Source organism: Uloborus diversus, chromosome 9 (assembly GCF_026930045.1).
Source record: "Uloborus diversus isolate 005 chromosome 9, Udiv.v.3.1, whole genome shotgun sequence".
In the NCBI taxonomy this organism is placed as follows: domain Eukaryota; kingdom Metazoa; phylum Arthropoda; class Arachnida; order Araneae; family Uloboridae; genus Uloborus; species Uloborus diversus.
Genome location: NC_072739.1, coordinates 145,319,797 through 145,557,537, shown reverse-complemented (window position 1 = coordinate 145,557,537; position 237,741 = coordinate 145,319,797). Strand labels below are relative to the sequence as shown.

Genomic DNA, 237,741 nt, shown 5'->3' with positions numbered 1-237,741 from the left:
ATATAACGGGAGATGTGACAAGGTGAGAGGTAATGAATTGTGACACTTTGTTACAAGGGGGGAAAGAGTTTAATATGTTGAAAAAAAAGTGACATCATCAACAGACTGAGCCCTTCTAGTAGACGGGCAATCGTTCGTAAAGTGCATGCGCGCTAGCAACTTTTGCCGTAGCATCATAGGATACAAACAGCGTTGCATTTTCTTAGGCTACGCTTTTGCCCGTTTACTTCAAGTTTCGCGCGTTCAGTTGAGGCCAGCGGCTGTCGCTACGGGGTTGTGCATCTAGTTATGGTATATCAGTGCATGCAACCCGTGGGCCACAGATTGAATGCTGCTTGTGTAGAACTTCCTAAACTTCTGAATTGATTGTATAGTGCGACTATCTATCTAGATGAAGCTCATTGGGAAACAAACGGGATGCTTTCTTCTACCCCGTTGTCTTTGGGGTAATAGTAAACACGCTGGGGTAAAAGGAAGCATAGTTTTATTTAAAAACAAACAGTCATTTAATCAAATTCTTCATGTCCAGTTACCCTCAGAGCGTGCAATTTTTTTATGGGTTTCATTCAAACGAAAAGGAAGGATCTAAAGTTGTGACATTGAAATTCTATTTTCCTCTATGCCCAACTGAACCTGTATGGATTTTTCTGTGCCAAAACAAAATATTTTTCACTCCCACCGTCCTAAATTAGTTGCTAGATTTGAATACTTTTAACGGATGATTGATAATGATGATTTTAGGATTTTGTTTGAACAATATTTGGGGATTTCAGGGAGCTATGCTATCAATTAACAACATTTAGGGCTCCTACACACGAGGCGGTAAGTTGAATCCACTTTTTGAAAAATTTAATTGACTGGCGTTTTTCGTTGTGTTGGCACGCACACTAGGCAACTTTTCTTCCAAATTAGTTTCAAAATCCAGAGTTCGCGTACTGTTAAGCTTCGCCCTATTTTTTATGGACATTCTACCACCAGTATACCAGAAAGAGCAGTTAGATTTTTTAAGGATTTACGGTTCATTAGCTAGAAGACAGTTTTATGCCAGATTAGTGGTACCCGCACGGCTTTGCCCGTAATAGAAAAATTAAAAGGTCTTTTGGTTCGCCTGTATATTTACAAATAATGGATGACGAATTTCTCGCCAATTGGCTATGTTCATTCGTTCTCCCATTCCACGCCATGATAATTTCGTAATTTACTCATCCATCTTATGATAATTTTGTTCCGGAAAATGTTCCTAAAATTGAGATAGAAAAAGAATAAAATCGAGTTTCCAAAAAATCGCTTCGACGTGCACACCTCCATGCTACAAACTAACTTAGTGCCAAATTTCATGAAAATCGGCCGAACGGTCTAGGCGCTATGCGCGTCCCAGAGATCCTGACAGACATCCAGACACATTCAGACAGAGAGACTTTCCGATTTATTATTAGTAAAGAAGAGTCTTCACAAAGTGAGGCTTCGTCTTCGGCAAAGCTTCGTACATGAGTGTACAAAGGTTTGATGTTTGAAAATAATGTGGTGCTATTTTACGGAGAGAAGGGGGTATAACTTGATAAGTAAACGCTGTTGATTGATAACACAAGGGAACAAAAAAATTGTTTTTTTTTTTTTTTTTTTTTTTTTTTTTGAGCAATCAAATTGCTTATTGTTCTCATTTGACTGTTTTGAAATGCTATGATTTTATTTTCCCTTCGTCTTCCTCTGCAACACCACCGTCGACTGGCTCCTCTAGTGAGCAAAGTCTCCAGGTTGCGTCCATATCCTACACACACGCGCATACATACAAACACCTACACACACATACACCACACACATACACACACCTACACATACTCATGCCTGCACACAGACACAAACACATACGCCTACATACACACACACACTCGTGATTGCGAAAACATAATTTGAATTCCAGATATAAAATTAAAATTAATTTTATTTACTTTTTTCTTATGCCTAGAGTTTGAGAACGGCATTTAGATATGTTTGAGGCTCTGAATCGAAGTATGAAATTAGTCTTTCTCTAGTAGCTCTACTTTTTCAGATAAGTGCTGCTATTTTTTCCAAAATATGCAGTTCCTTTTTGCGCATTTCTATAGCAAGTATAGAGGTCTCCGAAATAAGGCTTGCTTCCACCATATTTGCCCTATTGTCAGTCTGCAGTCCAGTTATGTTTAGGAAAATTCACTACATATAGTTAATATCTGACAAATTAAGTAACAATGCTTCAACCAATTAAGGTCAACTTGTAAGTTCTTGCTTTGCATATATTTGCTTCGCATGATGTGTGACGAGTTGGATCTAAGTATATAATATTTTCCGGGCCCGAGAATAATATAGTGAAACAAGTATTTTTTTGGGGTCCTCTGAAGTCAACCCTGATTAACATCACAAGCATTATTTGAGAACCAAATGTTGTGTTTTCAGAGCTGTTAAGGTGTTGAACTATTCATTCAAAAATCAAAATGCTTGTTGTTGGGGAAAAAAAGCATCCTACACTTGTACACTTAAAAAACGGTAAATAAATAAAGGAGTGCATAAATTTTCTTTAATAATAGACTACTACAATTTTAGTCTTTTGGGGGCTCTTGAAAATTGGGGATCCATGACCAACAGCCAAACTGGTTTGTTTGTTAATTGAGCTCTGATTTATTTCTGTGATACAATAGGAATAAAAATACCATGTTTCGTTTTTTATTTGATCTATGGGATTAACTTAAACCCGTTCAATATATATTTAAATTTTATAACTTAGGAATTTGAGCTCCTGTGCTAAAACCGATATCATATTTGAACTAAGGTACCAAATTCATTAGAAATAAGTTCCAAATATCCGTGCTCCAAAATGCTGTGTAAGCTCCCTGCGCAAGCTCAGAAATGTCAGAAAAATGTTTAAGGATAGTCGGAACCTTGCATACGCGTAATGTTTAATTGCTAAATTTTATGTGCGTTTTCTCAAAAAGTTCTGATAGTAAAAACAACTTTTACAGTGTTTTCAAGAGATATCCACGAGTCTACTGAAGTAAAGTTTTAAGACCATTCTGTTTGTTTCATAATTTGTTAAATTTTAGCCAATAACCACTTTTTAAATGAATTAAAGCACTTTTTTTGACCATAAAAACAGCTCTGTTTAGGATAAATTTTTAGTCCTTCAGTAAAAGTTTCATGTCGGTAAAATTATGAACTTATAAATAAATGTGATAAAAATTTTAAAGTAATATGTAAAGTAGTTTTATAGAAAAAGGAACGTGAGTTCTTAAAATTGACGTTTTGAGAAAATCGCGTTGAAAGTAAAGTACTAACATTTAAATGCATTCCTGCCCCTTTAATATTTAAATTGAGTGACTTCTGATCTGCACAGGGACATGAATTTTGTGTCGCTTGAAAGCTCTTGATTTTAATATTTTGAATGCACAAAAACTGAAATATTATTTTTAAAAATAATTAAGGGTAACACACACTGTCTAACCACGGATTGTATGGAAAGGCAAACATCCGGTTTACACGCGGAAATGGACGCATCTATTAGTTTTTAGAGATGTCAGATTTTGCAGATGTATGTTAGCCTCTAAATTAAGCAGAGTCTCATTCAAATGAGCGGAATACGCGCATAAAATTTTTATTTTTCCCCTCATTCAGATGGAGTCGCCTTAGCTGGATGTTTGCCAATTCCATGCAATTCGTGGTCAAACAGTACACACCACTCGCCTTTAGTAAAATCATTTAACCATGAGTTTCATTAATTAGCACAGCCGGCCACCTTGTCCAGTGGTCAGAGAAGTCTGACTGCAATGGGGAGGGCCCGACTCCGAATCCCGGCCCGAGCTTGGGTGTACTTTCTCCATCTTGTCCTTGTCCTTTCTTTGCGTGAATGTGTTGTTTTTCTGTGACTGATTACCTAACCTATAAACGGGTTTTTGTGGCATGTGTGTACTGTGGAAGTCGGACTTCTCATCAAATTGCGGTACAGTTGGAAAAGTGAAGCTGCTCAGCTCAAATTGGCAGCATATCTGGGACACTGCAGCAACAACAACATTATTTAGTGCGAAAAAGTTCATATGCAGCTACTAGTTTGGACCGAATTTTCGACTTAAAAATAGCGACTAATTTAGAACGGGATGATGAAAATTTATCTTTCCAAATTTACGACATTTTCACCCCAAACATATTAATATTTCGGTGCAAATATATTTGATGCCCGCGGTGAAAAATTCTATACTTGTTCGCTTTCTGTATTTTTTAAATGGCAGTTCTTCACTTCAGTTGCAACTGATTTTGAATGGCGACACTAAAAGGCGAGACTGATCGATCCATCTACTTGCACAATGGACAATAAACTGTGACGTTGAAGCGGCTCCCTGTCGGTGCTATTCAAATATGGATATTTCTAACTGGAATTACGCTTATATCCGAAATGGAAACAGTATTCGTATTCATGAAGCGGAGTTCGATTTTTCTTTTGCAATTTATTTTTCGTAAGACGACGAAAGAGAAATTGAATTGTTAGAAATATTATTCTAATGAAAGAAATATTCTTCAGAATTATTTTTCAGAAAAAGGCGTTGACATTTTCCCCCCTTTTTTTCCTGGATTGGTCCAATGAGTTAAGCAATGTAATTAGAAACACCATTAGTATTTATTACAGAACAAACTCTAATGGGGTTGTTCCCTTCCGTCAAAAGTACGACTTTTAGTCACTGAAATTGATAGAATAAGCAAAAAAATAATAAAATAATAAATTAGTATGTTGTGGACATTACGAAACTTTCTTCTATAGTTTTCTTTTTTGAGAAATCGCGATTGCTTATTGTTCTCACTTGACTGTTTTGATGTGCTATCATTTTATTTTCTCACCAGCAACCTCTGCAGCATCACCGTCGATCGGCTCCTCACGATGTTGCTCCAATAGCGAAAACCGTCTATAGGTTGCGTCCACATCCTACACACACACGCATACACACACACACACACACACACATACACACACTCATGCCTGCGCACAGACACAAACACACTCCTACACACACACACACACACATACACATATACACATTCATGCCTTCACACAGACACAAACACATATGCCTACATACACACAAACATGCGCGCGCGCGTACACACACAGCACTGCATGCACAACACTCACACACATGCATACATACACACACACCACACACGCACCCACACACATACGCCTACACAAACACACACACACGCTTGTGATTGCGAGAAACATAATTTGAATTCAAGATGCCAAAAATTCAAATTAATATTTTTTTGGAGCAATCACGATTGCTTATTGTTCTGACTTGACTGTTTTTGGCGTCCCATCATTTTATTTTCCCACCGCCACCCTCCGCACCATCGCCGTCGACCAGCTCCTCACGATGCTGCGAAAGCCGTCTCCAGGTTGCATCCATGTCCTACACATGCGCATACATACACAACTACACACACACACACGCACGCACACACATATACACACAAACACATACACACACATACACCTACACACATACACACACAAATACATACAGACATCTACACATGCACACACACACAAACAAATATACACACTCATACAAACAACTACTCACAATTTCATGCCTGCACACAGACACAAACACATATGCCTACACACACATACACATACCCCCCCCCCACATACACACACATTCATACACACAACTACTCACACACTTATGCCTGCACACAGACACAAACACACATGCCTACACACACATACACATACCCCTACACACAAACACATACCCCTACACACAAACACATACCCCCACACACAAACACACACGCCTACATACACACACTCGTGATTGCGAAAAACATAATTCGAATTCAAGATGTCAAAATTCAATTTTTTTTTCCTTGCGTTGAGCACAAAAACCCCAGGGGGTTTTGTATTAAACCCCCTTGGAAAATTTCGAAATGACGGGTCTGTTAGAAGGTTTTTTTTTTTTTAATTTAAGGCTATGATTTTAGATTATGAAACGTACTTTTTGAACGTTATGTTACAATTACAGATGCGGGAAAAAATCCATATCATACTTTAATCTTTCCATGTTATGATTTTAAAGCTCTAATGTTTTTGAATTTAAATTGAATATTTTTAGACTTCTAATGCTATTATTTTTGAGTTTCAGATTATGTTTGAGAAGGTAAAAAATTGATTTGGAGATGAGATCGCATTTTTTTTTCTGATCCCTCCCCATGCTTGACGAGGAAGCAATATTCCCCCCCCCCAAAAAAAAAAAAAAAATTACACATGCAAAAACTTGACGACCATTCCCATGTCTGAATTATTGAAAAAGCAAAGCAAAGAGTGGAAATTGAAAGTTATTTTAAAAGCCTTGCTTGAATTAATTACAAATATTTTATTTGTTAACAATCATAAGATGGCAACAGTTAAAAATTTTAAATCATTGAGATAATATTTCCGATCATTGCCATTGAATTAAAATCACGAGAAATACGCAGATGACAGTCTATTGCGATTTATCTTTCTTATAGTTGCATTAATAAAGCTATTTTTATTCGCAAAAAAAAAAAAAAAATCAACACCTCTTGGAGCGATTGGTGCCAAAATCGAACCAACGCCTGTTTACATATGGATTCACACATATTCCAAATTTCATCCAGAACGCAGCATTACTTCTTGAGATATGGCACTCACAATGGAAAAAAAAACGTGCGATTGCGCCACCCCATTTTCAGTTGTTGACACCAAAATTAAATCAGCACTAAAGGCTACTTGCCGATAAATTTTTCTTTGATTCCGTTCATTATTTCTTGAGATACAGCAGTCACAATTGACGAAAAAAACGTTCTATAACTCAACCCCCGTTTGAGCTATTCACACCAAAATTGAATCAACAGCTGTTCCTGTTAGGGGCAACATATGGACCAAATTTTGTTTTATTCCGCCAGTTACTTCCTGGAGAATAGCAAGCACGCATAACTCAAAAAACGTCCCATTGCTACACCCCCCTTGGAGGAATTCGCGCCAAAAACCAATGGGCACAAGTTTACATAGGGGCACCAAATGTATGTGTACCAAATTTCGTTCGATTTCATGCGGTACTTTTTGCTGTAGAGCGGCCACAAAAAACTGGTCACACACATACGTGACACATGCACATACGGACACACACAGACAGACAGACAGGCATTTTCCAAAATCCAAAAATGATCTAATGGACTCAGCACACCCCAAAACGTTCGAATCTGTCAAAATTCGAATTTCGAAAATTTGCACGAATCCAATATTTTCTTCTATATATTGGATATAGAAGAAAGTAAAAATAAATAAAATGAAAATAACATGGACCCAGAAAATACTTTTATTTTCCCGACAGTTATTTTTAAATTAATTTTTAAAAAATGTCCGAATTTTCAAACAAAGCATGGTCTTTATGACGTCACAAATGATGCACTTTGGCGCATTTTTCTACTGCATTACCACGTTATGATAATCAAGAAGCGAATTAAATATTGCTCTCTATGCTTGCTATCATCCATTATGATGCTAATGCACGTGAGTAAAGATGCTAATTAAATATTTTGCTATGTGAATGGCATTTCATCATTTGTGGCAGAAGCATAAACAATGAAAGTGCACAGATTAGAGTATTTTTTTAAAAACATTAAATTTAAACAAATTATTTTAAAAAATGGTCGGATCTTATGTTTTTGAGCATGGTCTTTCAGAAAAAAATACTTTAAAATATTTGAAAACGACCCAATTATCAAAATTTCAATTATTCAAACCGCTTTTAGAATTTAAAGAAAAAAATGGCAAAACGTACTGTAATTCGCAAAATAATGATTGTCTATACGCGGACAATCATTATCCTTTCCTCCGCGAAGTTAGTCAAACAGCTTACGTTGACCGGCAAGCCATGACAATCATTTACTGTACCATAGTACTGTTCTGATGTTTAGCACTATTAAGTACGCTTAGTATAAAAGGTGTTACCTTTTCATTTGATAAAGTAAAATATCTTTTTCTTTAAAAGTTTTTTTCTCTCATTTTCAACATACGTAATTAATAGATTAAAAAAGTTGCCTTTTTCAGAAAAATCCAATTATTCGAATTTTTGATTATCTGAATAAGGTTTGGTCCCAATATATTCGGATAATTGGGGAGCTACTGATGTAGAACCATGTCTACCCATGGTCAAACTTCCTTTTATGTTAAATAACACCTTTCTTCCGTTCAGTCTTCTCACTGCAATGGGGTTGCTTCCTTCAGTCAAAAGTACTACTTTTAGTCGCTGAAATTGATAGATGAGTAAAAAAAAAACAACGTGGATACAGAAAATACTTTAATTTTCCCAACAGTTATTTTTTAATTAATTTTTTAAAATGTCCGATTTTGGAAATGAGGCGTGGTCTTTATGACGTCACAAATGATGCACTTTGGCGCAACTTTCTTTCGCGTTTCCACATTATGATAATCAAGAAGCGAATTTAAATTGCGCTCTACGCTTGCTATCAACCATATCGTTGCCAATACACGTAAGAAAAGATGCGAATTAAATACTTTTCTCCATGAATGGCAACACTGAATGGCATTTCATCATTTGTGATGTCACACGACAGAAACGTAAGCAATAAAAGCACACCAATTTAAGTATTTTTTTAAAAATATTAAACTTGAACAAATTATTTAAAAATGGTCAGATCCTATATTTTTAAGCATGCTCTTTGAGAAAAAAATACTTTTAAAATTTTGGAAATGACCTCATTGTCGATATTTCCAAAAGTTAATTTTTTGATGAGGAGCCACAGACTGAAATTTTGACAGGATTTTGTACCTAAGAGCAGGAATTAAAATGGAGAGAGCAAGTTCAATCATTAGCTAAGCACCCAAAGACCCCGAGTCACGTGACTCCACAATGACGAATGGTTGGCACGTTTTGCGTGGAACAAGTGAAAGAAAAATGATTTCTCCAATGCTTCGCTTTAAAATCTATCACGTGACTTGGGGTCTTGGTTTCATGAATGAAAGACTTCACTCCCTCTTTTTTTATCAATGCTTTCTACTAGGTATTTTCCCCAAAAAAGTACATCGTTTCTTGTAGCTAGATAAACTTCAAAACAGCCCTCTTTATTTGAGAGTAACTCTTTACAGCTGCGGAAATTCACAACTGCCGGAAACAAACTGGGGAAGAATAATGGGGTCGTTTCCAAAATTTTAAAAGTATTTTTTTTTTCTGAAAGAGCATGCTTAAAAATATAGGATCTAACCATTTTTTAAATAATTTGATCAAGTTTAATATTTTTAAAAAATTACTTAAATCGGTGCGCTTTCATTGTTTACACTTCTGTCGTGTGATATCACAAATGATGAAAGGCCATTCATTGTTGCCATTCACAGAACAAAATATTTAATTCGCATCTTTACTCACGTGTATTGGCAACGATATGGTTGATAGCAAGCATACAGCGCAATTTTAATTCGCTTCTTGATTTATCACAACGTGGAAACGCGGTACAAAGATGCGCCAAAGAGCATCATTTGTGACGTCATCAAGACCACGCCTTGTTTAAAAAATCGGACATTTTAAAACATTGATTAAAAAATAACTGTTTGGAAAATGAAAAAATTTTCTGGGTCCATGTTATTATTATTTTTTTTAGTCATTCTATCAATTTCAGTGACTAAAAGTAGTACTTTTGACTGAATTAAAGTACGAACTGTAAAAAATATTGCAAAACTGTTACTGATTTAAGATTTACAATGCTAGTTTGTAACAGTTTAACTTTTTAAATACTCATTTTCCCTTAACAGTTTACAAGTTTAACTTCCTATTTTTGATTTAATCAACAGTTTATGGGAGAAGTTTTGCAAAATGTTTTAATGAGAGCAGTGAGGGTAGGGAGATGGGAAAAAAAATCCTGCTAGTTTTATTTATTTATATAGTATCAAATGTAGTTATAGCAGGGAAATGTAAAGAAAACTATGAACTTTTCGTTCAAAAATGACTTATGATAAAAGTATTTCGTTTTTGAAATATTCTCAAAAGATAAATAAATTAAATAAATAAATAAAAGAAACAATTATTTAGTAATAAAATAAAATGTAAAAATCGAATAAAATTCTTCACATTATTGCTCCATTTGATTTTTTAAAAGTGTGTTGATTCGTACCCTAGTTTTTCTAAAAACATGAATTCCAGTATGCATTTAAAATGTAACGTATGCACAATTTTCAAAAAGAAAAAAAGTAGCTATGTTTTATAAAATGGGAGACTAAACAGTAACGAGAAAAAAGTAAGTTTTGAACATTTAACCTCGGTTCACTGCTTTTCATCGTAAATACAGATCTTATCAAAAAATTTTATTGCGCTCTCAATTTAAGTTTGAATAATTATTTTAAATAAACTCATCTTTTTTCTGTTATACATTTAAAAGAAACAATATTCTTTTACGCATTGTTTCTTTTAAATGTATAACAGAAAAAAAGATGAGTTTATTTAAAATAATTATTCAAACTTAAATTGAGAGCGCAATAAAAATTTTTGATAAGATCTGTATTTACGATGAAAAGCAGTGAACCAACTTCACCTCTTGAAATGATTTCTGTAATCAGTGACCCCCGAAGCTGAAACAATCCTTTCCATTCTTTAAACCGTTGCCTAAGCACCAGCAGTAATGAGATACTAAATTAAGGATGGATAGATTTAAATAAGGATAGGGTCAAGAAGTAATTGCAACAATTTATCTTTTTCGAACAAAGCATTAAAAACCATTCCCACCGCCACAATTTCAACCGTATTGTAATTAACAGCTTCTTTTAAAAAAAAAAAAAAAAAAAAAAAAAAAAAAAAACAGGTGATGGGGCGATGGATGATTTTCTTCTCTTACTAGAATTTAGGAAGAAAAACCTCTCAATAAACCTAATTTTCTCTTCTCCCTTGTTCTAGACACCGCATCGTCTGAGGCATCACGGCGGGATCGAAGCTTAATCCGTGTGTTCGATCGAACAACGGAACGGAAACGGATCGATGTAGGAGCTCTCTTCCTCCCAAAGAGAATATATTATGTTGGTGCTCTCTCCCGTTTCTTCCCTGAATAGTCGTCTGTAAGAAACAGCAGACGATGTGTGAGGGTAGTCAGTATTTTCTTCCTCCTTTTTGGGAGACGATTGGGATTTCTTCTTGCGTGACCTTGAATGACCGACTCAGTTCATTAGAAGAAATAGAATGATGAAAACTATACTCAGAACCATACCCTCTTGCCCAGAAACGTATCTTTTTCACAATACATCTTTAGCCTCTCTTGTTTTTATATTATGATTTCTGTAGAATTTCAAAATAAAACTTCTTTTTTGATAAGCTAAAACAAAACCTCACTGTTCTTAAAAGTAAGGTGACCCGTTTGTTCTCTGAATAGTCGTATGTAAGAAATATCAGACGATGTGTGAGGGTTGTCTGTATTTTCTTCTTCCTCTTTGGAAGACGATCGTTATTTCTTCTTGATGACCTTGAATGACCGATTCAGTTTATTAGAAGAAATTGAATGATGAAAAATGTACTCAAAACCGTAACATGTTGCCCAGAAATGTAACTTCTTCACATTAAATCATTTTTTTTTCTCTTTTACATCTAATATGTAGAATGCATTGAACTGATGAAAATTTTCAAATGTTGACCGGGCTTACACGTTTGGAGGCGTGCTAAATCTATTTTGACAATTTGTGGAAAATGTCTGTCTGTCTGTGTGTTTCTTTGCACGTGCATGATCAGTTTTTCGTGGTCGCTCTAGCGTATAAATTATTGCATGAAATCGAACAAAACTTGGTGCACATATGTATCCCGAAACTAATTGGTACCACCAAGGAGGTGGAGCATACAGGACTCCTGTAGCTCAAAAAATAAAAAACGGAATGATATTTAAAAAAAAAAAAAAAAAAAACGTCACAGATTGACCTGAAAAAGTGCAGATGCTGATTCGATTTTCGTGTCGGTATAACGAAGGGGGAGGGGGGAGAAATCGAATATTTTTTTTCTCGTTACCTGCAACTGCTATATTGTCAAAAAACAATGCTACGACTTTGTTGAAATTTGGAATACAGGTGAGCCGAAACAGCAACAGGCGCTGATTCAACTTTGGAAATAACTATTCCAATAGGGCTGATGTTTTTCATCGTTTGCGCGAGTTATAATCAGCATAACTACATTAGCAATATGGAAGATAAATTACATTAAAATGTTTTCACTTACGATTGCCTCAAAAGTGATGGATTAAGAGTTAAAAATTTTACAATAAATCAAAAAATTCTGCATTTGCCAAGGATTTCGTTATGCCTGGTTTCAACTTTGCGCAGCTTTAGTCACCGGCGATATTAATTAAAAACCGAATTAGAATTTTTTGCCGTGGTGGTGAAGAAAGCATGATCTCACATTTCAAATATTAGCACTAATCGGAAGAAGTATTTTCCATTTGCATGACAGCATTAGTTTGGAGCTTCGAAGTTACATACAAGTTGAGTTATAATATTTTTTTTCTGCTAAGTTCAAATAAAGTTGTAAGACTTTCAAGCAATTTAATTGAGATGGTAGACAATACGTTCGGTGAATTTTTAATGATTTAAATCTTTGTCATCCTCAACTTGATAACAAATAAAATGCTTGTAATAAACTGAAGCAAGACTTTTAAAATGATTTTTAATTCTCGTTATTGCTTCTGCTCTTTCACGAAAAGTAGAACTTGCGATTGTACGGAAAAGCCAAGAATTCAAAAGAATGATATAAAAGAAAGTTTCATGAGGGTTACAACATACTATAAGTCGGGCAAACCTAACCTGGCAGCATTGTGAAGGCGACGCAGATCCTCACCACAGTATTATGACGCTGCCAGGTTAGATTTTGCCCCAACTATAGTTACGTCATGCTTTATATGCAGAATTTAACTTCAAATGTAACATATATTTTATAATAGCTCAAACAGAATCTGTTTTTAAAAGTTTCAAACGCAGTTTTATGAATGAAATGTTTGTTGTGGCACTTTTTCTTTTTTAACAAATATTTTTTGTAGTAGTTAACATTAGAAAAGAAAAAAAAAAACTGTTTTTGCACATACGTGTAATGGGGTTGTGTCCTTTACTCATAACTACTACTTTTAGTCACTGAAATTGATAGAATAAGCAAAAAAAAAAAGAAAATTAATTTGAATTCTGAAATTTTTAATTCAAATTATGTTTTTCGCAATCACGAACTGAGACAGGACCCTACTCATTGGAGTTATTGTTTCTAGGAACGGCTCCTGTCCCCCCCCCCCCCCCCCAAGCCTGCCTCTCCTCCTGGGCGGTTACTTGTGCATAGTTGTGTGTGTGCGTAGACCTGTGTGTATGCACGTAGGTGTGTGTGAGTGTATGTGTGTGAAGTCGTGTGTGTGTATGTGTGTGAACGTGCGTGTGTGTAGGATATAGACGCTTCCAACCAGGAGAAGCGGATAGCTCAAAACCGGAGCAGCCGCGCCGCCAGCAGAGGACGGTGGGCGGTGGTGCTGCAAAGGCTTCTGGTCCAAGTTGAAAAAGGCACGGACACCAAAAACGGTCAAATGAGAACAATAAGCAATCGTGATTGCTCAAAAAAAAAAAAAAAAACCACGAAGCGAGGAAAAAAAAAAACTTTCATTTTCCCAACATTTAATTTTTAATAATTTTTTTTTTGAATGTTAGATTTTTGAAATAAGACGTGGTCTTTATGACGACAGTTGCTGTCTACCGCGTTTTCAGATTATGATAAGAAAGAAGCAAATGGGATATTACCCTCTACGCTTGCTATCAGCCATATCGTTGCCAGTACGTGTGAGTAAAGAAGCGATTAAATATTGCTCTTAGCGCTAATGGCATCAGTGGATGGCGTTTCATCACTTGTGATGTCATGTGCAGAAGCGTAAAAATCCGATTAAAATAGCTGTTAAAAAATATTAAACTTTTTCAATTTATTTAAAAAATGGTTAAAAACCATGATTATTAAGCATTAAAGTTATTTTTAAGCATGCTCTTTCAGAAAAATATACTTTTAAGATTTCGGAAACAACCCAATTGATAGAGATAAAACCTTGAAAACGTGAAATAATTTCTTTTCCGTTTGATCATCCTTTCTTTGTCCACAATGAACAAAAAGAAACAGACTTTAAAAATTGTGGAAAAGGACTTCGAGAATTTAGACATAACGTAAGGGTATTTCCTTTTGTAATATATTGTAAATAATAAATTTTAAACAAATGTTTAGTTTCAATTGCGTCATAAGTTCATTAAATTTAAGATTTGCTGTTTTAGACAATGCTCGCGAACTTTCAAATGGAGAAAATTACTTTGTTTCGCCATGGTAACTAATACTTTTTGTCGTAAGTATAAATCATACAGAGATTAAAATAAATTTGTAACGACTCTTTTATAATCTAGTTTCAAACAAGGTTAAATTTTTAAGTTTAATTCTTGTACTTGCCGTTACTAGCTTGTGACTTTATTTAGTGCAACGTATTCAAAACTTTAAATATATTATATGGGCTGTACGATACATTAAACCAGATTAAATATGCGTATTATACGCGCAACATGGCATATTCAAATCTTTAACGTACATTATATGGGTCAATTCGTTCAACAAAACTATATCAACTTATGACTTTTATTTAGTGTAACGTATTCAAAACTTTAAATATATTATACTAGCTTAATACCCGGCGTTGCCCGGGTGCTTCTCAATGCAACATATCTTTCAGATAATTAAATGGAGGAATTCTATCTAAATGACAGTAAAAACCTGCATTCACACCACTCTAGAGTCAAATTTTCAAGACTGTAAATAGCACAGAAAGTTGAGCATTTGCAGAAAAAATAGCATCAAGTAAAAACGAAAAAGCATGAGGCATGTTATCGGGGTTATGTCAACAATGTTCTTTGGTTCTGTCGTGTCCACTGGCACGTTGTCTGCGGTTGAAACAGATGGGCGGTACATCCATTGCCTTAATGCAGAGACAAATGATTGTCTTGCGCATCTTGTGGGACAACCTTTTACGTGGTGCTTCGAATACGAAAACCGTTGTTCTGTGTTTGAAGGTTTTGTATACCTCAAGACATTAAAGCATGTTGTAGTACTCTTCACATACATTTTATTCTGGAAAAAAAAATCATGGAATATCTTCCTAGAAAGAGTCGTGAGTAAAATTCAATGGCTTTTATCAGTTATAAATATATGAAAAATGTGACACCGTTACAATATTTTCAGATATAAAAGTTAACGTTCCGTTTCACGGATTTTCTGGCGGTATTTTTACTTTCACGGTTTCACGTGTTAGGTAGACTCATTTTATAAGTTTTTTTAAGTGTTGAGGTATGCAAACACATTCCGTAGAAAACTGTCACTTAGTATAAATAATTTCACAAAAAGTGTCTGTTTGCCTTTTCCGTGTAGATTTAGTAGCATGCCATGTAGTAAAATTGGATAAGTGTAAGTTGCATAAAAAGACGTACGTCAACTACATTTTATTTTCTTATATTTATGTCAAATTTCTATTTTCGTAGGCGAAAATGACAGTTAGACATTAATATTGGTGCCTTGAACCGATTCAAAATTCGTCTTGATTAAAATTTTATTTCCAATTTTTAAAACCTCACACTTTTACCGTAAATGTTGTGCATGATAACTCAATCTGATGCAGGTAGTAAGAGCACTTATTTAAGTTTGCTGCTCTAAAGTATTCCTTTGAGAATATCGAAATTTTAATTTACATAGGCACAGTCGTAATGAGGGGTAGGAATGGTTCCACTGAATAATAGTTGCTATAGATATAGTCATAGTTATTATTTTAAGTTACATTAAGCATTAAAAATGGAGTACGTGAACACGAACTTATGAAACGAACTATATAAAACCCGTCAATTGAACTGCCTTATAAAGAAATAGGCGTACACATTTTGGTCACTATCTGCGTATTTTTAAAAAAATTATTTGCAGGTCATGAAATTAAAAGAAAGAAAAAAACCGTCTTGTTTCTACTTACAACTGTATATTAGACAATTTTTTGTTTATGTTTTACAAAAGCTTGTTGCACATTCTGTTCCCCATATCCGCAGCTCCAAAACGAAGGAAATGTATTTCCACGTTTAGAAACGTAATTCAAACACTAAAAAGTTAAATTATTCAAAAAAATTTTAATTTGTAAATTTAACTCAAATCTTGCTCCTAAATACAATTCTTAGTCCCCGTTCCAGCAGCAAAATGAAATACATTTTTGAGTGAACCCAACCTTAAGCATGCAACATAAAGCTATCTATATGGGAAATAGGTAATTTTCACATGCATTTAAAGTACTTGATCGCCTGACTTATTGATCGTGATACAGAACTTAAGTCTTACTGGAGATCTTAATTTCTTGAAGTTTAAAGAATGATGTATTGCAATTAGTGGTTATACATGAGATACAAATTGTTTCACCTTATCCCTCCACTGTGAACAGAGTTGCTTCTATAACACTGATGCGTATCCATTTTTATCTTACACCATTTTTTCACTGACGGTTGAATTACTTAGTGGTAGTTACAAACACTAATATTTTTCGATTGTTTACAATAAAAGTTATCGAACTGAGAGTTTGGAATTGGAAATGGAGCTTTGCTCAACTAATTTCAGGATGAAGACTAAAAAGAAAAAACTTTATAATGTGGTGTAATATTTCATCATGCCCATTTCAGGAGCAATCTCTTAGTGTCAAAAGTTGCATCATACCCGCTAACTGGTTTAAAATTATTGCTAGTCAGCGGAGATGCTCCATCAGGTGTACTATTGCTTCGAGCGTTAAAGTAACATAAAATTTTAAACGATTAAGAAATTTGTTTACATAAAAATGGAGACAGTTTATGCATTTTAAAAGTTTAAATTTAAATTAATATTTCTTTGCATTTTTTCAAACTTTAAACTTTTACCATTCCAAAACTTTTAATTCCGCCGTATTACATTTCCGTGTGGTTTCGGGTCTAAAGGTGTACAGTCTTTTATTTCACCACACATTAGCAATCCTAGTATGGTAGTTTATGTACATGTAATGAACCCCATGACTATCCCCCTCCCCCTTGAAAGATAAATTCAATCTTTACTACTATGCACAAAAATGATTATTTTGCAATCCATAAGCCCTATTAGTACTTTTACCCCTTTTTCTTTGATAACCTGGAGCGATTTCGGTGAAACTTAGGTGAACCGAATTAGGTAAATCATGGAATAGTATAAATAACTTTACATATTGATTTGTTTAAGGATAATACAATATTAAATTAAATTTCCTTTGCAAGGATTTCGTTTTAATATGAGTTTAGTATTCTAACGCTAAAACTTTTGAAGATTGTACTTTGATAATTGAATGCATTTTTAATACCTATCTCATTTTGGTATTTTCTGTGCTGGTTATGCAGAAAATACAGATCAAAATTTCGTTTATTGTTACGGTATTATTACTTGAAAACTTATTAGCAAAATGCGCAAGCAAATTGATGAAGAACCGACGGTGTTTCAATGCATCCCTATGTCTTTTCCGGGTGCAATTTAAGAACTACTGAGAAACAGCATTTCTTTTTCGTTCGGATTTCTTTCCAAACATGCTTTACGCTTGTCGCTAATCGAGATTAACGGCCATGGTTGAGGATACTTTTTGTGTTGATTGCATTTAAAATATCTCCTGGTGGTTATATGTTGCTAACCATTTTCATTTGCTTTGAACCAAGGTTCACAAATTTAACGATTACAGTTAAACTTTGAAGAAACTTCATCTAGGGCAGTTTTTTACGGGCTTTTCATGTAGACGTAATTCATAACTATGCAAAAATTTGATCGTGCAGAAAAGAGCAATTTTATGACTCAAAATATGTAATTAGACCTCTTTGGGTGTTTTTAAAATTCCAAAAACCCGCCTATATGCATTCCTGAGCAACAATTTACCTTTGTGCCAAATTTGGAAGAAATCCGACGAAAACTGTGGATTTGTATAAGGAACATACACACACACACACCCACACACCCACAAACATACATCCATTTTTATATATATATAGATGGGCTGTACGATACATTAAACCACATTAAGTATACACATTATACGCGCAACATGGCATATTCAAATCTTTAACGTACATTATATGGGTCAATTCGTTCAACAAAACTATACCAGCTTATGACTTTTATTTAGTGTAACTTATTCAAAACTTTAAATATATTATATGTGCTGTTCGATACATTAAACCACATTAAGTATACGTATTATACGCGCAACATGGCATATTCAAATCTTTAACGTACATTATATGGGTCAATTCGTTCAATAAAACGAGGACATACTTGACCCATGTAGTATGTTTTAATGAACTGCATAAATAAAAATCCCTATATGGAGCTGACTGTAAAAAAAAAAGTTCGGTATCGATTTTATTTATATATATATCACATTCGTTATTCAACATAAAGTTTTCGTGAAAAAGAAGACGAACCTACGAATTTTCGCAATAGTTCATGTTTTTACTTTATTCTGCGCTAGTGGTATCCGCACGGCTTTGCCCGTAGTAAAAAATTAAAAGGTCATTTGGTTCGCCTGTATATTTACAAATAATGGATGATGAATTTCTCGAGAATTTGTTATATTCATTTGCTCGCCCATGTTACGGTTCCACGTTACGATAATTTAGTAATTTACTCGTTCATGTTGTGATAATTTGCTCGGTAAAATGTTCTTAAAATTAGAATATAAAAAGAACAAAATCAAGTTTTGAAAAATCGCTTCGAGGGGCGCATCCTTATTCTACAAACTAATTTTGTGTCAAATTTCATGAAAATCGGCCGAACGGCTTAGGGGCTGTTCGCGTCACAGAGATCCAGACAGAGAGAGGTCCAGATATCCAGACAGAGAGAGGTCCAGATATCCAGACAGAGAGAGGTCCAGATATTCAGACAGAGAGAGATCCCGATATCCAGATAGAGAGACTTTGAGCTTTATTATTAATAAAGATGCCCAAGTATTGAAAAAGTATTGAATTCGCGAAAACCACTTGTAATTTTTTATATGACATGGATTAACCCTTTTTGAGGCGTGCTAATCGCATTTTGACCATTTTTGGAAGGTTTCTGTTTGCATGTATTTGAACAAATTTTTGGTCACTTTAGCTACAAAACAATTCTGTTTATAAATGCTCCTGGGAAAAATGGGAAGCGGTGCTGATTAGATTTGGGACCTCATAGAGTTTACACATCCGAAGTTTTTCCCTTTAAGTGTCACTACTACATCTCAAGAAGTATACAAACAAAAATAAGCCTACAGTTGGACTGCAATGGAAACATAGGGCTTTTACGTTTTCGTCGAGATTTGCTTTAAGAGAGGTGGTGCAATCGAATGATTTTTCCTGAAGCATGACTTTTGAAACTCAAAAAATAACGCGTGAAGTGAAACAAAATTTAGTATACAAGTAGACCACAATTGACAAAATTCTTGTTCCTTAGTAAGTTGAAGAATTTCTTTTAAAGACGAAAACACTAAGTGAATTAAAATGATTTAAGCTCAATATTAAATACAGTGAAACCTGTGTAAGTTGACCACTTGCGGTGCACCACACTGAGGCATTCGTATATATATATACGCACGAGTGCCTCAGTTGACAAATCGATTAACTGCAATTTAAAAAAAAATCATCATTTCTGCTTTAATAGTGCTTAATCAATGCTTAGCGTGTGAATTTATATTAAAGTTTTGGTTCAGTACATTTCTGATCATGTGATGGTAGAAAATGTAACACGAGGTCCTATTCATTCCTAGGTATAACAAAATCATCTTCATCACTTCTCTCTACATTTTATTTAATGGAGTTAATCGATTTGGCAAGTGAAGCGTCCATATGTTAACTTAATAAATAATAAAAATTGTTAGAAAAAATAGATGCGTTATCGAAATATATCGTTAATACTTATTTAAAGAACTTAAAATTGAAATTTGATTATGTCATATGTTCATAGCAGCAAAATTCAATATCCTCTTAGGTGGCCAGTATTATGTTGTTACACTTTACAATGAAAAATACAATTACATCAAAAAACTATCAAATCTAGTCTTTGATCGTTGCAAGCAAAATTGCATTGAAGATTCCCGGCTCTCAAGCAGCGATGAACGCTTCATCTCTACCCCCATAAAAGAACTAAACGAAGAATGATTTTCCCTTCCTTTTCTATATTTTATTAAAGAACTCTTTAAAAATAAAAATAAAATGGAACCTTTTGATAGGAAGTTCTGCAGGTGTTTCATGGAATTCAATGAGGTGACCTCTGCAGCTGACAAGGCCAATCTCCTGGCTTTTCAATTATTGGAATAGGAGGCCAGAATTTTTTTTCGCTTGAACAATCACTTCAGGTTATCTGAAGTAGTTTCGGAAATTTTCATGTCTATTAAGATATTGCAAAAAATGCTACATATTGTTGGCATGGACGAATAATGGGGTCGTTTCCAAAATTTTATAAGTTTTTTTTCTGAAAGAGCATGCTTAAAAACATAGGATCTGACAATTTTTAAAAATAATTTGAATAAGTTTAATCTTTAAAAAAAATGGTGCGCTTTCATTTATTTTATTTATTTATTTATTTATTTATTTTTTTGCTTATTCTACTTTTGACTGAAAGAAACAACCTCATTGCACACAGAGTGGATGAATGTAGAATATTATGTAAATATATTATTACACATTGTGTTTAAGCGCTCAATGAATAAAATATAATTGTTTTCAATAAACTTTTAACTTCATAATTGTTTTATTTTGTAAGTATTTGAAATAAATACATCATTTATTGCTTCTGAAATAAGTTAATGGAGTTTATACCCTACTACTCGCGATATTTCTGGCTGATTTGGTGCTTTCGATTGACACCCAAACAGTTCCTAAATTTTCATACCCAAAACTCTATATTTTTCAGCCTAATTCCCTTCCCCCTTAAATAGTAGTCTGTATCCGCCCCTGACTGTTGGACTTTCTTACAACGAAAGTCCTTTTTTTTTTTAAAGGCGTAGAAATTTTAAAATTTCATATCACTATGTATTTTATAGCCTATTTATAGTCACCCAATGTAACTTTAGTCGACAACATCTCTATCTTTAATTGCATTAATCATATGTATTTTTTAAGTGACATCGAACTTATTGTCATAAAACTAAAGAAAAATTCTTAAATAATTGCATAATTATCAAAAACTAAGATATAACAATCATAAAAGCAATTCAAAGTAGATGAATAACCTGGTTCAGAAGATTTATCTTGGTAGTTAGGATCACTTTGAACCTTGTGAGAAATGTGATGTAAAATAAATTATTTTATTAAAATTTCCATTACAAGTGAAAAAAAAAAAAAAAAAAAACATTTTGCACCACATGTTACAATTCATACCAATAGAACTTTGATGATCCGAACTCCTATTTTCCGAATCGCTGATTAACCGAAACGTTTTCAAAATTTCAGAAAAAAAAAAGGACGGAAACGTATTACGATTCGCAAAATAATGATTATGTATGTACCCGCTATTCCCTTCGCGAAACTACTAATCAATCACTTTACTTTGACTGATATATTACCAAATACTTTCAGGTAAACTACGGTGTGTACGTACTGTACTAATGTACAGCACTTGTAAGTACGCTTAATAAGTAAAAGTGTTGCCTTTTCATTTGATTAATTAAAAGCTTTCTCTCACTTTAAAAATAGTTTTTTTTCTCCCATTGTCATCATACATTTAGCAACTAATTAAAAAAAACCTTTATTTCTGGAGAAATAACATTATTCGAATTTTTGATTATCCGAATAATTCCAGTTGATTCGAACTATCGTAATCATTTAGTTCGTAAAATGAATGTGATAGTTAAACTTTTTCTTTTAATTCTGGGTAATTCTACGTAGGGGAAAAGGGGGCAAATGTGAAAAAAATTTTTAGTTTCTTAATTTCTCAGAAAATATTATCAATTTCTCACAGGAAAAGGGTCCCCATAATTGAATAGTCTTTTCTTTGTGCCATGGATTTTTTTCAAATTTTTTTTAAAAATATTTTTATACTTTATGGAATTTTCAAAAAGTGTCTTCAATTGTTCACATGTGCCCCCATAGGGGGCACATTTGAGCAAGCTTGGGGTACATGTGAACAAGATTGAAAAATGCAGGATGGGTGTCAAATTTCAACGAAAAACTCGTTATAATGAAGCATATACGAATTTACATTCAAGGGTTTGTAACCAATACTGTGTCAGTTGGAATTACACTCAAGAGCCAAAACATTATGACCACTCCTAACTTTTTCAAAGAATTCGTCTGGATGACGTGGAGACTACATGATGAAGTGAGGTTGGTACATAACTGAGGCTGGAGAAGGTCATGCTTCATTCGAGCACTTTCTTTTGCGAATTATGGGAAAGGGTAACGATCTCAGCGAATTTGATACAGGGCAGATTGTTATAGACCGAAGACTCGAAATGAGTATCTCAGAAACTGCAAGACTGGTAGGTTGTTCCTGATCTGTCGTTGTTAGTACTCATGCAAAGTGGCAAAAAGACGGTGAAACTAACAGTAGGCGTAAAAGTGTTGGATGACCACGCGTTCTCAAAGATGAGGGACGTCGGAAACTAGGCCGCTTGGTAAAGCAAAATCGGAGGCAGACAGTTGATAAACTGACAGGCAATGCAGTTGCGAGTAAAAGTGTTTACAAAAACACAGTTCAGCGGACACTGTTGGATATGGGACTGCGCAGCAGACGTCCTACTCGTATGCCTCTATTGACCAATCATCATCGCCAACTACGCCTACAGTTGGACCAAGAACACCGAAACTGGTCCTTGGATGACTGGAAGAGAGTTGTCTGGTCCGACGAATCATGATTTGTCGTACATCACATGGATGGTTGTGTCATGGTTCACCGAACAGTTGCTCCCGTCTTGTACCATTGGTCGTAAACAGGCTGATAGTGGCGTTATTATGGTCTGGGGGACTTTTCCTGGCAGGCTGTGGGACTCTTAGTTGTTGTACAACATACCATGAAGGCTGTGGACTGTCTGAACATCGTGGCAGATCAGGTGTACCCGTACATAGCGTCGGTCTTCACTATTGGAAATGGCATCTTCCAGCATGACAATGCCATATGTCACAGGGCTATAATTGGGTTGGAGTAGACCCAGCAGCATGATTAAATATTCCAATTAATGCCCTGGCCTCCAAGTTCATTAGATTTAAACCTATCGAGTACATTCGGGATTTCACGGAAAGGCAGCTCAGAGCTGAAACACCCCCATGTCAAGAAACCTCAACTTTGCGTGTCCGCTGCATTAACATAGGATATAATCTATCTCCAGACGTTTACCAAGAGCTTGTGGTATTCATGCCAAGGCGAGTCTCAGCTGTTTTGCAGGTCAAAGGTGGCACAACGGGTTACTGACTGGGTGATCATAATGTTTTGGCGCATCAGTGTATACAGTAACTGTCATTAAGAAAATATTTTTTTGGAATTGTATAACTCTGCTCACAGTGAAATTTTAAAGTTTCATGGCATGCTCTAATCACAGGATCCACAAGAAAAAATCTTATAAGACTAAACAATACAAAGAACATTTTATTATGTAAAGTTTATTCTTGTTATATAGTGTGTTTAAGCTTCATACAGAATATGATGATGAATTATAAAAATTTTCTAAACTTCAATTTCTAAAAAAGTATTTTTTCTTTATTTTCCTTGCAAATATCAAATAACATTAGTTTTTGGCCAACTATTTAGTAATTAAGGAATTAAAAAATGAAAAACAAAATAAAATAAATAATTAATAATTATGTAATAATAATTGACAATAAATCAACTAACTGATTGCAACAAAATAATAATTATAAATCTTTACACATCTTTTAACACTTTTAGTGAGCCTACAATAATATTTATATTGCGGAGAGGATATGGAAACTTTTCACATGAGCCCTTACATGTTCTGTTCACAAAGTGTCCCGTCATTTACCTTAGAACTAATTTTGAAAAATAAAGAATTATTAGTTTAATTGCAAAATTTAAACATTGGCATAAATTTACGTGAATGTTCATATAATGGTTTGCAATAACTAAATTTAGCTTGTTATTTATTTTAAAATGTGTTTTTACTCGAAGAAGACAGTTATAAAAGTACATCAGCATCTGCTAAAACCAAGAAGCTGTCACCACAGGAACATAAACTGGCTCCTTGTTTTGAAAGTTTAGTTAAAAAGTAGGGCGGCTACTGCCATTACTAGTTTTTAAGAATTTTTTAGATTATTTTATTATTTTTTTAAAGATTTTTTACTTGACGCTATCCTAGTTAAATATGCCATGCTCACATGTGCCCCCCCCCCTTTTCCCCTACTTCCTTGAATGCAGTGACGTAACATTCAGTTAAATGGTAAACTTTTTCTTTTTCCTTTTTTTTTTGGGGGGGGGGGTATATTTCACGGCTTCATAAGAGCAAAATCCGACTACTGTTAAAGTACAAAAAATGAGTCACTGTAAATGTGGCATCTGTATAATAAAGTGAGCTTGCACTGAATTTATCCTTTCAGATACATTTTTAAAGGTTTCGTTGTAAGTGTGATTTTTAAGCAGAAATTAACAGTTGAAGAAGTTTTATACAATTCGTTTTGATGTTTATAACAACAGCAATTCTGAAATGTTTAACATTAAACACATCATATGAAAAATTCATTGATTTTTATTTTTTAATTTTCCCTCTAAGTAGTTATATTGTTAGTGTTGAATTTGCCATCATGTTTTTACTTCAAAACAACAAAATAAATCTTGTGCAGCTAGTACAACTACTTGATAGAAATTTAAAGTTCAGTTTTGAAAAGTCTGATTAAAGTGCTTACTTTAAATGAAGGTTTTTTTTACCGTTTTTCTCAGCGGTTTTTTCCGCCTTTGGCAAAAATAGACCAAAACAATTAAGACTGAAAATAGGTTTGTTCACCGGATTTTAACCATCCCTTTAGTTCTACTTGTCAATTGTTATAGCTTCAAATAGACCCTGCAATATATGCAAATGTTATGTCAATATACATTATTCAATGCGTTTCAGAATTTTTCCCCAATTCTGATGTTAGTGAACGCACTAGTTACTATTCAAATAACTTAATTTGACAAAAAGCAAAGTGAATAACTTTTCACTTTTAACTTACGAGAAAATATTTTTCCTTTTTAGTGATCCTCTATTCAACGCCTCCTCATGAATAGGATAGAAGTTTGACTTAGCGACGCCTAAATGGCGCAGGTCAAAGTGAATTATGAATGTATGATGATTAATTGTTGCTTAAATATGCGCGTTCAATTTAGTGATGAGAAATAGTTATTTCTTTATGATGCATTAATGTATATTGCAAGTTCGTGCTTCAGAACAACGTACGTTTAAAACTTAATCAGGGATTTTAACTCAGTTGAGATGATTTTGAATTTCCTGGCTAGCTTTGTTCCCCAACTTCTTTATTTTTAACTGCTCTATTCCCATTTAAGTAGTGTTGTTACATAGACTGGCATTGAAAACTATTAAATTATAGTATGCTTGCTAACATCCTCATATATATTATAGCCAATGATCAAGTAACCCGCGAATATCAACAATGAAACTCGCGCCAAGTCACGATAATTTGATAATATGTTTTGATAATGTTTGACATGCAGGGAAAGGCTTTATTGTGACAAGGCTGAACTGGATCCGGTATTTTAACTGTTTTACTGGTAAAACTATGTCATTTCAGGGGAATGAAGAAACGAAAGAATGGTCAACAATGAACGCTACCTACTGGAGTTTAGGGTTCATCCACTGGAGTGAGGGTTACAATTTCAACTATCAGAACATTACCTAACAGGCAATGGCTTCGTTCAAATGTAGAAGAGTAGAAGCAATTCTCACCCCTCATACCTTGACGGGCGACTTTCTAGTTTAAGAAATAATATTTGTAAAAAAAAAAAGTTATCCTTTCACTCATGGTGATTCTTGAGAGACAAAAGAATTATATTAATTTGAATTTTTGGCATCTTGAATTCAAATTATGTTTTCGCAATCACGAGCGTGTGTGTGTATGAATGCGCGTGTGTGTTTGTGTAGGCGCATGTGTGTGGCTGCGTGTGTGTGTGAGTGTATGTATGCATGGGTATGCGTGTTGTGTATGCAGTGCTGTGAGTGTACGCGCGTGTGTTTGTATGCGTTCGTGTGTGTGTGTGTGTGTATGTAGGCATATGTGTTTGTGTCTGTGTGCAGGCATGAGTGTGTGTATATGTATGTGTGTGTGTAGGAGTGTGTGTTTGTGTCTGTGCGCAGGCACGAGTGTGTGTATGCGTGTGTGTGTAGGATATGGACGCAACCTGGAGACGGTTTTCGCAAGAGGAGCAGCATCGTGAGGCCGGTCGACGCGACGGTGGTGCTGACAGAGGGAGGTGGTGGGAAAATAAAATGATAGAAATTCAAAACAGTCAAATAAGAACAATAAGCAATCGTGATTGCTCAAAAAGAAATATTAATTTGAATTGTTTATATCTTGAATTCAAATTATGTTTTTCGCAATCACGAGCGTGTGTGTGTATGAATGCGCGTGTGTGTTTGTGTAGGCACATGTGTGTGGGTGCGTGTGTGTGTGTGTGTGTATGTATGCATGTGTGTGCGTGTTATGTATGCAGTGCTGTGTGTGTAGGCGTTCGTGTGTGTGTGTGTAGGCGTATGTGTTTGTGTTTGTGTGCAGGCATGAGTGTGTGTATGTGTGTGTGTAAGACTGTGTGTTTGCGTCTGTGCGCAGGCATGAGTGTGTGTATGTGTGTAGGCGTGTGTGTGTATGCGTGTGTGTGTGTGTAGGATATGGACGCAACCTGGAGACGGTTTTCGCAAGAGGAGCAGCATCGTGAGGCCGGTCGACGAGACGCGACGGTGGTGCTGGCAAAGGGTGCTGATGGGAAAATAAAATGATAGGACGCCAAAAACAGTCAAGAGAGAACAATAAGCAATAGTGATTGCTCAAAAAAAAAAGTTTTCTGTATAATATAAATCCGTGCACGCCTCCATGTGCGTGTATGTTTGTCTGTAACCCTATCTCCTTTGAACCGTCTACGTTTCCCAGGTCGATGCAGGTACCGTTTGATACAAGATATCAATTTCGGGATAGCTCATCCCTTTACACTTAAACGAACTAGAGTTGTAAAGCGAAAACTATACTATTAAAATCCTCAAATTTCCTACCAGTAGCGTCAAACTTGGTGCCATTTGTCCGGTTTAGTCACAAATTTGTACCAGTACTGTCTCTGAATTTGGTGAAATATCGTGAAGTGACAGGCGACAAGGGTCGGATAACTATTTGTACACCGTCGAAAGGAGTTCGGTATTCGAGACGTGGCAGGCATCGAAGAGGGGTTGACGAGCGAAACAAGTAGGGGCGGGTGTAGTCTAATCTATTAAAGCCTCTGCTGTGCACGTTTGTGTGTGTGTCTGCAACTCTATTTCTTTCGGGCTGGCAATGTCTAACATGACAATACTAGTACCGTTGGGTCAAGGACACTCAGCGGAAGCTATTCTGCGCTGTCTGAACGTTCTAAACCTTAAGGAGGATGGTATAAGGGGTTATAAAACCTTTTCTGAGAATATCCTGATTCTGATTACAGCTGGGGGGTAAAAGCATGAAAATCATCAATTGTCACCCGCCGCAGGCGGCGTTAAGCCACCGCAGATGGCGAACGGGGGATGGCGTGTGAAACCAGCAGGAGGCGAAGCCCCCTAATTTAAGTAAAACTGTACAACTTTGAACTCGAAAAAATGAAGTTTATAATTGTTTAACAATTTTTTTTTCTGTTGCTTAATTATTTCGTAAAAAACAAAATTTAAAAATTTTCATAAAACTTTTATACGAAGTGAAAACATAATGTTTAAAAGAATTAATATTTTTAACAGTTAATGGTTTTTGAAAAGGTAAACTTAATAGTACCAAATAATATACAGTACAACCGCTCAGACTAACTGGGACCAAAGGCAATAGGGATGAACAAAAATCCGGGTTGTATGTTTAATAAGCAAAATCAATCCTCAAATATGCTGACTTACCGCTCATTCTTAAAATAAGACATATTTAGCAAAACTGCATAGAATCGTTTAAAAGACATGAAGATATATCAAAACAATTATTCGCATCATTTCTTTACAAAGAATTAGTTTACTGTATTCCGGTTCAAGCTCATACGTCGCTTGAATGAAGCATGGCAAACCTTACACTTTATTATTATGGTTCAGCTACATTGAGTGATGTTTTTTAGATTCCCATAATTTATTGAGCAATCTATGCAAGAGCTGTAGATTTAATCAAAGCAAGGAGCGAGTGTTGGGCTTAACTATAGTTGCTTTCTTGCTACCATAGATTAAAACCATCTATGTGACGATAAACATTTTTTTAAAGCTACAAACTTGATCCCGAAAATCCGAAGGCCCGGATTAACGTGGGTTAAATAACCGAGGCTCCACTTTTTCTATAGGGTCCGTCGGGGTAATTCGGGTAGTTGCGGAACTTTGGGTATAAGTTATATTTTATTGAATAAAATGAAAACTATTTATTTAATACACCTACAAAAATTCACAGTTATAAACATCATCCTTAGCCATGAATATATGCTGAAAAAATGTTGCCAACACTCTTTTTGAAATTGATAAAAAATAAATTAAACTTTTTGGTGATGTCAATGCAATGCAAACCAACTGCTTCCAAATAGTACTTCTAATTAACCTGACACTCTATTTTTTAAGTTTTGGTATGTAGACATTACATATGTTTACTTTAATTTGGCATTGAGTTGAAACATTTAACATAATTAGTTTTCATATTTTTTATGATTTAAAAAGATGGAGTATTGGGTATACATTACGTTTTACCAATCAGAAGGACAAATAATAATTTTATTGAACTTCAAACATAAGTATGTATGTGCATCTTCACTACCCAAGGTAATATAGGCTAAAAATGAATTGGAGGACTGCTTAAATTTGCCGAAATGTTCTGTAAGAAAAAACTACTTCCCGTTTATTAACGCAGTGGTCGAAGTAGTCCTATATATCCTATATTTCCTATATTTTCAAGAAAAGCATCAAAATCGTCCTATATTTCCTATATTTTTAAAAAATGTCCTCTATTTCCTATATTCCCGTTTTTTGTTGTTGTTGAACCAGGAGAACATTAATTCTACAAATTTTGGTGCATGGTGCACTAAAGGAAAAGATGATTTTACCGCTTTTTGCCATTTTTGCAACTGTTCAGTGCCCATAATCAATACTGGATTTTCGCAATTGAGGCAACATGCAGAAACGGTCAAGCATAAAGAAGACTCTGAAAAACGTCAAGAGGATCCTTCTCAAGCTCTGTTTGTTCTTAATACAAGAGTTAAAGGGTTCAGTTTAGATATAAAATCAAAGAACATTGGAATTAGTACCTGGGTCATGAGTGAGGAAGAAAAAAATAAAAATTTTCTTTGTTCAAATTTTGTTTAATTATTTCGTCTATAAAGTACACTTTTTTTTTTCCAAAAATTATTCTTTCAACTACAGGAAAGTCATTTCAGATGTAAGGAATAATTTCATTTGAGGTTTTTTTTTTAACAAAATCATTGATCGGAATAAATAAATAATATATGATATGTATTATTTCTTTTTTCATAGCAAAATTATTCATATAATGTGTCCTATATTTGTCCTATATTTTATGCGGAAAATGTCCTATATGTGACAAGTCGGTCACTTCTACCCCTGTTAACGGTTTGTCGTATTGTGCTATTTTCAGTCTAAAATCCATTTTAATACTTAAAAAAATTAGTATTCATACTATCCCATTATTTCTATTGTACCTACATTAAACTTAAGTTTGAAAACATTTAGTAAGATTGTTATTAAAACCATGATTTGCTCTTTAACCATCACTATACCCAAATTCCCCCTTCCACAGGGTAATTTGGGTATAGTGAAACTTTTGTTTGCCATTTATAAGCAATTGGGTCGATTAACATGTAATTTGTAAAAAAACTATTCTGGAAAGTCATAATGTTAAGCTGAAACAAGAAAAAGAAAAAAATATGTATATATAAATTTATTACAGGACTGGAAAGTTCAAAGTAGGCCATTTTTATACCCAAATTACCCGGACAGACCCTAGCAAAAACATTTTATAAAAATATGTTTAAAGCTTTAAATTTGATCCGTACAAATGAGGACCGGATAAAAAAGGCTCCATTGCATCTGTAAGAAGAATGTTTTTAAAAATATGCTAAAGTTGCAAATTTGACCCGTACAAATGAGGGCCGCTTAAAGGAGATTCCACTGTACTTAAGATGAAAATGTTTACAAACTTATGCTAAAGCTACAAATTAGATCCGGAAAAACGAAGGCCGGATAAAAGAGACTCCACTGTACTTATGATAAAAATGCTTTATGAAAATAAGCTAAAGTTACAAAATTGCTCCGGACAAACAAAGGCGGAATAAAAGTGATTCCACTCTACTAATAATAAAAATGTTTATAAAAAATATGCTAACGCTACAAATTTGATCCGGATAAACGAAAGCCGGATAAAAAAGACTCCTCTCAACTTACAATAAAAATGTTTTACAAAAATTTGCTAAATTTACAAATTCGATCTGAATAATCCAGAAATCCGGATAAACGGGGGCTGGATAAAAAAGGCTCCTCTCAACTTATAATAAAAATGTTTTACATAAATATGCTAAATTTACAAATTTGATCTGGATAATCCGGCAATACGGATAAACGGGGGTCGGATAAAAAAGGCTCTTCTCAACTTATAATTAAAATGTTTTACAAAAATATGCTAAATTTACAAATTCCATCCCGTTAATCCGGATTAACGGTGGCCGTATAAAAAAGGTTCCTCTCAACTTATAATAAAAATATTTTACAAAAATATGCTAAATTTACAAATTCGATCTGGAAAATCCGGAAAAACGGGGGCCGGATAAACGAGGTTACACTGTATTTAAAGCAGTACTGTTTCACAACAATATGCTTTAAAACATATATTATGAATTAATAAAAATAACGGCGAATTAAATGTTTTTTCTGACTGTTTTATCGAAACCAAAGACTCATCACGAATGCTACAAGCATTGCTTCTTTCTTCCTTTTTCTTTAGATATAAATCAATAATATAAAAAATTTTGAAAAAAAAATAGAACCGACTTCAAAATTGCTCTAAAAAGTGAAAAATAATTTTATTCTTTAAACACCATCGATAATACTTTTAAACATAATTTTTGAAGTTGGCGCAAAAACGATCGATAAAACCATTCGCAGCCATAACTCAACTACAAGTATAAATTTAACCACGTCCAGTTTCTTCACTACCACATGCATTACGCATTGATGACAGCATATTTGAGTAACGATATAAATGTTTCGTTCCTAAGTTTGGATGATTTTTTGATAAAAATATGAACGAAGCATGGTTACAATGGATTTTACTTTTTGTTTTTGCGCCAACTTCAAAAATTATGTTTAAAAGTATTATCGATGGTGTTTAAAGAATAAAATTATTTTTCACTTTTTAGAGCAATTTTGAAGTCGGTTCTATTTTTTTTTCAAAATTTTTTTATTTCATTCTTTTTAGTGTAAATGTAGATATTTCAGTAAAAGTAAGAAGTTACCTAGTAAGAAGTGCGGCTCTATATCACTGTATTGCTTTAGAAAAGCCTTTATTCAAAATTATCATTACAATTACTATTAATGTTACAGTTATATGGCACTAAACTTTTATAACAATGAGTTTCATATTGTCGCGTAGATGAAGATAGCGAAGACAATGTGAAAGCCAAATGAAGCGAATACTCGTTAGTCTCAACTCGAGATCTTAATTCAGAACCACGAATGAACGTTACATCTCCTTATATACAACTTGAAAAAGTACTGGAACTTTCCAGACTTGAAAAGATACAGAAATTAATAGAACATTCGAGAAAACACGGAAAACAGTAGAAACGAAATTTTAGTAAAATTCACTTTGTCCTAGTCGGGATTTGAACCCAGGTTGCTCGTGTGGGAGACGAGAATTCTACCACTAAGCCACCGTTATCCACGGATGACAAGTGAGAACTTTGCTACAATATCATTTTAATCATTTAATAGGGAAATTTACTGTTTTTTGCCCATAACTTTTTTTCTAAAGAACAAATATGGTCAAACAAAGTAATGGGACCTAAGTTGAGCCATCCTCTATCCATTAAAAAAAGAATCATCAAAATCGGTTCACTAGGTGAGACGGAGTGGACAAACAAAAAAAAAACATACATACGGTATGAACTGATAACCGCCTCCTTTTTGAAGTCGGTTAAAAAGGAAGGTAAGAGCGTGGTGTTCCACTTGCTCCTGCTACCTGTAGTGATTATTGATTAATTCTGCAAAAGCTTTGTAATGATCGTTTAGTTCAGTAGTTCTGTCCTCCTTTGTATCTGGAAAGAAATCGAGATTGTTGCGTTAAGGTATTACGAAAAATGTCGATGCGAACAGCGTATTTCGAGCAGAATTATCAGATAACAGTTGTTTTAAATCCCAGAGAGCTTCACGGTATAAAAGAAGCATTATTAGTAGTAAAAGAGTTAGAAAAAAATATCATGTTATGAAATAATTACATAATACTGTAAAATCTCTATTTTCCGCGGAATGGGGTCGTTTCCAATATTCTAAAAGAGCATGCTTAAGAAGCAAGAAAGAAGAGCTCTTCTTTCTGAAAGAACGTGCTTAAAAACATAGGATCTGACCATTTTTTAAATAATTTATTTAAGTTTAATATTTTTTAAAAAATACTTATATCGGTGCGCTTTTATTGTTTACATTTCTGTCGTGTGACATCACGAATGATAGAATGCCACTCAATGTTGCCATTCATAGAACAAAATATTTAATTCGCATCTTTACTCACGTGCATTGGCAACGATAGGGTTGGGAGCAAGCGTAGAGCGCAATTTTAATTCGCTGCTTGATTATCATAACGTGGAAACGTAGTAGAAAGATGCGGCAAAGTGCGTCATTTGTGACGTCAATAAGATCGCGCCTTGTTTGAAAAATCGGACATTTTAAAAAACTAATTTAAAAAAAAACTGTTGGGAAAATGGAAGTATTTTCTGGGTCCATGTTATTATTATTATTTTTTTTTTTTTTTGCTCATTCTATTCATTTCAATGACTAAAAATAGTACTTGTGACAAAAGGAAACCACTCCATTGTGTGGCACAGGTACCGCGGATAATAAAAAGCTCGGATAAACCGCAAAAAGGCTAAAATGAGGGGCACATAGGGTAAAAAGTGTCATTCCTCAAAAACTTAGCTGTATTGATGCATAAATGCTTTCTATTTCTGCAAAGCAGAACTAAACATCAATAAAGAACAAGTGTATGTACGATGAAAAAAATTTCACATAAGATGAACCTTTACTAATAATAAAGCTGAAAATTAATATATCTCTATCTGGATCTCTGTCTGGATATATGTTACGCGCATAGCGCTAGACCGTTTGGCCGTGGTTTCCATGAAATTTGGCACCAAATTAATTCGTAGCATAGGGGTGAGCACCTCGAAGCGATTTTTTGAAAATTCAATTTTGTTCATTTTCTATTCCAATTTTTAGAACATTTTACCGAGCAAATTATCCTAACAAGGACGAGCAAATTACAATGACGTGGACGGGCAAAATTACCATAACGTGGATGAGCAAAATTACCATAACGTGGATGAGCAAAATTACCATAACGTGGACTGGCAAATTACCACAACGTGGGCGAGCAAATCAACACAGCATATTGGCAAGAAATTCATTATTTGTAAATATACAGGCGAACCAAATGACCTTTTAATTTTCTACTACGGGTAAAGCCGCACGAGTACTGCTAGTAAATGAATAAAGAAAAAGCAACTGAGTTTATATTTACAATGTTTGACAAAAAAACACAGTCATTGGTATTTGCTTTTTTCTGTGATCATACATGTTCCTGATTGTTAATTGACTGGAGGATAATCGGGAGCTTACTGTAATACACGGTGTCCGAAAAATCCTTGACACGCTTGAAAAATTCGTAGAAAAGCAACAAATTGCCGTATCATTATACAGTTTGCACCATAATACTTCATAGGTTCAGAAATGTTTTATGGCTTCGTAAAAAAGGCGGAGAAAAAGAAAAAGAATTTTTTGAATATTTGGCATCTTGAATTCAAATTATCTTTTTCGCAATCACAAGCTTGTGTGTGTATGTAGACGTGTGTGTGCTTGGATAGTGGTGCGTCTGTGTATGTGTAGGCGTTCGCATGTGTGTAAGTAGGTGTGTATGGTGGTGTGTGTGTATGCGAGTGTGTAGGATATGGACGCAGCCTGGAGACTGTGCTCGCTAGATGAGCAGTATCGGGAGGGGCTGGTTGACGGTGGTGCTGCAGAGGAAGGCGGGGGGGGGGATAAAAAGGACGGTCATCATTCAACAGTCAAATGAAAACAATAAGCAATTCGTGATTGTTCAAAAATTATAACTAAAAGAAATTGCTGTATCGATACAATAAGAATTGCTTCTTCTTACTGTGACGGTAGAGTCATCAATGTAAATTAACCATCATTTTAATTTTTTTCCTTTTCTTCATAAATAAACCATTTAATTAATAATGCATTTTTGAAACTTGAAATTTTTAGCGGTTTTTTTTCTTGAGTTTTTTTTTTTTTTTTTTGGTGTGTCAGTTCTTTTTATGATTCAATTGGCGGAGTAATAGCAGTGAGGCTGCATCAGTTTTGAAAGGGGCGGAATGTGGGGCAAAGTTAAATGGTTAGCAAAGTTAATAATTTACCTATTTCAAAATGAACAAAATAGGAATTTGCTTTGAAAATTACAAGACATAAAGAAATATAATGTATTTAACAATAAACTTGCATTGAAATATTATTTTTTTAACTTTTGGCAATAAATTTGTACTATAAAAAAATAGGCATTCGGATTTTTTTTTTTTTTTTTTGCATTCGGCAAAGTTATTACTTTGCCACGTGCTCATAAATATTTTTCTAATGAAATATTTTTTATTTATTTATTAAAAGTATTTTTCATTAAATGAATGAGTAAATACACGAATAAATAAATACATAAATTCATACTTCATAAAAATAAGTAAATAAGAGAGTCAAATGTTGAATGAATAATTATGTGAATCAATAAATAAAGGATCGCAAATTAATAAATTAACGCGTAAAAGATTTTATAAATGAATGAATAAGAAGATCAAAATTAGCTCTGTTACTTGGCCCAATCCACTATGCCCCATGGGGACTTAATAAATTGTATTAAATATTCCAAATCAAGACAAGCCTAATATTAACTAAATAACTAATTCACCGGATATCAGTAGATCTCAATTAATACTTAAAAGGCAAATTTCAAAAACCTTGATTTTTACAACCATTACTTTTGATAAACTACAAAATATTATAAAATGTGTATGAAGTTTTGAAAATGACATGTCTCATTACTTTCGTTGATCTTTCGAGTTACAGTCAAACCTCCATATATCAAACTTCCACATATCAAAATTTTCTTTGCATCGAAATCCCAGCAAATTTCTATGTTCATTATATAGAAAAATTGTTTCTATGTATCGAAAGTTTTTTCGAGACATTCGTAGATTTTTTTTTTCCACTTCAGACTGTTTGTCTCATGAAAAATGAAGGTTAGAGGAGAAAATTATGTTCGCTAAATAGAACTATATGTTGCTACTGAACTGATAAGGAATCTGGGGTTGAGGGGTGTGTAGTTAAGTCGTTGTTCCGTTCTGAAGTTCTTAAATTCCCTCAAGTTTATTTCAAATCTTAGTTGTAACCAGTTATACTGTAAAATCAGTTACAAGTTATCTTTTTTGTCTGTTGATTATCATTCCTAGTCTTCTTAGCTTCAGTAAAAATCATTCAAGTTAAGTAGATTGTTTTTTTACTTTTCTCTAGATCACATAATTAAAACGAAAATCCCCCAACGTTTTGATCAAGTTGAATTGCCGGAGAATATGAAGATGTATGTTGAAGTAAAAATGTAATTTGTTAATTTTTAAATCATTAACTTTCATTTAATCCGATGCTCGTATAAATTATAAATTGAGTTTCATACACGTAAATTAGCTTTTATTTTAATATTTTAGGATACTTTTATGATAAAATAAGATCGTTTCCATACATCGAAATTTCTATATATCGAATTTTTTTCCGGCGATTTTCTACTTCGATATATGGAGGTTCGACTGTAGTTGTTTTTAGACTGGAATCAACGATATGTTTAACAAATTAGTTGAAATATTGCTAGATAGGTGCCTCAGCAAACTGAAAATATTTAATTACATTACTTTGTCCATATATTTCACTTTTCCTCACATTTTCCTACATTTTTTGTGAATTTATTGAGTTTTAACGAAATAGAGGGACTTGAAAACAAATATCATCCAATTTCCTTCAGCTGCTTTGTAAAACTCAATCGTTGATTAGAAATTAAGCGTATTTTCTTTTCTCTTTTATGTTCTGACAATTAATTTCCTCGATCCTAGGACATCTTTGTCAAAACGTTCATTTGGAAGATTAAGTTCAATTTTTCATACCTCTAAATATTTACTAATAATAAAGCTGAAAGTCTCCCTGTCCGGAGGATGTCTGTAGGATGTCTGGATGTCTGGATCTCTGTGACGCGCATAGCGCCTAGACCGTTCGGCCGATTTTCATGAAATTTGGCACAAAGTTAGTTTGTAGCAATGGGAGTGTGCACTTCGAAGCGATTTTTCAAAAATTCGATGTGGTTCTTTTTCTATACCAATTTTAAGAACAAAATTATCATAAGACGGACGAGTAAGTTACGAAATTATCATAACGTGTAACCGTAACATGGGCACAAGCCAATTGGCGAGATAAGAAATTATCATAACGTGGAACCGTAACATGGGTACTAGCCAATTGGCGAGAAAATTCACCATACATTATTTGTAAATATACAGGCGAACCAAAAGACCTTTTATTTTTTCTATTACGGGCAAAGCCGTGCGTAATAAATAATACGCTTTTGAAGACACACATACACACTCAAGAATATCACTACTTCAGTGAATAAATTTCTCTTGAATAAATTTTTTATTGGATGCATGTTCTTCCTTTTACAGTCGACAAAACCTGCAAACACATCCCAGAGGCGTACATTTTTGACCAAAAGCAGTGTTACATTTTGTGAGCACCCTATCATCATTCTTTCAAATTTTCGTACACTATACTTCGTATTTCTCATGTTACTACTAATTGCACTTGAGGAATATATTAAGAAATATTTGTTATTAGTGTTTTTTAAAATTAAAATTGTTGTTTATTTATAAAAATTATTGTTTTACTTTGTTTCATTCTTAAGAGAAAAGGAAAAATCATACGTTTATGGTAAATTTTCAAAACCTTATAAATACTGTATTTTCTTAGTTTATACGATTTTTAAAATTGAATACAGAGAGATATGAGAGTTTTATCAGGGTAAATCTTGTAAGAACTGGTATTGGGAGCAGAAAAAAATGTAAGAAATAAAAATGAGCAACAATTTCTCGTATTTTACAATAAATAATGTATTAAAAATCTTGCCTTTTATTAAAAAAATAATGTATAGAAAGTCTTGTATTTTACGATAAAAGTGTACTGAAATTTTGTATTTTTCAACAGAGCTATGTGAAATGATATAAACTTTTAGCAAAACTAATTCAAGACCTACTGAGAGTTTTGTATTCAACTGGCATTTTAAAATGAATATCGCATTGTACAACACAGCGACATTTTTTTTTTTTTTTTCACGAAGGTGACTAAAACGCCAATCAAATATCTTTCTGCTAAAACTACTCTTTAAAAATAAAATGTCTATTCATTGATTTAGCAAAAAATAAATAATAAAATACCTTTTATGTTTAGGAAATAAAATCCCTTCGCTTCTCTAACAAACGATGAAAAGAAAAAACCTAGCCCGATAAATCTAGAGATTTCCGACGAGAAAGTCCATCTGTCAAAAACCAATTCCTTTTATTCATTATGCTTGCATCTCGGTTTATTGCATAGCAATGGACAGAATTAATAGCGTACGGCAGGCGAAATAAAGATGATGTTAGCACCACATAAAAATAAATAGAGGCAAAATAAGGCGGATTTCTTTTTTTTTTTCGGAAGGCCTTTTTGCGTTATGTCATTCACACGCCACAAGCACACACACATACATATATATATCACACACACACACACACACACACATATATATATATATATATATATATATATATATATATATATATATATATATATATATATATATATATATATATATATATATGTATGTATGTATGTATGTATGTATGTATGTATATGTATGTATGTATGTATATATATATGTATGTATGTATGTATATGTATGTATGTATATATGTATGTATATATATATATATATATATATATATATATATATATATATATATATATATATATATATATATATATATATATATATATATATATTGTGTATCTAAATATATATATATGGTACTGTGATTTTTAAGTATTTCCTTGATATTTGGCATTTGGCATCATGCGAAAAAAGTGTTGAAAAACATACTAAATTTACTAACTAAAACAGATGTTCATAATTAGCTTTTTTTCGAGCACTATTTACTATCTAAAGCAGCAGGAAAGAGGTATGCAGCATATAATCTGATAAAACAGGTTTTGATAGTTAAGTTGTCAATCAGAAAACTGACCCATTTGTGGTCAATATTTGGCAGGTCGAAGATATCTACAGTTTGAATTGCGCTTCAAATCATTAGGATATTATAGGAAGAGCTTCATTGGTTGATAACATGACTAGGTTCAAACCCCCTTCTACTCAACGACTTATTCCAGACGGGAAGGGGGGTTGAAAAGATCAATCAAAATTATGTGCAGTTTAAAAGCACTCCAGTGTCAAACAAGGGCTACTTGTATCTTAATCTCACCTAATTTTTTCTGAAGTCATCCAAGTATCAGGACTTTTCACTGATTTTTCACTGAGAGCCGCTCATTCAGAGTGAAAGGGGTTCTGTATTTTCTCAGATTTTCTCGAAAGGTTTAAGTTTTGTCGCCAAGTCGGAAACCGAATTTGACGCCAAACGTTTCTTGTGCTCGCAGTGTCGAAGATGGTTTCTGTAAATGTGTTTTCACTGCGATCGTAGTGTTAATGTAAGTAAAACAATTTGCTCTCGTCACTGTAAAACACTTGAAATTCCAGAATAATGTGTTCTTTGCGCTATTAGTCGTGGTAGCGTGGTGGTATATTTGCTTCTTTTGAATTTTTTTGCACTGATTCACTATCTCCGTAATAAGCAAAATCATAACATAAATATTAAAACAAAAAAGATTAAATTATTTTTTTTCTTTCTTTCTTTCTTTATTTTTTTTAATGGACTTGCTTTAAATCGCTAAAAGTCAAAATATTCTTGGTCAGTTTTCATTTTTTTTTCAAAAAAATATGCACAAATATCTAAGTTTTAATTTTTTATTAGGCAATTTAAAAATATATATTCAATAAAAAATTAAAAATATTTGAAGAAAAATTTAGAAAAATTCGAATATACATTTTTTTTTTCGGGAAACGTTTTTTCTTTTTTTCAAATTTACCGAATAAAAATTAAAGTAAACTGCTTGAAAAAGATATGCTACAAATTTCACTACTTTATCTTTATCAGTTTTTGGCTTATAATAGTTTAAATAGAAAAAAAAAATTGGGAAAAACTGCATCATGGAGAATAACGCGTTTAAAATTTTAAAGTACCATATTAGTTCAATGCATGCAGTAAAAATAATTATATCCTTTGTTCTAATTAAGATATAGACAAGATTCAAACCTGCATTTAAGCAGAAAAAAACGGAAAAGTTTTTTAAGTGATAAAAAAAAAAAGAAGCAAAATTGAAGATTTTTGTGTTCCGGACCCCCTTAACTATTTCGATTTCCCCCACATTCTCCAACTTAATTCTTTTTTAATAAACATCATAAATATCTAACCATACGCAGTTGTAGAAATATGATTTTCAAAACTATTTACTTTCATAAACCATTACTTAAATTGGAAATGTAATTTGCTTTCTGTAAATAAAGGTTCACCACACAACGACTGTTACTGTTTCGTTATCTATTCATCCATTCCTTTATTTACTCATTAATTTGAACAAAAATAATTTTAATAACTAAATAGAAAATATTTCATTCAAATAATATTGTATTTTTCAATTTGCCTCATAAAAAAGCGTGGATTTTTTTTTAAGTGCTAATTTACTGCCACAAATAAAAAAATAATGTTTCGATATAATTTTTAATGTAAAATACATTGTTCATTCTTTATGTACTGTTAGCAATTTGTTCGTTTTGAAAAAGTCAAATTATCTTGACTATTTCACTTCGTCCTACATTCTTCTATTAAATTATTTGTTTAATGACTTGCATGAATATCTAATCGTGCGCAATTGTAAAAATAATATTTTTACAAGTATTTGCTTTTATAAAACATCACTTTTAAATCGAAAATGTAACTTTCGCTTTACAAATAAAGCTTCACTACACAAGGAATAAGCTTGTAATGAGCTCTGTCAGAATCGATTTCCGATAAAATGACCTTACAACGCATCATTAACCTGTCATTTAAACAGCCAACTAATGCTGACACATTCCAAAATACATAACTGATAACCACAAAAGTATACCATGCACAGAAAAATATATTCAAGAATTCGAAACATTGCAATAAGTAGTTGAAACGACCTTTTTTGAAGTGCTCCAATTCACCTTGGGCATTCCCGAAACAAGCATTCTTCTCTTCACTTCTCTTCGTCCAGCCATTCATTTACGTTTTCCCCATCCAGACGCCATTACCTAACCACTCGGCTATTAGTTCCGTCCAACTATAAGTAGGCAGCGCCTCGCTGAAAATTTAGACTTTTAATTAAACTGAGGAAAATAAGTTAGGAACTTAAAGAGCGTTTCTCTCGGTAGAGTGGATCTGGAGGCGTTGAGGATTAAGCATGATCTGCTGTTTTAGACTTCAGTCAGTAGAAGAAGAAAGGATCATCTAACTAAACTTTTCGAATTTTATGAAGAGAATATGCCGTTTTATGAAGACTACAAAATTTGCATTAATGCATCACATTTTCAAGGAATTAATCATCATAAACATATTTTTTAATCTAGAGTCAGTAAATGTTAAATATAACTTACTTCAAAACACAATAAAAACCATTGTTTGAAGCAGGGGCGTACCTAGCATGGGTGACACCCGTGGTTGTAAATTGTGGTGTCCCCCCCCCCCCAAACGCAAAGGGAAAAAAGGTTTATTATCCTGAGTATAGTATTCACTCCATGATGTGGGGTGGAAAAAAGAGGGGCTCCGTGGGGTTTCCCCCGAAAATGTTTCAAATTTTTAAGTCTTAAACGTTCATTTTAGCTTCATAATTTTCAGAAACTTGCTAGACAAGCCAAAAAAAAGGGGGAGGGGAAGAAAGAAAGAAAAGAAATATTCCAATTTTAGTATTGGTTTGTATGTTCCATGACAAAGTCTAGTTTGACTTAGACAAAATATAGATTATAGTCCATGCAAAACATGAATGCTTAGTATTACACATGTTTCTTCAAATTACGTGGGAAGTCACAGAAAACTTTAAAACGAAATGGAAGCAGACTCTTGCTTGTTTATACTCTCTTAAATATATGATTTTCACCAACAATTTTTATTGTTCCATTTTCAAATCATATTCATTTTTATTTTCTCCTTAATTATTATTATGTAAGCTTTTTGTACTTAGTATAAACAAAAAGTAAAATGTATGTTTTACCAACAGAAAAAATATTTCCATCATTTCATATTAAATCTCTCGCCTTATTAATTTAGGCAGAAATGTTGTCAAAGAATGTCCGGACCATATTTGAAAAAGCAAATTCTCTTCATTAATTTCTCTTCTTAATTATTTCGAAACATTACCACTTGTGGCAATTTTCACGAGGAATATAATTAACGTAAATTTTTCGTGCATCAACGGATAATCCTTTTTGTTTAATTACATACTTAAAAGATGTTTAAAATAAGCTAAAAAATTATTCCAAATTGCTGGTAAAGGTTTTCTGTGGAAGTGGAGGACTTTTTAAGTGCGGAAATTAAATCAAACATTTTTTTTTAAGGATTTAGAAATAGTTTTGCCGAAAAAACAACCCCATACAAGAGAAGATTTATTTTATTTCGTGGGTAATTCATATACCGAATCGTCAACAATTTTTAGAAGCGTTTTTTTAAAATACTAATCTCTCTTCTGTATTAATTCTAAGTAATGTTAACCAAAGTTTCAAACTGTGGTTTTCTAAGTTTTTTTTTCAAACTCAAAAAAAAAAAAAAAAAATAATAATAATAATAATTTGAATTTTGACATCTTTGAATTTAAATTATGTTTCTCGCAATCACGAGTGTGTGTATGTAGGCGTGTGTGCTTGTGTGTGGGGGGTATGTGTGTTTGTGTGTAGGGAGTATGTGTATGTTTGTGTAGGCATGTGTGTTTGTGTCTGTGTGCTGGCATAAGTGTGCGGATAGTTGTGTGCATGAATGTGTGTTTGGGGAGGGGGTATGTGTAAGTGTGGGTAGGCATATGTGTTTGGGCTTGTGTGCAAGCATGAATGTGTGGGTAGTTGTGTGTGTGTTTTTGTGTGTGTGTATGTGTAAGTGTCTGTATGTATGTGTTTGTGTGTGTGTGCGTGTGTGTGTGTTGTTGTGTATGTATGCGCGTGTGTGTAGGACATGGATGCAACCTGGAGACGGCTTTCGCTATAGGAGCAGCATCGTGAGGAGCCGGTTGACGGTGATGCTGCAAAGGGTGCTGGTGGGAAAATAAAATGATAGGACACCAAAACAGTCAAATGAAAGCAATAAGCAATTGTGATTGCTCAAATAATAATAATAATAATAATAGTAATGTTCAAATAAAATATAGATCTCAGGGAAAGCTTTTATCGGACTAATTGTTAGAGCAAAAAAGTTGGAACTACATTAGATAATTTATTTAAAAGTTATTTCAGCATGGTTAAAAGAAAGAAATATGGACACATGTTTTCCGAATATATTTAACAGCCGACTTTGAAAATTCATACGTTTAAATGTTACGTAGTGGTTATTGAATTCAGTTTTATTTTTGCCTTTAAGATATTCAATGACTTTTGATCGAAACACAATTAACAAGCTATAATAATTTGCAGCAATAAGATGTTTGCAAACTATTCTCTATGAATTTGTTTCAATTTTTGTCTTACAAATGATGCAAAATATTATCTCCATAATATATTAGTAGCATATTATTTTAGTAAGTAGCAGGAATATAAATACACTGCAAAACTAAGTAATACGAACTTGATTTTTTTCAAAGAAAAAAAAAGAAAAGATATTACTGTTTTTATGAAGTATAATTTCATCACCAAGAGTTTTATCTCTCCAATTTCTAATACATCAGAAAAAAAAACTTTTTGTTAATGCATTAAAAATAGAAGAGCACAAGTTTTTATTTATTTTTTTTTCATAAAATATAAGTAAGTTCACACACATAATTAAAACATACTACCGATAATTTATTTTTAGCATAATCTGGTTAAAATAAATGAAGTTAAAAACTCGCACTAAATACAAATAAATTTTAGCTGATCTAGGAGAGAGTGGCATGTTGTAAAAATGACTGGTATTTACCAGTCATTTTTACAATATTAATGAAGTGTTGTAACTGGTAGTCCGCGCCAAGTTTTTAAAAACTACTGAACACTGCTGAAAAACAACTGCTGAAAAATCTAGATTCAGTGAGCTATGTGGATGAAAATTGCACTGAAAAGCTTCAAAACGAGGTGGTAATGTGCAAAACATTTTCATTTGAGGCAGTGAGAAGCAAAGGGATGCAAGTGGACTATTTTAAGTTTCGAGTAAAACACGTTTAAAGATCAGATCCTAGGTAGGCTTTCATTGAAATGCTTTTCTAAATCATGCTATACAGCAGCACCTACCAGGGCTACTAGTACAATCTCTTGCCCCAAGACAGAGGATTGATTCACCTACCATTTGTACTGGTTATCTCCAAATTTTTAATTTTGCCACTTGCATCCCTTTGCTTCTCACTCGTAGACTAATAATAAGAATAGACCGAGCTATGGCAACCCTTTTGCTGCTCATAAACCAAACCATGTGACTGGTGGATATCCTAGCAACAGTGCGAGAAATAAATACAATTGATTGAAAACGGAAGAATGATCTTTTATGGAGTCCGATTTGTAAATTTGTTATTCTAAGTTGTAAATATTTTGTTAATATAGTGAGTTTTTCGTTTAGATAGTATTGTGCATTTTCTTTAGTCAATTTCAATAACTCTCTAAGCAATTAACGATGCAAGCGCCCAAAAAGAATCGGCAAACAGTAAGATTTTTGCCTACAATTTCAATTTAAGATACCGATTAGTACGTTTTTTGAGTTAACGCAAAACGTTTACGCCATTACGTTCACGCCAACGCTGACGTAGCAGTTCCAAATGAAATAAAAGTGACTGAAAATTGTGATTAAAAACTAATTACTAATGTCAAAATAATGCATAACTAGAAGAAAAACAGTTCAATCTCTGCACCTGGAAAAAATTAAAATGAAAACATATTACGTCTTAAAATACATGTCGAGTGCCAAACTATAGATAATGTTGCCATCTAGCAACCATGCTGCCAAAGTTTTCGCCAAGCTTTCCATCAGTCACATGATGTATCCATGAACCAATTTTTTCATCAGCAAGTCTGGGAAAGCTCAGTCTACTCTTATTATTAGTCTATATTCTCACTCCCTCTTTTGACCTTAAAATTCAGCTAATTATAGTTTAACTTTTCATTTTATTTTTGGCAACAGTCGCGTCACCCTGGAAATTCTTCTGCGCTCTATATAAGCAACCTTCAGACTGGTTTTATTCAAAATAGGTAACTATCAGCACAAACGTGCCTTAACAACTCATGGTACAGGTTTCTTTCAGAGTTTTAGTAATTTGTTTATCAACAGTAGCACAGACTTGAAAGACTAGCATTCTCTAAAACCATAATTTAACACTACTAACTTCTGATCTTCTTCTCCTAGAAACTATTCACGGATGGTTAAATACATAAATTCTAAATTCTATTTCGAAAGCTAAAGGTCTGAAGTTCAAGAATATCATTCGAAGTTAGAAAATATTTTCTTCTCAAAACATCTCAAAAACATCTCCTAATGTATGCAAGTTTGTTTAAAAATCCATTTTCGATAATTAACAATGCACCGGTGCACACCTACATTGGAGTGTAAGCAAATTTTAATATGTCGTATGAAAAAATGAAATGTTTTTTGTTTAATTTTACAATTTCTTCACGAATAATTACTAATGTAAAATTCATCACGTGAAATATAACAAGCATTTGTTCCAAGAACCGAACCATCAAAACATTTACCGCTAAGTTTATGAACCAACTGTGTGTAACATTTCTATGTCAACATAAAACTCGGAAACCCTTGCGTTAATAATTTAATTTTTATTCAGTTTTAAAGATTAGTGCCAACTTTCAAAAAATCGTATTCCTCTTCATTAAACCGAGCACTCGCTTCGGCGATCAGATTAATAAAGCACGTTTACTCTTCCAAACGTGCTTAAAAAAGGGGGAAGAAAATGTCTTGAAGTCAAAGCTGCTATTATAAGAGCTTTTACGTTTTTGTTTTTCTCTCTTCTTTTAGAATAAGCACTGCTTTTTGTTGAAAAAATATCAATGATGTCGTACTAAAAACGGTTTTGGGACAAAAGTCAAGGTTAGCTATTACCTCTCGTCACGTGGAGATTAAAAATACAAAAGTTGCCACTAAAAATATTGTTATTATTCGCAAACTGGTCGTCACTTTTTATTATAAAAAACACATTTGAATTTCTGCTCAACAAGCTTTGTACTGTGAACTAAAGAGAAAATATTTGAAAATTTTAAAAACCGAAAACAGATGCTTTAAAGATTGCTGCACATTTGCATTCATTATGTTTCAATAGTAATTTAAAATCTAATGTGTTGTTTAATTACGCTTTTATTTACTTACCAGCCGTACCCGCACGACTTTGCCCGTAGTAGAAAATTAAAAGGTGTTTTGGTTCGCCTGTATATTTACAAATAATGGATGATGAATTTCTCGCCAATATGCTATGCTAATTTGCTCGTCCATGTTATGGTAATTTACTCGTCCGTGTTATGTTAATTTGCTCGCCCATGTTATGGTAATTTGCTCGTCCATGTTATGGTAATTTACTCGTCCATGTTATGGTAATTTGCTCGTCCATGTTATGGTAATTTGCTCGTCCATGTTATGGTAATTTGCTCGCCCATATTATAATTTACTCGTCCATGTTATGGTAATTCGCTCGGTAAAGTGGTCTTAAAATTGGAATAGAAAAAGAACAAAAGCGAATTTTTGAAAAATCGATTCGAGGTGCACACACCCATGCTACAAACTAATTCTGTGCCAAATTTCAAGAAAATCGGCCGAGCGGCTATGCGTGTAACACACATTCAGAGATTCAGGCATACAGAGTTTCAGTTTTATAACTAGTAAAGAAAATATTTCTTGATTTATGATAAAAGAGAAGATTAGAAAAAAAAGGGGTTGACTATTAATAAATTGATCACTGGAAGGCAGATCAATTTTCATATCTCAATCTTTATTTTTGGATACATGTACTATTTGAGTTTCATAATGTTTTACGAAGAACTAAATCTTTCAAGTTAAACGTGTAGTTGGGCTGGAATAAAACATAAAAAACATATTGTATTTAACCTATTAAAGAATCAGTTACCTTTCCGTGCACTGCATATAATATTGGATATTTTGTTTCTCTTGTTTCTTTTTAAATTTTTCTTTCTTTCATTTTTAAACTCTTTCCTAAAAGTCTTGATAATGTTTTGATTTTTAATCCTTAATAGAAAAGTAACAAAATATGGGATTGCCACTATGCGATAACAATAAACCAAACAGGATTTGTATTAAATAATGAGCAGAAAAAAAAAGCAGTGAAACATTCACATGTTGTCTCTTAACTCCGCAAATGCTCTTACTCAATTTGATTAACATCTGAAAAAAATGCATTTTGTTTTACGCAGAAAGTAAATCAAAGAAAGAAATCGGCAGACGGCCGAGATAACTCGATTTGCAACATCCCTTGATCTAAATATGCAAGACAATTTGTAATGTGCCAATGCAAGACCAGACAAATCCACTTTAGATAAAATCCCCCATAATGGGATTGGTTTAGTAAGTGGTAACTTCAAGTATTTTAAATTGGTAGATTTATTTAAGCTGTGTAAGGTAGAGCCGTTATATAGATAGGCCAACGCTTCAGCTTAAGATTAGCCATTTTGGATCGGATTTTTTATTGTTGCGCTGCTAGGGTTACCACACAAAAGTTTCGACTTTCGCCAAATTTGCTGAAAATAATACTTTATTTAATAAAAAAATCCACGTGCCACTAATAACCGCTTGCAGTGAAAAATCACCAAACGCAATTACTTGCCAGAAAATACAACCACTCAAACACGCGCTCCGATCCAAAATGGCTGATCTTAAGCTGATGCGTCGGCTCGTATATACTGTTTGACCACGGATTGTATGGAATTGGCAAACATCCAGTTAAGGCGACTCCATCTGAATGAGGGGAAAAATAAAAAAAATTATGCGCGTATTTCGCTCATTTGAATGAGACTCTGCTTAATTTAGAGGCTAACATAGATCTGCAAAATCTGACATCCCTGAAAACTAATAGATGCTTCTATTTCCGCGTGTAAACCGGATGTTTGCCTTTCCATACAATCCGTGGTTAAACAGTATATAGGGGCCTTAGTGTAAGGTATCTATGCAAATGATACATTTCTCATAACGTCAGAAGATTCTCGTATTTTCGATAGTGAACCAAGATGACGGTTAAGCGGTTAATTAATTCGAACATTACATGAGGTCCTGTATTTAAATTCCATTTGTTTCCTCTGTTCCTCTTATTTGAAATTTTAAACATATGTATTTCTTTTATTTGATAAATAAAAGCCAAGTCCTCAGTTTTTAATGAAAAACAGTTTAATTTCAAAACAATATATATATTTTTTTTTCTTTGTAATGGAGCTGCGTTAGAGGCACAAAATTTTGTGGATCTAGTGCGATCCCCTGGTATAGCATCTATCCACGTTCAGGTGGCACCACTGTCGGTGGGTACTTTTACCGTGAGAATTTCGACACCCAGTGTTCCCACTATATGGAGAAACCGTGGCTCTCTTCAATAGGAAATTGCACGAAGAATTTAATTTTGCCAAGAGCACTCGAGCCAAACGAGTACTCTATTTCTCTTTTACATGCCGCTCAATCACACGACATGGACTCCCAAATTTCTGCATCTTGAAAATCCAAAGACTGGAGCCACGTTAGAACCCGCACCTTTGAGCGTACTTTATCGGCATAAAAATAAGTATATATAAAGTAATATTCTCCTCAAATAGCGGGTGACGTACTCATTTCATCCAAGCATTTTAATCTCCGTTCACAGAAAAGATATAAAGGAAGCAATAAAAAAAAAAAAAAAAAAAAAAAAACAGATTTCCAGAAGATTTGCCACTTTTACAGATTTTATCTGGAACATAAAAAAATAAGCCAACAACGTTCTCATTCGCTGTCTGTTTGGCATCAATTTGTTCTTCTCTATCCAAACAAGTGATTGACGTCGCCAAATGGCGCATTTCTTTGTTGACATGTAGTCTAGCTTTTCTGTGAACGCAGTGTAGCTCTGCAATCGTTTTTAGCGTTGCCATTTCAGAAACAAGAAATAGAACTGTCGATAATTGAATTAACTCATGTTAAAGGAATATAATGCATTACTGACGAAGAAATCATTAGAAAATATGTGTAAAGCATTACAAGTGCTTAAAAGTGTTTAAAAGTAACAGTAACAATAAGTGCAAAACTGGAATTTTAAATAAAATCAAAAATACCAATTACATATGGAAAAATTGAAAGTGTTCAACTTTTGCAAATAGCAGATATTAAGTTTTGGAGCACAGCCTCAAAGTTGCACGAAATATATGCGATGCAATGAATTGATCAGGGGACTTTTTTTGATCAAATGGACAGTCCTATAGTTAGTAAAGAAAACTTTGTGTCTTAAAACTTTTTGGTTTTAAAGTTATCTTATTTCATTGATTCATGTAGTTTATGAATTCGAATGGACGACATGCATGTCACTTTTTAGATCTTTGATCAAAAATGCTAATAAATACCTTTCAAAGGATTGATTGCTATGAATAAATCCTGTTTTGCTATTAACTCGGACGACTAAATAATTGTAAACAGAAGTCAAAATTAGAACGTAAACAAAAAAAAAGTTTGAATCTTGAAATCTTGAATTCAAATTATATTTTTCGCAATCACGAATTGCGAACAAGACATTACACGTTGGGTTCCTAGTTTCTACTAATGGCTTTTATCGCAACCATGAGTTGAATTCGTTACGTCAAAATTCAAATGAATGCCGGAGGATAGATGTTATGTGCAGGATGCTGGATGTTGTGTGCTGGATACTGTTTTCATGTGAAAATGATTGTGTGAATTCGAGAAGGTCTTTTATAAATTAGTCGATTCCGAGGCACATGGACGCCTGCATTACAAGCATCCTCACATAAATAATAGCCGATAATCGAGTAACATGCATACTTCAACAACGAAACTCGCACCACGGCGTGATAATTTGATATGTTTCGGTAATTTGTAACAGGAAGGGAAAGGCTTTATCTTGACATGGCTGAACTCAATCCGGTAACTTAACTGTTTTACTGGTAAGACTGTGTCATTTCAGGGGGATGAAGAAACGAAAGAATGGTCAACAATGAACGCTACCTACTGGAGTGTAAGGTTAATCCACTGTAGTTAGGGTTTTAATTTCAAGTATCAAAATATCACCAAACAGTTAATTGCTTTCGTTCAAATGTAGAAGAATAGAAGCAATTTTCACCCGTCATACCTTGACAGGCGACTTTCTAGTAGAAAAATAGAAATAAAAAGACGAGGATGTTAGTCAACGCTCAAGCAAAAACAATAAGCTATTCGTGACTGCTCAAAAAAAAAAGAAAAAAAGAAAAATTAATTTGAATTTTGACATCTTGAATTCAAATTATGTTTTTCGCAATCACGAGTTTGTGTATGCAGGCGTGTGTGTTTGTGTGTGGGGGGTGTGCGTGTTTGTGTGTAGGGGATATGTGTGTGTGCGTGTAGACATGTGTGTTTGTGTGCTGGCATAAGTGTGTGGGTAGTTGTGTGTATGAATGTGTGTGTGTGAGGGGGTATGTGTATGTGTGTGTAGCTATATGTGTTTGTGTCTGTGTGCAGGCATGAATGTGTAGGTAGTTATGTGTATGTGTTTGTGTGTGTGTATGTGTGTAGGTGTATGTGTTTGTGTGTGTATGTGTATGCGTGTGCGTGCGTGTGTGTAGGACATGGACGCAACCTGGAGACGGCCTTCGCTATAGGAGCAGCATCGTGAGGAGCCAGTCGACGGTGATGGTGCGGAGGGTGGCGGTGGGAAAATAAAATGATAGGACGTCAAAAACAATCAAGTGAGAACAATAAGCAATCGTGATTGCTCAAAAAAAATCATGGGAGAATAAGTTTTTATTAAAATGAGTCTTTTATTTTTATTAATTAATGTAAAAAAGCAGTTACTGTGTTTTGTGCACACAAAAGTTACAAAATTTAAAGTTTAACAACGAGTTAGAGTTCTCAAAACAAAAATAAATCAGAATCACTGAATCAGAACACTCTCAGAATCAGTAAAGTGAAAACTGCGGTGGACGAGATTAATTTTAGAGCTCATAACTAATCGAATGCAACAGTAATTGTTAAATATCGATGTCGAATAGCCTAAAACAGTTTGGAATAAACAGGATTTGCTCAGAATCGATTATGAAGGACGTTCTGTTTGCATGTCTATAAATTTGAAGGAAATGTTAAAAATTGTTCGTATTGACTGTTTTTTCCCTAGTTAGGATTAGAAAGGTTACCCTAGTTAGATAAATTGATCGTGAGAAAGCACGCAAAACGTATGCTCTATTTGTTCTTGTGTCAGGTTGTAACAGAAAATGTTTCTTCATACAACATATTAATCACTGTTCGAAAATCATAGTGTATTTTCTGAAAAAGAAACTTTGATAGATAAATTCTTCTAACGCATGTTTAAATGCAAAATTCTAATAAAAGTAGAAGTCAAAATCATAACAATTTCGAAATAATCATTTATGTATCAGTACGTAGTCTGTATAGCCGTACTAGTTCACATGAAATTAATTCTAGAATAAGCTCTAGAATGCGGGATTTTTTCTAGAACAAATTTTAGAATTTTGAAATAAAAATGCAGACAAAAATGTATTAAATTTGACTGATTTTAATGCATTTTTTTTTAAAGCAAAGTGCAATTCTTCTATATCCAATGTATATATAATGTGTTAGATGCGTTAAATTTTTAGTATTTTGAATTCCGACGGATATACACGTTTCAAGGTGTGCTGAGACCCTCTGTCTACTTCAGAAAATTATCTATTTTTTCGTTCGGCATGATTGCCATAGCTTAAGAAGTAGTGCAAAGATTCCAACAAGAAGTTACCTCGACAAGAAATTGAAAGAATTTTAAGGGTAACATCTCCTGATTTCATTATGGTGCCAATAGATTCAAGAGTAGTAACTCAATAAAACGTATTTTTCTAGCTAGTGATTCGAAATAGAAACTAGCACTGATTTGCTTTTTGTGCCAAGCGTCATAAAAGGATCGTGTAGTTGAACGGGTTTCTTTTTCCTTTAATCCTGCCTGCTATATCTAAAAAATTAATGGCAGGACTTAAACAAATATTGGTATTTGACTGAACAATTGCTGATTGGTTTTTGGTACTAGTCACTCTATGGGTGTGGCACTTTTGAACATGAATGTTAAATCTCCAGAACTGATGAAATGATTCCATCAAAAATTGGCATACACATGAACTTTAATGGAAAAAGGCGCTATTTCGCCTTTGACGCCAATCTCTAAAAGGGGGTGACCTAATAAAACGTTTCATCGTTGATCGTGATTAATAATTCAAATTTGTATGATTCAGCAGCTTTTTTTTATTCTAACTGCCACACAATAGCGTGAGAACTTGGTTGTGGCAAAACATGAACTTGAACTTTCGCCAAGATTTAACTCTCCACAACCTGATTGTCATACAACATAAATTTGAAATATAGCCAAGACTTGATAAATTTGATTATATAAGTACTGTCTAACCACGGATTGTATGGAAAGGCAAACATCCGGTTTACACGCGGAAATGGAAGCATCTATTAATTTTCAGGGATGTCAGATTTTGCAGATGCATGTTAGCCTCTAAATTAAGCAGAGTCACATTCAAATGAGCGGAATACGAGCATATATTTTCCCCTTATTCAGATGGAGTCGCCTTAACTGGATGTTTGCCAATTCCATACAATCCGTGGTCAAACAGTAGCGACTGTTCACGTGAAAAATATAAAACCAAGTTTCGTAAGGGTTATAATATACTAGTTTCACCAAGGTTGGCAAAAACCAGGCTTTTTTTTAAATAAAGCCCATAGACCCAGGGTTTTTTGGGTTTTTTAAATAAAACCTAAAAAAAACCAATTAAAGTTGGGTTTTTTAAAAAGAAATGTGGTTTTTTCTGTCTTTTTTTAGGGAAAATGTGGGGCACTTGTAGTATATTGTAGCGTAAGTATATGGACAAAGTGCAAAAATTGTCTTAGGGTAAAAAAAGCTGGAAAACTAGTTAAAATTCAGCGTTTTCTGAAGAAAAGTATAAAAGACGAAAAAACCCAGGAATGGTGAAGCTAAAGATTTTTTAATTTTCATTAGTACCAACAGTTAAGGCAAAGTTACCTCTCGAGTGATAAAATCTGTTGTTTGTTTTTAAATTACTACTTTTTTTTTTGAATTTTACTTTTTCGTAAGATAATGAAAATACTACATCCTATTCTGTTTTCCTATTAATTTTTTTAAAAACTTATCAGAAAATTAAAAAAAAACCCGAAGTGGGTTAAGTAATGGGTTTTTTAAGTGGGTTTTTTCAGAAAAACCCATTGGGTCCAAATCAATTGGGTCATCAAAAAAGATGGGAAGGTGAAACTTATATATAAATGTTTTTAGTAATCTTATACAAGACAAGTAAAAGTAGTTGAAACCTGTTAGTGTTTAGCATATTCAAACCTGCTGGAATAAATCAAGTGTAAAATCTTTTGAAGGGAGAAAATTATCAATTTGCCGATCGGAACTCCAAATTTCGCTGATGATATTATCGAATAAAACTCTAAATTTTTCGGACTGATGATAACTTTGCCGAATCGTCGGACAAATTTTGTCGAATAAAGAAATTTTTTGAAGGTCACAGTGACCTCCCATCGTCCCTTAATGCAAAATCACTCGGCTTTCAAACTTTTCTCTCCCTGTATCATTTTCAAACAGTGACAATTTCGCAATTATTTGGAAACACGCTGAATATCTTCTGTATGTAATTTAGTTTTCAATCACCAGCAATTTAGCCACAAAAATTACTCCAAATGAGGTAATGGAGCTTGCTTTTAACCACCATCTGTTTTTTTTTTCCCACGTGACCCTATCACTTACGTCAACATTTTAGAAGTAGTGCATTTTTCTCATTAAACACATTTTTAAATCTTTCTTGTACCACAGTTTCAGTCTTACGTGTTTATTTAAACAAAGATAATTAAAATTTTCAATTAATAAGAATTTTTGTCTATTTTATAGATTTAAATTTTGTAATTTTGTTGCAAAAACTAATGAAGGGAAAAAAAGGTTATCAAAATAAATTATGCATTTGAAGCTTACATAAACCGATGTCTGTCTTTATGAGATTTTTGAAGACTCCCCCCCCCCTCCCAATCAAACGATATGCTTGGAAATTTTGAAGCAGAATTGCTTCAAATTTCTAAATATTTCTTTCTATTGAATGATTAGTTTAAAAAAATCTTCAAACGTAACGTGTTTTACAGAGAAATAATAAATTTAATAATGATACAAATCCAGCTACTTTTATGCAATATATTCCTCAGAAGAAAAAGAAACGAAGAAGAAGGAAAATCCATAGGCAGTAACATTAAGAAACATCAATAATAAAAAAAGCTGTATTTTTTAAAATATTAAAATGAAGGCAACATATTTTACGGAGCTTTAAATGCAAAGTCTAGCAAAGACACTCATGTATACTGCATTGAAATGTTCTGCAAATAATCGTTTCTACTTCATATGAATATTAACGATTTTTTCTCCAAAAAAAGAAAAAAGAAAAACCCCCGCAAGTGATTACAATGATACCTGTATATAAAAATATATATCATCATTTACCAATTCAGTAAATTTCCTGTACGCTCAGAACTTTAATTTTTACGATTAAAACATTTAAAGTATATTTAAGTTAACTTAATTTTTGTTCTTAAAATTTTCGTGCATTTTGTCTTCTTGTCTTTGAAGATCAGAAGAATTTTTCACATTAAACTGAGACTGTATTTTTAATTTAAGCTAAAATTCAATTTTTAAAAAATACATTTTTAGTTTGAAGGAGAATTTATTTTATCCTCAAAACTTTTCGGAAAAACTCTATCGCATTTGGTTTACTCTTAAATATTTTTCTTAATATTATTCTGACAAAAATTTTTTTAATAAAAAATCCCACCGATATGCACAGCATTGCGAAAAATGTAGCTCTTTAAAACATGAGTTTTGTGCGGAATTTTCATGTATGCCTCTCACCTTTTTACTAGTACTGCAATGAAACTTGGCGGAGAAAAAAGAGCGTGTGTAACGATTTTGTAATCGATTAAATAACTTACCACTCGTGGCGTACACAAATTACACAAATTTAATCCAAAAACAGTGAAAACGAAGAAACATAAATTAAAAACTTACCGTAGAAATATATTTAAAATAAACGATTCTTTTCTAAACGGAGAAGAACGAGAAGAATATCCAGCAGCATCACAGAATCTCGAAACCAGTGAATATACGCAGAATTGGCCACTGCTGCCCTCTTGCGACCGGCTCCGAAAGATCAATGAGCGAGCATCGAATTTTTCTTTTTTCTTCCTCCAGATTTAAACTGTCGCTTTTCACGTTTTCGATCAAGATATTTTTGGTTATTTCCAGCATGTGAGATCTCTAGATAGTTCATTATCGATACAAGTACACCGTCAATAATTTCAGTTTATTATGTTTAGGATTTTGTCTCTCTCCTACATTCATTTAATTTTTTAATCGTTTCCGCAATAAAAATGATAATAGTAATACAGTCGAATTCACTAATAAGGAGCCCTGATTTAACGAGGACCCGGATTTAGCGAGGAAATCTGAAGTGCTTGGTTATAACAATGTTAAGTCAGTGGGAGCATAACTCGCTTTTTACGAGCAAACCCCGCTTAAGGCGAGCAACATTTTTCTGATTCATAAAATTTTTATTGACTTTAAGCTCAGTTTCTCTTTTTTTGGTAAATTTTCATTAACCTTTCAAAGTCAACCAAAGTTAGTGACAAATCATAAATCCTAAGAACAGGAAATGACAGCACATAGTTTTAGTTTATGGAGTAAAGAAACATTTAAAATATTATATATGTGATGTGTGTTGTGTATACAGTGGCTCCCAAAAGTGTTCGTGCACCTTGAAATTTTGTAGTAAAACCAAAATAACGCAAAACTGAATTTGAATATGAAGTCCAATACTTTTTTCACATCATTCCTATGCCATTCTGAATAAAACCAAGTAGCTCTTTTCAAAATATTGCCAGATTTTATTTTTGAAATTTGTCAAAAAACGAAGAGACAGAGAAAAAATACGCCTCAAAAGTCATCGTACACTGAAATAGTTTCGAATAAATTCATGATTAAAATTATCATATGTGGTTTTTTTATTATTTTTGCATTGTAATGACACTGTAAAGTCATTTGCCTTTAATTTTTTTGTTTATTTATTCCCTAATATTCTGCTTATTATTTTTAAATGACAGTATGCGTAGGAAACAACAAACACGATTCGAAATTTGATTTTTTCCTCTCACAGTAGCCATAAATTGGTTTGAAATGTCTCTAAATTAGTTAATTTATACCATTCTATAGTGAAGTGCTTGACAAAATGCTTTAAAGACAAGAATCGGATCGAAAACAAGGTAAGAAAAGGTCAACTGGCAAAGTTAACAAAGCGTGATCGGAGGTTTACAGTTAAAAAATATTATGAAAAATACACATTTCACAACTGAAGTTTCTGAAGAATTGAATGAAAGATTTTACGTTTAATTTTCACTTAAAATTGTTCGCGAAGTTCTCTCATTAGCTGGATTAAAGGAGACCTCTTCCTGCAGAAATTTTCTTGTTCGTGCGAAAAACAGGAAACTTACGCTTTCCGTCGTAAAATCAATGATAAATAAGCTCAAATCGTTTTGGAACAACGTCTTCCTTATAGATGAAAATTAATTTAATATTTTGGGTTAAATTGTTGTATAATTGTCAATAGAAGAAAAAATGAGGAATTCAATCTTAAGAACTTAGTTGGAAATAGTTAATCAGGACGGTGAAGGTGTTCTTGTGTGAGGGTGCATAACAGCATAAGAACTTGCAAATTTGGAATTTTTTGATAAAATAATGAATCATGCTGTTCATTTAAATATTTTAAAAACAATTTTAAACCATTGGCCCAAAATTTGGTAATCGGAAACAACTTAGTTTTTTATCATAGTAACGATAAGAAGTACACGTTTGCGTTTGGTGCCTCAAAAATTGTCCTTAAACTTAGAAATATCTCATCAATCGTCAGATTTAAACTTAATGGAACATATTTCGAGATATCTGGTGGCTAAATTACGAAAATACACCATTGAAACGAAAAGCGAAACAGAAACAGTAAGACTTGAAGTGCGACTGAACACTTATTCAGAAATTGCATAAAACAAAGAAAGAAAAAACAGTGAAATCTATTCCCAGACGTTTAAAAGCTGTTGTTGATACTGCATGATATTCTACTAAATAATAATTTTGTAAAAAGTTAGATTATTTACTAATTTTTTGACATTTTTTCAAAGTGTACGAAGACTTTTGTGAGATAAAATTTCCAGCACTTTTTGGTTTTTGATTTTTAAAAAAGTTTTAATGTTCTATTAAAAACTAGTGGGCACGGCTTTGCCAACAATAGAAAATTAAAAGGTCTTTTGGTTCGCCTGTATATTTACAAATAATGTATGGTGAATTTTCTCGCCAATTGTCTTGTGCCCATGCTACGGTTCCACGTTATAATAATTTCGTAATTTACTCGCCCTCTTAGGTTAATTTTGTTCTTAAAATTGGAATAGAAAAAGAACCACATCGAATTTTCAAAAAATCGCTTCGAGGTGCACACCCCCATGCTACAAACTAACTTGGTGCCAAATTTCATGGAAATCGGCCGAACGGTCTAGGCGCTATGTGCGTCACAGAGATCCTGACAGAGAGACTTTCAGCTTTATTATTAGTAATAAAGATTTTCGTGTAGTTTTGTTTAAAATAGATCATAGATCTTATAATTAAATACCTATTCCGAAATATTAATTCTAACCAGCGCATACGGGCTTATTTTATTGAAAGTCATTAGGTGTACGAACACTTTTGGGAGCCACTGTATATGTTTTCTGTCACAGAGTCGACTGGTATATGTCACAAAGATCCAGACATCCTCCTGACATCCAGACAGAGAGACTTTCAGCTTTATTATTAGTAAAGATACTTTATCAAATCACTAATCTAAGTAATTGAAGCTCTCTAACTAAGGTAGAGAAAAGAAAGGTACACAAATGTAATTCAGGTAAAAATTTGAAAGGTAAAAAATTTAATCAGTGAAACGTATTTTCTTTTTAATATACCTTAAAACTCCCACTCATAATTTAAGACAAGCATTAAATGAAGAAATGTAACACGGTCTCAGCATCTTGTCATTGATAATCAAAGAAGGATTTCCAGTATTTCTGGAATCGTGGGTGTCAGTAAATTAAAACGTGGGCGTCACACACAATTCCCCTTTTCTTACTTTTACGAGATTTCTCATTTTATTGCCAAGAAAGTCGAATATTGTGTTCGTGGGTGGGAAGGAATTTTTTCCTTGCTTATCCCTCATCAAACCTTTCTCCCGCACTTTCGCTGAAGGTTTCTCGCTTCCTTCATCCGGAAACTCTAATCGAGTTTGGGGAGTTGAACTAGCGGCCTGGACTGGAGTAAGCAACCACGTTTTACGGGAAGCAAACTTCGCCATTTTATCTTCGAGCTGCGTTTTTTCTTCCAACTCAGAAGAAATCACCATAAAACTAACGACAATTTACAAAATAGTCTTTCATAGTCTGAGGGGAGAGGGCTGTTACATATGCATCTAGGACAAAATTTATATAAAATCCTTTTAAAATTTATATTTGTCGGATACTTCGCCAATAGTTGACCACTTCGTGGAAGTTTCTACAAATTCTATTTAATTTCACTTAAAAACAAAACAGTAAAAATATTGAAAATTTTTCTACGTGTCACTTAATTCTGATCATTTTTCAATTTTAATTACCACTGTTCAAATTGTTTTCAATAGTAGTTAAATAGGGAGATTTTGCAAGTAATTGACCACTCACCTCCAGTATTGACCAGTATCCGCCAGTAGTTGACCACTTTTTAAAACAAAGTAAAAACAGAAATCTTTTCTATTAAAACCCGACTGTATGTATGTCTGTATATAATGTTCACCTAAAGGTCACCTCTGATTGCCTGTTGTGTGGATGACGTCATAACAGACATCACGTGACCTTGATCATGACGGTTGTATGCAAGAATAACACATAAACCTCCAAAAGTCGCCAAACTTGGCGTCATTTAATATTTTCTCGCCACATTTGGCGCAAATATGAGCCACATAAAATAGTGCCAATTTAGCGTTACCTCAAACTTGCGTGAGAATTGTTAGATGAGAAAAGATATTGTGCTTTCGCAGTAATGAACTTTTTAAATCCTTGATTGTTATTATGGGTTTGAACCATCAGGTATTAAATTCCAAACTTCTCGACTGTTACGAATACCTCGTCCTCATCCAACGTAGAAAGCTAATTAATGAAAATATTAATTAAAAGTTCATTTAACATGAATATACGTCTGTGAAACCATTTACGTATAACTCTGATTTATTGATTGTCAAGGGACTGGAAAAAGCTGCCATTTCTCGAGAATAAAAGAGGATGAAGTTCTCATAAACTGCTCCTTTTTCATCAATTTTAACACCCAAAACAAGTTGTAAGGGGGTTATAAATTTGACGTGTATATCTGTATCTATATCTATGTCTGTATCAATGAATCTCTGTCGCATCGTAGTTCCTAACCGGATGAACCGATTTTGATAATTATTATTTGTTCGCAAAATGATTTGATCAAAAGTGTTCTTAACTTTGTCTCATTTTTGTGGGATTTTAATTTCCGAAATAATAATACAATGGTGGTTAAAAAAAATTGTACCATCCGCGAAATCCAAATATTTTTAGCACTTATAAGTAATTATGAAATATTTAACGGTTCTCGCATCATAGACACATCACGAATTGGCATCGGTACATGACGCAAGCTATTGCGTAAGATTGCATCATATCCTTCAAACTGTATAAAAAACCGGTTGAACGTTCGAACCATTCATTTACGATCTGGACTAATGAGTTGCAGTATGTCGAAATACGTTCAACTGGCACCACAAGAGGAAGAGTGTTGCCGTTGCATTGGACAAAGAAGGATTGTCGTCACGTTCCATAGCTAAAACAATAAACTGTTCGCAATCGACTGTTGTTCGACTACTGAATAAGCTAAAGAGCACCGGAAGCACATTAAGAAAGAGTGGCAGTGGTCGTCCACGAATATCCAATGCAGCGCAGGACAGGTATTTGTTACGACTCAGTCTTCGGAAGAGACAATCATCTTCCACAGACCTTAAAACAGCATGATGAAAACGAATCGTGTGTTAACGCATCCACGTTTACTGTACGAAAACGACTGAGTGGTGCGGGTTTGGTGGCACGTCGACCACGAAAAAAGCCATTGTTGCCCAAAAAAATGAGAAAACAGCGTCTAGACGGGCAAAAGCTCACCAAGGGTGGACTATCGATCAATGGAAATCAGTTGTGTTTTCGGACGAGTCCAAGACGAGTTCAATCTGCATGGGTCCAACGGATAGCACACAGTTAAACGCCGCAAAAGGAGAGGAATATCATCCTGACTGCATTCAACACACAGTCAAGAATCCCGTATCCCAGATAATTTGGGGATGTATTTCTGATCAAGGAGTTGGTGGGCTTCACTTTGTGCAAGGAACAGTAAACGCTCAGGTGTATATTGGCATTTTGGAGGAGAAATTGCTTCCTACTATCCGGGATCACTTTACTCCAGTTCCAAACGTCATTTTCCAGGATGATTCTGCTCCGTGTCATAGTGCAAAACTGGTAAGTAACAATTTAAAAACCTTTATCCTGCCATTAGACTTAAATTGACATGGGGTTAAGCAATTTGTTTTCTCTTAACTCACACGCAGGTTCAGAAATGGAAAAATGAGCATGGGGTCAGCAGTTTGCCTTGGCCCGGAAACAGCCCCGATATAAATCCGATCGAAAATTGTTGGAATAGAATGAGTGTAGAAGTGATGAAACATAAGCCAACATCATTTGCGAAACTCCCGGAATCAATAATTCGTGTCTGGCACCATGAACTCAGTAAAGAAAACATTCAATCACTCATCCATTCAATGCCCCGTAGATGTCAAGCTTTCATTAAAACTAGAGGCGGACCAACAAAATATTAGGTTATATTTTATGATGCTCAAACATTTCCATGTTACTTTTGTATATTTTTGAACAGAAAGAATGTTACAATTAAAACCTCTACTTACTTTTTTGTCGTCCACTTGGCAACGTGGATGCACTTCACATTGTACCTATTACAGTTTTGGCCATGTATTTCCATTAATAAAGTAAACAATTATCGGATTCCTGCTGTTAAATGTTTATTTCATAAGTTTTGCAGAATTTCACATACATTCATCGTTAATCGGTCGACCAAAACTTCTCACACATCCCATTGTTGTGAAAATGCGAGGGTGATGCAATTTTTTTTACCAGCACTGTAACACTCCGAATAAGAGTTCTTCCGAATAGTGGAAAATTACTCTGCATTTAAAATACCATTACCAATCGAGGGAACGAATTTTTCTGCATATTACCAACTTTGTTTCAAGCTGCCAAGTTGTATATGGAACGCTGGCTATAACACATTTTAGTAAATTTTAAGTTCAATTACAAGTGTAAACATTTACTCACACGATTGATAACGATTTTGCGATTGGTTACGAGCTTTACAGACTGGTGCTATTAATCTTACATTAGCATCTGACCTAACGTACATTTTAGCAGCAGAATAATGTTTTAATTATCTTTGTCGTAGAATGGCAGCTATTGAGTTTATATTTTGCAATGAGGGAACAGTGAGACAAGGAATAGTGAGACACCATTAATTCGTGGCTCACTGCTCACATGGCATTTTTATATTAACCCTTTCAGACGGAATTTTGAAATACTTATCCAAAAGTGTTTTTATTTGGTAGACAGTGTACTATGGTAAAGAGTATCTTATAGACAAAATTTCAAGTTTGTAGGTGAGGAATTAAAAGAGTTATGACACGTCCAATAATCCGGACATATGTTATAGAAATACATATTTCAGGTAATAAAACGATGAAACATCAAAGAAACTTGTTTGTAGAATATTCTCTAAAGAATAATCCTTATATATTATTTCTGTAGCCTGTTTTTGGTTTCTACGCGAGATTTTCCTCAATTGTTGATCGATTTCTTTGTTTTACACCTTATTTTAAAGCTTATCGTACTGGCTACTGACGAAAAATAGACCCACGGTCTAAAAATTGTTTTTTCGGGCAAAAAAACCTGTTTTAAAGAACCAGAATGAGGTTTTCGGTTAAATTTATAACTTTAACTTGCACTGTTACCGACAGAGCTGAATAGCTTGATCGGCAGAGCGTTCGACTGGTAACCAGGAGAATGCGTGTTCGGGCCGACGTCCGGACAATCTGCATGAAAATATTTGAAAAAGATCGCGCATTACATGAATAACAAATATGAGGGAATACATGAGATAGAAACGCTCCAGCTGTTAGGTAAACTTGATGCAACACGGAGCTGTTAGGTAAACTTGATGCAACACGGAGCTAAATTGATACCCAATTGTAAGGTTTTTATTTTTTTTAAAGCTTTGGCTCCGGTAAGAAAATTAAAGCATAATGTAAGCGAAAATATAAGTATCAGGTTTAAGATTTTAGACTACAATGGAATTGTTTTTAGTTCAGTTAACTATAATAAATCGTATGTTGAAATATAGATTCTTCTAATGAGTTTTTGACTCTTTGTACAAATAAAAAAATTACTACCTCAATTTAAGGGTAATATATATTTTTTCTTCTTTTTGCAAAAAAAAAAAACAAATAGCGTATCACATTTTTCTTACATTTGAAAAGCTACGCTTAAAAAAGAACTTAGTTCAAATTATTTTGTATTTTAACCGTGCTGTTAAATGATGAACACGTGCTGCCATCTAAGCCATAACGGTTCAAACAGCCTGCGATAACGAATTGTAAAAATTTTTAAAAATAAAAACACTTCTCGGCAAGAAAAAAAAAATTAAAATTAACCTGTGGGGTTTTTTTTTTCCGGTAGAGCGTTCGGCTATAAACTGTCTGAACTTCGGGCCAGTTCGGGCTGTCCCACATAATAGCAAATTTACATTAATATTACGCATTACATGTACTCATAACATATAACAGATAACACACGTAATAAAATAAATGCAGCGGGAATGCTGTTTGGTGTTTCCACTCCTTTATGCAGGCTACAGTTATCATTCAGATAAGTTGACCGCTAATCGAAGGGTGTTCTTCCCTTTTTTTTAAAGCTTTGAATCCGTTCAGACCACTGAGCATAATGTAAGCATAAAAAAAAGTAGATATACCTCAATGGAATCCTTTTTGTGCAGAAAAACATTTTCATTGTATGCTGAAATGTAGATTTTTCTAATAGCAGTGTTTGAAATTTGTACAAATGAAAAAATACTACGCCAAATTAAAACTACGAGTTTCATAATCTCTAATTATTTATTCGAATACGATAAAAAACATTAAAATTATTATCAACTTCATTAGTAAAAAATCATTTTCTACTCCTCTGCTTTTGGCTGAAAAAAAAAAAAGCATTTTGTCTACGTTCGAAAAATTACACTTAAAAAACGGATTCAGTTCAACTGGTTTTGGTTTTGAATTTTAAGTGTTCGATTAAAAGAAAAACAAGTGCGGGCATTTAAGCCGTATAGGTTAAAGAAGCCTGCTATGGGAAATTGTTGAATATTCAAAAATAAACACTTATTTCTTCAATCGAATTTATTACTTCTCTAGAACGTTTGTTTCAATCGCGACGTGACATCATCCTCATTCTTTAATCTAATTCCGTGTTTTACGAATAATTTTAAATCGTATCATGCTGGCTAATGACAAAACATAGACGCATGATCTTATTATATTTTTTTTCGGCAAAAAGCTTTTTTTACTCTGTTTTATTACGCATTCCTTCAATGAATAGCATTCGAAAAGGAAGGCGCAGTTGCTAGATTTGTTGGAGCGTCGTACTGTTAATCAGAATGGCGCCAGTTCGAATCCGTGCCACTAAATATCTCTTTAATGTTTCTTTTTTTCCGTCAGATGCTCACATGGGCAGGACTGTATTTTCCACAACCTGTTTTTTCACATGCAAAATTACTGATTTTTCACGTGTCACTCAGCCACACTTTTAATGATATTTATATTTGCATTGAAAATACGTACAACCAAAAGGGGAGCGATGATCAAATTATCACAACGTAGTATTTAACGAGGTTTTGTTACTGATGTCTTCAAATTACATGCCTTCTCTTGTGCGCTTACTTTTTTCGGTTTTTCTTCCTAATATTCTTTCTTTGAAATTTTTAAAGAGCGAAATGCCTTATGAAACGATTCGAAGTACAGTGCGGAATTCCGCACGGGTCGACTAGTAAAACATAATACAGTCGGATTCCGACTTAAGCGAGGGATGCGTTCCAAGACCGCTCGCGCAATTCGAAATTTCGCGTTGTGGGACAACGTATGTTTAGAAATTTTTTATGAGCATACCCAATTATTTCAGATTGTGTTGACACCCCTCAAATTGTTTCGAACCATTTCTTAACTATATATTACCGTTTCTTTTATAAAGTACTGACTTTTTACTGTATTTTAGAAAAAAAAACGTTACTATTTAACATAAATTACTGTTACGAAGCACAAAGTCAATGATCAATGAGATACATGAATTAAAACAGTTAGGTACTTACTACTTACATTAAGTACATTACTGCATTATAATAGCATTGAACAGTAGATTGTATTGTAAACTATGATTTTTAAAATAATGAAGATGATAATTTATGCAGAGTGGGAAAATCCTTATTTCTGGCCTGTTTAAGCCACAATGAAAGAGCAGCTTCCATTTTCATGATTATTTTGCTCAGACACTACCCAGCGAGTTTCAGTATTAAAACTAAATTCTGAACTTTTACGAATGAACATTTCTTGAACTTTAATCGTACGTATCGAAGATTAACTCATACCTAGTTGTCGTGCATAATTGTTCATGCATATCGAGAATCTTTACCTTTTCTTGCATTGTCAGAAACTTTCTCTTTTTCTTTTCCACTTTCGCTAACTTTAGATGAAAGAGCTCGTTTTGGAGCCATTCTATTTCATCAAAGTTCATATGTAGAATGAAAAGAAAAGAGAAAAAAAAAACGTTAAGAATTGGAGCGGTTATTTGTATAAACTAAAGCAAGGCGTTGTTTAGACTAATACAGTGTGAGAATTTCCGCTTTCAGTGATGCTAAAGGGATGAAAGTATATTCACGAAACCAATATTTAGTGTCAACAAAGCCCCTTCTAACGCTCCGCCACTCCTTCCCAAAAAAATTCATGTTGCAGGCGAGCAATTTGTGTCCGCAATAAAAAATTCATTACTCATGAAAAACTCGCGTTATAGCCATTTCGCGTAAGTCGGATCGCAATATGATTATTCAAGTTTGGAAAATTTGCTTTATATCATTTGAGATAAACATGTAACTCGCATTGTTTTATTGCTCGTCTGTTTTTATCTGATAATGAAATATGAGATTGATATAAATCATTCTTCTGTATGTGCGATATAAATCACTTTTCATCCGCTGTGATCCGCCCCGTCTTGCTACGTGCAGTGCAGTTCGTCTCTAAAAATGATTCAGAAACGGACTGTTACCCTCAGTTACAAAAATTAAAGGATGGAACGGAAATTGGTTCAGATTTTGTTCCTTTTTGTTTTTCCCGGATTATCTTTCGCTCAAAGTAAGTCACTTAGCTTTTTTCTTATTTCTTTTTTTTAATTTTCTTTCTGAGCGATCACGAATGGCTAATTATCCTCACTTGACCAAATTTGATATTGCTCTGATTTTTCACATTACCATGACAACTGTTGCCGACAGCTTCGGAGTGATCTAGTGCTTTTCTTTTGCATATCATGGACAAGAAAACAACAACAACACAACTGTTCATATATATATATATATATATAATTTATTTATTTAGAGAGCAAAATTTCGTTGTCCTAGTTACAAATCTTTTGCGGTTTGATTTTAGTCAAATTTTTTTCCAGCGCTTAATTAAAGTCTACGTTTCATTAAAAAGGGTTTTTTGTGTAAAATTACGTTTTTCAGAAAAAAAAACACCGACATAGATGAACTTAAACAGCAAAACTTTATCTAAGTACAAAAAATTAATAAGAAATAAAAATACATAACGTTATGCGCTGAAATAATCTTTTTTGTAAGTGTACTCGTGGATGTCGGTCATAAAGTCTTTTTCTTAATTTCCCCCACAACCTAATCACCATTTACTTATTTACTAGCTGCGTTGCCCGGCTTTGCCCGGTTTACCTTCAAAATAAAAATTGTGTCAAGTGACGTAAATTCAACAATCAAGCTTAAATAAATAAATTTAAAAAAAAACATCAAGCAAAATTTCCCTCCCAATCAATGACGACAGATATTAAAATACTTTTAAGAAATTAAATCGAGAAAGATGGATTTTAAAAGCGTAACCATGGAAACACAAAATAAAATAAGTTTGAAGAATTAAAATGCGAAAGAAAATGGTTAAAAATTTGAATGGAAATGAGATTTTTTGAAATTGATTTAAAAAGGCTTGTAACTTTTTTCCTTTCGAGATAGAAGCTTAATTTATCGACCGTAGGTCGAGATAGATCTGGAGTAAAACATGCCTTTTTTTTTCAATGGTGTCAAAAAGAAAACTGTGGGACAATTCCTCCACTTTTTATAGTTAGATTTAATGAAGAAAGTAGTGCCTAAATTTCAGCTAAGCCTAAAAAAGTTCGAGTTAAGAACAAAAATTACTCCCGTCGTAATGAAGTTAGAGCATCGAAACAAATTGCTAAGAACGCGGAAAATTCTACCCTTTTCAACGATATATAATATTAATATGTGCAAGTAATTTTCACCCCTTTAATAGCCAATAATAGGCAATTTACGTGAACTTTGGGCCTAAATTGGAATAAAAAAAGAACTATTTATCGGATTTTTTTCGAATTATAGCCAATGTTACTCAGCGAGAAAACACCTTTCATACAATGTAAGAATTTTTCAAATAGGTGCAGTGGTTCCGGAGATTACCTCGAACATATAAACACACAAAAATTCGTCCTTTCTCTTTATAATATTAGTATAGATTATTTCGTTACGCATCTATTTCTTTAGATGAGCGGGGCATATTTTATTTATACAAATCAGCTTGAAAAGTTTAAAAGTTGTCTTTGGGATAATTTGCGATTTTAGCCAATTTTGAGAATATGCATCAGATAATAGAAAGTCGATATTGGTATACAGGAATGTCAGATTGCTTAGTTCTGGTCCTTTTTTTTTTTTTTGAGCAATCACGATTGCTTATTGTTCTCACTTGACTGTTTTGATGTGATATCATTTTATTTTCCCGCCAGCACCCTTTGCAGCATCACCGTCGACCGGCTCCTCACGATGCTGCTCCTCTTGCTTAAACCGTCTCCAGGTTGCGTCCATATCCTACACACACACGCATACACACACACGCCTACACACACATACACACACTCATGCCTGCGCACAGACACAAACACACACTCCTACACACACATACACACACTCATGCCTGCACACAAACACGAACACATATGCCTACACACGCACACGAACGCCTACACACACGCGCGTACACACACAGCACTGCATACATAACTCGCTCACACATGCATACATACACACACACGCACCCACAAACATGTGCCTACACAAACACACACGCGCATTCAGACACACACACGCTCGTGATTGCGGAAAACATAATTTGAATTCAAGATGCCCAGATTTTTACTTTTTACAAGTACACTGTAAAAAAAATCCGGAAACGTTTCTGAGTATATCGTGCAGCTGTGGTTCATGAAAGTTTCAAAAACGTTTCTGAGTATTTCGGAATCCTCTTTCTGTAATGTCCAGAAACGTGTCTGAGTATTTCGGAATCCTCTTTCTGTAATGTCCAGAAACGTGTCTGAGTATTTCGGAATCCTCTTTCTGTAATTTTCAGAAACGTTTCTGAGTATTTCGGAATCCTCTTTCCGTAATTTCCAGAAATGTTTCTGAGTATTCTGTGCAGCTGTGGTTCATGAAAGTTTCGAAAACGTTTCCGAGTATTTCGGAATTCTCCAAACAATTTTCAAAAACGTTTCCGAGAATTTCGGAATCCTTTTTCCGTGATTTTTTCTAAAACATAATTCTTTATTATAGTATTGCATACCATATCAGTTTCAATTCTTTCATATCTAAGAGCAATAATACAAGCAATTTTAGAATTATTCGTGGATTTTTTTTTTTTTTTTTTTGGAATTTCTAATGACAAATAGCATGGTTAACAGCATAACATATGCACAGTTATAAATTTTTGAAAAATTATGAAATAATCTAGTAGTTTCATTCCTAATCACAAAATCGTCGGGGAATTGGAGTGGGGGTACCTTCTGAAAAGTGGAGATTGTTTGTTAAACAATCTTAAACTTCAGTTTTTCTCTCAATATTTTCAAGACAAAACTATCAACATATTGTATTTTTAATGCAGAACTTAAAAACATATCTTGTATCAAACTTGATAGCTTTTATCTTCGGATAAAATTTGACAGGACTTACCTACCCTTCGCGTTCCGGAATTCGTTCACCTCAAGTCAATTTCTCTGACGAACAAAGTGTACCGAAAAGTACCAACAGAGAAATTGATGAATTTAAATATGACACCAAGTCCCCCTGCTGGAACCATTCGGGTTGATTCTTCTGTTCTTGCCCTTTTCCAGTTCATCACAAATATAAATACTTATTCAAAATAGGTTACTGATTTTATTTTTACAGTGTGCGCAAAATGCATTATATATTTTATTTATTAAAACATTGAACTCTATTACATGATTATTCCATTTCATATATACGAGAATAACCCCTCCCCCACCATAAAAGTGATGGTGCACCCATAAAATGCTATGAAGCGCCCACCCCCCCTTGAAAAAGCAACATCATATACATTATAAATCAAAGTATCACATACATTATAAATCAAAGTATCATATAAATTATAAGTCAAATACTTTAATATGGTGTAAAAATACAAAATTATTTTATTAAGTCTTTTTTTTTTTGGTAAAATTGAGGCTCGTAAAACGAAAAAAATGAAGACACTTTTAAATACATATATGTATCTATTTGTTAAATAAATTAATACACATTTAACTAATTTAAAGCGTTTCGCTAATGCAAATATTTAAAGAGATATCGTCATTTAGATAATACTGAAGCACTATGTTCCTAATTACAAGAGATAGTTTTTTTTTTTTTTACTTCATACAATCTAGCTACACTGTTTACAAGAGAATGAAAACATGCAACCTTAAAGACGAACTATCAAACCTGACAATTTGCATATTATAACATTTAATTCATAATGCTTGATACATAGCCAAATATTAACTGAGATTGACACATAAAAACAAAGTACACAATAACACATATTTAAATTTTTTTATAATCTTCAATTCATAAATTTTACAGAATAAAACTAGACACACTTGCACTTTAAATATGTGTTCTATGTAATGTAAAATATTTTCAAATTGCAATAGTTCACAACGAAAAAATAATACTGAAGAAAATAGTTTTTTTTTAACGAGATTTATATGAACTAAATCTCTTTAAAGTAATAGAGTTGCAAAGCGACTTACCTATTCGTCGGTGGTGGTCTTTTGCAGGCTTTGGTCACCAAAAAGGTGATTTTTATGACAGAATAAAATTCTGCCAACAAAAATTACCCATTTGGTAGAAAGAAGAAAAGTATCCAAGAAAAAAGTAAATTACCTACACAAGTTATGCGACGCAATGAATTTACATGGCGTCCTCTCGGTAGTTATTTGGTTTTCAATTTCAGTTTGTATTCCTTCCGCGAGCATGCGTCGAGAATTTGCACTTCGTACTTAAAAATAAATGACATAGCTTCAAATTCAATCTTATGACGATATATATGCAAGAAAATATAAGACTTTAGAATTATCTTCAGTGAATTCATGCGAGGAACAAAACTTCTACTAATCCCCTTGATGAGTGTTACTTCGCATACATGAGTCACAGCACTTGTTTTCATTGCGTGCTTTCGAAAGTTTTAGTTTAGATTTGCTGCTGGACTATAAAATTGTGAGCTGCGCATGCGTCGACTCTTACTTTCTTGCTATACGGGAAACGTTTTTGATTATAGCAGAAAACTGCGGAGGGCGTACGAATCTGTGTATTACGGAAAACTTTTTTATATATTCAGAGAGTTTTCCGAGATTTTTTACAGTGTAAAATATTAGCATTAAAAATGTTATAGGAAATCCAAATGCATTTTATTAAAATACTAGAAAGTCGCCCATAAAAATGTGGCGGATGAAAGTTGCTTCAACATTTAAACGAGGCCATTGCCTGTTTGGTGATATTTTGATACTTGAAATTGTAACCCTAACTACAGTGGATTAACCTAACACTCCAGTAGGTAGCGTTCATTGTTGACCATTCTTTCGTTTCTTCATCCCCCCGAAATGACAGTCTTACCAGTAAAACTGTTAAGTTGCCGGTTCGAGTTCAGCCTTGTCGCGATAAAGGCTTTCCCTGCATGTTAAACATTACCGAAACATATTATCAAATTATCATGCCGGGGCGCGAGTTTCATTGTTGAAGCACGCGGGTTACTCTATCATCGGCTATTATATGTAAGAGAACTAATAACATTCCCACTCTTTTCTCGTGCTAAAAATTATAAAAACAAGTTCCTTTGCGTCAGCTTAGACGATCAAAAATGTGCATTCTGAACCCCATGAAAATAAGTCCCAGGGTATTCCATGACTCTTTAAGGGAAATTTATGCCTCTCAAATGCCAAAAATCAATAAAAATGTCTATTTTTTCAATGTTTTGCTTAAAATGCAGAACTCAGAAAAGTTTTGAAAATATACAATAAATATTATTATAATAAAAACGATTTTACATTCTTCAAATGCACCGTTTTTCAAATAGTTTTGTGTTCTTAAAACAGTTTTCTCAGTTTGATTTTTTTCCCGACACAATTGAAATATTTAATGTGCTAAAATTGCAAGGCTATATATACATCAAAGACTTTGAAAAAAAAATGTGGATTCTTCAAAATATACTTAACAGTATTAAAAATAAGTCTTGCAAAATCTTGAAAAGAAAAAATATTGCAAATGTAAAAGTAGCAGAATTCATGCTTTTTCTCATTTTTCCACGAATGCAAAAATTATTAACAGCAAAACTTAAGCGAATTATAATAGTTGTAGCAAAAATTGTTGACAACATACATGAATAGAAAGGATCATGAATTTTAAAATAGTTAATTTATAACAGAAATATAAAATTTTGAATTTTCTACACATATTTTTCATGCGAAATTACTGCTTCAAAAATAGTGTTCTATAATTTAAAAATGGCACAAGTGCAAAGCTTCAAGTATAAAAAAATTGATATAAAGGTAATAAGTTCCCTTAAACTAGAAACGTTCCATCAATTCTTCGTTATACTATACGCAACAACTAAACCTTATTTTAATTACCCATGTTACTTCAATTCCGCAGAACTTTACAATAGAATGTTTTAGTTTTATTTCGAGAACTCCAAATCTCTTCAGGCGAAAATACGTTATCAATCTTTTCGATTTTATCAAGACAATGGATATCAAAGTAAAAAGCAACTAAATTGGGGGTAACACGAGCTCTTTCGCAACAAGTTCACTATCTTTGTTATATCAGAACAATAGCTGAAGAGAAATGTATGTTTAATAACAATGACTATATTTTGCTTTTAGAACGGAGAAGATATTTTAAATAGCGCAATGTTAACTATTCCATGTAATTGTGTCCAAGTTTAAAATAACGATGCTTCAAAATTTTTAAAGGTTAGGTTTCCCGAAACTATAATAGACAAGGAAACGAAATAACAACAACATCAATTTAACTAAGGGGTCAAAGTACTTTCAAAACTTTTTTTTAAATTTTAGTAAATTATGTTTTTTTTTTTTTTTTTGAAATCTTAACATGCATTCATAATTAGCAATCAATAGTCTTATTTCAAAAATTACAAATTGTACCCGTTTTTTCTTTTTTTTTATTCAAAACATTTAGGAAAATTTCAATTTTTTAATATCTCTCAGGTTTTTTTGTTTTTGCACTTATTTCAAAAATGTTTTTTGCTAAACAATCACAATAATCATCTCTAAAAACTGTGCATTCATTTGTTTATTTATTTATTAGAACATTTTCTGCGATTAATTACGTAAAAAATAATAACAAATTCTTAGGATTTTTTACGTTTAATGTTGTTTTTAAAGGAATAACATGCTCTTAACATTTTAGTAATTTATAAAATGCTTATGCAATGCACATTATTGTTGAATATGTTATCCTGACTGCAAAAAGGATTACTTTTAAGCTGTAGAAAAAAAAATTCTCATTGATTCCAGTAACATGAAAACAAAACGAGTTGATGTGTGCACACATGACTTCCTTTTACTTCAATTTAATGTTATTTCCCCATTACTGGAAATTTTAATGTGATTCAATAGTTAACTCTCTAAATATCACCAACAGTGGCCAAAATAAAACAGATTTTTTTGAAAAAAATCGCCAATTTTGTCGCCAACGTGGCGACAAAACTTTGCGACCAAAAAACTGGCGATATATCGCCAAGTGTCCGCCAAACTATAACACCACTTCAGTTTACATCGAAATTAACAATGATTTCCCCCCAAAAAGGGTGGAAAACCCCTTTAGAAACACCCGAATGCAACCATAAGGGGAGGTTTCACAACTAGACCCCACTAGGAGTCTACGTACCAGATTTCAACTTTTTAGGAATTACCGTTCTTGAGTTATGTGACATACATACGCACGTACGCACAACGCACATACATACATACGTACATACAGACGTCACAAGAAAATTCGTTGTAATTAACTCAGGAATCGTCATTATTGATATTTCGCGTGTCTATACGTTCTTAGGCAGTTATCCATGTGTGGTCGAGTCGAAAAAAACCTCAATATTCATTCGGGGATGAGTAAAATGGAAATTAAGGTCGATTTTTGAGTGAAATTTTTTTCGCGAATACAATACTTCCTTTTTTGAAAAAGGAAGTAAAAACTATCATCGAGAAAAAGTAAATTTGGAGTTTTTCTTTTGCATAAGAACACATAGCGAGCGTGACCTAAAACTACTCGTGACGTTTTAAAATTTTGAATTAAAGCGATGAAACTTTTCCTGTAATTGGAATAATTTTTAGTTTTGAAATACGCAACAAAATGTTTTTTGATCATTTGGTCATTTTTGAGGTAATGTAACCTCTTTGAACTGTAAAAATTTATTCCAAAGCATCTAGTTCTGTTTTAAAATTACTTTGATCATTCCCTCTAGAAAATTATGTTTTTACTTCCTTTTACAAAAAAGGAAGTATTGTATTCGCGAAAAAAATTTCACTCAAAAATCGGCCTTAATTTCCATTTTGCTCACCCCCGAATGAATGTTGAGTTTATTTTTCAACCCGACCACACGTGGATATATGCCTAGGAACGTACAGACACCCAAATTATCCATTTTGACGATCCCCGAGTTAATTACAAGTTTTCTCGTGACGTCTGTATGTACGTATGTATGTGGGTATGTGTGTATGCGTGTATGTATGTCGTATAACTCAAGAACGGAATGTCCTAGAAAGTTTGAATTTTGTACTTAGACGCCTAGTGGGGTCTAGTTGTGCACCTCCTTTTTTGGTTGCAATTCGGATGCTCCAAAGGGGGTCTTTTGCCCTTTTGGGGGGGGGGGGAATCATTGTTAATTTCGATGAAAACTCAAGTGGTGCTATAATTTGGCGATATATCGCCAGTCTTTTGGTCGCCAAGTTTTTTCGCCAACTTGGCGACGAATTTGGCGGGGGTTTTTTTTATGCTTTTTTTATTCTGGTTTCAATTTGGCCATATTTAGAGAGTTGACCATTGAATCACATTGAAACTGCCAATATTGCGAAAATTTATCTGTATAAAACGTTTTCTTTGCTTCGGTTCGCAACAAACTTGGGGTGAAAATATTTAAAGTGTTCACTTCGCTCACTCCGAGGCACTATTATCTTTAAATTGGAGTAAAAGGAAGTCATGTGAAATGCACATATCACCTCGTTTAATTCTATCCTTCATTACTGTTCATGGTTCTTCTTTTTTATGTGCATGCAGATTATAGCAGACCCACATTTCCACCGGTATTTCAAACAGAAGTGGAGGGCATCTTGCACCTTGAACTGGAAGAACTTTCCGCATCCGTTTATTATGACTACGAGAAAAATAGAGCTGCATTGTTTTACACCTATCAAAATATCTCAACCAGAAGCATTTATGATTTTGAAACCAATCAGCTGATTTACCTCAAAGGTAAGTTCTCATGCTCAGTTAAAATTTTTGAAACATTTTTTTTACGATTTATAAACTGTTGCGAAAAATTATAAGTAAATAAATACAGTAGAAACTCGTTTTTCCGTCACTTACTTATTGGGATCTAAGCTTTATCCGGATCAAATTTGAAGACTTTTGAAAAGTTTTACTCAGTTAAATAATATTTTAAAATTATGGTGGTGAACTATATGTCCACCTAACATTCGTTTTCCGTTTTGATTAAATGTACAGCCCCTGAATATTAATTATAGTGTTCTAATAAGCAGTGGAACGTCACACAGTGGGGCGAAAACGCCAAAAAGCGTTTAAAAATGCTTTTTCAACCTCTCTCGTTTGTTTGTTTACACAAGCATGTAATTAGCGAGTTTTTCAATTTGTTTGGGATCAGGGTCTAAAGTTCGCAGGTTTACGTAGCTAAATCCCCTTCAGGGTCTTCATACATACTATTGATGACTAATTAATATTAATTTCAAAGAGTACATAAGAGTTATATTTTTTATGGAGTGTTTTGAAAAAAAAAAAAAAACTTGCAATTCCTCTAGTTTTTGATGCAAATAAAAACCAGTTATTGGTTTAAATATTCAATTATTCAATTTTTATTCGTCCTATCACTATCATTGGACACGAGAGAAATTAAATACAGTTGGCTCTCTGTTTAACGACTTTCAAGGGACCACAAAAAATCGTCCTTAAGTAGAAAGCGTCCTTAAATAGAATGCTTCTAAAACTACGGTGGACCATCTGGGACCGTGAAAAGCCGTTGTTAAATAGAGAAAGTCGTGAAATAAAGCGTCGTTAAACAGAGAGTCTACTGTATACCCGCCTTTAATAAGAAGAAAAAGTTATAGACTGCTTACTAAAGCAATTCTTTTAAATTCCCGCACTCATGGTTCTTCACGGTCTAAAGGCTCCCAATAGCGTTTGTAGTGGACGAAGGGCTTTAAAATTCCAGTTCTGATTGCCTAAGAGGTAGGCCTGTGCAAATTTATTAATCCTCAATGGGGTCGTTTGTAAAATTTTTAAAAGTTTTTTTTTTTCTGAAAAAGATGCTTAAAAACATAGAATCTGACCATTTTTTAAATAATTTGACTAAATTTAATATTTTTTAAAAATTATTTTAATCGGGGCGCGCGCTTGCATTGTTCACGCTGCTGCCGATGACATCCCAAATGATGAAATGCCTCATTCACTGATCACAATATTTAATTCGCTTCTTTACTCACATGTACTGGCAACGATATGGTTGATAGCAAGCTTAGAGCACAATATTTAATTCGCTTCCTGATTATCATAACGTGGAAATGCGGTAGACAGATTCGCCAAACTACATAATTTGTGAGGTCATTAAGACCACGCCTTATTTTCAAAATTGGACATTTTAAAGAATTAATTAAATACTAAGCGTTGGGAAAATAAAAGTTTTTTCTCGCAACATGTTTTTTTTCTATCAATTTCAGTGACTAAAAAGTAGTACTTTTGACCGAAGGAAACAACCCAATTAGTTGAATATAGGAAAAATACATTTTTAAGCGCTTTTTGGCGTTTTCCCCCACTGTGCATCAATCCGACATCACTGCCGCTGAACTATCATGTATATTTCTCCCTGTATCCATCCCTGCACACGTGTTCTTTAAGGGTTATAAAAGCTTTCTCTAAAGCAGTTTTTTAAAAAAAAAATTAATTTAGAGAAAGATTGACAGACAACGAAGACGCAAAAAGCGCTTCTATTTATTTATCAAAATGATCATTTGTCACCTGTATTTACAAACGACGAGTGAAGATCAGGGGCGTCCCAAATTAAAAAATTTCAGGGGGGGGGGGAATTCTCAATTTACCGAACAGAACTCCAAATTTTACCGAACGATAATTTTTCCGAACCGTCGGGCAAAATTTTAAATACAAATACATATACAAAAGTGACGACCAGCAACAGGCTCTGGGTTCAGCTAGACTGGTCCTAGTCAATTTACAATCCCCAGTGAAGATCAATGGCCCTCTTAAAACTATCTACTCCCTTGCTCATTACCACCTCTTCCGGTAAACTGTTCCAAGGTTCCACTACCCTGCTAAAATAATAATTTTTCCTAACATCCATGTTAGCCTGAGATTTAAATAGCTTAAAACAATGACCCCTTGTCCTGTTTTCAGTGCTTAACTTCAGCTCCGTAACATCTTTCATTTTAATAAATTTAAACAACTGAATCATGTCTCCTCGGTCTCTTCTTTGCTCAAGACTGTACATTTTTAGCCTTGTAAGCCTGGAATTATAGTCTAAGTGAGAAAGTCCATTTATTAGCCTTGTAGCCCGCCTTTGAACCCTTTCCAATACATTAATGTCTTTCTTAAGATAAGGAGACCAAAACTGAACAGCATACTCCAAATGAGGTCTTACCAAACTTCTATGTAAGGGCAGAAGAACTTCTTTAGATTTGTTTGAAATAGATCGATTGATAAACCCAAGCATCTTATTGGCCTTGTTACCAGCAATGCTGCACTGTTGACTAAACTTTAAATCCTGACTTATTAAGACCCCCAGATCAGTAACTCTGTCTGCTTGACTAATGACTGAACCTTACAAATAATAACTTGTACACTTATTTCCATGCCCTAAATGTAGCACTTGACATTTCCCAACATTAACAGAAATACCCCATTTATCAGCCCACTCCGTAATGTGATCTAGATCCTCTTGCAGCTGTTTTGCTTGTTCTTCATTTTCTACAGTTCCCATAACTTTGACATCATCAGCAAAACAATTCATGTTCCCAGAAATATTTTTGTGAATATCGTTCATAAAAACAATGAACAAAACAGGCCCTAACACTGATCCTTGAGGAACCCCGCTTAAGACCTCACTCCAATTAGAATAATTTCCCCTTACAATTACCCTTTGTTTCCTTCCGGTCAGCCAGTTTTTTACCAAAATGAAAGTTTTTCCTCCTATTCCTATATCAGCTAATTTACTAAGTAGAGCAACATGCGGTACCTTATCGAAAGCTTTTTGAAAATCAATGTAAACAACGACAGGCTTCTTATTGTCCAAAGCCATGGTAACTTTGTCATAGAAATGTAATAAATTAGTTGCACAAGATTTTTACCTTTCCTGAAACCGTACTGAAAACTAGTCAATAGATTGCGAATAAGAAAATTTTTATTACGTAACAGCGACCTCCCATCCAGGCGCCCCTGATGAAAACAAAGATCAATCTCATCTATTTTATTTCGGATTGAAGCACTATGGAGGCAAATGGGTGTAAGTGCCAAAATTAAAATATTAGATGTACAAATGATTAAAGGATATCTCTTTTTGACAAGAGATGGTAGGAGAGTGTGAGGCGAAATGAAATAGTTCAGATTACTGACCTTTTTCATAATGAACAAAGAGAAATGTATTTTGGAAATTACAGAACATTAATACAAAAAAATGAGTTTTGCAATAAAACTTGCGTTGAAACTTTTTTTAAAGAAATTTTTTGCAGTAAATACGTACCTTTAAAAAAAGTGGACATTTTTCACGTCTCCCCCCCCCTCCCCCATGGAGTAAAGGAGGATAAAAAATAAAATATTTTTCTAATGAAATATTTTCTATTTGATTATTGAAAATATTTTTCATTAAATGAAAAAGTAAATAAAAGAATGAAAGAATAAATGAAAATGTAATAAAAACAATAAACGAACAAAAATAAACAAATTAATTAATATATGAGAAAAAGAAATGTGTAAATAAAACCGTGTGAATAAATGAATAAAAAAGGAATTAATGAATAAAGGAATATCAATGAATTAATGAATAAGTGATTTACTAAGTAACCAAAATGAAATATTTGATTTTGCCCTTATCCACCTCGCGCTGCATGCACTTGACTAATGGGACGAAACATTTAAAATAAATATAAACTTTGTATATATTAAAGCAATGTAACATCACAGAAATTGTCAAAAAAGGTCTGTGGCGGGTCTGCATCCAGGAGACCCCATAACAACTACAGGCTTGAAATTTTGTACAAAATTACTTCGAGCCTCGAAGGTTTGCACGTGGGTTTTTGTATTTAACATTTCGAATTAGTTTTTTTTTTGGTACTCAATTTCTTCAGCCAAAACTTCCCTTAAATTGTCTATTAAAGGCATGAAAGAATTCCCACACCCCTTAGCATTCTATGTCATTCGAAAGTTATTTGTTTTCTGCTTCAAATAAAGTGTTCCAATTTTCCCTATTAATTAGAACAGCAGATATAAGGGTTTCTGTTTAGCAAAAAGTCCAAGGCTCAACTCATTTTAAGCCCAGAGCTAAAGAGAAAAATATATCTTGCTAGAGACCAAGAGTTTCAAAGCTTTTTTTTTTTTTAACATCTCGGTTATATTTTTATCAAGTTTTTTTTTTTTCCTCGGATAAGAGCGGGATAGTTTTATAATTATGAGCTCTTTACGTCAAATTCTGTTTTCTACGGCAGGAAGACAGGAAGAGGGGGATTTTCATTTTGTTCGAAACTGAACTCGTGACGCGTTTTTTAATCTGATTCTTTCTAATAGACGATTTAAACCATTGCGAATCAAATAAGATTGCAAAGTAATCTTCAGGGGTTGGTGAGAGTTAGTGGGTAGAGGGCGGAGCCCCCTAGTTATCTAAATAAATACTGAAACGAATATTAGTGGGTATCGATTAATGTTTAAAATGTTAATAACAGGAACTTTATCATTTTATCAATATAAAAATAATTTTTGATTTACAACAATTGCAATATCAATTTTTGAAAATTGCGTATTATCATATGCTTTGATCTTTGGCGATAACTTATTTTCTGATTGGAGTAGCCTATTTGTATTACTAAAAAGTAAATATTACCAGATAAGTGTTTCTAAAATCAGGGTAAATATTTCACTTTGTTCCACTTTTATTTTGCCCCACATTCCTCTACATCTGTCTTTTATTTTATTTTCATTTCTTAATTTACCATTTAAATTTCAATTAAATTCATGTGGTGAGTACTTTTTGCCACGTAAGGTAATGTTGGGCAAAGTGAAATAGTTAAGGTAACTTACCTTTTTCAAAATGAACAAATTGGAAACTTGTTTTCATATATATTCTCATTAAATAAAGAAAGAACAATGTATGCATGTGTAACAATTTTATGATAAACATTTTATTGAAATGTGTTTTCTATTTTCGGCAGTAAATTTGTATCTTAAATATATAAAAAAAAAAAACAGAGTGAGGCAAATAAAATGTTTTTGTAATGAAATATTTTGTTATTAAAAATGTTTCCCTTCAAATTGGTGAACTAATAAACGCATGAATGAACAAATGAGTGAATAATGAAATGATAAACGAAAAAAATTAATTAATGAATTGATAAGAAAAGTAAATGAGTGAACAAAATAGTGAATGACGAAGAAAATAAATGAATGAACGAATATTGCATTAATAAGTTTATTAATAAATTAAGGAATGTAAATAAATTTATGAACAAATAAGTAAATGATTAAATAAATTAATGAATAAGTATTCAAAACGAACTGGTTCATTTTACCCCGTCTGCAACTCACAAATTCATTTAAACATTTAAAATTTTAAAAAATGCATAATATTAACTAAATCTTACTACACTGGATATCAACAAATCTTACTGCATTGGATATCAACAAATCTTAACTAGTACTTAAAATGTTAATTGCGAAAAAATTATCCTTTCATAATTAAAAAAAACTTTTTTTTTTTGATATAACTCGAACTGTTTCAATATCTATATTAAATTTTGAAAATGGCGTGTATTGTTATTTTCCTTCATCCTTCGAGTTATTTATATTTTGACTGAGATGAACTGTTATGTTTATCTAGATGAGAGCAGGGGTGCCCATCCCCTCCAAGTTCAAAAGCGCAAATCCACCCCCCCAAAAAAAGACATTCTCAACCCTCTTTCCCCTTTTCATTTTTTAGCTCTTTTTTTATTTTATGTCTTTTTTTAAATATTTTTTTTTTAATTATTTTTTATTAAATATTTTTTAATTAATTTTTTTTAAATATTTGTTATTTGTTTAGTTGTTTTTAATTTTTATTATTATTATTTTTAGAAAAGTTGTGTGCTACGCCATTGACACACACGCACACAAGCTGAATAAATAAATAAAATAAAATATGAACAGAATAAAATAAAAATTTTAAATTAAATGCAAAAAAAGAAATAGATTTAAATAAATTAATTAATTAATAAAAAATCCCCTCCCCACCAAAAAATTTGATGGCGTAAAACTTGCACCATATCCCCCCCCCCCGTGGCCATGAGGGACTTTAAAGCAAGAACGGAACTACAAATGCGCTAAATATTCGATTTTTTTTTTTTTGATTAAACGTACAGCTTCTACACAGAACTTACAATAAATTATAGTGACAAGCCGGCGCATTTTTGGATCAGAGCGCGTGTTTGAATAGTTGGCTTTTCTGGCGAATTATCGCGTTTGGTGATCGTTTCCTGCGAACGATTCTTAGTTCACATACGTGAATTGTTTAGTAAATAAAATATTATTTTCGGCATATTTGGCGAAACCCGAAACTTTGATGTGGTAACCCTAGCAGTGTATCGATGAAAAATCCGATTCAAAATGGCTAAACTTAAGCTGATGCGTCGGCCTATCTATATAGCGGGTCTAGTTCGAATGATCAAGGTTAAACTGCATCAAATTATGAAAGAAAAACATTTCTGAAAATTTCAAGCATTGTTCTAGTTTTTATACTGGACGATTTATGAAACATTATGAAGCACCTTTCAATAACTTTATGAAGCATTTTCCCTTTGATACTGTTGTTTTAGTAAGAAAAATCTTCATTTGATTTCATGAAAAGAAACGATTTAAAATTTTCTTCTTTGTTTCAGGAACTGTATGTGACGTAGCAGATATTTCTGAGGACGTTGGAGAATCCTTTTTCCGCTTCACCACAGATGATAACAATAAAAAACATATCGATAAAGCAGAAGACATACTTTTCTTTTCCAATTCAGTAGGTATAACCAAAGTTTCTTTCTTGCAAGTTTTTGGTTTTCTTGAAGATTTATGCATATACATTCTACATTCGTTCTATAATTGACAAATCGAGAGAGAGAGAGATAACTAATTCTTTCTAATCAACTACAAAATTATCAGCGTCTTAGGCATACACTCAAGATAATGCTAGAAGCATATACCAACAACCCAGTTACGCACGACATCCAGAGACAGCAGTTTCGTCCTCTTCTTACACTCATCAGTCTGAAATAGTCACAACAGAGCTGGAGGCAGATGCCCTCTAATTGAAGCTGAGATCAGGGGCGTGCACAGGGGGAGGGGGAGAAGGAACACATGTTAGCCCGAGCCTGAAGGGAGCCCGAGATTGGTGAAGTATATGTATAGACGTAGGGGAAAACAATATGAAGGGAACCCCGTAAAATTCATTTGTGACGGGCCCAAAAATTCTGTGCATGCCCCTGGCTGAGATTACTTCCTATTCCTGACTGACAAGTCCATAACAAGGACTGTTCCAGACTAAGAACTCTATAACAAGGAAGAAACTGAAGTCTATCAATGTCGTAACAGGGCTGTCGGTATATCGTCGCTTCAGAGCAACAGTAGGATATCATAGTGTTATTTCTAGGATTAGATGTCTTAGTTTTGCTCTGAGAAGATGATATACTTGTACTTTTGCCTTAGCTCTGGTCTTGATTCCTGACTGACAAGTCCATAGCAAGGATTGTTCCAGACTAAGAACTCTATAACGAGGAAGAAACTGCAGTCTATGGCTGTCGTAACAGGGCTGTCGGTATATCGTCGCTTCAGAGCAACAGTAGGATATCTTAGTGTTATTTCTAGAATTAGATATCTTAGTTTTGCTCTGAGAAGATGATATACTTGTACTTTTGCCTTAGCTCTGGTCTTGATTCCTGACTGACAAGTCCATAACAAGGATTGTTCCAGACTAAGAACTCTATAACGAGGAAGAAACTGCAATCTATGGATGTCGTAACAGGGCTGTCGGTATATCGTCGCTTCAGAGCAACAGTAGGATATCATACACTGTTAAAACTACAGGTTGCGTTCGGCACCTTTCAGGGGTGAAACGCTTGTTCACCAGCGGCACCCAATACGGAGCCGAAATCGCACCTCTTATTAGGGTGAAAAACGGGCACCTTTTAAAAGACAGACAGCGGCGGTGAAAAGAAGGAACCTTTAGAGAGATAAATGGCACCGTTACTGATTTCTACAGTAGATCCTCTTCCCCCCCTCCCCCGTACTGTGTGCATTTTTGAATATTATTGTGTTTATTGTTTGTGTTTATGATATACAAAGTCTTGGTACGTTTTTCACATTGAATTGATTTTGGGTTAAAATTTGTCATTTAAGGCATTTGATCACATTTCAGACTTTCCAACATAATTTAGAAGCGTTCATGACTTCAATTCCTCTATCCGAGTTCTAACTCTCATATAAACCCTTGGATTGCTCTGTAGTTTTAAATGGATATTGACATTTACTACAGCATAATACCAAAAATTAAGAATGTAGGCATCTATGGATAATTTACGGACACATTCAAATTTTTCAGTTATATTACAATCACGGAAAAATCAAATCGTTTCATAAATTGCAGGCGTTTCATAAACGTTCAAAATATTTTAATCAAGAGTAACATATTGATACGTATACATATATGGTTCGACATTTGGTCCTATTTGAACATAAGTAATCTAAAAAAGCACTTTTTTTTTCTTTTTTAAATAGGTTTTGATATTAAAATCAAAACAAATTTTTGGCATCCCACATAATAAAAAAGCATTGGAAACAGAAATTAGAAAAAAAATAATAAACGCGTCTAGACAATGCATTCGTTTTTTTTTCTTTTTTTTTTGAAATAACACAAACGAAATATTTTTACGTAATGAGTCATGGCATGAAACACACAGAGAGATTTCTTTTCCAAGCGTCTTTTTTTTTTCCTTTGCTACGTCTACGCAGCTGTTTTATTGAGAAGATAAAGACATTTAGTGTATCTGCTGTAGCAGTTAAGTTACATCGCTAAATTTTCATAACGGTTACTTATTAATTATTTCGTATTGCTAACAATAAACATTTTGGGGAAAATCCGCGAGACCGCTGACGCGACAAGGAAGTAACAGCATAGTACATATGATAGAAAAAGCCATACATCACTATGTTAAAACGGTTAACTATAAACAAGAAGTAGTATTCAGTTTACTTTGTTGAAACTCGACTCTGAAAACACTAAAAGTCTGTTGGAAAGCCTTAAATGTTATACCATGATTAAATGACTGTACTTACGCAACGTTTTGAAGGTTTGTCCCAGAAATGTTGAATTTTAATCCAGTTTAGTTGTCAATTCAATGTGAAAATTTAATGTACCAACAACTACGTTGCTGCATCGTCATCCGCCATTAAAGTGGCTGAATTGAACTCGTGCCGGACCGCACAGCGCATGTGCCAGCGAGGCACCTTTGCGGAGGAAAAGAGTCGCTATTGGCTACTGCGTGAGCTGATGGCTCTTCATTACCTTCTTTCATCTACTGAGGTGCTAAAAGATATCGGAACAATATTTCCTAGCCTCTGTGACTCTCTATGGCTCCGTCTTTGCACCCTAAGGCGGAAAATCGCACCTATCTGGCTCCTCCGGTTTTAACAGTGTAGTGTTATTTCTAGGATTAGATATCTTAGTTTTGCTATGAGGGGATGATATACTTGTACTTCTGGTTTAGCTCTGGTCTGGAGGGCAGAACTTGCACCTTATTCAATATAATGTTATACTTTGAGTTGCTTAGTCTCTGACATTATGTTTGTCTTACTAATTATATACCATTTCGTTCAATTGTGAACAGGAGCTGGTGGAACAAAATGCAACTGCCTTCCCAACGTATGAGTTTCAAGGAGTAATAAAAGATTCTTCTTACTTTGACGCCGACTGTAACATAACACATGTATTTACAAGTGAGTCTTCTGTATTTTCACTTCTATATTTGTTTTTTTCACAGCTTTCTTGATAATTGATAGGTAGCCTTATCGAAGCGGGAAAAATCTGGCAATATTGTGGATAATTATGAACCCCTAAGTTTCTTACGTTGTTTCCCGTCAAACATTTTTTTCAAAACCGAAATACTCGGCAAACTCTATAATAATTTTAGGTATTTTCACTACAATACTTCTAGGTCTCCAATTACATTAAATATTCATTTTGTTTAAAGAAAAATATGCTTCAGAATACTAAATTCCTTCATCAATGAAGTGAATTGGGTTGCTTCCCATTCTTCAAAAATATTTTTTTCTGAAAGAGAATTGTTAAAAACATGGGGTAACTTACTTTGTTTTCTTCTTAATTTTGACTTATTTTCTCTTTTAAAAAATAATCTTAAACCGTTGTTTTCGTTTTTGCTGCTGACGTCACAAGTGATCAATTCGCTAGGGTAAGGCCCCGACCCTAACAACAAAAAATCCGATCCAAAATGGCTAAACTTAAGCTGATGCGTCGGCCTACCTATATAGCGACTCTACGCTAGGGTTACCAGAATGAAGTTACAGAATCCAGTCAAACTTCACTAAATGAATTTTTTACTAACAGTTCTGGTTCCGCAAATGAATTGCTTGCGGTATGAAAAATCATTAAAAGGCGATATCTTGCCAGAAAAGACAACCACGCGCTCCGATTCAAGATAGCTTTCATCATTTGTTACGTCACACGATGAAACAGTTTAGTTTAAAAATCAGAAATTTGAAAACATTATTTAAAAAATAAATGTGGGGAAAATAAAAGTATTTTTTGAGTCCACGTTATTCTTTTTTATTTATTCTTCCATTTCCAGGGACTAAAAGTAGTACTTTTGAGTGAAGGAACATTTTATTTCGATATCCAATATTTTCTTGCTTAAATACTCTTTCGAACAAACTTTGTTCCCTTGATTAAATGATGTAATTAACCTTCGAGAAGTAAGGAGTAATTTATTCATTCTAAATTGGTCATAAATTTTCTCCTATATCTCCACTGATTCAGCAGTTTCATTACTACCTCCAGCACAATTCAATTAGTTGGTTAGAGGAACTCGTATAATAATTCCCAGCGTGAAATATTCAAAATAACTTTCAAAAATGCCAATGCAAAACACTGAAGTGATTAAACACGTTATAAAACTCTAACGAAACTCTTCATCAGGTTGAAAATTTAAATCAAAAAAATAATTAAAACTTTTCATGTGCATTTGATTTTACATTTTATAAAACTTTTAGCTGTGAATGTTTTGAATATCTTTTAAGCAAACTGAAGGACAAAATATTAATTTCTAAATGTTTGATTTCTTTGTTTTTATTAGTGTTAAGTTGCTAATTCGCCATTTTCTCTTGAAAAACATTTTCTTGAGTATATTACATTACGTCATCAGCTTGCATGTGATATTTATGTTCGGCAAATTTAATTTATTGTTTAAGTAATTTGTCTTTTCAGAACATTTTTGTAAAATCATTTAAATAACTGAATAGTAGATAGTGTAACTACGACTGGAAAGTTAGATGTCCTGTTATACTTAAAAATATCGTGCTGATCCTAGCAGTTATTACAGAAGCAATGCCGAATTAAACTACCAAAGGCTCTCACCTGAAATTATCAGAAGATGAATCAAAATTGTAATTTTGCCGAAGTCGTTTAGTTTTTGGCAATGCTCGTTTAGTTTTAGCAATATCAGAAGGGGTGAAACACCTCAGCGCCTCGTGTTTGGCGCCAAAAACTTGGCGATATTTGAAAAAATTGCAAAGAGCATAAGTTATACGAAATCTTTCCAGTAGTCCCAAGCAAGGCAGTGGAGTTGGAGAGAAATTGAAATTTTAAGGGGTCACACAGTACCTTTCAAACATTTTTTTTTAATTTAAGTGAATTTTATATTTTTTGAAACTATAACATGCATACAGTGGCTCCCAAAAGTTTTCGTAGACTTTGAAATTTTTTAGTAAAACCAAAATAAAGCGAAACTGAGTTCAAATATGAAGTCCAATTTTTTTTCACATCATTCCTATGTCATTCTAAATAAAATCCTGAATTCTTTTAAAAATATTGACGGAACTTCTATTTGAAATGGGTCAAAAAACGAAGAGGCAGAGAAATAATATGCCACAAAAGTCATCGTACACTCAAATAGTTTCGAATAAATTCATGATTAAAATTATGATATGTCGTTTTTCTATTATTTTTGCATTATGTTGACCCTTAAAAGTTATTTGACATTAATTTTTTGTTTATTTATTCCTTAATACTGTGCTTATTACTTTAAAATGGCTGGTATTCGTAAAAAACCAAAAACACCATTCGAAATTGGAATTTTTTCCTCACGGTAGCGGTAAATTGGTTTGAAATGAATCTAAATTAGTTAATTTATTCCATTCTATATGAAAGTGCTTGATAAAATGCTTTAAAGAAAAGAATCGGACCAAAAACAAGGTAAGAAAAGGTCAACCGGCAAAATTGACAAAGCGTGATCGGAGATTTACAGTTAAAAAAATTACAATAAAGACACATTTGAGTACTGTAAAAGTTTCTGCAAAGTTAAATGTAAATTTTTACATTTAATTTTCACCTAAAATTGTTCGCCAAGTTCTCTGATTAAATGGGATCTAGCTGGATTAAATGGAACCTCGTCCCGCAGAAATTTTCTTGGCCGTGCGAAAAACAGAAAGCCTACGCTTTTCGCCGCAAAACAATGATAAATAAGCTCAAAACGTTTTAAAATTACGTCTTACTTACAGATAAAAAGGAATTCAACATTTTTGGTTAAATTTTTGTATAATTGTAAATAGAAGAAAAAACTAAGAACTTAATCTTAAGAACTTAGTTGAACCAGTTAATCAGGACGGTAAAGGCATTCTTGTGTGAGGGTGCATATCAGCATTAGGACTTCGTAGTTCGAAATTTTTTGATGAAATAATGAATCATGCTGTTCATTTAAATATTTTAAAAAACAATTTTAAACTATTAGCCAAAAATTTGGTTATTGGAAAAAACTTTGTTTTTTATCAAGACAACGATAAGAAGCACACGGTTTTCAACGTTTGCGTCTAGTGCCTCAAAAATGATCATAAAGTTTAGAAAATACCCCTTCAATCTCCAGATTTGAACTTAATGTAACATATTTAGAGAGATCTGGAGGCTAGATTACGAAAATACGGCTTTGAAACGAAAATAGAGCTAGTAACAATAAGACTCGAAGTGTAGTTGAACACTTACTCAGAAATTACGTAAAAAAAGAAAGAAAAAAGAGCAAAATCTGTTTCTAGACGTTTAAAAGGTGTTATTGATACTGCATGATATTTTACTAAGTAATAACTTTGTAAAAAGTTAGATTGTTTAATAATATATAGACATTTTTTTAAAGTGTACAAAGACTTTTGTGAAATAAAATTTCCGGTAATTTTTGGTTTTTGATTTTTAAAAAATTAAGTTTAAATATTTTATTAAATAATTTCATTTTGTTTTGTTGAAAATTGATCATAGATCTTATAATTAAATACCTATTCCAAAATATTAATTCTAACCAATGGCTAGGGCCCTATTTCATTGAAAGTCGTAGGTGCACGAACACTTTTGGGAGCCACTGAACCTATTTCTTAATCAATTATTTATTTTCAAAATTTAAAAATATTGTCTACTTTTTTAAAAATTCAAAAAATTGAAGAAAATTTCAATTTTTTGAAATCCCTAAGGTTTTTTTTATTTCTGCACAATTAATTTTTTTTTTTTTTTTTTTTGCTAAACGATCACTATAATCATCTCTAAAAATCTGTGCATTCATTTGCTTATGAGTTTATTAGAAAATTTTCTGTGATTAATTATGTAAAAAATCAAATTTTTTTTTATTGGTTTTTAAAGGTGTAACATGCTGTAAACATTTGAGTAATTTATAAAATGCTTATCCAATGCACAGTTTTGTGAAATATGTTATCCCAATTGCAAAAATTATTACTTTCAAGCTGTATCTTTAATAGAAAAAAATCCTTAGGGAATCTAGTGACATGAAAACACCTTCATCGAGAAAAAGCAGTTTAAAGTTTCTCTTTTGCATAAGAACACATAGCGAGCATGGCCTAAAACCACTCATAATTTTTTAAATATTTGAACTAAAGCAATGAAACTTCTTCCCTGTGTTCAGAATAGTTTTTAGTTTTGAAATAAGCAATAAAAAATTTTTTGATCGTTTCATCATTTTTGAGGTACTGTAACCCCTTAAAAAGTCCGATTCTTTTACTTCACAGTAATGGTGCAAAGAGCAAATGGCGTGCATCCTACCTCCGACTTCTGGTCACCTGTGCAAGCAGAGACCCTGTTAAGAGTGTTGAATAGACATAGATTAACTCTTGGCGATTGATTTGCTTTCTGTCTTTTCGGAAGGGGAAAAATATCGTTTATGTCACTACCATGTTTGCTAATCTTAATTTAATTTTGCATGCTATTGCTCTTATTTTTAATGGTGTATTATACTGTAAGGTCACCAGTAACGGACAAGGGTCCAGTAACAGACAGTCATAAGTTTGGATTTAAATAAAAAGCCTTTCAGGCGGGCTGAACTGATGTTGCTGTGGCTCATGAATACGGTGCTACCATCTAGTGTTATCAGACTGAATTTCATGAGCCAGTTGGTAGTTACAAGGCAGCGGTGGAGGTTATGAACAGCCACCACGAGGTGAGCTGGTGTTTCATGTTTATTTGCATTTAATTAGGCTTTAGTTCTAAAAATAAAGAACTTTTGCACATTTTGAAGAGAAAAAGGGAATTTGGTCTATTACTCATCCTTTCCACATCCTGTTTTTTTTTTTGCGCCATCACGATTGCTTATTTTTCTCATTTGACTGTTTTGAATTCTTATCATTTTATTTTCCCGCCAGCACCCTCTGCCAGCACCACCGTCGCGTCGACCGGCCTCACGATGCTGCTCCTCTTGCGAAAACCCTCTCCAGGTTGCGTCCATATCCTACACACACACGCGCACACATACACACACTCATGCCTGCGCACAGACACAAATACACACTCTTACACACACACATACACACACTCATGCCTGCGCACAGACACAAATACACACTCTTACACACACACATACACATACTCATGCCTGCACACACACACACAAACACACATGCCTACACACACACACACGAACGCATACACACACACGCGCGTACACACACAGCACTGCATACACAACACGCACACACATGCATACATACACATACACAACACACGCACCCACACACATGCGCCTACACAAACACACACGCGCATTCATGCACACACACGCTCGTGATTGCGAAAAACATAATTTGAATTCAAGATGCCAAAAATTCAAATTAATATCCACCCCCCCCCCCGGTGAAGATTAACATAAAAACTGCAAAATTTATCTTTAAACATTAATATTGTTTTTTTTTTTTTTTTTTTTTTTGGTTGGGGGAGTATTAAGAGATATTTAGGTGTCAGCTACTAGGGGTTGAACATTTTTTTCGAAATTGAGCAAACGAAAATAGAATTAACTAATTCAGAGGATCCAGAAGTAGACAGACGTTAGATGGGATGTGGTTGCATAAGAGAAAAATATTTTTAAAAGTCAAAATACATTAAAGGCTCAGAAAATTGAGTTAACCGAAAAGCGATGTCTTAAGAATGTCTGTGACTGTTGTCGTTACTCTATTTATCTGGTGGACTATTATACAGTTCAATGGAGCTTTTACTGCTGCTTAATAAAGTCGGAGTATTATTCTACATTTTGAAGGAATTTTTAATGGCTTGTTTCATTTTGGAAATTATTTTGAATTCTTTACGGACCCATACTACAACGTTTCAAGGGAACTGGATTGATTTCAGGATGCAATTCCTTGTATTAACTTCTGAGATTGCATGTGTATTTTAATATATCACCTGCATTTTTCGGCATATACCAGCAAAAAAACACTTCTCTGAAATTCGGTGAATCAATTAGTACCGTTATTCTGCATTACAAGCACAGAAATCTCTGTTTGTTAAATAACTTCTTGATTCACCCATTTTAACTCTGAATTTCGTTGCAGGACCTATAATAGAACGACCCGAATGCGATAACCATGCCTGCATACCAACACTGATGTCAATATCCGTCAGGTGTGCAGACGAAAATGGTACGCTTGCTGGAAGTTACAGCATGAGGTTCCATCGATTCCGGGAAACCATCGAGGATGAATCCGTTTTCCTGCCGCCACCGGGAGTACATTGCAACCTAAAGAGCACTAAGGAATTTCCAGTTTTTCCGGCCTATTTCAGTTTTACTTTTGACGTAACAAGCAGTGATTTAGATGCTTCCGAAGATGCTCCATTTTATGTTTCACACAAAAAAGTAAGAAATTGAGAATTGTTTAGAGCTCGATACAATGGGTAAAGAATGTGAGTCTTGGGTCTGGTGGGGTAAAGTGGTCATAAAATGCAGGTTTTTCAACTTAGGTGGATAATAAATACAGGAATTTCCTTTAAAACATTAATAAAGAACATGCAGCAGTGAATTTTTGGAAGGAAAAAAATGATTTTTCCTTCAGCTTAATGATATTTTCTTTTTCATGTGTGTAAATGACCTGGGGTGGGGTAAAGTGGTCATAGTTAAAAAAAAAAAATCTAAAACCATTATAAATAACCGTATTTTTTTTTTTTTTTTTTATTCTCAACACACCTAGTTCTTAAGAAGAAACTCTCTTTAATAATTTCAATTAGTTTTTTATGGTCAAAAAATGGTTCACCAAGAATTTTAATCATGTTTCCCTCATGGATTTCATCAGGAAAAGTGTGATAATTTGCAATGTTTTACTTATTTAGGAATATATTAAAGATAGCGCCTAAATAATGTCTAAACTACTTAAATTTCATAATAAGAAAATTTCATGCTCAAATAGAGTTCCGAAAAAATATTACTTAATTAAAAAACAAAAGAGAAAAAAAATTAAACTTTATCTATTTATTCAATGAATGCGAAATACTTCTAGTTGTAAGTTTCGCCTTTGTACTGATATTTAACAAATGATTTTTTTTTTTTTTTTTTTTTTTTTTGAGAGGGGAGGGGGGTGGCACAAATTATTCTAACCGAATAAATTGAAAGCTGCGGATGCAGAAAAAATTCTATGTTTTTTCCCCCAAATATTCTAGGATTACAATCTTTCTTTAATTCAGTCAATATGCTATATCAAATTTCAACTCAGTTGTGTGTTTAATTCAGTTTACCTTAAAAACTGTAAATGGTCAACAAACTCATTGTTTAAACGATATCTGCCTTTTCAGTGAAGATTAAATGATTTTAGTTGAAGGATATACTTGTATGTTAAGCTTAACTTATGACCACTTTACCCCATCTTACTTAAATTGTTCTAAAATATTATATAAAATATTCAGCTTAGTTGTTAATGCAGACCAATCTGCCAAAAATTTTAATAAACAAATTTACAAAGAAGTTAAAGAGGCTTTCAGATTTTAAAATGTTTCAAATGCACACAAAACGAATTTTTTCACGAAATAAAATACTGCCAGTAACAAAATTTTGAATTCAGAATATAGTTCCTTATAGTTAAAATCTAAAATAAAAAAATACCCTTCTTCTTTCATTACTTAGGCATATATAGCTATTTATTTATTTATTTGTTTTATTTTATTTATTTATTTATTTATTTATTTATTTATTTTTTGACCAATTTCCCCCGCCAGACCCTATGTTTCAGAAAAATTCCAGAAGTTGAAGTTTTTAAAAATGGTTCTTTTTGAAAAATTTGTTCACATAATAAACAAACGATGTCATAAGACATGATAAAAATGATAAACAGTATGGCAAAGAACAATTATGTGTGTATCATGTGCGAGATGTATGTGTTATGAGAGAGGTATGTGCTAGAATGTGTATTTTTATCGTTCATGTGTGACCTTGAAAAAACATTACATTTTTCTTACATTTTTATAATGTATTCTAAAAATACCTATTCAAAGAACATCTAACTCACGGCTTAAAATTACAGCTTCGATTTTGAAACTTTATTTACTTTGTGTCACTTTTTATGCATAATTTTGAGTTATTTTGCTTCTTCCTTTCGCAGGTTTGGTTTGACAGAGATCACCTGATTATCCGAATAGATGAATTCGATGACGATGCTTTCATGACGTCATCAAGAATATATGATTTGAAGAAAGGTAACACTAAAATTGTATCGATTTAGGATATTGATTTTGTTCGGTTGAGAAATTATTTTATTAACTAATCAGTTTCGGGTAAACAGTTAATAAACATAATTAGGACGAAAGATTATAACCGTATTTTACATAGTACTGTATAATGGGGTGACTTTGTGACAGCAAGTATGATGTTATCCCATAGATTGTGCCATAATTATGAGAGTAGGATGCTGTTTGTATTTCAGGCACGAGGTTTGAAGTGTTTTACACTCTGCTTTATTTTTCGCGTAACTAAGTGTAACCTCCGTTTATTGATATTGCTACTTATTATGTGACACAATCTCACCCAAAGTTGTCACAAAGTCAACCCATTCGACAGTAGTTTTCTTAAAACATTTTGCCAAAGATCGCGCCTGGAAAAAACGTACGATTATTAAAAACCCTTCAGACCTGGTGTCCGGTATACCGGACATACTCTAAACAGCTGCTAATCATTTAATAAGTGATTTAATTAGTTGATTTTTTTCGTTGTTGACTCTTTACATTCTACTTATTATAATCTGAAATAATTTTTCGTTTTGGGATTGACAACACTGACATATAAGGATTGAGAAATACAGAGTGGCCATTTTTCCAACCATGGATTTTCATCTGAAAAGCGAGGTTTTTTCCTGATTTTTTTAAAAATATATAATCTTTAATTAATCGTTTCAAACGCTTATATTATGTTTTATAATTGTTTGTAGAACATTTTATAATGAAATTTGTTCGGTATTTTATTGTTTTTGTATATGAAATATTGATTTCAAAAATATAAGTCCGGAATATTGGACGTGTCGTAACTCTTTTAAATTTTCTCCTACTAACTCAAAATTTTGTCTATAAGATACCCTTTACCATGTACACTGTGTACCAAATATCAACATTTTTGGTCCAATATTTCATAATTCCGACTGAAGGGGTTAACCTAAAGTATTAGATATGAAGAAAGCAATGATGCGTTATATGCAATGTACCAGAGAGCCCGGTTATCACATCCTGAAACTGCAGTTTCGTTCTTATTAGAACTCCTCAGTCAGGAATAGTGAATAACCGAACTGGAAGCAGATCTCATCTCATTTGGGAAGTACAATTTCTTTTCGACGGTAAAAGTAGAGTTTATAATTATGTAAATATTTTTATTGCAAAGAAAGATATGTTCGACTTTGACGAATTAATTTAGCAATATTAAACCAAGTAATACTTCCTGTAGGCAGGTGTGACCCGAACTTAAAATTTTGGGAGGGCGGAAATTCTCAATTTGCCAAATGGAACTCAAAAGTTGGCCGAATGACGATAATGCTGCCGAAAAAGAAAATTTCAAACTGAGTAGGTTTAGTTTTAAAAACGTGTTTATTTCGTGTTTATTTAAATTAGTGTTTAATTCAGGATTCGTTAAGTTGTCAGTTACGTTAGGAAATAGTTTATAGGAGGTCCCCGACTTCAAAAGGTTATTAAAAATTAAGAGATCGTATATAATTAGTTAGGTGTTTAAAATAATTCATCGTATATGAATTAAAATCAGTGTTTATTTTATAATTGGGTGTTTAGTTTAGTTTATTTTTGTACTGGAATTGTTACCAAATTTCATTTCTAGTTTTGGGTAGGAAATATTCTCTAAGTGTAATCGGTTATTTTTTGCTTTTTAGTTCCTTGGTGTTTTTTGAAGGCGGCTTTTTTTTTTAATTTAAAAATATTTTTTATAACTGAAATCGAACAAAATACTATATTTCTATTTTTATTTAAAAGTGATTACTTGAAAATGTTAGGCCACAAAATCGTTTGCTGACAGTTGCTATTAGTTAAGTTAAAAAGCTAGCAAACTAGGGGACGGCTACAGAAAGTTCGGTAAACAGTCAAGTCAGCTGATTGCCATAATGGCAGTTGTTTTCTCATTAGTAGCTTTTTGTACATGTGATCGAGAACAATTGGTAGTCAGTTTTTAAAAAATGCAAGGAAAGTCAGTGAAAATGAGAGAAATAAAGAAGCCCGGAGTCGGAGTCGGCATGTTTTCTAACGATTCTGACTCCTTTACTCCAAAATCAGACCGACTCCGACGCTTCGACTCCGACTCATAGCCCTGGTTAATACAATGATTTTATTTGCGCAGTTTGCTATTTTGAAAAGTAAATAGTGAATTGTTCTCCTACAGAAATGGTATATACGATCGTGGCAGTGATGTCTACTTGCGAGATGGGTCGCATTGAAGAATTCCCAAACCTCGGTGAAATTACAAGCCTACCAAAGATATTTTTCTCAAAAAATCCTGAAACTTTGGAAAAGGCAATTTACGTTGGAAAGGTAAGTCTGTATGCTTTGTAAAAGCTTTAGTATATAGAATAAACTTTACTACTCGTGTGTTCTTGCTAATCCTACTTGTTCCAAAATGACGTGTTCTGTTGTGGCTGCTTGTTAAAAGGAGTTGAGAAATGCTTCAATGTGCTGTAGTTCTGAAAGAGCGGTGAAATAAGCTTAGCTACTCTTGATTTCAGAAATAAAAATAAAGGAATCTTTTACATAGAGCTGTGGAGTCGGAGGGAAAACTGACCGACTCCGACTCTAAGAGTTTTTTGCAGCCTTAAACCCAGACTCCTTAACACCAAAATCAGTCTGACTCTGGTTCCGCGAGCACTGATGCTGTTGAGGACTTTGAAGGAAAATGATCGACTCCGACTCATTTTCCTAAAAATTAGTCCGACTTCAGTACTAAGACTCCGACTCCGCAGCCCTGGTTATACATAGCTTATTCCATCATTCCATCACTCTGAAGTTGTTGAAAGTGCTCTTCGTTCCTTACAAGATTTATATGCAACTATTATAAAGGGTCGAAATCGTGATGTCGTGATGTATAGAAGAAGCATCTTTTAACACACACACACAAAAAAAGCATTTTGCCGCAATTAAGTTGCACTAATTTCCTTTTAAAAAGTTTACTTTGCATCCCATTTCTAACGTGGCTCAAGGTGACCTTCACACGAAGCGTCATAGTTAAATCAACTTTCAAACGAACAATTATTAGAAAGTATACCCAGGTAGAAAAGTGAAGAAACACATGTGCCGCTACCATTTTTATCGCAATGAGTTGAGTCAACTAAAAGGACAGTGTCTAGCGTACACACTGCACACGAGTAAACTAGTTAAGTCAACTATGTTCAATTTTAACAGCACTGAGGAGTTGGACAAAAAACTTTTTTGAAAAGATGATTTAACAAGCCACCTCGAGCGTAAAAGACCGAAACAGCTGGATTGCTTTGAACTAGGCTAAGACCTCCTACACAATGTTACCTCAAGCAGCGGCGCACCTAGCATGGGCCACACCCGGGGCGGTAATTTGTGGTGTCACCCCTCTACAACCCCCCTCCAAAAAATGTTTTAATGTTCAAGGTAAACATGAAATTCAACAATTTTCAAAAGCTACATTTGCGCTATACAGAAATTTTAAGTAGGCTAATGTACAAAAGACAAATAGAAACTATGAATGCTTTTCATATAACTTGTCCTAGACTCAACAACAAGACTTCATGTCTCTATTGCAAGGGCAAATGATTTTCACGCCAAAAAACCCCTCAAAATGCCCTTTAAGCCCTGGTTTCCTAGAAGCGAAATCACCGAGTTTTGACGTCGCTACTCGGCGTGACGCTGAAATCAAAGTCAAGTGATTCCGGCGTGCCACTCACAACGTCGATTTTGGTCGGGCGCGCATGCGCAGAAGAATCAAGTTTTCCTCTCGGCGAAAAGCGACGCCGAAGGTCGGCGATTCCCTCCTAGGAAACCAATGCTTTAGATTGCTTCATTTTTCAAGTTTTTTTCAACATTTCACTATTCATGTGGTTTCCTATTTAGAATGAAATTAATGCATGTAATATTTTGTAAATTTCCATGTTTACTTGTATGACATATAATGGGGTTTATTCAGTTAGTTACCGCCCTGAAGCCAGGGCTCTGTATTTCTGCCTTAGCAATGGCTTCAGGGCGGTAACTTACTGAATAGAGCATGCCTTGCCTTCAATCTTCGAGTTGAACCGAACCATTGCTTCGGTCACTCGTCTGGTCAGTGCTAATTTTACATTAGCTACCAGTTTGTTTGACACTCTTGGCTTCCTTAAGAGGTTTTTCCACCTCCAGCTCAGTCACTTCCTATGCCTGGCTGATGAGTGCTAATAAGCACGAAACTGCAGTCCTCGGCAGGAATGACTGAGCTAGCGGTGTATTTCACATATCCTTTAGTTAAAATTACTACTTTTAGTCACTGGAATTGATAGAATAAGCAAATAAATAAATAAATAATGTGATCCAGAATTTTTGTTTTTGTTTTTTTTTTATTTTTATTTTCTCAATAGTTATTCTTTATTTATTTTTTTTATGTCCGATTTTGGAAATAAGGCGAGGTCTTTGCGACGTCAGAAGTGATGTACTTTGGCGCGCCACTCCATTTGCGCGCTGAATGTTTCCGCATTGTTAAAAAAAAGGTTGCTATTAAACAGTAATATTAATAGCAATCATAATGAGAATTTTGAATGAAGGCTTTTCTGAAGCAAACATGAAATTCATTAGTAGTTCAGAGGTTTTCAAACTAGGTGCCGTAGGAAAGAGCTAGGGGTGCAGAAAAGTGTCCAAGTTACCAATATATATGTTAGATGAGTTTGCCAAATAAGGTTAAGTATACCAATAAGGCCATCTCCCCATTTTTACTTTTTTTATACCTAATATTTAGAAGAAAGTATTGGATTCGTGCAAATTTTCGAATTTCGAATTTTGACGGATTTGAGCGTTTTGAGATGTGCTGAGTCCATTTCGACCATTTTTGGAAAATATTTGTCTGTCTCTCTCTTTCTCTGTGTGTGCGTGTGTCCTTGTGTGTCACGTATGTGTATGACCAGTTTTTTGTGGCCGCTCTACAGGAAAAACTACCGCATGAAATCGAACGAAATTTGGTACACATGTGTGCCCCTATGTGAACTTGTGCCCACTGTTTTTTTGGCGCAAATTCCTCCAAGGGGGGTGGAGCAATGGGACGTTTCTTGAGTTATGCGTGCCTGATATTTCCCAAGAAGTAACTGGCGGAATCAAACAAAATTTGGTCCATGTGCTGCTCCTAACAGGTACAGGTGCTGATTCAATTTCGGTGTCAACTCAAACGGGGGTTGAGCTATAGAACGTTTTTTGTCGTCAATTGTAGCTTCTGTACCTGAAGAAATAATGAACGGAATCAAACAAAAATTTATCGACAAGTAGCCCTTAGAGGGTATAAGAGCTGATTCTATTTTGGCGTCAACAGCTAAAAAGGGAGTGGCGCAATCGAACGTTCTTTCTTTTCCATTGTGAGTGCCATATCGCAAGAAGTAATGCTACGTTCTGGATGAAATTTGGAATAAATGTGAATCCATATGTAAACAGGCGTTGGTTCAATTTTGGCGCCAATCGCTAAATGGGGGGGGGGGGTTGATTTTTTTTTTTTTTTTTTTTTTTTTTTTTTTTTTTTTTTTTTTTTTTTTTTGAGCAATCACGATTGCTTATTGTTCTCATTTGACTTTTGATGTCCTATCTTTTTATTTTCCCACCGCCACCCTCCGCACCCTGTCACCGTCGATCGGGTCCTCACGATGCTGCTCCTATAGCGAAAGCCGTCTCCAGGTTGCATCCATGTCCTACACACACGCGCATACATACGTAGCTACACACACACGCACGCACACATACATACACACAACTACCCACACATTCATGCCTGCACACTGACACAAACACATATGCCTACACACACATACACACATTCATATACACAACTACCCACACACTTATGCCAGCACACAGACAAACACACATGCCTACACACATATACACATACCACTACACGCAAACACACATACCCCACACACAAACACACACGCCTACTTACACACACTTGTGATTGCGAAAAACATAATTTGAATTCAAGATGTCAAAATTCAAATTATTTTTTTTTTATTTTATTTATTTATTTATTTATTTATTATTTTTTTTTTGTGAATAAAAATAGCTTTATAATTGCAACAATAAGAAAGATAAATCGTAATAGACTGTCTGCGTATTTTGCGTGATTTTAATTGTTGGAAAATGACCAGAAAATCGCGATGTTCTAAACTTTCTAACTGTTGCCATCTTGTGTTTGTTAACAAATAAATGCTTGTAATTATTTTAAGCAAGGCTTTAAAAATAATTTTCAATTTTCATTCTTTGCTTTGCTTTTGAGATAAATCGAGAATCAAGGGTCATCAAGTTTTGGCGTCTGTAATTTTGTTTTTGTTGGGAATGTTGTTTCCTCGTCAAGAGCTTGGGGAGGGATCAGAATTATAAGAAAGATATACTAGAAGAATCTTTCGTGATGGCCACAACATACAAGTTTGATGTAGCATAATAAAAATTCGCTAGATCGTGACTTAATCATCATTAGAAAGCCTAACTGGTAATACCATACGAGTGTTATCAACGAGCAGTTTTTAATTACTGGCAAAAATGTAGCAAAAGGTATTACAGAAGAGTGATGCAAAAATTGCCTCATTTTATTTTTCTGTAAGTTTTGCTTATTGTTCTTGTAGCTTAATTTATGTAATTGACGAATTCACAAAAATAAATGTCGCTTGGTGCCGTCATATTTTTCTGTGATTTGATAATCTAGAAAAGGAGAATGTTGGCCATTGCGGCCGTATTTAACCTTTATAGCACTTCGGTGTCCTTATAATATGACACCGGAGAATCGAGGTGAGGATATGAGCATGTACTGCATATGCTACACATATATGCACGAATTGTACGCATGAGTGAGGTAAAAATTAACAGAAAATAACGAATTATCGGTTGCCTCGATTATGACGATTGATCTTTCTCGTTTCCTTGGAATTAAACATGGAATTTTTGGTAATGTTTTTGAGTTTAACGAATGTGGTTTCATATATATATATTGATATTAAAGACTCTTTCTATTCGCTTTGATTTGATAGTACTTTTTGATGTGTTTATCTCCCCCCCCCCTCCCCCAATTATGCAAGAATTGCTTTTCCCAGAGTTTTTTTTTTTACTAAGGCCCATGTTCCTAATAAGGTCAATTCTCTTTCCTTTGCGAAAACTTCTAAAAAACATAATTGAAACAAAAAATTTCATTTAGTTTTATTTATTTTTTAATTTCTATGAGTCATTTGATTAATATACAAAGGCTGCAGCAATTCAATCATAAAGGGGCCAGATTTTGAGTTTTAAACTCTAGACTAGCCTTATTTGGTACACTTGTGCACTTATCTCAAAAAATAGAGATGGGATAGGGTGCCAGGGAAATAATTTAATTCTTCAAAGGGTGCAGCGAATCGGAAAAGTTTGAGAACCCCTAGTATCCAATGCCAAAATATTGAATTCTGCGTGAATGGCATTTCATCAATTCTGATGTCTCGAGCAGAAGCGTGAAAAAATAAAATTGAATCTGCTCACCGATTAAATTTTTTTTGAGCAATCACGATTGCTTATTGTTCTCATTTGACTGTTTTGAATTCCTATCATTTTATTTTCCCACCAGTACCCTCTGCCAGCACCACCGCCGTGCCGCGTCGACCGGCCTCACGATGCTGCTCCTCTTGCGAAAACCGTCTCCAGGTTGCGTCCATATCCTACGCACACACGCATATACACTCATGCCTGCGCACAGACACAAACACACACTCCTACACACATACACATACACACACTCATGCCTGCACACAGACATAAACACATATGCCTACATACACACACACACACACACGAACGCCTACACACACGCACGTACACACACAGCACTGCATACACAACACCCACACACATGCATACATACACATACACACGCACCCACACACATGTGCCTACACAAACACACACACATGCGCCTACACAAACACTCACACATGCGCCTACACAAACACACACGCGCATTCATACACACACACGCTCGTGATTGCGAAAAACATAATGTGAAATCAAGATGCCAAAAATTCAAATTAATATAATTTTTTTAAATACTAGACTTTGTTGTCAAAGTATTCAAAAAAGGGCTAAAACCTTTGTTTTTAAGCATGCAGAAAAAAATACTTTTAAAATGTCGGAAACAACCCTTTTTTGAAATCGAATTAGATGTAATTTTTAATGTGTTTTTCCTTACAGCGGAGGGAGCGCGGATTAAATTTTGATGTCTGGACTCTCGATTGGACGGATGAGGAATCAGATGATAACGTTGTCATGGAAATGTACTTTCTGAAGGTAATGCCTTGTTAGTTATTTATAATGTTTCCTTGTATGAATTAAATTCCATTGTTTAGAGCAGAGAACACAAAGCAAAAATATTTAATGTAACGAAACTGTACATTTGTTTCATGAATTACATTTTCATTTTCAGAAGAGGGAGAACAGCATTTTTCCCATTTGCTTTTCTTTTCAACTGCAGATGTACAGTCCAACCACGGATTGTATGGAATTGGAAAACGTTCAGTTAAGACGAGCCTACCTGAATGATGGGGAAAAGTGAAAATTTATCAGGGTTGCCAACTCCTAAAAATGTTTCCCTCTAAACTCAACTCATAAAATCCTTAAATGCGAGTGGATAGATTTATGTGACGTCATAAAGTCACGTGATCTTTTACTGTGACGTCCCACATGGCAAATTAAAAGGTCACGTGACCATTGCTATTTTCAATGCTAAGTGAGATAAGGCGTTTTTTTTTTTTTCATTTTTGTGTCATTTTTGATCAAAACAAATGGTTCAAAAAGCCTCAAAAAATGTATGTAAATAAAAAAAATGAAATAAAACAGTCGAACATTGCATTCCCAAAGGTTAAAATATAAAAAAAAAAAAAAAAAAAAAACATTTTTACCTGATAAAATCCTAAAAATTAAACCCCTAAATTTATTTTAAAAATCTTATCCCCCTAAAAAACTGTATTCTAAAATTTCCCCCCCAAAATCTAGAAAACCCTTTGGCAACCCTAATCATGTGTTCCGATATCTGAACGAGACTCTGCTTAATTTGGAGGCTAACATACATCTGCAAACCGCTGGCAACCCTAAAAACGAATAGATGCGTCCATTTCCGCCTGTAAACCGGATGTTTGCCTTTCCATACAATCCGTGGTCAGACAGTACGATGTTCTGACCACGAACAAATTTTCCTTGTCAATCATTTGAGTAAACAAGTCTATTCCTTAAAATAGGTAGTGAAGGAAGAAAGGACGCGTGCTATATTTTGAAGTTCAGCAACACTCTGGCGATAGGAAAAAAATGTACTCGTAGTATAGTTTCATTATGTGATTATTTAGACCTGAATGTTTAAGTTTCAACAATAACTGCATTGAGCTGGCGAAAAAGTAAATGTGACAAGATTTAAATTCTTTACGGCAACCCTGCTCTCGGCAATTTTCAATTGAGATTAATTACAGGAGGCGTTGTTGTCTCTAACACAGTGAATGGCGTTTCATCACTTGTGATGTCATGTTCAGAAGCGTAAAAAATGAAATTGAATCTGAGCACCGATTAAAATAATTTATAAAAAATCTTGAAAATTTCTCAAGTAATGGCAGTACCAGTTCTACCTCTTTGCAAAAACTTTTACATTCTTCTTTTATTCTTCCAGACGGCGCCTACTTTTGGTATTGCCACAGGAGAATTTAGTGAAGACGATTTTATTTTGCAAATCTCACATACAAATACCTACTACTATGAACGAAGAGAAGAACAAGTTTATGAAGTATGTGACCAAATCATAAAAATGAATTACTAATACATTTTTTTAATTAAAAACGTAAAATTCCTCATATTCCACAAAGTATACCACGAGGTCAAATAAATACCTTTGTGCAGAACAGTAAAGTAAGAAATAACAACGTCAGAAAAGCACAAATTCGCAGATTACTGCAGATTTGCAGTAATCTGCGAATTTGTGCTTTTCTGACTTTTTTTTTCTTACTTTATACCGCGGGACTTACAGAAGTAAGTAGAAGAAAAACAGAAGTTAAAATCTAAAAAGCTTAAAAATTTAAATATTTAACAAATTTACACAAGATGACAAAGGTAACTCTTAAAGCTTCCGTTACTAGTACATACTGACGTGACAAAAAACTAATGTTTATTATAGATTTAGCTTCAAATTTTCCCATAGATTCTAATCATCATTTGTTGAGCAGTTCAATGTTCATTGCAATTTTTTTATTATTTTTGTATCAAAAATAAAATTATAAAATGGGCAGGGCTTGATTAAGACATCAGTGGGTCCTAGCCCAAAAAAAGTCAAAAACATTTTTAGAGCTCCTGTAGTCAAACCTTACAATTGAGCCACTAGCTAAAGCAGTTTAGTCATTTGAGGTCCCCCAAAATTGAGGGACATTAGACCGTGGCCTAGTTGGCCTATTCAATAATCAGGCCCTGGAAATGAGGTGTTCTGACCGGGAACTACACAAAAGTGGAATAAGGACTATTTTCCAAGCACTTGAAAGGGCATAAAGAAACATGGTTTTTGGCGTGAAAATCATTTGCTTTCACCCCCCGTCATCGAAATATAAGGTCTTAAAGTCAGGTGACTTTTCAAGAAAAGTCGCCAAATTTAGCGAGGTTCTGAAATGAACGCTGAAGAAGCTGCAACGACCAACTGCAAACCTTACAATTTTAGCCACTAGCTAAAGCATTTTAGACATTTGAGGTCCCCTAAAACTTAGGGACACTAGGCAGTGGCCTAGTTGGCCTATTCAATAATCAGGCCCTGGAAATGAGGTGTTCTGACCGGGAACCACACAAAAATGAAATAAGGACTTCTTTTCCAATTAGTAGCATTGAAAGGGCGTAGTGAAACATGGTTTTTGATGTGAAAATCATTTGCTTTCACCCCCCCTCATCGAAATATAAGGTCTTAAAGAGGTGACTTTTCAAGAAAAGTCGCCAAATCTAGCGAGGCTCTGGAAATGAACGCTAAAGAAGCTGCAACTATTGTTAAGTGTCCATTTCTAACTAAATTCGGCGATTTTTCTTTCAATGTCGCCCTACTATAAGACATTATTATTCTATAACAAGGGGACGAGGGCAAATGATGTATGTGTCAAAAATATGTTTCACTATGTTCTTTCAATTGCTACTTATTTTTATTTTTTGATTCTTACACTATCGTATGGTTTACTGGCAGGTAACATCTTTTATACAATTCGGTTTATTTCCGTGTCTATCTTAAATTTTGTTTTCAGAACCATTTTTACTATAATTGGGGCAAACCTAACCTAGAAAAGGATAAGGATCTGTGTAGCCTTCACAATGCTGCCATGTTAGGTTTGCCCCAACTATAGTCATTCTTACATGCTTTAATCAACGTCTTGCTATTAGTGTATTATTTATTAATTTTGTTATTTTTTTCTTCCTCTAAAAAATAAAATCAGCGTTATTAAAGCACAAATGTTTAGCAATAGTGCAAGGCAACTTCAAAGAGCGGAAAATTCACGCTATTTTCTGTGTTTTTTGCGCTGATACTCGATAAAAAAAACTTGAAGGGTGATAGGTGAGTGCGGCAGATTCAACATTTGCCCCGGTTCGGAAAAATCAAAAATTCGGCAGTACTTCGAGGCAAAAATGTTCTAAGTTTCGAACGGTGCTGGAAGGATTTAGACTGGACATGGCAGACTTGACGTCGGACTGGACAACAACTTGGTGATATCTTGCACGTTTGGTGCCAAAAATGAGTTGCTGTGTTTTGCTTAAGTATGACGATAATAAACGGGAGCCCCCCCCCCCCCCTCCTGCCTCCCACAAAGCATAAAATTGCTTACCGTTGGCGATGTTTTGTGTGTTTTCCTGATGACAATAACTGTAAAACAGTGTTTCCTCCTTCCATTTGCAGCAATGCAAGAAGCACATTCCATAGAGGTTTTTCTGCCTTTTTGCTAAAAATGTAATAGGATAAGCCTAGTTAAGTTACAACCATATTTAAAAAGAGTCCCTGCTGTTTATTAGTAAGTTACCACCCCTAAGTTAGGGCTAAGGCAGAACTACACGCAACATACCAGACAGCTTGGTGATCCTATTCAGAAAATGCAGTTTTGTCCTTATTTGGACTCAACAGTCTGGAAGAAGGAATAAGCAAGCTGGAGGCAGATATCATCTCATCGAAGCCAACAAACTGGTAGATGAAGTAAACTTATCTCACCAGTGGGTGTACGCAGTATGGTGCGGTTCAAATTGTAAATTGAAGACAAAGCTTGGGCATTTAACAATAAGTTACTTCCCCTAAGCCAGCTCTAAGGCAGAACTACATGAAATATAATAGACAGCCTGGTTATCACATTCAGAGACTGAAGTTTTGTCCTTGTTTGGACTCAACAGTTGAACAAGGAATAACCAAGCAGGAGGCAGATGTCATCTCATCGAAGCCAACAAACTGGTAGATGCAGTAAACTTATCTCACCAGTGAGTGTACGCAGCAAGGTGCGGTCCAAATCGTAAATTGAAGACAAAGCTTCGGTATTTAACAATAAGTTACTTCCCCTAAGCCAGGGCTAGGGCAGAACTACACACAATATACAAGACAGCTTGGTTATCCCATTCAGAAAATGCAGTTTTGTTATTTGGACTCAACAGTCTGGAATAAGCAAACTGGAGGCAGATGTCATTTCATCGAAGCCAACAAATTGGTAGATGAAGGAAACTTACCTCATCAGTGATTGTACGCAGCATGTGTGCGGTTCAAATCGTAAATTGAAGTCAAAGCTTGGGTGTTTAACAATAAGTTACCTCCCCTAAGCCAGGGCTAAGAAGAATTACATGAAATATACTAGACAGCCTGATTATCCCATTCAGAGACTGCAAATGTGTCGTATTTTGGACTCAACAGTCTGGAATAAGCAAACTGGAGGCAGATGTCATTTCATCGAAGCCAACAAACTGGTAGATGAAGTAAACTTATCTCACAAGTGAATGTACGCAGCATGGTGCGGTTCAAACCGTAAATTGAAGACAAAGCTTGGGTATTTAACAATAAGTTACTTTCCCTAAGCCAGGGCTAGGGCAGAACTATACGCAATATACCAGACAAGTTGGTTATCCCATTCAGAAAATGCAGTTTTGTCGTCATTTGGACTCAACAGTCTGGAATAAGGAATAAACAAGCTGGAGGCAGATGTCATCTCATCGAAGCAGAGCGTGCCAAAAAATTGATAGATAAAGTAAATTTATCTCATCAGCAAGTGTCCGCAGCATGGTGCAGTTCGACTTGTAAATTGAAGGCAAAGCTTAGGTATTTAGCAGTAGTTTACTTCCTCTAAGCCAGGATCTACGGCAGAACTACATGCAATATGCCAAACAGCCAAGTTATCCTGTTTAAAGAATGCAGTTTTGTCCTTGTTTGGACTCAACAGTTTGAAATCTTTATCTTTACTAATAATAAAACTGAAAGTCTCTCTGTCTGGAGGATGTCTGGATCTCTGTTACGCGCATAGCGCCTAGACCGTTCGGCCAATTTTCATGAAATTTGGCACAAAATTAGTTTGTATTGTACGGATGTGCACTTCGAAGCGATTTTTCAAAAATAAGATTGTGTTATTTTTCTATTCCAATTTTAAGAACATTTTCCCGAGCAAAATTATCATAAGATGGACGAGTAAATTACCAAGTTATCGTAACATGGGCAAGATAATTGGTGAAAAAATCACCATACATTATTTGTGAATCTACAGGCGAACCAGAAGACCTTTTAATTTTCTACTACGGGCAAGGCCGTGCGGGTACCACTAGTAAGGAATAAGCGAGCTGGAGGCAGATGTCATCTCATTGAAGTTGAGAGTACTTTATTTACCAGTTGGTTGGCACTCTCAGCTTCAATAATGAGATGACATCTGCCTCCAGCTCTGTTGTTCCCAATTAAGGACTGATGAGATCAAACAAGAACGAAACCGCAGTTTCCGGAAGTAAAACATTCCTCTTATATATGCCATTTCTTTTCAGCTTTCTACGCAAGTGATTCTGGAAATCAATAATTTTCGATACCGCCCGAAAGAATGGGCGGCTTATGACATAGCATCATGCTTCAGTAACGAGCAGAAGAAAGGTTTCAAGCTTTTGGTGGAAGGTGAGCGATATTTGTGCTAAAATGCATTATTTTTATGTGACTTTTCTTGGAAGAAAAGAAATCAAATATTATGAACTGGGAGAGGTGTAAATTAAACAACTTGAAAATTACTGCACCATTAGTGATTTCTTTTTTGAGCAATCACGATTGCTTATTGCTTTCATTTGACTGTTTTGGCGTCCTATCATTTTATTTTCCCTCCAGCACCCTCTGCAGCATCACCGTCGACCGGCGGCCTCACGATGCTGTTCCCATAGCGAAAGCCGTCTCCAGGTTGCATCCATATCCTACACACACGTGCATGCATACATACATACATACACACACACAAACACATACACCTACACACACATACACAAACACATACACCTACATACACATACACACACGCATACATACAGACACCTACACATACACACACACAACTACCCACACATTCATGCCTGCCCACAGACACAAACACGTATGCCTACACACACATACACATACCTCGCCCCCACGCACACAAACACTCATACACACAACTACCAACACTCATGCCTACACACACATATCCCTTTCACACAAACACACATACCCCCCCCCCCACACACACACAAATACACACGCCTACATACACACACACACATTCGTGATTACGAAAAACATAATGTGAATTCAAGATGACAAAATTCAAATTAAATTTTTTTAAGGCCAAAAAAAAAATGTTAATGTAGCTCAAAATAATTGGATAATGGAAAAACAACACTCAGGACAGAAACATCATTTTACTTTGGGGGGGGGGGGGGCGTTACGTAGCGATGTGTCAGGTCATAAAGAGTACGAATCATTTTGGAACTGTGGGTAGGAGGAGTGATTGCCACCTGATAGAAGGCGATAAGCTCTAGCCGAGAGGTAAACTCAAATCTCAGCGCTTAACAGACCCAACCCCGCGGTTTATGCACCTGGAGAAAAATTTAACGAGACACATGCTCCCCCATAGGACATATACTTCATGCCACTGCACCACACTACGCTACGCTATAGAATCCCCGTACCTACCACTACACGTGGTTAAACCCTTTGGGTGGGTGCCTGGAGACATGTTTTTTCATCCAAACCGGGAACCGAACAAATCCTGATCCAGCTCCCCCACAGGTAGTGATTTGGAATGAGAACTTGAAGGACTTTGTGCCCACCTTAGACTTTGTGTGCATAATCGCCATTAGCGGACACGCAGTATTTTCGACTGGCTGGCACCGAACCTCCAACTACAATTTTCCAGTTCTTACCAATCAGACTCAGATTACTATTGAACTAGTCTTTGGACTTTATGACATGGCAGACAAGTCTTCGGGAGATTCATAAACAGTTCTTTAACTCCATAGGAGTATTCTGCAATTTCTCGATTCCATGTTGTGCCTATGTGAAAATGTAGAATTTAATTTATGAAGATAGAGATTGTTGGTGCTACCATCTGTTGGTTAAGGACAGTGTTAGACTTCTGCCCTTATGGGAGCCTTACCTCTTCATGCGCCGCTAATACAATTTTGTGTCTTATCTCGTTGATTTGTGTTACTAGGCATTCAAAGTAATTTAACCCTCCTGAATTTGTGTCAAAATGAGTAACCTGAGAACTCGCGAGTGAAAATGTTTCTCACACCACCTATTCCCCTTAAATTCAATAACTCTGTTATATGAAATTTATTTATTTATTTCAGTCCATTTAGGTCTGTTTATTATTTGACAAAGAAAAATAAAACTTAGTTTTCGGCAAATCACGTGAGCAGTATATTTAATAAGAAAAGCACTCACATTTGGAGTAAAAAATTCCACCAGAGCTCACGCGACAAAAAATCGCTCCAATTTTGTCTAATCCGACTAGCAACCTCCCCCAGCCCCCCCCCCCCCCCCCGCGACATTCAGAAAAAGACTAATCATTGCGAAACACCACAAGCAGTTAGAGAAGATTACAAGCTAGTGACAGCAGCCCCATCCCCACACGTCACAACAAAATAATCGTTAACATTTTTGCGTATTCCGCTGTGAGAGAACATAACCAGACATCTAGGGATGCGATTGGAGTATTCAGCACGGATCGGAGCATGCACGGTCGCTCGCATGGAGAGGAAATCAGAGGCTCTTACAAAGAGCACCGTCCAACTGACCGTTTTTTGTTTTTTGGTTTTTTTTGTTTTTTTTTTCGATGTACGAAGTTCACTACTTGGTAAATTCCTTTAGTACAGGAGAATTATTAACTCTGATGTGCACTGTGAGACACCCCAAAGCATACGCAGATTCATCAAGAACAAAAGACCATGGCCTGCTCACGAAGAATGATTCTGCTCCGCCATGAAGCGCATCTACACGTCTCCATGGTCACCTTGGCGGCGATGGCCAGGTTCAACTGAGTTTGATCATCCACCCTATAGCCCGGACATGTCGCCCTGCAATTTTTGTGTGTTTGTTCCTTTAAAAAAGCATTTGAAAGGGAAGCGCTTAAACTCTGACTACAAACTCAAGGACACCGTGAAGGACTGGGTCTCATCACAGCCACAGAAATTCTGGAAACAAGGAATCTTTCTGTTAGCCAATCCATGGGATCTCAAACTGGGTGCCACGGCACCCTGGGGTACCGCAGGAGGATGCAAAGGGTCCCGCAAAATGTCCATAGTATCCATAAAAATGTATATAATAGAGAAAGCCTGGGTGCCGTAAGAACAATGTAATTCTTCAAAGGGCACCGCGACTCGGAAAAGTTTGAAAATCCCTGAGTTAATGAGTAGGATTGTGGTGCTCAAGCCTATGGTGCATACTTTGAGTTTAAAGCATAAAGTCTTCATTTAGACAAACAGTATCGATTGGTACCTTTTCATTTGTTGTTGTATTGTCCATGATGTGCAAAGAAAAGCACTGGATTGCTCCGAAGCTGTCGAAGAAAGCCTCGGCGACCTACACAGCCTTTTCCAAAAAATCAAGTTATTTGTTTCTTCCAGGCCGATCTTGAGAAGCCTGGCCTGAATTGAAGGGCAGCCGAACATATGCTGAGGTGACAATTGAAAATCAAAGCTGTGTGGGCAGTGAATAGAGTAACTTCTTAGTCCGTCACTTGAGATTTTCATGCCCTTTACACGTTTTATTCGAAGCCTGGTTATTATCGATGCTACCTTTTCATTTAAACACCCCTTATACCTTTTTACTTCCTTTTACAAAAAAGGAAGTATTGTATTCGCAAAAAAATGTTCACTCAAAAATCGACCTCAGTTTCCATTTTGCTCACCCCCGAATGAATGTTGAGTTTTTTTTTTTTTTTTTTTTTTCGACTCGACCACACGCGGATAAGTGCCTAAGAACGCATAGACACGCGAAATATCTATTTTGACGATTCCCGAGTTAGTTACAACGAGTTTTCTCGTGACGTTTGTATGTGCGTATGTATGTCGCATAATTCAAGAACGGTATGTCCTAGAAAGTTGAAATTTGGTACGTTGACTCCTAGTGGGGTCTAGTTGTGCACCTCCCCTTCTGGTTGCATTCGGGTGTTTTTAAGGGGGTCTTTTGCCCCATTTTAGGGGGAAATCATTGTTAATTTCGATGTAAAACCAAGTGGTGTTACAATTTGGCGGACACTTGGCGATATATCGCCAGTCGTTTAGTCGCCAAGTTTGTCATTTGGCGACAAATTTGGCGATTTTTTTTTTTAAATCTGGTTTTAATTTGGCCACCGTTGGTGATATTTAGAGAGTAAAGTATTGAATCACATTAAAATTACCAATAATGGGAAAATGACATTAAATTGGAGTAAAAGGAAGTCATGTGAGGCACACATCAGCTCGTTTTCTTCTTAGGACGAGTATTTTGCTTACGACCCAAGTTCTATGGGGGTAAAGCGTTTTTATTCCCTTTAATAGAAATGTAGAACTAATAAGATTTTTTTCATTTACAGGGCCACCTCTAGTAAAAGAAAGCCACCTGTACCACGACATACTCGAGCAGCTTTATGACAAGATAACGGAGGTCACCAAAGTGTCTATTTTGAGGATTAATGAGCTCACAGTAAGCGATACTATTGTCAGAATCAAGTTCATTTCAAAGAAAATATATAAGCGAAATTTTCATGTTTATGCTCGGTTACAACATTTTTATATAGTCTCAAAAAAGTTCGATTTTATTCAGGAAGTCGAACCATCGATTTATTGTTTCTAACTACCAAACGGCACGACCTTGAGGGTCATGGATTTAGACAATATAGGTCGATTCCCACTAGGTATGAGCTTAGGTAAAGGCGTTTGGCTGCATAGGTCCTAGTTCGACTGCAACTGGGGTCCATAGTTGATAATTTGGATCGAGTATTGCAATGGAGTTTCATTTAGAAATACCACTTTTACCCCTTTTTCTGCTATTGTACTGCAGTATGAGCACTTTGCATGCGCTTACCTTTGAATTAATTACGCCGAATGCTAATTTTCATAAGTGGTTCTCAAATTTAAGTTGGACACTACTTTTAATTTCAGTAACTTGAATGCTACACAACATAGTTATAGGATATTTATCGTTTGCAAATAAAAGTAATTACTTTCGTTTTATATTAATTCTCTGCTAGTAAAAAGTATTTATCGTTTGTTATTGAAAACATTTACTTTCATTGGATATTTATTGTCTGTTATCAAACATATTCCACAATGATAAGAAAAAGAGGGAGAGGAGAAAAAGCTCTAATTTATTGCGCATGGCACATCAAATAAAACAAGAATACAAGATCGTTTCAACTTTCCAAGTAACTTAAATAATGCTCATAAATAAATAGCTGTTCTCCCTTCCGCTCGTTGTACCAACAAAAGATGCCAAATTTGTTGGGCATCGAACATAGTGTCGAAGTCTGAAATTCCAATGGAAACGCCATTGTACTTCTAGGGCCAACTAGCAATTGTGGACCCTCGTTGCAGCAAAACTAAAGCCTATGCAGTCGAACCACTTTACTAGTGCAAATGGACCTATATCTAGAATTTAGTCCAAATGCGTGACCCTCAAGGTCGTGCCGGTTAGTCGTAAGATAAAATAGTTAATCATGGAATCGATGATAATCGTCAGTAACTGATAGCACATTGATAAAGTATTTTAAAAACTTTATTTTTTTTTATTTCAGTTCTTTATTTTAGTTTATTTGTTAATTTGAACTTCTATTAAGAATTGTTCATTCTGCAGAAGCGTCATAAAAACAGCTTTACTCGTAATTCAATTTGCATATTGATGTCAAAAGTACAAAAGCCCTGGAATTTTACTGACTACCAAACGGCACAAGCTTCAGAGTCACGGAACTGGACGAAATCCTGGGTCAGTTCGCACTAGATATGAACCCAGGTTTGACTGCATAGGCCCTAGTTCGGCTTCAGGGGTGGAGGTCCAAAGTTGCTAGTGTAGCTCCAGAAAAGCAACTCTTTTTCCTTCAAATTCATTTTTTTTACCCTTTTCTTGCAATTGCATTGCAGTGGTAGCCAATAGAAAGCATTAACAACATGCAATAAATCCCTCTCCCTCCTCCTCTCCGTCTTCCTACGTGGCACGGACAAGAGACGTGTTGAGAGTGAAAATATTGCGTAAAAACTTCAAATTACAATGAAAACGCCATTGCAGTTCTTGAGTGCTGAAAATCCGTCTGATTCAGAAGGCAAAACCTTGAGGATTACGGATCTGGATAAAACTGGATTTAAGTTAATTCGTACCTGATATGAGACCAGGTAAAGTAGTTTGTGTACATTGGCTTTAGTTCGGCTGCAAGGAGGATCTAAGTTTGCTTGTTTGATTCCAGAATTGCAAAATCATTTTCTTTGGCATTTTAAGGTTTGGCAGAATATTTGCTCTCCTAACATCTTTCGCATATCTTGTCAGTTCAATGTAGGGGGGGGGGGATTTATTCTAAACTGTGAATGCGTCTAGTTGGGTGATACTGATGCAATAGCAAGAAAATGATTTTAAAAAAGTTTAATTTTGAAGGGAAACCCATTGTTTTTCTTAGCTAAACTAAGTAACCTATTGCTGCCGAACTAGGGCCAATGCATACAAATCGCTTTACAAGGGCTCAAATCGAGTGCAAATTGACCTGAATCTTAAATTTCAGGTCCGTGACCTTCAAGGTCGAGCCATTTGGTAGTTACCCTTTCAATGCAATGTAATAACTGCATGTTTAAAAAAAATCCAAAAACATTTGCATTTATTTAATTTTCTGCTTTAAAAACTTTTTTTTTCTTCAATATTGACTTTATTTCCAATGATTGCTTTTAACAGCATAATCCCACTTAAAGTTCGTAGACATACTGTTCAACAAAGATGTGAAATAATTTTATCAGCATTATGCAAAACATTTTGAGAATACCTGGTTCAAATCATAGAGTTGCGATACCGCGGAAAAAATGATGAAATAAAATTATTCCCTTTACAAAATAGATTAGGTAAATTAAAAAATATCTTTAGAAGTCTAAATAACGAAACCGAAGAGTAATAATAATCGCATTTCATTTCAGGGCGTGTTCGATGGCGTTCATTTAACTGAAATAACAGGCTGGATCTTAGAAAGTAATATTTCCTCAAGTAAGAATAAATATTTAATCTTTGTTTATGAAATACATTAATATCAATATTTTCTGTAATTACGTTTGAATACATGGTACGATTCAAAAGTAATGAGCCTCACGTTATACTGATGCATGCACACCATACAGCTCGCTCCGCTTGACAGCGACGGTGGTGGGGGGTTGTTGACTTTTCAGCGCAACGCAGGTCAGTTGCCTCCCAGCTTTCAAAGCGGTACCAGCAGCTTTAACAGTAGCCCCGACAGGGTGGTCCATGACACAGTGATATGGGAAGTTTGCCTGAGCAACGCAAAGAGATTAAATTTTGCTTCCGGTTTCCTTCCCAAACCTTCGCAATGCTTCAACAAGCGTTTGGGACTGAGTGTCTGTCCTATTCGCAAGTAGAAAAGTGGCACAAGGCCTCTCGTAAGGCCGGGGAGTGGTGACTAACGAACCCCAGTCTGGACGCCCGTCCTCAAACCGTACTGACGTAAATGTGCAACGTGTGTATGAATTTTTGAACACGGACTGGTGTTTGAGTCTCTACCAAGTAGCAAAAGCCCTTTACTACTTGGTACAGACTCAAACAACGGCGGAAACAACGGTGCAACGCATTGTTACGGAGAAGTTGCACATGCGGAAAGTCTGCGCGAAAATTGTGCCGAGAGTTCTAACTGAAGAAGGTGCGAGTCAACGCTCCCGTGTTGCCCAAGCCTTCCTACAGTCCGGGCTTGTGGCCTGCTGACTTCTTCTTGTTTCCAATATGAAAATCAGCGCTGGAAAGGAAACGTTTCGACTGTTGGATTTTTAGCAACTACAAAGACTTGTTATCAAATAAATTTGCAGAGTTATTGTAAGACTGCATCATATTTTCAAATACAACTGAAGAAAAAAACGGAGACGTAAAAATATTACGAGTACGCATAATTGACTCGTAAAAAGCTTTCTCCAAATTTATAAAATATAAAAAAGTAATTTCCTTGAAATTCAGTTATCTACGTTATTCCAAAATGCTGTTAGGCTTAGTAACTGCATTCAGCACTTAAAAAGAAGATCTAAAATCATAAATCAAACTTACAATTCCAAGCTATACGTTTTTAACTGCTAAAAAATCATTTAAAATGATTTATCATTTAGAGTGACGCAAAAAGAAAATAAATAAACTAGAATGACCCTAAAAGCTTTCAAGTTAAAAAATAAATGAAAAAACTAATCAAACTTTTTCAAAATGGAAAAATTACGCAATACGTTTGAATATCAAGTGCGTAATACAGAAACAGAATTACTAATCAATTTAAAATTATTTGAAGTTTATATAAGATTATTTTTTCTACCTAGATTATTGCATCAATTTTAACTAAATTTCTTTATAAATTTTCCGGAGTCTTTTTGTGAAGTTAACCTGTAGCGCCATTATTATAGACGCCATTTTGCTATTGAGGTGGGATGCAACAGATATTCATCCATCTTCACATAAAATGTCGCGTCAGTGTTACTATGATATAAACAAAACTTTAAAATTCATTTAATTGAAAAATCACTTGTATTCTTATTTTTTTTTCCACATACAATTTATTTTAAGGACTAATTTGTTCGTCAGACTACTAAATTCGAACTAAATTACATTTTTCCCAACACAGGCACCGCTGAGCACGATATGAATGAAACATATAGGGTGATAGAATCATCTGCAGAACAAGGATTGCTGTCAGTTACAGTTACTAAAGATAAAACAGTGAGATCTGCTTTTTACAATACTTTTTCACACACAGTAACATTATCAACTAATGCATTTGTATAAATATGTATTCAATGTTTTATTCATTTATTTATAGCTTTAGAATTGCGTCGTTTTAGAAAATATTTTTATTAAAATTGAAATTTTCATGAGCCTTACAGAAAAATCAAGGCTAGAAATATTTTATTCGATAAATACTGAAAATATTTTTAATGTGGGTTTAAATTTCAAGGTTTATCTTGCTTTTTTTCCCCTTTTTTAAGATTTTGAACATCATTATTTTTTCTACTAATTTTTTTAGTCCAATTTTATTTTTCAACAGATCTTTCAATTGTTACAAAATGTGGACTGCCGTGGGCAGGTAAACGGCAGTATATGAAGAAATGAGTTTTCGAGATAGTTGAAGGAAGGTGTGTTGGATTCAATGGTAGCAATGAGGAAATGTTGGAATCAAGACGTTCTTTTCGCGCCTTTTTTTCAGCGGAAACCGTATATGTATATATATATATATATATATATATATATATATATATATATATATATATATATATATATATATATATATATATATATATATATATATATATATATATATATATATATATATATATATATATATATATATATATAAGCAATCTTCTTTATCTTCTTTATTACTAATAATAAAGCTCAAAGTCTCTCTGTCAGGATGTCTGGATCTCTGTGACGCGCATAGCGCCTAGACCGCTCGGCCGATTTTCATTAAATTTGGCACAAAGTTAGTTTGTAGTATAGTGCCTAGAAAGAGTAGTGTGCCGATCGACGGGGAAAAAGTGAGGTCAGATCTGAGGAAAAACCAGATGGCGCTGCGCTCGAGGTGTACGTTATGCTCCTCAATCAGACTGGTTTTAAATCAGCAATTGCGTGCTCATTTCGCAGTTTAAAAGCCCCGTTTTTCGGATTGAACTTACTTTTGCGCAAAAGACAAATTCTGTAATAAGTGCTATTTGTTACATGGGTGCTCATTTATTTTTTGAAGAATATAAAATTACCTTATGCTAATTTATCTTCAATGAAAATAGTAGACTATAAGGGGCCATTCATTAAATATGTAAGGGTCCCGAGAAGGAGTGGGGTTGGAAAAGCCTCTACGTACCTTTTTGGGGGGGGGGGGGGGCAAACTCATTCTTACGTAATATTTTCCAAGTCGGTATTTCACATTAGAAATTGCGCGGTCAACAAGTGATTTGGCAGAGATTATGTTCCATTTGCGTATGGAAGGTAAGAAACATGTTAGGATAAGATGTTTTTTTATTTGTTTTACAATGAATGAATAGTGTAAAATATAATAAAAGAGTCGCATTATGTATGGCATGTTTTATTTTAATTAATATTACATAAAAAATAAAATGTCGAAAAAATATTCAGTTTAGATTCTAACTTTTCAGTAACTATTTCTTTACGCAAAAAGTTAAATTTAATAATGTGAATTTAATAACGATTCCAGTGATGTAACGATTCCAAGATTTGTTATTTTATCATTTTGAAAAACGATATGGAATCTTACGTAAGAATATGGGAGGGGGGGTGAAAAATCTTACGTACCCTTACATGGGGGGAGGGGGATCAAAAGTTGCCAAAATCATCCTTACGTAATTAATGAATGGCCCCTAAGTATTCAATAACTGCGCGTCTCTTATTTCTCTACTAATAATAAAGCTGAAAGTCTCTCTGTCCGGATTTCTGTCTGGATCTCTGACGCGGACAGCGCCTAGACCGTTCGACCGATTTTCATGAAATTTGATACAAAGATAGTTTGTAGCATGGGGGTGTGCACCCCAAAGCGATTTTAAATTCGATTTTGTTCTTTTTTAATTTCAATTTTAAGAATTGTTTCCGGAGCAAAATTATCATAAGATGGACGAGTAAATTACGAAATTATCATGACGTGGAACCGTAGCATGGGAAGAGCGAATGAACATAGCCAGTTGGCGAGAAATTCATCATCCATTATTTGTAAATATACAAGCTAATCAAATGACCTTTTAATTTTCTCCTCCGGCAAAGTCCTGCGGGTACCGCTATTTTCAAAATAAAACTGCTTCGAAATTCTTAAGCTAATTAAAATTATCAGGGCTTCTCAGTCTGAGTTGAAGAGTCGGAGTCGCTTGAAAACCTACCGACTCCGACCTGTTTTTTTTTTTTTTTTTTAATTTTCAAGGACTTTCCTTACATTAAAAAAAATAGTAGGGTCACTTGCTCCGATCATATAACATACTAATTTGCAAATAACTGCAATTGGCAAACAGCTGGCTTGATTATTTGTTGAATTTTCGGTAATACTTATCAACGTCAAACTACTAGTTTGCTTATTTTTATAACTTTCTTTAGAACAAGTCAGCAAACAGTTTTGTTGTCGATAATTATCGAAATAGAAGTGTTTTTGAATCGGACGTTATCATTGTCAAAAAAAAGTATTTATGTATTTCTATCTTTTATCTCATATGTAAAATAGCGAAAGAAATGTATCCTTAAAAACTAAAAACAAATGGGGAACCTCCTCGTCCCTCTCCTTTGTCTAACATTGCTTATGATAGCTTTAAAATGTTCTTTTAAAAGGAAGCGCAGCTTTTGAATCTCCCTACCCTTAATCAGGAAACAACATGACAGTGCTACAATTAAAAAATCTAAATAAGTAGCAATCAAAAGAACATTGTGATACATGTTTTTGGACTCAAAAAATATTTTCCCGTTGTAGATATATGAGATTTTAAAGCCTATGGAAATTTTAAGAAAAGCGAGTCTCGTTGTTACAAATTTAGCGAGTTTCGATGGAGACAGACATCTTTCTCACGCTCTGTAGATATGGATGTCCTGCCACATGCAGACGAGGAAATCGTCTGTGAGAAATTGGTACCTTCAATCCCTCGCCAAATGTTTAAATTTGCCACTTTTCTTAAAATTTCGGGAGACTTAAGTACCTTTTATCTCGATAACGGGGGACGATAACAAAAATAATTATCAATTTCGTACAGAATTTTAAAAGGCTAAAATTAAAAAAAAAAATTTTAAATATAACTTACGTGCTTGTTGATTCCGTTTGTCCGAAAGTCGAATGGTCGGTTGCTAACAGTTACCAGGCGTAGCGTTGCTGGAGATTTCCAACCTATTCTCCAGACCTATAAACTGTAGAGGTGATGCTACCATATACGGTGCCCAAGTCGGGCTCTTTCTCATTTAGGGGCCTCATTGACTCAGGAGTCGCTCCATTCTGCTTTAAACTCATGCTGGCTACATAAATGGGGCTTGAGTCTCCCAAGTGGCATTAAAAACAACAACAAACTGCGACCTAAGCCATCTCGATTGATAATACATTTGCCTTAAAATATAAGTATCAAATTTTCAGTCAATTGTGTAAAATTTTGTTTTGAAAACATCCTTGTCTTTGTGTCTACTTCAATAATGATCTTTTTATCGTCAATATTATTTTCCACATAATTTTCATTATATACAAAAACTACAATATTTGGAGATTTTTTAAATTTCATACGAACCCAATATTCATTAGGCAAATTAATATGAACAATTTCATTTATAATAGATCTATACGTGGTTATTTCAGTTTCATCTGCGGAAAGATCAAGTTTTATTTTTTTCAAACAGGGAACATTTTTCTTAACAGCATAATTCCTGATGGACCTTTTCTTTGGTAATTTTTTAGTAAAGTATGTTGGCAGACTTGGGAAAATTGTCGGAATTGCCTCATCTTTCAAAAAAGTTTTTCCCCGAGGAATCAAAACTTCCTCACCATTTATAATATGCTTAAAATGCGTTTCAATAAAATGTTTTTCGAAATGCAGAGCACAAATTGAGCAATATTTATCAAAAACTTTATCTAACCTGGGAATTAACGAGTTCGACTTTAGTTTTTCTTCATCTGCTGGAGCTTTAAAAAGCGTAACTTTTTCCTTGCATGTTTTGTACCCACTTTTGCACCCTGGTACGAAACAAGATGAAGCTTTATTTCTTCCAATGTTCAACTTTGATGCCTCCATTAAAAACCTTAAACTCTGTTTCATGAAATATTCACGAAATAAAGGCAAAAAAGAGAAACGCGGAACTAAATTGTAACAAAATCCCGCGTCTACTAATGTAAACACCGCGAAATTGAACGTACATCTCGACCGCACTGCCATCTAGCGGTTTTCATACAATTTGTCTTCAAGAATCGTGGGGAAAAAAGCGCCGGTCGGCACACTACTCTTTCTAGGCACTATAGTTTGTAGCATGGAGGTGTGCACCTCGAAGCGATTTTTCAAAAATTCGATTTAATTCTTTTTCTATTCCAATTTTAAGAACAAAATTATCATAAGATGGACGAGTAAATTACGAAATTATCAGAACGCGGAACTGTAACATGGGCACAAGCCAATTGGCGAGATACGAAATTATCAGAACTTGGAACCGTAACATGGGAACAAGCCAATTGGCGAGAAAGTTCACCATACATTATTTGTAAATATACAGGCGAACCAAAAGACCTTTTAATTTTTCTATTACATGCCAAGCCGTGCAGGTACCACAAGTAATATATAAAAATCTTCTGTGCGGACGTTTGTCACCATAAGGCTGGACCGATTTTGATCAAATTTTTTGTGTGTAATTAAGTTATGACAAGCATGGTTTTGAAGCGCGATGGATCGAATCGGAAACGTTTTATTAATTAATTAATTAATTTAAACTTTGGATGGTTAAATCTCCCAAATGATTAATATTTATTTTAACCTATTGTTGAGTGAACATTTTCCGGAGCAAAATTATCATAAGATGGACGAGTAAATTACGAAATTATCCTGACGTGGAATGGGAAAGCGAATGAACATAGCCAATTGGCGAGAAATTCGTCATCCATTATTTGTAAATATACTGGCGAACCAAATGACCTTTTAATTTTCTACTACGGGCAAAGCCGTACGGATACCACTAGTGTACAATAAAGCTATCATACAATAGATGACAAAATTGCAAAACAATTAAGTGAAAGAGAGGGAAAAAAGTCTTCCTTTATTCCCTCTCTTTTGGAGAGGGGATAAAGGGTGCTGCAAAAACAGCACTCCTTTTGCACTACAGTCTTTTGGAATACTGCAAAAGCAGCACTGCAAAAGTATTGATAAATTTCTTCTTGTTAACTACATTGTTCAATATAATTGCATGTTCAGCAATAAACATGTCCACTTAAAAACAAAAAAGGTGCAAAAATGGAATTCACGCTTTCACCGCACTGTAAAAAAAATCCGGAAACGTTTCTGAGTATATCGTGCAGCTGCGGTTCATGAAATTTTCAAAAACGTTTCTGAGTATTTCGGAATTCTCTTTCTGTAATGTCCAGAAACGTGTCTGAGTATTTCGGAATCCTCTTTCTGTAATTTCCAGAAATGTTTCTGAGTATTCTGGAATACTCTTTCTGTAATTTTCAGAAACGTTTCTGAGTATTTTGGAATACTCTTTCTGTAATTTTCAGAAACGTTTCTGAGTATTTCGGAATCCTCTCTCCGTAATTTCCAGAAATGTTTCTGAGTATTCTGTGCAGCTGTGGTTCATAAAAGTTTCGAAAACGTTTCCGAGTATTTCGGAATTCTCCAAACAATTTTCAAAAACGTTTCCGAGAATTTCGGAATGCTTTTTCCGTGATTTTATCTAAAATATCATTCTTTACTGTACTATTGCATACCATATCAGTTTCAATTCTTTCATATATAAGAGCAATGAAACAAGCAATTTTAGAATCATTCGTGGATTTTTTTTTCTGAATTTCTATTGACAAATAGCATGGTTAACAGCATAACATATGTGCAGTTATAAATTTTTGAAAATTTAAGAAATAATATAGTAGTTTCATTCTTAATCACAAAATCGTCAGCGGAGGGGAGGGGGGTACTTTCTCAAAAGAGGGATTGTTTGTTAAACAATCTTAAACTTCAGTTTTTCTCTTAATATTTTCAAGACAAAATTATCAACATATTGTATTTTTAATGCAGAACTTTAAAACATATCTTGTATCAAACTAGATAGCTTTTATTTTCGAATAAAATTTGATAGAACTTACCTACCCTTCGCGTTCCGGAATTCGTTCACCTCAAGTCAATTTCTCTGGCGAACAAAGTGTACCGAAAAGTACCAACAGAGAAATTGGTGAATTTAAATATGACACCAAGCCCTCCTGCTGGAACCATTCGGGTGGATTCTTCTGTTCTTGCCCAATTCCAGTTCATCACAAATATAAATACTTAATCAAAATAGGTTACTGATTTTATTTTTACAGTGTGCGCAAAATGCATTATATATTTTATTTATTAAAACATTGAACTCCATTACATGATTATTCCATTTCATATATATGAGAATTCCCCCCCCCCCACCATAAGAGTGATGGTGCACCCATAAAATGCTATAAAGGCACCCCCCTTAAAAAAAGCAACCCCTTTTAAATGTCAATGGCACAGTCTGCGTGGTGAACGCCCCTCGTCTTTTCCCCACATGAACATTGTATATTAATAACATAGTATTTAAAAAATGATCACTTTTAAAACAATGACATGAAATAATATTTCTTCTTATTTCGGCATAAATGCAGCTGTTCCATTTTTGCCACTGACTCATTCCTCTTGACTGTCCTACATTAAACTAGAATATCCACGAAGGAAATGTTATTTACCGAACAACTAATGTCAAGGAATTTTTTATTGTCAACCATATTTAACAAAATGAATAAGCACGTGAATTAATTGCATAACTATGTTGCTAACTAATAGATAACTGGGTCATTTTCTAATGGTATAAATATTTTTTAAATGAATGAATAAATTATAATAAAAGAAGATAAATAATACTGGCACATTTTTTGTGAAGCATATTACAATACTGGAAAGCATTTGCATCACCATATTTTTAATGAATTAAACAATTGATTTTTTTTCTTTTTGAACCAAAATGTATGTACATCCAAGTATTTCGAAATAACGTTTCTGTGATTGCTTCTCAAATATAAATCTTATTTCTTTTGCGTAATTAATCAGTTTCAGTTGGTTACAACAAATAATACACTGCGCACATAGGTATGTAAGATAACTTTAAATTAATTCGATAAACCAAAAAACAGTTACAATTGGAGCCTCATCAAATGCAAATCAACAAAAATATAAATGTATATAACAACATGTTTTAAAATATTCATTAATACTTACAAGTGAACATGAGCGGAAGAAAATCTAAGTACCTCCATTATAACTGAATAAGTAATCCAAAGGGTTTCGTTTCATTAAGTATAAACACGGGTGTTGAAACTATTCACGCTTGAACACACAATATATATCTAATTATAGTCGCACGGGAAAGCAAATGGTTGTTAACTAACTTAATAGCTGCGTACATTGTCTAAAAAATCAAGGGCAGTGCAAAATGCAAAGGCGTAAAATTAGTTTCGACACATTTTACTACTCTCTAGACATGAAATAACAAGCAATCCAATGCTAAAGAGTTGCTGACTGCAGCAACCATACATAAGAAAAAAATAAGTTCTCCTTATTTCCGACTCATTGGCGCCCGTGTTGGAAGGATGAATATATTTCGAAGCGTTGCATCATCACTTCCGCGTCTAGATTTCTTGAAATAACAAAAAGCTTTCTGAATAATGAGGAGTTCGCTATTGGATGAAGGATTCCTACTATTTCGGAAACGTTTCCGATATATCCAGAAACGTTTCCGAAATTTGTCACAGTGCGTGAAAGGTTGTGAGATCTCATGTAACACTAAGTAAGTTGTTTTATTATCTGCGGAAATAAATACTAAGCAACTGTGTCATCAATTGTCTCTTAATAAGTTACCTTGTTATATTTATAGTGACCGTATCAATATACAAAGCGCAATAATTTCAATGTTAAATATAGAATATTGGCAATCACGAGCCAATATAACAGCATCTACCTAAGAATAGCGATTTTGAACGCTTTGTTTATGCTTCTTTACGTATTGCACAGTCCAGTCTGCTTCACTGTATTATGAGTATTTTAGATAGTAGTATACAGTCAGACCTCGATACAGGGTCACCCGCTTATAAGGTCACCCCGCATATAAGGTCACTTTTCTGAAGCCCCCGCTCACTGAATAGGAATTCTATGTCATGTATTATCGGATAGATGGTCAGATCATAATACATTAATCGCTTATAAGGTCACTTTTGTCAGATTTCCTTGAATGATTTCAGTGCCTAACAGATTCACTTCCAAGAATTCACCGCGATATACGATCCTTAAAAAGCGAAAAGTCGTTTTTCCTTTTAACGTAGCAGGTAGTGCACAGAATGCAGTAGCAAGTGAGCACTACGACAGCGATACTAAAATATGAAGAAGTAATGCGGGCACTCAGCGTGTACATATTGCACTCTTTTACCAGTCATGAGAAGCTGAAGAAATTTTCAGAAAATAATTAGAAACCATTTTGTTTAAATTAAAGAAAAAACATATTAGTATTGTATTAATGACAATTTTAAGTAAGGTAAGTTGCACATCAGTTGTTTGCTTGGGGATATTTGAATTCAGCTTTACTCTAAATAAAAGTTTAAAAAAATAATTTCAAACTACTTATTGATTCCAAAAATTTAAATTGGTTCAAATCAATTTAACTATAATAACCTAATTAACTGATAGTTTTGAACGTATTAAATTTTGGAGTGATTTAATGAACTAAATGTTTATTTATCAATGAATATATATGAATCGGTTATAAGGTCAACCCGCTTATAAGGTCAGTTTCGTGAAGTCAGGGGTGACCTTATATCGAGGTCCGACTGTATTTTAATAGTATTGTCCGAGGGTCTCTGGTGTCCATGAGCTCATACCAGAGGGCCCTGCTAAATGTGCAAAATAAATAAAAATAATTTCAATCGTAGTGTTAGTAGCCATATTTGGCTTCAAAACAAAAGCACTTTTATGCTCCTATTGAGATTTACTTTGTAGGTACATATAAGAGAAAACAACTAAAGTTTGGTCACGAAAAGAAGGCACATAACCTTGAAACGAAACATCGTTTGTATCATTTGTAATAAGTAGAATCTGCCAAAAAGCACAGAATAGTAGGAGGCATGGTCTCGCTAATACTATCTATTACAAAATAATGTTACAAATTCTGTAATTAGTAATTTTTTTGTGATTAATTTGTCGTAATCTAGCTAAATTTGTTGTATATTAAATTATGTTTCATCTAAAATTATTGTAGTAACGTAACCTGTAAATAGTTTCCTGTAATGACTATACAGCCCCCGTACATTCAGCTGAAGTATACGGTCCCCTCATTTCTGAATGATAAATTTGGGAATGGAAAGAAATAAAATAACGATCTACGATTTTCTGGAATCTTTTGGAATATTGTGGAAACTTTTCGATGTCTATAAATAGCCGCCTGCATGATAAAAAGTCAGTCTCGATTGAGAATTTGTACTGAGAGTGTATTAGCTCTGTTTATTGCGAGGCATTTCGCTGTGTTCTTTCTAGTATTTGGATGTAAATACGCGTGTAACCGTTGAGTTTACGGTGTTGATTGATATTTGCTTAATTGCTGAAGATTAATTTAGCAGTTGTTAACGATGATCTTTCCTGTACATAGTGTAAATAAATTTCCTGTGTTTTTCTCAGGAACTGTGTCGTCCTTTCAAGAAAGTTGAAGCTGCACCGGAACCCTAACAATAATAACAAACAACCTATTACAAATAATACAAATGATGTTTTTGCTTCAAGGTCATCCGCCTTCTTTTCGTGGTCAAGCTATACCTGTTAACGTACACACCGAGGCACAGTACCCCTCCCCCCCCCCAAAAAAAATCCTTGGTTTTTCCATATTTTGCCTATCCTAATGTGAACTTTTATATACATCCAAGGACTGTTATATAAGAACTGAAATTGTGTTTCTAATGCACTTTTAGGCATTTTTGTACATTTCCGTATTTTTTTTTTTTAAATCCTAATGCATCATGGTTGTACAACGCGTAAGAAAAACTACCTCACATTAACACAGCTATTATTCTTTTGTTCACTAACTCCAAAAAGCTCGTTACTACTAGTAAATTTGCATGAAATTTAGTTTGATACCTTTTATACCTACATATTTATTTTAAAATTAATTTTTACTACTTTAGCCTAAAATAATGTAATGTTAAGTGATGACAAGTAGACAGTAGCTCTAAGAACAAAAAGGTGAAATGATTTTTAAAAAAACAATGCGTTAATCTACATAAAAATTCGGTTTAAATGTGTAATATGAAGGTGTTTATTTGGAGGGATTCCGCAGAATTGATACGTCTGCATGTGGGGGTCCCCGGTGGCCTCTGGTCTTTGAGGATTTCTTTTTTGATGGTGAGAAAGTACCATCCGTAAGATAACTAAATAATCATGATGGAAAACATCTAAAACTATCACGGTACTGAAAGTTCGAGACATTTCAATTTATCCTTCCCTTACATACTAGTTACTAACTGAATTCAAAATTTAAAGCTTATGTGACTGAAAGAAGTTCCTTCGATTTTTGATGATTTGCTGTAGGTCAATGACAAAATTCAAGAACTCTGACTGACAATAATTCCGTACTATTGGTAAATCTAGTACGTAGTTTACAAATATAGTTCTTTGTAGTAGATCTTCTTACTCACTAAAATTTCAGGATTCAGCTTTATTAACAACGAAGTTTCAGGGGGGGGGGAACAAAGGTTGCTGAGTGGCGTCGAGAATCAACCGTTCATATTTTGTATGGATTTTTTCTACATTCAATGTCATTTATATTGTTTGGTTATAGAATTATAGTTTATAAATAGTTTTAATCCTTTCCAATTCCAATTTTTGTCTTCAATCAAATTGTTTCCAATTTCAAAAATATTATTTTCCTCAATATTTTCAGAAAGTACTGTACAATATTACAAGGGCATTGAGCACATCTGACGAAACAGACGACAAGGGTGATAAGGACGATAAGGATGATAAAAGTAAAAATTATTTTATAATTGTTGCCAAGTTCTGTCCTTTTCGTTAAATTTTTCACCCTCCTTTCTAATCGCAAAATAGCATCAGTTATGTCAAATATTTCATAACTCATCGTCGCGGCAATTTTTGTGTTACACTGCTGTCTTGTCTTCCATAGTATAGGTCTCCCAATAACATTTAACTGTAGAGTGAATCCTGTGTAAGTTGACCATTTGCGGTGCACTACTTTAGTGGTCAACTTAAACGGGTGGTTAAGTTACAGAGGTTGATTTATATGATAAGGGCTAATTCCGTGCCTGAAAAAAGCTGTCAACTTAGACAGGTGGTCAAATTCACAGGTTTTACTGTATTTCCTTTAACTGTATATTGCAAGGGTCAAGAGAGCCTCCAGCAACCCAGCTCTGTTTTTGATCCTTACTATGTATCTTTTATTCTTTTTTTAACTTTACGGCGTGTCAACGCCAAGGAAGTGATAGCTGTTTGTTAACGGGCATCTAATTGGTTACCTCATGGAGCGATGCCCCCCCCCCCAAATGATCTCCACTTCTACAATTAAGACACAAAGCTGAGGGAAAAGGAGCTTCTATCCTATCTCTTGTTACCGTGGCAACTACTCGACGATCGACCAACAGGACATTGTGGATAGCAGTATATTTTAATACAGGATATATCACAATTCCCTCCGGAGTTTAGAAGATTTTTAAGACAAAAATATTACCAACAAAGCAACAACATTGATTTGACTAAAAAGGCATTGTAAGTTGTTTTTTTTTCGCAAGTGTTTTATATTATGTAAACCTTTTATAATGCGGCAGACATTAAGTCAACAGTCTTATTCTTGTGTCACTCTCGCTGTACCTATTACGATCACTGGTCGCTCATTTTAAAACAAGATGCCCCACCCTCCAATATTTGATGGACGTTCACATTTTTTTTTTTCAATTATGACCTTCCTGGTCGTTGGGTTAGACGAGGTTTTGTCGACGACGATCGTTGTCCTCAGTGGCCACCGATCTCTCCGGACTTCCATACGATTTTTTTTTTATGGGTTTACATCAAAGATTGTATGCTCGTGCCTTTATACCACGGCTTTGTTTGTTCCAAAGATTTACATCAATGGATTACAATCACGTTTGCTATCATTGTTCGCTCTCAGCGAGTGGTTCAAGAATTTAACTTAAGACTTTTTATCTGCCGCTTTACAAAAGGTTCAGATATATAACATTTGTGGAAAACAACCTGTAGGGTTAAGTCAGCAGTAACAGACAAGGGCCAAGTAAGTTTGGATTTAAATGAGCCCCTTGGGCGGGTAAAACGAATGTTGCTGTGGCCCATGAATATGATGCAGACATCTAGTGTTATCAGAGTGAATTTAATGAGCCAGTTTGCATTTACAAGGCAGTGGTGGAAAGTTATGAACAGCTACCACGAGGTCACTTGGTGTTTCATGTTCATTTGAACTTAATAAGACTTTAGTTCTAAAAATAAAGAACTTTTGCTCATTTTGAAGAGAAAAAGGGAATTTTGTCTATTACTCATCTTTTCTTCATCCTGTTTGTTTTCTGGGTATCTCAGATTTTTAGGTATCTGCTACTAGGGGTAGGACACCTTTTTTCGAAATTGAGCAAACGAAAATAGAGTTAACTAACTCAGAGGATCCAGAAGCAGCGAAACGTTGCACGAGATGTTGTTGCATGAGAGAAAAATAGATTAAAAAGTCTTAGGTACATTAAAAGGCTCAGAAAATTGAGTTAGTCTGAGAGTGGTGTCTGAAAGATGTCTGTGACTGGTGCCGTTCCTAATGTTCTTTTTTCTAGTAAAGTCAACGTTGTTTCTGTATTGTTAATACGATCGTTTTACTAATAAGTCTTCCAAATCCCGAAGCAAGGGCCCCCATATAGCAATGGGAGCAAGGGAAGCTCAAGCCCCCCCCCCCCTTTGAAATGAGAATTTCCTTGCTTTTAGTGCTTTTTTCTTTGCAAAAACGTATAAAAATTTCTTTTCCAGCCATTAATGAATAAGTTATTAAAAATGTTAAATTTTAATATTGTTTAATCTGTACTAAAATCTGTTTTCACGGGGAAAATGTTCTGCTAAACCATGGGGAAAATTTTTGAGCCCCCCCCCCCCTTAAAATTTTGCATATGGATTCCTTGTCCATATGGTGGACCTTGTTCAAGGGGAGGACCTTGTCAAGGAGATGGCTCCTTGTCCCGGAGGGAATTCTGACACACCCAACGTGTGTATACGCCAAGACTGTGTGCCCAGAGAAGCCTCCCGCAAGAAAAAAATTCTGGCTCTGCTAGTAGATATTCATACTAACAAAAAGAGAAAAGTTAGTGAAATTTGGTTCAGTAGGTTTCGTGTAAATGGGTGGGATACATGTGTGTCTCACGAACCATGAGACAAGCAAAGCTAAAGCTATTTTCCAAAACTTGAATAAACTACTAATCACCTCAGAAATACTTGGATAATTGCTCACAACACATTATTTCACATATTTGAACTTAAACTAAAATTTGGTCTTGGATAAAAGCGTAAGCATGGCAATATAAAAGCAGATATTTCATTTGCAATTTTTAGCAATAATTTATAATTTTTTAGTTTCGATGTCTTGATGGCATAAAAAATTAATTTATAATAACTTGTGTTTGTTAATTCACAAAAAAAAAAAAAAAAAAAAATGTGAGGTATGAAAACATTTTTATGTTTCATTCAGAGTCGTTTATTTCCTTCCGGGGAAGGAGAAAATTGTTTCATGTTTCCTAGTAGATAAATTACTGCAAAACTTATTTTATTTTTCAGAACTTGACTAACTTTTTGCAAAAACCTTTTTAACATTTTAACAAAATAGCATTTCTTATTATGTGTTGACAATCTTGCTCCATTTAATAGTTTGCTGATATTTATTTTTAACAGCTACGCCATCGAATAAAGGACACTGCTTTTCTGGGAGTAAGTTCATTTTTTTATTTCATTTATTTGCTTTTTCTAGGTTGAATATTGCTACTTAAAAATGCACTGCGCAAGAAATATTTTTAATAAAAACTAAAAATACTGTCTAATTCAAAGGTAACTATGTATTAGTACATTGCAACAAGAAATTTAAAGATAGTACCTAATTGCTCTTATTAATTTGCAAAAACATCTTCGAAATAAACATGTTTTCAATTTTAGTATGTTAAGTACTTAATTCAATTTGAATTCCACTGCAACTCCCCCCCCCCCCAACAAACATACACAACTCATCCTTTACTTATTCACTGTTTTGATATTTCAAGCATTTTAATTATCTTTACTAATAATAAAGCTCAACGTTTGTATGGATATCTAGAACTCTGTCTGGATCTTTGGTGACGCGCATAGCGCCTAGCCGTTCGGCCGATTTTCATGAAATTTGGTGCAAAATTAGTTTGTAGCCTGAGGGTCTGCACCTCTCTAGGAGATTTTTCGACAATTCGATTTTGTTTTTTTTCTATTCCAATTTTAACCCTTAGTAGCCTGATTTACGAAAGTGATTTATTTTTAATATTACTGTGTTTGCTTGAGGGTCTAGATAAAGGGAAAAATAGCTAAAAAAATCACAATATTTATTTTACAATATTTACAATACACAATATTTTGTATTCAACAAAACTTTTAGTAAAATGTGTTTACTTGTTCACTTGGCCGCGCGAGTAATATGTCATAGATAAAATAAAACAATAATGGCATTTGATTTTTTTTTTAATTTCGTTGGATAGAATATTATACAACAGTAAAATACGTACAGCCAACCTATAAAAAAAACGAATAGTAATGTGAACATTCGGTTTAAAAGATTGGTATCAAAATTGAAACTCTAGGTTATTAAGGGTTAAGAACATTTTACCGAGTAAATTATCACAACATGAACGAGTAAATTACCATAACGTAGACGAGCAAATTATAACGTGGACGAGCAAATTAACACTGCAAATTGGCGAGAAATTCATCATCCATCATTTGGATATATATAGGCTAACCAAATCACCTTTTACTTTTCTACTACGGGCAAAGCCGTGCAGGTAACGCTATTAAGTAATAAATTGCGTCCATTCAACTTCACTGTCCAGATCATGATGGTAATCCTGAGGACCTCAGTTCCTTTCACGATACACTAGGACTCCTTTTTGAATGTTCAGAAGAGTGAAAAGAGGAGGGACTCTATTCGGCAAAATAATCATCATTCGGCAGATTGAGATTTTCCGCCCTCCCCAAAAATTTAAGTTCGGTACGCACCTGAGTATATGGCGTTCATTTAATTTTTGCTTGAACTTAACAAGTAAAAAACTGACAATTTTATAAACATTTTGTTCTCCAGTTTGTAGTAATTTGTCACTTGTTGATTTTTTTTTTCTTTTCGATTATCAAGTTGTATTATTATTTCAGCATCAATGGCTGTGGCCTGCATAATACCACTACTAGCGGGTTTTGCTATAGGTGGCATTGGATACCGTGTGTTTTTAACAAAAAGGAAACCCAGCAGTGTTGACCGACTGCCGTTGGATTCACTACAATAATCCGATTTTCACTTTCTAAAGAGCTAGAAGGTACCAAGAGCTTAAAATGTCCAAGTTTGTTTACTAAAGCTCAAAGGAACAGTACCGCAAATCATGAAAGATTTGTAACACTCAGGGAGTTGTCTCTCTGTATTACTATTGTAAATAAACGACAAGAATTTTTTTTAAGTTTCATTAGTCTTCTTTGCAATCGATTCAACAGAAAATTGCCGTGTTTTAATGTTCGATTAGAACATGGTATTGCCCAGCAATATATGAACTACAAAAATAGATGCCGAACTTACTGCAACCAAGTGGAAAAGAAGACAGACTGGGACAAGTAAACAATCAATCAAATATGTACCTCAGAGTCTGAAGGACGTATGTCACACTGTAATAATTTAACAGGAGAGAGGAAAAACATTTTTCTGGCGCATGCAAAGGATGGGACGCGTGCTCTTTTAACCCTAGTAAAAATTTGAAAAGGATTTTTTTTTTAAAGAATTCACATGGCTCGGTGCGGAATAGGTGGAATACTTACTTTGCACTATAACAAACTGAAAATCGCAATTTTTGGACCGTCAGTCTGAGACTCTGAGGTACAGATATAAGACCTCGTTGAAAGAAAAGAAAAGCTCCAGTTTTTGCCGATTTTGTGTTTTACATTGAAATTGTCAATGAAAAAAATACATTATTACCCCCCCCCCTCCTTCTGTACAAGAGTAAGACATCTCTAACTAATGTTCCATATAGTGATGTAAAATACCCGGGTATTTATTTTTAGGGGTAAATACCCAGGGTATATACCTGGGTAAATACCCAAAATGGGTAAATACCCGGGTATTTATTTCAAAAATTTATATTTAACTAAAATACTTTTCTGTATGTATTCCATTATGTATATATACAACCAATCATATACAAAACAATAAATTTTTGCCCAAAAATTGTATTTTGATCACATATTTAAAGAATTATTGTGTGAAACAGCTTAGCAATCTAATATGGTATTCACATTAAATGTGTTGGATATGCCTAATCAACGTTGATAGCCAAATTTCAGATATGAAAAGCCATTCTACAAAAAGAAAAAAAGCTTAACTGGTTACGAAAAAAAGCAAACATCAATTTTTTAAGGTCCTAGTCTTTTATAACCCAGTAATATGTCCTTGCATGACATCAAAATTGCATGACATCAAAATGTAACGAAATGTCGCTCAACTTATTATTACTATTTATTTACCTATATCTTATGCAGAAATTTCCTCCAAACTTAGTTCAATTGTTCAGGTGTATTCTGTATCACACACACACACACACACATATATATATATATATATATATATATATATATATATATATATATATATATATATATATATATACACATAATATACATAAACATTTAAAATTCATTTAAAATTTTTAATCTTTTATTTTAGGGTTTACGTTTAAAAAAGAAAATAGTCACCTTTTAATACTACCTAAAATTTTTTTCAAAATGCGCAATTACTAGGGGATTTACCCTGCCTTCGGATAAATAACCAAAAAAATATTTACCTTCCCACCCTACAGGGGAACAAATGCAAATGAGCAAGGCAACAGAAAAAAAATTTTGCTTTTTTTTTGCTTATTAATGTGAAAACTTTCTATATTTTCCATGTTATCACTTAAATATCAATAAAAAAAATAACACCATGGTGTCTTAATAACTTCTCAGTTTATTCTTCCAAACATCCCTCATGCTTCCTTTTTTTCATTTTGGATATGACTAATCTAGATTGTAATTTTTATGTCCTGAAGTTCATAATGAATTGCTTATACTTCTCCAATTATGACATTGAAAAGAAAGATTCTTTGGTTCACGATACGTTTCTTTCATGATTTCATCAAGTCTTTCAATAAAAAATACTATAAACTGTGTAATACATATGTATATATCAGTTTTACCAATTATTTCATATTTAGATTTTTGAAAAAAATTCTCATTCACTTTTTTGCATTTTTTATAAAATACCCAGTTTTTGGGTATTTACCCAGGCCTTGGGTAAATACCCAAAAAATATTTACCTACCCGATGGGTATTTACCCGATCCACATCACTAGTTCCATAACATATTAAGGGAAAGGAGCTGTAACGAACTCTACAGGTACTTTACAGGAAAAAAGGAAGAACATTATTTGTTGTTTTATTTTGAAGACTTTATTACAAGACCTCATATTTTTAGAACTACGGTGAATGATCACTTATACGTTTGAGAAGGGACTGTATGAAAAAAACGTATAATAGGTAAACATTAATGTGTATTAGACTCTACAAGGAACAATTTCAAAAACGTTATAGAGGACAAAAACGTATAAAAGAGAAACGTATCAACGGGGCTTCAGTATTTAAAATCCACAAAGCAATTGGATAATTTTATGTATTTAGAGAAAGAACGGGTCAACTCCGATACATAGAGTCTGGTGGGGTAAAGTGGTCATAAAATACAGGGTTTCAACTTAGGTAAATAATAAATACAGGAATTTTTTTTTAACTTTTTTTTTTTTGTCGTTATTTTACATTACATTAGCAAAGAACACGCTGCACTGAATTTTTGGAAGAAAAAAATTGATTTTAATAGCTTAATGTCATTTTCTTTTTCATATGTGTCAATGACCTGTGGTGGGGTAAAGTGGTCATGGTTAAAAAATGATGCGCCATGGTTTGGCGCATCTTTGTACCACGTTTCCACGTTATGATAATCAAGAAGCGAATTAAAATTACGCTCTTCGCTTGCTATCGACCCTATCTTTGCCAATACACGTGAGTAAAGATGGGAATTAAATATTGTGCTCTTGAGAATGGCATTTCATCATTTGGGATGTCATCGGCAAGAAATGTAAAAATTGAAAAATCACCGATTTAAGTATTTTTTTTTAAATATTAAAATTAAACAAATTATTCAAAAAATGGTTAGATCCTATGTTTTTAAGCATGTTCTTTCAGAAAAAATACGTTTAAAATAATGGAAACGGCCTCATTGTGAAGAGAGAAGATATCAAATGCAACAATGAAAATAATTAATTTATTAAATCAGCAAAATTATCTTTAAACAGTAAAGTTCACGAAATTTCGTAAGAGAATATGCACAAAATTAACTATAAAAAACGAATACTAACAGGAAAAAGAAATTGAATACAGAAACAAATTACTAGAAGGAAAAGAAATAAACGAATACTACTTAATTTAAAAGTATTGAGAAATCATACATGAACTTAATTTTAAATATTTACAAAAAAAAAAAAGAGGAGAAAGAAAGAGGAAGAAGAACTGCAACAGTTAAAATTTAAACATGCTAAAATTTATTTAAATCATTTTGTAAAAAAATTTCAAAAACTTTAAACTTTTCTGAATTTTGAAAATGCTACTTTAAAATGTGTTTAAAAGCCAAACACTTTAAAAAACAGTTTAAAAAATTATCAACAGTTCCATTAACACTGAGTTATTATTTGTATATCAAATTTAAAAAAAAACAATTCCGAAACAATTACATTGTTCACTTGAAATATATCACAATCATTTTTTCTTTGACATAAGAAATTCTAATCTCTTAATGATGTTCTCCGAACTGTCGCTTCCCTGATAATCCATACGCCCTTGTTCCCACGCTTTCATACCCTGGTAGTCACCAATTTCAGACCCAGGAATAATATTTTTATCTTTAGTTTTAGCACTCTGTTTTTCTACATCGCTTTTAATATCTTTTTCATCATCGTCATTTGCTTTTTTATCATCCTTAACATCGATTTCATCTCTACTGCTTTTGTCCTTATTTTCTTCTGTTTTTAGACTTCCGGTGCTCGATACATCAGCTAATATATTTTTCTCTCCTTTTGCATGGATACTGGATACGTCATCTTCAATTTCCGCATGAGCTGATCTTGGGAATTCGGCAGACTTACGTCGCTGGACTTCGGAGAAGGGCGTGGAAGTTTTTTGTAGGCGTTTCTCTGCCAATCGTAATCTCACGGAGGGCGGAGTCAAATAGAATTCCGCCTCAGACTCGGAAGGTAGAGGGAAAAATCGGAGCAATTCAACAGCGCAAATGACTTTTTGACTTGCAGCATAGGATTGAATTTCCTGTGAAAAAAATATTTGATACTTTAAAAAACAAAATTTTTTAATATTTAAAATGCGAAACTTGAAATATTAATAAAATATCTTCTATACATATAATAAAAAACGACATTTCTTTATTAATGTGTGTGAGTGGCGCGCTTCCCCGGAAAACAGTAAAGCGTGGAATGATAAAATTCTATGCACAGATTTGGTTTTTAGCTGAGAATGTAAACCTTGTTAGATCATCGATAAGTTAATTCGACAAAAAAAAAAAAAAAAAAAAAAAAAAAAGAAAGAAAATGTTCTGTGATTTTTGCACGTTTTATCCAATGGAGTCGGAATCAATGACGTGCGCAGAAATTTTCGGGGCCAGTCACAAATGACAATTACGGGCCCCCTCCAAATTGTTTACCACTATGTTTCTACAAAAATTACACCACTCATTAAAAAAATCTCGGGCCCTCTTCAGACTGGGGCCCGGATCAACATCGTTGTGAATTGTGAAACTCGATTTTAATAGTCAACTTATTGTTCAGAATGTGTAACAACGAAATTTTCTAAAAATTTAGTTCAATGTTAAAATTAAATATGCGTTGCTGGAAATTATGCTTTGCGTAATCAAAAGCATTATACAGACAGCTTTATAGTGATAAACGTCATTTATCTATCTATTTATTTATCAATGAGTGATAAATAAATAGATAGATAAATGTAGGGGGTATAGAAAGATTAGTAAATATATTTCAATAAGAGAGGTAAAGATATGTAGATAAATATTGATGGATATAAAGACATATCTATAGATTCCTATAGAGGTAATATGAAGATAAATATGCACAGAGGAATGGAATAGAGATGATAGATTTTATTTTCCTGAAATTAATATTTGTACAGATTGATTAATGAATAGATACAAAGATAGCTATCAAAATATATAAATAGAGAGATGCATTTTATAGATTGACAAATATTCTTGAAATAAATAGATGAGTAAAACTTGGTAAATGTAGAGAGCAGATAAATATTTACGATGAGATGCACAGACATGTGCCGTTCATTGAAAAAGTAGCTAATCTCTTTTGTAAATGATTTTAGCATGCCTTACTATAAAAAGCACTTCGGAAAAACAAAAACAAGTGTTCAGCTATAAATTGAAACCTTTAAATAGTTAAATAAAATTGTTAACGGTTGGCACTTCACCGGGTAAATAAAGCAATACGAATTCCTTTGTAGCCATTTTTACTTTTAGTGCCATTTTCCAAATAAAAAAAAAAAAAAATACGCACGCTGTGCAAAAAGCAAATTACCTGTCCGCTATTAGTAATGTTAACAAAGAATTAAACATTTATGATATTCTTCAAAAACAACAAATAAAATTACACTGGATATATTTTTTAACATAAATATATAAGCATACAACAAAAGAAAGTATTTTAGAAATCCACCCCACCCCCCTTGCCTCCTTTCAAAAATAAAAATAAAAAAATCACCATTGTAGACCATTTTTAAATACGAGGAGCTATACAAACGTCAGGAATCATTGGTTTTGTTGCTTTAATTGAAAATATCCGGCATGAAATGAACGACGAGAAATTTTTTTTTTACAAAATCAAGATAACGTTCACTAGAGCTTCAAGAGAAACGCTCAAATGGGATTGGAAGCGAAGGATGTTTTGTAGCGTGATATTATTTCAAATAAATAAGATCGCCCTTTTTGACGACTGAGAATTGATTCTTTAGTAGCCATTTTCAATGAAATAGTCGCCCGTTGGCGACTAGCGACGATACAAAGGGAGGGTAATGGGGGGTTAAGACCTCCCTTTCCCTTAACCATCAGCAATAAAATCCTTCCACGTTTGTGTTCAAATACTTATGAATAAAATATAAGCGATTTCAGTAGACTTTTTAATGCGTTTAAAATTTTCAAAAGAAAATATATGAAATACAGTGAAACCTGTGTAAATTGACCACTTGCGGTGCACTACTTCAATGGTCAACTTAAACAGGTGGTCAACTTACAAAGGTTGATTTACACTGATTTACATGATAAGGGCCAATTCCGTGCCTGAAAAAAGCGGTCAACTTAGACAGGTGGTCAACGTCACAGGTTTTACTGCACTATTTTTTTCACTGCTTATGAAATTAACTAGCAACGTTTTTCTCCTTTTAGGTGCCTTTTTCCTGGTTATTAGGGGCTCTTTTGGACACCCAAGCAGTTTCAGAATGTTTTTGCACCCAAAGCCGTAGGTTCGTTCATGGGGGCGGTGGGTTATTCTTCAACATAACCACAACCCCTTAAAATGATAGTATCAGGTCTGTCCAACTTCAAAGAGCCCACGGGCCAGAATTCCGGTCACTGATCACCTGGCGGGCCGCAGTTTGAAAAAGTTGAACAATAACCTCTTTCCTCTTATACAATAACAATTAATAGTTGAATTATTAATTATAAAACAATGAAACAGAAGGATTATAAAGCAATTTGCTTATATTTTAATGGGAAAACTGAGGCCCATCCGCTTTCTTTACAAAGGCAGGAATGTCAACATTGATGAACAAGAAGTTGGCGGTCCGCCTGTTGGACAGCCCTGTGATAGTTTGCACTCACCCCTGGATGGTGATAGCTAATCTAGAGCTTCACCAAACAACTGGATATCAGTTACTACTTGCGCATTGAAAGAAAATATAGTTCTTTACCTGTGAAAGCAAACGGAGCACGCTTATTCGAAAAATGTTCAGCCATATATGAACAAATTGCACGTAGGTTGGGTGCACAGTGGATGCAGGCGCTATCTGCCCGGTTCCGCTGAAGAATTTCACGTGCCACGGTTTGAAACTTCCATGGAATTGAACTATTTTCACATTTCGACCGAACCTGTAACAAAATAAAGTTGAATAAATACTATGGTTTTCCTTAAAAATGAGCTTTTGAAATTTGAACGGGCCACCCTCCCATTTTCGTTTACGGCCTAAAATAAGACTTCCACAAAAATTTCAGGCAAAAAAAAAATGTATTTTAGGGGTCGCTACCGAGCTTCAAAGTTGTCAAAATTTAGTATTTCCCCCCAAAATTCAAATTAACTTTGCTGTAAACTGAAAAATGCATAAATAAAAATCAATATCACCTGCTGTTTACACAAGCTTTCTACCTTCCCACTTGTATAAGGTAGTAGGGAGTCAAATTCAAGTTTAATGTTTTGATATGATATTTTACGACCATACCCTAACGAAAATGGTTGATAGAGCTTTATAGGATTCTATAGAAATTATATGGAAGTCTATAAGAAAGTTTCTATAGAAATTCCGATATAATTCTATAGATATCCTTATAGAGCTTGATAATGAAGTTTCTACAGATAATTTCTTCTATAAAATTCTATAGAATTTGATCATAAAATTTCTCTTAGTGTAGAATTTTGTAAAAAATTGAGAATTCGTTCATTTTGTTTACAATTATAGCTTTCATTAGTGTTTATTTAATACTTCTAGTTTGGGAAGGTTAAAAATTCCTAATTAGGAAGTTTAATCCCTAAAATGAAATAGTTTAATTCCTAACTAAGCTATTTCATTTTATGAATAATTATTTTAACAGTTAACTATTTGTTAAGGTCATATTTTTTATTACAAGGGAGGATTGTAGTATGATCTTTAATAGTAATACTGCTGCATTTTGTCGCAGTTCAAAGAAGAAAATTAAACGTAATTAAATGATAAAACAATGTACTCATAAAAGATAAAAATAATTTATTATTTAAAACTTTTAAATTATTTTTACAGTAATAATAAAACTTCTAAACACTGAAATTAATTTTAAGTGTGTGAGAAATCATATAACTTATTGTCATTGTTGAGCAAATAAAACAATCGAAATGCCAAGATGCTATCTCCGTATTTTGTCGCGAGAGCTTGCCGGGAATATTTCTCTCAATCTCTTTGCGCATGCGCCGTCTGTTTTTCTTTTCTGCCCTGAATGGAATCGTCCGTTTTCCGTGTGCGATCGTCACAAACCGTTGTGCTAAAAATGGCCGAATTTTACCCAATTCGTTCTAAAGTATCTATTATTTTTGTGTTGTTTTGTTGGATTTGATTGTATTAAACCAAATGGGAAGGAAAATATTCATTAATAGTAGTTATAAAACAAAACTTGAGTTTTAAATCTAGAATGAACATCATTATGCATCGGAAATAGCATTCGATCTTACTAAATAAATAAAGCTCATGACTGAGCAATGACATTAATTTATCACTGGTTTTTGCATTATTAGTTCATATGTAAATAACAATAACCGAAAGTTTGGATGTGTCAATATTTATTTTTATACTGATAGACGTTTTAATATTTAATTAGCGCTCTCAAATGGAGCCATTGTCCAGTTTTATGTAGTGTATCTAACAATAAATGTGTAATCGTTGGAATAAGTTGCTGCACCTAATATTTTTAGGCATAATTTGGTTTTGTCAAACATATACTGATTATGTGAAGCATTGTCATTGTGTTTTATGAGGCTCTTAATAAGATCTATAGATATATAGGAAGATCTATAGAGGTTCTATGAAAAGATCTATATAGAAGTTCTATAAGAAGATGTATGGAGACTCTATAAGAAATGCCTATATAGAGTTTTATAGAATTATGGCCCAATTTTCTATATGACATTTCTATAGAATTCTAAAAAAAATAACTCTATAGCATTCTTTAAGAAGTATATAGAATTCTATAGAACTATTTTTTTTTTGAAACCTATAGTTTTTCGCTATAGGATTCTATAGAAAACGGCCAATAAAAAATTGGGTCATAATTCTGTAAGTTTCAGTTGCGGTAGCGACCCCTAAAATTTGTCTCAAAAATCTCAAAAAATTACAGTGATTCTTTTTTATATACTAGATCAAAACTAGGGGTGGTCCGTTGCAAATTCAAAATTTTATTTTTTAACCTCATGGATCACGATATTAAATATTCTTGTGCATGAAAAGTAAAAATAAGAAACAACAGTTCACAACTGCACAAAACTGCAGATTACTGCAGACACGTGATTCGAGGCTCTTTGTAACCCCGAAACAAGTGTCTACACAACAGTATCTGCAATTTTGCGCAACTGTACGTAGTTCTCTTTTTACATCCTTTTACAAAGTAAAGGAAGTATTGTATTCGCGAAAGATTTTTCACCCAAAAATCGGCCTTAATTTCCATTTTGCTCGCCCCCGAATGAATATTGAATTTTTTTTCAACCCGACCACACGTGGATAGATGCCTAAGAATGTATAAACACCCGAAATATCCATTTTGACGATCCCCGAATTAATTACCACGAGTTTTCTCGTGACGTCTGTATGTACGTATGTATGTATCTCGCATAACTGAAAAAAGGTATGTACTAGAAAGTTGAAATTTGGTACGTAGACTCCTGGTGGGGTCTAGTTGTGCACCTGTCCTTTTGGTTGCATTCGGATGTTTCTAAAGGGGTTCCCTCCTTTTTGGGGGAAATCATTGTTAATGTCAATGCAAACTCAAGTGGTGTCATAATTTAGCAAAGACTTGGTGATAAATCGCCAAGGGTTTTGGGTCACAAAGTTTTTTCGCCAACTCGGCGACGAATTTGGCTTTTTTTTTTTAAATTCTTTATTTATGGTTTCATTTTGGTCACTATTGGCGATATTAAGAGAGATAACCATTGAATTACATTAAAATGTAGAATATTGGGAAAATAAATCCGAATGAAACGTTTTTTTTTTTTTTTTTTGCTTTAGCTCGCAACAAACTTGGAGTAAAAAATATTAAAGTTTCTTTGCTTACTCCAAGGAACTATTATCATTAAATTGGCGTAAAAGGAAGTCATGTGATGCACATATCAGCTCGTTTTAACTGTAATAAGATATTTAAACATAAAAGCTCAAAATTCTTGAACACTTTATAAACTACCTAAAAGACAATTCATTATGAAAATTTAATAACTAACACTTTTGGTGTTAAACTGATACACAAAAACTTTTTAATATACTTAGAATTTATTCTTACTTCTAAATACAACTACAGTTAACTCTTTTTGTTTAAGCACTCCCCCTAATGTGAACATCACGCTATTCCGAACACATTTTGATGGTCCTAGCGCATACATAAGCTATGCGTTATGCATTACCCAGTCACCCTCTTCCATGACCCTGAACACTTCTGCAGGGTTTTATGAATGTTCAGAATAGAGCGAATCTATTGCACAACATTACAATACCTAGTGAATAAAATATGACAACGTATATAAAGTACAAATTGAGAATAGAAAAAGGTTAAAAAAACCAGCAAACAGCTGTTTCGGCACTCTAAAATACAAGTGCCATCATCAGTGCAGTAAAAACGAAGACAGGTTCACCCGACTGAATTTTTTCGACCCGACCTTTTTCTATTCTCAATTTGTACTTTATATACGTTGTCATATTTTATTCACTATGCAGTACAAAGTTTTCGACTACTTTTTATGTATTACAATACCTAATCTATTAGTATAGTTCAGTTAATTGCAATTAAAACATCGGTTTTAAATGCGATACTTAAATCAATGAAATTTGAAAAAAGTTAAGTGTTTAACAACAACAAATCCGCTTTTTCCATTTCAAATCTAAAAATCAATCAATGGAAATAATTTAGTTTTTATCCTACAACGAGTTTTTTTTTTTTTCCTAACAACCAAACGGCACGAACTTGAGGGTCACAGATCTGGACGAAATTCTGGATTTAGGTTGATTCCCACTAGATATGAACCCAGGTAAAGCGGTTTGACTGCATAGGCCTTAATTTGGATGCAACTAAGGTCCAAATTTGTTATTTGAGTCCTGAAAAGCAATGGTTTTTTTCCTTGGAAATTTAACTTTTTTTAAACCCTTTTCTGGCATTTACATTGCATTATGAGCCAATTAAATGGATTCACAACACAAAGTAATTATCCCCCCCCCCCCCCCCCCCCCCCCCCCCCCCCCCCCCCGCCTTCTCCTTTGTACCAAAAAGAGACGTCGAATGCCTTGGAAGGGTAGATATTGTCGCAAAGTTTCTGATTCTAATGAAAACGCCATTGCAATTCTCTGGAGTCCTGCACATCAGTGTCGTTCAGACGGCAAAAACTTGAAGGTCATGAATCTAGATAAACTTCCAGATTTAGGTCAATTTGTACTAGATATGAGTCCAGGTAAAATAATTTGAGTGCGTAGGTTCTAGTTCGACACCAAGAAGGGTTTAAATTTGCTTGTTTGGCTCCGGAACTGCAATATGGAAACTTAGGCAAAGTATTTGCTCTCCTAACATCTGTGGCGTCTCTTGTTAGTACACGGGTAGAAGTGATCGACTTGTCACATATAGGACATTTTCCACAAAAAATATAGGACAAATTTAGGACACATTATCAGTGGCGTAGCTACAGTGTTTACCGCCCGGGGCGGTTCCTCAATTTGCCGCCCTTTCGTTGTAAAATAGCTAATACTTTAAACTGTCAAGAGTGTTGAAATTAAAGCTAGAAATTTAGTTAAAGAAAAAAAAGACGTAATTATTTTCTACATACTTACAAGAGAAAAAAAAGAAGGAAGGGGGCCCCTTGAAGAAAATTGCAAAATTTACGTAAAAAGTTCAAAATTTAGGCAGTTTTTGGTAAAGTGAAGGGAAAGAGCGGATTGGGTTTGCTTCCGATTTTTTTCAAAACAGAAGTCTCTTTTAGTGTTTCTTTGTTGACGTTAGGGGATCGGTGGGCACAGCAGGGAAATGTTCCGAAATCAACGTTTTAAAATGCAGCTTAGGTTATTTTGTGGAGAGTTTAAGAAAATCGGATGGTTGGATACTCAATTCGAAAACTTGCAGCTCTGAAATATGCAATTTTAGGCTATCTTTGGCAACGCAATTGCATGTGTATTCCAAGGCGGTTGTAAGCGTTAGGTGAGGAAGGGGCGCTGAGGCTCCTTACTTAAATATTTTTTTAATTGAAATCAATTTTAAAGGCATCTTTGGTGATTTACTCGAATAGGGAAGGTTCGGCTTCTTTCCTTAAAATTTGTTCAGCACCAAAGTCTCAAAAACGAAATTCTACGCCATCTTTGGTGACGTTAAAGGGTTCCCTAACAAATAATGCCACCAAAAATGTTGTGAAGCCAGGCGGCTATCTAATGGAAACTTTCCGTAATTGACGCCCGACTTTAAGCTTTGTTTGATATTGATAATGTTAGGAGAAAAAGGGGGCAGAGGGAGGTTTCCCTCCCAAAAATCTTTCTTAAAGCTGAAGTTCATTTTTGGTTATCTTTAAGAAAGAAGGATTAGCGAGTTCTCTCACCCACGCAAATTTCTATGAGCGAAATTTTGGGCTATCTTTGGGGACTTTAGGAAAAGGTCTGAGGAGTTCGGCTTTCCTTCCTAGGAAAGTTTTCAAAATCGAAGTTTTCAAAACGCAGTTTTAATCTTTGGAGACTTTAGACGAGGGGGGGGGGGGTGATTAAGATATCTTTCTCGGAAAAATTCCGGAACTGAAGTCCTAAAAACGAATTTTAAGCTATTAGTGATCACGTTAGGAGATAAAGCATAGCCAAGGTTCAAATGCTGTTTTCAAAAATTGAGTAATAAAATTGAGTAATATAATTGAGTAATCGAAGTATCAAAGTTTAAAAACGTAATTTTAGGATATATGTTGAGACTTTAGAAGAGAGGGGAGAGTTTTCTTCAGGAAAATTTTCAGAATTCAAGTCCTAAATATGTGATTTTTAACTGTGTTTGTTACGTTACAGGAAAAGACAGGGTTCGGGGTTCTACATAGAAATTTTTAAACATTGAGGTCTAAAACTGTATTTCTAAGTTATCTTTGGTGATATCAGGAATGAGATGAAAAATTCGAGAGCTCTCCCTCATAAAAACATTTTGAAGCTATCTTTCACGCTGTTAGACTATATTAGAGTGGAGGTGGGAGAAGTTCCCAACCGGAATTATTTGAAACTGAATGCGCTAAAAAACAATTTTAGACTATGCTTGGCCAAGATGAGAGTCCAAACCAAATGTTGGAAAATGAAATTCGCTTTCTTTCCGTAAGGAATAGTCTAACATATGATCCAAAGTTGTTGGATAGATTTTCTACGCTCAAAAGCGAGAAAACAGAAATCCTATTTACTTCTTTTGAAATAGAGAAATTTTGTAATAAATGAGAAATCAAAGTAAACCCTGCAACATATAAAGCCACCCCTGTCATAAGCTATATATTGTTCCGTGTGCCATTTTTCACTCCTCCCTCCCTTTCTTACTCATGTCACCATTTTCTTGAAGTTAAAAAAAAAAAAAATTATTTCTCTGGGTTTTCAAGAAAGTCTCTTAAAATACAGTGTTAACTCTTTCTTATAACGAAAATTGGAAAACTTGAGTGTTTTCTTCCTCCTGGAGTAAACTTCTACAGTCTAAGAAGACATTGGTCCCATGACTGTCCACTACCGCCCCCTCAGAAATAAAACAAGGAATTGTACTGATATGCTATTAAGAAAGACTTTTGAAAGTTTTTTAAAAAAATCAAAAAAGTTTTGTACATACGTAAGTGATTTTGATCTGGTAGCGACACAAGAGTCTTACAAATCGAAGACTTTCTTTTTGCCTGCAGTAACAGATTAAAACCATAATTTTCTTATTTAAAAAATACGTTTTTTTTTCGCATCAAAAGGGTTAATTTGCCGCCCCTTGAAAAGTGCCGCCCGGGGCGGACCGCCCCCTCCCTAGCTACGCCACTGCACATTATATGAATAGTTTCGCTATAAAAAAAGAAATAATACATATATATTATTTATTTATTCTTATCAATGATTTTGTTTTAAAAAAACCTTCAAACAAAATTATATCTTACACCTGAAATGACTTTCCTGTAGTTGAAAGAATAATTTTTGAAAAAAGTGTACTTTGTAGACAAAAAAAAAGAACAAAGTGAAATTTATTGATAATTAACACAGCAACTCACAATTTTTGCAGGGATAGAAGTGTCACAAACATAGCTTATATAAATAAATAAAAACCGTCTTTGTGTTGAGAACTAACAGGAAATAACCAATGCTTTGTAGCACAAACATACAGATATTTTGTTCTATAAAATTCCACAAAAAGAAAAGATTGCAAAAAGGCTATTATAACATTCCGATCAGAAAATGCACTGAACACAAAAATATAATCGCGAAAACAAAAAAAAAAAAAAAAAAAAAAACCACGAAAACAAAACTAAAAAAAAATCACGCTGGAAAACAAAAGAAACTGCTGTTGCCAAACGCAAAATTCTAAAACCAACTTCAGAATTCGTTTTCGAAACTCCACCCACTACAGTGACGTCATATTGCTGTGGCCAATGAGAGAAGATGCCTGTTGCAGGATTTAGTGAGTTGTGTTTTTTAATTTGAAATTCGTTTGAATCGTACTTTTGACGAAAAATCCAAAGTCAGATAGTTTGTTTACTGTTGTTTTAAAGAAATAAATTGGATTTAAAAAAAACAGGAATATAGGAAATATAGAACATTTTCCAAACATATAGGAAATATAGAACGATTTTCATACTTTTTTTGAAAATATAGGAAATATAGGATATATAGGACCACTTCGACCCCTGTTAGTACAACGTAGGTGCAATGAAATTTACTCCATGCTCCGAATGCATTTAGTTGGCCGACACTGCAATGCAATATCGAGAAAAAAGTGAAAAAAGGTTCATTTCAAAGGAAAACCATTGCTTTTCTTGAGCCAAACCAGAAAATGTGGACCCCCCATTACGACCGAACTAGGGCCTATGCAGTCAAGCCGCTTTGACTGGGCTTATATCTAGAGGGAATTATCCTAAATCCGGAATTTCGTCCGGATCCATGACCCTCAAGGTCGTGCCGTTTGGTAGTAAGACAACATTCTACAAGATAGTCAAAAACTAAAACTTACTGTTTAAATGCTGGAGTGTAAGTGTAGCTGACATTGGCCATCAAATTGTATATGAAAGACAACTTTTTGCTGATGTCATGTGACCAGTAGTTGAAAAATGAGTTGAGCAGCCCTTGGTCTCCACCTAAAAAGTGAAAACTGCAACTTAGTGCGTTCGTGGGCATTGAAATGCTGTATAGAATAAGTTGCAACAAAAATATATATCTTTTTCATTCGATACATATTTTTATTTTTTTCATTCTTCTGTATGTGTTATAAAAACTTCTCAATTAATGTTGGTGCTATAATAATCTTTAAATTTCTTCCCTCCCCCCTTTTTTTATAGAAATATACTTACAATGTAGAAAGATCCTAAATGTTAAAACATTACTCTTCACACCCTTATTTTATCGTAGTGCTTTAAGATTGCTTGATTATTTTAACTTTTTTTTAAGAGGAAGAAAATCCTGGACACAGTGTCAAATCTAAGGGGGGGGACAAGATTGGATCTTTGCCCCCCGGGCGGCAACTTCTGAGTGAGGCAAATTTACCTTATTTCGTGTTTTTGCGTTGAAACTCGATATATAAACACTTGAATGAAAATGGGTAGCGCCCTTAGAGAAGGCATTAGTAAATAGAGGGATCCAGTATAATCATTGGCTAAGCAAAAACTTGGGCATAGAGCTCAAGTCACGTGATTCAACGAATGGTTGAGTCGCTTTGCGGGAAACTAGAGAAGGAAATCTGATTTCTTCCACACACACACACAATGCTTTTATTTAAACAATCACGTGACTTGGGGGTCTTTCCTTCACGAATGAAAGTCTTCACTCCCTCCATTTTATTTCTTCTCAATGGTAACGACAGTAGTTCCAAGTTTTGGACACGGTTTCCGAAAATTGAAGATCTGGAACTATCTGGATAGAGTGGCTAATAATAATGAAAATAGCCATGAACTTAAGTTTCTGCAAGCTGCTGGTTACTTACTAAAATTTTAATTTTCTGGTTGAGAAAGGAGAGAAAGTTTGAATAGAAAAAGTGGTCGAGTGAGGAAACACCCAAGGGACAAAATCAAAAATAAGAGAGAAAGTTCGCACTGACTTAGAGAAAAGCTGAACTTGTGATTTAAATCGGTTTGTTTTTTAACCAATGGGGAGGTTTCCTTCAATCAAAAGTACTTTTAGTCATTGAAATAGATAGAATGAGCAAAAAAAAAAAAAAAAAAAAAAAAAAAAACGTGGACCCAGAAAATACTTTTATTTTTCCAACAGTTTTTTTCTTTTTTTTAATTAACTTTTTAAAATGTCCGATTTTTCAAACAAGGCGTGGTCTTTATGACGTCACAAATGATGCAATTTGTGGCGCATCTTTCTACAACATTTCCACGTTATGATAATCAAGCAGCGAATTAAAATTGCGCTCTACGCTTGCTACCAACCATATCGTTGCCAATACACGTGAGTAAAGATGCGAATTAAATATTTTGGACCGTGAATGGCAACACTGAATTGCATTTCATCATTTGTGATGTCATTGGTAGAAGCGTTAAACGATGAAAGAACACCGATTTAAGTAATTTTTTTTTATATTAAACTTAAAGAAATTAATTCAAAAAATGGTGAGATCCTATATTTTTAAACATGCTCTTTCAGAAAAAAATACTTTTAAAATTTTGGAAACGATCCCATTGATTTCAATCATGATTAATACCAAATTTTAATCAATTAATTTAAATCGTTAACACCTTGTTCACAAGGTAAATTTGGAAGCAATGTAAAATTTGAGAGTAAAAGCCTGAGCTTTACTCCAGAACTTTATTCCAGATGTCTTACAATACCACGAGACAGCGTGCATTAAGAATCGAACCAGGATCATTCACTTACCATCGTAGCTACCTTGCTTTTCAACGAACTCGATAAGCTGCCAAAATGTGTTATCGGACGGAGAAAAGACGAAGACCCCGCTGTTAAAACAGTCAGGCCAGCCAATGTCGGGTACAGCAGACAGCTCCTCATGTCGAAACAGTTCATCGCAATTTTGAATCACCTGCAAGTATATTCAAGGACGCTAACATCAGTATGGAATGTGGTTAGCTTGAATACTCTGCTGCAGTAGTTCTACAGGGCATTAGAATTTCATGAAACATTAAAAAATGATTTTGGTTAACATTGATTACCCTCTTTCTTTTTGGCTGTTATTACAGCATTACAACTACTACAACATCTACCTAATTATCTAATGTAACCACTGACGAGAAGAAAAGAGCGAACGTATGGTTTAGAGGCAAAAAAAGGACGGATCTATTAGTTTGCAGAAATATAAAGGTTGTCCGCAGAGATATAAAGGTTGAGCCTTCGCTCCACCTCGTTTAAAAAATTATCCATTTTCGTGAAGGGGCGACATGAAGAGAAAAGTTGGAACGGAATTTGCAAGTGGGTCATTGGATCTATAGATTGAATACGTCACCTTGGAATTTAAGAAAATAACCAAAGAGGTAAAACATTTTAATTTTGTGCGGTCAAGGCAGTTGTTTCATTGGACACGTTATATTATTCTACGTAAGTGTGGGTCTTGGTTTTACTTTTTTCAGCAGTCATTGGTCAGAGATAACAACGCCCCCGATAATTAATTTCAATTGAAAATTGGCTCGAGTAAGGTTGCAATAAAGAATGCAAGGCTTGTCATTTTTACTTTTTCGCCAACTCAACGCAGTTATTTCCGCAACTAAAATCTTTCAGGACTAAATAATCACGTAAAGAAAATAAACTAGGCGTAAAATTTTTTTCATATCGCCAAAATGTTGCTAACTCCAAAATATGGCACGTGACTTTTCTTCCTCCGCTACCTATTTTAAGGAATGGACCCGTTTTCTCAAATGATTGACAAGAGATTCAGTTAACCTAGCTGCTAGCCCATTCCATGGAAAATATGGTCAGACAGTCAATGTATGTTGCTCAAATTTTACGAAATTCATTTCATTTAACATTTTCTGCCATAGTGATTTTGTACTGCTCTCCAATGCAAGAAAGCCGTATATAAATTTGTCTTTAAACCATTTCTTCTTCGTTTATGAATCAATTACTAGACTTACGCTACAAGGTAAGGGCTTCCAATCCCGCCCCGAATTCAGTCCCGCGGAATTTTGGGATTATAAGACCCCAGCTGAAAATTGCTGAAATGTATGAAAACTGAAACCTCGAATGAGAGTACCAATTCATTCTGAGAAAAATAGTCTATTTTCATTGTGTTCTTAAATTGGTAAATCCATCGTTGGTCATAAAAGACAGTTTTCTTGCTCTTCTTGCTGATATACAAAGAAGAAGATTCAAACTTCAGATATGCTTGTGAAAATAGACGTTTTATGAGCGGCAAAAGCTGGAAAATGCTGAAATGGGAAAAAAATTGCGGGATTGGGAATCCCGCGGGATCAATCCCGCTAAATATCCTGCGGAAACCCAAGTATCGAACAGTTACGTAAGTGTAAAAAAAATTACTTTTTGAAACATTTCTTTCTTGCTTTTAACGGCAGAATAAATCACTCGAAGGGACGAAACAATCACTCTGTTGCAGAGCGAGTGGCAGACACTTTGTACCGTCAAATAAAGTCTCCTAACTGGTTTAAGAAGGCTTTAAATTGCAATTTGGTTGCCTGATGGAAGTTCGAATCGGCAGTTGGGGGAGGGGGGGGGCTGTAACTGTCAAACTCACTAGCCGATTCGAGCGGCGTCCGTTAGACACCCAAACCGCATATTGCAGCCACTTTCAACCAACGACAGTCACTAATCGCCGCGCCACTTAAATCAACGGTTCGGCTTTCTGATGGAACTTTGAAGGAAGTAGAACCGTAAGGACGGTTCATTAATAAAACTATGCACTTGATGCTTTGACAATCAACGTAAATTACAGAGCTGAACTTGACATTACTAAACTCATTTTTAAAAATGAAGCTTGAAAGTTAAAATTCGAGGATTAATTTAAAAAGCGGTAACGAATATAGTGTTAATAAATTAATTGTTCAAGAAATTTTGACTGCATAATTTCGTATATCAATGTCAATACTATTTACAAAAAAGCTGTTCAAAATATCGATACGAAGTCATTGACAAACTAATACCTGGATTAATAGCAAATTGTTTTAAACTGAGATTCAAGTGACATTTTTAAATCTTGAAAAAAATATTTATAGTTTCAAAGGTATAAATAAGTCGCTTAAAATCGTTTTGTCCTTCCTCTGATATTGTGCTTAGCGTTGTTTGACAAAAATATTTAAATGACGTAAAAATAAACGGTTCCACTAAAAGTGAAACAAGCGCGTCTTATTTTTTTATAACTTATGCTTAGCCTTTTTGTATTTCACGATATTTTCTTCCTCGGGTTCAGATCCAATTCAGGCTCTTGCCACAACAAATGTCTATGTTACAAGTCTCTCATGGACAGGGTCGCCGAGGGCCTACACGGGCTCTTTGTCAATTTGGTCGCCGGACTTCCTTCCCCCATAAAACTTATAAAATTTATACTACTCCGATTCCAAGCCAGGCCCCCAAAGGGGCTAGCCCTTAGTTTCCGACTTAGCTGACATGTCCTCTCGTCGGCCCTGCTCATAGAAATTCCTAATATCCTATTTAAGCCTGCAACCACCTTTGACAATGACTGTCTAAATTGGAGGTTACCTCAAACATTTTTGTTGTCTTGTGCCAGTTAGGCCGGCAATTTTGGGGTGCGAAGTCCCGTCTTCTACAGTACACACATGTCCAAGGACGGGTCCAGAAATTGTTCAAGGAGGAGGGGTTGATTTTTTTAGCTTACCTCTTACTACGCATCTGATTTACACATGCTTAGGGGAAGGGGGCAACCACTACATTTTTATCTAACACAACTAAATTATAAGATATTTATCAAAAGACAACCTGATTCTTCTGTTTTGCGTTGAGAGAGATGTTCTACAATTGCGTGCTAGAACTTCAATTTCGTAGTAATCCTGGAGAATGTTCCGTCACCCCCTGCACCTAATATGGTCAAAAATCGTCTAAAATTGCGTTTTTTTTTTTTTTTTTAATTTTAGTTTTGAAAAATCATTGGAGGAACACGCCACTGAACCCCTTCTTTCTCCTAATAACACTACCTGAGATGTCTACAATTACGTCTTTAAAACTTAAATTCTGCAAAATGCTCGGGAGGAGGTCTCCAAACATCACTAAGGATCGTCTGAAATTGCCTATTTGAAACTTTAACTCCGAAAAGTTTCCGGAAGAGAGATTCGCACCTCACTCATTTCCTTAACGTCGTCAAAGATGGCCTACACTTGCGTTTTAGAACTTCAATTTAGAAAAATTGCCGGTGCCGAGTCCTTCTAGGGAGGAGCGATTGCCCTTAATCACCCCTCCCTTGTATCCGTCCTTGCACATGTTATAAGGACCTGTTTATAGAGTAGGCAACCATTCACAGCACCAGTGGTGTTCCCATAGGGTTATGCTCCATATACGCCATATGCTCTCAATATTTTTCAGACATAGCGGTACCCTCAAGCTTCAAAATTTTCATATAATGACATTATGTATACGATCGCATACACATATTGTGCGAATGGATTACTGGGAGTATACACTCAGAAAAATGGATGGGAACATCACTGCACAGCATAACAATACATTCACACAAAGAAAAGACAAGAACAAGAGAGAGAAGGGGTTCAGGATTCGAAACGTGGACCTCCCCATCACAATCGGATTTCTCTGACCACAAGACAAGGCGGGTGACCCTCAAAAAAACGTATTTTATATTTGGCTCGTGCTCATGTCTACAGGCTTGTACTTGCTGTGCTAATTTATGAAAAAAAGGCCTGTATGAAAATCAGCAAAGACAGTCATCAAAAACTATGTAATGTATTGCTAATTACGAGCCTTACCAAAGCGTCTGGATTGAGGTACACACATTTATTGAACTGAGTGAGCCGCCAAACATGTAGTTTATCAAATGAAATTCCTAAATCAGGCTGTTCCAGGAGAGCAAGTTTCGTTGTGCCCAAAGAGTCCATGCCCCTTACTGTCTGGACGACATTGAAAACAGCAGATAAAGGTCCTCTGAAAAATAATTGGAAAACATTACTTGGTAACAAAATTTAACTAGTAAAAAGAACAGATGTTCCAGTGTAAGTTCATTTCAGAGTTCTTGCATTGCTAATATTCAAGTTTGGAAATTGTGACTCTTTTTCGATTAGTATAACTCTCAATTGTTTTTTTAAAACTGTATCCACATTTTTAAGCATTTTATTATTTTTTTTTCATGGTATCTTAATGTGCAGCCCATTAAACCATTTCTCTTTAATAAGGATTCTAGTAAAAGCTTTTCTTCAAAAGCCCCAGATCTCTGAGAAGAAGGTTCCCCTCTTGAAATGTACAAGTAGAGCATAATAACCCCTACTGTCTGTTATAGTCAGCACCTATGCTTGTAAAACTGTTAAATTTTTTGACCCGCGGAGCGACAGGAGCTTTTGAAAACAAAATCGCCAGTTAAATACTTGTCAAAAAAATTTGCGAACGACTGAAGGTTTTTTTTTTAAACAAAATATGTAATAATAAATGAATCAATAAATGCACAAATAAAACTTCACTTGGTGGTTTGAACTGTTAACAAAAATACTTTCAAAATGTCAAGAATGAAATAAATTATAGTAAAGATTATACAGAAGTAAAAAACGTTGCTGAATAGTTATAGAAAAGCACAAAATTAATCATAAAATTCAAGCAAACGATGGTGGAGAGTTTGCTTTTTATAATCACGGTATTTTCTCTTTGGAGAAGAGACATTTTTATCGTGGATGAGTACTGTCCGTTTTCGAAAGCAAAGACTACCACCTGGGGACAGATTCCATTTCAAAAAGTGGCGATAGGTCGAGGATGGGCACTTACCGCTCGCACTTGCTGACTTTGAACATGTTATTTTGAACCTTTTACTTCCGGGTTTCCCTCCCTATTTTGATAAAATCACAGCAGACCTGACGCATGCGCAAATTGGCGCTAAGTCTCGACTTAGGAAAATGAACAATAAAGATCTGCGGACTGGTACCAATCCACCGGACAACCGGTTAAGAATCGCTGTTCTAGATCACTTTTCATGATATTATTATCACTATTTCATGATATTGATACAAAAATCAATAACATCTTTAAAATTACGTCATCGCATTTGAAACAAAATCAAAAAATATTAACAAAACTATCAAACAGGTTAAGTGTACGCTTACCTGAAGGCATTGCTGACTCCATCTGATACTAAAACACAGAGAGTCCTTGACGTACGCGTCAGCAGCAAGGATGTCCCCAGAACTAAACATCCCATGGCCTCAGCATTATTACGGCAAGAAGTCACGAATGCTTCTGATGCAATCTGTCCACTCGGTGACGATCCTAGTTTTTCTTGGGACTCGGCAAGAGTTTCCCATCCAGCACGATTCCTGGCGGTATCGTAAACTTCTCTTTCAATATTTGACAAGGTAGATATGATTCCATCAACGTTATCGCTACATAGAGAATGTGTATTCTGAGCACCGGGGAAGTCCTCAATGCTAGGAGTTGGGGGAATATCTGGTTCTTGGTTTGGTTGAATGCGCTCCATTGGAGACCGAAATACACTATCATTACTACTTTGTGTTGGAGATGAAACAGAAAACTCAGGCTGTCGATTTCCACTTAACTCTGATGTCGCACTTGAAGCAGTCGATTGACTACTTAAATTATATTCCTGGCTTCCAGTAAAGTAATCAACATATTGAAGAGGTTTTTCGTCAGAATTATTACGCTGTTCAGGACTTGTTGTGTTACGCTGTTCAGGACTTGTTGTGTTATCTTTTCCCCTGTACATCTCTTCAGATTGAAGAGAAGACGAATCTTGAGGTGAAATATCTTTACCAGAATTTGCCATATGTCTTCGATCTTCTCCCATGTTTTTCTCATGATCGTCTTGTCGAAATCTGTTATCATTCGAACCTTTAGAAGCAGGCGGGACGTTGTATAAGAAATCCACCTGGCTTTGCTGAGAAGAATATGTTTGCTGCCCAATGGATCGTGAAGAACTTCGACTGCCATCTTCACGTCTTCTTAGATTCTTCGTCCGAGATGCTTTCTTGCTACTAGATGGCGTACTTCCACCGTGTTTGGAAGCATCTACATTTTTACTATCACCAGTTCTTTCGCGAGACATGGAGCCAGATTTCGAGCTAGCGCTTTTCTCCCAACTAGGAGAACCTACCTGATCTGGAGAGGAAACACTTTCCTCTTCGGGGGTGCTCAAACTATTCCGAACTTCCTCTCTTACGCACTGCAAACAGCGCTTGGAGCTTGAACTGCCACATATTTCCTGTGCTAAACTGTCTAGAAAGTCCTGAACTACAAATATATAAGACAGCATGGATTTTGAGCAATCGTTACACAGAGATATTTTTTCGGATGGAATGTTCGAAGCTTTACGTGATATGTTCTCAGCGGCATGTTTGAGACAAGGAGCCGAGGATTGGACTTGACTTGCAGCAAAAGAAGAAACAGTTGGAGATTTTGGGGACCCCACAGACCCACTTTTATTGGTAGTGCTCATCTTTTTAGTTGAATGTTCCTTGGAAGGCTTCTTCACTGGAGCAACACTGGCTTTTAGACTTCTCCTAAAACTTTCGCTCAGCTGAGTACGAGAAGCATTTTGCACAGGTCGGTCAACTGTCTTAATCGTTACTATTAAAGCATCATTTCCCCTAGAGGCATCGCCGACAGGAAATATTGAAACTTTCGCAGCAGGACCACTTTTCAGTTTGTCTTCAGCTGAAGACATAACACAATATCATTTGTTGAAATTGAAACCAACGCAGTTTTGTAGGAATATATTTTGTATATATGGTCACTGGATTGAATCTCTGTCTTTAAAAGCATTTGACAATCTCTACCAGGAAAACAAGAATAGATCTGTAAAGAAAATAATGAATTAAAATTCTGATGTACATTGAATCATTTAAGATAGTAGGAAAACTATCACTGCAACAATATTTATAGTTTAATATATTTTTAGCATAAAGTACTAAATAGAACTACACGTTGCTTTTTATAAAAGAGATTTTTCTGGTCATGAGTCTAACGATAACACAAGGTAGAGACAATACAATAGCTCAAAACAAATTAACCAACTTCTTTGATACTGTGCAGAAAAAAAAAACATCCACTACACAACATCTAGCATCCAGCCTTTGGCTTAATTTGAATTTTGGCACCTTGAAATCAAATTATGTGCTTAGCAATCACTAATTGCGATAATGACTACTCGTTGGGTTTCTTGTTTCTAAAATGGTTCCTATCACAATTAGGGATTGCAATACCGGACCGAAAAATCAATACCGGTGTTGGGTATTTTTAAAACGTAATACCGGCATTAATGCTGGTATTTGAAAGTTCTCAAAAAAATGCTTGAAAACATATTGTTTCGTTGCCGCACTACATAACTTTTCACAAAAACTATTATTTTTGAAAACGCATTGTGAATAAACACAAAATGAAGGAACTAATTTCATAATAAAAAAATCAATAATAGTAAAAAGCATAATGTATATATTGAAATGTCTAAGCCTTTTTAGTGCTCAACTTTCCTACAGTTGAAAGTACTCTTTCTGGATTCACGCAGGTCGGTGATACTGTTAACGATCTGCGATTCATCTCTTGTTGTCTAGCAGTCCTTCACCGTCAAATAATTCGGTATCTTGTTGTTATTTTTGGATAAATGCTTTTTTGTGTGTTTTTCTTTTGTATTGCGTGTATTATTATTATTTAAATATATAGCTAGTTGTAATTTCTTTCCGAGACGATATTTTTCCAATATTAACATCATTGTCTCTTGAACAGGATAGGTTTGTGTTTGCTTTTTATTAGCAGTTTGGTTTGAAATTCTCTAATTCGTTTTGCTTTTTTTTCCTTCAAAATTCTTTACAATTATAATTGTGTAAATAACTCAAAATACGTTTCATTTGATTAAGCTTTACCTTTATGAAAAATTTAAGGCACTATATAATTTCAAAATATTATCGTTAAAGTGCAAAGCCAAACAGCGAGACAGGACAATAAACCAATACTGGGGACAACAAATTATCATTTGCTATGCTTTCAAGAAAAAGTTATGAAAATTTATTACAGTTGAGTTAAAAAAATCTAAGTATTACTTCAATATGGTTGGAATAAATTTTTCACAGGACAAATTCACTCAAAATTACACTCGAATTAAACTTTCACAAAAGGGAAAGTGAGTGATCAGGGAAATGGAAATAACAAAAACTTGGTGTTCAAAAGCGAACAAAAATACGATTCATCTCATCATCTAGTAATGACAGCATCATTTTGTAATCTTTCCGCTAATTTTGTTCAACGATATTCTATTAATTCGTGCTTTTGAAGCCAAATTTTTACATCAATAGATTGATTTTGGTTCTGCATCATGGAAAAAGAAATATACATTTAAAATTTAATACGTCCAAATGAAAATTCTTTACTTTAAACAATTTATTATACAATGGAACCTGTGTAAGTTGACCCCTTGCGGTACACTACTTTAATGGTCAACCTAAACAGGTGGTCAACATACAAAGGTTGATTTACATAAGGGCTAATTCCGTGCCTGAAAAAAGTGGTCAACTTAGATAGGTGGTCAACTTAGATAGGTGGTCAACTTAGACAGGTGATCACCTTACAAGGGTGGTCAACTTCACAGGTTTTACTGTATTCAACTAATACCGATATTTTACCTCAGCAAATACCGGTATTACGAAATTGCAAAGTTGCTCAAAATACTGGTATACGGTAAACCGGTGTTGCAATCCCCAATCACAATCATAGTTGCGAAAAACAGAATTTTAGTTCAAGACGTCAAAACTCAAATGAATGCCAGGGGCTAGATGCTGTTTTTGTCCAACGAGGGGTAGGGTCGATCAAGAGGGTCGGGTATAAAGGCAATTCCGGTTGACATGGACGCCGCCGCCAAGGAGAAGGTCCCACAGGCTGGTGGACTTCAAAATTGGCTAGGAACGCCAACTTCAATCAAATGAGAGCACGTAGCATTTCGTGATTGCTCAACAAAGATAGTACATGCTTGAATTTTTATGATTTTTTACTTGAGCCCATTTTTTTCCGAGCATTCAGTTAAAACGAGCAAAATCGCTGTCTTTCATACTCATAATAGGCGAGTTCGATTGTATTTCCTAAGTGTCTACTCCAACACATATACAGTAGGCGCCGCTTAATGTGATCACTTTGGGACAAACAGTTTGATAACAATAACCGTTTGATGACAATAACCAAAAAGAATCCAGCGCAGACAAAATGATGATTTTTTGAATTAAAAAGCATTTATTTCAACAACTGCAAACTAAAATTACAATAACTCAACTAAACGGATTTCTAAATTATAAATTACTAGGTTAGCAGAATGGAATAGCTCTTTTTTCCTTCGATTTAACCATCCGGCCGATGCTATAAAGTATTTTTTGCCCTTTTAAAATCAAGATCTGCTTTTTGCCGCACTAAGGAACGCATCCTTTTCCCTGACGTAAACCACAATTTAAGACACAGATTACAATAACAATCTTCTTTAACACGCGTTAATATACAAATGTTCCGGGATTTCGTGATTCTGATATAACATTAAGCGAATGATAACATTAACCGTGATCACATTAAGCGGCACCTACTGTATTTAAATTCTGTGAACATTTAATAAAATATGAGCTACATGGGATTTTATAGGGTTATTTGTCTCTATAGAATTCCACATAGCTTTTTTTTTTTTTTAAGGGGGAGTTTCTAAACGTAACGTATCCATTTTCATGATCTGCATGTTTATTTAAAGAACGCCCAAAAAACCAAGACGGATTTTTTTGGATTGGGCCCACTTAGGCTCGCCGCGTGCGAACCCTGATTACAATGCTCTCTTCCCCCACCAAATAAAAACAGTATCTATAAGACTCGAAAAACAAAAAAAAAAAAAAAAAAAATGAGGGGTGCCATTCCCAAAAAGTGGGATGTGATACTGAGAAGCGGTGGTCATATTTGGATTTAGGGGATTGTTTTACATAAAAATCAGCAATATGTAAAAAGCATTTTGAAGGTTTTGAACATTCATTTAATCATTTATTTATTTATTTCCGAGCAGTGGTATTACCACTGCATTAAAAAGAAAAAAATCCATTAATATATTTTCGTCTTAAAACAGTGTTCAACTTTTTCGAAACAGAGATCGATCAAAATACACCGAGCATTAACATGTAATCAGTATTCAATTTGTAATAGTGTATAGGCAACAGATGGCGGGCGCAAAGTCATGGGGTCAGCCAGAAGTAAGACATTTTCAACAGGATATATTGCTTTGAGCATCCAATAGTTAAGACATTAAAACACCATTTACAGCGTAATTGTAGATACTTAAGCAGACCAAGAGCTCATATACATAAATGGGTCCGAGGGTCAGATCGAAAGTGACGAGTGGTGATGAATACCTTATCAAGTAAGACAGATTATATCGGAGGAGGAGTATTCTTAGAACTTAAATTCCTAAAAAAAAGTAAGAAATAACCTCAGCTGAAGCAAGAAAAATTGACCTTACTGCTTTATTCATGACTAGTGGTACCCGCACGGCTTTGCCCGTAATAGAAAAATAAAAAGGTATTTTGGTTCGTCTGTATATTTACAAATAATGTATGGTGAATTTTCTCGCCAATTTGCTTGTACCCATAAACGTTTACAGTATAATACTATTAGGTAGTCTAAAAAAATTAGGGGGTGTCGTTTTTAAAGTTTGCCGTTAATTTCAACCGTTTTGAAAGTAAAACTTGAGCTCGGAAAATCAGTTTAACTTCGAGGAAAAGTGGTGTAAAGAAAGATACGGATAGCGACATTTAAAAAACGAAATAAATAAAAAAACTTTTCACCTTGCTACAGGTGGAGATAACGCCGTCTAGACTTCCTGTAATATCGATTTGTTAATTAATTTTCGGATTCGTAACATTGAATTAGCATTTCCGAACCTTATTCTGAAAGTCAAAGAAAAAAATGCTTATAAATTGCGTATTTTTTTTTTTTTTCATTTGTAAGAATTTTCAAAAGGTCAGTTTGTTGTTTGATTGAAATTTCGGTAAGTCATATTTATTTACATAACATATGAATGAATATTGTTAATTTGTCCTTCTAAAACTAACTCTAGTTTTTCATGTCTATGTTTCAATGGACAGAATTTAATAGAATTTAAAGCAGAGATGAATACTTAAATGACATCCAACCTCCATTTGAATTTTGACAACTTGAAGTCAAATTATGTTTTTTCGCAATCACGGATTGCAATTCAGTTCTACTCGCTGGGTTTCTTGTTTCTACAAATGGAATGGAATGGAAATGGCCAAGAAATTTGCAGCAGTCATATTATAACTGGTGATTTTCTAGAATAGGTAATACGAGGCATATCCATAAAAAAAAAAGATTTGGATGTAGTAATAAAGATTTTATGGCCGATATCCCACAGTACACTTATCATGAAGATTATTTACAGCGTATAACGTTATGTAGTTATTTCTCACTAGTCTTAAACGAATGGAAATATTAAACTGAAGATTTTATGTTCAGATGAACGTTTGCTGTTTAAGTTCCTCTATGCTGATGTTTTTCCCGGAAAAAAAAATTACATTCCCTCTTTTTACTTTCTTTTACAAAAAAGGAAGTATTGTATTCGCAAAAAAAATTTCACTCAAAACTCGACCTTGATTTCCTTTTTACTCACCCCCGAATGAATGTTTTTTTTTTCGAGTCGACCACACGTGGATAAATGCCTAAGAACGTACAGACACGCGAAATAGCTATTTTGACGATTCCCGAGTTAATTACAACGAATTTTCTCGTGACGTCTGTATGTATGTCGCATAACTCAAGAAAGGCATGTCCTTGAAAGTTGAAATTTGGTACGTAGACTCCTAGTGGGGTCTAGTTGTGCACCCTCTTTGGTTGTATTCGAGTGTTTCTAAAGGTGTCTTTTGCCCCTTTTTTTGGGGGGGGGGGAATCATTGTTAATTTCGATGTAAACTCAAGTGGTGTTATAATTTGGCGGACACTTGGCGATATATCGCCAGTCTTTTGGTCGTCAAGTTTTGTCGCCCCCTTGGCGATAAATTTGGCGATTTTTATTTTTAACCTGATTTCAATTTGGCCATTGTTGGTGATATTTAGAGAGTAAACTATTGAATCACAATAAAATGGCCAGTAATGGGGAAATGACATTAAATTGGAGTAAAAGGAAGCCATGTAATGCACACATCAGCTCGTTTTTTTAAGTACTAGGGGCATTCAAAAAGTAAGTTACACTTGTTTCCCCATAGATGGCAGCATCCCGTAAGAAGGAGAAAACGTGCGTAGACGATACTTTAGTTCCACAGTTTTCAACTGCAGCAATTTTATTCGGCTAGTTTGAATCGTTGCTGCGTAGTACGAGAAAAAATATCGCGGTAACTGGAAACGTACTCCAACGTTGAAGTCCGCGGAACGGTAAGTTTTTTGTGGGCAAAACGTTTATAAAATATAGAGATTTATCGTGAAATATCGGTCGAACCTCTTGCACAAAAATGCAAGACCTCCCAAGGCGCGTACAACACAGGTCTGGCAGCATCCACCCTACAGTCCCGATCTGACTCCCTGCGACTTCCAAGTGTTCGGCAAACTCAAAGAACATTTAGAAGGAAGAGAATTTAGCAGCGGTCACAAGGTTCAGACAGTTGTTCTAAGCTGGCTCAAGGACCAGGGAGCTGATTTCTATCGTCAGGGCATCGAACGATTAGTGCTACGGTCCGACGAATGTCTGCCGCGACTGGGAGATTTTGTAGTAAAATAGAGTGATGTATCTGTGTCATATTGTATTGTAGCACACTTCAATAAAGTGTTTTTTGACCTAAATTGTTCGAGTGTAACTTACTAAATAAAAATTTGCTTTGGTTAAGCCTTAATGAACACAAGCGATTTGCCATCATGGCGAAGAAGATTTCGCTCTCCAAATAAATATTAAAAACAACCGTTGTCATGATAGAAATGAAAAATCAGAGCAACATCAACTTTGCTTTAATAAGGATAATAAGCAATACGTGATTGCTCAATAAAAGAAGAATTGATGTGATTTTTTTGAGCAATCACGATTGCTTATTGTTCTCATTTGATTGTTTTGATGTCCTATCTTTTTATTTTCCCACCGCCACCCTCCGCACCCTGTCACCGTCGATCGGCTCCTCACGATGCTGCTCCTATAGCGAAAGTCGTCTCCAGTTTGCATCCATGTCCTGCACACACGCGCATACATACACATACACAAACACACAGACCTACACCTACACATACACAAAAACATACACATACACACAACTACCCACACATTCATGCCTGCACACAGACACAAACATATATGCCTACACACAGATACACATACCCCCCCTCACACACACACATTCATACACACAACTACCCACACACTTATGCCAGCACTCAGACACAAACACACATGCCTACACACACATACACACAACTACCCACACATACACATACCCCCTACACAAACACACACAATTACACATACACAAACACACAGACCTACACCTACACATACACAAAAACATACACATACACACAACTACCCACACATTCATGCCTGCACACAGACACAAACATATATGCCTACACACAGATACACATACCCCCCCCCTACACACACATTCATACACACAACTACCCACACACTTATGCCAGCACTCAGACACAAACACACATGCCTACACACACATACACACAACTACCCACACATACACATACCCCTTACACAAACAATTACACACACAAACACACATGCCTACACACCGTACACATATCCCCCCACACACACAAACACACACGCCTACATACACACACTCATGATTGCGAAAAACATAATTTGAATTCAAGATGTCAAAATTCATACTATTTTTTTTTCTTTGAGTACATTTGGTGCCGATTTCAAGTAAGAATGATACAGGCAGGATTTCATGCAATTTGCCTATTGCTTCAAGAACAACGAGTTGCATCATGCAAGTGCGAATGTTTGCTAGTCAAGAAATAAGTCATAAAAGAAAATGACCTTTCGACGAGTGCAACAGGCCGGGCAAAGAATTATGCACTATTTATTTTATTGGTATGAAAATGCCAGTTTTACCCAGTGACTTTTGGTTGAAGCATTCAGTTTTCCATTCTGTCTCTTCAGAAAACTGGACATCTCAGTATGTGCGAGGGCAACTCGACAGAAGATATACCTGAAAACGGGACTGTCCCGTCAGAGCGCTCCGAACTTTAATTTTTGGGAGGCCGGAAAATCTTAATTTGCCGAATGGAACTCCAAATGTTGCCGAATGATGATAACTTTGCCGAATAGAACTCCAAACGTTGCCGACTGATGATAGCTTTGCTTTTTAATCAGGTCCATCCCATTTACTTAAATAGTTCTTTGCTGCACATTGAACTTCAATTTACTTGGTTCATTTATTTATTCATTTTAAAAATGATTTAAGGGGTCGTGCACAAATGATTTCCCTCTTTGAGGAGGTGACAGATTCGTGAAGTTGGCTATTTGTAACAAGGGGAAGGGAGCTGTGACATCAAACCTTTTGGTTAAAATGATAATTCATAAGATAGCATGGCCGTATATCAGGAGTGGGTTTCTAGGGTTCAAACACCCTCCGAAATTTTTCAAAACTATTCTAAAATACGCTTTTGAAAATTTTTTTGTTGAGAATTATTTTTTCCCCATTTCATTTGAAAATGAAATTACAGTACAGTCTCGAAAATTCGAGGTAATTGGGGCTCGTGCCACCTCGGATTACTGAAAACTCGGATTATCTGAAAATTCTTTAGACTACATAAGGACATGCACTGTTTACTTCTTACGCTATGAAAAGCAAATATTGTCTCCTCAAAAAATTTATCACTCAAATTTCAAGATAAATTTATGTTTTAATTGACTCTGACCGAGTTTTAATTGTTTTTTCTTCCTTGATGTCTGCAGGTGCTTATGTGTAAGTTTGCAGGAAACCAAAAAACTGCCTTTGATCGTATTCGAATAAATTTTGACGAATTTTGTCGTGACATTTGTATCTATGCGTGAGCGTGCGTATGTACCTCACATAATACAAAAACGTTAGTCATAGAAGGAGAAAATTTCGTAGATACGAATCGTTCAACGCCACGTTTTGCACTTCCTTTTTAATTGCAATCGGCTATTCTAAAAGAGATGTTTGTTTGTTTGTTCTTTGAGGCAAAACAATGTTTTAATTTCAAGTTAATTTTTGTATCAATCAACTTCTTACATTCTCCAAGGCGTCTCTTAAATCATCTCTAACAGTCAATAAATATTTCGTGGCGTCTGTTATTGACATAAACCTTTCAATATCATGTTATTACCTTATTTCATGTTGTTAGGAAAGTTCTACAGAGCAAAATTTTTCGATTTTCAGATTTAAGTATTTTTTGTCTGTAAAAAGAATACACTAAAATTATCAACCAAGCACCTCGAATTAAGCGAAACCTCGGACTTTTGGGATTCGGATTTTCGAGACTCTACTATATTCTTATTGACGAATTGTACAAATTTAGCGTTTTATCTGCAGCATTTATTTTAAATTGCAGTAATTATGAACATCATTTCTAACAAAAAAAAGTTTTCCTTCAGATTTTGAATACTTGACAAAAACGCGAATATTCATGAAATTTAAAATGCCAAACTCTGAATTTTGCATATTTTTTAAGAGTCAAAAAGAAAAAAAGAATTTATGAAGTATTATTTTGAATACGCCTGCATAAGTACATGCGTTTTTTTTTTTTTTTTTTTTTTTTTTTTTTTTTTGAGTTACTATTTAAAAGACATCGAATAATAGGGGGGTGAAGTTACTTAATGTACACGTGAGGATTTCTCTCTTCATTTACTAAACACGTTTCCTTTTAAATTTGCTCGTATTAATATCCTCAAAGAAGCGTCTCCTCATTTAAAACTACTTAAAACAAAAATCAATAGAATACGTGAATTAAATAGGATTTTCATCGATCATACTATAGATTTCACGAGAAATGTGTTAGCAAAACCTTCCACGAAACAAGTCTGGTTGCAGCCCTGAAAATACAGCAATATTTATGTAAAATAGCGTGACATGTGACAAAGGAAGGAGGTAAGGAAAAGTGTAACACTTTGACGGGTAAGGGGGGGGGGTTACAGGTTGAAAAAAGCGACATTGTTTATGGACGGCGTCTAAGGTCATTTCCTGAAAGGTGTAGCAAGTTCTATTGGAAATGTATAAGACGCACACACACAGCAGGTTGCAAATAAGTTGCAGATGGAAAACTCTATGCAGTCGAACTCGCTTATAAAGAGCATGAAGGAACCGCGATATTTTCTCGCTATAACAGAGTGAGAAAACGAGTTTGAAAAATTCACGAAAATTTAAACACATTTGCTTATTATTATTATACTGTCATTATCATCGTTGTTATTTCTAGTTAATTTGCTTTGAACTACCCTATTGTCTGGTATCTATCTCGTGCATTCGAAAAAAAAAATCGACAGTTATTTCTCTAACTTAGAAAAATGGATAAAGTTTTTCTGCACATTAAAGGCGATTGACTAAATTGAAGGTGATTTCAGCTTCAAATTCTTAACATTTATAACTATCGTCGTCGCTTTTATTATTTTTTTCGTCTACATTTGCTTGATTTCGAGCTACAATATCCTCGGAAGTATATCTCAGAAATGACATCATTGACGTCAACAAATATACGACTTTCAAGTGCTTCTCTTTTCCACAAATTAAAAAAAGCGAGCTGATGTGTGCATCAAATGACTTCCTTTTACTCCAATTTTAATGTCATTTTCCCATTATTGTCAATTTTAATGTGATTCAATAGTTTACTCTTTAAATATCACCACCCGTGGCCAAACTAAAACCAGATTTTTTAAAAAATCGCCAAATTTGTCGCCAACTTGGTGACAAGACTTGGCGACCAAAAGACTGGCGATATACCGCCAAGTGTCCGCCAAATTATAAGACCACTTGAGTATACATCGAAATTAACAATGATTTCCCTCAAAAAGGGGCCAAAGGCCCCTTTAGAAACACTCGAATGCAACCAAAAGAGGAGGTGCACAACTAGACCCCACTAGGAGTCTACGTACCAAGTTTCAACTTTCTAGGACATACCGTTCTTGAGTTATGCGACATACATACACACATACGAACGTCACGAGAAAAGTCGTTGTAATTGATTCGGGAAATGTCAAAAAGGATACTTCGGGTTCTTATACGTTCTTTGGCATTTAGGCCGCGTGTGGTCGGGTGGAAAAAAAAACAACATTGATTCTGGGGTGAGCAAAATGGAAATTAAGGCCGAATTTTCAGTGAAAATTTTTTCGCGAATACAATACTTCCTTTTTTGTAAAAGGAAGTAAAAAGGATCGTCGTCATTTTTTCTCAGGATCTATGACTCATCACTAACTTTCGGTTGCATTTAGAGTGTCAAAGGATTTTTTCTAAGATAGGATAAGATGAATTGAAAGTAATATCGATAGAAATTTTATGAATCACAGAAATATTGCTCGCTTTAAGCGGGATTTGCTTCTTAAAAGCGAGTTAATAAGTTCCTATAGACTTAACACTGTGCCAACAAAATCTTTCTGATTTTCTCTCTAAATCCGGGTTTTCGTTAAATCAGGGCTCGTTATAAGCGAGTTTGACTGTACTTATTATTCACATTACTATAATTATTCTTTCTTTGTCTTTAAGCCTTCAATTTCATAATATGAAGAAAATAATTACAGTACCCGCCACTAATAAAATCACCGGGTTATAAAATCAGCCGCTTTTTAAAATCAAATCTGGAAGAACAAAATCCTTGCAATATCAAAACATGTTAAAATTATCCTTTAATAAAATCACTATTGCCGTTTTATAAAATCAAACTTTTGAACATCATAAGTAAAATATTGATAAAAAAAGCACCAAGAAGTGAAGAAATCGGTCTTATAATATGAGGAAATCTCAGGTCCAAAATTCAATACATGTCAGAAAATAGATTGATGTTATGAGATGCACTATAGAACAAAAAGACAAATATAATATTCAAAATTACAAAACATTTTGCTAACGTTCAAACGACATTGAATCTTTATTCTTCAACTCTGTTAAAATATTGGCGCATTGTTGTTAATTAAGACCCTTGTACAAATAAAAGAAATTATGTCAATTGTATTTTGAAACACTTCAACTAAAAACAAATGAAAAATTCAGTTCCGTTTTTTAGAGTATTTAAACTTCAAAACCTTTCATTTTTTAAGTGAGTGTAGGTATGCCGGTTTATAAAATCAGCCATTTTATAAAATCGACTGTTCTCAGAATGAATGATTTTATTAAGCGGCCGGCACTGTATTATGAACAACGTGTACTGTAATTGAGAAGACAACACCTGTTAACAGGTCGTTTACATTTCTATTTATATGTAGTAGTGTCGATAGTGGGATATTGACTACATAACTCGGTTTTTGGTAAACCAATGTTTAATACATGAAATTAAATGTTCACTCTTCCAGAGACAATCTTCCTCTGACTGCCAGTGCAGATTCACAGTTAGCCTTGTGGGAGTTCAAGTGGTTGCGCAATTGGGGTTTAAATAATTGTGCAATTGGAATTCCTCCTTTTGCTGGTGAATTTATGAGTTTCCCACATGTATGTGTAAGTATAATAACACAAAAATCCAGTTTTATTTGGTTCAGTTTTGACCGTTTAGAACCTTGACCAGTTTAAGAGGTTACCATCAGTTTTAACCACTGTCCCGCTTAATATATATTTTTTTATTTTTATTTTATTTTATTTTATTTTATTTCATTTTATTTTTTTTTTGCAAATCCTGAGTATTTTTTCCATCAAATATTAAGATCATTACATTCAAAATATTTGTGACTTTGCCACGAAATATCATTACACCAAAATAAAAACTTAAAAGATGAAAATTGAAAAAAAAAAAAAAAAGCTTCTTGGACAATAACTATACAAGATTATCCAAATAATTACGTAAATCTCAACACCAATTCAGGATTTATTCACGATCCCACTACAAAATGCATCCACATTCAAAATTTAAAACCGAAGGAAGTCAACGTCAAAAAAAAAAAAAAAAAAAAAAAAAAAACGAGCTGATGTGTGCTTCACATGACTTCCTTTTACTCCAATTTAATGTCATTTTCCCATTATTGGTCATTTTAATGTGATTCAATAGTTTACTCTCTAAATATCACCAACAGTGGCTAAATTGAAACCAGATTTGAAAAAAAAAAAACTGCCATATTTGTTTTCAAGTTGGCGACAAAACTTGGCCACCAAAAGACTGGCGATATATCACCAAGTGTCTGCTAAATTGTACACCACTTGAGTTTATATCGAAATTAACAATGATTCCCCCCCCCCAAAAAAGGGGCAAAAGACCCCCTTAAAAACACCCGAATGCAACCAAAGGGGGAGATGCAAAACTAGACCCCACTAGGAGTCTACGTACTAAATTTCAACGTTCTAGGACATACCGTTCTTGAGTTATGCGACATACATCCGCACATACAGATGTCACGAGAAAACTCTTTGTAACTAACTCGGGAATCGTCAAAATGGATATTTCGGGTGTCTATACGTTCTTAGGCACTTATCCACGTGTGGTCGAGTCGAAAAAGAAACTCAACATTCAATTGGGGGTGAGCAAATTGGAAATTAAGGTCGTTTTTTGAGTGAAATTTTTTCGCGAATACAATACTTCCTTTTTTGTAAAAGGAAGTAAAAAAGAATAAAAAAAGTAATTTCTCAAAAGTTTATAAGTAGGGGAATGTGGGGCAAAGTGAAATATTTACTCTGCTTACAGTTCCACCAATCTGGAAGTATTTTAACTATGCAGTAGCACATGTATTCTCTTCCAGTCAGGAAAAAAAAAATGCCGTCGAAAATTAAAACATATGACAATACAGGGTGCTTTCAAAAATTGATATTCATATTGTAATACCTGGTGTAAGTCAAAAAGTATTTTTGTTATTATAAAATGATAAAGTTTTTGTTATTAACATTTTAAACATTAATCGAGACCTTCATATATTCGATGCTGTATTTATTTATTTATTCAGCTAGTTTGTATTTTAAATATTTGGTACAATTAATAAATTACACGCGAGGCAAAGTGAAATAAATTATTTCATTTACTCAAGCAATCATTTACTAAATCACGTATGTATCATTTATTAAGTAATTTATTTGCTTTTCTTCATTCAGTAATTAACTTATTTATTCATCTTTTAATTTATTTAATATTCATTCACTCGTTTTCTCACTCTTTTTTTCTTCATTTGTTGATTAATGTAATTATTCGTTTATTGTTTATTATCGTTTCATTTATAGATTCAACCTTTTATTTACTCATTCATTTGATCAAAAATAAATCTATAATTCAATAGAAAATATTTCATCAGGAAAATATTAAATTTTTCACTTCGCCCCGTGAAAAAAAAAGTGAAACATTTCCACTTTTTTTGAGCAATCACGATTGCTTATTGTTCTCACTTGATTGTTTCTGGCGTCCTATCATTTTATTTTCCCACCGCCACCCTCCGCACCATCACCGTCGACCGGCTCCTCACGATGCTGCTCCTATAGCTAAAGCCGTCTCCAGGTTGCATCCATGTCCTACACACACTCGCATACATACACAACTACACGCACACATTTACACAAAAACACACATACACCTACACACATACACAAACACATACACACACACAAACACATACCCACACGCATACATACAAACACCTACACATACGCACACACAAAAACATACAAACTACCCACACATTCATGCCTGCACACACACACACAAACACATACCCACACGTATACATACAGACACCTACACATACGCACACACAAAAACATACAAACTACCCACACATTCATGCCTGCACACAGACACAAACACATATGCCTACACACACATACCACCCCTTCCACACACACACATTCATACACACAACTACCCACACATTCATGCCTGCACACAGACACAAACACATATGCCTACACACACATACACATACCCCGTACACACAAACACACACACACCCCACACACAAACACACACGCCTACTTACACACACTCGTGATTGCGAAAAACATAATTTGAATTCAAAATGTCAAAATTCAAATTAATTATAATTTTCTTTTTTTTTTTTTTTTTTTTGAAGGCGCAAATTTACTACCAAAAATATTAAACAATGCAAGTTTTATTATAAAATACAATATTCCTTCTTTATGTACCGTGATTTTCAAGACAAATTTACAATTTTTTCGTTTTGAAAAAGCTTAGTCATAACTACTTCATTGTGCTCCACATTCCCCTACTTAAATTTCAAGATTCTTTTCGTCAGAAATGGTTTTAAACGAAAAACAATAAAACAGGAGATACGAATCTTAAACAATCCACTAAGCATACGAATTAATCTAGAAGCGACATTCGTAAACAACCTCTGGCATTAACACTTCGAGATAAAACTGCTCTCCGGTTGACCTTCAAATGCTGCTCTGAGTGTCCTCTAAGATAAATTGAGCATCAGATAATTATAATCAAACCGGCATACATTTGAAAATGAAGTTTGAAGTATAGATCAAGGCGTTTTAGGGTTTCTTCATTAAAGAAGATAAAACTGTAAATCTCCTTGTTCGATCATACTGAAAGGCATTTAGGCCCGGTTCCTGGGGTAGGAGACCTAGGCGGCAGAGTTTAGGGGCGGCAAATGTCGAAGTCGAAACATTTTTTTTAGTACGATTATTTGTTTCAATGCCATAAAATTCACTGTTTCAACCGCTGGGAAAAATTCGGAATTTAAATAGAAATTCAACTCAATTTTAGAAGCGGCAAATAGCGTAAATTTTCAAGTGCTAGTACTATGGAAAAGTGTCTACAAATCTTGAACTTTAAAATTTCTAGCAAACAGGAGGAGGGGAGATTTCAAAATATGTCAAATTCAGCTCCTTGCTACATCATGCATCAAAAATGTAACAAGAAAGTCCGTCTAGAACTAAACGAGCCTACTTTCCCATATACCCATACTACTTTCTAGTACCTGATCAATATTCTCAAAAATAGCTAAAATCGCAAATTGGTTCAAGCATATTTTTTAAATATTTTAAGCTGATTTCTAGGAATAAAATATTCCTCACTCATCTAAAAAAATAAAAAATAGCAGCACCTTTTAAACAAAGCAGCTAATACACTTTTTTCCATTAAAAAATTCCTTTAACAGCTTTCAAAACGAAAAAATAATAATTCAAATTAATAAGCTTATTAAAATAAATACATCATATAAAAAAAATAGTTTCCTTTTCCCCTGTTGCCAAAAATAATTTTTTAAATGAATTAATGCACTTACCAAAATAAATAAAAACAAAAAAATGTCAACTTAAAGAAATACTTTTCATTGTCAAAAAGAAAAAAAAATCGTCTGCTCATATCTTTATGTAGAAACATGAATGACTTCGAGTTTATTCGCCGAAAACTGAATGCCTAAATTAAAACTTTAGCGTGAAAATAAAAACAAGTCATATCAACAATAATTATTTCACAGTTAAAACCATAGTTGCGGAGTCGGAGCCAATCTCATTTTGAGATAAAGGAGTCGGAGTCGAATATCCAAGAATCGGAGTTAGTCATTTGTCCTCCGTGTATAAATTTTTGCCAAAGCTACGAAGTCAGAGTCGAAGTCCGATTAATTATCGGGCACAGGAGTCGGAGTCAGGTCCCCCTAAATTCTCGGAGTCGGGTTCTGGCGTCAAGAGCTATTTCCAACAAAATTTGTTTGAAGTAAATCCGCCTTCAAGTAAGGAATCTACATTAACTTTCAGTTTCCCCGTAGGCGCTAATGGTAAGGGATTTGAACTGTTCAAAATTAAACGGAAAATTGCTCAAATCAAAAAGATATTTTATATACAAGTTTTTCATGAAAAGTTTTTCCTACAAAGTTTGTTTGAAGCAAATTCGCCTCACAGTTCGGAATTGCCTTGAATTTCCCCGTAGGCACTAATGTTAAGTTTTTTTGAACTGTTCAAAATTGAACAAAAAATAGCTCATATCAAAAACTGAAATATGGGAATGAGGTGTCCTCGCCGACATAATCTTTCGAACAAAAAAAAGTTTGTTCGAATTGGACTATTCATTCAAAAGTTATGGGGGGGGGGGGGGACAGACAGACCGACAGACATTTTTCCCCATCTCAATACCCAACTTTCCAATTTTTAAATTTTCGATATTTATTGAAATATTTTATTTATTTTTGACTTTTTTTTTGTTTTTTGCGATATTTTTAAGATGCATTAAGCCCTTTTTCATGCTTTTTTCTTCTTTCTCTGACTTTTACTGGGAAAGCAGGCTAAAAATCATTGTTCTCACGCTTCTGTAACATATTACTTAAAATAAATTTTTGTGATTCACGGTCTTGCAATTTATTATCCCGAATGCGGTATTTTGGAAATTATTTTGTTTGTGCTCTACTTCTATACTTACTACTTGTAATTGAAAATGTTGTTCTAATGAAAAATCTATAGTTTATTCTTTTCTTTCAAACTTAAAATAGCTGTTTCTTACTAAGTCATAAAAATTCTGTAGAACTATACGATCTAGTACTAAATGTCAGAGATTGGAAAGTGCAATTGAAGAGCCTTAAATAATTTTAATTGTTCTAAAGTCCTCGAAAATAATCGGATATGCCTTTGAAACTCCAAAACAAAAATATTGCTTCAATTTTATTTCTTTAAAACTGAGCGTATGTACCTATAGGGAAAACTAGGGAGGTTTGATCCATAGGGAGTCTTGACCCACGAGGATTTTTTCCATGAAAAGGATATTTAGGGAAAATTATAGCCATATTATTGGTTGACCAGTCATACAATATTTTGCAGGGACAAGCCATTTTCAAATTTTCAGTGGTTTTCAAGAAATTTAGCGTTAAATGATACTGCACCTTAAAAGTAAATTTTGAAGATTTTGGAACTTTTTAGATTTTAACCTCCAGTTTTAAGGGAAATTAATTTTAAAAGGATGCATGCTTTTGTCACTTTTCTATAGCTATCTATTGATATACAGTAGTTTTATATAACTTTAATCTAAGTTGCTAAAAATTTATGGTAAACAAAAGAAAGCTAACTAGGGAGCTTTGATCCCAAACTAACTAGGGAGACTTGACCCAGTGAATAATTTGATGTTTTTTCAATTAATTTTTGAGTATGAATAACTAAAATATTGTGAATATTGTGATTGAAACCTTAATAATTTGCTTTTATTTAAGCAATAACTTTAATATTGTGAATATGAAGATGAGATATTTTTTAACTTAATAAATAACTAAAATATTTTTGTCTAATAAATTATTTTTATTTGACAAATACTAATATATTAATGATCTTCAAGCCCAATGATTTGTTTCTTAATAAAATAACTGAAATGTCGTTTAGGCCTTAGCTGATAAGTTTTTAATTAGACTTCTGCTTTTCTGATGATGTGCAATAAGATTAATTTTTAAAGAATGTGTAACACTTCACATAAAGAGTGAATTCATTTGTTCATTCATTTCAAGTATCACTTATTAAAGCAAAAAATACCATCAAACCTGCGTTTTTTATTTCAATATCTATGAGTCTTCTTACATTTATGAGGGGGGTCATGTCTCCCTAAGTGTTGGGTCAAGTCTCCCTAGCTCTAGGGACACTTGACCCATTTGCAGACGTGATGAATATAATTTGTTGTACTATTTCTATTTAGAATTATGCTATTATTTTTAGCCATAATAATGCACAAAATGGCAAACTATTTCTGCATATTTTTTGTTTCGTTCTAACAATTCTACAAAAAAAAAAAAAAAAAAAAAAAAAAAAAAAAAAAAAAAAAAAACAAAGATTGGGTCAAGTCTCCCAGTTTCCCCTATATCTATGTATATATGTCCGAGTTACTTCTCCCGAACGCCAGTGAACTGACCATCAAACCAGATATCGATAGATTCGTAATTTTCCCGTCTTTATGCTTGGCTATTTAACATAATCCTCCGACAATAACTAGCGGAGATATCAATTAAAAACTATTAATTATGGCACTTATATTTCGACATAAAATCCCTATTTTTCGAAGGTTTTCCACCATTCAAATTATTATTTAGTACTTCAACTCAACTTTTCGTAGCAGTGCTTCTATTAAAATTTGTAGCGTGAAGAAAATCATTGAAAAGAAAGATCTTTTGCCATTTTTTTTTTTCTCGAATATGAAGAAATAAAATTTGGCTTTTGTTTTGAGGCTTTTCCTGTACTCGGTGGATTTAAAATGTTTCCTTCCTGATTATTTTTCCGCAATCTGCCTCAAAATTTTACTGTTTTTTCTTTTTTTTCCATGCCTGATTGTTGAACACGCGTCACTTGACATAACTTTTATTTGCGAGGCAGACCGTGCAAACTGGGCGACTTAGCTGGTCAAGTAAATAAATTTTAGTCCAGTAAAATTTTAGTCAAGTAAATAAATTTTGAATTATCCAAATGCGCACAGTATATTACTCTCTTGTTAATTATTTTCTAAATATGTACACCATTTCTTCTGAAGGATTTTTTACTATTGATCATTTTATATTTTATTCATTTTTTTTATTTGTCGGTGGGTTGAAAGGGTGATCAAAAACTAATTTCCCCGAAAGCCGATGAATGTATTATCTTTGCGATAAAAAAATAGTACGGTATACAATTCTTCTCCTCCCTCACTCTCTCTGTCTGTTGACTGCTGTCATTTGTTTGTCGAATCAAAAAAATTTTTTACTGTGCTAATTTCCAAAACAGCATATAACTTTTAAAAAAAATTTGTTTGCCTACTTTTCCTGATATTTTTGTAGTTTCAATTACCTCTTATGAAGCTTCAAAATGCAGAATTTTTCGAGGGCAAATCAAAAAGTCTTTGCGTCTATTTTTTTTAAGCCAAAACATGGCTGGGAATATAAAACGAACATGTACATTCCCAGCAGTGACAATTCCTTTAACCGTACCAGCTTTTTGCCCGGAAGAGCAGAGCTGCTATCAGTCATTTAAGATGACGGTCGTTCTTCAGACGTCCACAGCTTATGCGCAGCGAAATGTTATACGTTTTCTATGGAACAAGGGACAAATGCAAATAGCGATTCGCAGGGAAATGCTTCCCACGCACGGGGAAAAGTGTCTCTCTTGGAGACTCACTTGAAGAGACACAAGGGGCGTTTGTCCCTTGAGATCGAGGGCAAATCAAAATCGCCGATCGAAAAATAATCAGAATTTTTCGAGGGCAAATCAAAAACTCTTTGCGTCTATTTTTTTAAGTCAAAACATGGCTGGGAATATAAAACGAACATGTACATTCCCCAGCAGTGACAATTCCTTTGACCGTACCAGCTTTTTGCCCGGAAGAGCGGAGCTGCTATCAGTCATTTAAGATGACGGTCGTTCTTCAGACGTCCACAGCTTATGCGCAGCGAAATGTTATACGTTTTCTATGGAACAAGGGACAAATGCAAATAGCGATTCGCAGGGAAATGCTTCCCACGCACGGGGAAAAGTGTCTCTCTTGGAGACTCACTTGAAGAGACACAAGGGGCGTTTGTACCTTGAGATCGAGGGCAAATCAAAATCGCCGATCGAAAAATAATCTGAATTTCTCGAGGGCAAATCAAAAACTCTTTGCGTTTATTTTTTTTAAGTCAAAACATGGCTGGGAATATAAAACGAACATGTACATTCCCCAGCAGTGACAATTCCTTTGACCGTACCAGCTTTTTGCCCGGAAGAGCGGAGCTGCTATCAGTCATTTAAGATGACGGTCGTTCTTCAGACGTCCACAGCTTATGCGCAGCGAAATGTTATACGTTTTCTATGGAACAAGGGACAAATGCAAATAGCGATTCGCAGGGAAATGCTTCCCACGCACGGGGAAAAGTGTCTCTCTTGGAGACTCACTTGAAGAGACACAAGGGGCGTTTGTACCTTGAGATCGAGGGCAAATCAAAATCGCCGATCGAAAAATAATCTGAATTTTTCGAGGGCAAATCAAAAACTCTTTGCGTTTATTTTTTTTAAGTCAAAACATGGCTGGGAATATAAAACGAACATGTACATTCCCCAGCAGTGACAATTCCTTTGACCGTACCAGCTTTTTGCCCGGAAGAGCGGAGCTGCTATCAGTCATTTAAGATGACGGTCGTTCTTCAGACGTCCACAGCTTATGCGCAGCGAAATGTTATACGTTTTCTATGGAGCAAGGGACAAATGCAAATAGCAATTCGCAGGGAAATGCTTACCACGCACGGGGAAAAGTGTCTCTCTTGGAGGCTCACTTGAAGAGACACAAGGGGCGTTTGTCCTCCCCCCCCCATCCATAGAAAACGAATAACACTTCGCTGCTCATAAGCTGTGAACGTCTGAAGAACGACCGTCTTCTAAATGATTGATAGCAGCTCCGCTCTTCCGAGCAAAAAGCAGATACGGCTGGTACGGTTAAAGGAACTGTCACTGCTGGAATGAACATATTTCTTTTGTATTCCCAGCTATATTTTGGCTTGAAAAAAATAGGCGCAAAGACTTTTTGATTTGCCCTCGTATATTGATTTTTCAAAATTTTATCTGGGGAGAAACCCCCTGATCCCCTAAAATTGAGGATATTTTATACCCTTTTTAAAGGTAAGCCCTCCGCCACTCTCTTGATATTATTCCCCCTTTTAAAGGCAAAGCAGAAAGGACAGCAGGCAAACACATTAAAAAAACGAATAAAACACGCTTTATATACCAAAGGAAAGAGCAAAAATAGTGAAAAAAAAAAAACTCTTAAAAGTGACCCTTTTGTCACCGTCACAAAAAGTCGTCCGGATTGCATGGGGCCCCATACCTGAAATAGCTTAGGGCCCCGTTTGGTCTAAAATTGGCCCTGACCAAAAGATGCACTACTTGAATGTCAAAAAAAAAATAAATAAATAAATAAAGAGTGTACCAGTGCTTAGATATGCAAAACAAATGTTTGGAATTCAACTAGAAACTCACTTTAATTTTATGAACTTTACTATTTTATTTTATTAATATTGTTTTTTAAAATTATTATTATTCCGTAAGGGGGGGGGCGGTACTTGTTAATATCACCTAAGGTGGCATAACTACTAGAATCGGCCCTAACGGCATATAAATGTGAGATTGACAACAATTAAGTCCTATGGCCAACTTGTGAAAAAATACATAAAGGTTTCGTTTCAACCCTCGATATCCCAAACTTGCTCATAGTTGATTGATTGATCGTGTATCTCGCGTTCCCTCTGCTTATAAGGATGATTAAAGAAACTATATAGTTATGACCAGGGGCGTGCACGGGGGGGGGGGAGAAAGTCCACCTATTTGCCCGGGCCCGAGCGTGAAGGAGGTCCAATATTTTTAAAACTAGGTGTGAAATATAGGGGTTCAACAATAAGGAGGGGACCCAGAACAGTCATTTGTAATGGGCGGCCCCAAAATTTCTGTGCACGCCCCTGGTTATGACCCCTCTTCCCTTGCCCCCACACCCTTCAAAAGGGCGTCCCAATGGGATGTCAGTGTCCTCCAAAGCATGTCCTTATTCGACAAATTTTGCTGACGATTCGGAAAAGCTTGAGGACAAAATTACGACATTGAGGTTTGTTTTCCTTTTTTAAATTGATGCATAATGTTTCTACTCGGTAGATGTATGTATTTTAAGCGTGCATGCTCGTACTTTATCATTCGCTAAAATTGCAATTTCGTTTGGAAAATCTTTTTAGTATAATAATTAAAAGTTTATAATAACTCTCAACTGATTAGGCTTTGAATAAATTAAAATTTTATAGAATAATAGATGATATTCTAGAGCTGCTTCCTAAATACAAACTGATCAGATGAAATTTTGGCACCTCGAAAAAAAAACTTAATACTTAAGACAGTTGAAAATGACTTTTTTAATCAAGCTATTTTAGTTTTGAAGGGTCATCATTGTTATTAAAAAACGCGCAAGGTTCAAGTACCATCGACATTAAAAGACACGTTATTTAGAGAGAGAATAAAAAAAAAGTACCCCCCCCCCATCCAAGCTTGATAGGAAATGCGAAATTGGAGTAACTAAGTTACCAATTCCAAGCAGATGCTTCAAATTCTTCGATGAGAAATCGCAATGAAAAAGTTATCTGGGATCTCCATCCCCTCCCCTCCCCACCACCTTCTCAAACGTTAGGGTGCACCCCACTTCCTAAGAACGAAAATCCCTCCTCAAAAGTAGCTCTAAGGGCTCTAAAATTGCCCCTCTTCCCCCTCCCTCCCAAAAAAATATATAAATACTGTATATACAGTAACAAAAAATCCTATGGTATATTCTGCACCAAGATCTTTTACCCTTCAGGAGCACTCCTGATATTCTCAATAACTCAATTCATGTGACATTAAAAAAGCAACAAAATGCAGTACATATTCCTTAACACATTATCAATAAATTCTCAAAGCCATTAAACATTACCCATTAACTACCACCCTCTCTAATATGAGCCTGACCTAGTTAATTGAGTCATGTACTTCAAATCAATTACACTATAATCTTAAAATGAATTGTATTAATACAGAATTGGATTATGATAGTCATTTTTCTCCCGTGCAATTTTAATGACATAAGCAATTTAGTAAGTAACTGTTTTAGGGATAAATGCAATATGTCTCACTATAGTACATAAATTATTAGCTCCTTATCTCTTAATTATATCTTTACATCCTCTAATTTGGTTTTTCCCAGTGAACCATCTATTTAGAGGATATAAATATGCAATACTGCTTACAACAGTACATAAATCCTTAACTACCTCAATATCATCCAAATAGTACATTAATCTGTTATTAAACTAATTAGAGGACATAAAAATGCAACATTTCTAACAGTAAGAAAATATTTAGTTCCTTACTATCTCTTATTTGTATCTCGTCTCTCATCCTCGAACAAACTACACACCAGCATATCAACAAACTACGTACCAGTTAGAGGATTTAAATATGCCACGTTTCTTACAACAGTACAGAAATTCTTCGTTCCTCATATTTTATTTATGTTTCTATGTCCTCTAAAAAGTTTATTACTATGTAAATAAACTGTTTAGAGGAGGCAAATATGAACCATTTCTAACAAAAGTACATAATATTCTAACTCCTTCGCTTTTATTTCTAAATCCTGCAAATAATTTATTACTTCGTAAATAAAACACCTTGAGTTTATAAATATGCAACATTTTTAACAACAGTACAGAAATCCTAGACCTTTACATTTTAAAAAAATATAACAATATCCTCTAGCTTGTTTACACAGTAATAAACAATTTAGAGGATATAAATAACATTTCTAACAATAATACAGAAATTCTTAGTTCCTTATCATTTGTTAAAATCTCCGTATCCTCTAAATAATTTATTATTTAGAGGATTCTTTAAATAAACTATTTAGAGGCGCAGGCGGATTTAGGACTCAGTTCCAGGAAAGGTGGTGTGGAGGGGGGGGCAGTTTTTTTTTTTAGCAACATTAGTTGTAATCAGGGCCGGATTTAGACTTAACGGAGGCCCTAAGCTATTTGCGATATAAGGTTAGGTGAAGTTTTTGTAGTCCTGAAAACTTTTCTGTCGGTGTCGAAAACGGCCCTTTTAAACGCCCCCCCCCCCTTCCCCATACTATGTTTTTGTCTTTTTCCTGACATGTTTTACTTTCTTGTGTGTTTTTTTATCATTTTTTTGTTGTATGCTGTTATTTTTGAATCGACTTTAGTTGGAATGGTATAAAAGAGTGACGCAGGGCTCTCTCTTGAGTGGGATATAGAATATTTCCAATTTTAGGGGTTCCCGGGATTTCTCCCCCCAGAGGTGTCAAATTCTGCATTTTGGAGCCCTATAAGGAGTAATTTAACTGACAAAAATCTCGGGGGAAAAAGTGAAATAAAATTTAATAAAAGTATATATACTCGATTGCAAATGAAATATGCAACAACCCACACAATGCACAACAACCCACTTTTTTTTTGCTTTTGAAGTCACACAAGTTGTAAATAAACATTCTGAAAGGAGAGAAAACTAACTACAACGAGTAGATCGTCCTGTTAGCGCAAACCGGGGGGGGGGGGGGTGTTCCTTTCATTTTAGCTTCTAATTCTTTAAAATAATCGACGATTATTTTAAGTATTACAACTGAATGCATAGCTCTTTAGTCAGTCCTTTATCTCAGTCCAAAATAGTAATTTTAGACACCTTTTCAGCACCCCAGTGACAGCTTTACTAATTGTATTTGATGCAGGGTAGGGTTTTTTCCCCATCAGAAAAGGACATTCGCTCTTCTCTTCATTTTCTCATCTGAACTATTCAAAAAAGAAAAAAGAAAGAGGGGGGGAGTTGAAGATTTTGGAAGGTGTTTTGTTATTATGTTAAGTCCTCCCAAAACTGGGGGGGCATTGCTCCCCTATGCCTCTCATTAATCAGCCCATGTTTAGAGGAGGCAAATATGAATCATTTCAAACAAAAAAAAACAGAAGTTCTTTGCATCTTATCTTTTTCAAAATCTCTGTATCTTCTAAATTAATTATTTAGAGGATATAAATATCAACATTCCTAACAGCAGTACAGAAATCGTCAGTTCCTTATTTTTTATTAAAATCTATGCATCCTCTAAATATCTAAATAGTTTATTACTTCGTAAATCAAATATTTTGAGGATATAAATATGCAACATTAATAACAACACAGAAATGTTCAGCTCCTTACCTTTATCACTTTAATTCTCTTGATCACTTTAATTCTATTCCTGAAATTCACAATATTATTGATGCATCAAACGATAACGCTCGTTTCCTGTACTATATTTTTATAATTTTCACAAAATGATGAATGATCTAGATCGGCTTTCGGTAAAAACCAATTTTCCTCGTCTGTGTCGAACCAACATCTTCAGGAAAAAAACTAAAAACCACGTGCCGTACGCCTCGCCCCTTGACTCACATGTTCCGAGCCATAGATAATACACGCCACTGCCACTACAACAACCTGTAGGACAAATACTCACTCTGCGCAGTGCGCAAACCTCGGAATCAACACTTTTGATTGATAACCGAAGTGGTTTTCGTCATTCTGAACTTTGATCGCGAAACTCAGCCAATGCCGCGAGGCCTGGAGACGAGCCTCACTGGGCCAAGGTCACCTCGGCGCCCGAGTTTCTGAACATGCACTTTCTCTCTGCCTATTTATCCCAACATTTCAAACGCAAACAGCATTTGGCGATGAATAGAAGCAATTGCTTTCTCGCTGCGACAAAAAAAAAAAAAGTTTCCCGTTGCGATTCGAACATTTTTCTAGACGGCTGTTCAAATCTAACATGTGCGGGGTAAATCTACAGCAAATTCTGAGAAGCGTCTGTATCTACAGCTAGAGAGGTGCTTAAGAGCAAAATTCGTCTTGTATATCTCTTTCTTCCGATGATAGTGAGAAAGGAGAACTGGGGGAAATGTTCAGTAAAAACTTTTCCCAAGAAAAAAGGAAATTCAAACACTTTGTAAGAAATTAGGAAATATCTTTGTGCAGAAAAGTAACTGCATACACGTGTTTCGGGGTTGCAAGGAACCCCTTTGTTAATTCTATTAAAAGACAAATTGCTATGTCGCATGTCATTTCATCCACAAGCTCACATCTTTTGCGTTGAAAAAGGGACTCCTTGTAACTCCAAAACACGAGCAGGAAGTTCTCTGTTGGAATAGAAAGTAGTAACTCCGATCTATACATTTCCAAACAGAAAACAATTAGAATGTCCAATAGTTGGAGGGGTTTATTCACTAGGTTGGAGCATTTTTCAACCACCCAAAAATCTTGACGCAGAGCCGCAAAATTATCCAATTTTTAAAAATTAATTACATACATTAATTTGAATGTTTCACTGCTAAGAGCCAAATGCTGCAGTATGTAACGATTTTTACATGACGATGGTCATATTTCGATTTCGGGGGTTATATCACATAAGAACCATCAAGAATGGTGTCAAAAGCATTTTGAAAGCCTTTTTTCTTTTGGCCGCGCGAGGCGTTATTTATGCATAATAGATATTTACATTAACTACTAAAAATGTTTTACAAGTATTTAAAACTAGAAAATCGCCAGTCAAGGTAAGACCGGTGACAATAGCTTCTACATTTGAACGAAGCAATGGCCTGTTTAGTGATATTTTGATGTTTGTAATTTTAACCTTAACTCCAGTGAATAAACCCTAAATTCCAGTTGTATAGCGTTTAATATTGAACACATTTCCGTTTCTTCATTCTCCTAAAATGAGAGTGTTACCGGATCCAGTTCCGACTTGTCAAAATAAAGCATTTCTTTGCATGGTTAAACAATACCAAAAAATATTATCAAATTATCATGCTATGGAGCGAGTTTCATTGTTGATGACGTCAGGGCGTTACTCGATCAGTGAATTCGCTGTTACATGTATAAGGATAAAAGCAGAATTAAATACTGGATAACTAGCTTCCAAATTTTTCATTTGATCATTTTTGACAAATTCATTAGCGCAGTCAGAATTTCCTCTCGGAAGAAGGTTTTACAGTCCTCACATGAATGAAAACTACCATGTTAAGATTCAGGGGTGCCCATCCCCCCCAAGTTCAATGGTTCAACCCCCCCCCTCCCCAAATTTTTCTCAACTCTCCCCCTACCCTCTTTTTTGTTTTTAGCTCTTTTTTATTTTATTTATTTTTTTTTAATATTTTTTATTTATTTTTTATTTTTAATATATTTTTATTTATTTATTCTTTTAAATATTTTTTATTTATTTATGTATTTATTTATTTTTAATTATTATTATTATTTTGTTAGAAAATTTCTGTGCTACGCCAATGACACACACACCACACACAAAATAAATAAATGAAATAAAAAATAAACAATAAAATAAAATAAATATTAATTCAAATTAAAATAAATCAATAAATACATAAATAAAAAGCAATTTTGAAAATCCCCCCCCCCTTTTTGATGGCACAACTGTAATCCCCCCTTGTGGGCACCTCTGTTAAGATTGATAATGTGTATCAAAAGGAATAAGTTAGGACCCCAGAGTTTCCTCCGCCTTCCCATCCCACATTGCAGCGTCCCTGAGCTTTTTAATAAGAACATAAGGGTTTTTATGAACCCAATACGATAACTTATAGATGGTGTTAGCCTACAAAAAAGACAATATGAAAGATTTATCAAAACCATAGCATTATTATTTAAAATGCACATTGATTCAAAAACGCATAGGAATAGATTGTGAATAGTATGTATTTGAAACGAACAAGGGAACAAGTTGTAGAACAAGATATTTAAGTACCTAGAAGGACATTTCAAGGCGATAGATACTTGTTAGATTTCGTCTTTTGAAACAAATGTAAAGATTAGATAAGTGCGGTAGAAAATCTTTCAAAAAATAACGGCTTTATCGTGGCCTCTCATTAGTCCAAATAGCAAAGGACTAAAAAAAAATAAAAAAAAATAGCAAAACTTTTAACAATAAAAAGAAACCCTAGTGAGTTAATTCAGATTATGCTGCTATCAATGCTGTGAATTAATGCCAAGTTAATTGAGACTATGCTGCAAATTGTATCAACGTTTGCTTACACGTATTTACGCCTCAGAAGTTTAAAACTTTTTTAAACCAAGTCTTATAATAAATTCAAAGTTTAAAACAATGTCTAATAAAAGCTTATAAATTGCTTCATCTTCTTTACTAATAATAATGCTGAAAGTCCGGAGGATGTCTGTAGCATGTCTGGACCTCTGTGACGCGATAGCGCCCAGACCGTTCGGCTGATTTTCATGAAATTTGGCGCAAAGTTATTTTATAGCATGGGAGTGTGCACCTCGAAGCGATTTTTCAAAAACTCGCTTTTGTTCTTTTTCTATTCCAATTTTAAGACCACTTTACCGAGCGAATTACCATAACACGGACGAGTAAATTATAATATGGGCGAGCAAATTACCATAACATGTCTTTCCAAAATTTTGGGTTTTTTTCGTTTCCGCAGTGTATATGTTACCGTTAAGAATGAAATCCGTTATTTTATATATAGAATACCTAGTTATTTCATGGAATAACTGATCGCCACCGTTAAAGTGTAAAACTCTCTTGTATTTCATGGTTTAACTATAATAGAATAATGACCTGCAGCCTGTTAAAGTGTAAAATAATCTATATCATATATCTTGCACGATAAATAGATTTACCTTCCACCCCTATTGCATTTATGAACTAGTCCAGACCATAGGGAGATAACTTGTTTAGCATGTTGGCGCAATGTTTTTGTTTTAGAAATAATGTTCTTTGTAATTCCAAGTGTCATTTTAGTAATCCTTGTTGTAGCAAATTATTTTATGGCACGTTTCCATAAATACCATTTATACGCTGCATTAATTAGATAAATTGCTTCTTTTTCCATTTTAACTGTCTATCATAAGTTTATTTATAGAATACCTAGTTATTTCATTTTAGACAAATTGTTTATTTTGCACTTTAACTGTCTCTCATTCGTTAATTTATAGAATACCTAGTTATTTCATAGAATAACTAGTTAAAGTGTCAAATTAATAACATATTAATAGCAACTTTAACGGACGCGATCAGTTATTTCATGCAATAACCAGGTATTCTATAAAATAACTGCATTATGTACTTTAACGGTAACATGTACAAATCAATGAATTAGCTATATAAAAGAAAATTTTTTAAAATGACGTGCACTTACTTGAAATAAATCCATCTTGTTGTCAAATTCCGCTGATTTTTCTCGTACCATGCTACATAAACTTAAAATCACTCTCACCACAAAGCTTAATATTTCATCTGAATATCTTGAATGTAGTAAAATGTTACTTGTAAAGCACTTCCGACGCGTGGAAGAAACGTTCAACAAGAATCACCTGCAATGACCTCTACCTCCGAAAAAAACTCGGTACAAAAACGTACGTCCGTGTTTTGGAGGAAGGAGATTCCCCCCCCCCCTCCCTTGTGTTTGAGACGGAATGAATGACTTGGCATCCGAACAAAGCGTGATAAACAAATATAGTATAGCTTAATTATCAGGATGACATTTTCTGCTTGGAATAAATTGAACATCTTCCAAATCCTTGCTTCCTGCCCACTGAGAGCATCGTAACAAATATCCGGAAGTAAAAAGATTGATGCAACTGCTTTCAGTTTTTTCTTAATGTACGAAGTAAAAAAAAAAAATGTCTGACACAAAACATTGTAATAAGTTTGAGGTAAAATTAATACAGTTGTGTCTCGATTTTACGAACCTCTATTTCACGAACACTTACGATTTTACGAATCTCGAATTCACAAATACTTACGATTTTACGAACCTCAAATTCACGCACACTCGCGATTTTACGAACCTCTAATTTACAAACACTTGCGGTTTTACGAACCTCTAATTCACGAACACTTACGATTTTACGAACCTCTAATTTTCGAACACGCGCGATTTTACGAACCTCTAATTTACGAACACTCGCGATTTTACGAACTTTTACTAGTCCCGAGAAGTCTTCCAATGAGATAATGTAGTTTCTTATTCTGTTTTTACGAACTGAAATTAACAAAAACAATTTTTTACGAACTCGACGTTAGGTCAGAGTAGCTCATTTCTGTAAGAATTCCAGCACCAAGGACAAGAAATCTCGGGAAAGAGGATGATCCTTTTCATTTAAATTGTAATTCCATCTTCATCCTGTCTGCTTTTATTGCTATAAAGAAATAAGTTATTTTTAAAGTGGTCAGCGAACCTTTATCATTAACGATCTGAGTTTTTGCTCGTCTGTGCTTATATTTTATTTTTTTAGGGCAAAACAAATAATTTATGCATATAAAAATGAACGTGTGTTTGTATGTACGTGGGTGTGCTTGTTCCTTATACAAATCCACAGTATGCGTTGGATTTTTTCCAAATTTGGAGCAGGGGACCTTTGATGATCACTAATGCCCGTAGGGAAGTTTTCCTACAACAAATACACAATTTACGTCGCATATTCGCAATATTTGGCAAAGAGGTTCTTTGGTGGTCAGGAAGTCACGTAGGGGGTTTATTAAAATTCCTTATTGAAATCCAGAGTTTAAGTCGGATTTCTACCAAATTCGGCGCAGAGATTCTTTGATGCTCAAAAAGGGTTTTTTCGTCTCCTATGGAAAAAAAAAACCCGTAGGGTGGGTTTCGACAAAAAAATCTGAAACAAGAGGCTGATTTTTTTTTTTTTGGGGGGGGGGATTTTGAAAAAATTCAAAGAGGTCTATATCTTAATTTTGAGTCATGAAACTGCTGTTGTCTACACTTTCACGGGAAATTTCACATTACTATTTTTCCTTTTGCTTTCACTTGACACAGCTTTTATTTTCGCTTAAAACCGTGCAACGGCGGGCAGCGTAGCAAGTAAAATATATCTTAAAATTTCTAAAACTCGTCATCGAAATATGCACACTATAACTAGTGCATAGTTTTCGGTGTGTTTCGATTTTACAAACTCTCGTTCTTGCGAAATTTCTTCGTAATCCCAAGGAAGTAGTAAAATTGAGCGCTAACTATTGAGACTGTCCATAATGATGTCACACCTTTTTTCAACATTTTTGATCATCCTCCCCAATTTGTCTTAGATTTTCACACTTACCTCACAAGCCTGTCACATGTCACGCTATTTTTCTTTAAGATATTCGCTATGCAAAAGACTTGATGTCATACTTCTCTCCCCCCCCCATTCTCCGGTGTCACAAACGGTCAGAATTTTGCGAATCCCCTCCCTCTTCAAAGTGTGACATCATTTGAGTCAGTGAGAAGCAAAGGGATGTAAGTGGCAAAATTAAAAATTTGGAGATAACCAGTACACATGGTAGGTGAACCTCCCTTCTGTCTTGGGGCAAGAGGTGGTACTAAGCAGCCCTGGTAGTTGCTGCTGTAGAGCATGAAAAAAAAAATCAATAAAAGCCTACTTAGGATGTTATCTTTAAACGCGTTTTACTCAAAACTTGAAAACGTCCACCTACATCCCTTTGCTTCTAACTGCCTCGTTTGGGGACAGTCCCTTACAGTATTTCTGAGGCTTGTTTAAAAGGAAAAGAGAGAGAGCGACATGGGGCAGCCACACAGGACCACAAAAAAAGCAGGACCTCAAAAAAAAAAACCTTTTGAATTTTTAAAATTAATTAATTTGAATTCTGAAATTTTGAATTCAAATTATGTTTTCCGCCATCACGAATTGCGACAGGACCCTCTCATTGGTTGCTACCCTACTCGACTCGCTTGTTTCTAGAAACGGTTCCTATCCTCCTCTTGGGCGGTTACGTGTGTACAGCTGTGTATGTGTAGGTTTGTGTGTGTGCACGTTGGCCTGTTTGTCTGTAAGTAAAGGCGCGTGTGTATGTGTGAGAGTGTGTATGAGCGTGCGTGTGTCTAGGACATGGATGCCACCGAACAGGAGCAGCGCCACCGGGATGAGTCGCGCCTGCAGAGGACGGTGGGGTTGAAAAAGGAACCAAACATCAAGGACGGTCAAATGAAAACAATTAGCAATCGTGATTGCTCAAAAAAAAAAGAAGAAGAAATTGCCATTATACAGGTAAGGAGGACCGTCATTACCTTTCATCGCCATGTCGGACTTGAATGCATTATAATTCGCGGGAAAAGCACAACACAAATAAATAAAAACTCGAGCGAACAGCTAAACTATATATTTAATTTCCGTGATGAATAAATTAACGTTTGAAAATAAGAATACACAGTTACCTGTTAAATGTTGTAGAATTTTATAATAAAGCAACTTCAAATTAATTACGTGACATACCAGAAATACCTTCCTTCCGACAATGACAGCTCCCGACAAATTTAATGATATTAGCTATATCGCGGTACGAATCGCGAGTTTTATTTTATTTTATTTTATTTATTTATTTATTTATTTACATATTTATTTATTTATTTATTTTTTATAAATATTGAGGCGAGCGGGATTGCCCACTTAGCGTCATTATCCTTCTTTCCCCTGCGTTATGCAAATAATTCAAGGGTGAAGTGGATATATTTTATGTCTACCAGACTTTAAAAAGTGGATGCTCATTTAAACAACGAAAAAATTTTCACACTTATAAAAATTTATCAGCTGTTCCAAATGAAAATGTTCCGAAAAAAATGAAAAGGGAAAAAAGAAAATAAATCCAAAACTGTGTTGCACATGTAATAGATTCCAATTTTCAATCTATTTCAGTCAGACATATTAGTTTGGACTTTTTCTCTAGAATCTCGTGATTTTTTTTTTTTTTTTTTTTGTATTGCATGTAATTAGGAGACATCTGTCTGGTATGATTCATCTGACCTTGTTTTGACTTCACGTTGATTTTAATATATTCACTTCTGTAATACAAAAACAAGTTTCCTGTTGAAAATGATTAGTCGAGCTTATCCTCTGATGAATACATCTGAAGTTTTTAAAAAAATGCGGTTTGCAAGGTGATTAATGATTTCCATAAACACTTACTATTAGAAAGATTTTCTGTCTAAAATCAGGGGAGCCCCGAACTTAACCTTTATGACCCAAATTCCTTCATTTTTTGAAAAAAGAGTTTGAAATAATTATTATTATTATTATTATTTTTATATCTTTATAGGTTAGAAACGCTCCATTATTATTTTTTTTAATTAAAAAAATGGAGGTGAGAAATAAATTTAAGGTGACATTATTATTACACGAAAAGGTCCTAATTGCTGAAAATTAAGGCATTTTTTATGAGACTTTTGAGTCCCGTCGGGTCATAAAGGGTAATATTTTTGGGAGGGCGAAAATCCTCATTTTACGGAGTAGAACTCCAAATTTTTAAGAATGATGATAATTTTTCCGAATCGTCAGACAAAATTAGCCGAATAAGGAAATTTTTGGAAGGTCACAGTGACCTCTCGTGACCTCCCATCGAGGCACCCCTGTCTAAAATACGCACTTGCACATGCATTTGGCCAATATTTTCAGCAATTACTATAATTTTTACACGATAGAGAATTACACACGAGGTAACTGTTTATGGTATAGTTTCATGTCGCAAACCAAAGTTTCAACTGATTAATATAGCTGCAAGTTTTCTCATTAAAACCTTTAATTTTTCTCAATCTTCGGCGTCTTAATATGTTTTAAAAAACAGCAAAACAAAATTTTAGTGATCCTTTTTACAACAAAACAATCTTTTAATAACGTAAACCTTTTATTAGAAACATTTCGATCACTTTAATCCATAATGGTTGAAGTTTGGATAAAAGAAGTGAAAAAAAAAAAAAACAATTATCATTTTACTAGCATGTTTTTTATATTATATTCCATTGGCATATTTTGAAAATTAGTCATTACAATCGTAATTTAATCGCGCTTCCTATAAATAAGCATCAAGACACAGATTACTAATCGAAGAGTGCTATTACTTGAATACAGGTTTGAGTATGCAAAATAATCAAAGGCGCTCAGGTTTGAGAGCGAAAAAAAGAAAAAAGAAGAAGAAGAAAAAGACGCGCAAAATCTCAAAGGCGCAAAGAAAAAAAAAGAAAAAAAAAACGAGGGCGCATAGGGGAAGGCGCAAACTAAAAAAAAAAAAGACGTACATGTTCGAGGGCGTAAAAATGAGAGGGAAAAACACGAAGTCGCACAGGACTGATGATGGAAAAAAAAGGAAAGCGCTCAGAGGGCGCACAGGCGGGGGGGGGGGGGGCACATCGGCTCATGGGGAATGGGTCAGTCCGTTCTGCATCAGAATCATTTCTCTTACTTTTTAATGAGTTCTCAAACTTAGATTGACAAAACGTCATAAAAACAGCTTAAATGTCGTTTCAGTTTCACGTCTATCTTAGTGAAAATCTAGAAAACCTACTGACTGTTAAAACAAAGGACGTAGATGTTTGTCACAAAAAAATTTCGACAAAATGTTTTCGACAAAGCGTAAGAAGCTACTCAAGCAACTTTAAACGAACACGAACATTTTTGTCAATTTTTGTTTTCAAAAGCTTTTTGAAGGCTGCTATTGCTATTTTAAAAACATATTTCCTTTTTACCTGTTTGTGTGTTTCAAGACCATCAATTAAAGTTTTTCTCTTTTATCCAGGGGCTCTCAAACTGGGTGGCGTAGCACCTTGGAATACACCCATGGGATGGAGAAATATTACGAAGTGACCATGATAACAATAATATGTATGTAATGGAAGACCAGGGTGTCGTGAGAAAATTATAATTCTTAAGAGGGTACCGCGAATCGGAAAATTTGGGAACCTCTACTGTAATGAATTGCTAGACTGAAAAAAGATGTTTCAAATGTAGTTGAATAATCTTAAAAAATAAGAACAGCATACATCAATACTATTTTATTTTAGTTTCAAAATTATGTATACAAGATTGTTAACTTAAAAAAAATACAATATCTTCCGGGTTAATTTTCCTATAATGTATATCTAATGAATATGAAAAAATATTGGATTTGTGCCGGCATCATCTGTGTGAAGGGAGAGGGGTTAGATACTTTATCATGGATCTTTTTCGAAATTCATGTTCTTTGTTGACATCATCTGTCTCCGAGGTTAAAACACTGCTCTGCTTTTTCCTTTTAGAAGGTTGACAAGTCTGAACTTCATTTCTACACGTTACGTTTTCTTGTCAAGGTCCGACCAAGTAAAAATGAAGGCCACATCAATTTGGAGGGCTCTCGACCCTCTCTCTATTCTATTACATAAAAAAGCTTTCTTAAACATAAAAAAACAACTAAATAGGAGAAATATTAATGAAGTATCCAGAGTTTTTCCGGTTTTTGAATCTTAAACGTTTTATTATTTTCTTAAAGTTCATGATTCTTTATTGCTGTGCATACGAATTTTAAAAAAAAAATAAAGGCACCGTAGGAAACAGGAGCCTCTGGCCTCGCCGACCAGTGCTGTAGTTAGACCCTGTTGTTTCTTGTACATAGTACATACTTCATGCTTGCAATTTGCAATGAAAGTTCGATTACACAGCAGTGATCAAAGACTACGATTACGTGAAACATGTGCGGCTTCTTTTCCTGCCCCCTGTACATGATTTTTTCTTGTGCGTGCATCATGCTTGCAGTGAAGACACCTTCCCTAAAAGAACGGATCTGAATTTAAGAGCTTTTCTACACTCTTTTCCCCTCCACAACTAGTCACAGGCAGAGTCGTTCTTTTCAATGAGCCGTTCATCTGAGGATCGTTCTTTTGTGATTACCCGTAATTTTAACTCGTTCATTTGGGCGACTTCGTTCATTAAAAAGTTGCAGGTGATCTCACTGCAATAATTATTCACGTACAATGAAAATGTTTTATTGGATCTACAATACTCCTGAAAGGAAAAAAAGAACTAAAATTACCTGAAATAAAGAAAATGTGCCATTAAAAATTTGATTAAAAATAGTTTATGCAGGTTTAGATGTATAAAACATCAGTACAAAGTACCAAGTCCCAAACCCAGGGGAGCTTCGGGCTAAAATGTTTGGATGGGGGGATTCTCAATTTGTCGAATGAAATTCTATTTTTTCCAAATAAAAAAGCATGCACACACATCAAAGATACATAATGTCTATTGAATCGAACGGAAACATTAGACATAATTAAACAAAACCAAGCTTAAACATTTTGTTAAAAAAAAACCTAAATGTTGCAAGTGCTCCGGTCCAAACCGGACACCGGCGCCGTTCATGTTTTAGGAGATCATACCAATAATAGTACGCCGTTCATTTTAAAGAGCCGCCTATAAAACCTGTTCGGTCAGGAACGACATATACCTACCCACAACTAATTAATTGAATTGAATTTTTTGTTATTTAAATAAAACTATATAAATAGAATTAAAAAAAGGAATGTTGCAAACAAACGCTCTCTCTGCTTTTACATTGTGCTGCCATCTACTTATTCGAATGAAAAGCTCATCATTTTACAATTATATTAGGAATAGAGACGTGGTTTGGAGGTGAGAGGGGGGGGGGGGAGATAGAACTTCTTCAGATTTTAGTGAAAATCCAAACTGACAATATTTTGCAATTTTATTTAAAAATTCATTTTTTTTAAGTTATCATCATTTGGTGAACTTTGGAGTTCCATTTGGTAAAATTATCATCATTCGGTGAAATTTGGTCCATTCGGTAAAATTATTCGGCGAAATTTGGAGTGCCATTTGGTAAAATTATCATCATTTGGCATATCATGGTTTGGAGTTCTATTTGAAAAAATTACTACCAATCGGTGAAATTTGGTCCACTCGGTAAAATTATCATCATTCAGCGAAATGTGAAGTGCCATTTGATAAAAGTATCATCATTCGGCGAAATTTGGAGCTCCATTCCGTAAAATTATCATCCTTCGGTGAAATTTGGAGCTCCATTCGGCAAAATTATCATCATTCGAAAAAAATTGGAGTTCTATTTGGCAAACTGAGACTTTCCGCACCCCCAAAAATTAAATTTCGGGGCGCCCCTGTTTACGCTATGGTAACTTCAAATTTGAAAATTAAGAACGCTATACATACTAACCAATAATTAACTTCTGTGTATTATTCAAACTTCGGTGTTAATTCTTGACTAAAAAGATTCGAAGTAAAGAAATAAATATAACGAATACTTTTTGGAAAGTCAATTTAAAATACAACGTAAAAAGTATTTTAAAATGCGTTATTTCCCTTCTCCTGTAACACATCATTTTTCTATGTTCGAAATATTCATTTTACATAATCTTTCGCATTTTGAAAGAATCATTTCACATAGTTCCCAAAGTATAAAAATGTAATTCATTACTAAGGAAATGACATACAATGGCACATCCTGATTCAAAACTTTAAGTTCTGCAATTTTTAAGTTTTTTTTACGATTATTCTTATTAATGATCAATAAGTTAAGTTTTCTGTAGTTGATTATCTTTATAACACTATCTCTCGCAATGGGGTTGTCTCCTTCAGTCAAAAGTACTATTTTTAGTCACTGAAATTGATAGAATAAGCAAAAATAATAACATGAGCCTAGAAACATTTTTCATTTTCCAAACAGTTATTTTTTTGTAAATTTTTTTAAATGTCCGATTTTTCAAACAAGGCGTGTTCTTGATGACGTCACAAATGATGCATTTTGGCGCACCTTTCTAGCGTTTCCACGTTGTGATGATCAAGAAGCGAATTTAATATTGCGCTCTACGCTTGCTATCAACCATGCTGTTGCCAATACACGTGAGTAAAGATGCGAATTAAATATTTACCTCTGTGAATGGCAACAATGAATGGCATTTCATCATTTGTGATGTCATCGGCACAAAACGTAAACAATGAAAGCACACCGATTTAAGTAATTTTTTAAAAATATTAAACTTAAGCGAATTATTTAAAACATGGTCAGATCCTATGTTTCTAAACATGCTCTTTCAGAAAAAAATACTTTAAAATTTTTGGAAACTACCCCATTCTGATTTTTTGTTTTTCGTAACCGCACTTTTACGAAATAGAAATATTACTATTACGATCACCTCAAAACTCTTAAAACATAAATTTCTTCTTAAAAAAAATTCTTTAAGCATTCTCAATTTCAAGTTATTAACTATAAGGAAGTTATGATGAAAAATTTATTTAATTGAATTTAAGTTTGAAATTTAAAGATTGAAGTTTGAAGTTTAAGTTTTGAGAATGATTAAAAAGTCATTGAAGAATAAGAGTGACTGCACCTTTTGACAAGTATTAGTATGATCTCAATCTCAGTGATGATTGTACTTATCTTTATTGCTCCAGAAAATTATTGAATTTCAAAATCACACCAATGTTAACATTTAAAAAATTGAACAACATTAAATAGTTTTAAATAGTAAATCTGCGTCGTACTTCCGATGAGAAAAATTTAAGGTGCTTCAGATATAGATGGAAATAACAAAAGCTTAAGATATTAATCTATAAATTTATCCCCTGTATCTATCTATATAGCTATATATATATATACATATACAACAAATCTATTTAATCATTCTAAATTTTAAACCATTAGACTAAGATAAAAAACAAAAAAGTTGAAAGTTAATAATTTTTTTAAAAAGACAATTTTGATAACTGTTTTATTGAAAAATCTCAGCAGTTGTGGTTTTTCTTTTCTTGTAAATTTTAATATACTTTTTTTAACGAAAAAGATCTAATGTACAATATTAAAGCCTAATTAAAAGGAATTTCTTAGGAATTCAGGTTAATTTATAAATGTAAAAAAAAAAGAAATTTTTTTTAAAAAGTAAAAAAAAGTTACTACAATCGACTCTCGATAACTCGAAGTCCCAAGGGACCGGAAAAAAGGTTGGAGTTATTGGTATTTCGATCTATTGGAAGTTTCCACAACAGTCTCAAGAGTTTGGTACCCAATGAAAACTTCGAGATAAAGGAATATTCGAGTTATAAGCTTCAAGCTATCGAGATTCGACTGTATACTATCTATGCATAGCTTAAATATATTACAAACTATTTCAATAATTCTAAATTTCATTAGTTGTAGACTTTTGAAAACGCTGTGCAGTGAAAGTAGAAACAATTGAATGTTCTTAATTTTCTAAAATGACAACTTTTACAGCTGTTTTCTTGAACAATCACAACATTTGAAAAATCTCTCTCTCTCTTTCTCTTTTTACTTATTTGAACAAACTATTATTTTTTAACGAAAAAAGTAGTCACTAATATACATTCGGTAAATCCATCAAAAAGGATTTTCATAGAAATTCAGGTTAATCCACGAATAAAACAAACTAACTAACAAACAAACAAACAAACAAAAAAAAACACATAACGAAGAGAAAAAGGTATTTTTTATAAGTTTTAACTACATTTAAAATTTTATAGAAATAAAATTCAAATATCCTAAAAGAAAAAAAAATAGTGTTTCCTGTTTTGTTCCACAAAATTGAGATAGTCGAGTTTTGTTCTTTGTTTGTTCAACTGCTTTTTAGACGCCACACTTTAAGTATAGACTCATAAACAACTTCTTTTATTTTTTCTTTACAAAATGTACGCGTAAGAGATATCTTCACCATAAAACACATTGCTAGTTTTTTAATCATACCTGCTTGTAACCACGTGCTTTTTTCGCTGCTTCCCCTGAGAATCTTACATCTGTGTTTGTTTATTACGTCACATAACTTTTCGCTGATTGGCCAGTAAAAAAACGTCACAGCTACGCCTTCTTTGATTTCCGTATTCTCAAAAGTCTTCATACCAGTATGTTTTCCCCTCTGCTCGTGCAGGGGAATGAAACAAAATACGGAAGAAATACTACTGTAATAATCTTTGGTGATTTTTCTGAATTTTGATTTTTGAGCCTCCAATTCGATTATTCAGCACTTTGCAGATGGATAAATTTTCAGCAGTTGCTGTTATGTGTATAAAAAAGGTTGTGTAATTGGAAATTCTCCTTCAATTCTTTAAGAAGAAAAGTTTGATAAAGCTTCCAAAATACTGCAAATAAAATACAATTCATTCCTGAAAATTCTGGCAGTGGTAATGCTTATGCACTCATCGAGAAATGCATTTAGAATGACAGGAAAAGAATTTTTTAGTTGATGCGATATTAACTGTTCTTTTAAAGTTATTTGTCGTCTGCAAACTTTGATGCGCTGATTTAAAAAAAGTCGTGTGCGAAAAAAAGCCTAATAATTTTAGCTTAAACATTGAGCTCTAAGAGTAAAAAATATTCGCTGACGTATAATTGGGTTAATGTAATAGATATGGAGTTTTCAGAAGTTGTTGAAGAATAACTACTGAGACAATTGCTGAAACTCTTTAGTTGTGCAGATATTTTACTCAGCTGAAAACCAACAGCTAAGCAGTGCCGTCATCAAACATTGTTTTTAAATATTGGAAGGAAATTTTATTTGCACTGTGTGTTTGTGCATATATCATCTTCTTTTGAAACACATCTGAGCGTAGAACAGAAACGTAGGTTAAAAATGTCGTAGTCATTGAAAGAATTCAAAGAGACTTTTACAAAATTCAATTCCAATCAAAGCCATAACATTTTGAAGCCTCAATAAACAAGCTGTGTAATAGCTTAAACTAGATTTTAAAGTAAATTAAAATGGATATTCAAGAAACTTCTACTTAACTGTTGAACATATCAAGATGGGTTTCGGAAGTTGGTGTCATGAGCGGTGGGTGATGATGTTGAGAACTAAACCTCAGTGTCTCCCCATGTTGACTCGTAAGAGCAGTAATCTCCAGAATCCACCGAAGATATCCATACGAGATCAGTCAAAATATGGGGATACGCTCGCTTCCTTGTTGTGCGTTGCCACTTTATGCTATAGTGTAGCCTGTGGAGTTCTTTTGGTATTCTTCGAAGCTGTGGAACCTGCATCCACAACGACTTTTGTTATTTCATTATTGGTCGCTGGAATTACTTGTATTTCAGGAGGTAAGTGAATTGATTGTTCATATTATTATTTTTGCACATTTTTTTCTTTTGATTTCTTTGAAATACTTGTTCTAGAGATTTCAAGCTTTCTAAAGTTTTTATAGATATTGTTTGTAAAATTTATGATAAAAATTAATATATTTGTTACGGACGTAACATGTCTAATATGCTAATTGCACAAAGCAAAAAAAAGCTTATATATACTAATAATTTTTGTTAAGAGAGTGCAATGACCTAGATTAACATATTATTTTGACACCTGAAGTTATACTTTAATAGTTTTCAAAGATTTGGGGAGGCAGGGAGCAGCCCCCTTGGACATACCACCATGTAAATAAATATTTGTAAAAAAAATGGTGCGTCATAAGAAGTAAAATTATCCAAAGTGAAATTCAGCAAAAGAAACGTGTGTAATTATTCTGTCAGAAATACATTGTTCGAATTTTTAACATGAACATGGGTGGGGGGCTTCTATAAGCCTAACCTTTGTTTCCCTTGAATCTGTGAGTTTTTGAGATACTTTTACACAGTTTGAGAATTTCCTCTATCTCTCACCAAACATATTAACTGTCCAATTTCTTTTAAAGTTTAACAGTTGCCTTTGATTTCGATCGCTTGTTAATAGGAATCGGCACATTTTTGCCAAAGGTGAAAAAAAAAAAAAAAAAAAAAAAAAACGGTCGAAACTCATTGGGAAAAATATATTTGGCTAACATTTGCCAAAGTAAATCTTAATTTTGCTTCAAAAATAGATGTGATTTACCTAAGGAGCAGATGTAGATAGCTTAAAATTTAGTACTTTTAACTCTGATCCATAAACTCATTAATTTTTGCAGTGATAAAGGTGCAACGCCAAAACACGTGTCCGCAGTAATCTGCAACTTGTGCTTTTTGACGTTATTTCTTACTTTACTATTCAGCACAAAAGTATTTATTTATCTAACATGACACATTCTTATCTCTAAGTTATTTTTTAATAAAGAAGTAATATCAATTTAGCTATGCTGTCAGAATGGTAGAAGTTTGAAGAGAAAAACGATAATTAATGTATGTAACATAAATTCGAAAAAAAACTTTATTAATGAAAATTAAGCAAAAAATGCTTTGTATTTCATCATGTTAAATTGAATTAACCAATCAATTGAATTTATTGCATGATTTGGAGGACAAAAAAAATTTCCTTGAGAAGAATACATGTGTATTTCAATAATTTTAAAAAATAAAATTAAATATCCACTAACTTTTTATAATTTGAAATACAGAATATCAGCAGTTTTGTTATATCATATTACATGTTATACACCATATTGTCACTGCCCATATTGTATTTTTTTTTTCTATTTAATTGGAAATATACATGTGCTACGGACGTAACGTGCTGCTTTTTGTTACGTCCGAAACAAAAAATGTTACGTCTGTAACGCCATTTTTTGAAAAACTAAAGAAACTGCAATGTTTTAAACTATGGTAAACAATTACTCTGAAGAATTGCTAAAAGGACAAAAAAGGATTTCTTTTAATTTTGATTTCTTAGGAAGTAATGACAACATTAAACTTCTTTTTTTTTTAATTTAAATTGCCTGACTTCATTGTTAATAGTTTAAACTGTACTGCAATTAATTTTGTTTATTTTCATTTTGCTATTAGAAATGAGCGTTTGAAAATGTGGTATTTTTTTCTGATTCTTATGGAGATCCGAATATCATACTTCCAAGTCGGAAAAAAATTTATTATTTAACTTTTTTTGCAATATTCTGAAAATACGTATATTTTAAGTGGTTTCACTTTTCATGGAATTGCCCAATAACATGTGTTCGAACTATGTGGTAGATCATAATCAAATTTTATTTTTGCAACTTAATAAAATATTTGATAAGACTTTTAATTTCACTAACGTTATTTTTTACTCATAATAAACGTAATAGCAGTGAAACATATTTCATGTTTATGGGACAAAATTATTCTCATTCAAAAAAAAAAAAAAAAAAATGTGCATTTTGTAACGAAAAAATTAAGATAAATCCTAACATAGTACTGAAATAATTCACATTATAATAACAAAATTTTCAAACTATGTGGTATATCATAACCAAATTTCATGTTTTCATCTTAATGAAATACCTGAAAAGACTTTTACTTTTATTAACATTATTTTTTTGCACTAAATAAACATAATAGCAATGAAATTACGTTTCATGTCATTTTTCTTGAAAAAATTCTTATTTAAAGTCACATCATTCATTACACTGCATACATTTTTAAGTACAGAATTTTTTTTTCAAAAGTTTTCACTTAGAGAGACCAAATTTTCAAAGTTGCATAAGGCTCCAATCCTTTACTAAAATCTCCGTAATTCCTATTCTTATAGCATCTGGGTGCATTGAAGCATTCGTCAATTCTTCAATTCTTCTTCTTCAATATCCCTTTTTGATTTGAAAGAATTATACAATTTTACCCCGCTTTAATAAAAAAAAGTCCCTAAAATGCAGTGGCGGAGATTGGGGAATATAAGTGCGTGGGCAAGAAATTTTTGGAAGCTGAAGACTTTACTTTTGGCTATCTTTGGGTGACTTCAGGGGGAGAGGCTTCTAAAGCTCTTCCCCAAAATATTTTCGAAGCTGAAGTACCAAAAGAAACGTCTTTGGTGATGCAAAGGTAACTTCTCGCAAATAATCCCGAAACTGGTATCTTAAAATAGCAAATTTTGGACATCTATATCTAACTAAGGGTAAGGTGTTCTGGGATTTTGCAAAATTGAATCGTTTTAAAAAAGCTAATTCAAAATAACTTTGAATGACTTAAAAAGGAAAGAAAAAATTCGGAAGTTTTCCCCGGTAAATCGTTTGGAACTGATAGAGCTCTAAAACATCAATTTTAGACTTCCATCGGTGACTACAAATTAAAATGTGGAGGACTATTCTCGAGTTTGCTTTTTAATTGGAAGTTTGAAAACACATTTTTACTGATATTAGGGTGTGTAGTGGGTTTGCTTCCAAGAGAAAAATTCAGAAGTTGAAAGCGTATAATAACACACATTTAGACCCTCTTTGAAGGTACAAGAAGGAAAGAGCGTGTTTACGTGTTCTCTTCCGGAAATTTTTTGAAACCGAAGTCTAAAAATGCAATTTTAAGCTTTCGTTGGGTGATCTCCCCAGATCCTTTTCAAAATAAAACCCAAAAAACGTTCAAGCGATCCTTAATGATGAAAAAAGTGACTTGCCCCCCCCCCCCCCCCCCCCCCCGAATCGCCGCCACTGCTAAAATGAACTGAGAGACAAAATTTTCAAGACCGTATAAGGCTCCAATCCCTTACTAAAATCTCCGTAGTTCCTATTCCTATAACATCTGGATGTATTGAAGCATTTGTCAGTTCTTCTTTAATACCCCTTTTTGATTTGAAAGGAACTGAGAAACAAAATTTTCAAAGCTGCATAAAGCTCCTAGTCTTAACTAAAAGCTCGGTGGTTCCTACTCCTATAGAACCCGGAGAAGTTGATGTATTCGTCAATTCTTCTTCAATTTCTTCTTTCTTATTTGAAGACGTTATATTGTTTTACTCCTTTAATAAATCTTAAACTATCTAAAAGTCAATTCCAGATACTTTAAGATTTGTTGAATATATGTGAAAGGTCACAAATATTTTAAGCCCTTTCAGATAGTTTAAGAGTGTGTATTAGTAGCCGCTATATATTCTTCTCCCTCTCACGGTTTTTGAAAACATTGCTTAAATTTAAAATTTTATTATTTGCATTATTTGTTTAGTGTTGTTAAGTTCTACACAGTTGTACTCTTCCTTTTAGATAAAAGGCACATAGCCTTTCAGATGAAAGGTTTAAGCTTTGGCTATGGGGGATTTTTCTAGCTATTAACTCCTTACCCCTTTAATCGTCACAGGGTCATTCCAATTCAAATCAACAAGGCACTTAACCTCACCATCTCAAATTTTCGTGAATCTTTTAGAAATCTTACTTTTTGAAATATTAAATTTAGATATAATTTTTTTTAAGCTATCATTCATAATTGATGAGTGATTCATTTTTAAAAGCAACTGTTTTTACTTGCCGGCAGTGCTTTAAAATATTATAACGCAATTTCTACGGAAACTTTAGAGTGATATATAAGACCTCATAAAAAAGAGAATGACATGCACTTTAATTTGATTTGAACTGAAATAATTTTGGAGCAAAAAAATTCGTTTCAAAAAATTTAACATTTTTTAAAATAGTAAATAACTTTCAAAACTTTTGGAAAAAAATACATGAATTTTTGATCATACAACTATTATGTTTAGTGATAGGTTTTGGAGGAATGTGAAGAAATCGAATGTAAGTTTTTAAGCATAACAGGAAAAACGACGTTTAACCGATATTTTTGAATCGGGACGTAACGAAAACGGCGTATAACTGTAAAAGACGTGTGGTCGAGAGACGTATAAACGATGCTTTGCTGTATGTGTCACTGGAAGACGAGGCAAAAAATTTATGCCCCAAAAAAATGTTTCATTACGCTCTTTCGATTGCTACATATATATTTTTTTTTTTTTTTCATAATTTCACAATTTAAAAAAAATTCTCTGAAAAATCCTAAATAAGTAGTAAACGTTAACCGAAATATCAAACATGCTTTTAGACGGAAAAAATTATTTGCCCTTTTCTTCCCGTAATCAAAATATGAGGACTTAATGTCCGCCGAAATTTTATGAAAAATCGCCAAATTTAGCGAGTTTGGGGAGAAGTGGGAGACATTTTCACGTGCATTGCAGATGGATATCCTGTTACAGACAGATTGTACCATTAGCCGACAGACACTTAGTACCATCTATTTCTCGCCAAGTCTTTAAATTTGGCGACTTTTCGTATAACTTTGGCTGACTTTAAGATCTTATATCTTTATTGTACTCTGCTAATTACCACATTATTTTTTGAAAAATTACACAATTCACGTGGTGCCCTGGTAAGTTTAACTAACTCTTATTACTAAGTGTAACCAAGAAGAACAATTTAAAGCAGTAGTAATAACGCAAAATGAAACTCTATAACAATTTAAAAATGACATTTATCTTTCTGCCGCATGGCATACAGAGATAAAATTCCCATTACATTCAACAAATACAGGTGCGTTTTGAGCGTGATTTCCTTCTATAATGATCATTATCGACAGTGACAAAATATGAATAAATAGCTGGACACTGTTATCGCTTATTACAGCAAGATTTTAGAACATATTGTAGATTATTTTTATTCTATTCAAAACTGGCATTTTTAGCAAACAATTAGGGTTTGTGTGGCGCATTGAATTGTCTACAGCAGTGGTGCCCAACATTTTTCTACCCAAAGGCCTCATATCAAAATCGTTCTCCGGGTCCAATCATGTATAAAACATTTAATAATTTTCTAAATAAAATGGGAAAATATGGTACATTTAAGAAAATTGCAAACCAGTAGTTGTTGTTAGCATTACATGATGCCCTTATTTTGTTAACTACATCTCCTTTCCAGAAACCAATTTCTGAACATTTGGCTCCGAATTTGAGACATAGTCACTAATCGCGTTTTTCGATTTGTAACATTGAACAAAACAACGGGACACACGGATCAATTTCGCAAGCCAGATGTGGTCCGCGGGCCGTAGTTTGGGCACCACTAGTCTACAGAAAACAGACAGTAATTAACAAGTGCATTACTGCCGTGTGCAGGTAAAGGGCAGTAACTGCAAATTTCATTTGTCATTTTTTTGCATATTTGTCATCTATTGTACGTTATCTTTACTGTACAAGCTTGCATATTTGGTTTCCGCTGAAAAAAAGGCCCGAAAAAGACGGCTAATTCCAACATTTTCCTATTGTTAGTATTGAATCCAAAACGCGTTTCTTCAAATATCTCGAAAACTCATTTCTGCAGATACTGCCGTTTACCTGCACACGGCAGATTATTTTACTGTCCCCCCCCCCCCCGCTCCCATCTTGTTTACGTCTTAAACAATATGCGGCAAGCATATCACTTGTAAAACAACAATGTCCCTTCTCTTCTTCTTCTTTCTTTTTTTTTCTTTTTGATCACTGCGTATTTTCATTGTCAAAATCGTATTAATTAAACTGAAGTTTCACCGGAAGCTATTATTATCTTAGCACTAACACAGAGCAAATTCTGACATGTTTTTACTTAATGACAAGCGTTAAGAATAAAATTGAGAGCCATGCAGCTCTCTTCCTCCATCTGCTAAGTCCTACTTCATCATATATAACCAGGTAGTGAAGGAATCGAACAGCATCCTTCACACGACAGTCAACTCATCAGGCACGCCAAAGATCTGCCCCTACCATTCTCATAGATAAGTTGGTAAAACTTTTTAGCTGATTCAACTCATCCGGACATTGCCAAGCGTTCGCGTTACGCACAAGTAAACTAGTTGAGTCAACTTGATTCCGTTTAATCAGCTTTGTGGAGCAGCTGCTCAAACAAATGTGGCTTTTTAGAAGACAAGTTGATTCAACTATGTCGAGTCGTGTAAACACAACGAACACAACTCCAGTCAACTAGTTCACCGGTATCTTTTCGAAAGGGGACTCAACCAGGAGTGCCCCCCCCCCCCACTCCCTAAGAGCAAAGGCGCACCCCCTTTAATATTGTGAAAAAAACCCTCAAAGCAAGAGCCCCCCTAAAAATGAGAAAAATACCCGTCAAAACAACCTCCCTAAAAATTGCAATGGCACAGTCTCTCCCCCTCCAGGTGGTCACCCCCTGACTCAACTAACCGCCTCGTTTATAGGATGCCTAAGTTGAATCGTGGCTACGCCGATGCTTCACACTCAGTCTTTGGAGAATGTTTAGATGTTCAGTGCCCAATCATTTCTTTATTTTTACGACTCTAAGAATGGATAGTAAAAAGTGGAAAATATTCGAAAGTTTTTGATAATTTTTGTTTGAAATTCTTCTTTTTCGATGGTTCTGATTCAGCCGAGGCATGATTATTATCCATCCCAGAAATAGTAGCCATCTCAGAGTCTTTCTCCATTTTTTTTCTTCTCATTTCTATGAATTTAATTTCTTCTCTTGTTCTTCAGCTTTCTAATTCCTTTTTTTAAACTTAAACTAGCTTCTTTTATTCTGTTCTTGGGTATTTGTCTCGAATTTCCCAGTTAGTGATGAAGTTTGGGAAGAACTGAGTTAGTGAAGAATTGGTTTATGAAGAAGAGGCTCAAAGCAATTCTGAAGAAGTTGCATGATGAACTTCCATTTCTAAATGAAGTGGTTCTTCAGGAAAGTTTTGTTTCAAATCTACTGGGAAAGCCTTACTTCTTGGTTACATTTCTTTTTCAACATCACTTTCTGTTTTGTCGTAGTAATTATCTAGATATGAAAGAAAGTTAACGCCAGTTTTGAAAATCCTTTTACTTCTGTATCATGTTCATTTCTCAGAACTTTTTTGCTTGTTACAAACATACTGAGGAGGCGGAAATATGCCTATCTTGTTCGAAATTTGTTGAGTTTTCCAGCAGAAATGCTACAATTGGACTGATTACACTGCGTGCAAAAAATTAAAAAAAAAAAAAAGCCCTTCAAACTGTTTCTGACATAATTCTTGCTGATTCTTATATGAAATGACTTCCTGAATCTAAATATGACCACCTTTTGGAAGTGGCGCCTCCCAATTTTTTCAGTTTTCGACAGTTTTGTACTTTTATTTTAAGTTGAAGGGAAAGGGAGCATTATATCAGCCATTAACACTCTTCTGGGGGGCTAGAGAAGTGCTAATTTCAAAAGTATAAACATTTGGAGTAAGCTCGGAGATTTATGGTGGTATCCCCCCCCCCCCTCCTAAATATTGTAAAACTCATTAAAAATCGGTATTTTTCCTCTAGGTGTTTTTTTTTACATTCTTTCAAATTATTTTTCGGCATAAAAACAGGATACAGGACTTACTCTTATTTACGATATGTATATATATTTTTTTATTACAAATATTAGAAGCATCCCATTTTGCATAGTCAGAGTCACATCGCAGATCTTCAGTTAAGAACCTTCTCGTACTATTCAACTTACATTCATAGTTATAATTAAGATTAAAAAGAACTTAAATGTGCTTACAATATAGCATTAAAGTATGTTTACATTCCTGGGGATGCACCGCCCGTATTTTTGTTCACTATATCAAGAAGTGATAAACAGTGGAACTGGTACTGTCCGACCATCACGAGAAAAGCCACCGCCAAAATGTCTGCGCCTGTCTACTGCTATAGCAACGAGGCGCGTCTCATTTTTGCAAGGAAAGCTTAATGTTGGAAAAACCCGTAAGACGACAAAGGCGAGCAGACGACTGGCGAAATGACGCCAAAAAGCCTTACTGCTACCCCTTGCAGAAAATGTACGAAGTCCGTTTCTATGGCAGTAGACGGGCTCAGACTTGACGGCGGGAGCTTTTCGCCAGACAGTACATCCCAAGAAATATCAATATTTACTATAATGCTACCTTGTAAGTAAACCTAAGTTCATTTTTAATCATAAACATATTTGAAAACAATAAGTTGAATACTGTGGGAAGCGGCTCTTAACTGAAGAACTCCAATGTGATTCTGACTATGCAACATGCGATACTTCCAATATATATTTATTTATTATTTTAATTAACAACATGAAACTTTCTTCGGGCATAGGGGTCGTAGCAGTGAGTCCGATTTTCTGGTTTTTCGTCGAAAAATAAATGAGAAAATCTTAAAACAAACCCCTAGAAAATTTTAAGGTAGAATACCCCTATGAGTCTCCCAACTTATTCCAAATGTTAACGTTTTTGAACACTTTTCCGTTTTTTAACTCCTCATAAGAATGCAAATGGTTAATATAATACTGTCATTCCTAAATAAAAATAATGGCTATGAAACTGTAGAAAACTGAAAAAATTGGATGGCGCAATTTCGAAAAATTGGAACGTGACGGGGGACAACGGTGGTCATATTTAAATTCAGGGACTCATTTTACAAAAGAACCAGCTTTAATTGAACCAGAAACATTTTGAAGATTCGCTATGTTTTTAATTAAATCAAGTGTTTGTTTTTCGCAGTAACAGTTTAAGAAGCAAAATATTTGGCTTTAGAAAGCCAAAGAAGCCCATTTTAAGAAAGAGAAGCTAAGAGATCTTTCTAAATAAACTGAAAGTGGCTCTCGAGTTTTGAATCAACAAGTCATAGCAATTGTCATGAAAAAGTAGTAAACAATTCGCATGTAATGTGAAAAGATGAAACGCTCATTTTTTTAAAAATAGATTTTCCAACTGTATTCCATGTCATAACTTTGAAACGAGATGAAAATAATTCTGCTTTATAAAATTTGAGTAATAATTTTCAAACTAGCATAAACTACTACTAAGTCATGAATTTAGTCAATTCGGTACGTCTTCAATGCTAATATTTCAAGAAAAGTTATGCGCTTTTGTTTTATTACTTTGTGCAGCTGATTCAAGAAAGAATTTCTGGCGTCATTGCTGCTGCTAGCTTGAAGGTTGAATGCTGACATTTCCATCTATGTGGGTGTCAATCGCCTTTCAGGTGAAACTTAATCGCTCGCTTTTGTGATTAAACAGCTGTCGCTGATCTTCGTAGCGCAAGAAATGTATATATTCCCCCATCAAATTATTTCTGTAGTTTTTACGATTACATTTAGCAGGGGTGATTGTGAGCTCATCAAAAAATACCTGAAAGTTTCAAAGCGAGAACGGGGGGGGGGGGTAATCTTTGGCCCCTATCACTTAAGTGCACCATAGTGTTAAATAGTTCTGAGTCAAAATAGTGTGTATACATTTGATTAAAATTTTAATGGGTTACTTAGTTACTTTTGAGCTGGTGTTATACAAAATTATCTTGACACTTGTCCATCTTAAGGCTCTTGCAGGTATATTTGATGAGTATTATATAATTTTTAAAAAAATGCGGAGGTAGGGAGATAAAAGCATAACAAAAAAAACATAATTTCGGTAATTTCGGACATAAAAATACCGGAAATACGTCCGAAAATACCGGAAATTCGGTAAAATACCGGAACACAATCACCCCTGATTTAGGTATATATGTCTCCAACTTTGCAACAGAGTGGAGTAGTGGGTAAACGTTGGTCTCTTACACCCACAGGCGCAGGTTCAAACCTGGATTCAGTCTGTGGGATTTCAAGATGCAGAAAATCGACAATGTCTATGTCGTATAAAAATGCGGTATGTAAAAAATCCCTCGCGTACTCGTTTAGCTTGGAGTGCTCTTGGCAAAATTAAACTTCTAGTGCAGTTTCGCATCGAAAAGAGCCCAGATGCTTCCATCTGCTGGTTCAACCGTGCGTCAAAATTCTCGCGGTAATGGCATCCGCCGATATTGGTGCTACATGAAAGAATGGATGCTATATCGGGGGATGGACTTGCATTTTTTCTGCAAAAGGTCAGCCTCTAAAGCAGCCCCATTAGAAAGAAAAAAAGTACATAAATTTAGATGCCTTCCACCCCCCACCCCCCTTAACGATGAGTTCAGATATTAGTGTAAATGAAATAAAGAATGTAAGACACTCAATTACCACGGAATGCTTTTTTTCTTTCACTTCTTTGTAATTTCCTACACATTAAAATCTGTGTTTTCTGGTCTTCATTTCCTCAAGAACACCCGGGAGGTGATTTCCTATTTTAAAATATAAGGCAGCTATCTGTCTCTCACCTCATCTCCTTAAGAACGGTCAGAGTTTGAGGGTCAAAACAGATAGCAAAGGATTCGAAATTTTATGAGGAATTTATTTGCTTAATTGAATTAGGTTTTCACTGGATATGTCCATATTAAATGGCAAAAATTTGTTAATAACGAGGACATTCACATCATTGGTTTAAAATAAAACTTGTAAAAAAAGTGTATGTAAGCCTATGTGAAATTTAAATCAAATTATGACTTCTTCTATTTACAGTTTAAAGTAACCGAGTTTAACCTTTTGAATTAAATGTTCGCTGACAAGAAAGGATAAAAAATTTGAAGGTCAAACGCTTTCGGTTCTTTAATCCTTTCTTGCATTCAATATTTGTAAAAATCGTTAAAAAATACATAGAAGAGAAAAAAAATTAAAGAATGGAAAATTCTAAGTAATATTCCATGTCAAATAGTGTACATTAATTTATTGATCTAAGCTACTTTTCGAATTTTTTCGTTCAATTCTCAAACGGTGCGCGTGTGTATGCTTTTTGTTCATTTATTGTTTTAAACTGTAGCGAAGTAGCGGCTGCATTTCAAAAGCAGTTTGTAGTTGCTATATTTTTAAAAAAGTAGTTGCAGTACTAATTAACTACATTTGGATCAAAGTAGTTATAGTTACAAAAAAAATGTAGTTTTTCCGACCACTGATTGCAAGTAATTCTGCCTTAGCCCTGACTTAGGAGCAGTAACTTACTGCTTAAATAAGTAAGCATTTCCATTAAGATCGCTTGTCGTTCACCACATACGGCCTACAACATAATTCGCAACTCCTGAGCTCGAATACGCTACCTTGTGGTGATTAACAATAATAAAGAGAAAGGTAAAACATTCCATTCCACGTGTGTGTGTGTGTGTGTGTGTGTTTTTTTAGGGGGGGGGGGGGTTAGTTACAGGCTTCAGACAATTTATGATGTAATGTAATTTCAGAAGAATAAAAAATAAAGCTTCCCACAAACACGATGAAAAATTACTGTCATTCACTAAGCATCAAAGCAAGTTATAAGTTACGGCGTGTGTTTGTTTTACCTTTTTCATCCGCCATTAGACAGTGACTGCAGCGCCCCCTATAGTTTATTGGAGTTGCGAATTATTAAGTCTAGCAGGTGTAGGTTCATAAGTATGCTCCCAATAATCTAATAATTTGGGCACTAAATTTTGGAATAAATAGATAGTTGCCCAAACGTTGGCGATGGAGCCAAAATCTCTCGTATCAAAATGTTCCCCACAATTAAGTGCCTAATTTAACTTGAAATGATTTTATTGACTTTAAATGCAAAAATATTATGCAGATTTTTTTTATAAAAGTCTTACTTCAGTCTTTCAATCTACCGCGAAATATAACATTTGACTTACTTTAAAAGTACTTTTCTTCACGAGCCAGAGTTTTCGCAAAAAAGAATAGGCATAGGCATTTTCATGATCTGAAAAAGTGACGAATTTTGTTTGACCAGAAAACATGTGCCACGAAAAAAATTTTCGTGATTCTTAAATTTTCGCGATTATAATATGCTCGCGAAAACTAAAGCCTCACGAAAACAAGTGCTTTTACAGTATTATAATCGTCGATTTTGAAGTACAGTCCGATTTTTCGACGTGATGAGTTTTACGATTTCACTGGCTGCTACGACACATTATTATTATTATTATTAATTTATTTTTTTTTTAAACAGTAGATTTGCTCACTCTTAAAATCTTAAGTTTAAATTGCACTAGCTGCGTTGCCCGGATTTGCCCGGTTTACCTTCAAAATAAAAATTGTGTCAAGTGACGTATATTCAACAATCAGGCTTAAATAAATAAATAAAAAAAAAACATCATGCAAAATTTCCTTCCCAAACAATGACGACAGGTATTAAAATACTTTTAAGAAATTATAAATCGAGAACAATGGATTTAAAAAGCGTTACCATGGAAACACAAAATAAAATAAGTTTTAAGAATTAAAATGCGAACGAAAATGGTTAACTATTTGAATGGAAATGAGATTTTTTTTTAATGAATTAAAAAGGCTTATAACTTTTTTCCTTTCGAGATAGAAGCTTAATTTTTCTACCATAGGTCAAGATTGATCTAGAGTAAAAAATGTCACTTTTTCCAATGGTGTCAAAACAAAACTGTGGGACAATTCCTCCACTTTTCATTGTTAGATTTAATGAAGAAAGTAGTGCCTAAATTTCAGCTAAGCCTAAACAAATTCAAGCTAAAAACGTAAATAACTCCCTTCGTAATTAAGTTAGAACATTGGAACAAATTGCGTAGAACGCGGAAAATTCTACTCTTTCCAACAATATATAAGATAAAAGTATGCCAGTAAATTTTTCACCCCCATATTCGGGAATTTATGTGAAAATTGGGCCTAAATTGGAATAAAAAAAGAACAATTCATCGATTTTTTTTTTTTCGAACTGATCTGCAAACCTTCTCAGGACTTAAAGGAACAAACTGTGAAAATTTCAGAAAAATCGGCCGGATAGTTTTCGAGTTTTGCGAGTTCAAACTCACAGACGCTTTTTGGAGACTTCATTTATACTATGTAGAGATGAATCAAAAACACACTTTCTGGAAGTTACCTCAAAATGATTGGCAACGATTTACCTCATGCAATTTAAGCAAACCCGAGCTCTTTTATGGCACAAAGTGCAAATGATATCTGTCTCTGAATCATTATTCCCCACGTGTCATCGCAGAAAAAGAGTCACCTGTTTGGAAAAAACAAACCACCTGTCCCCTGAAAATGCAGCTGGTCTCAAATAGTGGAGTGACATTTATTTTATCAGACGACCATTAATACGTGACTCACGCTCTTTTCTTTCATGCAGACCGACATGCGTCTTCTAGAATTTAATTTAAAATGTAACCTAATACTGAGTTGAAAGTAGGGATGTGTCGTTCATGAACGAACGGGTAAAAAAGAACGAATCCTTAAAATGAACGGATCCGTTCGTTCACTCAAAAAATGAACGATCGTTCTTTTGAACGGTTAGCAGTTTAGAACATTGTATTGAGATGCACTTGTGATAAAATCGCATCACATAACTTCCTCTTACACCAATTTAATGTTATTTCCCAATTATTTCCCCATATATTCCATTTTACTTTTAGATCATTTTAGTTATCTTTCCATCTAAGAATATTGCTAATTTATTGAAACATATCGAATGTGTGTGAGTATGTCGTGCAGAGATCACCCGCAACTTTTTCAAATGAACGAGTTTAATGAACGGTCCTCTGATAAACGGATCATTAAAAAGAACGGCGTTGCCCACCTCTAGTTGAAAGTTTCTAAAATTTTTAATTTGAACAATTTTATAAACTTGGATAACTGTTATAAGAAAAAAATCCTCTAAGAAACCATAATGGTTTTCTTTTTTTTTTTTTTTTTAGCTTACTTTCCCAGTAAAAGTCAGAGAAAGAAGAAAAAAGCTTAAAAATATCGCAAAAAACAAAAAAAGTCAAAAATAAATTAAATAATTAAATAAATATCGAAATATAAAAAAATTGAAAAGTAGGGTATTGAGATGGGGCAAAATGTCTGTCTGTCTGCCCCCCCCCCCCTCCTCCCCCCCCCCAATGAATTTGAGTAAAAAATCGATTCAACCTCTTTTTTTTTTTTTTTTTCTTCGAAAGATCTTGGCGAGGACACTTCATTCCCATGCTACATTTTTTTATTTGAACAATTTTATGTTCAATTTTGAAAAGTTCAAAAAAATTTAACATTAGGGCCTACGGGGAATTTCAAGGCAAATATAAATCCCAAGTTTAAAAGCGAATTTGCTTGAAATAAACTTTGTTAAAAAAAGATCTTGATAAAGAACATAGGGGGGGGCAAAGGGATGTAAGGGGCAAAATTAAAAAATTTGGAGATAACCAGAACACGTGGTAGGTGAACCTCTCCTCTAGCAGCCCTGGTAGTTGCTGCTGTAGAGCATGAAAAAAAAAATATATTAAAAAGCCTACCTAGGATGTTATCTTTAAACGCGTTTTACTCAAAACTTGAAAATGTCCTCTTACATTCCTTTGCACTGCCTCATATTTAGAAAATATCTTTTTTGATTTGAATAAATTCCGTTCAATTTTGAACAGTTCAAATCCCTTAACATTAGCGCCTATCGGGAAACTGAAAGTCAATATAGATTCCGAACTTAAAAGCGGATTTACTTCAAACAAATTTTGTTGGAAAGAGCTCTTGACGAACATCTCCCGACTCCGACTGTAAGAATTTTGGGCCACCTGACTCCGACACCTGTACCCAAAATTCGTATCTGACTCTAACTCCGTAGCTTTGGCAAAAATTTAGACACGGAGGGGAAATGACTGACTTCGACTATGTAAAGACTTCGACTCCGACTCCTTTTTCGAAAAATAAGTCCGACTCCGCAAACATTGCAGACTTGCGAACTTTAAGGAAAATTAATCGATTCCAACTCTTAAGTCTTTGAATTAAAAACCTTCGACTCCCGAATGTGACTCTTTTAGCCTAAAATGAGATTGACTCCGACTCCACAGCCATGGTTTTACTTTGAAAAAGTTATTGTTGATATGATTTGTTTTTATTGAGCAATCACGATTGCTTATTGCTTTCATTTGACTGTTTTGGCGTCCTATCATTTTATTTTTCCACCAGCACCCTCTGTAGCACCACCGTCGACCGGATCCTCACGATGCAGCTCCTATAGCAAAAACCGTCTCCAGGTTGCGTCCATATCCTACACACACGCGCATACATACACACACCTGCAAACACACATACATACACACACCTGCACACACACACACACACACACTCATGCCTACACACAGACACAACACACCTACACACACATGTACACACACTCATGCCTGCACACAAACACAAACACACACGCATACATACATACACACACACCAGTGGCGTGTCGCCCAAATACCAGAGGGACTAGGCTGGTCCCTTAAATATTTGCCCCTTCAAAAAAATTACCTTGCAGAATAATTTATTAAGAAAAAATGTGAGCAAAAAAACAAGTTTATTAGAAAACGCTACTTCTTTTACTGCCTCTCCCTCCCTTTCTCCCCTGTGTGCGACGTTTTAAATGGACTTGTCCGAGTGACTAGCTTTTAAGAACCTGTTCCCCAGATCTCATATAGCTCTGTTAGATCCTTGGCGTTCGCTCGAAAGCTTATTTGATTATTTCATGCATTTTTTAAACCAACGGATAAATTTTTGTTTCCGTACCTAGTGTACATGTTTCTATGTGAGCTTCAGGAAACAACAAATTCACTAGTCAAAGTTATTTTCCTGCGTCCATTGTGTTTTTCTTTTGTAATGGAAGGGGACTCGGTCGAAAAAACAAGTCCCCAACTGGACGTAGTTGAGGAGCATGCGCAACAGCACAGACTGTCCCGGAGCTCGGAAGAGAATTGCTGCCTGCTGGACGTTCTCGCAATCCGTTCGTTCGGAGCTTTGACTTGACCAAGAGAATGCTCAAATAATTTCACAGAGCAGGCCTACTCCTGACCTAGCAATATCTGCGAAGCTAAAAAATTACAATCGGCATTTTAAGAAAGATTACTTTGAGACTGTTAAATGGCTGACTGCTTGTAAGTCAAGAAAAAAATTATTTTGCTGGCCCTGCGTCCTTTTTGAAAAGGAAAAAAGCGTCTTGAGTGCCAATGGATTTTCAGATATGAGCAATTTCCACAAGGCAACGATTCGTCACGAGAAAACCCAAGGACACTACCAAGCCATTACTCAGTTGAAAACTTTTGGTAAAACTCGAATAGATTTTCATCTTAGTGAGCAATGTTCCTCATCAACTTTGAAGCATAACACTGAAGTTGATAATAATAGGGATGATAATATATCTATAAATATTTTTACTTTTGTGTATCGTAATTTACCGTAACCAACTAGTCCCCTAAAAAATATTGATCTGCACGCCACTGACACACACACCTACACACGCTTACCCACACACTCATGCCTGGGCACAAACACGCACCCCTACATACACACACACACACACACTCGTGATTGCGAAAAACATAATTTGAATTCAAGAAGCCAAAATTCAAATTAATTTATCTTTTTTTCACTTGAAGTTTTAACTTATGTAGCATTCAGTGTTTGGCAGAGAAATTCGGAGTCCTTTATGTTTCTACCATAAAGATATGAGCAGACGTTTTTTTTTTTTTTTATTTCATTTTATTTTATTTATTTATTTATTTATTTATTTATTTATTTATTTTTTTATCATGAAAATTATTTCTTGACATTTTGTTGTTTTTTATTTGTTTTAAAAGTATATTTGTTCATTTTTAATTACTTTTCGGCAACAGCGGAAAAACAAACGATTTTGTATTTTTGACAAGTGTATTTATTTTAATGAATTTTCAATTCTTTTTTTTTTTTTTTTTTGAAAGCGAATAAAGATGTTTTTCAATGGGAAAAAATACATTAGCTGCTTTGTTTGAAAGGTGTTGCTACTTTATTTGTTCGTTTGTGTTTATTTTTTACTCATCTATTTCTTCAGATGAGCGAGGCGCATTATTATTTCTAGAATTCTAGTTAAAATGTTAAAAAGTTACGTTTGCAATAATTTGCTATTTTAGTTAATTTTGATAATATTGATCAGGTTCTAGATTTTCGATATTGGTATACGGGAAAGTAGGCTCGTTTAGTTCTGGACGGATCTTTTTGTTTTTTTGTTTTAAAATCTTCTTCAAATGCTTGGGTCCCCAAAAATAAGACATACGTAAATAATTTCAAGAGCGCCCAACTGGGAGGGGGAAGGGGTCATAGCGCAAACTTTATACCAAGAACAACTCAAGAAATAAAATTTTTAGACAGAAGTTTAAAAAAAAAAAAAGGTTGATAATGTTAAAATTATTTTTGGTCCATGAAAATTTAAAGTTTACGAATAAAAAATGAAAACTTTTCAGCGTAGAATCAACTTTAAATGAAAACTTTTAAAGTAGATGAACTATCAAATTTTCCTTAGGCCTTTGGAAAATCTGAATTAGTACTTCGTTTCTCGTACCATTCGCAACTCCAGAACTCGAATACGCTACCTTGCGGTGGTTAACAATACTAAAGAAAAAGGTAAAACATTCCATTTCACGTGTTTTCTTTGGGTTAAATTACAGGCTTCAGACAGTTTATGGTGTAATGTAATTTCAGAAGAATGGAAAAGAAAGTTTCCCACAAATACGATGAAAAATTACTGCCATTCACGAAGCATAGATGCAAGTTCTAAGTTAGGGCATTTGTTTGTTTTACCTTTTTCGTCAGCCATTAGACAGTGGCTGCAGCGCCCCCTATAGCTCATTGGAGTTGCGAATAGGAGAAAGCGAAACAACCATTTCATTTTTAATACAAATGATCATTTACACTTAAATTTTATTTAAGTAATTCTACGACTACAAACATAGTTTTTACTCTTTCAAATCAAGTTCCCTAGAAAAGTATTGTATACAATAGTATTTGCACTAGATTTTTTTACATTCACCCTGAGATTTCAGTCGATATGTTTTCTAAAAAATAACAATTTCAAGTTTAAGTAGAACTAACCATGGAAGGAACTGAGGACAACTAAGTATTCTAAATAGAGAAGTGCTTTCTATTTGCGAATTCTGCTATGGATACATAAAAAAGCACAATTTTGTAATACAAAATATACTAAGCTTTTAGGAAATTTTTATGATTTTATTAAGAGTCATTGTCTGTAAGGATCAGGCAGGTTGTGATTGTTGACATTTTTAATTTTCTTTATTTTCACATATGTTGTTCCTTATCATGAATGTAATGTGTGTGCAAAATATGAGCTTTGTCTGCCTTACCGTTTTTGGGAATTTAAATTTTTAAATTTAGGGGGAGTGGCACATTTTTGCGTGTTTTTCAAATTTGCAGATTTTAAAGTTCTTGTTGCTTTAAGCGCCCCTATAATGACATGGATTTTTAAATTCTATACTATTATATGGTCTTCTTAGATACTATTACAGCTGTCAAATCGGTGTCACTACGAGGGCGACGGCCACAAACTCCGTTTAAAAATGACCGAAAATAAATTTTTTAACTACATTCAATGCCAATTTTCTCAAAGCGCCTTCATGATGACACCAACGTTTCTACATAAATTCCTAGCTACACTTGCATACATCAAAAATATGTAATAAAATTGGTGTCACTATAAGGGCGCCAGAAGATATTGGAACTTTTATGTGATGAATTTCACAAAAATGCAAATGTTTAAAATCTAACTACTACTCTCGCACTCATAGCAGAGATCTGAAACTAATTAAGTTTGATAAACAACATGTTCCTCTAACATATGAAATAAAAAAATCGGTGTCACTCCTATTACTTTCGGAAATATATTCAGATTAAAAAAAGGTCAACTTCCACTCTTTCTCCGGGATACCATGTTTTCCCAAGCTTTAGTGCTACAAAATTACCAGATATCAATAAGAGATGACAGTCTTTCTGAAACTGGGTGATTTGATTCTTTATGTTTCCTTTGTTTTAGTTTACGTCATCCTCAAATTATGTTTCAGATTCTGAATGCTCGCTACATAATACATTATGTTCATCACTATTTAAGACATTATGTTATAAATAGTTGCCTTTTTAATATAAATAACAGATAAAAAATTAGTATGGTTGGAAAAATATGAATATTAGTACGACTATTTTAGCCATAATGCATGCTACACAATACGTCCATATGTACATATATCGATTTACTGTGTTTCTAATGCTTTTTATAAAGCTTTTTTTTATATAAAAAGCATTAGAAACATTATTTTAGGTGTCACTACTGTAATTTTATATTAAAGTTTAAAACAAAACGTGCAAAAAGCCATTCGAATTAGAAAAGTCTTTTTTTAAATAACTCCATAACATACTAATTTCGAATGATTATATTTCCGAAAGTAATAGGAGTGACACCGATTTTTTTATTTCATATGTTAGAGGAACATGTTGTTTATCAAACTTAATTAGTTTCAGATCTCTGCTATGAGGGCGAGAGTAGCAGTTAGATTTTAAACATTTGCATTTTTGTGAAATTCATCACATAAAAGTTCCAATATCTTCTGACGCCCTTATAGTGACAGCAATTTTATTACATATTTTTGATGTATGCAAGTGTGGCTAGAAAATGATCTAAAAATGTTGGTGTCATCATGAAGGCGCTTTGAGAAAATTGGCCTTGAATATAGAAAAAAATTCATTTTCGGTCATTTTTAAACGGAGTTCGTGGCCGTCGCCCTCGTAGTGACACCGATTTGACAGCTGTAATAGTATCTAAGAAGACCGTATAATAGTATAGAATTTAAAAATCCATGTCATTATAGGGGCGCTTAAAGCAGCAAGAACTTTAAAATCTGCAAATTTGAAAAACACGCAAAAATGTGCCACGCCCCCTAAATTTAAAATTTTAAATTCCCAAAAACGGTAAGGCAGACAAAGCTCATATTTTGCACACACATTACATTCATGATAAGGAACAACATATGTGAAAATAAAGAAAATTAAAAATGTCAATAATCACAACCTGCCTGATCCTTACAGACAATGGCTCTTAAGGTGTGAAAGAGGGTGAAAAAAATAAGATTTTAGAAAATTTGACTTCAGCAATGTTTTTTTTTTTTTTTTTGGAATGCCTTCTTTTTCGAAGTTTTTTTTTTTTTTATTTGTGTAGGTGGACAATCAAAATTCCTCACCTATTAAAATGTAGAAATATGTTTTTTGAGTTGTTTTAATGTTAAAACTAATGACATCATATCTAAAAAAAACTTTTAACGCAATTAATTAAGAGGCTATGATCACAATAGAAAAAATCGGAATGTGTTACCGAGTTCGAAAAAAGATATTGAAAAAACAAGAAATTAATTTGAATCTCGACATCTTGGATTCAAATTATGTTTTTCGCAAACACGAGTGTGTGTATGGTGGTGTGTGTGTTTGTGTGTGGGGGTATGTGTGTTTATGTGTGGAGGGTGTGTGTGTTTGTGTGTAGGGGTATGTGTGTGTAGGCACGTGTGTTTGTGTCTGTGTGATGGCATAAGTGTGTGGGTAGTTCTGTGTATGAATGTGTGTGTGGGGGGGGTATGTGTATGTGTGTGTAGGCATATGTGTTTGTGTCTGTGTGCATGCATGAATGTGTGGGTAGTTGTATGTATGTGTGTGTATGTGTAGGTGTATGTATGTGTGCGTGTGTGTATGTGTTTGTGTGTGTGTAGGTGTAGATATGGATGCAACTTGGAGACGGCTTTCGCTATAGGAGCAGCATCGTGAGGAGCCGATCGACGGTGATGGTGCGGAGGGTGCTGGCGGGAAAATAAAATGATAGGACGCGAAAAACAGTCAAGTAAAAGCAATAAACAATCGTGATTGCTCAAAAAAACAGAGTGACCCAAATGATGATGATTGGAATTTTGTGAATAAATTCAGTAATTATTGCGTAAAAAATTTAAACGCTAATTGTAGATTTCATCATTGATATCAACAATTAACAGTTCATTATAAGTCAGGTCCGCTTCGGTGTTCTTAAATTTAAAAAAAATGTGTCTTTAATGCAGTTTCATTGAGCTGCAAATCAATGCAACTAAGTGCTCAAGTCTAAGCTATTCATCTAGACGCTTCACAGCCATGAGGAAGGAAACAGACATTTCCATCCGATAATTAACCTTCCGGTATGCGACAGGAAAAACAATGTTTAACCTTTTTGCACATGTTTCAACGCAAAACAAACAAGTATTATTTTTTAACAACCAGGAAACTGTTGCACGTTTTCTTGAAAAGAAAAGTATTTTAAACCGCTTTTTGCTATAATAATTATTCTAGTTTTTATAGTTATGAAAAGCTTTTTATTTTATCATTGATGTATTTCACTTAGATACTTATATTTTTGCTTCCTTTTACAAAAAAGGAAGTATTGTATTAGCGAAAAAAATTGCACTCAAGAATCGACCTTAGTTTCCATTTTGCTCACCCCCGAATGAATGTTGAGTTTTGTTTTCGACTCGACCACACGTGGATAAGTGCCTAAGAAATTATAGACACGCGAAACTTCCATTTTGACGATTCCCGAGTTTTCTCGTGACGTCTGTGTGCGGATTTGAGTATGTATATCATATAACTCAAGAGCGGTATGTCCTAGAAAGGTGAAATTTGGTACGTAGACTCCTAGTGGGGTCTACTTGTGCACCTCCCCTTTTGGCTGCATTCGGGTGCTTCTAAGGGGGTCTTTTTCCTCTTTTTGGGGGGAAATCATTGTTAATTTCGATGCAAACTCAATTGGTGTTACAATTAGGCGGACACTTGGCGATTTATAGCCAGTCTTTTGGTCGCCAAGTTTTCTCACCAACTTGACGACAAAGTTGGCGTTTTTTTTTTTTTTTTTTTTTTAAATCTGGTTTCAATTTGGCCACTGTTGGTGATATTTAGAGAGTAAACACTATTGAATCACATATTAAAATTACCAATAATGGGGAAATGACGTTAAATTGGAGTAAAAGGAAGTCATGTGAGGCACACATCAGCTCGTTTTCATACAGAGCCATTATGTCGCAAAGAAAGTCTGACGTTAAAGACGTCATAATTTTTCATACGATCTTCAGACGGGATTTTAGGTAAAGTATTTGTGTGTTAAGTAGGGTAAGGAGGGACACATTGTTACCCGGGACACACTGTTTGATAGCACATATCTACGTCTCTGTCTTTGATTTTTATGATGTTAGTATACATGTTTGTCAACCTCACAAGCAGCCATTTTAACGCAGTTTGTTCCGCGCTTAAAAAATATTAAACAAAAAAGGTTTTTATGTTATCAAACGACAAAAAAAATGTTTTTTAAATGTTTTTAATTGCTTCCGGAGCGTATTATATTTGGGTCATTCCATGTCAAGTGATCCAAAGTTTTTTCATCACATTTTTGGATTTCTTTGAAATTTGGCTCATCGATTGTACCCTTACTTCGTCTTGTTTTAAAGAACATTTACCACATTTAAATAAGTTTACTAATCATTTTTTTTTTCATTTTACTTTTTTATATTTTGAAAGCTAAAAAAATTTAAAAAAAAAAGATTAAAAGTGGTAGTGGCGGGGGGGGGGACTTACCAATCTACAAGTTCACGCCAGCTCATTTCAAGCATAGTTATGTTTACTTACTACTCATTTGACCATCACCAGTAAGAGAATCCCATAGAGAACCGCCGTAAAGATTTGGACCAGGCCCACAAGAAATTTTCCCCTTCTCGCTAATAAGACTCGCGGTGATACCGGTCCACAACAGTGGCTAATTTACCACCTTGCAAATGTTGCAACTGTGAGGGCCCTTGAGGCATAAGGACGCTGCAAAGGATCCATCCGATAATGCTCAGGTTAATTTTTTACGTAGTTATGTTCATCTGTGGGCAAGAATATAATATTGTGCACTGGAAAACTTTAGACGCCCCATAATGAATATTTTGCACATAGCAGATTAAAGTGACTCTTAACAGTTCTACAATGCTTTCATTAAATAATGTAACTAATTCATTCATAATAAATGTAATTAATTAATAGTTCATAGCTAAACGGAGATTAGTTGTGAAAACAACTACGTATTATTAAATAACATCTGTACCTTAAACACTCTTGAGTTTAAGAGTGATATACAAAGAGGGCTCGGACAAATGCATTGCGTCGGGTCGCCAAATCTGTAAACCCGCCACTGGTCCACTAGGCTGCTTATCTTCTCTGATTTCTTATCGTGTACTGCTTCAAAACTATAACTTCACTTCAAAATCTCTAGAATACCTAGGAAAGTGCCGTTGTAAACCACACAGAAAAAAAAAAAGTGCTTATAATAGTAATTCTCGTTTGGTATAATGCATTTGATTAAAGATGAAAAATTTAGTCTCGTCAAAAAATAACTCGATTTCTATATTTTCTTTCAGGTTCATGTTTGTCGGAATATTTCTCATCTGAAGCAAGGTCCGTATATAGTTGTTGTTATCAACGATCTGGCGAAATTCTTGCATTCTTTTTTGGATGGTCCTGGATACTCTCGCAAGCATCTTTGACGGCGGCCGCCTGCAAAGCCGTTGCTGATCGGATTGATTCCTTATCTGGCCACGCCTTAAATTCTTACCTTAGCGAAGGGAATTGGTCTGATGCATTAACTACATCACTGCCAGTAATTACTGTATTTAGCATCGCTTCTACTGGCCTCAGTGAAATAAGTTCATGGCATGCAATTTTTGGACCATTGACTTTTTTCCTTGCGGCAGCAGTCAGCTCCCTTGCATTTGTGACTCGGGAACCAGCATGGGTACCTTTTGCTGATTTCAACCTAAAGAATGTTGGGGATTTAAATCAGGTAACAAAGTATTCATAATTACTGATCAGTATTCTAAACAATGCATCATATTTTATTAAAAGTTGAAATGTTTTATTTTCCATTAAGCCCTATACGTTGGAACCCAGTTCCGAAACCAGACGATGTCCGAAAAAAATACAACACGAATAGATCTCTGACACGGAGCCTCAGTGGCCGAGCGGTCTGAGTGACTGCTTGACATTGGCACACTGAGTTCGACTCCCACCTTCGCTCCGGTTGTACTTTTCCTTCTTTGATGTAAATTCTTTCATGTGTTGTTTATATGTGTAATAAAAATATATATCATGCGTAAGGGAGGCAAGGCACACAGATTGTCGTCCTCATCAAAATATACCTGTGCAATTATGCACCAAAAGAAAGAAAGAAAAAGATCTCTGACAAAATCGCCATGTCAGAAATGTTATATAATTTTGATATTCGTGCTCCTGAATTTGATCAACTCTCGATCTGGCAAATCAATAAAGAACCAAGTTCAACTACACACTTGGAGGAAAGGCGAAACACCCTCACATTCGTAAACGAGTTCCATAAATATCAGAAAGCAATCATTGGCAACTGTTTTTTTATTAATAGAATAAAATTGTTTTATTTGGTAAACCCTTCCGAGAAAGTTCATTTCAGCTCCATCAGAAACAGCTATTAACTGAAGTACATTATTTCTATTAACTGAAGTACAGGTAGTTATCAAAATAATGGAAACACCTGTAAATAAAAGTGACATTTTTGAATGCGCTTTGTAAGTAATAAAGAATAAAACTAGATATCTATTTTTTTTATAAATAACAATGTATATGGTCGGGTAGTATATGGTAGTTTAACGGAAGTTCTGGAAGTCATGGATTTTTTTCAAGCGCGTGAAATGTTGGACCTTTCAATTTTTTAAAGAAGCTAAATTGTTGGAGCAAGTGTAACTGAAACGTCTCAAATTTTTGGCGTTTCTAGAGATACAGTATCTAAAGTCATGCTAGCATACACACATGGCGGTAAGACAAGCTTGGCAAAGCAAAACAGTGGAAGGAAAGAGAAGCTCAATAAAAGAAACTGACGGGTGTTGAAGTGGATTGTAGCGTCTAAAAACTGAACAACAGCAGCAAAAGTGATCACAAAACTCAATCACAATCTGGGTTCACCAGTGTGGGTGATTATAGTTAGCAGGACTTCTTTATAACCAGAACATTTACGGCAGAGTAGTGATTCCGAAATTTTTTTCCAAGTGTTTCCATTATTTTGATAACTACCTGTACTTACGCCCAGTGCTGTAGTTGGGTTGCAGTTTGGACGCCGTCCCTTGAAATAATCGGGATTTTTATTGCAAAAATAATGCAAATGTAATGTAAATAGGCTTCAAACCAGCTTCTCTTTTCATAAAAAGAAAACTCCCTCAAACCCCAAGGTGAGTTCCTCCAAATATTTTTTTCCAACTACAGCACTGCACGCCTATTTGTTTAAGAGCCATTGTCTGTAAGGATCAGGCAGGTTGTGATTGTTGACATTTTTAATTTTCTTTATTTTTGCAAATGTTGTTCCTTATCATGAATGTAATGTTTGTGCAAAATATGAGCTTTGTCTGCCTTACCGTTTTTGGGAAATTAAATTTTTTAATTTAGGGGGCGTGGCACATTTTTGCGTGTTTTTCAAATTTGCAGATTTTAAAGTTCTTGCTGCTTTAAGCGCCCCTATAATGACATGGATTTTTAAATTCTATACTATTATACGGTCTTCTTAGATACTATTACAGCTGTCAAATCGGTGTCACTACGAGGGCGACGGCCACGAACTCCGTTTAAAAATGACCGAAAATGAATTTTTTTCTATATTCAAGGCCAATTTTCTCAAAGCGCCTTCATGATGACACCAACATTTTTAGATCATTTTCTAGCCACACTTACATACATCAAAAATATGTATCAAAATCGGTGTCACTATAAGGGCGCCAGAAGATATTGGAACTTTTATTCGATAAATTTCACAAAAACACAAATATTTAAAATCTAACTACAACTGTCGCCCTCATAGCAGAGATCTGATACTAAATTAGGTTGATAACCAACATGTTTGTCTAACATTTGCACAAAAAAAATCGGTGTCACTCCTATTATTTTTGGAAATATAATCGTTCGAAGTTAGTACGTTATGGCGTTTTTTTATATTTATTTATTTAATCTTTTCACCCCCAGATAGTTTTTTTGAACATATTTATTTTTAATTTAATACAAAACTGTGTATCTTTTAACATAAACAGCTTTGGGCAGTAAGAGCGTCTTTTTCTTGAATAGAAAATGCCTGTTTTGATATAGGTACAGGCAGATGTATTGTGCATAACATGTCTAGACTATTATACCAAGACTCGTCTTGTTTTTTCCGGCCAAACAAATTTATTTATTTCAATTGTTCTTGACATACATTTGACCTCAACTTGCAAATGGATTTTATACGAAAGATGTATAGAGAGAAGCTCTTACAAACATCTTATATAAATGCTTCAAATTTTCAACTAATAAATACCCCTGCATTGCCAAAAGTTCAATTTAATGAAATTGGATGGTCCCTATCTTTACGAGCTCAGTTCAAGTTCACTTCAAAGCAGAAGGAGTATTTATAAGAACAATTTACGATTGGTGAAAATACTGGGAAAAAACAACATCCCTGTCAAGTTGCACACTAGATGAGAAATGCAGTTCGTAACGGGGAAAAAACTGTTCGTTGCTTCAGAATATTGTGCTATGAAACAAATCCTATCCTTTTTTTTCGATGGAAGAAACAAAAAAACGAATGCATTCTCAATACATCAAATGAGAATATTGAAGAAAGCAAACATTCAGAATCTGAAACTGAATTTGAGGATAACGTGGACCAAAACGAAGAAAACATTAAGAATCAAGTCAAATCAATTTCAGAAAGACGGTCATCTCTTATTGAAAACTGCTAATTTTGTAGCACTAAAGCATGGGAAAACATGGTATCCCAGAAAAAGAGTAGAAGTTGACCATTTGCAAGTTTATGTCAAATGCATGTCAAGAACAATTGGAATAAATAAATTTGTTTGGCCGGAAAAAACAAGACGAGTATTGGTATAATAGTCTAGACATGTTATGCACAATAGATCCACCTGGTACCTATATCAAAACGGGCATTTTCTACTCAAGAAAAAGACTCTCTTGCTGCCCAAAGCTGTTTATGTTATAAGGTACACTTCTTTGTATTAAATTAAAAATAAATATGTACAAAAAAAAATCTGGGTGTGAAAATATTAAATAAATAAACATAAAAAAAACGCCATAACGTACTAACTTGGAACGATTATATTTCCAAAAATAATAGGAGTGACACCGATTTTTTTTGTGCAAATGTTAGACAAACATGTTGGTTATCAACCTAATGTAGTATCAGATATCTGCTATGAGGGCGACAGTTGTAATTAGATTCTAAATATTTGTGTTTTTGTGAAATTTATTGAATAAAAGTTCCAATATCTGCTGGTGCCCTTATAGTGACACCGATTTTGATACATATTTTTGATGCATGTAAATGTGGCTAGAAAATGATCCAAAAATGTTGGTGTCATCATGAAGGCGCTTTGAGAAAATCGGCCTTGAATAATGAAAAAAATTCATTTTCGGTCATTTTTAAACGGAGTTTGTGGGCGTCGCCCTAGTAGTGTCACCGATTTGACAGCTGTAACAGTATCTAACAAGACCATATAGTAATATGGAATTAAAAAATCCATGTCATTATAAGGGCGCTTCAAGCAACAAGCACATTAAAATCTGCAAATTTGAAAAACCGGCAAAAATGTGCCACGCCCCCTAAACAAAAAAAATTGTTTTCTCAAAAATGGTGATTCAGACAAAGCTCAAATTTCGGATTTACATTACATTTATGATAAGGAACAACATATGTGAAAATAAAAAAAATTAAAATTGTCAACAATCACAAATGCTTTAAACTGCCTGATTCTTACAGACAATGGCTCTTAATCAATGACATGTTATTTTTAGTTACCTATTTAAAGGAGCATTATTGTTTTCTTTCAGATTCTGTTATTATCTTCACTAAGCGTGCTGTTTTTCTCAGGCCCACAAAACATCTTGCGGCAGCCCATCCGAACTTCAGGAAAAACGTACACAACCTCAACCCTTGTTCACCTAAACTTCGTGTGCTTGCTGCTGAGCATCACATTCCTGTGTTCACCTACGCCTCATCAACTATCTACAGAAATTATTCGAACTATTTGCCTGATTCTTTTGGGCATTGAATCTTTGTTTCCCTTGTATGCTGTATTTGAGGATATGGCTTCTGATGGTTTGCTATTCCGAGGGCTGGCAAAGAAATGGAGGCCGTGCTGTTTACCTGTGACTTCACCGGTCATCCAGTTCATTTCATTTATCAGTGTTGGACTGTTAGCGTTATTTTTGCCTTTCAAAATTCTCTTGCTACAATCAGTTGTCTTCCAACTTTTCGTAAACAGTGTAGTACCTTTCCTCGTCCTGGTACGAAGGTATGTAGAACATTTTTTTTTAAATTAAGGAAATAAGTATTATTTTACTGTTATGTTTCAAACATTGTTATTTTGTATTCATACATGTAACTATATTTGATAATAATTTCAAGATAAGGAATTATAGTTAGAGCTATAAAACACACTAACATTTTGTTCAGAACAAAAGCCAAACAAAAATACATATTTTTTTATATTGGTCAATTTAGTCTTTGGGCTGTAGTTTTGAGTGTGACTTCTTAACATGTGGCAGTTTCACACTTTATTGCCACATCACATAGAAAGAGTACAATTCTCAAACATTAAAATTTTGGGGATATTCCTCACTTTGGGATATTCATTGGATCGGATGTTTTTGAACCAATTTCAGAAATCTCACAGAACGTACACCGTAAAAAGAACTACCATCATAATAGTGATGCTCATTTGTTGTATCACTTTTGTGTTTTTACCGTAAATAATTGTTTTTTTAAGTAATAGTAAGTTATTGCCATGCATACGGCGACGGCAATTTTGGCTGGAAATATTTTCTGTTTTAGAATGTTAAAACTAACATTTAAAATGTCACAAAGAACGCGATAAAACTAAGATGAGGGGAATTTTTTCTTTTTTTCCTTTTTTGGATCCCAACATGCACACTTAATAAAGAAACCCGTCGTAGAATATAGAACGGTCCGTTAAAAAAATGGTGGGTTTTAAGAACATAGAAACACAAATGATTACAATTTCAATAAAGAATTCACTAAGGAAATTGACCCACCTGTGACTCGGATGAAAACGGTCATCCGGCGTGATATAAACTGTTAAAGTTTCTCCTTGATATTCTGAGAAATTCCTAGCCAATTTTCACTCAAGCAGTGGCTTTGTTAAACCATCAGCTTTCTGATAGGTTTACAACGATCTTCCCATGACTTCTCAAATGTGCTTTATTGGAGAAAAATCAAGCGACCTAGCCTACTGCGGTAGAGTTAGGCAACTTTGGTGAAGACAATTCAGAGCATCAACGGCCTGTGCTGATGTTGATGAATGAGTCCAATGTATCGCTACAGGAACAGCAATACACCCGAACGCAGAATTTCGTCTACTCTGGGCTGCGACTGTGCCAGTAATATCTAGCAAAAAATGGTCAGCATATCGAAGGATGCATTTCCAATTTTATATCACAAAGCCCTGTTATGGACCTGTTTGGCGTGGGATAATAAAACCAGGACATCCATGCTGTCCTGAACGCCTGAAATTGTCATTGGACATAGTACGAAAAGGAACTTGGCACGGACGACTAAACTAACTCTATTCGGTCTAGTTCCAAGTTGAGGCACCACTGTTGTCGATCAAAGCAGTGAAATAAGTGTGAGAGGCAACTGATGTAACGGTCGGTGAGAACGTAAATTCGCTTTCCTAGTCGTCTATTGAGGATCTAAGATCAGTGCCCAATCAAGCCAGTGATGACCAGATCCTGGTAAAATTCAATGCCCCTCTCCCCAGAAGATCCGCGTATTTTCAGGATAGTAAGTAGTTTCCAAAAAAAAAGGAAGAAATGTACCCCATTTTGTTGCCCCTAAAATTGTGGTGGACAGGCCCTGATAATATAGAACGCATTTGAGTAGAATTAAGCACTGCATGGTCGACCGCGATGAATCTGGTGCTATGACAACTATCCTGACAATTTATTATTGTTCTGTGTTACAATTCTGTTGCAGCAGCAGGTCGACCTGATGATGATCTCATAGCATACCTGTCCATTAGGGAGGTTCAAAAATACATGTAAAAAAAAGTTTCTCCGAGATAACAGGACACCCCTCAATATTTTTATACTTGTGGATAGTAATCTACTGGAAGAACTTTAGTTTCCCATTTCAACTGAAAGAGGGTGCTCCATCTCCTCCCCCAAACTTCATTATTATGGAGAGGGTTAAAAAATACATTGAACTGAAAAAAACAATGCTACGTATTACAATATACACTAGTAATATGCATATACATTGCAATAAAATAATTATTTACAAAAAAACAGCTGGGGAAATTAAATGTTTCTAATTCATGGTATTTTCTATGCTACGGCTAATATTAAATTAAGGGGTCATTGAGCACCGTCTTAAAATTTGACTAAGAATTTAAAACTTTTACAGCATAATACAATTAGTAAGTCTAAAAAAAAAATAGGGGGTGTCCTGGATTCTAGCTGAAAAAAAGGTTTTTTTAAACCACCCTACTGTCCATGTTACACTAACGTCTAATGGTTACATCGCTGATAGTGTCGACCGGTTGTTCAACTCGGCCTACCAGACTCTTTGAATCCGATAGCAAGCCTTCGTTCAAACTCTGACATGCATAAGCTCATCATGAGCGCGAATACGTTGACATGGTTAGTTACAATCGACGTCAGATACTCTCAGTCGAAATGAGCAGGCTCCACACCCTCCAGTCGAAATGAACCACTGCCTTCTAAACTAGGAAAGCCTACCCGCTGGAAACATAATGTCACTACAGTAGGCGATCAAATCGTGAAGAGCGATTGTGATTTTCGAACGAATTTAGTGCTTATTTTAAGAAAATTTCAATACAAAGAGTTTTTTCAACCTTTTTTCTTCTCAAAATAAAATAACAATAAGAATTTTCTGATACAGTAGGTCTATAAGTGGTTTAATTTTCTTTTTTAATTGAAGTTTTGGAAGTGATTAAACGAATGTTCATTTGAAAACATCTATTTCAATATTCAATCTTCATTTATTTTTAAAGCAACAATAATCTTGAAAATGATAGCTGATAAAGAACTACTTCTAATTATACAAACACTTAATCATATCATATTTTTATTCACACATCACAATAATATTCATTTAGCTCATTATCACCTCTTATCCCCCCCCCCCGTGCACGCCACTGCATGTAGGTCAGGGTAATTTGCATGGGAGCTTACGGGATCTGAGCTTCAGCACTTCTTTTCAGTTTTGTGAGAATATTAATAATTTAAACAAAATTCAGACTATTTTACATGTAAAATATTTTTTTTTGGACTGTGCAGCTCCTGCACTTTTGTTAGAAATTAATTCCTGATGTAGGGTTCAATTTAATAATTAAGTTTAAAATGAAGTTTGTCTCGAATATTTTAAAATTTTGTGTGCTTAATTGAAAAACACTGATTAAAATAACAGACCAATCTTAGGCTGAAAATTTATTTACCAGAATCATATTACTAATTATTTACCAGCTGTCAGTTAAAAGATTTTTGTTGCTCTAAAAAGAAGACTAAGATCGAATTTAGAAATGATTATTTTCAATTGAACATTTGTTCAGTCATTTTCAAATCTTCAATGGAAAAAAAACCATTACAACATATTTGAACGTATTATTGGAAAATTATTTTTGTTACTCCATTTTGTGAAGAAAAAAGATTGAAATAGCTCCTTGTGATGAATGAAAGAGAGCACTAAATTCGTCCGAAAACACGATCGCTCTGCACGATCAGATTGCCTACTATAGTGACGTCACTTTGCCAGCTCGCTGACTTTCCTAGTTTAGAAGGCAGTGACATTGATCGTTTCTTATATCCACCTCCCTCCTGTTGAATGTGCAGTTTCAATGCATTGGCAATATTCTGTCATTGAGCAAATATAACCATTTACATGTTCGGTTGAGATATCAAGATCTGCATAGCCTTCACTGTGCTGTGAGGTTAGGTTTGCCCCAACTATAAATGTGTGTGTGTGTGTTTTTTTTCCGTTTCGTCATCGAGTATTTTGATTTCTGAACCAAAATTTATTAAAAGAGAGAGCATAATTTTTGCCTTAACATCAACATAACTCCATGAATATTTTGAACAGAATATACGTTGTTTTAATACATAGTATGATTCCATATGATAAAAATTCGATAAGTGCACCAATGCAATTAGTGTAATCAAAAGTTTCACTGACTTTCGTCCATTCATGTAAATACAAGTAGACGTTCTCTACTTTCATGATAATGCATTTAAATTCGAGAACATGCATCATGCATTAGTTCTAAGATATGAATAATAGCTATTTCCTGCTTTTTTTATGATTATCTTGGCATTTTCGTTGAACATATCACATTTGCGAAGAAAGCAAAATCAGTTTACAAATCATATATGTAAAAATATAAAATCAAGAAATTCAGATTATTTCGCTAGCAAATAATTTACATAATTCATAATAATGTACATTATTAATTAATAAAAGATTGGGTTTGGTTTTTTTTTATGTAAAAAGCATATAAAAGCATTTCTTTTTTTAGAAAATTACTCATTTCAAGGAAAATTATGCACAATAAATATCCTTCGCTCATTTGTATCTGCGAACTAATAAATACGTTTTTTCAAAGGTACCGAGATATCAGCTCGTGGCAATACGAACCTATGAACCATACTTCAGACCGAAGAATATCCCAAGACCGTTCCAAAAGAAAAAAGCAAGAGACTCAATACACTAAACTGCAAGACTTGGACACCTTTGAGGAAAGGTCTACTACTTGCATTGCTGAAGGTCCTTCGGACGACAGTTCTGACACGGATATCGACTCTGTCGTTCAGCAATACAAGGATCAGGCAAGAATTGCAAATTTGAAAAATTTGGACGGCCCAACAAAATTGGAAAATGTGCCCGAACCAACTCCTTCATCATCCGTACGCGCCATGGCTTGCGTAGGAGCTCTTTTGGCGTTATCTGTCATTATGTCAACAACATTGAACTTCGCTGGTGCCAACGACAGATTTTCGGTGATGGTGGTGGTTTTGATTTGCATTTTCTTTTCTGCAATTGTGCATCTGCTCTTGTTGTGCTTACCACAAAATAGAGTGAGTAGAACTTCTTCAGATGACAAAACTGGATGTTGTAGTAAGGTGCCAAACATGCCTTGGGGACCTGGTGTAGCAACTCTACTTTCAAATACTTTATTAGTGCATTGTATGATACATGTGTGGAAAGTGTACACTTCATGGATTTTAGTAGGTATGTATTATCATTGTTAACTTTAGATCGTAATTTTTAGCTTTTTAATCGATATTTGAGGCGTTAGAATAACAATTCTCTGAGGAGAGCTAACTTACAGAGAAACAGCTCAACATAAATATAATAATAAATCGTAAAATGATTGAATACGTATTATTATTTTTATTAAATGTTACTAATCCTAGGAATTGCCGAGTTACTAATCAATTTCTGTTAAACCAAAAGTAGAAATACAGTACATCATAACCTTCTGTCTCCCCGACCCCTCTTGAATTTTTTATTATAAATATCAGCTGTACAGAAATGAATTAAGAGAAGACATTTTTTCTAAATCGTGCTTCGTTTCATTTCATTTAATCCGCTAGTGGTTTGTCAGAAGAGCAACTGCCTTTTACTTTTTTCTTTTCTTGGAGGGTAATTTTTAAGAACTGATAACATCAGGTGTTAATCTTGCCCAGGATTTCAATATAGAGGGTAATGGAAGCATTAATATTACTAGGATCAGACCTGGGGATGTTGCTGAAGAGATTGCAGTGGAAGTTCTTACCTCCCTTCGTTCTGTGTATCGTCTACTGGGCGACAATTAGAGCATTTTTAAGGGTGATATAAGTACAACCCAACAAGGCAAGCATGGTAACCTATACTACTAGATTCTCACTGTAAACAATAACGCAATACGACTTAACTAATAGCTTTTTTACCCGTAGTTCCATATAGCGTTATTGAAACAATTCAATACTTCTAACTACTACTATCTGTATATTCAGTAAATTACCGCCCGTTAGCCAGGGCTAAAGCAAAAATACATGAAATACACCGCCAACTCAGTCATTTCCAGCCGAGGATTGCAGTTTCGTGCTTATTAGCACTCATCAGCCCGACATAGGAAATTGACTGAGCCGGAGATGGAAAACCGGAGCCGGAGATGATTTTCCATTTCCGGCTCAGTCAATTTCCTATGCCGGGCTGATGAGTGCTAATAAGCACGAAACTGCAGTCCTCGGCTGGAAATGACTGAGCTGGCGGTTATTTCATGTATTTCTGCCTTAGCCCTGGCTATAGGTCCGGTAATTTACTGAATATACCATGCCTTGCCTTCAATCTTCGAGTTGAACCGAACCATTGCTTCGGTCCCTCGTCTGGTCAGTGCTAATTCTGTATTAGCTACCAGTTTGTTTGGCACTCTAGGCTTCCTTTAAAAGGTTTTCCACCTCCCGCTCAGTCACTCCTATGCCGGGCTGATGAGTGCTAATATGCACGAAACTGCAGTCCTCGGCTGGAAATGACTGAGCTGGCGGTGTATTTCATGTACTAATCTCTGTATTTTAAAATAAATAGAGTATTTTTATAATTTGCTTCACAAGAAATTTCAAAAACTTTTACAGCACAAAGTGGATATGCTTGTCTTCAAAGTTTTACAGTTGGTTGCTATTGCTGGTGAGTCAACTTTTCAGGCTTCATAATCTAAGTCGCACCTCTAGTCATTAGCAAATTACGATGGGCGATGTTTCGGCCCTCTACATATTATGTGCCTATAAAAATAAGGACACTTTTCGGCACCCCTCAACTCTTTCTATGGCACCTGAGAATGCAGCGGCACCCAGTTTGGAAACCCCTGTAATCGACTGCAAGTCCTAGTATTCTGTCTGAGTTTGTCTGAGTCCTTTATTGTATGGGACCAGCGGGTCCCCAATGATCTCAAATACTGTTTGAGTTGACCAAAGATAGATGTTTAGTTAAAATAAAAATGTGCTTGTTTTTTTTTTTTTTTTTTTGAAAAATTCATTGCTTCACTACTCATAATAAAAATATGTTCTACCTAGGGTGTACATACCTAGGGTAAACATACCTAGGGTACGTTCGAATAGAGTTATCGGTGACTAACCAACCACGTTCTAATGAAGCTACTGGTCAGCCGATCGTGTGTGAAAATATTCTATGGACACTAACCGCTGACGTCATCAAATCACGGTTAACCCATTCGTACATATCTTTCAGAAACACAGAACATGCATGTAAAAGAAAATGAAAAACAAGTCTTGTATATTTATTGCTAGATAGACAAACATCCACAGTTATTTCTTCATTTATTTTTAACAAAACTTTGCTATTTAACAAGTCAGTTACAATAATTTTTAATGTGTGTTTAATTTTTTTCTTTAAGGATTCCTCATATATTTTATATATGGCATGAATAATTCTACAGCAGCTAATTCTTTCTACAATATGCGGCCAGCACATATTGCCTTACGCCCGCTACCAAGCTATGGGAATAACTGCGTGCCTCAAATCCTGCCATCCCACAGAAAACTAGTCAGGAAACCAAGCAAATTCAGGAAAGGACTTATTTAGGTCGATACCATATCGATCGAAGCCATACATCAAGTATATAATTCATGTCTCATAAAATGTCAAAAAACAACTTTCGCAGAAGTCTTCCGGTTGATTTTATCGAATGAACAAAAATATTATGCTGTTTTTCAATCTCGGTATAAAATATCGCACCCCAGCAAGGAAAGTGGCAAAACGTAAAATTTGGGGAAAACGTACTTGATTTGAAGTCTAAATTTAATGCTCTTTTTTGCCACAAAACTCGAACAATGGTAGCTTACGTAACCGGTGCGTGATGGATCAAAAATGATTTTATCCATAATGAAAAGTTATTGAAATTTCATTATGTAGAAGAAAAAATTTCGAACTTTAAGTATGCATAATGAATTAAACAACAAAAAATTAATCAAAATCATCGCATTGTAATGGGGTCGTTCCCAAAATTTTAAAAGTATTTTTTTCTGAAAGAGCATGCTTAAAAACATAGGATCTGACCACTTTTTAAATAATTCATTTAAGTTTAGTATTTTTAAAAAAATACTTAAATCGGTGCGCTTTCATTGTTTACGCTTCTGTCGTGTGACATCACAAATGATGAAATGCCATTCAATGTTGCCATTTTCTCAGAGCAAAATATTTAATTCGAATCTTTACTCACGTGTATTGGCAACGATATGATTGATAGCAAGCGCAGAGCGCAATATTTAATTCGCTTCTTGATTATCATAACGTGGAAACGCTGTAGAAAAATGAGCCAATAAATTGCATCATTTGTTACGTCATAAAGACCAAGCCTTGTTTGAAAAATCGGACATTTTTAAAAATTAATTAAAAATGAACTGCTGGGAAAATGAAAGTATTTTTTGGGTCCATGTTATTTTTTTTACTCACTCTATCAATTTCACTGACTAAAAGTAGTACTTTTGACTGAAGGAAACAACCCCATTGTTTTGCGCGTATTGCAATTTTTTAGGTCTAAATCTCTAAATAACTACTTTTTTTTTTCTTTTTGAGCTACGCCACTTTCTTTGCCGGGGTGCGATATATTTTAATGAAACTAAGCAAAATACTTTTTCTTCAGCTAAAGTAAAACAGTACAGGAATCCATTTTTCACTTTTAATATGAATAAAAACTTTGGATATTTTGAGTTAATCTTTTTTTCTTTTTTACAGTACAGGACTGTTAACCCCTGTACAGGAATCCATTTTTTACTTTTATTATGAATAAAAAAAATTTGACCTTTTAAGTTCGTATTTTTTTCTTTTTTCTAGACTACTTTCCAGAATCATTTCTTATTTTTATGAGTGTATAATACATGTGCTAATTATGAACATTGGGGCATCTAGGAAGGCTGTTCATTAAGAAAAAGACAAAGATTATTTTTAAAAAATGAAAAATATGGTGGAAGGAAAAATAAGAATGAAAAAAAAACCCTTTGTCTTTCTTCATTTCTCACCCCCTTCTACCGCCGCATGCATTCCAGCTTCAAAAAATCAAATCACTCTAATGACCCGTACTACTTCACATCAAAAAGAAGAAAGGATCATATCGAGTCAATCTTTGCGGAGTCTTCAAAAATAGAAAAGGGGTGGGGGGGGGGGATTTTTAGTTTTTCAAAAGTTCACGAAATCTCGGTACCTATTATAGCAACAAAAAAAAAGTTTTTCAAAGATTTTTACTTCCTTTTACAAAAAAGGAAGTATTGTATTCGCGAAAAAATTTTCACTCAAAAATCGCCCTTAATTTCCATTTTGCTCACCCCAAATGAATGTTGAGTTTTTTTTTCGATTCGACCACATGCGGAAAAGTGCCTAAGAATGTATAGACACGCGAAATATCCATTTTGACCATCACCGAGGTAATTACAACGACTTTTCTCGTGACGTCTGTATGTATGTGCGTATGTGTGTATGTGCGTATGTATCTCGCATAACTCAAAAATGGTATGTCCTAGAAAGTTGAAATTTGGTACATAGACTCGTAGTGGGGTCTAGTTGTGCACCTCCCCTTTTGGTTGCTTTCGGATGTTCCTAAGGGGGTCTTTTGCACCTTTTTGGGGGGAAATCATTGTTAATTTCGATGTAAACTCAAGTGGCGTTATAATTTGTCGGACACTTGGCGATATATCGCCAGTCTTTTGGTCGCCAAGTTTTGTCGCCAACTTGGCGACAAATTTGGCGGAGTTTTTTTTTTTTTTTGGTTTCAATTTGGCCATTGTTGGTGATATTTAGAGAATAAATATTGAATCACATTAAAATAGCGAATAATGGGGAAATGACATTAAATTGGAGTAAAAGGAAGTCATGTGATGCACACATCAGCTCGTTTGTTTGTAATTTAAGAGCCATTATTTTGAAGTTCAGACAAGGTGTGGCAGTGACCATTTTTGATTTTTATAATTTTTTTATATGTCAAAGTAGGTCATGAGAAGTGAACATTCTGAAATTTTTAGCCTTCCAAAAAATTTTTTTCGCTCGTTAAAAATTCCCAAAGTTTGACGTTTTGCAGCGCTTTTTAGAAAAATTCTAAAAGTCGCGTTTCAGTGCGCTTTAGCTCCTTACAGAAACACCACCCCACGGTTATGTTTATATTTATTGGTTGTACTGTATCTAGTGATGATGACTTCATAGTTATTTTGGTTGGGGGTTGTTGCTTTCTTCAGATAAGGGGTCGCAAAGTATGGATTTTATCCGTTTTCGCGCAAGTTGAACCTGCGTTATTTCCCCCAAAAAGCCACCCCCCGAAAAAAATGTAACATATACTGAAAGTTTATACTACGAAGAGAGTAAATGGCACAAAATTTGTTTGAAGTTTAATTTTTTTTAGGAGAAAAATACCCTGATATTTTTCAAATTATCAAAAATTGTGCTTTTTTGATCGCAATTAACTCAAAACAGCATCACAAGGAAAAAAAACCTTTTATATATTATGGTACCTGGCTATGTGTAAAACATCATGAAAAAGAAAGCAGCATGGGATCTCTTCTTGTTTTCCAGAAAATAATTTTTTTTGTAGCTCATTTTATGCGTTTTCTCTTACGTAAAACATGTGTCCAGTATGCAGATTAGATCTTCTAAAACTTTAAGGATGTAGTAAGAATGTATATATGTGTGTATAGAGAAAGAAAAAGACTAGTAATACTTTATTTTTCTGATTTTTACAAATTGATGGTATTTTAATTGCAGGTAATTCAGAAAACGATAAATCCATATCATTCATATATATATATATATATATATATATATATATATATATATATATCACGAACAATATCTGCTTCACTTTCCTCTAAATGTCTATTTTCTATGTCATCTTCAAATACCTCTAAAAGGCTGTCAGTTCTTGATAAATCAGTATTATTCGCTTTTTCTTGCTTGGGATATCAGCTAAAAACAGTTTGAATTTGACTTTTTGTAAGATATTCGTTCGGTTGGGGTATTTTTATGTCTTCAATCATCTCTGTTCTCATTGCATGTTCTACTTGGTTGGACGTCTGTTTTCTGCCGGTTTTTTACCATAAAGGAACTTTTCATAAAGAAATTATATTTGTTTCAATGAAAATTGTGTACTTTTACGAGTTGGGAGAGCCCACACCTCACATGAGATTTCCAAAATGTTTTCTTCTTTGTTTTCTCTTTTGTTGAAGAACATGCAATGAGAATACAGATGATTGAAGACATAAAAATATTCCAACCGAACGAATATCTGACAAAAAGTCAAATTGAAGCTGCTTTTAACCGATGTACAAAGGAAAAAAAAGCGGATAATACTGATTTATCAAGAACCGACAGCCTTTTAGAGGTATTTGAAGATGACATAGAAAAAAGGCATTTAGAGGAAAGTGAAACAGATATTGTTCATGATATTTCTTCCATTGATACGGACATAAATAAGAAAGAATTATTTTGGGATTGATACGATAAATCTATATATATATATATATATATATATATATATATATATATATATATATATATATATATATATATGCTATCGATTTATCGTTTTCTGAATTACCTGCAATTAAAATAACATCAATTTGTAAAAATCAGAAAAGTAAAGTATTACTAGTCTTTTTCTTTCTCTATACACACATACATACATTCTTACTACATCCTTAAAGTTTTAGAAGATCTTATCTGCATACTGGACACACGTTTTACGTACGAGAAAACGCATAAAATGAGCTACAAAAAAAAATTATTTTCTGGAAAACAAGAAGAGATCCCATGCTGCTTTCTTTTTCATGATGTTTTACACATAGTCAGGTACCATAATATATAAAAGGTTTTTTTTCCTAGTGATGCTGTTTTGAGTTAATTGTGATCAAAAAAGCACAGTTTTTGATAATTTGAAAAATATCAGGGCATTTTTCTCCTAAAAAAAAATTAAACCTCAAACAAATTTTGTGTCATTTACTCTCTTCATAGTATAAACTTTCAGTATATGTTACATTTTTTTCGGGGGGTGGCTTTTTGGGGGAAATAACGCAGGTTCAACTTGCGCGAAAACGGATGAAATCCTTACTTTGCGACCCCTTATCTGAAGAAAGCAACAACCCCCAACCAAAATAACTATGAAGTCGTCATCACTAGATACAGTACAACCAATAAATATAAACATAACCGTGGGGTGGTGTTTCTGTAAAGAGCTAAAGCGCATTGAAATGCGACTTTTAGAATTTTTCTAAAAAGCGCTGCAAAACGTCAAACTTTGGGAATTTTTAACGAGCGAAAAAAAATTTTTGGAAAGCTAAAAATTTCAGAATGTTTACTTCTTATGGCCTACTTTTTGAGATATAAAAAAATTAGGAAAATCAAAAATGGTCACTGCCAAAATTTCCGTTTTTTGTCTGAATTTCAAAATAATGGCTCTTAACCGCTGACATTTTTGCTCGAAAGTTAATAGTTTTTATAAATAAAACGAAAGCTGAAAAAACGCCCCTAAAATCCAAGATGGCGGCGCGAGCTCCTCCCCTACCACCGGGGACTTTTAATATGTTAATCGGGTGCCCTTTCTGTACGTGTGTGTACCAATTTTCAAAACTGCATCTTTTTTTTTTTTTTTTTTTTTTACTCTTATTTGGTCTCCGTTTACTAGACTGTTAAGCATTCTTTCTTTTAGGAGAAAGTAGGCTAAAAAGTAGTTGTGAAGTTAATATGTTCAACATACGGGACCTGGGGCCAGGGCCGGATTACTAAATAGGTCAAGTAGGCAGTTTCCAAGGGGCTCCGAGGTTGAGGGGCCCCGGAGAAAGCTTAAAGTTCAAAGTATGTAAGAAAAAAGTTCTTTTTGGCAAAAAAAAAAAGAAAGAAAGAAAGGAAGAAGTACAAAAAAGGGGGCTCCTTCCTTTTTTTCTCTCTATCTCATCTTTTACTGCTTTAAAACAGGAAATTTTTTATGAATGTGGGATCCGGGGCACACACAACAGCTCTACCAAAAGGTTTTGTTATTCATTTTTCAAAGGTCATGGATACTATGGCCTTTTGTTTTAGCTGCTAAAGGGCTAACAGTGGCAGATTTACCATTTCTCAAACGTCACAAATGGGAGGGCCCCTACAAAATAAGGAACCCCAAGAGGGTTTTAAAATTGAACATGAAAAAAAATATTTACGTTAGCCAACAAAATGACAAAAATTGGGCCAACAAAATGAGTAGATCCGTCATTGTGGTCCGACGGCATCCAGAACATTAAATGTTGGCTAGCAACATAACTCAGTGGCGTAACTACGTACCGCCGCAAGACCCCGTATCGCGAGGGGGCGGAGTCAGGAGGGACCCGAAAATTATTGAACTTTATTTTCCTTCAATTTTGTAAAAATTTTCCAATAGGGAGTGTCCTGGACTCTAGTTGAAAAAAAGTTTTTTTGAATCACCCCATTGGAACAAGCTACCTTTTTCCAGTCCTCAAGAGACCAATTTCGGCGTTCCTGAGGCGTCGCTTTCGGTTGGTCTGTGAAACCAACAATTTTAGGCTCAATTGGGATTTTGTGTTTTGGAGAAGGACATTCCCCAGATACCCTCTTTGAATCCTCTTTTGCAATTCTCTCATCGTTTTTCCCTGCGCCTTTCTTCAAGTTCAATTTCTATACAACAGAAGAATTTTCCTGCACTCTGTTCTAAAATTTTTAGGTACAGGTGGGATTTTTGGGGGGAGGGGAACATTAAGAGACATCTGGAGGCTAGATTACGAAAATATGGCTTTGAAACGAAAAGAAAGCTAGAAACAGTAAGACTCTAAGTGTGGTTAAACAATGAAAACTTACTCAAAAATTACACATAAAAAAGAAGAAAAAACATTGAAATCTATTTGCAGATGTTCAAAAGCTCTTGCGGATGTTGAGATATTCTACTAAATAATCTATACATATAATAAAACAAGATGTTTGTGTGTGTGTGTTTGTGGCGCGCATCCTGGGAAAACGGTAAGGCCTAGAAAGATGAAATTTGGTACACAGGTGCAGTTTTTGCTGAAAATGTGCACCTCGGGCTTCGATTTTTGATATTTTAGTTGGAAAAAAAGTTATTTAATGTTTTATGTTATTTTTAGCACTTTTTAGTACTTTTGACCTCTCAGATCCCGAACCAATCGCGCCAGACGGATATTTTTTGTACTATTGTGTAGGAAATTTAATTTTAAATATGATGAATGAAAAAATTTTGAAGAGAGAGCAATTTTTGTATTTTTTATAGATTTTTGAAAAACCTTTATTTTACATTTTTTTCTGGGTTT

The 237,741-nt window shown here is 34.4% G+C and overlaps 3 protein-coding genes across 4 annotated transcripts; 2 read left to right on the top strand and 1 right to left on the bottom strand.

Annotated features, from left to right (window-relative positions):
* Positions 1 to 65,544: 65,544 nt before the first annotated feature.
* On the top strand, positions 65,545 to 130,702 carry LOC129229819 (uncharacterized). The gene is made up of 16 exons (XM_054864193.1): positions 65,545 to 65,686; positions 74,188 to 74,382; positions 81,273 to 81,397; positions 84,261 to 84,369; positions 90,481 to 90,782; positions 92,515 to 92,608; positions 94,782 to 94,930; positions 100,796 to 100,891; positions 102,258 to 102,371; positions 106,601 to 106,724; positions 110,650 to 110,759; positions 113,225 to 113,291; positions 114,913 to 115,007; positions 125,934 to 126,018; positions 128,936 to 128,971; positions 130,427 to 130,702. The coding sequence occupies exons 1-16, from the start codon at positions 65,623 to 65,625 to the stop codon at positions 130,555 to 130,557; spliced, it is 1,896 nt and encodes a 631-aa protein (XP_054720168.1). The 5' UTR covers positions 65,545 to 65,622; the 3' UTR covers positions 130,558 to 130,702.
* A 2,882-nt stretch (positions 130,703 to 133,584) lies between these two features.
* On the bottom strand, positions 133,585 to 179,906 carry LOC129230735 (uncharacterized). Of its 2 annotated transcripts, none has more exons than XM_054865157.1 (7): positions 179,437 to 179,906; positions 152,770 to 154,474; positions 151,432 to 151,606; positions 147,410 to 147,572; positions 145,548 to 145,671; positions 137,333 to 137,510; positions 133,585 to 134,659 (listed from the first exon to the last, which is right to left on the bottom strand). In XM_054865157.1, exons 2-7 carry the CDS (start codon positions 154,341 to 154,343, stop codon positions 134,096 to 134,098), a joined length of 2,778 nt encoding a protein of 925 aa, XP_054721132.1. In that variant the 5' UTR covers positions 154,344 to 154,474; positions 179,437 to 179,906; the 3' UTR covers positions 133,585 to 134,095. The 2 variants fall into 2 exon arrangements, with proteins under 2 accessions (XP_054721132.1, XP_054721133.1); XM_054865158.1 differs by lacking the exon at positions 179,437 to 179,906 and adding an exon at positions 158,473 to 158,507.
* A 14,058-nt stretch (positions 179,907 to 193,964) lies between these two features.
* Positions 193,965 to 232,240, top strand: LOC129229448 (cationic amino acid transporter 2-like). Its single transcript, XM_054863756.1, has 5 exons — positions 193,965 to 195,136; positions 218,766 to 219,187; positions 223,243 to 223,706; positions 228,051 to 228,676; positions 230,841 to 232,240. Exons 1-5 carry the CDS (start codon positions 194,845 to 194,847, stop codon positions 231,026 to 231,028), a joined length of 1,992 nt encoding a protein of 663 aa, XP_054719731.1. The 5' UTR covers positions 193,965 to 194,844; the 3' UTR covers positions 231,029 to 232,240.
* The last annotated feature ends 5,501 nt before the right edge of the window (positions 232,241 to 237,741 follow it).

What these genes read in the sequence shown, in the direction of transcription:
- LOC129230735 (XM_054865157.1), bottom strand. Translation starts at nt 154,343, where the DNA reads ATGTCTTCAGCTGAAGACAAACTGAAAAGTGGTCCTGCTGCGAAAGTT. An exon ending in GGAGTCAGCAATGCCTTCAG is followed by an intron (nt 151,607 to 152,769) that starts GTAAGCGTACAC and finishes ATTATTTTTCAG; the next exon opens with AGGACCTTTATCTGCTGTTT. An exon ending in TACACTCCAGCATTTAAACA is followed by an intron (nt 137,511 to 145,547) that starts GTAAGTTTTAGT and finishes ATTTTGTTACAG; the next exon opens with GTTCGGTCGAAATGTGAAAA.
- LOC129229448 (XM_054863756.1), top strand. Translation starts at nt 194,845, where the DNA reads ATGGGTTTCGGAAGTTGGTGTCATGAGCGGTGGGTGATGATGTTGAGA. An exon ending in AATTACTTGTATTTCAGGAG is followed by an intron (nt 195,137 to 218,765) that starts GTAAGTGAATTG and finishes ATTTTCTTTCAG; the next exon opens with GTTCATGTTTGTCGGAATAT. An exon ending in CACTTCATGGATTTTAGTAG is followed by an intron (nt 228,677 to 230,840) that starts GTATGTATTATC and finishes TTTTTCTTTAAG; the next exon opens with GATTCCTCATATATTTTATA.
- LOC129229819 (XM_054864193.1), top strand. Translation starts at nt 65,623, where the DNA reads ATGGAACGGAAATTGGTTCAGATTTTGTTCCTTTTTGTTTTTCCCGGA. An exon ending in CATAACACATGTATTTACAA is followed by an intron (nt 84,370 to 90,480) that starts GTGAGTCTTCTG and finishes ATTTCGTTGCAG; the next exon opens with GACCTATAATAGAACGACCC. An exon ending in CAGTTACTAAAGATAAAACA is followed by an intron (nt 115,008 to 125,933) that starts GTGAGATCTGCT and finishes CAATATTTTCAG; the next exon opens with AAAGTACTGTACAATATTAC.